The sequence below is a fragment of the Pseudophryne corroboree genome, chromosome 6 (genome assembly GCF_028390025.1).
Source record: "Pseudophryne corroboree isolate aPseCor3 chromosome 6, aPseCor3.hap2, whole genome shotgun sequence".
NCBI lineage: Eukaryota > Metazoa > Chordata > Amphibia > Anura > Myobatrachidae > Pseudophryne > Pseudophryne corroboree.
Window position 1 is genome coordinate 132823884 of NC_086449.1, and position 288358 is coordinate 133112241.

Sequence of the window (288358 nt, forward strand, 5' to 3'; positions counted from 1 at the left end):
ATACAGTATCTAAGAGACATTACACAAACCAGAATGCAGCCACCCCTATTGTGCATTCAATAACAGGGTTGCATGCCAAATAGGTAAAGAGAAACACACCCACATCTTAGGAACTATCACTGAATAAAACAGTCTGTGAGACCCTTGTGGATTGCTGGCCCGGATTTACATTTGGGCATGGAGTTCACGTCTCTCTCATATATATATATAGCCGACTTCCGCATTAAGTGTACACTTCACTGATTCTTCTCCCAATATATGGGATGCAGTCATCATGTCAACAGTCAGGTCGGCATCTGCAGTTGTTGACATATACAGGGAATGCTGACAGTAGGTTAGGCTGTAGTAGGGAAGTGTTTGGGGATTAAGGGTTATCATTACTCACCAACACCTGACCGCCAGACCCCCCGCAGAGCCACAAGCAGGTGAGTGCTGTACTGGGACACGCTGTTTTCTTAACATTCTAATCATGACGACATTTCATCATTGTTGACATGATAACTGCCGACATGGCCTATGTCACCATGTTGCATGTCAAAAAAATATACAGAAGCCCAATATACTGCTTGCTTCAACATCATGAACATCTTATACTAGAGCTTTCCAAACGCCCCAGTTACAGTCCAGGTAGTAACGATATACATGCTTGAGAACAGGTGATCCAATTAGTATCTCAGTCAGGGTGATGCAGCTCTCCATTTAAACTCATGCAGGACGAACGGTGCTGCAGATATCTGATATACAGTAGAATTGACATTGCAATATATAGTGACACATTAGGAGTATATACAGGAACCTCTCTTTGTTTATACCCTTACACATGTATATGTTATACCTATTAGATGGTTCTAGAACAGTGTTAGGACATTGAAATAATTGACCCTCTATCTTTAATTTTGCGATATTCTGTAACAGCTGATAGGACATAGAGCTTTCTTCTCTTTGTTTTCAAATCACGATTATTTCCTCTTTTTCCCTACTATATTTGTGTTTTTAGATTATTTGCCAAATATACATTTTAATATATCAAAAATGTATGTATCAATTCTAAGAGACAGTGTGCACCCATAATGACCCACTGTCTTCTTTCTTTCTACTAAATCAGCTTTCTAGTGTCAGTCTACTGGTAACAGTGACCGCAAACTCAAGCTGGGTACACACTGGAGCAATGTCGTTCCAAAATGCAGATTTGGAACAACATATCGCTTACATCAGTGTATACGCAGGATTGTGCATTCCCATGAACGCGCTAGGTTCTAGGCTTGATGTGCTGCACATAACACCTAGCAGTATCGCTAGCATCCTTGTTTATGCTAATGAAGGACAGAACAAGATTGTTCCGACCTTCATTAACATCACTGCAGTGTGTTCGGGCAATCTGGGTTGACGGCATTCATACCGATGTCGGAACTAATTCCCGTCACTCCAGTGTGTACCCAGCTTTACCAGGAGCAGCTCTCACTATACACTATTTGTGTCTGCAAACTGTATATCACATCCTTGGCCACTGGGTGGCGTTTCACAGATCACATTTCCAGATTTTTGAAAATCATCCTTTTCTTTTTTTCTTAGATATAACTGCACAAAACATTACATTTTTGAAGCACTACCCACACCGTCTCCACAATCAGGAATGCTTTACACAGAGGACTGCCCAAGTCCATTGTACTATTTCTCTAGATATATTGGATGAAGGGACAGCAGCCACTTTTGCGCATATAGTAATCTGGTAGAATTTTTTTTTTTTTTTAAAGGCATGCAGACACTCTGTTCCATAAAGAGTGAGGCTATGTAACAACTGACACAACATTTATTACAGGATAAATGTATGTTAGTGTACGTGAGGCTAAAAACCACTGTTCTAAGCCAGTCCATGCCCATTTGTTTTGCTTACTGCGTCGCGGCAGCAATTTGTAGGCCGTTACTTATTCCATTTAATCACATTAAGATTCACTGAATGAGCTCTTAAATGCATTGCGAACATGTATGTGTTTATTATGTGTTTTTACTAGCATTAAATAAAAAAAAAGTTAAATGCTACAGGATATAGCACAGGTACAGATAGTAGTACATCTACAGTTTCTCTACACTCCCTTTAGAACCCATCTGTAACTGGCAGGGGTATTCGTTCACGTACATAAGATTCCCTATGCTGCTATTAGCCAATCACAGACAGACGGGTTCCAGCGCCATATAGAAACGCATATAAACAAGGCAGCTCAGCACTATTGCCCAGGCCCCCTGACGTTCATCAGCAGCGTAACAAGAGGCAGCATGACATTACACTGATGAGTGGAAAGGAAAAGGGGGACTGGAAGAATACAGGCACTTCATTTTATTATTAAACAAGAGATACAAGTTCTTTTGGGAAAAAAAATAAATCACCATAATGATATTCAATTTCCACAGTACTTCTAACATTTTCCATGAAAAATTATAAAATTATATATATATATATATATATATAAAATCTCTATTGGTGTTGCATAACGTGCTTTCTGAAGATATTCTGGTACTTACGCTGGATTATTAAATTAGGAGGTCTATATATTACATCAGATATAGAGAAAGAGTTGGCAACATTTCCTCAGTTCCTACATATGTGCCTGGTGCCGCTGTGTGTGGCTATCCAGCAGAGTGAGTGCCCGGGAGACAAGTTGGGGCAGAGCTATGGCACACATGCATGTTTGAAGCAAAGATACTTTGTATGTAAGCAATGCATCAGAGTTCAGAATATCAAGGTACATTAGTACATACTGTAGAGTCCAATGTGATATCAACATGTTGATGCATTACTTTTCCCCACTATACTGTGCTGATGGGCCAACCGCAGCCACCACTACTTCTAGTCTAACCTAGGAGATTGACTAGGTCGCCAGGGATATAGGGGGCATCTAAGACACAGAGGGGCAATTGTATCAAACTTCAAGAGAGATAAAATGGAATAGTTGCCCCAAGCAATCAGCCTCTTATTGTCATTTCAAAGAGTGTGCTAGATAAATGACAGAAGCCGATTGATTGGACAATCACTCTCTGAGGCTGAATATAGCTCCCCATGAGAGCGAAAGAATGTTTTTATGGCGGAGCAGCAACCTATTTGTTATGGGTGCAGCTCTGTGCTAGTATATCAGAGACCAGCGCCACCCTGGACACCTGCTCCAATCCACACAAGGCATACAACCCAATTGTCCCACATATAGTGGGACAGTCTAGTTTTTCTAGGACTGTCCCGATGTCCCACCTGTGGCGTCCCATGGTGGTGGGTGACACACACACCACTGCTCTGCACTGCATCTAGTCACAGTACCCGAAGAGCCTGGGGGCAGTCCAGCATCTCGGAGGGAGCTGGGCACCCCCCTTTCCCCCCCACAGTGATGGGAACAGGGGGTGGTGTGAAGCTCTGCCCCTTTCCGCACCCTTTGAAGTCACACTTCACGAACCACTAATGTTGGGAGGTCTGCACAAGGTACAAATTTGAATAAATTGGGTCGACAGGAAGCCAACGGCATGTGCCTGCCCTGACCCCAACCCCTTTATCTTATAGGATAATGAACAACAAATTGTGAAACACACATAACAATAACATAGCTAGAATATAATAAAATAGAATATGCCAAGGGTTTATATTATTGCATTAATGCTTTCTCCTTTTGGTGTTTTTTTTTTAAATTGAAATTTCCAAGACCAGCTCTGATTTGTTAGTCTTATGCCAAATATGGCGGCATTCACTATTATGTATCAATGCAAATATATATTTACATTTAACTGTACAAATAAATTACAGCATATAGGTTTTACTCTCCATCCAATGGAAATACAGAGTGTAAATGATCGCTTTTTAGGAGTGATATGGGAGTTGATACAGTAGTAATAGGACTCAAGCAGAAGCTTCCATACTATAGGGTTGATATATCAAACTTTTTAGAGATACAGTAGAGAAGTTGCCCATAGCAACCAATGAGCTTCTAACGGTCCTGCTACAGGCATGGTTTGAAGAATGAAAGGAGCAGATTGGCTTGTACGTTTTCTCTATCCAAGGCTTGGTACATCTCCCCTGGAATTCGGAAAGTCTCCCTTCAGTGCTATTCTCCAGTATATCACTATGTATATCTTTTATGCATAAACAAACCCCGCCCCCTTCATATCTCAAAATATCTTTAAAATATCTTTAGCTCTGACAAAGCTCCTTTTTACTTTATATTTACATGTGTTATGAAAACCGCTTTCATATGTAGCAACCTGCACTTTAGGTAAAGTGGTCCCTTATTAAAGGCCATAAATACTGAAACAACTCAAAACACAACAGTACAAATTTAAATGAGACCATAGAACAACCAAGAAAAACATAGTAACATAAAGACAAGAATGTATGCTTATTTCTGGCTCGAAAACAGAAAACAGTGCGTACGTACGTACGTACGTACGTACGTACGTATATATATATATTTTTTTGCTTGTCTATATTTGCCCTCTTTATTGTTTTTGGGGAGTGTTTATTATAGTAAAAATATTTTATTTATCTTTAAATAATGTCATGACATGTAAATATAATTAACAGACTTGACACTCACTTAAGGCATTAGATGAGCACCAACTTATATCTATATACTGTAGTTCCTTTTCTTTACCTAAATCCAACAGAGTATGCACAAATTATGTACGTACTTTCAAACAGTATACACTGAGGTTGTGTGTTAAAAGCTATCATTAGCAAGAAATACTAAAAATATAAACTTTAAAAAAAAAAAAAAAAAGGTGTGCTGAAATAAGAATGGTTGGTTCCGCTCTGCTTCAATTGTATCCAGTTCCCATATGTACAAAATGTGGTTCAATTGATAACGTTTAGGGAAGTTTTCTTTATGAATCATCATAATGACACTTCTTCATTTTAGCTTAATTATTTGGTTTATGAGGAAGCCTCTCGAGTTTCCAAATCAGTATCTCGGATATGTTCATAATGATTACAGTCCAACGGTAAGACCTTCGTTTAGTGTAAACCATATGGTCAACATAAATGCTACTTTTCCACACGCTATGTCTGGATACGGAGTGTACGATGAGCAGTTGGAGTGCATTACTCAGCTCCATGTGGTGGACCCTTGTGATCGAATCTGATAGGAGAGTCTTGGACACCTGGAACCTTGGTTGAATCATCCTTCTTTGATGAGGAAGTTGTGCGAGCTCCGAAGCCTCAAGCGCCTATTATATGGTCCATGCCACTGTTACACTGAAGTGATCTATCAAATTCCAGGTTCCTGGATTACACTGGACTTCCTGACCTTTGGAGGTGGGGTGGGTGGCTTTGCTTCATCCCGTCTCTGCAGCAGGTTCGAAGTGATCTAGTGGAAAAATCCCCAAAAGTCTAATTATCTGAAGTTAATGTTATGCCACAATAGTATACATCATACTGGCATCACTTACCTCTGTGGAAAGCCGTTGGCTGCCCTCATTGGATCTGCTTTTCGGAGGTGGTGGGGGAGGTGACCCCATAATCTGTGCTGCCATGTCGCCGTGAGTAGAAAGTGAAGGGAAACCTGTAAGAGCAATGACCAATATATCATTTGTGAAGATATTCTGTGTGATTCCCGAAATATACCCCCCCCCCCCCTTCTCCCCCTAGCCATCAACCTTCTCCTTCTATCCAGTCTACACAAACTGAGGGACAGTAATAACTCAAATGTCTTTGAAAAATCCCCATTTTAGCTCTAATCAGGTGTGAAAGTCAAGATGCACCTGTGACAAGAGAGGTAAGTGTAGTGTATGGGTGCACGGTGCGCACCTATTAAAGATCTGACCATGACTGATAACTAAGTAGAACTATGGGCATTTTATTTTTACAGTATATTTCCAAAAATATAGCATCATCCCCCAATTAATAAAAGCATGTTTTATATTCTTATGTTACATTTTTAACTTGTCAGAGGTACAGGATACATCACTTTACCAACAAGGAGCAAAAAATAATTTGTCTAATGCTTGCACTAAAGCAATGTAAACAAAACTCCAGAACTGGGGCACACTAACATAAATGCAACTTAAAAGATATTATATAGAACCGTATTACTGAATATGATGATATGTCATTCTTTAACTTAGAACAAAAAAGGTAAAAGTTAAATGTGATTAACTGAAGAAACATTGGTTCACAGGAATAGAAAATCTAGGATGGTGTAAAGTTGTGCAACTGTCTGACAGCACTATACTAGGCCTGGCCAACCTGTGGCTCTCCAGCTGTTGTGAAACTACACATCCCAGCATGCCCTGCCACAGTTTTGCTATTAGGGAATGCAAAAACTGTGGCAAGGCATGCTGAGAAGTGTAGTTTTACAACAGCTGGAGAGCCATAAGTTGGCCAGGCCTGCACTATACTTACTATGGGTTCTCGGGGTCCTTGGAGTGATGGGAGAAGAAGAAAGCGGGGTGGCCCCTTGGTTCGGTGATCCTGTATGGAGGCTAAGGCGTCCGTCGGTAATCTGCAAGCTCTTTGGGCGCTGAGACTTGAAGGATGAGCTTTTGGAATTCACCTGCAGGAGGAAATGGTTTATCAGGTTGGTAATTACTTCTTACACCAACTATGCTATGTATCGTGTTATTCCTATTCTCCTCTCTGTGGATTCAATCACTTTCTTTCCTATTACCCACCAACAGTTCAAATACCCCCACCCAGGGCCGGCAAGAGAAATCTTGGGGCCCGGTACACCAATTTCTCCGGGGCCCCCCACCCTGCCTTGACTCCTCCCCCCCCTTATAAAGCACAAAGTCGCTGTAAAAAAATTATATATATATATATATATATATATATATACACACACACACACACATATACTGTATATATATATATATATATATAAAATATACAGTATATATATTATAATTTATACATATATATACACACACACATATATATATATATGGTCCTTGTATGGGCGGCATACAAGGACCATATACACAGATGCAGATCTGAGGGGAGGGCACCGGAGCAAGGTGAACGGAAGTCCGGAGTGCCAGGGACATTTTTTGTATATAAGTTGTAACACTGTAGGGGTGCAAGGCGCCTTTTCCTGGGGAATATGGTAGCACGCAGCAGCTGAGGAACAACACAAGTCCAGTTTCTGGTACAACTGACCCCGGCCAGTTTTATTGAAACAGAAAATAAAACAAACCCCAAAAATAAAAATACCTTGCCTGTCCGGCACTAACTAAACATAAGATATTCCTAACTGTCACTAAACAAAACACAGAGTTCTTCAGTACATACTGTATAGCTTACTTGCATCAGAAAGCGTGTCTCTCACACACAGATCCCTCAGCCTTCCCAGGCAGTCTCCCATACTAATCAGGTTAGCAGCACTATAACACACTTACACAGCTGAAACCCTGATTAGCCCTCTGTGAGGCCAAAGACCCGAACTGGGCCCAATGCCTAGAACTCGCCTTATCTCTCTCTCAGAGCCTTTACCCAGCTTTTACAGCAAACTGAAAAGGTTCAGACAAAACAAAAAGCATTTTTCCTAGAAGTTAACATTTTCTAAAACATGTAAGACAAGAACCTGGGACAAATATACCTGCCCTCAAACACTATCCCAGTGTTCTTGTCACATATCCCCCTCCCCTGTTTCGACCTAGGGGCCGGAACACTTGTAGCCCCCAAACAGAAGATGCGAGACAATGCATCTGCGTTGGCCAATTGTGTTCCCGGTCTATGTTCGACAGTAAACTTAAAGTCCTGCAACGCTAGAAACCATCTAGTTACACGAGCATTCTTGCCTCTATTTACATACATCCATTTTAAAGGGGCATGGTCTGTCACTAGTCTGAATTGTCTACCCAAGAGGTAATATCTCAAGGTATCTAGTGCCCACTTAATGGCCAAAGCCTCCTTTTCCACAATGGCATACCTTTTTTCATGCTAATTGAGTTTCCTACTCAAATAAATGATAGGGTGTTCGTCCCCATCTCTGGTTTGGGACAGCACAGCACCTATCCCTACCTCTGAGGCATCTGTCTGTACCACAAATTCTTTTGAAAAATCTGGTGTTATCAACACCGGTTGTGAACACAAAGCCACTTTTAACGCTTGGAACGCCTTTTCTGCATCAGGGTTCCATTTCACCACATTTGACTGCTTCCCTTTGGTAAGGTCTGACAACGGCACCGCTGTGGTCGCAAAATTAGGAATAAACCGTCTATAGTACCCAGTAATTCCCAAAAAAGCCCTTACCTGTTTTTTATTCACTGGACGAGGCCAGTTTTGAATAGCATCAACTTTATTCAATTGGGGCCTAATCAGACCTCTGCCTATGGTGAAGCCCAAGTATTTGACCTCCTCCATTGCGAGGCAGCACTTCTTTGGGTTAGCAGTTAACCCTGCCTCTCTGATTGAGTCCAGTACTGCTTGTACTTTAACCAAATGGGACCCCCAGTCTGTACTGTGAATTACCACATCATCCAAATAGGCAGCTGCATATTTTCTATGGGGCCTCAAAATTTTATCCATCGCCCGTTGAAAGGTTGCTGGAGCCCCATGCAACCCATACTGGTACAGCCCCTCCGGAACTGAAAAGGCTGTTTTTTCTTTGGCGCTATCAGATAAAGGTATTTGCCAGTAACCTTTGGTCAGGTCCAATGTGGTGAGAAACCTGGCTGTTCCCAGCCTTTCTACAAGCTCATCCACACGGGGCATGGGGTATGCGTCAAACTTGGACACCTCATTTAACTTACGAAAGTCATTACAGAAGCGTATGCTACCGTCGGGCTTCGGGATGAGCACTATGGGACTGGACCACTCACTGTTAGACTCCTCTATGACTCCAAGTTCTAACATGGTTTTAACTTCCTTAGAAATAGCTTCTCGCTGAGCTTCAGGAATCCTATATGGCTTTAAATGAACCCTGACCCCTGGTTCTGTGACAATGTCATGTTTTATTATGGTCGTTCGGCCAGGCAGCTCTGAAAATACCTCCCTATTTTGGATGAGAAATTCTTTAACCTGATTGTTCTGATCAGCTGATAATGTCTCTGACACCTTCACTGCGGGAAGCAACCGGGGTGAAGACACCGAAGGGCAAGGCTCCGCTGACAGAGACAACCTATCTTTCCAGGGTTTGATTAAGTTAACATGGTAAATCTGTTCGGGTTTTCTCTTTCCCGGCTGGTATACTTTGTAATTAACCTCATTCACTTTTTCCCTAATCTCAAATGGACCCTGCCATTTAGCTAGGAATTTGCTTTCCACAGTGGGTATCAAAACAAGAACTCTATCTCCAGGAGCAAATTCCCGTATCTTGGCACTCCGGTTATAGACCCTCTGTTGAGCACTTTGGGCCTGTTCCATGTGCTCTCTGACAACAGGTACCACGGCTGCAATCCTATCCTGCATTTGTGTTACATGCTCAATAACGCTTCTATAAGGAGTGGGCTGTCCTTCCCACGTCTCTTTGGCAATATCCAACAACCCTCTGGGGTGTCTACCATACAACAAATCAAACGGAGAAAACCCCGTAGAGGACTGAGGAACTTCTCTGATGGCCATTAACAAGTAGGGCAACAAACAATCCCAGTTTTTCCCATCTCTCTCAACAACCTTTTTTAACATACTTTTTAATGTTTTATTAAACCTTTCCACCAACCCGTCAGTTTGGGGATGGTAGATGGACGTCCTGAGGTGAGTGACCTTAAATAACTTGCACAATTCTTTCATGATCCTTGACATAAATGGAGTACCTTGGTCAGTCAAAATTTCTTTTGGTATTCCCACTCTACTAAATACCTGCACCAGCTCCTTAGCTATCGCCTTGGTTGTGATAGTGCGTAAAGGGACAGCCTCAGGATATCGAGTGGCATAGTCCATAATTACCAGGATATACTGATGGCCCCGAGCAGACTTTAACAAGGGCCCCACGAGATCCATGGCTATTCTGTCAAACGGGACCTCTATAATAGGCATGGGAACTAGTGGGCTCCTGAAATGGGGTCTAGGGGCATGATACTGGCATTCAGGACAGGAAGAACAATATTCAGAAACTTCTTTATAAACCCCTGGCCAAAAGAACCTTTGTAAAACTCTTTCAGTGGTTTTTTCTGCCCCTAAATGTCCTGCGGTAACGTGACTATGAGCTAAATCTAGTACCGTTCTCCGATAAGGCTGGGGAACTACCAGCTGTTCTACCACATCCTTACCCCTTTTGACAATGTGGTACAAGAGCTCATTACAGATGGCCATGTGGGGATACGTAACCCTGTCACCTGGTACCACAGGTTCCCCATTAACAATCTTAACATTCTCTCTAGCCTTTATTAAGGTAGGATCCTTTAACTGTTCAGACGCAAACAGATCCTTCTTTACCTCCAGGTCAGGCACGCTTTCAGTTCTAACTACTATGTCTCTGTTCCCGGCAAGAGGGTCCTCACTGGACTCCCCATCTGTCACTTCCCCAGCCAAACTAGCAAAAGGCAAAGGGCCAGAAAGTTCCGAAGACCCACGTACATCCGTAAAATCACCGGTATTATCAACTGGCTTTTTACTTCTCACATCTGTTGATAACCGTGATTCCCACAGTTTCCAAAAATGAGGAAAATCCCTCCCTATTATGGCCTCATGCACCAAGGTAGGGACCAGTCCCACTTTAACCATTGCTGACCCACAACAAGTTTCTATATTCACCTCAGCAGTGGCATAATGTTGGGTATCCCCATGTATGCAAGTTACCCCAATAGGTATTTGCTGGACCTTTAAGGGGTTCACTAACCCAGCTTTCACGAGGGTAACTAAACTTCCTGAATCTAGCAAGGCCTCTACCCGGTTACCCTCTAAGAACACATCACACATTTGTTTTTCCAGCTCAGGTGAAGGTACCACAGTACAGGTTAACCTAGCAAAGAAAGACATTCTGCGACATTCAAAGGCAGCATCACATTGCATGGGTTCTTGCATGACTGGGCAATTGGCAACAACATGACCTGGCATACCACATCTAAAACATTTAACCACACGATTATCAACCCGTTTGGGCAACATAGACCGTTCTAGCCCCATTGGCCTGTCTCCAGGGCCAGTGTTTACAGTCTCTCCAGCCTTGCGTTCTCTTAACCGCCCAGCAACGTTTTCCCACGGAACAGTCTTACCAGTCTTTACTGAAGGGCGCTGTCGAGGATCTATGGGTTGCTGGGTGGTCATCAGTAGTTCCTCTGCTGCCAAATACCGCTCTACCATGTCTACTAATTGGTCAGCAGTACCCGGGTTTCCATGGCTCACCCACTTGCGCAGGACCATGGGCAAAGATCTCAAGTAGCGGTCCATGACGACTCTTTCAACCATCTGGGGACCAGTTAATGTCTCTGGCTGTAGCCATTTTTTTGTTAGCTGAATAAGGTCGTGCATCTGAGAGCGCGGAGGCTTCTCCATGGCGTACACCCAACGGTGCACCCGTTGTGCTCGTACTGACAGCGTGACTCCCAGGCGGGTCAGGATCTCAGTCTTTAGTTTATCATAGTCCCGAGCCTCAGCAGGGCTTAAATCAAAGTACGCTTTTTGGGGCTCACCTGACAGAAAAGGTGCCAGCAGACTGGCCCACTGTGCTTTTGGCCAGTTCTCACGCTCTGCAGTCCTTTCAAACGTGGTCAAGTAGGCCTCCACATCGTCAGCCTCTGTCATTTTCTGCAAGAAGTGACTGGCCCGTATAGAACTAGAGCTGGTCGGAGCACTGACGGCCACATCTCCAATCCGGGCTGCAAGGCTCTGCACCACTTCTGTTAAGGCCTCTCTATCCTGACGCTGTTGCCGGTAAAGTTCGTCAATAGCCACCTGCTGCTGTCTCCTATTTTCCTCCATTGCCACCTGCTGCTGTCGGTTGGCCTCCTGCTGAGCCGCTGTAGCTTGCAGCAAGGCTTTAAGCAGATCCTCCATGTCGACAGATTTTTCAGGCGGCTTTGTAGCTGCTTTCACCCAAGACATATATCAAACCCTCAGGGGTGAGTCTCAGTAACTTCACACTGGGCTGTATCTGCATAAACCACCGTTTTCTGCAGGCCTCACAAAGCTGCTGCTTTCACTTATGCGCAGAACGGGGTTGCTCGCATTCTCCACCAAGTTGTAACACTGTAGGGGTGCAAGGCGCCTTTTCCTGGGGAATATGGTAGCACGCAGCAGCTGAGGAACAACACAAGTCCAGTTTCTGGTACAACTGACCCCGGCCAGTTTTATTGAAACAGAAAATAAAACAAACCCCAAAAATAAAAATACCTTGCCTGTCCGGCACTAACTAAACATAAGATATTCCTAACTGTCACTAAACAAAACACAGAGTTCTTCAGTACATACTGTATAGCTTACTTGCATCAGAAAGCGTGTCTCTCACACACAGATCCCTCAGCCTTCCCAGGCAGTCTCCCATACTAATCAGGTTAGCAGCACTATAACACACTTACACAGCTGAAACCCTGATTAGCCCTCTGTGAGGCCAAAGACCCGAACTGGGCCCAATGTCTAGAACTCACCTTATCTCTCTCTCAGAGCCTTTACCCAGCTTTTACAGCAAACTGAAAAGGTTCAGACAAAACAAAAAGCATTTTTCCTAGAAGTTAACATTTTCTAAAACATGTAAGACAAGAACCTGGGACAAATATACCTGCCCTCAAACACTATCCCAGTGTTCTTGTCACAATATATATATATATATATATATATATATATATATATATACACACACACATAGAACTCACCATACACACATTTATATAGAATAATATGGCAGTACCTTGACATAGTATACAGTATGACGGGCTGTGAGGGTGCCATCCAGGCACGTAGGGAGCAGGGTTGGACAGAGGTAGTGCTGCGGGCAGCTGCTATAAGGAGCCCTGACTCACACAGTCAGTGTAGCCTCTGTTTGCTGCTCTGCTGCCCGGCTCTTCAGCGGCAGCGGCAGCAGATCGTCAGACAGGGACGGGGCGGCAGAGAGGCATGCCGCAAGCATAATGAAGGCAACAAAGCGAAGACCAACCAGACCAAGCAAGTGATGGGGCCAGGGCCGGTGCTAGGGTGTTCGGCGCCCCCCTGCAAACTATAAATTTGCGCCCTCCCATATTCCTTTGGCGCGCACCGGGAAAAGGGGTGTTGTCTCACAAGTAAGGGGCATAGCCACACAATAGTACCCCCATTCAAAATTACGCCACAATGTAGCACAATCTTATTCATCTTATACGTAATGCCCCACAAGTATTAGTAGCGTTCTTATATGTAATGCACCCCAGTAGTAGTAGCATCCCTATGCATAATGCCCCCCCAGTAGTAGTAGCATCCTTATACATAGTGCACCCCCAGTAGTAGGAGCGTCCTTATACGTAAGGCCCCCAAGTAGTAGTAGTATTGTTATATGTAATGCCCAGGGCCGGCAAGAGAAATCTTGGGGCCCGGTACACCAATTTCTCCGGGGCCCCCCACCCTGCCTTGACTCTTCCCCCCCCTTATAAAGCACAAAGTCGCTGTAAAAAAAAAAAATATATATATATATATATATATATATATATATATACACACACACACACACATATACTGTGTATATATATATATATATATATATATATATAAAAAATATACAGTATATATATTATAATTTATACATATATATACACACACACATATATATATATATATATGGTCCTTGTATGGGCGGCATGCAAGGACCATATACACAGATGCAGATCTGAGGGGAGGGCACCGGAGCAAGGTGAACGGAAGTCCGGAGTGCCAGGGACATTTTTTGTATATATATATATATATATATATATATATATATATATACATGTGCTTTAACCCCGGCACTCGCTTGATCCACAGCGGGATATAGCTTGCTCCTGTGCCTTCCCCATCCGCAGGTTCCCCTCCGGTGTAGATAAACCAGATAAATAAGAGGCGGCACTCGGAGACTTGTAGCAAGAAGTGTATTCACAGTGACATCTACGTTTCGGGGACCAAACTCCCCTTCGTCAGGATAAAGTGACAGTGCTTCAAACAAACTTAAATAACATAACTCATTACTCACCCCATGTGCACATGGAATCAATCATCAATTCGTTACCAGCTGCACACCCGTCGGAGCCTCCGCTCAGTGCTTCCGCCCTGATCAGCATAGACCGGAAGTGACGTCGCGGGACCCCTCCGTTGTGTCCATGGTAACGCTGCGTGTTATGAAAATGTAAACATCAGTGCAAACAACAATGGCACTACAATCATATCAACGAGCAAAAAAACAATACAACAACACTTAAAAAGGATATGATTGTATATAAACAGTGATAATTAGCTAAAATTTATTTTATATATTCTTAAGTTAAAACATGTTGATTACATGATCGTGGGATTCCTAAATACACGGCAGCAAATTGCACCTAGCCCTACCATACTGGCTAGTAATTTGGAATATCCATCAGGCATCCTTTATTTCGGGTTTCAATTAACCCTTAAGCTGTCATACTATTCTTGAAAAACAGACAGCTTATCCAAACTGACAGCCCTTACTTGCTGCCCTGTTAATGGATCTATTGCTGGACCATAGCAAGAGGCATATTTATTAGAAGAGCATTAATTATTGCTAACGACCCGACCAAAAAAGTGATTATTAAATAAAATTAATTAGGCCCAAATTGTCATTGAGCCCATTGGGTTTTAACGTGTTTAACCTGTGGATCCACATGGATTCGAGTTGTAGGAGCCTCTTGCCCCTGTTGCCCCCCCGTAAAGCTTCCGGAACGTGATCTATAATGCGGTGTTTGAGGGTAGCCATATTATGGCGAAATTCCGCAAAATGTTTTGCAACAGGTTGGTCACCCCCTCCTGTGGCTAATGCATTTCTAATGGCCAGCCTGTGCTGTGCCATCCTAACTTTGAATTGGCACTCTGTTTTGCCTATATAATAACGCCCGCATGGGCATATGATGGCGTATATAACGAATTTTGTGCTACAGGTTAGGGGCCATTTAATTTTAAACTTCTTTCCTGTATAAGGGTGGGCAATGGAATCCCCAGGTGACATATATGTGCAAGTAGTGCACCCAATGCACTTAAAACATCCATTTTTTCTTGTCATAAAATGGGTGGGTCTAGTTTTAAATTTAGACATATCGGTTTTCACCAAATGGTCTCTAATGCTCCTACCCCTTGTGTAACTGGACATCACTCGAGTACCCCTAAAAACTTCCAGATCTGGATCGCTTGAGACTATCGGCCAAAGGGTACGTAATTTGTGTTGTACTTGTCTACTATTTATTTTGTATTCACATGCCCAGGGGATGGTTTTGGACATGTCTTTAGTTTTATTTGATGTAAATAAGTCATTTCTCTTGACTGCAGTCGCCTTGGTGCGAGCTGCTGAGAGTAGTTGCTGAGGGTACCCTCTATCTCGGAACCTCTGTTCCATCTCATCGAGTTGGACCTCTCTAGTGTGAATTTGGCTGTTGGTTCTGCATACTCTGAGAAATTGTGAATAAGGCAGGCCTTTGACGGTAGCTGGTGGATGGAAACTGTCATGTCGCAGTATAGTATTGCGGTCTGTAGGTTTCCTATATAAACAAGTTTCTAGCCTGCCATTTTTCAATTTAATCAAAATGTCAAGGAAACAAATTTCATGAGGGCTGCTAACCAGCGTGAGTTTAGCTGGGCAATCAGATTGATTGTGAGTCTCAATCATCACAATCAAATCCGAAATCTCTCCTCGCCATAAAATGAGTACATCATCGATATACCGCCGGTATAAAAATAACCGTGCTGCTGTTACTGGATTGGAAAAGAAGAGATCACACTCAACCCCCCACATATAAGAATTCGCGAACGAGGGTGCTACGGAAGATCCCATAGCACACCCCGTTCGTTGGAGGAAAAACTTGTCGTTAAAAATAAAATAATTATGTGATAAAGTAAATTGTAACAACTGTATCAGAAAGTCGATGTCTGGGCCTGAATAGGCGATGTTGCCTGTAATCAACCTTCTGACTGCCTGTATACCTGCCTGGTGTGGAATGCAGGTATACAGGCTGGCAACATCTATGGTAACCAGAGACACATCATCAGGTACCCGTTCTATACTAGCCAACAACTTCAACAGGGAACCTGAATCTTTCAGGTGTGTACTGGTACCCTGCACACAAGGTTGCAAAAAAACATCAAGGTAGATGGCCACTGGTTCACACAGAGACCCTCGGGCAGAAATGATGGGTCTGCCCGGTGGTCTCTGTGCGTCCTTGTGGACTTTGGGTATAGTGTAGAACACAGGGGATACTGGGTGTTCACAGAATAATTTGGCATAAATTTCAGTGGTGATGATGCCTTCAACACGAGCCTGCTCCAACAGTTCTTTAAGTTCTTCTTTAAATTCTTGTGATGGATCTTTACTTAGAGTACTATAGGTGTTATAGTCCTGGAGCAATCTCAAGCATTCGTCCATATAGTCCCCAATGTCCTGAATGACGATGGATCCGCCTTTATCAGCCCCGCGAATGACTATGTCTTTTCTGTTACTTAATGATTTAAGGGCTGCTCTCTCATCTGGCCGGAGGTTATGATGTACTGGAGACCTCTTTTCATCCGTTGTGTCGGCGGCTTCCAGCATCCTATGAAAAGTTTTGATCGAGGCATTGTGTGACACCGGATCAAATCTCGACCTTGGGCCCAGTTTCTGTAGTCTCTGCGGTAGCGGACTTTTTACCGGTACAGTTGGTTGTTTACTAAAGTGCTCTTTTAATTTTAAAGTGCGGTGCAGTTTATAGGTGTTCACCTTCCATCTAAAGTCGTCTCCAAACTGGGTGGGCACGAACGTGAGCCCTTTGTTCATTACCCTCTCCTCCGCCTGTGTCAATGGAGTCGACGAGAGGTTGAAGATTAATGATTCTTGCCCTTCGGGGGTTTTTTCTTGATTTTGTCTTTTGTTTTGACCACCTCTTCTGGTGTTACGACGCTTTCTCCCCGTGCTGCAAACCCCGCACGGGTTCTTGCCCCTAAAGGGGTCCCCCGTTGCGATCCAGATTTTGAGGAACCTCGGGCGTCATCAGAATCACTGGCTGAGGTCATGTTGTCTGTCGTACCTCTCCGTGGTCTAAATCTGAAGGGTGGACGTGGCCTATGGTTCTGGATCGCAACGGGGGACCCCTTTAGGGGCAAGAACCCGTGCGGGGTTTGCAGCACGGGGAGAAAGCGTCGTAACACCAGAAGAGGTGGTCAAAACAAAAGACAAAATCAAGAAAAAACCCCCGAAGGGCAAGAATCATTAATCTTCAACCTCTCGTCGACTCCATTGACACAGGCGGAGGAGAGGGTAATGAACAAAGGGCTCACGTTCGTGCCCACCCAGTTTGGAGACGACTTTAGATGGAAGGTGAACACCTATAAACTGCACCGCACTTTAAAATTAAAAGAGCACTTTAGTAAACAACCAACTGTACCGGTAAAAAGTCCGCTACCGCAGAGACTACAGAAACTGGGCCCAAGGTCGAGATTTGATCCGGTGTCACACAATGCCTCGATCAAAACTTTTCATAGGATGCTGGAAGCCGCCGACACAACGGATGAAAAGAGGTCTCCAGTACATCATAACCTCCGGCCAGATGAGAGAGCAGCCCTTAAATCATTAAGTAACAGAAAAGACATAGTCATTCGCGGGGCTGATAAAGGCGGATCCATCGTCATTCAGGACATTGGGGACTATATGGACGAATGCTTGAGATTGCTCCAGGACTATAACACCTATAGTACTCTAAGTAAAGATCCATCACAAGAATTTAAAGAAGAACTTAAAGAACTGTTGGAGCAGGCTCGTGTTGAAGGCATCATCACCACTGAAATTTATGCCAAATTATTCTGTGAACACCCAGTATCCCCTGTGTTCTACACTATACCCAAAGTCCACAAGGACGCACAGAGACCACCGGGCAGACCCATCATTTCTGCCCGAGGGTCTCTGTGTGAACCAGTGGCCATCTACCTTGATGTTTTTTTGCAACCTTGTGTGCAGGGTACCAGTACACACCTGAAAGATTCAGGTTCCCTGTTGAAGTTGTTGGCTAGTATAGAACGGGTACCTGATGATGTGTCTCTGGTTACCATAGATGTTGCCAGCCTGTATACCTGCATTCCACACCAGGCAGGTATACAGGCAGTCAGAAGGTTGATTACAGGCAACATCGCCTATTCAGGCCCAGACATCGACTTTCTGATACAGTTGTTACAATTTACTTTATCACATAATTATTTTATTTTTAACGACAAGTTTTTCCTCCAACGAACGGGGTGTGCTATGGGATCTTCCGTAGCACCCTCGTTCGCGAATTCTTATATGTGGGGGGTTGAGTGTGATCTCTTCTTTTCCAATCCAGTAACAGCAGCACGGTTATTTTTATACCGGCGGTATATCGATGATGTACTCATTTTATGGCGAGGAGAGATTTCGGATTTGATTGTGATGATTGAGACTCACAATCAATCTGATTGCCCAGCTAAACTCACGCTGGTTAGCAGCCCTCATGAAATTTGTTTCCTTGACATTTTGATTAAATTGAAAAATGGCAGGCTAGAAACTTGTTTATATAGGAAACCTACAGACCGCAATACTATACTGCGACATGACAGTTTCCATCCACCAGCTACCGTCAAAGGCCTGCCTTATTCACAATTTCTCAGAGTATGCAGAACCAACAGCCAAATTCACACTAGAGAGGTCCAACTCGATGAGATGGAACAGAGGTTCCGAGATAGAGGGTACCCTCAGCAACTACTCTCAGCAGCTCGCACCAAGGCGACTGCAGTCAAGAGAAATGACTTATTTACATCAAATAAAACTAAAGACATGTCCAAAACCATCCCCTGGGCATGTGAATACAAAATAAATAGTAGACAAGTACAACACAAATTACGTACCCTTTGGCCGATAGTCTCAAGCGATCCAGATCTGGAAGTTTTTAGGGGTACTCGAGTGATGTCCAGTTACACAAGGGGTAGGAGCATTAGAGACCATTTGGTGAAAACCGATATGTCTAAATTTAAAACTAGACCCACCCATTTTATGACAAGAAAAAATGGATGTTTTAAGTGCATTGGGTGCACTACTTGCACATATATGTCACCTGGGGATTCCATTGCCCACCCTTATACAGGAAAGAAGTTTAAAATTAAATGGCCCCTAACCTGTAGCACAAAATTCGTTATATACGCCATCATATGCCCATGCGGGCGTTATTATATAGGCAAAACAGAGTGCCAATTCAAAGTTAGGATGGCACAGCACAGGCTGGCCATTAGAAATGCATTAGCCACAGGAGGGGGTGACCAACCTGTTGCAAAACATTTTGCGGAATTTCGCCATAATATGGCTACCCTCAAACACCGCATTATAGATCACGTTCCGGAAGCTTTACGGGGGGGCAACAGGGGCAAGAGGCTCCTACAACTCGAATCCATGTGGATCCACAGGTTAAACACGTTAAAACCCAATGGGCTCAATGACAATTTGGGCCTAATTAATTTTATTTAATAATCACTTTTTTGGTCGGGTCGTTAGCAATAATTAATGCTCTTTTAATAAATATGCCTCTTGCTATGGTCCAGCAATAGATCCATTAACAGGGCAGCAAGTAAGGGCTGTCAGTTTGGATAAGCTGTCTGTTTTTCAAGAATAGTATGACAGCTTAAGGGTTAATTGAAACCCGAAATAAAGGATGCCTGATGGATATTCCAAATTACTAGCCAGTATGGTAGGGCTAGGTGCAATTTGCTGCCGTGTATTTAGGAATCCCACGATCATGTAATCAACATGTTTTAACTTAAGAATATATAAAATAAATTTTAGCTAATTATCACTGTTTATATACAATCATATCCTTTTTAAGTGTTGTTGTATTGTTTTTTTGCTCGTTGATATGATTGTAGTGCCATTGTTGTTTGCACTGATGTTTACATTTTCATAACACGCAGCGTTACCATGGACACAACGGAGGGGTCCCGCGACGTCACTTCCGGTCTATGCTGATCAGGGCGGAAGCACTGAGCGGAGGCTCCGACGGGTGTGCAGCTGGTAACGAATTGATGATTGATTCCATGTGCACATGGGGTGAGTAATGAGTTATGTTATTTAAGTTTGTTTGAAGCACTGTCACTTTATCCTGACGAAGGGGAGTTTGGTCCCCGAAACGTAGATGTCACTGTGAATACACTTCTTGCTACAAGTCTCCGAGTGCCGCCTCTTATTTATCTGGTTTATATATATATACACATAGAACTCACCATACACACATTTATATAGAATAATATGGCAGTACCTTGACATAGTATACAGTATGACGGGCTGTGAGGGTGCCATCCAGGCACGTAGGGAGCAGGGTTGGACAGAGGTAGTGCTGCGGGCAGCTGCTATAAGGAGCCCTGACTCACACAGTCAGTGTAGCCTGTGTTTGCTGCTCTGCTGCCCGGCTCTTCAGCGGCAGCGGCAGCAGATCGTCAGACAGGGACGGGGCGGCAGAGAGGCATGCCGCAAGCATAATGAAGGCAACAAAGCGAAGACCAACCAGACCAAGCAAGTGATGGGGCCAGGGCCGGTGCTAGGGTGTTCGGCGCCCCCCTGCAAACTATAAATTTGCGCCCTCCCATATTCCTTTGGCGCGCACCGGGAAAAGGGGTGTGGTCTCACAAGTAAGGGGCATAGCCACACAATAGTACCCCCATTCAAAATTACGCCACAATGTAGCACAATCTTATTCATCTTATACGTAATGCCCCACAAGTATTAGTAGCGTTCTTATATGTAATGCACCCCAGTAATAGTAGCATCCCTATGCATAATGCCCCCCCAGTAGTAGTAGCATCCTTATACATAGTGCACCCCCAGTAGTAGGAGCGTCCTTATACGTAAGGCCCCCCAAGTAGTAGTAGTATTGTTATATGTAATGCCCCCCAAGTAATAGTAGCATCCTATACATAATGCCCCCCCCAAGTAGTAGTATCGTCCTCATACGTAATGACCCCCCTAGTAGTAGCGTTGTTACACGTAATGGGCCCCCCCATTAGTAGCGTTGTTACACGTAATGGCCCCCCCATTAGTAGCGTTGTTACACGTAATGGCCCCCCCATTAGTAGCGACGTTACACGTAATGCCCCCCCTGTAGTAGTAGCGTCCTTAAAGCACACATAAACGCACACAGACATACCACACACACACACACAGACACAATACACACACACTTCCCTCTCACCCTTCACTTACCTAAGCCAGTCTCCCTCTGAGTCTGTACACTATAGCAGCCTGGTCTGTGTAGCTCCGCCCCCTTCGGTCCCGTTTAGCCCCGCCCCTTCTGTCCCATGTAGCCCCGCCCCCTTTTGTCCCATACACAGCGCTGTCCTGTCACACAGGTGAGGGGAGGGGAGCGGAGGGAGGAGGATTTTAATGCTACAAGCGCCGCTGCCAGTGCCTGTCATACAGGCACAGCAGCAGCAGTGGGGACAGGACGGCGCAGCAGGGAAGGAATGCAGAGCAGGGGGAGCGCCTCTCCGTCCCAGCGCCTCCCTGCACTGCATCCCTTCGCTGAGCAGGTAGCGCTGGGCCTGGATGGGGCCCCCCTGAAGCTCGGGGCCCGGGAGGGTTGTCCCCTTTGACCCCCCCTGTCGCCAGGCCTGCCCCCACCCACATATCTCACCTCCTTCTCCCTGGGACGCTCGGTAATTGTTTGAGAATGCCGAACATTATGCTTCAGTTTCTTGACTCGGCTGTCACCCTCTTCTCGGTCACTCTGCTCTTCAAGACGAGTAATGAGGGATCCGCGGCGAGAAGGAACAGGCTCAGCAATTGACCTGCAGGTAAAAAGAAAATCATGAAGTACTGTAGACATCAAGATTTAAAGAGCAACAAGGATTTATATAGATACCAGTATGGGAGGTATGACGAGGTATAAAGGTCCCACCTACCCTTCTGAGCCTGGTCTGGAGCTGCCGCTTCCTGAAGAAGACGAGGAAGACACGGTAGACAGCCGTCTAAGCGTGGCAGATGTGATATATGGGACTACGACAGAGCCAGCACGACTCAGCTTCCTATCTGTCAAACTGGAGGGCTGTAGGAAGGCAATGAAAGGCTTGGTTATTCTCATGTGTTCTGTGGTTTCCCTGCTCCCCAAATCTACTGCTATTTTGTCCTAGTAAAATGTCCGCACCAGGGTGATCGTCCCATACAGCTTTTCTACTTTCCCCCTCATATCCTGGAAACAGGACACCAGTCTGTTATGAAGAGGCCGGAGATTCTCAGTCAGCTTCTCCCCATGAATTCTGATCCCATGGGCCAGGAGAGGCATCTGGATGTAGACAGTGGAGGCAAGAGGGAAATGTGTAGGAGATGAAGACAGACATTTACGGAGTTTGATAAAAATATGGCAGCACTGGGGATTTTGGAAAGCAGATAAACAAGACAATACAAACAACATGTCATACCATCAACTAGTAGTAGGTTTAGTAATTTGCTGTAGATGAATTAACAGCCAACAAAAAAACATGGAAAAATGAAAATACAGCTCTGAAATTGTGTTTAATATGTATTCTAGACAAAAATAATATGGTGAACTATGGTAATTTATTCCTTTTAGACTATTTGGACCCATGCAAATACATACCGACACCAGCCCTTACCTGTAGGGCAATCAGCTGTTTCAGCAACTCAATCTTGTCCTGGTCTGCAGGATTTTCCTGGAGATAACGCTCGGTAAAGAAAGCCTATAAGAACCAGAGGGAAGAGACAATGGAGAGGGTATGTCAAGCAACCGGTGACACGCTGGCAGACACATGAAGAAGAACAAAGGGTAAATAAATAGGTGATCTTCAGAGAAACAACCCAGCTGTGCAGAGTGAATAGAAACCACACAAAGCAATTCTGCGGTGTACAGATTAAGTTTTAAAACATAAAAAGGTTTCCTTAAAATGGAACGTGGAGAACCTGCCACACATACACACTGGAGCAAATCTTGTAGGATACATAAGACTGCAGTCATTCACTTCATTAGCGACTAGAGACACTACACACAGGTATTGCCTCAGTGATCATAACGAACCTTTTCATAGTTAGCGAATCCTCCCATGACCGCTGGGTCTACAATCCCATTGAGCAGCATAGAGAGTGGGTGCAGTGGAAGACTATGGTCAGCCCTGTGCTGCTGGACCTGGTGACTGATCTTCTCATTAGTCAGCTCCATGGTCTCAATGGCATTTTGCAGTGGACTAATCTCTTCCTATGGAGCAAGAGGACAATACATGAATATAAGGGAATTTTCTGCTAACAGCAACCATACCCTATATCATTGCTGTAGTACCACTAAAGACACAAGGAGGAGACATAACTGACCGTAGCATACAAAGCCTACCCTACCGTGACCATATAAAAATGATAGCGCAATCCCGGGATGACCCATAACTCCTCCTGACCTTTGGAGCTCTCCCGTTCCCCTGCTTCTCTCTTCAGTTTTCCACTGGACCAACAAGCAAATTAGACCCAGCATAGGAGAAGAGGAGAACACAGCCCAAACATTCCTGCATGTGTTGGTAAATGTCCCCTTACAAGATCAGAGAATAAAAAGTAAAATTAAATAAAAACAAAAAAAAATTGAAATTTCCTTCCCTTATTCCTGCAATAGGAATAAAAAAACAGAACACAAGATTGTTAAAACTTGTGTACCCGATGCAATAAATGTGGAGGCAGTACATCACTCTGATGAGAGAAATGTCGCCCCTTAGAGTTTAAGGATGCAGGAACAAGACACCCCCAAAGTTCTGTATATGTGAAAGTCTGGGACTATCTTAGCATGCAATTACAGGAAATGGGGAGAAAGGGCTTCCAGGTGGGACACACACAAGCTGATGCAATTGCCAGGACAGGAGAAACATGTATCATTACAAGAGAGAAGGAAGAAAGGACCTATGGAAAAAGGAGAAGTTTGCACGGTTAGACTAGAAAATGAGGGCAGCAGAATGGGGCCTGCTATGTATTTGTGGAGAGACTTGAATTTTTCAGGCCTCCATGAAAATAAAACGACACAAAAAGCATCATGAGTAAAACCACGTTCCATGCACCAGGTGAAGTACGCTTTCAGAAGACAGCTGCTTTAGAAAGAAGGATTCCACAAGTCAGCAAGCCCCTTTAGCTTAAGAGTCATGAGGAATTAGCGGAGTTTGAGACAGCAGGTCGGACAAATGAAGTCATGACTGGCAGTGATCAGTGATATATTCCCCTGGATTTCAATGCTGTAAAGCAGCAACCTGTCATTTAGTTGCAATGATAGCAAGTCTATTATTGTGGACCTAGATAGTTCTATAGGTTCTCAATAGAATGAGCAATGCACAGTCAACTCACCAGATTGGTGATTCATGAGTCCACCTCCCAACTGTATATCAGTCATAAAAAACTACTCTGCCCACCCACAGAATCGGATACCGCTTTCAGATCGCAAACCCGGGTCTGACCTGGGTCCGAGCAGGCTCAGACCCTTTCACATTGCAGTTTCGACCAGGGTTATTCCTGTGTTGTTGCCTTTCACACTGAACTCGGGTCACACATGTTAAACACTGTGATGTTATTTAAAATGTACTTTTCTGGCTCACATTGATGAGGTTTCAAATGAAATAAAAGGAGGGACTGGGGACTGCTCTGAGCAGACACAAACATCCAATCAGCACCTTTTTCTGAGACCCGGGTTGAATATCCCGGGTCAGAGGCTTTCACACTGCACAAATAGCCAGGTCCGACACGTGTTTAACCCGGGTTAAAATGCCAGGTAGCTCGACTCGGCATATTCACTTTGGTGCTTTTACACTGCACATCGATCTGGGTTGATCTGGCAACAACCCGGTTATAACCTGGGTTATTGATGCGATGTGAAAGCGGTATGAGACGCCTGCCTTATGGCCTAAGGGCAAAGGCCACTTGCTCAGAGATAGATAAGTTCCAAGCCACAAACACCTGTTAGTGTCGAACAGTAGCCACAGGACACCATAGGACTTCAAAGATTAGCTGGAGATGTGGAATTGTCAGTTCTCTGAAAGAGGACCACCATGATTTCATATAAGTAGGGAGGACTCATGGAGCCAATGACAAGCCAGAGGGAAGTACAGTAACCGATAAATGAAGTGCACCCCCTAGAAGGTGATCCCCCATCTTGATGTCTTATTTTCACATGATCTAGATCACTGACTGAAATTATTCCATCTTGAACTGTCCCTCAGGATTAAACTTTTTGAGGACTTTTAGATACAAATTTAGAACAAAATAAACTGTAACAGGTGGACACTAAAGACAGGCTTGTGTGAATTTTCCAGAACAGGAAATATGTGCCTTAAAAGCTACCAGACAATGAAATGCACCATCACCATGCATTATAGGTTCTTGAGAACCCATAGTGGGAAAAACCTGTTCAGATGGAGTTCAGAGAAAGACTTTCAGTAACACCATCTGATGGCTTTATTCCTATCCCGTCCCCACCATCACAATGCAATTGGGCTCTGCAGGTAGTCAAGGGAAATAGGCCTGAAGACTGAGTCTTTCCTCTTGGAGCTGAGGAGGAGCTCTCTATTGTGTTGCAAGGTGCCACCACCATATGCTTGTCTAGCAGTAGGAGGACACATTCCCTGAGAAGGCCAACAGTAGACATGCTATTTTGTAACCCAAGTCAAAAGTTGCTTTGTCCACATGTAGGATTAAAATGGTCATTGCTATTGTTGCCATTTGTGTTCCTGCTTTGGTGTCCTGGACTGCATCATCAGTGACAACAGCTGCCATCTAGCATGTGAAATAACTGTCCTGTCTCATTTTCCAGAAGAAATCATGCAAAACACAAACACCGGCCCCCAGCTATTCCAAGCTAGCAGATCGCTAAAGAGAAACCATGAAGCACAAGGACAAATCCTTCTCTAGAACTGAAAGAGGAAGAAGATTCACATAAGATAAATGGTGAAGCATAGTTGTACAGTATATTTAAATAAATATAAAAGTAATAATTAGAACAGTAATAATAAAGATAGAAATGATGAGAGTAGTGTTTTTAAAAAGTTACTAAACTGGAGACTCCCCAACACAAATTTGTGTAATGCTCCCCTGTTATTGTGGGAGAAATACAGTTTCCTATGGTTGAGCTTGGAAGCTGCACCAGCCCCTTAGACTCCGCTATCAGCACAGAACTAGAATGTTCTGGGCTGATAGCTAGTTGACACTCGGGGTCATTCAGATGTGGCTGGATTTGCTATCACTGCTGTTTCCTTGAAAGCAGCAGTGATAGTGCTGTGTGTAAATGCAGCAGGAGGCGTCTATTAAATGCAGAAGCCTCCTGCTGCACTAGTGATCCGGGCTGTGTCCTAGTATGCAGCAACGGATCAAAGCACCCACCACCAATGGGCGGTTTACGGCACCCATGGTGCCTCGTAAACCGCCTGTTGCAGAAGCCAGGATATTTGACATCTTCCCACCTCCTAAACTTTTTCCCAAAAGGAGACGGTCGCCGCCCCCAAAACGGCATCAGACTGTCAGTGAATGACAGTCTGATGCCGGCCTGCGTCCTATACCACACACGCGCAGAACGGTTCCTGTGCAATCGCACCTGAATAACCCCGAATGTGTCAACATGTCTTAGGCTGCATCCTAGCCATTGATTCTTAATGTGTATAAGGAAAATACTAGCAATGGTTGTGTTCAGAGTTACTTATATGAGTATTGCATACTCCACCAGCATTGCGCAGTGTAAAAACCAATCTATCGATTTTGTTAGCGTGTGGTTATAGCACTGCCTGGAAAGTCTCACCCACTCCTCTTCTGGGTGAGATTGAAGGCAACAGAGCATTTCAAGAACAATCGAGAGGGGCCAGGTTATCAGTAGTCAACTACTCAAACATAACTATGCAGAATGGCAGGAGAATTAGACACTGACTCCTGAGAGTTATATCTCTCACACCCATCAGAAAATAAGAATTTACTTACCGATAATTCTATTTGTCATAGTCCGTAGTGGATGCTGGGGACTCCGTCAGGACCAGGGGGAATAGCGGGCTCCGCAGGAGACAGGGCACATCTAAAAAAAGCTTTTAGGTCACATGGTGCGTACTGGCTCCTCCCCCTATGACCCTCCTCCAAGCCTCAGTTAGGTACTGTGCCCGGACGAGCGTACACAATAAGGAAGGATCTTGAATCCCGGGTAAGACTCATACCAGCCACACCAATCACACCATACAACTTGTGATCTGAACCCAGTTAACAGTATGATAACAAAACGAAGTAGCCTCTAAAAAGATGGCTCACAACAATAATAACCCGATTTTTGTAACAATAACTATGTACAAGTATTGCAGACAATCCGCACTTGGGATGGGCGCCCAGCATCCACTACGGACTATGAGAAATAGAATTATCGGTAAGTAAATTCTTATTTTCTCTAACGTCCTAGTGGATGCTGGGGACTCCGTCAGGACCATGGGGATTATACCAAAGCTCCCAAACGGGCGGGAGAGTGCGGATGACTCTGCAGCACCGAATGAGAAAACTCCAGGTCCTCTGTAGCCAGAGTATCAAATTTGTAAAATTTTACAAACGTGTTCTCCCCTGACCACGTAGCTGCTCGGCAAAGTTGTAATGCCGAGACTCCTCGGGCAGCCGCCCAAGATGAGCCCACCTTCCTTGTGGAGTGGGCCTTTACAGATTTAGGCTGTGGCACGCCTGCCACAGAATGTGCAAGTTGGATTGTGCTACAGATCCAACGTGCAATCGTCTGTTTAGACGCAGGAGCACCCATCTTGTTGGGTGCATACAATGTAAACAACGAGTCAGTTTTTCTGACTCCAGCTGTCCTTGAAATATATATTTTTAATGCTCTGACAACGTCCAGTAACTTGGAGTCCTCCAAGTCGCTAGTAGCCGCAGGCACCACAATAGGCTGGTTTAAGTGAAATGCCGAAACCACCTTAGGGAGAAATTGAGGACGCGTCCTCAATTCTGCCCTGTCCGAATGGAATATCAGATATGGGCTCTTGTATGACAAAGCTGCCAACTCTGAAACTCTCCTGGCAGAAGCCAGGGCCAACAGCATGGTTACCTTCCATGTAAGGTATTTTAATTCTACCGATTTTAACGGCTCAAACCAATGAGATTTGAGAAAATTTAGAACCACGTTCAAATCCCACGGTGCCACTGGAGGCACTATTGGGGGTTGTATATGTAGTACACCTTTGACAAAAGTTTGTACTTCAGGCACTGACGCCAATTCCTTCTGGAAGAAAATTGATAAGGCCGAAATTTGAACTTTAATAGACCCCAATTTTAGGCCCATAGACAATCCTGCTTGCAGGAAATGTAAGAATCGACCCAATTGAAATTCTTCCGTTGGAGCCTTCTTGGCCTCACACCACGCAACATATTTTCGCCAAATGCGGTGATAATGTTGTACAGTCACTTCCTTCCTAGCCTTAATCAAGGTAGGAATAACTTCCTCTGGAATGCCCTTTTCTTTTAGAATCCGGCGTTCAACCGCCATGCCGTCAAACGCAGACGCGGTAAGTCTTGGAACATACAAGGTCCCTGCTGAAGCAGATCCCTTCTCAGAGGTAGAGGCCACGGATCCTCCGTGAGCATCTCTTGAAGTTCCGGATACCAAGTTCTCCTTGGCCAGTCCGGAGCCACCAGTATCGTTCTTACTCCTCTTTTCCGTATAATTCTCAGCACCTTTGGTATGAGAGGCAGAGGAGGGAACACATACACTGATTGGTACACCCACGGTGTTACCAGAGCGTCCACAGCTATTGCCTGAGGGTCTCTTGACCTGGCGCAATACCTGTCCAATTTTTTGTTGAGGCGAGACGCCATCATGTCTACCTTTGGTTTTTCCCAACGGTTCACAATCATGTGGAAAACTTCTGGATGAAGTCCCCACTCTCCCGGGTGAAGGTCGTGTCTGCTGAGGAAATCTGCTTCCCAGTTGTCCACTCCCGGGATGAACACTGCTGACAGTGCTATGACATGATTCTCCGCCCAGCGCAGAATCCTTGCCGCTTCTGCCATTGCACTCCTGCTTCTCGTGCCGCCTTGTCGGTTTACGTGGGCGACTGCCGTGATGTTGTCGGACTGGATCAACACCGGCTGACCCTGAAGCAGCGGTTTTGCCAGACTTAGAGCATTGTAGATCGCTCTTAGCTCCAGTATATTTATGTGAAGAGACGTCTCCAGGCTTGACCACACGCCCTGGAAATTTCTTCCCTTTGTGACTGCTCCCCAACCTCGTAGGCTGGCATCCGTAGTCACCAGGACCCAGTCCTGTATGCCGAATCTGCGGCCCACTAACAGATGGGCAGTCTGCAGCCACCACAGGAGAGACAACCTTGTTCTTGGTGACAGTGCTATCCGCTGATGCATGTGCAGATGCGATCCGGACCATTTGTCCAGCAGATCCCACTGAAATGTCCGTGCATGGAATCTGCCGAATGGAATCGCTTCGTACGAAGCCACCATCTTTCCCAGGACTCTTGTGCATTGATGTACTGACACCGTTCCTGGTTTTAGGAGGTTCCTGACAAGTTCGGATAACTCCCTTGCTTTTTCCTCCGGGAGAAACACCTTTTTCTGAACCGTGTCCAGAATCATTCCCAGGAACAGCAGACGAGTTGTCGGGGTCAATTGAGATTTTGGAAGATTCAGAATCCACCCGTGTTGCTGGAGCACTACCTGGGTTAGTGCTACACCGACTTCCAGCTGTTCTCTGGACTTTGCCCTTATCAGGAGATCGTCCAAGTAAGGGATAATTAATACGCCTTTTCTTCGTAGAAGAACCATCATTTCGGTCATTACCTTGGTAAAGACCCGAGGGGCCGTAGACAAACCAAACGGCATCGTTTGAAACTGATAATGACAGTCTTGTATCACGAACCTGAGATACCCTTGGTGTGAGGGGTAAATTGGGACATGCAGATAAGCATCCTTTATGTCCAGGGACACCATGAAGTCCCCGTCTTCCAGATTCGCTATCACTGCTCTGAGTGACTCCATTTTGAACTTGAATTTCTGTATGTACAGGTTCAAGGATTTCAGATTTAGAATAGGTCTTACCGAACCGTCCGGCTTCGGTACCACAAATAGTGTGGAATAATACCCCTTTCCCTGTTGTAGGAGGGGTACCTTGACTATCACCTGCTGAGAATACAGCTTGTGAATGGCTTCCAAAACCGACGTCCTTTCTGAGGGAGACGTTGGTAAAGCAGACTTTAGGAACCGGCGAGGGGGAAACCTTTCGAACTCCAGCATGTAACACTGAGATATTATCTGCAGGACCCACGGGTCCACTTGTGAGTGAGCCCATTGATTGCTGAAAATCTTGAGTCGACCCCCCACCGTTCCTGGGTCCGCTTGTAAAGCCCCAGCGTCATGCTGATGGCTTTGTAGAAGCCGGGGCGGGCTTCTGTTCCTGGGCAGGGGCTGCGTGCTGCCCTTTCTTACCCTTTCCTCTGCCTCTCGGCAGATAAGACTGTCCTTTTGGTCGCTTTTTATAGGAGCGAAAGGACTGCGGCTGAAAAGACGGTGTCTTTTTCTGTTGTGAAGGGGTCTGAGGTAAAAAGGTGGATTTGCCGGCAGTTGCCGTGGTCACCAGGTCCGAAAGACCGACCCCAAACAATTCCTCTCCTTTATATGGCAATACTTCCATATGCCTCTTGGAATCCGCATCACCTGACCACTGTCGCGTCCATAAACTTCTTCTAGCAGATATGGACATCGCGCTTACTCTTGATGCTAGAGTACAAACATCCCTCTGAGCATCTCGCATATAAAGAAAAGCATCCTTTAATTGCTCTAGAGTCAATAAAATACTGTCCCTATCCAGGGTCTCAATATTTTCAGTCAGAGAATCCAACCACACTACCCCAGCACTGCACATCCAGGCTGAGGCTATTGCCGGTCGCAGTATAACACCCGTATGTGTGTATATACTCTTCAGTGTAGTTTCCAGCCTCCTATCTGCTGGATCCTTGAGGGCGGCCGTATCAGGAGACGGCAACGCCACTTGCTTTGATAAACGTGTGAGCGCCTTATCCACCTTAGGGGGTGATTCCCAGCGCGCCCTAACCTCTAGTGGGAAAGGGTATAATGCCAACAACTTCTTTGAAATTAGCATTTTTCTATCGGGGGTAACCCACGCTTCATCACACACATCATTCAATTCCTCTGATTCTGGGAAAAATACAGGTAGTTTTTTCACCCCCCACATAATACCCCTTTTTGAGGTACCAGTAGTATCAGAGAGCTGCAAAGCCTCCTTCATTGCCGTGATCATATAACGTGTGGCCCTATTGGAAAATACGTTTACTTCCTCACCGTCGACACTAGATTCATCTGTGTCGGTACCCGTGTCGACTGACTGAGGTAAGGGACGTTTTACAGCCCCTGACGGTGTCTGAGATGCCTGAACCGGTACTAACTGGTTTGCCGGGCGTCTCATTTCGTCAACTGACTTTTGTAATGTGCTGACATTATCACGTAATTCCATAACCAAAGCCATCCATTCCGGTGTCGACTCCCTAGGGGGTGACATTACCATCATCGGCAATTGCTCTGCCTCCACACCAACTTCGTCCTCATACATGTCGACACACACGTACCGACACACACAGCAGCCACACAGTGAATGCTCTATTGAAGACAGGACCCTCCTAGCCCTTTGGGGAGACAGAGGGAGAGTTTGCCAGCACACACCAAAAGCGCTATACAGTATATAACAACCCTAGAAGGTGTTGTTTTTATATATATGCGCTCTCAATATATATTTATATCGCCAATTTATGCCCCCCCTCTCTTTGTTACCCTGTTTCTGTAGTGCAGTGCAGGGGAGAGTCGTGGGAGCCTTCCTCACCAGCGGAGCCGTGCAGGAAAATGGCGCCGAGTGCTGAGGAGAATAAGCTCCGCCCCTTTTCCGGCGGGCTTTTCTCCCGGTTTTTCTAATAAACTGGCCTGGGTTAAATACATACATATAGCCTTAATGGCTATATGTGATGTATTTATTTGCCTCTAAGGTACTCTATATTGCTGCCCAGGGCGCCCCCAGCAGCGCCCTGCACCCTCCGTGACCGAGATCCGTGAGCCGTGTAGCAACAATGGCGCACAGCTGCAGTGCTGTGCGCTACCTCTATGAAGACTGAAGTCTTCTGCCGCCTGTTTCCGGACCTCCGTTCTGCCGTTCTTCAGCGTCTGTAAGGGGGATCGGCGGCGCGGCTCCGGGACGAACCCCAGGCTGACCTGTGTTCCGACTCCCTCTGGAGCTCAGTGTCCAGTAGCCTAAGACTTCAATCCTCCTGCAGGCAGGTGAGTTGCAAGTCTCTCCCCTAAGTCCCTCGTTGCAGTGCTCCTGTCGCCAGCAGGAGACACTGATTAGAAACCTAAAAAAAAAACTTTTCTAACTAGCTCTTTAAGAGAGCCACCTAGATTGCACCCTCTCGGACGGGCACAAAAACCTAACTGAGGCTTGGAGGAGGGTCATAGGGGGAGGAGCCAGTACGCACCATGTGACCTAAAAGCTTTTTTAGATGTGCCCTGTCTCCTGCGGAGCCCGCTATTCCCCCTGGTCCTGACGGAGTCCCCAGCATCCACTAGGACGTTAGAGAAACGTAGGGGGTAAAAAAAAGGCTACTTCTGCTGTGCTTTACATAAAAAATACAATACAGGTTGAGTATCCCTTATCCAAAATCCCACATTTTTGGTTCCCCTACTGAGATAATGACACATATATTATATAGATATATCATATAATATGTATATATATATATATATATCTAAATATACACATCATATATTATATATATGTCAGTATCTCAGTAAGGGACCCAAAAATGCGGGATTTTGAATTTTGGACAAGGGACACTCAACCTGTACCTAGAACGTTCGCTCTGAATCCAACTATACAACCATAGCATAGCAGAATGTAATAAGAGAAGAACACTACCCTAACATGCTAAGCCAACATTTAGAGGCATGGTCATCAGGAAAAAATTGTGCAATGAGAATTTTTAGTGTTCAATTCTCATTGTATTCTTTCACTATTCATTATGCCCCATCATAAATTATCACTTCCGAAAACCAATTTTTTTGGAAAGTGATAATTTTTCCCTCTGTAGCACACTTGTCTGCTGTGTGTTCTTCATGCAGCACCCGAACAAGGGAGTGAATATTTGTTATATATATTGCTGATGACACTTTTATTTTAAATGCAATGTGCCCTGGGGAGTGCGGGAGAGTCTCGGACAGAGGGCAGCAGGCACAGGCGGCTTTCATGAATGAGAGCAACGGGGAAGCCGAAGGAGCTGCCGCCCACACAGAAAGGTTGGCGATAAGGGGACGGCACAGCGGGAGGGAGCAGATGTAGCAGCGGGAGCCAAAGGAGCAGTCACTGGTTGCTGGCGGCACAGAGGTGAAGCTAGGCCGCACATAACACTGCACACCGGTGACGGACCTGAATAGATCCCTGCTGCTACACATGCTGTTGCACAAGCTACAGGCAGCTTGTGAGGACATTCACGAAACTGAACACCATCTCAGAATGGCAAATAGGACATTCACGAAACTGAATGCCATCTCAGGATTGCGAACAGTTTCACTTTCAAACTCCGGAAAAAAAGCTTTTTCTGAGTTTGATTAATGTCCCAACTTCTATATCCCTATACTATAGTATAGGAGTGTGGAAATTGTGACAATTAAAGGATAATGAATGTGCCCATTAGGTTTATATATATATATATATATATATATATATATATATATCTATCATTAAGTATAGCTATAGGAACAATGGGCCTAATTCAGACCTGAATGTAGTTGTCCGAAAAAACGCACATCTACAATCAAAATCCTAGGCATGCGGGGCGACGCTCAGCACAGGGCAAGTTCGCCCCGCATGCCGTGTCCTGCCCCCCCCCCCCCCCCCCCACCCCCACCCCCGCGGTGCAGAGGCAGAGGTAGACTGCTACTCGCCATGTTTTTGGCCGCAGCGGCTGCGTCATCGCGACCCGCCCAGCATATGGTCCGGACCATGCCCTGAAAATACCGCCACAACGCTGTACGACCGTCTCTGCCCGTCAATCAGGTAGAGGCGATCGCACAAGTGAGATGCTGTCGCATCTCAATGTGTGCGCACACGGCACAGGGCTTCAGCCTGCGTACACTGCACCGACCAGGTCTGAATTAGGCCCACTGTACAGCCCTAAAGAATGGACATGTGTTGGCAGATAATTTGTATGAAAGCCTTGTGCTAAAAGTTTTTTTTTTTTTTTTATTACAAAACAAGGCATTCAGATTTTATAATACTTTCTGCAAAACCAGTTCTACATGGTCAGAATGAGCCTTAGGTGCACAGCAGATGCTACTTACAGTCTGAAACTGTTTCACTTCAAACCATTTCAGCATCCCAGGCAGTTTATATGCTGTTGTGAACGTGGTCCTCTCAATCCACATTGTCTGCGTTAAAGGAAAACAAACAGAACATCAAATGCCAATAAACAGAGCATCAGTATAAATGACCCATATTACACACAGTGTGAGGTTTGTGATACATAAAAGTGCAGCTCTGTTCTCTAGGGACACACACCCAATGGGATCCAGCCTTGCTAATGAGAGATTGATCTATTTCTTGAGTATAAATAATTACCGGTAAATAGAAATCTCTATTGTGTATATTTGTGTTTGTGTACTTTGTAAAACTCAATAAAAAACACTTGATTTAAAAAAAATAGGAATCTCTATACAACAGAGAGCCGCGACTAACCAGGGTTTTCAAAGGCCACAAAGTTAAGGCAGCTGGTACAATGAGTCATCACCTGGGATAGCTGCTGGTTTATGCGACACTGGTGTCTGAGAACGAGTGAGGAAAATGTTGGCACTAGGGAGGACAATCCCGGGCTTTTGTTTTCAATCCTGGGTATCAGGATTGAAAAAAGGTCAATCCTGGGATTCCCAGGATTGGGTTAAAGACCCACCCACCCTAGCCCAGCCCACACACATACAATCGTGGGTGGGAGCCAGGCTCGCGGGTGGCAAGGTGCGGTGTGGGAGGCTGGTGTCAGATTCACCAACGTGGGTAGGAGGGCTCGCAAGCTGCGAATTGCGAGGTGCAGGTGGTGAGGTGCTGCCCAGGCGGCTGGCATCAGACTGCGCAGCGTGACCTCTTACATCATATTGCGCTGCACAGTACACACCTCTGGGGGCAGGGGGAGCCGGGAGGAGGGAGCCGGGCAGCGTCTGAGCCTCCTGAGGACGCTCAACGCTGCCTGGCATTAAAAAAACAATGGGGCAGGTAAATCCCGCAGTCCCCGGGATTGGAGCTTCCAATCCCAGTATTGAATCACAGACATTTTTTGCCCTAAATTCTGGGATCCTGCCGATCCCGGGATTAGCCTCCCTAGTTGGCACAGCCTGCAAAGATGCAGGAGCTACAGATGGAGTAAGTTGTAGTTGGAACACTCCAAAATCAGGGAATATATGATCGCAATCTGTGAGTAGGTCTGGAGCTACTCAGAAACTGTGAAGAATTATTTAGTAGCAGTTCTGCTAAGCTAAGATACACTCCCAGAGGGCGGCGGCCTAGCGTGTGCAATGCTGTTAAAAGCAGCTAGCGAGCGAACAACTCGGAATGAGGGCCAATGTGCGTTAACAGGGTAATTTACCGGACAAGAAAAAGGGTCTGTAATTGAATAGCCCCAGACATTAAAGCTCAAGGATACCACCATTTTCCCCATGTGGTAAATTACCACTGCTAATTGAATTCCCCCCCAAGCATTTATAGGTCATATGCACGTGTGCACATACTCACTGCAAACTCGTTGTCGGGGTCCTTCTCACCTTTCCGGAAAGGTCGGGAGTAGGAAAAGCTTTGTACCTCATTGCACCGATAGTAACTGCAGGAAAGACACAAATTAAACCAGGCACTTACCACCCAGAGTGCACAGGTACTATAGCTGCCACGTTGGATCATGTGATGAAGAGAAACTATACCTGAGAATCTGCTCTGGTACCAGCTTGTCCTTGTATCGTGGTGGGAGGTTCATCAGTGGTTTTACACTGAAGCACTGTACATCTGGATGGTGTATGTAAGGACACAAGCAGCCAGCAGAGAAACAAGCATATAAACTTAAAGGGCAACCAAGTACAGAGAACTGTGTGGTGCTAGTACACGTAAAAAAAGAAAAAAAAAAACTATTTGTTTTAGGGTACTGGAAATGGGGGGGGGGGGGGGGGGGGGAGGTGAGGGTTTATGATTTTTCTTTCCCGGTCTCTGTACCCTCTTGTAAATGGAAAAACAGGTTTAGGCTGTGGTGGAGAAGGCTAGGTTTAGACTGCGGGGAGGAAGGGTTGAGGGGCCATGTGGGGAAGGTCAGTATATTTACCTTCCCATGTCGGGATTCTGATCGTCGAGATTCCCTACTGAACCCTTAAAGGGAGTTTGCTCTTTCAGAAGACTTTACATTGGTTTGGTTATACCTTGCTGTTGAAACTTCTGTTAGCTATATAGATTTATTTCTCATCTGCTTTAGTATTAAATCCCCCTTCCCCCCACCCCAAATCCTTCATATAATCTAGGAACTACAGTTTCATTACCCTTGGACATGACATAAACCTGCTCTGCTCTGTAAAAACAGTTTTATGTAATGGAACCCCCGCCCTTTCCCCCCCAAAGAACACTGCAAGCCTTAAAACCCCCATTATCGAGCACTGGATACATTGCTTGGGAGAGTTCCTGATCTCATCACCAGGCAGGGAGCTGCTGGGGAGCTTCTCACTGTTGGGGAACTGAGTCAGAAGCCAAAGGTTGAAGTCCTCCAGACGTTCGTATTCTTTTCCCCGGTATATGAAAATTTTGTTCTGCAGAAAAAGCCAAAGGTTCACTGCATACTGTTCTGTCTAAGGATCACTGCACAGGATAGTAACAGAGGACAAGGGACCTTCACAAGTAACGCAGAGGAAGCGGAGGTCTCAGGGAGAAGGGGCGTAGCGGATACAGAAGGTTAAGGAAAAGCAACAAAGATGAAAAAGGAGACAGAGGATGAATGGCACAACAGGCCTACATGTACATGGAACAATGCGTATCCATATCTTACCCGCAGGAAAGAAGGAAACCCCTGTCCATAGTAGCCCACAGCAAAGTACTCCGGCTGCAATCTCAGGGACTGCATGATGTTCTGGTAAAAGCCAGCTTGCTTGTTCTGAGGACACAAAGAGATTTGTTAGGGAGCAGGTACAAAGATTATCCACATGTTCTAAGTATGAGGGTAGGGCACAGGCAGGAGGCGGCTCTAGGCTCTCTGCTAACTGTTCAGTGAGCAGCTGTATTGGGGTAACAGCTGGGTAGCAGGCCATGCATGATACTGACTCCTTTTTGGTATAAAAATAAATAAATATAGGAATTCCAACACGGTCAGCTGAGGCGACCAAATATGGGGCATGTGTTGATCTGTATAATAATCCGGGATGGTCTGTCCAGTCTCCAGATGGTACAAGTTTGCGGCCATGAGTAAGTATGGGAGAGACAGGAATACTTCAAAATAAGTGTAAGTACTGGGGGCTGGGGGAATTGGCGCATGATGGTTGCAAATTACTAGTATATTATACTGGTGTAAATTGGAAAACAAATTCATTTAGTAAAGGGCCCTACACATTTAACGATCCGCCGCCGAGCTGCCCGACGGCGGATACAGCCGACGGGCGACCCGGCGGCAGTGACGGGAGGAGTGAAGTTCCTTCACTCCCCTCGTCACCCCGCTCCATAGAAGTGCAGGTAAATATGGACGAGATCGTCCATATTGGCCTGCATGCACAGCCGACGGGGCACAAGCGATGAACGAGCACAGGGCCGCGCATCGTTCATCGCTGGTGCCTCCACACTGAAAGATATGAATGGTATCTTGTTCATTAATGAACGAGATCGTTCATATCTTTCAGTCAGATCGACCAGTGTGTAGGGCTTATAAGTTTATCCTGTACTCCAGGCATTCCCAACCACGGTCCTCAAGGGACACTAACAGTGCAGGTTTCAGTGATATCCAGGCTTCAGCACAGGTGACTTAATTAGTAGCTCAGTTATTTTGATTTAACCATCTGTGCTGCATCCTGGATATCACTAAAACCTGCACTGTTGGTGTGCCTTGAGGACCGTGGTTGGGAATGCCTGCTGTACTCTAATAGAGGGCCCTACACACTTAAAGATTATCTGTCCAATCTTTCTGGTTGGAACAAAAATCTGGTAATGGATGGGAGTAAATGACAATTGACCATTTGCTCCCAAACACTGGAAAACAGACAAAAGTGGACTTTCAGACAAGTTGGTTGAGTTTGTTTTATCAAATCAATTTATCTGAAAAACTGTTTTTGTCCGTTTTCTTTATTTTGGGATTGTCATTTGCTCCCAGACATTGCCAGATTTTCTTACCAATCAGCCAGATTAGACAGATAATATTTAAGTGTGTAGGGCAAATATGACCTATTAGAAGCTACGTGACAGAGAATTTAACTTTAAAATTAATTTGTATAATCCTTTCTTAAAGTACCACAATATTTAAAAATATATATATATCTGAGGACACCGCTGAAATAAAGCATGACGAGTGTGCTATATTGGCTTATTCTGTTAATAACGTCTATCATGGGTCTTTTTTAGAGAAGCAATTTAGTGACCAATATACATTAAAAAAAAACAAACATCTGAGCACAAAACTGTGCTTTTACATGTGTATTTTGAATTGTGAATATATGAATAACAGTACTGTGTCTCCAACCTTCAGGAACATCCTCGCCTCCAGCTCTTCTACATCCTCTTAGACATATACCCACCGGAGTATGCTCCTCTTATTGAATATTTGTTCTTTGACTCTCACTTTGGATCAAGTCTTTTTCTTTCTTCTTTCTCTTTTCCTTTTCTTTCCCTACATCCTTATCCCGTCTCTCCCCCGTCCCCTTCACATTCCTTCTCCCTCCCGCTCTCATTTTTTCTTCTTCTTTCCCCTTCTCAACCTGACTTTATACTTTTGTTTTACTTTTTACTATATACTTGGGCTTCTATATTGTATAAATGCTTCTCTGATAGTAACCATAGAAGCCGTTTAGGTCCACACTTTCATTGAGACAACACTTTTCCATATGGTTCTTTAAATGATAGATGTTTTGATATTGCAACTATTTTACAATGTCTTTACTTATATGTCTACCTTGTATTGGATTGATGTTTAATAAACATATTTTGCACTAATAACAGTGCTGTAACTGGTTTGAGTGAGTTGTCAGCGGTGATGGGCCCAGCACTTAAAGTGCGAAGGAAAGAGATGTCTCCCAGCTCTCAGGCTGGGAGTTGTGTACTTTGTAGTGAAGGCAGACTTGTTTGGACAGGAGCTGCTGTGGCTCAATAAAGTGCCGAGTTCAAATGCAATCTGCCGTCCACAGCGCAGGGAATGCTGCGTTCAGCGATTGCTCTCCAATATTGTAAAAGCTCTTCTCTGCATGCTCATATACAGCAAGATCAAGTACAGGTTACCGGTACAGAGGGGGATCATAAGGTGGAACCGCCATCAGATGTCTACAAGATACCCAATGAGCTGTCAATCAATTAGGACCATAGTTGTATTTTTGTCACAGCTCACTCTGGGGAAGATGCATCAGGCCTTCAAAAGAGGAAAAAGTGGAGAAGTTGCCCATAGCAAACAATCCTCTGTAATTTTATAGAAGGTGCTAGATAGACAGCAAGAAGCTATGTGCAGCTTCTCCCCTCTGTAGAAAGTTTACTAGATCTTCCGCCATAAGACATAGGAGTCTGTATAGGTCATGTGACAAGTATGGAGCTTTGTGCAAGTACAGCGGCACAGTGGAATAAGAGAAGCTTGTCAATCATCACTCACCAGCAGGGCCCCAAGAGCCTCATAGTGGAACATCTGGTTCTCGTACATCTCTATCAGCTCCTTGCTGCGTATGATTGCCTGCTCCCACATCTATAGCAGACAGGAGAGGAGCACAGTCACAACGGCAGATAGACTACTGCATAGTTTGTGCTGTACAGAATCACCCAGGAGTACTCACTTTGCCCTTGTCGAAGAAGGATATGATGTCAAGGTAGAGTTTCTCCTTCAACTCCTGCTGCGTGTAAACTGTGTAACTGTCGCGCTGCAGCCAGTGAGGTGCACATGGCTTATCACACCACTAGAGGGAGCCAAAACACCATCAACAATAATATGTACAGAGAAGTTATGTGTGTGTGTGAAGTACATGTGTGTGAGAGGGTTCAGTGTCACATGTTAGGGATACATAGATGTGTATGGCTGTCTCACCTGCAGCAGCTCAGCGTGGAGTAATAGGGTGTATGCAGCTTCTGTATAATTCTCCTTGCTAAGGTGCAGGTCTCGCAGCTTGTACACGTACCTGAGGACAAGACACTCTGACAGGTTATAACCGAGAGGATACGGCGACATCTTCCTCACCAAATTACACAGGAGACCTGGAGCCCTCACACCACCTGTCCCGGACTATACTAACCTAATGTAAATGTCCTCCCTCTTCTTCTCTTTATAAAAATTCTGTTGAAGAGTAAAAGAACACAGTATTACCAAAGAACAGTGGAAACATGATGGAAATGGATCCATGTATATATATATATATATATATATATATATATATACACACACACACACACACACACACACACACATACATACATACATACATACACACACGTACGTACGTTTGTACGTGGTATGTGCTGCCTTTACGTAGTATTAGCACATTTGTGGCATATAGATTGTGTTGTACGATAGGTTTCTCAGGTGACTTTATACTTTTGGATTTGTAAATTATTGCTGAAAATTAAGGACACAGCTCCTACCAGCAGGTTGACCGTACAGCTCATCCGGTTCTCCTCACTCTCATCGTTGGCAATTGTGCGGTAATCGAGGAGGTTCTCCAGCAGGCTGCTCACCAGGAAAGTGAAAATCTCCCCAGAGCTGGAGAGATACTTGTGTTTCCGGCAGTGTTCCAGCAAGCTGGGGACAAGCATACGTCAGAAATGGTCAGGGAAGGTTGTGGAGATAGAAGAGATGGGAAGAGTAATGGATCTATACATACTGTATATAACTAAACTCACAGTTTCTCCAGGAGGTCCTTGTACTCTCTGTCCCCTCGTCCTCCTTCCACCTCCTGGTCGAGACGAGTGATCAGCTCATTCTCAAACTGCAAAACAAAGGAGGAGGCCGACAACGGTCAGAGTAAGCATTTGGAAAACAGCTGGAGAATGCCTGAGAAAACATGGCTAATTCTCATATGGCGCTCTAAGCCATCATTCTATAGATCTGAATCAACCACTGCTTTAATTTCTTTTCTAGCTCACCTGTGGTAGTGTTTCTATTCTCTACATACATATTATCTCATTAGCTTTCCCTACATAGCATGTCCATTCTAGTAAGGAACAGCTACCTCCTTTGCATACTTAGGGAGAGCTGTATCAAAACTTGGAGAGAGATAAAGTGGAGGGAGATAAAGTACCAACCAACCAGCTCCTGTCATTTTTCAAACAGCCCGTAACATGGCAGTTAGGAGCTGACTGGCTGGTACTTTTTCTCTCTCCACTTTAATCGCTCTCCAAGGCTTCATAAATCTCCCCTTTTATCTCTCTTTAGTGTTTGATGCATCTTCCCTTACTCTCACACATTTGTGCCATAATCCACACACCCACCCACTGTGTACAAACAATTACCATGTGGAAGTGACCACTCCCACTGAAGTTATGTTCATGCTGCATCATGTCGAAGAAAATGGGAATTGTCGCCTTGCGCAGATCTGGTTCTGGGGTGAGAGTCACCTCAAGCATTGGTCCCACCATTGACGGGATGAATTTAATCTTGTGAGGCCCTGATGGAGAGATGGATGTGTAATATACAGATATGTCCTCATACATCTAGCCTCAATACACCAAGCAGCGGGAGATGCCTGGTGGGAGTGAGCCGCCAGGTCCCATGCAACTCCACTAGCACTAGGTGTCTTTTGCCAAAAATGCATAGATGTGACAAGAATGCACCAGGAGACTCTGCTGATTAATTTCAGATACACCTGTATATCTGTGTGCGACTGAGTCTGCATACAGAGCACAACAGAACTTGGTATGGAAAAAAGCTGTAGCTGCTACTTTGTATGCAGACTGAGAGACTCAGTTGCACACACATACACACGTGTCATATCAAATTAATCAGCTTAGTCTCCTGGTGCTTCCTAGTTGCATTCCATCTAAGACGTATTTTCAGAAAAAAAGAAGCCCGACGCTAGCGATGTGTCACTGCAATGTCATCATGAATAAACACGTGTCCTCAGACATTTTGACTTCAGTTGTGTCAAAAATAGACGTTATGGTAAGAACTTACCGTTGATAACGTAATTTCTCTTATGTCCACAGGTATCCACATGATAACATTGGGATATGCCGGAGCGACAGCGGAAATGGCACCAATACGGTCACAAGCTTTCTGGCCTCCCAGGATGCATCGGGTATTCACCATATAATCCCGCCCACTGACTCAGTCAAATCAATTCTTTCCACAGAGATTAGGCAGGAGCATCAGGTAGAAACCTATTTAGGCGATAAGAACACACATGCACAGCCTTCCATACAAGAGGGAAGAGGTTTTAGTGATTGTCAAGATCCTCAAATCAGGTGCGTCAGGGTGGGACCCCTGTGGATACCTGTGGACATAAGAGAAATTACGTTATCAACGGTAAGTTCTTACCATAACGTCTATTTCTCTGGCTGGGTCCACAGGTTATCCGCAGGATAACATTGGGATTCCCAAAGCCAGTTTTAGTGGTGGGGACGCTCCTGATTACACAGGAGGACCTTTTGCCCGAAGTTTGCGTCATGAGAAGCAAAAGTATCCAAGGCATAATGTCTGATGAATGTGTTTATGGAAGACCATGTGGCTGCCTTGCAAATCTGCTCTGCTGAAGCACCCTGTTGTGCTGCCCATGAAGGACCTACCTTACGTGTAGAGTGAGCAGAGACATTAGCCGGAGTAGGGAGATCTGCATGAGAATAAGCCTCTGATATTACCATTCGGAGCCATCTTGCCAGCGTCTGTTTACTAGCAGGCCATCCTCTTCTATGAAATCCGTAGAGGATTAAGAGAGAATCTGTTTTTCTAAAGTGCACTAGTATGATCTACTGTATGTAGATTCTTAATGCTCGGACTACGTCCAGCGACGCTTCTCCCGCAGAAAGTCCCGATACCTGAAAAGCTGGCACTACAATCTCTTCATTAAGGTGAAACTTTGAAACCACCTTTGGAAGATAACCAGATCTAGTTCTGAGAACTGCTCTGTCTGGAAAAAACTTAGGGAAGGAGACTTACACGATAACTCTCCTAAATCTGGCACTCTTCTGGCTGACGCCATTGCCAGTAGAAAAAGTACTTTAGCCGTTAACCATTTAAGATCTGCTCTCTTAAGTGGTTCAAACGGAGGTCCCTGGAGGAATTTAATAACTAGATTCAAATTCCAGGGAGCTGCAGGAGGAACAAATGGAGGTTGAATATGTACAACTCCCTGAAAGAAAGTACGTACATCCTGTAAATCAGCAATCTTTCGCTGAAACCATACAGTTAACGCTGATACTTGAACTCTCAAGGAAGCTTCTTTCAAACCTTTTTCCAATCCTGCTTGAAGGAAATCCAAAATCCTGGATACTTTAAAAGATCTTGGATTCAAATTTTTTCCAGTACACCAATGAATATAGGCTTGCCATATTCTATGATACACACGAGCTGAAGAAGGCTTTCTTGCTCTAAGCATAGTTTGGATTACTTGTTTTGAAAATCCTCTAGCTTCTAAGATAGAGGTTTCAACAGCCACGCCGTCAAAAACAGACGATTCACATGGCTGTGACAACAAGGACCCTGCATTAGCAGATCTGGACGTTGAGGGAGCAGTATCGGTGCTTCCACGGACATTCTCAGTAGATCTGTGTACCAATGCCTTCTTGGCCAAGCTGGAGCTATTAGAATTATTACTCCCGGGGGCGTGGCCTAGCTGTGGATGTGGCAGGACGTGTGCTTGAAAAGCTCCTGCTCCCTGGCTTTATTTTAGCCATTTACTAAAGCTGTAGCTGTGCCATCATTCCATCATTGGCACTCCGGACTGTTCTCGGACCCCTAGGTGTAGGTTGCGGAGCCGGGAGGTCATTCCCTTGGCCTCTGCGGGTTGCGGCCTACACCCGTGTCTGAGACCCCAGGCTCGATTTCTGCGCTGCCCCCGCCGCGGACCCGCGATCACCGGAGTGAACGCCTTGCCTCCCGTGTGACTGTGCCGCTGCCTGCTGGGACCCCGATCCCCTGGAGACCGTTACCTGCGGTCTGGACGTGTTCCCCTCTGCGGCTCTGACAGAGGATCTGCGGGCCGGAGGAAGCGGCGGGAGCCTGGAGGCGGAAGCGCGTCTGACAGCGTCTCTGCTGAGCACGGCGCTGTAACCTTCTGCTCGGGGGTCGCGCCGTCTGCCGTCCCCCTGTGTCCGGATCCCTGCGGGTGGTGACTGCCTGGGCTGCGGGGTGAGTTGGGCCCCCTACAAGCTGGCGGTGCCGGACCTTCTATTAGTCCCTCCTTACTCTGCTCCTGTATTGACAAGTGGGGTAAGGTCTACCCTGCCTATATACTTGCCTCACCTTTGCACCCCAGGGCTGTTTACCTCCTGCAGCTGTGGACCCCGCTGAACCCCCCTTTTCTCACTCATAGCAGCTCCCCCTGCTGTGTGCATTGCCACCTGTCACATAAAGCACTGCACTGCTTACCACACCATAGCTAATTGCAGGACCAGAGGCTCCATCTAGTGTCCGCTTTGATATACTACACTTTCCCTTAGGGGATAGTCTCCTCACACATGATGGTTTTGATTTGATTACTATTTCTCCCTCCGCCGTCCCGGCCCAGGATATGCATTGATTGGTAACCTACTGTGTGGAACCTTCGCTCTCAACACTTGCAGTTTTGACCGTCTCCCCAGCGCGTCTTAAATTCTGTTATGCCTCCCAAGCGTCAGAAATCCTCCAAGTCAGTGTCGCAAATCTCATTCTTTAAATCTTCTCCTCAACCTCCTAAAAAGATGGGAGATAAACCTCAGTTGAAGAAGGCTGACCCCCCACCTCACCCTCCTGCCTCTGTCACGTCATCCCCGAGACAGCCCTCCCCCTCCATGGACGCTGTCAGCGACTCTGATGCGTTAACGGTGGGTACAATGAAACTGCTCTAGTCGCAATTCAAATCAGATATCGCGGCGGAATTCCGCTCCACTCTCCAGGCATGTCAGCAATCCATTGACGAGATTGGAGATCGTACCAACCATCTGGAAACGAAATGGAGGAAGTTGTGGGATCTCATAACCATTTGCTTGACTCTCATGACAATCTGGAGGCTGAAGTGCATAAGCTTAGAGATAAGCTCACAGATCTCGAGGACAGGTCTAGACGAAGGAATATTAAATTGCGTGGAGTCCCTGAAGAGGTTTCTAACAGTAGCCTCCATGACTTTGCTGTCAATTTATTTGGAAAACTCCTGCCGCGTGCCTCCTCGGCTGATCTTCTTATTGATAGAATCCAGACTCCCTAAAGCCAGAGCGGCTCCGGACCATGCTACTAGGGATGTTCTTATGAAGATGCATTATTTTCATATTAAAGAAGCAATTCTGAAAGCGTTGAGACCCTCATCGGATACTGCAACAGCCCTTGGGGACCTGCAGTTGTTCGGAGACCTGTCCCAAGCGACATTCATTTCAGCCTGTTACGTTGGCCTTGAGAAAAGCTAATATTTCTTACCGCTGGGGATGTCCTACTAAACTTCTCATTGCGTGCGAGGGTTCCACGATTGTAATTGACAACGTCGAAGAAGGAACAAAACTCCTAAGTTTTTGGAACATTGCGAGTCTGTCTTGTGGTGGTCGCTCCCCTCAATGTAGACTCCAGCAGGACTGGTCCACGGTGGAGTAGGAGACTGGTTTATGCTATAGCTAACTCTTTGGTTGCTGCCTCTTGCCCTACTCTAATGCCTAGCTGTGTTTATTGTATATATTGGTCTGTTATCTGCATTTTCTTTGTTTCTACGATTCCTCCATATGCTTATTTGTTCCTTCATATTTGCTCTCAGAGAGATTTAAATCCTAGATTAGGGTTAGGGCGGCTGGGAACTACCTTTACGGTGGACCTGCCACTTCAAAGTATTATCCTTCTTTCTAGTTCTGGTTACCTGATTTAGTTATATCGTAACATGTCTATTTGCTGCTGATGGGCTGTTGTTCTGGCCTCCCCCCTGGGGGCCCCCTCCCCCTCCTCAGTATCGTATGTAATTCCTTGATAGTATATAGACGTGGAGGTGGGGCGGGGGGGTCCTCGGGGGGTGGCTGGATCGGCGGTTCATCTCTTTATCTCTGGGCGGGGATGGTGGATGGGTAACATGCCACTACCCCCCAACTGTTCTACACAGATGCCTGGACATGGCGTCTGGTTTTGGTCTCAAGGGAGACCAGTTATGTTCTTTAGTGTCTTCTGTTTTTTTTTTCTTTTTTGTTCCCTGTTTTGTAAGCCATTCTGTGATTTCCTTATTGTCAAGTAGGCAGTCTCTAGGTCCACTGACTCGTTCGTACTACGCAGTTCCCTTTCTTGATCCATGGTGAATGTTATTTCAATTAATGCTAAGGGGCTGAACTCCCCCCCCATAAGAGGAAATTGGCCCTTACCTGCTTCTTTAAACAAAAGGCGCATATTGCAGCCGTACAGGAGACGCACTTCCCGAATACTAACCCCCCGCGTTTCTCTAATCCCAAATACCCCCAGTGTTTTACGGCTAATGGCCCTGTTAAGATAGCTGCAGTAGCCATTCTTATAGCTCGGAATTGCCCGTTTGTGCTCTCGGCCCAACACTCAGACCCCAAAGGTAGATATTTAATATTAGTTGGACATTTAGAAGAAGTGGAGGTAACCATTGCCTGCTGCTACGCGCCCAATACCAAGCAGATTCCTTTTTGCAGAAAGCTCTTTCATATCCTTCAGATAAAGTCCAGGGGAGCTGTTTTGCATTTGGGCGATTTTAATCTAGCTCCGGATCCTAGCATAGATAGATCCAACCCACCTATACTTCCTCGTCCGCTAAAACCTCGTGCATCTTCCGGGCCTTTCAGAACCCTATTAGCTGAATATAGCTGGTATGATGCTTGGCGAGTCAAGCACCCCTCGATACGAGATTAGACCTTTTACTCCCATGTACATAGATCATATTCCCGAATTGATTTAGCCATTGTAGATAGACCAACTTTAGGCTCTTTACGCAAGATTGCTATCCTACCAATGACTTGGTCGGATCACGCCCCCCTATTTCTGTGCTGGGATATCTTTTCCTATAATGCCCCTCCGGGCCCCTGGAGACTGGGCTCCCACCTTTTAAACAGACCTGAAGGTCTCCAGGCGGTACAGAGAGCTCTGGAGCTGTACTTATGCACTAATCAGCCATCGGATACCTCTACGTTCACCCACTGGTGCGCGCTGAAGGCCGTAGTTCGAGGCTCAGCGATACAAATTGCGGCCAAATTGAAACGTGAATCACGACAGCAACTTGCCTCTGTTGAGCAGGACGTTGCCTCTACGTTCACCCACTGGTGCGTGCTGAAGGCCGTGGTTCGAGGCTCAGCGATACAAATTGCGGCCAAATTGAAACGTGAATCACGACAGCAACTTGCCTCTGCTGAGCAGGACGTTGACTCTTTGGAGAAGGCCCATAAAGTAGACCCCTTAAATAAAGCCATTTTTTCTAGACTCTTAAAAGCCAGAGACAAAGTAAATTCTTTTGTGCTTGCCGAGGTTCACCGTAACATTCAGCAGCTTAATCAATCATATTACTCCTTAGGTAACAGAGCAGGTCGACTTTTAGCTCGTAAACTTTGTGGCCGCAGAGCTAGGGAACGAATACAGGCAGTACACAATTCTAAAGGCGCCAAGATTATGGACCCTTCAGATATAGCCAACACGTTCGCGAACTACTATTCCCAATTATATTATTTAAAGGACGACCCTAATACCCCCCAACCTAAGCCTCTGGAAATTTCTGAGTTTCTTCAGAATCTTCCTCTACCATCTTTATCGAAGCAAGACGCCGAACTTATTAACTCCCCATGGACTCTTGCGGAAGTTGAAACTGCCATTAACTCCCTCCGTCTGAATAAAGCCCCTGGCCCGACAGTTATCTGTCCAACTTCTATAAGCAATTTAATAAACTGCTGGCCCCTACCTTATTAAATGTGTTTCACGAAGCCTCTAACACTTCTTGTTTCCCTAAAGAAATGCTGGAATCCCAAATTATAACAATTCCGAAACCCGGTAAATCGCCCACTTCCGTCCAAAATTATCGTCCCATTGCTTTGCTTAACGTTTATGTCAAATTATTTGCGAAATTAATAGCAAATAGACTTGCTCCACTTTTACCCACTCTAATTGACCCAGATCAGGTTGGCTTTGTAGTGGGTAGACAGGCTTCTGATAACACTAGGAGAGTGATTAATATTATCAAACACTGCCAACAGTCCGATCAGCCTTTGTTGCTCCTGTCACTCGATGCTGAGAAAGCATTCGATAGGCTTCATTGGAAATATATGCAACATACGCTGCAAAGGTTTGGTATTGGAGGTCACTTTCTTAGTTCTATCTTAGCCTTGTATTCCTGTCCATCAGCTAGGGTGTTCGCTAATGGGTGCTACTCTGTGAGATTTGATGTTACCAATGGGACCCGCCAGGGTTGTCCCCTATCCCCGTTGATATTTGCCCTTGCAATTGAGCCACTAGCGGAATGTATTAGAAGAGATAACCTAATTGTGGGACCCCTTATAGGTGCGAAACAACACAAGATAAGTCTCTTCGCAGATGACATTTTGTTATGTTTTCTGCAACCGGGATCCTCCCTACCCCACTTACATACTGTACTTGACCGTTATGCTAAATTGTCATACTACAGGCTTAATACCACTAAAACCGAAGCCCTCCCATTGAACATAGGCCCTGATGAGGTCCACCCCTTGAAAACTTTATATAAATATTCCTGGCAATCACTGTCCCTTCGATACCTGGGAGTCCACCTCTCTAGAGAGGCGGCTCTCCTGACATGTAATTTTGGCCCGCTTCTCGCAGCGTTTAGAACACTTGCCAAAGACTGGATGCTGCAGGATGTTTCGTGGATTGGGCGCGTGGCAGCAGCAAAAATGGTGCTTTTACCGAAGCTGATGTACCTCTTTAGGACTATCCCTCGCCCCTTCCCGAAGAAAACTTGTAATGACTTTAAAAAGATCCTTTCCAACTATATCTGGGGGGAAAGAAACCGAAAATAGCTAGATCCACCCTTTCGGCTTCGAAAGTTAAGGGAGGAGTAGCTTACCCCGACTTCGAAAAATACCACAAGGCGTGCATTCTGAGCCACATCAGAGATTGGGTTGACTTGGATACGGTGAAGCCATGGGTACTTATGGAACAGACAACTATATTTCCTTATCGTCTCGCAGATCTGTTGTGGCTCCCAATGTCTGCTATTCCTGCGTCAGTTAATAAATGTAAAGCGATCCAATACACATTGACTGCCTGGCATACTCACCTCTCACCCGAAGCTAAACAAGCACTCCCCTTTCTCCAGCTTCCCCTAAAGACGATAACTCTGACGATCCCCAACCTGTCCTTACTCTCTTGGTCAGAATGGGGTCTTCAGACCCTTCAGGATATCCATTTACAGGGTACATTAGTCTCCTTCACTCACCTACAAACGCATTTCCACATCCCGAAACAGGACTTCTATAAGTACCTTCAAATACTGAACTGGCTTTCCAAACACCGCCCCAATCCCTCAGCATCTAACTGCCTTCCCAAGATGCTCCCTCTCCTTGTTCGCACTAAACAGAGTCGGGGTAATGTCTCTAGATGGTATAGATATTTGGTTTCAGAAATGATGACTCATACTTTTGTGTTCCAAGGTAGATGGGAGGTAGATTTGCCCAATGTTTTTACTGAGGCGATCTGGTCGAGAATTTATCACTCATGTCTTAAAATTTCAAGATGCGTGGGTCATTCAGAAATGTTTTTTAAATTGATCCATAGAGCATACCTCACTCCAGATTGTCTTCATAAAATATGGCTGGATGTCTCTCCCTACTGTTGGGGAGGATGTGGACATTTAGGGAACATTATGCATGTTTTTTGGTCCTGCCCAATATTACAACCCCTGTGGAGAGAGGTTTTTGTTTTGATCTCTGATGTGTTTGGATATGCTGTCCCCCTAGATCCCCTCCTAGCTCTATTTCACTACTCCCATCCGCATGTGGCTGTTTCAGATACGTATTTGTTGGGACATATTCTCATAGCCTCCAAAGCTTCCATAGCCCAACTCTGGAAGTCAGCGAAGATCCCTGACATTGTCACCATTAAAACGAAAATCCATAAACATCATATTTTTGAAACGACTGGAAGCCTATATTCCCCGTCCGGCTCCCTTACCTTTAATAAATGGCTGAAATGGGATGATTATGTAACGCGGAGCAACTCCTCATGGGCATGTACGCAATACCTTACTATTGATAATCTTAACTCACCTCCTTTATACACATACATTTTGGTCTTGTAGGAGTTCGACCACGCTGGCCTTTTTTCAATAGATTTCCTAATTTCACACACTTCAGTGAATGAGTTGTACTTGGCTATGATGTTTGATATACATGTAGACATGTTTGGCTTCCCACCCCTTTTCTTTTCTTCTTTTTAATTTTCTTCTAAGTCGCTCAATTTCCTCACAGAAGTTATGTCTAATTTTCCGTTGTTCTTTTTCTTGTTCTTTTATTGTGATTGTTATTCCTAAAATTCAATAAAAACTATTGAGGGAAAAAAAAAAAAAAGAATTATTGCTCCCTTTGCTTGCTTTATTTTTCTCACTACTCTGGGTAACAGAGATATTGGAGGGAACAGATACGCCAGATGAAATTTCCATTCTACTGACAGTGCGTCTACAAGGACCACTCCGGGATCCTTTGTTCTTGATCCGTACCTCGGAACCTTGTTGTTTAGACGAGACGCATGAGGTCTCTCTCTGGTAGACCCCATCTGTTCACTATTGTCTGAAACACTTCTGGGTGTAATGCCCATTCGGTTTCCTGAATAGTGTGTCGACTGAGAAAATCCGCTTCCCAGTTCAGTACACCTGCGACAATGCTGGGAGATGGAGTTCTGCCCATCTTAGAATGGGAGTTACTTCCTCCATCAATCTTTTGCTGTGAGTTCTCCTTGATGATTGAGGTACGCTACTGCTGTTGCATTGTCTGAGCGAATCTGGACCGGTCTTCCTTGCAGATTGTCCTTTGCCTAAACTAGAGCCATATAAATGGCCCTTATTTCCAACAGATTTATTGGCTGGCGACTTTCCCTTACGGTCCATCTTCCCTGGAACCAAAGGCTTCCGAGTACCGCACCCCAGCCTTGCAGACTGGCATCTGTTGTCAGGACTTGCCATTCTTTTATCCAAAAGGGTCTCCCCTTGTTTAAATGGTCTGTCTGTAGCCACCACGATAGAGACCTTTTTACGTTTACTGGAAACTTTATCATCTGCTTTTTTGTCGTCTGATGATTTCCGTTCCATTTGGTCAGAATAAGGTGCTGTAATGGTCTGGAGTGGAATTGCGCATATTCCACCATGTCGAAGGTTGATACCATCAGACCCAACAGTCGCATTGCTGCATGGACTGACATTGTCTGGGTGTGCAACGCTTCCTGAGTCATGACCTGCACCTTGACCATCTTTTTCTCTGGTAAGAACACATGTAGGTCTGAATCCAATATGGCCCCCAAATGAACCATCCGCTTCCCAATTTATGAGCCACCCGTGTCTCTGTAAACAAACTATTGTCTGTTGAAGATGGCTCAAAAGTAACTCCTGCGAATGTGCTAGGATTAACAGGTCGTCGAGGTATGGAAATATTCTTATCCCCTGCTTGCGGAGATAAGATGCCATAACCACCATAATCTCGGTAAACACCCTGGGTGCTGTTGCTAGCCCGAAGGGCAAGGCTTGGAACTGAAAATGTTCCTGAAGGATGGCAAACCTGAGGTTGCACTGATGAGATCGTGCTATAGGCACATGTAGGTAAGCATCCTGTACACCCAGAGATACCATGTAATCTCCCGGTTCCATAGCAAATATTATGGAGCGCAATGTCTCCATGTGGAACCTTGGGATCCAAATGTATTTGTTTAACATTTTCAGATTGAGAATTGGTCGAAATGACCCATTTGGCTTCTGGATCAGAAATAGATTGGAGTAAAACCCCTGTCCCCTTTGCGATGGAGGTACTGGGACAATCATACCCGACTGCAGTAATTTTTGGACTGCTTCTTGCAGGGCATTGGCCTTCGACTCTATACGAGACGGGCTGGTACAAAAAAATCTTTGAGGAGGCTGCCTCCTGAATGGGAACCCATACCCCTGAGATACCACCTTCTGCACCCAAGCATCTGTTGTCGACTGTTGCCATATGTGTGCAAAATGAAGGAGTCGGCCCCCAACCCTGGAATCCACCAGGCGGAGGCCTGTCTCTTCAGGCTGATGGTTTCTGTTCAGGCTTGGAAGCTGGCTTTCTACTAGCCCATTGCTTCCTACCCCTGGCCGATCTATTGGACTGGGGCTGCTTAGACTCCTCTTTAGCTTTCGCTTTGCCATCGAAATGGGTCAAACTTTGAACCCTTAGACTTAGGGTTATAACTAGCCGGAAATCTGACCTTCTTTGATTCAGCCTCTGATTCTAGGATATCAGACAATTGTTTTCCAAACAATATATTACCCATGAAAGGCAATGCTTCCAATTCTTTCTTGGATTCCGCATCTGCTTTCCAGGTACGTAGCCAGACTGCTCTACAAGCGGCTACTGTCAAGGCTGAAGCTTTAGAAGCAATTGTACCCATATCAATTGCTGCTTCTTCCAAGAATTGGGCAGATTGTCTTAAACGGCTTAAATGATACTCTTGCTCCCTATTAGGAGAAGAGAGGCCATTCTCTAGTTCCTCTATCCATTCTCCCATTGCCTTTGCTATCCAGGCCGAAGCCATAGCAGGTCTTACCACTGCTCCTACAAGAGAAAATAAATTTTTCAAGAAGCTATCTACCCTTCTGTCTGTGACATCATTTAGTGCGGTAGATGACAGTGCTAAAGCAGATTTATGCACAAGTCGCAATACATGTGCATCTACTTTTGGAGGAACTTCTCTTTTCGAACAATCCACAGCTGGAAATGGATAATAAGAATCCCATCTTTTCGGAATCTTATACTTTTTACTGGGCGTCGCCTAAGATTCTTCCATCATTTTTGTCAGCTCATCTGACGCTGGGAATTCAGTTTTAACTGACTTTGTTCGTTTAAACACAGGTGCTTTAGACTTTAACACTGCCTTGGCTGGCTCTTCCAAAGAGACAACAGCCTTCACAGCGTCAATAAGTTCAGCTACATCCTCTGAACTAAAACTCTGCGACTGATCATCATACGGAGTATTTGAATATACTGTATCATCATCTGTTGTATCATCTTGTGTAGTCTGCCACATAGATGCATCTGTATTAGTCTTACCTGTCCCTTGGTTACTTGTAGAGGCTACTGGTACCAAGCCGTAGGAAGGGAGCTGCATGTATGGGTTAATAGTGTAACCTAACCCCTGGGGTGGTGCTGCCGGAGTTAACCTGTCCGCTATTGAAGACAAAGTCTTTGCGAACATATTCCATGGTGGCTCTACTGGTTGTTGAACCAAATCCTGTTTTTTACTTTGCTGGAAAGCACAACAGTTCGCACAAAACCCCTCATAAGTGACCAGCTGGTTCATACCAATTAACCCTGTCATACAAGATAAGCATGTTAGGGATATAGGAGTGCCTGATAAATTTTCCTCGTCACTTTTGCCGCTCACAGACATGGTAATATTCTGTTTATGACTACACAATTTGTGATTGAAAATCACCTATATATAGAAGTGAGATCAATCTGACCACAACCGTGCACCTGATTTGAAGGTCAGAACAGGACTGATGACATAGAAAAGTCAGCACACATACTAGCAGTCAGTCACATGTTAAGGCATTAAACATTGTCATATGAGAATACAACCCCCATAACAACTTACAAGTAAGTAGGAAAATTGTACTTCTGTTTTTAACTGGTTCTTTTCAAACATAACATGCAGAAACAACAGTAATATACAGATCTCATATGCAATATGTACTAAAATTAACAATTCATACTAACAAGTAGAGAGAATTTTTAGTACTGTATACCCTTTCTCCATAGAGCGGGCAACAGGGAGACTCACCACACTTCCATATCCAAACAAATACGCTCGCAAGACGCTGAGTGGATTCAGACGCTACTGGTGTACACTGCCGTTCTGATAACTGATGCAAGACACGGACGCTCACTAACGGACACGGACGCTCAGTGAAATGCCACGTGTATGCAGACACTAAGGCCTGCGACTCGGTCCGGCAAACTCTAATGTACACAACCGCAGCGTCTAAGCTGCGACCGAGTACCCTCGTGGTAGCGTCTGAGACGGAAGTGAGGTCATTCAGTTCATAGACGGGAGACGCGCGGAAACTGGTCATGAACTTGGAGGAGGGATGGCCAGGAGAGCGTCTGATTCCCCCCGTTGACAAACTTTAAGGATCGTGGCCTCAACCTAGTCCTGGCGCCTATGATCCCTAGAGCGTAGCGCTGTCGCACCAGTGGTGTTCGGCGCATCAACACACTGTTTGTAGTCTCCACCAATACAGTGCAGCTGTGTCCGGACCCCCCTAGTAAGAGGAAATCCATAGACTTACCTTCCCCCCATGCTCCGGCCACAGCCTGGTTACGTCTGCTGGACCTGCTAGAACATCCGACACAGACGCCCGTCGAGACAGCACTGTACCGCGAATGTAAGCGTTGTTGCGACCCAGTGGGGAGTTGTTGGAGCGACTCTTTTTAGTATGCGTTTAAGACGCTGTTAAGAAAAGTCGCTCAAAAAAACATAGTAAGACTAAAAAAAATAACATAATAAAAGCTTCAGGCTGCTTTATTACAGCAGCCCTGTGACCATGGTCCGGCTCCTGCAGCACCAAACAAAAAACTGATTTGACTGAGTCAGTGGGCGGGATTATATGGTGAAGCCCCGATGCATCCTGGGATTCCAGAAAACTTGTGACCGTATTGGTGCCATTTCCGCTGTCGCTCCGGCATATCCCAATGTTATCCTGTGGATAACCTGTGGACCCAGCCAGAGAAAGACCCTCTTGCCGGGCCAGGTCGCAGGCGACTCAGTCGCACCGGGCATCTTTTCTACCAAAATGTGCTTGATGTGCTGACAATGAATTTTTTATTTACCAACTAATTATATAGTTATATGTTTGGATTCATTGGAAATGTAAATAATTGAGAGACTTGCTTTAATAAAAAGTTTTTACTAAAGTTTATAATCTTAATAGTAACAGATGTAAAACACCAACATATATAATAAAATAGATGTAAATATATTCACATTCAATAAAAAGTCTTGAGGAAGTCCCGAGTTTACGGGACGAAACGCGTTGACGTCATCCCGGTCATTCTTGCTGATTGAGCTGACAGCCCTGAGCCACGGATCATCACAGTGATACTCCTTTAACGATTACAGCCACAATTACTATCTGCACACGGAGACGAGCTGAGCCGGACAAGCAGCGGAGGTTGGCCGACCCGGATTCATTCTATCCCGCTCGTGTGTGCAGCAGCGTCACTTTGAACACACGGAGACGAGTCCGACAAGCAGCGGAGGTTGGCTGACCCGGCTTCACTTTATCCCGCTCGTGTGTGCAGCAGTGTGTCGGAAGTGGCTGCTTCATAGAGCTGATATATTACTACGAGTATCTCTAAATTTGAGAAAGGTGTGCCATCCATCCCGCGTATCATTAACTGCCACCGACACAACTAAAGGACACTGTGGAACCATATATATGGTGAGCATATACCGGATATTTTCACCTTTTGTTATTGGTATATCACAAATCCCGCAGGATCGGGTAGAATACCTATTGTATCATTCCCTGTACCGGGACGCCGGTAACAGGTGAACTATCACTGCTAGTAATTGATCATATAGCAGGACTTGGTCATTTTTACTGTGAATGTTCACAAGTTGTAGCAATTTATTGCTACTTTCTACTATACGTGACTGTTGCCATTTAAAGAAGTAACACAATTGCTATTAAGTATCTAATATGCTCAGTGTATCCCTGGCACTTGTTTAAAACAGACTTTTTATTGAATGTGAATATATTTACATTTATTTTATTATATATGTTGGTGTTTTACATCTGTTACTATTAAGATTATAAACTTTAGTAAAAAAATGTTATTAAAGCAAGTCTCTCAATTATTTACATTTCCAATGAATCCAAACATATAACTATATAATTAGTTGGTAAATAAAAAATTCATTGACAGCACATCAAGAGCATACATTCTGGTGGTTTGGTAATTTTCTTTTTGTGGAGCCTTGTACAGCTCTTAATTGTGTGCAGCTGATGAGTGCGGGACCTCGTTATTAAATTATTTATTTGCGCTGGGAGGAAAGGTGATTAATTCACCTAAACAGTTTTTTCTACCCAAAATGTGCCCCTTACTTGCAAAAATAAAAACAACTTTAAGCAACAAAATGACTTTGCTAGATTGCACTGATCAATTTGATGTGCAACATTCGTACATCTGTGTGTGAATGAGTCTAAATCTGTATACAAAGTGGTACGCTGCAGCAGCGCAGCTTTTTATCACGCAGAGTTCCATTGTGCTTCATCTGAGATTTTGTATGTGTTTAAAACGTATTCCTTTGCGGTTAACGTCTCAGCCTGTAGTGCACTTCAGTTGGTATTTTGCTGCGGAAAATTTAAATAACAACACGGTACTCCACTCATGGTGCGGCTCTGTTGTGCTAGATGCGCCGTATAGTGTATGAAGTCTAGGTGTATGAGGACACATCTGTACCAGCAACAGTAAAAAATGCATGTATCTAAAGGGTCTCTCCAGCTTGGGGCAACAACATTCTAAAAAATGTCTTCCACTGTAAAATGGATGATTACAGCCACCAGACAGATTGTCTATGTACTAAGATTTGGTGAAAGATAAAGTGGATGGATGGATGAATGAATGGAGTTGGATGAATGGAGTTGGATGAATGGAGATGGAATTGGATGGATGGAGCACCAGCCAACAAGCTCCTGTCATTTTTCAAGCACAACATGTAACAGTTAGGAGCTGATTGGTTGGTACCTTTTCTTTGACCACTACATCTCTCTCCAAAGCTTAGTACATAGACACTAGAGTCATTTCAAAGGAGAGGGACTACTAGACTGTGTTTAGCGATACAGAACTAGATTAGACAAAGGCTGCACTTATCCAATCAGGTGTTAAAACCACCTCTGCATCCATATACAAAAAAGACAGTAGACAATTCCAGCACTCTCTCTGGTATTAAAGTGAAAGACAGATATTGGATGGTTGGGATGTCCCAAGGTAGGCAACCACATCCATAAATACATAAATAAATAAAATTTTATATATATTAGTGTATAGAGGTATAGCATGCATCTCTCACCTAGATTATACCACATATCTCTGATCTTCAGGCCAATCTCCTTCCTCATGTCTCCATATCTGCAGGACAAGAGAAACTTTATCCACCAGGAATATACCATGCAATGGAATTCTAATACTACCGTATATACTCGAGTATAAGCCAACTTTTTCAGCACTTTTTTTGTGCTGAAAAAGCCCCTTCGGCTTATACTCGAGTCAGTATTTAGGAGGGACACGGAGGGCACAGCACGCGGCTCTCCTGTGTCCCTCCTGCGTCAGCGGCGTGTGTGTGTTAAAGGAAGTGCACGTTCGCGAGCTCTGATTGGTTCACGAACCGGCACTTCCTTTAACACACACACGCCGCTGCCGCCGGAGACGCAGGAGGGACACAGGAGAGCCGCGTGCTGTGCCCTCCGTGTCCCTCCTTCAGAAGACAGCGCGGGAGCGACAGAGGGTAAGTAACTGGCACTGTGGGGCATATCTGGCAGCATGAGGGCATATCTGGCAGCATGAGGGCATATCTGGCACATCTGTCACTGTGGGGCATATCTGGCACATCCGCTACTGTGGGGCATATCTGGCACATCTGCCACTGTGGGGCATATCTGGCACATCTGCCACTGTGGGGCATATCTGGCAGCATGAGGGCATATCTGGCAGCATGAGGGCATATCTGGCACTGTGGGGGCATATCTGGCACTAAGAAGGCTGTGTACGGCTAGAGCTGCATTTCCCACCCTAGGCTTATACTCGAGTCAATAAGTTTTCCCAGGTTTTTGTGGTAAAATTTGGTGCCTCGGCTTATATTCGGGTCGACTTATACTCGAGTATATACGGTAAGCATTAGAGATGCCGTGAAAATTCTGTTTCCATAGATCTGTCCAAGAAATATGCAAATCATGCCTGCACCCACTTATACCAGCGAATCAGTGACGCTTCCCAGTTTCCATTCCTGATCATCATTGTATATTAGTATAGACCAGGAGGCTATAAAAGTAACTGGCTTTTAATGGACAAGAGATTTAAAAAAAAGAGTGAAGAGACTGACTAGGTATTAGTACAAGTAGTGGCTGGGTTATAATAAATGTGCGTCAAGGTAGATAGAAGAACATTCGCCATATTACTATGTATTAGGTTATTTTCACTATATGCTATTTTACTATATGAACACAAAGATTACCTTCTAAATTAGTCAGCTTATATTGTACTTTTGTACTATGGAAGTTTTGTTTCTGTCATATGATAGCATCATACTATAAATAAGCTAAACTATTAATGGGGAAGTCAGACATCGCCAGCTGGAAGGAAACGGTTGGTAAGCGGAGGCCACTCCAGACCATGGTCTATTGGGGATACTGCGCTCAAACAAATATTAAATAGACCTGCAGGTCGGGAGCGTCTGTAGTATATAGGTGTCCAGCCTTTTGGAAATCAGAATAATCTACAATGGGGGAGGAGACCGTGCTGCAACTTTGCTGATGGAATGTTATGTTACACAGAAATAGGGATTATACACACAGGATAACACATCAGGCTATCAAATATGTCCAGTCCAGAGGACCAGAGGGAGCGCCTGTCCAGTCCAGAGGGAGCGCCTGTCCAGTCCAGACGACCGGAGGAAGCGCCGGTCCAGCCCAGACGACCGGAGGAAGCGCCGGTCCAGCCCAGACGACAGGAGGAAGCGCCGGTCCAGTCCAGACGACAGGAGGAAGCGCCGGTCCAGTCCAGACGACAGGAGGAAGCGCCGGTCCAGTCCAGACGACAGGAGGAAGCGCCGGTCCAGTCCAGACGACCGGAGGACGCGCCGGTCCAGTCCAGACGACCGGAGGAAGCGCCGGTCCAGTCCAGACGACAGGAGGAAGCGCCGGTCCAGTCCAGACGACAGGAGGAAGCGCCGGTCCAGTCCAGACGACCGGAGGAAGCGCCGGTCCAGTCCAGACGACCGGAGGAAGCGCCGGTCCTGTCCAGTCCAGAGGACAGGAGGGAGCGCCGGTCCAGTCCAGAACCAATACTTCTACACATTTTTTATGTTTAAATACTATTTCTGGGACTACTACTCCCACCTTCTTCATTATATTGATAGGGTTTTTTTCTTCCATTGTTGGGACTACTGCTCCTATTATATTCAAGAGACACATACATATCTTTGCTACTCTTAGGGTAAAGGGAGTATGTGTAGATTACAATTATTGTATTGGTAGTCAGCACTACATGCTACTATTTCATCTCTTTGTAACTTAAGAGCATGGGCTCAATACAACAGGAAAACTCCTCTGATCATCGTGTTCTTACAGTTCTTACTGATTTCCTTACATGTCTTTGTAGGACATTGATCAGTTTATGGCATGTGTCTATTGGTCTAAGTGTAAAAACTACACACATTAAATCTCCACCCCAAGTGTGAGTAAAGAGTAAGACATTCAACACAGTACCAATACCAGTCACATGGCAGTGTTCTCTCTGCTGTATCAGTGAAGAGAGGACATGGCTAGGTAGAGGCGCCCTGTTGGAGAAGAGGCAAAGATAACCTAAATCTAAAATTATTCCAACACCCCTCTAGGCGAGCAAAGCATTGGGCCAGAGGTTTCATCCACAATGGTTAAAAATCCTGTGAATAGCCGATAGGACCTTTTATAATGATAACATGGATATAAGCTCCAAGCCGATCATAAGGGATGCTTTCACAGCCTCCATTAAAAGTATTATGACTGTACAAATAGCTTTTAATTAAAGAATAATGAGGCAAAGCTTGATATCAGGAGGTTGCACAAAAGGGCTCTAATGGAAGCAAAACACATGCATAAATTCATGATTACAGAGCATGCTAGAAGATATTTATTCTATATGCGGCACAAGTGGTTTGAGATTAGGGAAGCAAGTGGTTTGGACGCTGCGTTCCACTGTAGATAGCAGTCGGTAATAACTGCAGTTGCAGAGCTAAATGATATGCAAGGACAGCTAGTGATCAAGCCCACCATGGTAATAAACCTCTTAATGCTAATGTGTGGACCTTCATTCTAAAAGTAAAACATTCCATACCCTTAATACCAAGAAATAATGACACGGAGACTTGAATTTGGCAGAAAAATTGTTAGCTATTTATTGTACCCTAACCACTAGAAAAAACCTGTAAAGTAAATATTAAGTTAACATATCGTATCAACCGAAATATGGTGCCAGAAAAAAGAACGGCTACAACCCATTGAAGATACCTCAGAAACATTAAAACTCAAACAATCCCAATCTACCACAAAAACCATACATAGGTAATAGGTGCCCGACTCAGACCTCCACGCTGACTACCCACCCTGATGGGTGATGACGCTGCCCCCTGTTGGGTGATCTAGCGGCCTTAAAAGTCAATGGAGGTGAGTGCACCTAAACCACACCAATGCTGTAAAAACTGTGACTAACAAGTCAAACTAGAACCTGCCTTTCTTTTCCGCCAACAGCGAAAGACTCTTCCCCAGAGTCTTCGCACCGCCACCATACCCTCAACCTAACTCCTGCAACACCTGAAACAGATCCTCCAGGAAAAATATCATCCCTTCCTCGGACAAATGCACACCATCAGGCCGAAAGAGGTGACTTTCACGGAACCGAATCCTAGGGTGGCGAACCACTTTCCCTCCGTGAGCCAATACCCACTTCGCCACCGCAACATTCACCTTCTGCCTGGCCTCATCAATATAATGACCGTCCGCCACTCCTCGCCAACGCAACCTTGGCACCATCATGGAGAACACCAAAACACAGCTGGGCCAAGCTGCGGCCACGCTGGCCAGATCTTCCATTATGGCCCATCTCAGCTCTAAAGATGTCCTCTTCCCCAGATCGTTGCAACCCAAGTGGACAACCAGCACCCTAGGGACTCCATGCTCCCTGACCTGACTGACCAATCTACTCTTCAGATCTTGCCACATCATTCCACGCCAACCAAGCCAACGAACACCCTGAGCCCCGGGAAAAAACTGCGCCCCATCCGAGGCCAAAAACCTGTCTGCCCAGTAAACATAAGAGTGGCCAACTACCCAAATTGACAATTCGTCTTCTACCCAACCTGAAGTGAAAGAAAGGAATAAAAATTGGTTAGTAAATATCCTAATATGATCTTATTGCATGCATTAACCCTGAAGGATCTGCCAAAAGAAAAAAGGTTTTCATTTCTTAATGAGTCACGGCCTAGCCGCTCTAAACAAGCTTCAAGCCAATCGAAGCAAAACATAAAAACACAACGGGAAAGATTAAATTAAAATAAGGCAAAATAAAAAGGGGTTGGGGGGGGGGGGGGGGGTTAAATGGGAAAAACATGTAAGAACTCAGCTGGAGGTGAAAGCATAAAAAACCTGCTGAGGGACTTTGTATTGGAACTGATCAGCCGAATTGTGTAAATTGAGATTCAGTCCGTCAGGTCAGGCAAAAAAAATCGCAAAAGAACTCCAGACCCCCGCTGCCAGCAGCGGCGGGTAGCTAATCCCTGAGTAGGATGAACAGGGGAGACAAACAGACACAAACAGCACAATGACGTACTTAACCCTTCCAACATTAACTTAACGTTTATTAAAACTGAAAAACTCATGAAACCGGGTGAATATAACGTTTGTAACTGGAAGACTTCTATCGTCCCACCACCTGAATCTCCACAAAGGAAAAACCCGCCGGTGCAGCAGACGTTGCCGCCCCGATTCGGAAAGAATGCGTACCGAAAGCAGTGGGTGAAAGGCCCAAACCGCCCAGAGAGCGACCAAGCATCCAACGAAATTGATATTTAGTCAATGGTAAACCGTCATAGCGAACTGCTGCATATTTCAATGCCAATCTCACCGGGCAAATGCTCTCCTCCAGAGACGGTACCAACGTGACCCATCGTCCTCTACCTACTTGGTCCGTCTTAGAACGACGCAGTCTGCACAGCAAAGACCTCTCACCCACCACCTCGTCATCTTGAAGCATGCGCGAATCTGCCCATTTAGATGGCGCTACCAACTCTGAAACCCGAAAGACTCCGTGATAAGCCATGGAGAACGCCAACTGGAACAACAGCGACTCAAAAAGTGATGATGCGACACTGACTACAGCACCGATGACAGCTGGAAGCAAGGCCGCATCAATGGGGCGCCCACCCTTTCATCGCCCTCACAAGAAGCCTGCTCTTTGTCACGTCAGGAAAACCCTTGATTTTACTAAAAAATGAAATCCCTGCTAAGTACCGGGACACCTCCGCTCTGGACCTACCCGTGACAAAAAGCTGCCAAATAAAAGAAAGCATCATCCGATGCCCGCTCTTACCTTCTTGACTCCGTCCTTGGACAAACTCTTCCCACTTGCTCCAAGCTTGACCGTAAGCCTTGAGCATGTTCGGAGCCACTGATCGCATCGCTAGGATCTCCAGTCTGGTCCGATCACCTGCCAGACATAACCGGGACATTGAAAACCCCGCTCATCAGCATCAGGTGCCAACAGGCGAAATCTTTCCCACTGCACGCGGGACAACGCGTCGGCAATTCCGTTCTCAATTCCTGGAACATGCTGTGCGTGGAACCATATATTCCTACGCAAGCATGTCAGCAACAATTGCGCAAGCACCCTCAAAACCACCAGCGACTTCGCCCTCTAATTATTGATCGCATGCACCACGCCCAGATTGTCGCATCTGAACAAAATGCTGCGATCAGCCAGACGTTCGCCCCAAACCTCCAAGGCTACCAAAATGGGAAAAAGCTCTAGCAGCAAAAGGTCCTTAGTGAAACCTTCGCTATACCATTCCTCCGGCCAAGGGGCCACACACCAAGATCCCTCTAGGTAGCAATCGAACCCAGAGGAACCCGCCGCGTCGGTAAACAGCTGTAATCCAGCATTATCAACCGTTGGGGCCAACCAGATACGCACCCCATTGAAGTCATCCAGGAACGAGGACCAGACGGCCAAATCCCTCTTAATCTCAGAGGACAAACAAATGAAATGATGCGGTCTGGCACACCCCGCCGTCGACCTCTCCAGCTTTCGGCAGAAAACCCTGCCCATTGGGATGACTCGGCAAGCAAAGTTCAAGAGGCCGAGCAAAGACTGCGCCTGCCGCAGCATAACTTTGTGTGACGCCACGAACTGCCCGATAACCTCGCAAAGTTTTGCCACCTTGGCCTGAGAAAGGCGACATGAGCCTGCCACCGTGTCGATTTCAATCCCCAAGAACGACAAAAAGGAGACCGGCCCCTCCGTTTTATCCTTGGCCACAGGAACGCCAAAGTGATAAAACAAGGCTCGGATGCTGAACTACAAGTCGCTGCAGCGCGGCGAATTAGCCGGTCCCACACACAGGAAATCATCAAGGTAATGCACAACCCCATGACCTCCCGTAGAAGACTCCACGCACCAATGTAAAAATGTGCTAAACTTTTCAAAGAATGAGCAGGAAACGGAACACCCCATCGGCAAACATTTGTCAATGAAATATTCCGTTCCGATCCGAAAACCCATAAAACGAAATGAGTCCGGATGCAACGGGAGCAACCTAAACGCGGATTCTACATCAATCTTAGCCATCAGAGCTCCCGAGCCGTAAGTACGAACAATCCCCAGTGCCTCGTCAAACGACTGGTACACCACCGAACATTGTTCTGGCGGTATTGCGTCGTTGACAGACGACCCTGACGGGTAAGAGAGATGCTGAATGAGCCTAAAAGCACCAGGAGTCTTCTTGGGGACTACCTCCACTGGGGAAATGACCAAGTCATCCAATGAGGGCAAGCTAAACGGGCCCTCCATCCTACCCAGTCGCACCTCTTTCCCAACTTTCTTGCGCAAAACTAACGGGAAGGTGCGAGCGGATTGAAGATTTTTGAGGGCCTTGACTTTTACCTCGCCCGCAACAGACAGGCAGAAACCAAACTTGAAACCCTGAAACAAAAAACTGGCGTCCCGCCTATTTGAATACCATCCCAGCCACTTGGACATGGCATCCAAATTAATTGGCGTTGGCGCCCTGCTGAGCGATCCCGCTCCCGGTGGGTTTTGCATAGCCTTGCTTACCCCTTTGGCCTTGCCGATTGCCCTTAAAACAGTTGGAGGCCGGGTGGAAGCCGCCACATTGCAAGCATGAATGTCGAAAACGACACTGCCTGCCGAAGGAACAGGTCACATTATTATATGCAAAGCATTTCCCCCTCGCGGTGGCCTGTCCGCCCCTGCGATTAGCTGATCTTCCTTTTTTGCCCGGCCCCCCCTCCGCACTAACCCCCTGGGCAGATGACCCAGCGCGCTGCCCATCCGCACCCGGATTCCGGGGCTCCTTCGCAGCTTTAGAAGCTTGGGTGACCTGGAGCCATACCTCCACGTCTTTGCATCCAAAATCAATTATCTGCAAGGAGTCCTGCTTTTCCCGAAACTTCTCGTCATACATTAGCCATTCTACTCCCGCTGATGTTCGTTGCATGTCGTGTATCAGGTGCAGGTACCGGATGACGTTCATGTGTTCATCCGGCCTATCCTCCAGATAACACGCCGCAAAGACGCAGATACCAGCCAGCCAGTTGTCAAACGAACGGAAAGCTTCAGCTCCCATGCCCTTCTTAGCCTTCGCTGCCTTATACTCCTTCTTCGCGTCCTTAGTCAGCACGAACATATCCACGTAATCAACTCTACTGATCTTCTTCCAGCAGCTATCCCGCAACCCCCTCAACACTGCCGTATAGTCGCAGTGGACTACTCCAGGCAGATTACGGCGCTTCTTGGCCCTGCGAGCGCTCTCGCTAAGCCGCTTGCGCCTCTTTCGCTTCTCCCGCTGCCCTGCCGCTTTTTTAGCGTACTTCGTCGCCCGCTTTTTTGCTCTAGTCGTGCTACTAACCTCGGACGCTTGCGACGATAGGGATGAAGAAGAGGAGGAACTAACCTAACTAGAGCGTGTGCTGGAACCCGATGCCGAATCCTCCACCTCACCTGACGTTGCCGACTGCTCAGACTCGGACTCCCCCGGAGTGGAAACCTCGAAATCCTCGTTGTCGCTCACGTCCACCGCAACCTCACCACGAACACCTGAAAAAGACGACAAAGCACGGGACCCGGAAACCACTCCTGGAGCATCCATGGTCGTCCGGGGTACCTCCGCCCCCGACTCGCGTCCGCGCTCCGTCCCTACCTGTTGGTTGCCTAACTGCGCCGCGGCCGCCCCCAGGTCATGGCAAGCGCACGCTATCCGCTCGACTGCCGACCCAGTCGGCGTGACGGACGGCCTTGCTTCTGCGCGCGCGCCTGAAAGCCTCGCTGTCTCCGGAGATGCGGCTGCAACCAATGGGCCCAATGCCGCCACCACCGTTGACAGCGCTGAGGCTAACTCCCCGGGGACCCCTTGTCTGCCCCAAAACTCATGGCCACTACGGGTGGCAGTCCCCGCGGACGCCATCGTCCGTAATCTGGCCTGTCGGCCAGTGGGCGCCGAGAAGGGACCCACAGGTAAATAATCAGCCTTCCCTCCTGGTGTCCCGTTGGCCCCCCTAGCCCTCACCTGCCTGGTCCTCCTCCTATCTTCTCCCCAATCTGCTCCGCGCCCGCCCGCCCTCGATAAATTGCCCCTGCTGCCGCTCCCGGCGCGCGTGCCCTCCTCCTACAGCCCGGAGCTCCCTCCGGCTGCAGGTAAGGCACACCTATGGGGCTCTCCAATGCCGCCTAAATATGCCCCTCTTTGCCCCCCCCCGCCGCTCCCCACCAGACTCCGGCTGTAAGGGAGGCAGCAGGGGAAACTCATACATCTGAGGCGCCGCTAGCTGTGCGCCGCTGCTCCCCGCAGGACTCCGGCTGTAAGTGAGTCAGCAGGGGAGAATAGCGCTCTCGCTGCGCACACACGTGCGCGGTCGGCGCCACTAGCTGAGCGAGCGGCCACGCGCATCACTAGTGCGCGCGCACCGCCGCTTGCATACACTCGCCGGCCAGCGGTGGGGAGCACCACCGGCCAAGCCCCCGCGACAGGCCTTCCTTGACCCGCCGCCGCTCTCCACCCCGTCGCCCTCGGCCGGCTTCCGTCCGCGGCCTTGAAAAGGGGGACGGGTGGGAAGACGGGACGGGAGCTTCTGGATGTCCTCCGCTCTGGCGCGCACGCAGGTCCACGTCTCCGGCATCTCCTGAGGTGGAGGTGAAGGCCGATGCCCGGCCACCTCACCTCCCCTCCCCCATGCCCCGCGTCTCTCACGCCGCCCGCGGCCGGAGATTAACTCCGGTCCAGACTCCTGGGGCAGGGGAGACCGGGTCCGCCCAGCTACCGCCGCACGGGTACGCTTGCCGGCGCCAGTGGACGGGGAAAGACCAGATGGACACACAGGCCCAGCCGAGGCTCCATCTCCCCCGCCCTCAGAACGGTAACGAGCCGGGCCCCGGCCGAACGGAGGGGGCGAGAGGCGGCCATTTAGCCAACAACCACCTACAGGAGTGTACCGGAAGGTAATGTGAAGCAGGAGGGGAAATGACTAAGCTACCTAACACTGTCCTCTACACTGCCTAACCCACTAATGAAAGCACCAAGTTTTGATAACACTCACCAGCTAGAAGACAAACTAAAAGAGACCCCTAGATGACCTATACATCCCTATATATGCTGATCCTTCCCCTATCTACCATTGGCTGTAACTTTTCATAACAATTTGTTCCACACCCATCACAGGAGGTTTAACTCTCTCCATTCCTATGCCTGTCATTTCGTTCTCCATAGATAATAAACGGAATTCTATGACTTCAATGAGAGAGGTTCTTGTCACTTGAGAGGTGCTGCAAAGAGGAAAGGGCGAAACTGCCCAAAGATAGGTGTGCCAAGCTTGTGGCATCATATTCAAAAAGACTTGAGGCTGTAATTGCTGCCAAAGGTGCATCAACAAAGTATTGAGCAAAGGCTGTGAATATTTATGTACATGTGATTTCTTAGTTTTTTTTCTTTTTAATAAATTTGCCAAAAGCTTCAAAAAAAACTTTTTTCATGTTGTCATTGTGGGGTATTGTGTAGAATTTTTAGGGAAAATAATTAATTTATTCCATTTTGGAATATGGCTGTAACCTAACAAAATGTGGAAAAAGTGAAGCGCTGTGAATGCTTTCCGGATGCACTGTATATGCTGTTGGGGTGTTCTGATGGAGGGACTTAGGCCCTGAAACGTAGACTTAAGAATATACCACGTTTTTTGCATTTAGAGTGTGTCCCTTGAATGCTGTTTATTTCTCTCAGATTTCTAGATGTTATCATTTGGGCACCAGAGTCAGTTGCTATTAAAGAAGAGGGCCGGCAGTTTTGGTGAAATTATATTTTTTATATATAAATCGATAGATAAAAAGTTAATTGTTAGCTGCTGTATGGAGGAGGGCTGTCAGCTGCTGCTGTATGGATGAGGGCTGTCAGCTGCTGCTGTATATGGAGGAGGCCCTGTCAGCTGCTGCTGTACATGGCGGAGGCCCTGTCAGCTGCTGCTGTACAAGGAGGAGGCCCTGTCAGCTGCTGCTGTATATGGAGGAGGCCCTGTCAGCTGCTGCTGTATATGGAGGAGGCCCTGTCAGCTGCTGCTGTAATGGAGGAGGCCCTGTCAGCTGCTGCTGTATATGGAGGAGGCCCTGTCAGCTGCTGCTGTATATGGAGGAGGCCCTGTCAGCTGCTGTTGTATGGAGGAGGGCTGTTAGTAGGGTTACCACCTCATCCCTTTAATTCTGGACACATTAATTACACAGGTTCTGTGGCTGGCTGACTTCAATACTCCATTTCACCTAGTTTTAATCAGCCACAGAGCCTGTGTAATTAATATGTGTCCAGAATTAAAGGGATGAGGTGGTAACCCTAGCTGTTAGCTGCTGCTGTATGGAGGAGAGCACCATTCTACATCAGGTTTGGGACTGACCATATATAAAGAACAGGAATGTAAAAAAAAAAAAAAAAATCAGTTTACTTTATTTTTTAAAGACATACCCAATGGCGAGCTTATTGGGCTTGACACTTGCATAACTTGCGCTGCAACGGATACACTCTACTGTTGTATTGGCATATGTGTGCTAGGTTAACCATTGTCCTAAACTGCCATTGCCACCATTGTCCTACACGGAAACCGCCAACAATACCCACATGTGCTTAGAAGTGTTATAATGTGAATGATATCACCTCAGATATTACTTCATGTATTCCATTAATCTAACACAGTCCAGTGACCAATTCATTTCAGGATATATGAACACAAATGGATAATGTTGTACTGTATATGACCAGTAGTATTAAACAGACACGAGACCTGTACTGTTCAATCTGTTTATAAAAGAACAACTTGCAAGCAATAACTGTAAAACAGCAGTTCTCTTCAGATTAGCTCCTTGTAATTCCTATATTCTGCAATTTGTAATTGATATTAACCTTGCCAGAAGCTTCTCATATAATATGCAACAAACTGAACCAAGCTTATACTATTACAGTTTATTGATATGTCACCACAAGGTTTCCACAGCGCCTAACACAGAACATAAATAAATGAGCCAAACAGGAAAACAATCACTTATAGTACAAGATAATGTAGGACATGTACATGGTATATAGCGGGTCATTCAGAAGCGGCTGCACCTGCAATATCATGTGCAAAGTACCGTTGTTCGGTACATTGCACATGCGCAGGACCCTTTCTGTGCTTGTGCGAATAGGTCATCGGAAGCAGGACAGCAGCAGACTGGTGCCACAGGTGCCGTAAACCGCCGATGGTGCGTGAGAGATCCGATGCCGCGTCCCAGGAAGCAGCTCGGATCACTACTGCAGCAGGAGGCATCTGCTTGTAATAGACGCATTCTGCTGCATCACCATACAGCGCTATCACTGCTGCTTCCAAGGAAGTGACAGCAACTCCAACCACATCTGAATGATAAACATTGCTGCATCAGGGGACAGGACACTGAAATAATCCTCATGGCGGCAGAAACTGAGGGTTAGGTGCCGTTGTAGGTAGTATGGAGCAGAAAATACTCTAAAAGGGAAAAGCACATGAAGGGAGAGGGCCCTGCTTGTGAGAGCTTACATTCTACAGGGGAGGAGCAGACAGACAGGAGTGACACATTTGGGGTAGAAGGGAGCATGGAACAGAGGGTTAGGATGAGAGATGGCCGGGTTTGATGAAGAAGTGGCTCTTGTGAGCCTGTTTGAAGTTTTGTAGAGGAGAGTCTGATAGGGTGAGGTAGAGAATTCCAGAGGTAGGGAGCACCATGGCCAAAATCTTGGAGGCAGGAATGGGGGGACATAATTAGTTGGCAGGACAGGCAGCATGAATTTGTAGAGAGAAGAGGGTGGGAGTGTAAAGGGATATAAGGTCAGATACGTAAAATGGGAGAGAAATGGGTGAGGGCTTTGTAAGTCAGTGTGAGAAGCTTGATTGCATTCAGAAGGGGAAGAAATGCCAGTGAAGGAGATGGACGTAGCATGCTTAGTGAGGAAAATGAGCTGGGCAGAAGCATGGAGGATAGATCGGAGTGGAGAGAGGCATTTTTCAGGGATGCCAGTTAGGAGAAGATTACAGTAGTCCAATCTGGAGATGACCAGTGAGTGGATGAGGGTCTTTAGTAGCATCTAGTGTGAGAAAAGGTCTGTTCTTGGGAAAAAAATTGAGATGGGAACTGCAGGACTGTGAGAGGCATTGAATGTGTGTTTGAAGGAGAGGGAGGAATCAAGTATAACTCCAAGACAGCGCACTTGGGGGCTAGAGGAGATAATTGTGCAATCAATAGATAATGAAATTGTGGGAATTGAGGTTATGTGGGAGGGTGGGAAGATGATCAGTTCAATATTAGACATGTTAAGTTTAAGATAGCACTGGAACATCCAAGAAGAGAGAGAGACACAGCTGGAGTTACGAGTGACGGGAGAGGCCAGGGGAGGAAAGGTAGATTTGACTATCAACAGCATAGAGAGGATATTGGAAGTTGAAAGAGCTCACCTAAAGAGGACATATAGGGGTACATTTACTAAAGCTTTTAAAAATGAGAAGTGGTAATGATGCAAATAGCAACCAATCAGATTCAATAATTTTTTTAATTGCATCCTAGAAAATGATAGACAGAATCTGATTAGCTGCTATGGGCAACATCACCACTTCTCCTTTTTAGAAGCTTTAGTAAATTTACCCCAAAGAGTGAGAAAGGAGAGGTCCAAGAACAGAACCTTGGGGTAGTCCTACTGTTAGAAGAAGTGAGGTGGAGGTAGAGTCATGAGAAGATATGGAAACCTTAGGAGGTAGAGATGGAGAAGAGTTAAAAGAGAGCAGGTGACGGTCAGAGAGGGGGAAAAGGGAGTTGGAAAAGTCAGAAATATCACAATGATGAGTGAAGACCACATCAAGTGGGTGTCCAGATACATGGGAGGGTGAGGAATTCCAGTGGGAGAGATCAAGCGGTGATAAGAGGTTAAGGAGTTTAAAGACAGAGGATTCTGTGGTGATATCAAGAGGAAGTGGTTGGTGACATTGCAAATGGTATTGAAGGGAAGGTATGCCTTTTTGCAGATGATACAAAGATATGCAACAGGGTAGACATACCAGGAATGATTGATGACCTAGCTAGGCTTGAAAAATGGTCAAGAACATGGCAACTACAGTTTAATGCTAAAAAATGCAAAATCATGCACTTGGGTCTCAAAAACCCAAAGGCTAAATATAGTATCAAGGGTACTATAATGGAAACTACTGAGGAGGAAAGGGATTTAGGAGTCACTATTTCAAGTGACTTAAAGGCAGGAAAGCAATGCAACAAAGCAATGAGAAAGGCAAGTAAGATGCTTGGTTGCATAGGGAGAGGAGTCAGTAGCAGGAAAAGAAAAGTAATAATGCCACTGTATAGGTCATTGGTGCGGCCTCATCTGGAATACTGTGTCCAGTTCTGGAGACCATATCTCCAGAAGGATATAAATACATTAGAGAGTGTACAAAGAAGGGCAACTAAAATGGTGCATGGCCTACATCACAAAACTTACCCGGAAAGGGTAAAAGATCTTAACATGTATAGTATGGAGGAGAGAACAGAAAGGGGAGACATGATATAAACTTTCAAATATACCAAAGGTTTTAACAAAGTTCAGGAGGGAAACATTCTTCAAAGGAAGAGAAGTATTAGAACTCGAGGACATACACTGAAACTGGAGGGAGGCAGGTTCAGGAGAAATTTAAGGAAAAATTATTTCACAGAAAGGGTAGTGGATAAGTGGAATAGCCTCCCATCAGAGGTGGTAGAGGCTAAGACTGTAGAGCAATTTAAACATGCTTGGGATAGGCATATGAATATCCTTACAAAGAATTAAGGTTCAAAAAGGGTTGCGATTACCTAAAGGATAAAAAAAAATGGGCAGACTAGATGGGCCAAGTGGTTCTTATCTGCCGTCAAATTCTATGTTTCTATGTAAGTGAGTGAGCCAGGAAGCAAAATAGAGGAATTTTACATTAGCATATAAATACCAATAAACAATCGCTGTGGACAAAACTATTCTTCCCTTCTCAGAAGCCATACAGAAGTGAAGAACCCTAGACATAATTACGAGGTTTGTATTTTTTTTTTTAATAAACTGGCCTAAAGAAGGCTCTTCAGAAATATGACCAAAAAAAAAAAAAAATCACTTGTGAATTGTCATTATAAATAACTATAGTTTTGCTAAAAAGAAGACTGAAGATGAAGGATATTTGTAAAATGGAAAACACATGTATATTATAGCCTTACTTGCACAGGATCTTGTGCCGTTTCTCCTGCGAGAACTTGTGAAGCTGCAGAGACTCATGGGTTAGAAGTGACACAGCCAAGTGGAAGAAGTTATTCCAGAGCTGAGGGGAAGATAAAGGAAGAATTTTAGATTAAGACCTATATACTGTATGGGGATGTAGTAAATATCCCGGCGGTCAGAATACTGGCGCTGGGATCCCGGCTGCTGAGAATGCTGACAGCTGCACCAGGGCTATTCCCACTCGTGGGTGTCCACGACACCCATAGAGTGGGAATAGAACCTGTGCTGAGCGCAGCTCGCCACCAAGCCCGCAGCATGGCGAGCGCAGCGATCCCGCAAGGGGCTTCATTGCGCTTGCCCACCCCTGCCATTCTAATCCCTGAGATCTCAGCGTCTGTATGGTGACCGGCGAGATCCCAAGCGCCGGTCACCCATACCCAACCCAAAGGAAGATGTACTATAAAAGCATAGAGGGCGGGATGTACTAAAGGGAAAATGTTTTACTGCATTTTCATATGTACTAAGATCCGGCCACCGGGTTTTCGCTGCCAAGGGTTGGCGATACCCCATAGAAGCCTATGGGCATCTTTCGCACCCGGCCACCGAGCGCCACACCTGCCGACGCTCCTCACCTCTCTCCTGGCAGGCTCCTGGTGCAGCAGCAGCACGATCCCCCGCCTCCTTCTCCCCTGCAGCACAGCCATTTGTCCTTCCGGCTGCAGGGGGAGAAGGAGGAGCCCGGAGAATCCCAGCAAACGTCACCTCCCGGGGCTGGGAGGTGACAGACCCAACAGCAACCCCCTCGCAATCCTTCTCACAGGTATCGCGGGGGGTCTCTGTCACCACATTGCGATGTTAATCGCATATGTTAGTAAATATGAGATTTGCATCGCTGCGGTGGGCGGCGATGTATGTTAATACATCCCACCCAGAAAGAGATAAAGTACCAACCAATCAGCTCCTTTCTAGCGCTCGCCCCACTGCTGGCATTCTGGAGGCCGGGAACCCAGTTTCGGTATTCTGACCTCCGGGATCCCATCCCCAACCCACTGTATGTTACCTTTACTTTTATCATGTATATATACACGGAACATTATGACATGTGAATAAACCATATCCATTAAGGTTTGCTTTCAGTTAATATTTACATAATTAGGTAAATGATAATAGAACTAAAATTATGTTATTATATACACACAACCTTATATCTCTGCACAGCATTTTGCTATATATTAAATAAAATAATAATAAGGACTTGATCAGATGGCACTAAATAATCATACAGTGAACACAGGAGTCTGAGATGTGCAATAATGTCACCGCAGCTGCTATTCCGTACACACCGACTGTGCAAAAATATGCAAATGCCGCAGCCGCCTGGATTTGTATCAAGACACCCACTGGCAGCTTTGCAAGTCCAAGCATCTGCGTACAATGACACAGCGTCGCTTGCTGATCAGCCGATTATTCTGAGTGAGCCCTATGGTGGGGCAGCATGGCCGCAGGAAGTGAGACGGCAGAGCCATTGCAGCTGTGTACGGGATCTCAGGCACAGTCGCGACACACCTGAAATTTTTCCAGCACTCACCATTTCCAGTCACAAATGCTCTGACAATCACTTTGTAAATAAATTCTCTGTGACCGCCGTCGCAAGATCATCATGACACATGCGCAGTGACGGTAATCGGTTAAATGCGAAAATCTCTGAATCAGGCTTCCAGGCGTATTTTAAATATAATCATCATAAATGACCTGGTCATCGCCACATAGTGAGAATAGGCAGTATACCACCCTGTATGGGCACCATGACTTTTCTTGGCCCCCAGCATGGCAGCATAGACCCATTACTACACAAGACAATAACATCATGACCTGTTGCCCCACAGCACCAGCATATAGGGGAACATTTACTAAGCAGTGATAGGAGCGGAGAAGTGAGCCAGTGGAGAAATTTCCCCATCAACCAATCAGCAGCTCTGATCATTTTATAGTATGCAAATTATAGATGTTACTTCAGTGCTGATTGGTTGCCATGGGCAACTTCTCCACTGGCTCACTTCTCCGCTCTTATCACTGCTTAGTAAATGTACCCCTTAGCCTCATAGCGGCACCATACAGCCAAGCTGGAAAGTCTGTGTCAGAATAGAAGTGCCCATTGTCAGGAGCAGAACACAATGACATATTCTATGACTCAGGCCATTATTAAATGCATCCTGGCACCCAGCTTCTCTTTCAATTGGGGCTGCAAGCATGTGTCTCCATTATACAATTGTCCCAATGACAAACATCTCATTGTCCTGTTCCCATCCTACACATGCAGTAACTGCTCGCTGCCTGCCAAGCAGCAGGGTATGCCTGTCATTTACTCATCTGTGCCCGGCAGCTGGGTTCTAGTATTTTTGCTGTCTAATGCCAGTATACACAAAGTTGTAACAGATGATTGGTGACAGGTGAGCGCTTGTCACACTGGGCACACATTGTGGCTTACAGGGACAAGAGACAGTTTTTAGCATACTGCCATCTAGGGGAGAAACACAGCTAACTGTCTGTGCCCCTCAACAGCCTTGGATCACAAGATTTAATGGTAAGAAATAAAATCCACTTTTATCCAGTATAGCTGCTATTAAATAACTCCCACTGTTCCGGCAAATCTTAAATTAGTTGTTTTTGTACAAGGACTACTTCTACAATCCAGATGGTGGAATGTCCCATAGACACCCACCAGGAGGAGGGCAATGCCTACTGAGAAGCCTCTTGGAGGTTCTTCCCACCCAAAGGCAGCCTCAGCAGAACAGGCAACTTCTCTGCATAACCTGGTCTGTTGATGCACCAACCAAGAAAAACTTCCCAATCTGCCTGAGTGTGCCATCTGCCCCCATAGAACAGACCAGAAACATTACATAGACGTAAAGGTCAAAAAAACCTGGTTTATTAATCAGCTGCATTAAAGTTATGACTAAAGCTCTCAAATCCAGGCTAATGTCCAAATGTCAAGAACTCTACTTTTACATGAGACACAATATACACTTTAAATAGTTACAATATCTTAATGTAAACCTGAATAACCCTCTCAATAACCTTCGTCCATAATAGATTCTCACCTGCAGTTCAAAATTGGTCTGGTCAAGGAAGAACTTGTTCAGAACAGCAGAAAATCTGTTCATAGCTCGAAGGAAGACCCTACAATGAAAATGTGTTATTCTAAAATTAGTTTCAAATTGCCACTACAGAAGTATCATACACATACTTATATATACTGACCAGTAAGGGAAGGAGAGAAGGAAGAAATTATGACGGCAAGGTGAGATGGAAGAGAGTAGAGTTAGAGGGAATGTAGGAGAAACTGGGAAGGACAGGCAGCAGGTACACACTTGTTCTGTGTCATGGTCATCAGCATCCAGTCTCTTGGGAACACTTGCTTTCCAATTAGGTCTTTGAACATTATAAAGGTTTCCATCAGGAAGTCCTATACGAACAATAAAGCGAGACAGAATGAAAAGTTAACTGTGGAGGAATGAGATACTTGGAGAAGGTGAAGATGCAGAATAATATCTGACTTTGATGGGAACCTACAATGATATCTTGACGAGTCTTGAAGGTGCTGATGTAGTGATCATAGTGGTAATCTTCCATTTTTCGTAGTACAGCTGTCATACAAGCTACAAAACGACCCTAAAGAAACAAATAGAACAATTTTACTCTTCATCAGAGTCTACCTGCTGAAAATGCATCCCACACACCCAAAGTCTGACATTTAGTTCCAACATACACCCCAAACAAACTGGCACAGAACCAAATGCTCTATCTTCTACCCAGCCACCCACAGACATGGTCTTACTATGTGTGGAGACTGACGACTCATCCCGATCACGGTCCGGTTTATCCTCCGAAGCAGACGTTCCATGAGGAGTTCAATGTGGTGTGCAGAATCGCCCTGAGCAGATACAAAATAAAAATACAATCAGACAGCTCTCCACAGAATTTATAATTAATCTGAGTTAGTAAAGAAGTTGCCGACGTCCTAATGCACTGCAAATAAATTATACAAATCACAGCCGTTCAGAGGATTCTTCGTACGCTACAAACTTACAGTGGAGTCCTTTCTTAGCCTTGCTGCGATGCATACGCACACATCGCGGCAGTGACTATCAGCTATCGGCTGTGAACAGTCGCATCCATGAGCGCATAATGCATTCTCTATGGATCGCGGGTGCGACTATTCGCATGTGAACACATGCTGCAGCAAACGAACTGTGGTTGGGAATAGTTGCACACGCAATGAGTAAGGACACATATGTACTTCCAACTCTCCTATCACCAACAATTATTTCTTGGATGACCACTTACTTCAACGACAGTACATCTCTCATTTTCTCTGTTGTCTTCATGTGTTTGCAATTTGCACCACAATTCTATACATTCCATAGGCACACACAAGATTAATTTATTTACTCTGCTCATCTCATTCCATTCTCCTCACTATGTCATTCTAACAGCACACTATCTCCACTCGCATTATCCAGCACCTCCCTTGTCTCACTTACCGCCTCCTTGTTCTGGAGAACTTCCAGTATATTGCTAAGTAGCTGTCCACTCGCTTCATGATCTGGTTTGTTAGAATAGTCATCCAGTTGTCCACTTAGTTGGTCAATGAGGAGAGGCAAAATGACATCTCTGCACTCTGTAAAGATGAACGATATTGCCATGTTATATAGTGTGAAGTCTCAGAAATAACAGAAGTTCAAAAAGCCAAACTTTATCAAGTTCGGGAAAGAATAAGGGTACAACTAGTACAACGTTACCCGGGTTGGCCTACAAATCAGATAAAACAACTACTAGACAATCCAGTTTCCATCATGTCCCCACGTATAACTAACAAGTTGGTAGGCATTTTAACTAGCTCATGCCCACCTGGTTGTAAGAAGAGATCACTCTCCACCACTTTACTCATGCAGGTCAATGTCTGATGAACGAGCTGGTCACGGGGAACACTTTCCATAAATTTGGTAAAGAGGACGCTATAAGGTAAATCAATATTTCATTACTTAAGCAAAATCTTCTGTGCACATGAGGTTTATGTTTGAGATCAGATTCTAATCACTTCTCTCTTCAGATAAATTACCTCAGCTCCACTGGATCAAAAACATTTTTTAAGCGATTTATAATTCCCGGAAGATACTTCAAGGCGGCTGCCTGCAACAGAAAATTTACAAAGTTTTATCAGGAGACTGAATTCTGCAATATGTTCCTCTGAAGATACCATGGCCTTTTCGGACTATCATAAAATGGAATACCTAGGCCGTTCACAGGTAACACACCTTAATCTTCACAGCCTCCTCTAGTGGCCGGTCCATCAGTTCATTGAAGGACAGGAAGAGCTGGCGTATGGAGTCATTGAATTGGTCATTCCCCTCATCTTGACCATAAAACCTGCAAACACAGAAGTTGAGGGATAGAGGGAGTCTTACATACTTTACTAGGCTGCAAAAAAAGTACAATCTTAATCTACTGATCTATGTGTCACGGATATCACTGTTATGTTGTGTAGCATCATCATGACTTCCTGTTCACATAAACAGACAGGAACCCTGGTGTGATAAACACATTTTGCCAGCTATCCCGTGCATTCACATGGTGATGTCTGCAGCAGTCCTAAAGCCATAACTGTTCTAGTTTGCATGAGGATGGCAGCTCCAAAGCATTGTTCTACAGATTTTAACTTTCAACACAAACATAACCTTGTGCATTTCAAACTAGTAAGTTGTAGACCTCAAACTAGTGGTTACAGTGAGACAGGCAGTATAGGTGCAATACAAGGGAACGCTAGAGAGGGAATGGATGGGCAAGATGGACTGGGCATGCACATATATATCTCCAGGCAATAATAGTAAGCCTGTGCCTGTACTGTAAGAATTTATGCGATACTGTTTCAGATGATGAAATATGGGTCAGAGGTCTACGTTTATTTCCTAACAACACTCATCAAGAGTCATGCTGAGAGGAATGGATTGCATCAAGAGAACTAACTTTACTTACCCTGTGTAACAGTGGAACACCCTACACCAATGGTGTCAGTGTTATATAATGAAACAAGTAAGGTGGCGGCAATAACGTACACAGCATCTTCAATGACTATACAAACACGGTTAAAACAGGTATTTTTGGGTGTCACTAAAATAGCAAAATGACAGTAAGGCTAAAAACAGGCCAGACCATTGACATCAACTTTTGACAAATTGTAATTGTACATTAGAATTAGAACTGTAATTGGTTCTTAGTGATGCTAAGAATGAAGCAATTACAAGCAGCACTATATCTAGGTACCAATCTGATACACAGGACAACTTTAGGATCACTGGCATCCACATGAATTCACACTGTACTTCACTAATGTTGTACTGCTAATGTTGTATTACAGAGTAACATATCTGTATACAGAGTTCTAGGTGTTCTGCCTTGAAGTGACTTTCCAAACTTAGTAGGTTTAACTTGTATGTTTTCCTGCAATGTTTATGGCATACAGTGCTTATTTCTTTCTAGCTTCCTTTGTGCATTTCAGCCATGTATTAATGTTATAAGGGAGATTTCTGCACCCTGAATGGGAGAAAAAGCCAAATCTGGGGATAATCTTAGTATCGTAACCAAGGGCTGGTAACCTAACCACCGCTGCCCAATTAGAAGGATGTAGGTAAAAAGCATAGAAAAAAATGATAAGGAATGTCATTTAGTAAAAGTTACAGTAAGGTGTGTACAGGCTAGCAAGGGAAAGTTATCTGCAGATGAAGTAGGGTGCCCATACATCTGAGATTACGGGCCTCATTCTTGTGGCTGCGATCGCTCTGAAGGCAGTGTTTGAGCCATCTGGGCATGCGCAGCGGGCGTAGTGCACATGCGCAGGCTAGAAGGATGCGATTGCATCATGATTGACAGGCAACGGGCAGGCGTGTCATGGCCGTTTTTGGGGTGGCCTGATGACTGCAATAGGAAACATGGCGCTGGACCACCTGCATATACAGCCATGCTGCGCAGGCAAGGGTCTACCTCAATTTGATGCGATTGCAACTGAATTGCGATCGCATTGTGGGGCAATGCCACACATACTGGGCGGCTCCCAGCATGTGAGTAGTAGTACGATTGTTGATTTTGCTAATTTAGTAAAAACTGCGATAAACTCGGAATAACCCTCTACATGCGGAAATTTTGCCGATGCCCGAGTTTGGTAACCAGCAAGATTCAACATGTTGGAAATGGATTTTTAACATGTAGGCGATGGGCAGAATGAGGAATCTTGACATAAAAGTATGGCCCAAATTACCCATGGAACTGCTTTCCCAACATGTTATTATATTTTAAATAAAATAAAGAATAAACAATTGTCTGTAAGTAGAGTGGCGCTCACCTGAGGTAGAGGTCTCGGGACTGAACAATAAACCTGAAGAGGGACTTTACAGCTTTAAGGGAAGAGAAGAGCATCTCCCTGTGACACGGGTCATCCGCGCTCCTAACGTACCAAGTCAGCACCTTTACCAACTTTCTGCAGGCAACGGGACAAAACAAAGGATCCAGGTCAGTCATTCTAGTCTGGACATTAGTTACTGAATTACTGCGGCATATGGGGAGGTGTATCAAGCCTTCCAAAGAGGACAAGCAAATAAGTTTCTATCATTTATCAGTATATTCTGTAAAATGATAGCTAGAAGCTTATTGGTCGCTATAGATAACTTCGCCATGTGTCCTCTACGGAACGTTTGGTATCCCTACATCAAGCTGTATGCTTGAAACTTTGAATGCTGCTAAATGTGATACATACAAAAGTTATTTTTAAATATACAGTATCAATGTTAAAATATGAAGAAAAAAAACCTGAAAATGAAAACTAGTTTTCGATTTTATTTTAAATCACAAGGATTATTCCTCATTTTTGTACATTTGTTTCAAACAAAAGCTACAGAGACGTATGCTGCAATATCAGCTTATATTTCACTGCAGCCCGTCCGCGGTCATTTTCTTGCTGCAAATAACTAGACTGCAATTCGGTGCTGGCTTCATTTCACCAACAGTGTTTTTCGGACTGAAGTGTAATTACAGTACATCTCCATATCAGGCTACATGCTTTCTTCCAGCAAGGCAAGTGTGAGGTTTTTATTTCATTTATTTAAGTGCTACAAGAGCTTCTCATACAGATCAAACTGAAATTATTTCATTATCAGTATATTTACTGTCCTGATAAGCAACAACAGATCTGCTGTGCTGATACAGCGGTCTCCTGAGATCAGGTCAGTATCCAAAAGCAACCAAAGTAATATGCAAATCTACCGTGACAGGATGTGGCATTCCCATGTGAGGACCTGGAGATTAGTACTCCTGAACAGGAAGTCCCTTATAAATCACAGGTCTCATCTTACACACACTTCAACTCGATACACCCCCATACTCACTCATAAGCCAGTGTCGTACTGAAGTGCTTTGTGATGTAGGTCTCCAGGACCGGATTAAAGTGCTGAAATTTTATATCTGCTATCAATGAAATAATGAAAACCTGGGGGGGGGGAGAGAGAAAAGAGACAAAATAAGTTTTTTTTTTTTTAATGGTGCTAACCTCAACAATTAAGGGTGTGCTAAGAAGAAAAGAAAAAAAGAAAATAGCGTGACCACGTTGACACTCAGAAATGTATGAAATAATCTGTGCTTACATCCAGAGGGGATTGGATTGACAGATAGACAGTGCAAAGATACATAGTCAATAGGTCAACACCAGATGATCGACGTGTAATAGGTCAACAGTGTCAAAAGGACGTCAATAAAATGGCCCTTTTGACCTACTGACTGTCTATCTACCATCCAGAGGTACACTCAGGAGGGATTCTGGGAACCGGGACTCCCCTTCCCCTGTGCTTGAATTGTCACCTCCTGTTGCTGGCTACAGCATGGCCAACACGCAGCATATTGTGAGCCATGTAGAGCAAGGCTACTCCATTTGAAAATCATAGACCCCGTCTTCCCACAGCACCACCCAGATGACAGACACTGTTGCACACTGTTTCCTGGTCTCCTTTGCAGTGTTCATTTTGTTGCAAAAATTTTGACTAAAAGTATCCATCAACTACAGCTTATTCACTGACTAAATATTAACTAAAACAAAGAAAAAAGCAACAAACTAAAACTAAATTTAAAATCCTTGTCAAAATGAACACTAGAAGTAGGGTTTTACATTTTTAAAGGACAATTATGTGTTCTAGGTATTTGCAGAAAAAAATATATGACCTGCTGAGAAGGAAATCGGATTGTATATTGCACTTGTTTGTTCTAACAAACTTCAGGCATTCATTTGTATATGATATATGGGAGTACTACGGTAAGTGAAACTCAGTATGTAAGCCATTCTCAGGCAACTGAGCCTAGACTACTAAACAGATAGTTAAAGGTATGCAAACTTCCCAAGGAAATTTTGGAGAAATATTCTTTAGTAAAATCCATTCCAGTATGATTGAACTATTTGTAAAAGTTTCATGACTAAAACATTGGCTAAAATTAGACTAAAATGAAAACAGAGATCCATTGACTACATTTTGGCTAAAACGTAGCAAAAGATTAAGATGTGACTTTAAACCAACTACAATTTAAGTAAGTGACTAAGACTAAAACTAAATATAAAATTGTTTTTCAAAATTAACACTGCTCCTTTGCTTTGTGCAGCATTGAAAGAAGTGCAGTGTGTGTGTGTGTGTGTGTGTGTGTGTAAAAAGCACCTGCATATACCTTTTATTACTCCATGTTCTTCTGTCCCCTCCCTACTATGTATGTATGTATGTATCTCCATCTCACCCCATCTGTGCTTTCCTCTCCCCTTCCTTGTAGTTCTGCAAACCCCCATCCCTTTCCTTCTTTCCCCAGACAGGGCAGGATTATGGTTTGTGGGGCCACAAAATAATAGGATTTTGGTACTTACCAGGTAAATCCTTTTCTTTGAATCCATAGGGGGCACTGGAGTACTCTTGGGATATGGACGGCTTCCGCAGGAACAAGGCACTGAATAGTTAAATTTAGAACTCTCCTCCCCTCCATATCCCAGAGTACCTCAGTGTTTTTTTTACTGAGCCGAACAGGAGCTATAGAGAGGTTGACAATGGAGAATTACATATAACATAATGGACAACAATAAAGTTGACACATAACGTGACTGACAACTAAACAGTTGGCACTATAACCGCTAGAACTTGAAACTTTGAACCAGTCGGTGAGAATGTGTTACCATAAGATCCTCTGAACTTACCACAAACCAGGTAAAACTGCTCTGGGTGGGCGTCCAGTGCCCCCTATGGATTCAAAGAAAAGGATTTACCTGGTAAGTACCAAAATCATATTTTCTTTTTCATCCACTAGGGGTCACTGGAGTACTCTTGGGACGTACCAAAGCTTCCCCCGTGGGCGGGAGAGCTGTTTGGCACCTGTAACGCTAGGCGGCCAAAGCTAGATGCTGATGCCGCAAACGTATCAAACTTATAAAAGTGCACAAACGTGTGCACTGATGACCACGTAGCCGGACGGCAAAGCTGCGTCGTAGAAGCCCCACGACCAGCTGCCCACGAAGTTCCCACAGAACGTGTGGAATGAGCTGTTACTGATGTAGGCGGCTGTAACCTAGCATGAAAGTAAGCCTGACGAATGGTCAGTTTAATCCATCTGGATAAAGTCTGCTTAGAAGCTGGCCAACCCATCTTGGCAGCATCATAGAGAACAAACAACGTATCCGTCTTCCGAACTGTAGACGTTCGGGATACATAAACGCGTAATGCGCGTACCACATCCATGGTTCCAGAATCTCCTGTCAACACAGGAACTACTATTGGTTGATTGATGTGAAATGATGACACTACCTTTGGTAAGAAAGCGGGATTCGTCCGAAGTTCCGCTCTGTCATCATGAAACACCAAATACGGTGGCTTGCATGACAAGGCACCCAAATCTGAAACACGCCTTGCCGAAGCTAAGGCTAGTAGAAAAATTGTTTTCCAAGTGAGAAACTTAATATCCACTTGTTGTAAGGGTTCAAAATATGAAGACTGTAAGAAATCTAAAACCAGATTCAAGTCCCATGGCGCTGTAGGTGGAATGAATGGAGGCTGTACTCTGAGGACACCTTGCAGAAAAGTGTGTACCGACGGCAATAGAGCCAATCGTCTTTGAAAGTAAATTGACAACGCAGATACTTGCACCTTTAGTGTAGATAAACGCAGTCCTCCATCTAACCCCGTCTGTAGAAATAACAAAAGACGGGATAACTTGAAAGATGATGTCGGAAACTTCCAATCTTCACACCAAGCTATATAGACACGCCAAATTCTGTAATAATGAGCTGCCGTAACCGGCTTCCTAGCTCATAACATGGTTGGTATAACCGATTCTGGAATGCCCTCTCTTCTTAAGAGGGCGGTTTCAACAGCCACCCCGTTAAACGCAGCCACGCTAAATCGGGGTAAAGGAACGGACCCTGTAGTAACAGGTCCGTACGTAGTGGGAACGGCCAAGGATCGTCTGCGAGTAATCCGCGGAGATCTGAGAACCAAGCTCTCCGAGGCCAATGAGGCGCCACTAGTATGAATGTGACGGACTCTCTTTTGATCCGTTTTAGCAACAGAGGGAGCAGCGGAAACAGATACACGAGGCTGTACGGCCACGTGATGGTGAGAGCATCCACCGCCACTGCCTTTGGATCTCGCATTCTGGACACATACTGGGGCGTTTGGCGATTGTGGCGAGATGCCATCAGGTCCACTTGAGGGTAACCCCACCTCTGGACCAACATGTGAAACACTTCTGGATTTAATGCCCATTCTCCTGGATGAAAATCCCGACGGCTGAGATAATCCGCCTCCCAGTTGTCCACTCCCGGAATGAACACTGCCGACAATATCACGTGGTGATGCTCGGCCCAATTGAGGATTCGAGCTACTTCCCGCATTGCCATGCGGCTTCTCGTTCCTCCTTGTTTGTTGATGTATGCGACCACCATCGCATTATCTGACTGCACCTGAACAGTCTGAGACCGAAGCATGTGCACTGCTTGTCGTAGCGCATTATAAATTGCCCGGAGTTCCAGGACATTTATAGACCGCAATCTTTCGTGATCCGCCCAGAGACCCTGGAGCTGACAATTTTGAACTACAGCTCCCCAACCTCTGAGACTCACGTCCGTCGTTAGAATTATCCAATTCCAGGCGCCGAACCGTTTCCCTGCGGTTAAATTGTGTACTCTGAGCCACCAGAGTAGAGACACACTGGCCCGTGGTGACAACCTCACCCTGTGGTGAATCTGCAGATGCGAGCCCGACCACTGTGCGAGCACATCCAGTTGAAAAGGACGTGACTGAAATCTCCCGAACTGAAGCGCTTCGAAAGCCGCCACCATTGTGCCTAAGAGGCGAATGCACAAATGTACCGAGACTGTGGGTGGCTTGAGCACTAATTGTACCAGATGACGAATGACCTGTACTTTCTGTTCTGGTAGGTAAATTTTTTTATTTACCGTATCGAGAATCATACCTAGGAATTGAAGTCGTTGAGACGGAATCAGATGTGATTTCTTGAAGTTGACAATCCAACCGTGGTGAACCAGTACATTGTACGTTAGCAACGCATGTTGGAGGAGCATCTGTTGAGACGGAGCTTTGATGAGCAAATCGTCCAAGTACGGAACTATTATCACTCCCAGGGATCTGAGATGAGCTATCATCACAGACATCACCTTGGTGAATACCCGAGGCGCTGACGAGAGGCCAAACGGTAGAGCCTGAAACTGGTAATGGTTCTGCCGTATTGCAAACCGCAAGAACCTCTGATGAGGTGGCCAAATCGGAATGTGTAAGTACGCATCCTTGAGATCCAGTGCAATCATGAATTCCTGTGGCTCTAAACCTGCAATAACTGACCGCAGAGATTCCATCTTGAATCTGTAGTAAGTGACGTACTGATTGAGACCCTTTAAGTTCAATATTGGCCTGACCGAGCCATCCGGCTTTGGTACCACAAACAGACTGGAATAATAACCCTGACCTTGTTGGTGTACAGGGACCGGAATCAAAACTGCTGCATCCAGCAGAGACTGAATGGCAATTTGCAGAACCGCCCTCTTGTCGTCCGACACAGGCAGTCCTGTCTTGAAAAACCGCAGTGGCGGGAGACAGTCGAACTCTATTTTGTAAACTTTTAACACTAAATTGCGGATCCACCCATCTGTGGCCAACTGGAGCCATGCCAACTGGAACGTCTGAAGGCGTGCTCCCACAATTGGAGATCCGAGATGGGCCGGGAGCCCGTCATGCCACTGGCTTGTCGGTGACCTTAGCGTCCTGACAACTGGTGTTGGTTTGTTGGAAACCACGTCCTCGACCTCGTCTACCAGGCGTGGCTGTTCCTCTGCCACGCCCGCGAAAGGACTGAGGTCTAAAGGCTTTGAACGCAGGTCCAGAGTATCTCCGTCTAGGTGCTGTTGGAGGCAATGGTAAGAAAACAGACTTTCCTCCCGTGGCCTCAGAAATCCATTTGTCCAATTCAGGACCAAACAACTTCTCGCCACCGTAAGGTAACGCCTCTATACCTCTTTTGACCTCCGCCTCCGCTTGCCAAGAACGCAGCCAGAGTGCTCGTCGTGCTGCAACTAGCGACGAAGAAAGGCGAGAAGTGAGCTGACAGACGTCAGTAGAAGCTGTACATAGATAATCTGCAGCTTCCCAGATTTGATCAGCGAGAAGTATAAGATAATCGTCACGTAGGGCAGACTTAAGTTCTGTTATCCATACCATTAGCGCCTTAGTTACCCAAATGCCAACCAACCCAGGTCTAAGCAACACTCCTGCTGCTATATACATGGACTTTAGCATAGCTTCTATTTTATGATCCGAAGGGTCTTTAAGCGTAGTAGCAGTTGGTACTGGTATGGTTAATTTCTTTGTAAGTTTAGACACAGATGAATCCACCAATGGCGGATTCTCCCATGTAGCTGTCACAGACTCTGGAAACGGGTAACTAGACTTAAATCTGCAAGGTATAGAAAACCGTTTATCCGGATTCTTTTGTGTTTCTAGTAACATCTTATTAAGAGATTCCGAAACAGGAAAACACATTGGAGTTCTCTGTCGTTTAGTAAAGACGACTTCATCATTTGTCAGAGGCTCCTCAGTTTCTGTAAACCTCAGAGACTGACGCACCGCTCTGATAAGATAATCAATGCCCAGGCTGTCAAAATCGTCACTATCTGACTGCTGGTCTACTTCGCACTCCTCACCGTCATCTTGCGCAAAGAGGTCTAGCATAGAATCGTCACAATGCAACATAGCAGAGACTGGTAAATCATAAGACAAATGAAATTTATCCCTTCTACCCAAAGTGGACTTGGACTTTTGGTAAGGCTGAGACCCCTCCGGTAGTTCTAGCGGTCTCACCCTAAACTCAGATCTTGCCGCTTCCCGCTCTTGTTGAGCGGCGGCCAATTCTGATTGCAATCCAGCCAGGACATCTGCTAGCATAGCCCATGGAGGGTCCGGGGATGAAACCGGCTTTGAAACCGGAGCCAAACTTGTATTCGTAGCTGAATCCACAAAACATACTGTACATGTGGTAGATCCATCCGGTAACACACTCTTACAGACATGGCAGTGAAACTGCTTTTTTGTTTTTGCTGGTGCCTTACTCATTATGCAGACAGACAATACAATATACAAAGACAGACAGCTTGCACGACTCAGTAAAAAAGTACTAAGGTGTCTCTCTCTCTCTCTCTATATATATATATATATATATATATATCTGGCCAAGTGCAGTGCACGCCAGTCTATATGAAATCTGATTCCAAATTCCCACTAACACCCCTGCGCCTTACGGTGGAGTAGAGATGTACAGGAACGTTCTGGAATCACAACAGGAAGAAAACAGGAAGCATGGTTAAAATGCCCCCCTGCCATGCTTACAGTATAAACAAAGCGCAGATTATAACTTTTCCCCTGTTAGAAAAAAAACAACTTAATAGCTTATCTAATAACCCATGCTGCGTAGCGTTCTGCTGCTGCTATGGGCACACTTCTCCCCCCTTGTGTCTGTGCTTCCCAATACACCCCCCCCCCCCCCGTGCTCCGTGTACCCTATCTATTACACGGAGCCGGGCCTTACATGCGGGGTTGAGGTTGAGGGAGCCGGGGAGCGGTAGCGGGAGCTGGGGAGTGCGCTGCATAGAGCCGTGGAGCGGCTGCTATGTATGGAGAATGCGGCGGGAGGCAGCACATAGCGGCAGTGCTCGGCGGGCGCTCACAGCGGCGGTGCACAACACATAAACAGTGTCCCCACACAGCGGGCATGCTGACCGCCCCATCCCCAACATACCTGGACGCCTGTGCTGAGAGACTATGACGTGGCTTCTTCTGTAAGCTCCGTCCAGCCTTTCCTGCAGGTTGTCTGCACGTGGTTGTGAGGTAGCTCTTTTAGAGAGGCCCGACACGCCACAGCTGCTTGTAGCAGCTTCCACTATCCCGGACCCACGCCTATTGGAAGGGGGGAAGGGATGTGAAAACGTGGTAAAAAGAAAAAATCTAAAATAAAAATATTCAAAAAGTAGTGTGGATAAGCTCCACACAAGCCTTGTTGCTACTATGAGCACAGAAAAAACACTGAGGTACTCTGGGATATGGAGGGGAGGAGAGTTCTAAATTTAACTATTCAGTGCCTTGTTCCTGCGGAAGCCATCCATATCCCAAAAGTACTCCAGTGACCCCTAGTGGATGAAAAAGAAAACTAACTTGTGGGAGGCCCCTACCAATTTTTAATCATCAATATATTTTGACGATGTTACTAAAAATAAGATTTTTGGTACTTATCCTTAATTCTCTTTCACAGAGTCCATCTGGGGGACACTCTTGACCACGGGGTGTAGAGAGGGTTGAGGAGCTAGCACTTAATATGTTAACTATTTAGAGAATATAAGCTCTTCCGCTCAACCCCTTCCTAACTTTCAATTTAATAAGCCCCAAGAATAGGTTAAAAAATAAAAAAAAGGATAGCCTCCTTCTCATATGCAGATCCCTATGAGGGCAGGATGATAGATGGACTTGGAGAAAGACATTTAATGGTAAGTACAAAAAATATTATTTTCTCCTTTCTCCATATGAGGGACATGCTTGACCATGTACAAATGCTGCCCCGAGGGGAGTTAATGTTTATTTAGAATTGACTGAATGCAAAACGTTACGTCCTGAAAACAATGTCATAAAAATGATAAAAAAAATCTGGTGACTGTATGAACCAAGGACCATGTAGCTGCTCTATATAACTGCTCCACGGAAGCTACACGCTATGCAGCCATCAGAGTTCCAACCGAGTGAGTAAAATGAGCTGAGATCCTAGCTGAGGATAGGTCGTTCAGCCCCCTCACATGCTTGCTGAACTGTGGCACCAATCCATCTGGCTGTAGTTTGCCTGGACACTGGCCAAACTCTTTTCTTAGCATCATAAAGAATAATCCGTTTCCTTATACCGGTTGTCCTCTCCATATAAATACTTAGCTCTCTTACAAAATACAACAGGGACACCTGACCCTGATCTATTGTTTGGCTGAGTTAGCAAAGTGGTAATACAATTTCCTGATTAAGATGAAATGCTGACACTACTTTGGTGTGAAAGAACCTAGCGTTGACCTACTCCTTCAGCACTTAATTTAAAACTGAGGAAACTGTTGGAGGGGAGGAGCTTATATCATGAAAGTGTTAACCTATTAATGGACCGCTGGTGTCTCTCCTGATTGGGTCTACGTGGCGATCTCCCTGCTGTTCTCCCGTTGTTATAGCATAACATCCCTGTCATTGTACACGCACCGCCGCTGTCATACATGGGGGAGAAGCGGTATCAGTGCACTTCTCCCCCATAACAACGCTTCATAAATACACCCCGGTGTTTGAAAAATTACAGTTAGGAGCTGGTTGGCTGATACATTTCCATCCGCTTCATTTCTGTCCAAGTCTTAGTACATAGACCCGGTCATCTCTGTCCACTTTATCTCTCTCCAAAGCTTAGTACATAGACTCCTATATTTCCTAACATATACATACTGTACACACGTGTGTGTGTGTGTGTGTGTGTGTGTGTGTGAGTGAAAATTGGCTTCTCACTCATGGACAGTAGTTATTTAGGACTGTGAGCGTTAACTGAAGCCCTTGGAGGAAACCCATACAAACCTGTAGAGAACATACAAACTTCACACAGAGCACAGGTCAAAATCTAACTCAGGACAGCAGCGCTAGAGATCAACTAACCATGGACTCAATAAAAATTTCCAAAAGAGAAAAAAAAAAATCAGAGCATTAATTGTGTGTAAATTGTTACTAAAATGTGTTAGCTGAATGCAGGTATCAGCTAGACGAAAACGTTGATCCAAGTTTGTTATCTTAACATATACCACTATAAACTGAAATATTACTTTGTTTTTAATGCAAAGCTCAATTTACAGCAGCTATGGAGCATTACTGGCAACATCCTAGTGTCCATTAATAGGAAAAAGTTGGAAGAGAAAATACCAAAGTGGAAGTAAATGGCTCAGTGCCAGTGGATGGGAAACTAAATAATAATAATTTTATTTATATAGCGCTCTTTCTCCAATAGGACTCAAGGCGCTTAACAGATACATAGCATAATATAGTATAGAAAATAATGAAGTAGTCTAATTGAGATGATACAAATGCATGTATGACTTTTGGCAGATCACCTGAGGGAGTTAAGTGCTTGATTCTGGCTATGTTCCTCAGGTGAAAGAATAAGGATTTGATTGTGGCTTATATCTGATGTTTAAGTGTCAAACCACTATCCAGGACAATGCCAAGATTCCGCACACGATCAGTGGTCTGTATTTCTGAATCCCCGAGTGTAAGTCCAGTTGGTTGGCTATGCTGCAGTCTTGTCCTTTGATGCTGTGGTCCTATCATAAGGACCTCTGTTTTATCCGGGTTCAGTCACAGCCAACTGGCGCTCATCCACTCCTGGAGATCAGCTAGACAGCCATTTAGGGTTGCTATTGGCTTATCAGTGCTCCGAGCAAAGGACAAGTACAGTTGTATATCATCTGCATAGCAGTGTTAGACCAGGCCATGGCGCCTGATTATTATTTCACCCAGCGGGAGCATGTATACTGCAAAAAGCATGGGGGATAGTATAGAACCTTGTGGGACACCACATGGCAATGGCACTGATGGTGATGAGTATACTCCAGACGATACTCTCTATGACCTGCCTGTGAGAAATTATTTGAACCAGCTTAGGACTGTGCCATCCAGTCCACAAAAATATATCAGTCGCTCAATCAGAAGCCCATGGACTACGGTATCAAATGCTGCAGAGAGATCCAGAAAGATTAATATTGAACAGCCACCTCTGTCTCTTGCCATCAGAAGATCATTTAACACATATACATTTCAGTGCTGTGTCTTCTCCTGAATCCTGATTGGAATGGATCATAAATATCATGGGTTGTCAGGCGGGTTTCCAGTTAATTAGCAACCACTTTCTCAATAACCTTTCCTAGAAAAGGAAGGTTTGATATCGGTCTGTAGTTAGTCCTGCAGTCGGGATCTAAATTAGGTTTTTTGTAAGCAGAGGTCTAACAGTTGCTTCCTTTAGGGGTGCAGGAAAAATGCCTGTCTGCAAAGAGCATTGAACAATTTTTGCAAAGACAGGACCAATTCTATCCATACAACTTATTTAGAAGCTTGGTTGAGGTAGGGTCCAGATCACAGGTGGTGGGACGCAAAATCCGAGCAATTTCAGCAATGTCCTTTACATCCACTGGGTTAAAGCTGGTCCATGAAGGCAGGTGGCTTATATTGGCAGGCTTTGTAGTTTGGCACTCCTTTGATGGCACAGTGGAGATTCCAGCCTGGATGGTGGATATTTTATCTGCAAAGAAGTTTTCAAACTCGTTGCATCTATCCTGGGAGGTGGTTTCATCAGTCTGCAGGCATGCTGGCTTGCAAAGCATCTTCACTGTGCGGAAAAGTTGAGCTGGCCTATTGTTTGCTGCCGTGATCTCATTTGACAAGAACTGTGATTTCTTATGGGTGATTGTCGATTGATATTCTTCGTTATGCTTTATTAGTTTTAGTCATCCACTAGGTTAGTCTTCCTTCATCGTCTTTCCAGTCTACGCCCCCTTTTCTTGAGCTTACTAACACTGTTGTCGAACCAGGGAGCTCAACATTGTGGTTTATGAGGTCTTATACGCACAGGGGCAATAATATCAATTGCAGCCATAACATCCCTATTATAATAACGGACTAGGGAACAGGGATCTTCACAGGCACCCAGTATAGCAGATAGATCCAGAATTGCTGCAAGAGCCTGGGGAGTCATACCCCTCCTTGGACGATACCTAGTCAATTCCACGGGCAGAGATCTTATTTGAGGGGTTGCAACTGAGAACCAAATGGAGTGGCGGTCTGACCAGATGACCTATTTTTAGGTAAGCGACTTCTAATCCAATCTGAAAGACAAGATCAAGAGTGTGGCCACTTATGTGTGGCAGAAGGAATGACCTGTGTGAAGCCTAGACCATTCATTGTGCACAGGAAGTTTTGGCCAAGGCGTGAGAGCTCATCATCCAACCATGCACTGAAATCCCCGAGGATGAGCCATCTTTGATGTTCCAGAACCAGGCCAGCAACAGTGTCTGCAATTTCTTGTAGAAATCTCTTTCCATCTCCAGGGGGCCGGTAAATGAGAAGTACTCTGAAACCTAATCCTGTCGAACTCCGGGCAGTAATGGACTCGAATGAGCGAGTAATTTCAATAGGGTGGACCCTAAGTTTAAGTTCTTTTTTAAAGCAGATAGTCACACCGCCACCCCTGCGGTCCCAGTCTTGGGTTGTGGATGACAGAGTATTTTGTTGTGACTGCAGCCTCCAATATAGGTGCTGCATTTTCATCTAGGCAGGTTTCTGTAATACAGGCTAGATCTGCAGATTCAATAAGGTCAGCAATTATTGCAGTTGTTTCCTATAGATCTGGCATTACAAAGGACTGACCTGATTGGGCATACCAGAGGGCCTTCAATTTTCTTTATGTTAAGTGCAGAAGCTCTGGGTATGGGGGTCACAAAGTGAGAATTGACAGTTCTGTTCTTCCGAGCACAGGGCTATCTTTTGGGTATCACTTCTATTTGATTATTCTTTGAAGTTGGGGGTGAGCAGGTGGGCAAAGGACTTAGATGGTTACCGGGTAAAATAAATTTCCAGGCTGCTCGCTTCCAACGAATTCACCTGTGTTTTCTTTTTAAAATGCCAAGGGATTGGAGAATAGAAGCCTGTGATGGTGTAATAGGAACTGCGGAACGTGGTGGGCGGAGTGAAATAATGAAGCTGGAGGAATATGTATACATTGGGTCATCAATGACAAATTACTATAAGTATGAGCTGCATATGATGATGAGAGAGGGAGAGAAAGCTGGATTTTTTTTTTCTTACCCTAATTCGGTATGTGATCCAGAAATTATAATGGGTTCATGAACAGAGTTATTGCTATAAATTCCACTAGCAGAAAGAACAGCAGAGGAAGTACAGTGTGAGGTGTGACGGGAACAGAGCATGGAAGACGTGCAGTATAAGGTATATATGTGTAGTATCTTATCCCACGACCACCGCTATCTCACCAGTGCGTCAAACACCAGCACATCACAGCTCTCCTGGTCTTGTGTATCCATCATTATGTTGAACAGGGCGTCCAATGTGTCCTGCAGAAACTGAGAGATCAGAGAGTGGGTGAGCCACAGACAGGATTTAAGACAAAAAGGAGTGTGTGTGGTACATCAGACACATCATATACATGATCAGTACTAAATTAACCAAAATGCCAGTATCCTATTAGCCGCTGTAATTTACCACAGCTAATGGATCCGTCTGGATCTATCCAATTAGCCCTGATACGCGGCATTTATCAGGGATTAGGCACCTATAAGCAGCCATTGTAGTTAACACATGGGATTGGGAGTTTATCCCAGATCCCATGTGTTATTACACAATCGCGGGTCCTTTTTGGCAGATAAGAATGGCCTATAATTGGATAGCACAATAATGACCATTAGTGAAAAATCTCACTATCAGGCCATTTTTATTGACCGAAAAATTATTGTACCAAATAGGATACCGGCCAATGGGGGTTATTTATGGTTGTTAGCAAACAAAAAAAGCACACTAATGAGCAAAACCATGTAGCTCAACAGGTGGGGCAGGTGTAAGAAGTGCAGAGAGAGTCAGATTTGGGTGGGGTGTGTTCAAACTGAAATCTAAATTGCAGTGTAAAAAATAAAGCAGCCAGTATTTACCCTGCACATAAACAAAATAACCCACCCAAAACTACATCTCTCTGCACATGTTACATCTGCCCTACTTGCACTGCACATGGTTTTGACCATTAGTGTGCTTTTTTGGTTTGCTATCAATTCTGAATAACCCTAATATGTGATCCAAAATCGAGAATCGTAATGAATGGAAAAATTGATCGGATATTCACTATATTGGAAGGGGGATGGGGGGGGGGGGGGGGGGGGACGGACGGACGTAAACTTCCAAATCAATTAGTGCTACTGAGTTGGTAAACTGATGTAGCGCTGCAAATGCAATGCACCACCACAGTACGCTTTATTTATTTATTGTTTTAATGCAGATGTAGTTTGTCTGTATTGTATAAGTGTGTCAACCACATTCCAGTTTTGAAGTTGCCCCTGGAAACTCCCTTTGTCCCATACTCCATGTCACCCACAATCCAGGTGATTTACATAAAATACTGCATGAGTTCCAGTTGTAAAGCGCAACAGAATTTGCTGTGCTATATAAGAAACTGTTAATAAAAAAATAAATAATTAATAAGATGGCACAACTGCTGGAAATACAATTAGGGGCTCATTTATCAACGAGTGATAAAACTAGTGTATGGTAAAACTCATTGCATATGATAATGGTGCTCCAGCCAATTGGCTCCGAACGGTCATGTGTTCTGCTCCTGTCATGTGTTTGAAAAATGACAGTTGGGAGCTGACTGGCTGGAGCTCCATTTTTCATATGCAACAAGTTTTATCATTTATAATGAGTTTTATCACTCGTTGATAAATGGGCCCCTTAGCATTTGCAGCTCCACAAATGAGCGTCCGTGATTGAGGACATGAATGGCTCTTTGTCACATATAAAATACAAAACGTAAACTTTAGTGTCCAGTATCTGCTTCTATTAAAGATACAAATTTGTGCCCAAATATAAAGTTTTTAGATATTAGAATTTTGCATAAACAGTAATCATTTATTAGTTGCTTCTGAGGAAGCCGCTGAGATATGAATCTTGGTTGAATGTGCATCATGCAGCACCAACAATGGTCCTGAATACTCAAGTAAGTCTACAACAAAATGGCTGAAGAAGAAAACATTTTAGAATCACTGAGTCAAGGTTCTGGTCTTCACCAAAACATTATGACCTGAAACAAGGAGTTTACGAAAAACAATCACCAAGCTCTGAAACTGTCAACATTATAACTCCATTACTTTTGTAACAGATGATTAAATTCACACTCAATATACGGTCATAAAAAAAATAATCTAACAGTGCGGAGTTTCAGCTTATCACTTACCTTCATGATCTCACCTCCATCCACCTCCATCAGGTTACGCAGTGCTTGAGAAACAGGCTTGGGGTTAGAGCGCCAATTTAACAGGCCAAGTAAATCCACTGTGGAGACATTAGATATGAAAGACATGTCACATGACCGCCCGACCCCAGTATTCTGCGCTACATACAACATGTGTCAAGCACATCCTGCAACATTCTGGAGACCTGATCTCACTCACCGTTCTGTGTGAGTTTGGTGGAACAGATCAACGTGCTGATCTGGAAACTGTCCTTAGTGGGGGTGAGACTGGTGTGTCCTCTTGGAGAGCGTATCTCTTCTTCCTCCTCTTTAGTACCGGGCAGCAATAAGTATAGCTTGGCGTCGTCAGACTTTTTACTATCACCCTAAGGTTAAACATGAGAATTATGTCTAAAATGTAATGCATGTAAATTTAGCACAGCTACGATCAACTCAAAATGACCCCCAATGTGCAGTGCAGGTGGTGCAGATATAACATGTGCAGGGAGAGTTAGATTTGGGTGGGTTATATTGTTTCTGTGCAGGGTAAATACTGGCTGCTTTATTTTTACATTGAAATTTAGATTTCAGTTTGAAGACACCCCACCCAAATTGAATCTCTCTGCACATGTTATATCTGCACCACCTGCACTGCACATGGTTTTGCCAATTAGAGAAAAATGTTGCTGCTGTGAACAGCTCTGAATTAGGCCCACTGAGGGACGCATGTGTAATCTGAAGAAACCAAAGTATCCATTAGATTGATGAGGACTGTAATCATTTGATGAGAGTCTTGACCTACAGGATTGACTGTTTTATGATTTTCGATCCGACTATTTTATTTATTTATATTTCATCTGGAGTTTTAGAAAACCCTTTGATTGGTTGAGTTTTACCCTAGTGAAGGCATGCTTCATATCATATGGTTCTGTAGGAGTATTTCAGCACCCATATCACTTATCAAAACAAACAAACAAAAAAAAAGTAATTAATTGAACTGTATACAACAAACTTTATTTAATCAATATTGCACAGGAACATCACATCTCTAGAAAAATTATTCGCTTTGATCATACCAAACACCATCACCTTATAGAGGATTAGGTCATGAGCTCCGTCCCTCAGTGTTGTCCCATCTTGGTTCATCAGCCTGACAAAAGCCACTCCAAATACCTTCTCGGACTTGTCACGAGCTGGGATAATAGAATAGGGGTAAGAAAACCAGCTCGCCAAAACATAAAAAATTCAGGTACAGCTGTAGCCATGCTCATCTTACTGCGAAGCGGCATGTTTTATCAGTCGCAGCCGGCGATCACTTCATTCATTTCTTTAGAAGCAATGGAGCATTTGCAGACTGTGAATAGTCGCAGTCCGACAAATCATGCAGCAAGCCATGTTGGAGAATCCTGCATCGTAGCATAAATGAGCATGGCTACATCTGTACCATCAGAACAGAGGAACTTAGAGATGCGGACGTGTCGTCATGCAACTAGCCTCAATACGCCTGGCAGGGCCGGCTCCAGGCCTGCTAGCACCCTGAGTGAGACAATCTGAAAGTGCCCCAAGTGGCCTCGCAACTTTATATAATCAGACTATAAATATATTTTCACAGCCCTCTACACTAGAGATGAGCGGGTTTGGTTTTACTCAGATTTACTCGGGTATTTCTGGTTTTGCTTATTGTCTATCCAAAACGCGTGACATCCGTGATCCAATAAGATGCCGTTTCGAGCCCCAAGTAAAACCGAACCGGCACATCTCTACTCTACACACACAATTAGCAGCCTTACACAACGCCCACAGTAGTGTACTTTAAACAGAATTTCTCCAGTATAGTGTGCAGTGCCAGATACACACACGGCCCCAGCAGTGCCAGGTACACATTATACGCCCCCAGCAGTGCCAGGTACACATTATACGCCCCCAGCAGTGCCAGGTACACATTATACGCCCCCAGCAGTGCCAGGTACACATTATACGCCCCCCAGCAGTGCCAGGTACACATTATACGCCCCCAGCAGTGCCAGGTACACATTATACGCCCCCAGCAGTGCCAGGTACACAATATACGCCCCCAGCAGTGCCAGGTACACATTATACGCCCCCAGCAGTGCCAGGTACACATTATACGCCCCCAGCAGTGCCAGATACACATTATACGCCCCCCCGGAGTGCCAGATACACAAAGCCCCCGGAGTGCCAGATGCACAAAGCCCCCGGAGTGCCAGATGCACAAAGCCCCCGGAGTGCCAGATGCACAAAGCCCCCGCATGTGTTCGGTCGCGAGACAGCTGCACTGAGTCTGCAGCAGCGTCCGTCCCATGGCCCGCTCCTATCAGTGGCTGTGTGTGCCGACGAGGGGGAGTGCTGTAGGCGGACTAAGGCAAAGCTACTCTGTGTGGCGTCGGACGTCAGCGCCGCACAGAGGAGTTGTCCCGCCCACATCACTCCCCCTCGTCGGCACACACAGAAACAGCAAGTGTAGCGCTGCAGGACCTGTCCTGCTCCTGGCAGGCTCCAATATGGCGGCACTAGCTTGCGGCGCCCTTCACGGCCGCTCCATTGGAACATGCCTGGAGCTGGCCATGATGCCTGGCGCAAATGAGCCTTTCTGAGCGGTGTAGCTTATTTTTGCTCAAGTGTGTATTGATTGCAATGCAATGCGACAAATCTTCTTCTGCTCAATTAGACATGTGACACTTGCACATCTGTGTAAGACTAAGTTTGCATAACAGAACTTGGCGTGAAGAAAAGCCAAGTGCGCCCCACTGTAGCACATCGTATACAGATTCATACTCCGTTGTACACAGATATACAGGTGTTGCATATCAAATGAATCAGTGCAGTGGTTTTGCCACATCGCATTGCAATTATGATGCACATTTGAGCAAAATAAGACAATAAAAGACACTTGCCGCAAGACTAGTCACACGGGACCTGGTGCACCGAGAAGGGATGTTTGGCGTGACTGCAACAGTAGTGTATAATAAGAACACATTTGTAATGAACATGGCAGAAGCATTTCCTATTATACACACACCATACTTCCTATCTGTGAGCCTACTGACTGAAGGGAGCTTTTCACGGGGTGTATAAAGGACAATTGTTTCCTTCCACTTACATAAGGTGAATAGAGCATTTAATCACAGTGGTAAGATATAATAAAATTCCGTGGCCATGTGACATGCAATAATGATAGGAGAAAGAGGAACTCACATTCCTGAGAAGAACGATGCCGGAAATTGAAGCGCAGATGGCAATGACTGACGTCCTCAATGGGAACAGAAACCTGCACAGTGTATAGATAGAATAAAAGCATATACTATATCCAGGACAAAGTATAGAAATACTGGAAGGATAAGAAGATAGTAGTGAAAGATGGGAGAAAATTTGATGCAATTCATTGAAATAACTACGATTAAAATAGTTTACTAAATCTGGTACACATGGGGAAGGTAGTGTTGCCTATAGCAACTGGATTGCATGTTTCCATTTCATAGTGCACTTAATTTTAGCATATTAAAGAAAGTTGGTTGGTTGGTATGCAGAACGGCGTATTTTCCCGTGTGCAACTGGTATATAGCGCACACATATTACACAGTGCATTACAGAGAATACTTGGTCATTCACATCAGTCCGTGTCCCAGTATGTTACATGGATGCACATATACACATGGAAAGAACAAAGTCTAAATAAAGTCTAGGGTCTTCATGGGAATCAAACCCAAAACCTCAGTGCAGTGAGGCAGTATATTGAACCATTACGTCAACTGTGGAAAACGTTGCTGGGATGTTCTGCTATAAAATGATGTCATCATTTACTAAAGCTTACTTAAAGAGAACGGTTTTTCCCCAGATAAACTGATTGTTACAGAGTGCTTTATGCATTGTATAAAAACAAAAACAAATATAAGATGTTAGATTTTCTATGCATTCTCCTCAGTATTTCTGCAGGAAAATGCTCCCCTGACTCAGCTTGAGAGTTAGCGCACAGAACAAAATCTTAAACTCGTTATCGCCACTCCAGTGCAGCTACCACCCTGTCGGGGAGATGTATCAAAACTCGGAGAGATAAAATAGGGAGAGACTAAGGGAGACATTTACTAAGCAGTGATCAGCATGGAGAAGTGAGCCAGTGGAGAAGCTGCCCCATGAACCAATCAGCAGCTCTGTATAATTTTATAGTATGCAAACTATAGATGTTACGTCAGTGCTGATTGGTTGCCATGGGCACTTCTCCACTGGCTCACTTCTCCGTTCTTATCACTGCTTAGTAAATGTCCCCCTAAGTACCAGCCAATCAGCTTCTACCATTTTACAGCCTGTGTTTGTTTGAAAAATGACAGTTAGCAGTTGATTGGTTGGTAGTTTATCGCTCTCCAAGATTTTGTGCATCTCCCGCTTTGTGTCGCTCAGATGTCTCGGAAGAGGCTGAGGAACAGTAAGAAGGAACCTCTGGAGTGTGAGCATAATAATGATGATGATGCAAAGGGAAGGCTACGCTTGCAGCACTGTGTCGTATAACATGTAAGAACACATCTAGGCCGATATATCACAGATCATTACTAACCTTGATTGTTTCATACCAACATGGCTGCTTGACCTGATAATACACAACAGATTTATATTCTGGAAGTCCCTCCTGTCCCGCCCCAGGGATTATAGCTTTCTGAGAACAATAAGAGAAGTATGTTAAATATCAGGTCCAGAAAGTAACTTCCTAATCTGTGAATTAGGGTCTGCTTTACATTAAATGTGTGATACAAAGAGACGTTTCACCTCTAGCAAAGCACCATCCTGGTTATGGACAGAGATTGTGACTTCCACATTTTTAGGGGTTTTCTTCTTGCCCTTGTCAAACTCTCCCTGGATAAGAGTGACATATATATCATTTCGCACATCTCCTGCAAAAGCATCAGAACGGGGACATCAGTGGCTAACAACCAATTCTCTACTGGAGCATTCTGCATAACGTGATCGATTAAATATGTACCTGGCAGGATGATCTCTGGGAAGCCCATTTTCCGTGCTACAGCAGTAGATCTGTCCACTAGGTGAGAGTACTCCTTCTGTACCTGACTCAAGTCTCCAGGGAGAAGCTTTAGAGAAATCCAGAGCCCTGAGAAGATGCAGGGAAAAAGGATACATCAAAGGAACAATTCACACATAAGAGATTACTAACTCTATGTTTGATTAGGTATAATTATGTCACCTACATAGACATTATGTTCCATTCTTATGTACCAAGATGCATGGGCAAAGCATGTGGAACTACTCTACAGCTGTTCCTTATTATCAACTATTGTGGTTTATGTGTCCATACCTTGTCCCTTGTGGTTTATATGTCTACACTCTGCCCCTGGTGGTTTGCCTATAAATACCCTAACCCTGGTGGTTAGCCTGCCCATACTCTGTCTTTGTTGGTTTGCCTGTCTATACTCTGTCCTTAGTGGTTTGCCTGTCCATACCATGCCCCTTGTGGTTTGCCTGTCCATTTCCTTGTTCTTGGTTGTTTGCTTGTCCATACCCTGTCCCTGGTGGTTGACCCGTCCATACCCTGTCTCTGGTGGTTGACCCGTCCATACCCTGTCTCTGGTGGTTTAAATGTCTACACTCTGCCCCTGGTGGTTTGCCTATAAAAACCCTAACCCTGGTGGTTAGCCTGCCCATACTCTGTCTTTGTTAGTTTGCCTGTCTATACTCTGTCCTTAGTGGTTTGCCTGTCCATACCATGCCCCTTGTGGTTTGCCTGTCCATTTCCTTGTTCTTGGTTGTTTGCCTGTCCATACCCTGTCCCTGGTGGTTGACCCGTCCATACCCTGTCTCTGGTGGTTGATCCGTCCATACCCTGTCTCTGGTGGTTGACCCGTCCATACCCTGTCTCTGGTGGTTGACCCGTCCATACCCTGCCCCTTGTGGTCTGAGCGGCCATACACTGCCCCTCGTGGTCTGAGTGCACATTCCCTGCCCTTCGTGATCTGAGGGGACATACCCTGCCCCTTGTGATCTGTGTGGCCATATCCTTCCCATTGGGGCTAACCCATCCATACCTTGCCCCTGGTGGTTAGCCTGTCCATGCTCTACCCTTTGTGATCTGTGCGACCATACCCTTCCCCTGGTAATATGCACGGCCATACCCTGCCCCTCGTGGTCTATGTAGTCATACCCTGCCCCTCGTGGTCTGTGTAGCCACACCCTGCCCCTCGTAGCCTGTATAGCCATACCCTGCCCCTCGTGATCTGAACGGCCATACACTGCTCCCCATGGTCTGTGTGGCCATACACTGCTCCCCGTGGTCTGTGTGGCCATACACTGCTCCCCGTGGTCTGTGTGGCCATACACTGCCCCCCGTGGTCTGTGTGGCCATACACTGCCCCCCGTGGTCTGTGTGGCCATACCCTGCCCCCGTGGTCTGTGTGGCAATACCCTTCCCCCCGTGGTCTGTGTGGCCATACCCTGCCCCCCGTGGTCTGTGTGGCCATACCCTGCCCCTCGTGGTCTGTGTGGCCAAACCCTGCCCCTCGAGGTCTGTGTGGCCAAACCCTGCCCCTCGTGGTCTGTGTGGCCAAACCCTGCCCCTCGTGGTCTGTGTGGCCAAACCCTGCCCCTCGTGGTCTGTGTGGCCAAACCCTGCCCCTCGTGGTCTGTGTGGCCAAACTCTGCCCCTCGTGGTCTGTGTGGCCAAACTCTGCCCCTCGTGGTCTGTGTGGCCAAACCCTGCCCCTCATGGTCTGTGTGGCCATACCCTGCCCCTTGTGGTTGACTTCCTTGGCCGCGATCACCTTGTTGTAGATGGTGGGGAGTGGTTCATTCTCTGCAAGTACCCGGGATGTACTCAGAGGAGACATGATGAGCTGCCGCTGGCTGATGTATGTCTCTTTAGCCATCCTGATGAGAAATTTATGAAGAGTCATGAATGATCTTTCTAATCACACAAACGTTAATCTTGTGGTATAGGGTGACTAGGACTTACGGATGAAAAGGTATAAAATGTTGCTTCTCCTCATCATCAACCTTTCCATGGATTACGTCTGATATGTCCATCACTGCAACAGATAAACAGTCAGACTACCCATGTGGAATTGACAAATAAGCATTACTTTACCGCTTCTCTGGATATTTCTATTTGTAATGGTACGGTTACCTGCTACACCAAATGGTCTTCTTAAGCCAAATGTGTGTTTCTTTCCATCCTTCATCTCCATGTGCCCTACGCGCACAATCTGACACACCAGGCTGATCCGGGGACGTATCAAATCCAGACTGCTAAGGTCCTGAAGAGAAGAGAGGTCAAAACTAGAATGAAAAACAAAATGGAGGTGGCTCAAGTCAGCAAGGAGAGGACTGAAGGTCAGAGAGAAGAAAGCTATATGCAGGTATAAGTGAGAGTTTACTTTGGTGGGTACTGAGGAGCACACATCAAAAAGATCATCAAATTTAAGAGCAGCAATACCTAGGACTATGGGTAAAAAAGACAAGACAGAGATAAAGATCTATATGTTGTGTTTGTATCCAGAATGTTATTTACAAAATACAGTACAGGTGGAGCCACGCTAATTGTGGCTCCGTCTGTGCCTGGGTATGCCTATCGCCACGTACGTGATGCGCACGAACCATATTCACTATAATGGGTGCGTCTCTGTGCACTCCTGTGGTGGGACTAGGCGCCGGATCGCTTAGTCCCGCTAGGAGTGCACGTATGCGATGGAGCCGCACTAGATGAGTGCGGCTCCTTCTGTAGCTGTATTATAAAGCAGGAAAAAAAAACATATTTGAAAGAAAATCAAGGGTAGGCAGAAGCATAGATGAAGTTGGGAAGCACATGAAGTAGAAGAGAATAGAACGGGATGCGGTCAACATCCCGCTGGACGGGATCCCGGCGGTCGAAATACCGACGCCGGAATCCCGACCGCCACAATCCCGACATATTCTCCCTCCGTGGGTGTCCACGACACCCATAGAGGGAGAATATAATAGTGTGCCCGCAGCGTGGTGAGCGAAGCGAGCCCGCAAGGGGCTGCGTTCCGCTTGCCACCCGTCGGGATTGTGTGGTCGGGATTCCGGCGTCGGTATTTCCACCGCCGGGATCCCGTCCAGCGGGATTACGTACTGATCCCAATAGAACGGAGGATGTATGGAAGGTCAGAATTGATGGAAGTAGTTTGGTGGTGATAACACGTGGAGGAAGGAACATAGTTTGGAGAAGAAATGTAGCTTAAGAAAGTTAAGTATTAAAAACTAAGGGCCTAATTCAGATCTGATCACAGCAGCAAATTTGTTAGCTAATGGGCAAAACCATGTGCACTGCAGGGAAGGGGGGGAGGGCAGATATAATGTGAAGAGAGAGTTAGATTTGGGTGGGTTATTTTGTTTCTGTGCAGGGTAAATACTGGCTGCTTTATTTTTACACTGCAATTTAGATTTCAGTTTGAACACTCCACATCCAAATCTAACTCTCTATGCACATGTTATATCTGCCCCCCCTCGCAGTGCACATGGTTTTGTCCATTAGCTAACAAATTTGCTGCTGCGATCACATCTGAATTAGGCACGGAGTCGGTGGAAGGCAGGAAGGATGAGAATCGGTGGAGGATGAGAAGCTGTTGAGGTGAGAATTGGTGCAGGATAGGAAGTTGGTGAGGCGAGAACTGGTGCAGGATAGGAAGCATGGGAGATGAGAATTTGTGCAGGATGGTAAGTTGGGGATGTGAGTGTTGGTGAAAGATGAGAAACATGAAAGGAGATTAGTGGTTCAGGATGAGGTTCTGGGGAGATGAGAATTTGTGCAGGATGGGAAGTTGGGTTTGTGAGTGTTGGTGAAGGAAAGGAAGCTTGGAAGGGGAGTAGTGGTTCAGGATGAGGTTCTGGGGAGATGAGAATTTGTGCAGGATGGGAAGCAAGGGAGCAGCAAAGTGTTGCAGGATGTGAAGCATGGTAAATGAGAATTGGTCCAGGATGGGAAGTTGGGGAGGTGAGAAGTGATGCAGAATGGGAAGTTAGGGGGTGAGTATTGGTGCAGGATTGGAAGCAAGGGAGGTGGGAATTGGTGCAGGATAGGAAGCTGGGGAGGTGAGAAGTGGTGGGGGAGGAGAAGCAGGACAGTTGAGAATTGGTGCAGGATGGGAATCATATAAGGAAATAATTAGTGCAGGATGGGAAGCATAGGAGGAAAGAATTGGTCCATGATGTGGTGCTGGGGAGGTGACACTTGGTGCAGGATGTGAAACATGGGAGGAGCAAAGTGGTGCAGGATGGGAAGCACAGGAGATGAGAATTGGGGCAGGATGGAAAGCAAGGGAGGTGAGAATTGGAGCATGATGGGAAGTTGGGGCAGTGAGATTTGGTGCAGGTTGAGAAGCTGGAGAGGTGAGAACTGGTGCAGGATGGGAAGCATAGGAAGAGAGAATTGGTGCAGGATGGGAAGCATAGGAAGAGAGAATTGGTGCAGGATGGGAAGCATAGGAAGAGAGAATTGGTGCAGGATGGGAAGCATAGGAAGAGAGAATTGGTGCAGGATGGGAAGCATAGGAAGAGAGAATTGGTGCAGGATGGGAAGCATAGGAAGAGAGAATTGGTGCAGGATGGGAAGCTTGGGAGGTGAGAAGTGGTGGAGGATGGGAAGCCGAAGAGGTGAAAAGTGATGGAGAAAGAGAAGCTGAGGAGGAGAGAAGTGATGAAGGGAGAGAAGCTGGGGAGTTGAGAATTGGTGCATGATAGAAAGCATAGGAGGATATAATTGGTGCAGGATGGGAAGCTGAGGAGGTGAGAAGGGGTTCACTATGGTATGCCGGTGGTCGGGCTCCCGGCGACCAGCATACCGGCGCCGGGAGCCCGACCGCCGGCTTACCGACAGTTTGGCGAGCGCAAATGAGCCCCTTGCGGGCTTGCCACGCTACGGGCACTGTGGCGCGCTACGGGCGCCACGCTATTTTATTCTCCCTCCAGGGGGGTTGTGGACCCCCACAAGGGAGAATAAGTGTCGGTATGCCGGCTGTCAGGATCCCGGCGCCGGTATACTGTGCGCCGGGATCCCGTCAGTCGGCATACTGAAGACCACCCGTGAGAAGTTGTGCAGTATGGAAAGCACAGAAGTTGAGAATTGGTGCAGTATGGGAAGCTTGGGAGGTGAGAAGTGGAGGATAATGGGAAGCATAGAAGTTGAGAATTGTTTTCAGGGAAGCAGACTGCAGACCAGCAGCTGCTTCCCAGTTTGTTTGGTTTGGAAAATGCAGAAATAGTAGTGGTGAAGCTGAGCATCAGGTGATGTTAATTTAATGGGTATCTGGTATATTTATCACATTGATTTTATTTTTCCTTGTTCTGCTTTTTTCTTCGATATGCTTGTAACAACACTGTCTCTGGGATTACTGTACCTCTATCACTATGTTACAAGAGTTATACTATACCTATTGCATGTGATGTCTGTAATTGATGCTTGTGCTTCAATAAAAAGAGTTTAAAAAAAAAAAAGAAGTTGAGAATTGGTGAAGAATGGGAAGCATGAGAATTGGTGCAGGACGTGAAGACTGGGTGGTGAGAATTGGTGCACGATGGGAAGCTGGAGATATGAGAAGTGGTTCAGGAGAAGCTGCACAGGTGAGAAGTAGTGGAGGATGGGGAGCAGGGGTAATGAGAAGGATGGAAAATAGTAGAGATCAGTACTGGTGGTCGTGGAGTATGGAAGATAAGGTTTATGTCTCTTTCTTTGCATATATATAACTATGCAATACATGGAGCTGTCAATCTATCTTACTGCACCTTGCAATGTGATGTGACATGATCTTAATATCATCATATGATGAAAAGATGCATTGCCCTATGGATGTGGTTTTTGGCTACGAGAGGTTTATGATAATCAAGTCTCTTGGACAGCAACTAGCACTTTTCAATTTGTTATAGAAGGAAGGAACTCTGATTAATAATGCAGCCTCTAGACCAGTGATGGCTAACCTTGACACTCCAGCTGTTGTTGAACTACACATCCCAGCATGCCCTGCATCAGTTTTGCTATTTGGCCATACTAAAACTGATGCAGGGCATGCTGGAATGTGTAGTTCAACAACAGCTGGAGTGTCAAGGTTAGCCATCACTGCTCTAGACAATGATACTGTGTCATCAGGAGACAGCAAAGTCACTACATTATAAATTGCTGATATTTCTATTTAAGGACTGCAACCTCTGCGTAATAAGGTTGAGGATCCCTTTGTGTCCACATAGGTTACACTGTTTTTAGTTCAGTATTGAGTGAAAATATTTATGTTTTGGGGCTGGGAGAAGTGGTTACTAGGGGTTGAGTGGTTGGTACAGTAACATGATTCTAACAAATACTTTACATATCTAACATGAGATCCAAATACTGGAATGAAAGTCATTAGAATAATAAAACTAAGGGAGACATGTACTGTACTAAGAAGTGATAAAAGTGGAGAAGTGAGACAGTGGAGAAGTTGCTTGTGGCAACCAATCAGCATTGACATAACATCCACTGGCTCACTTCTCTACTTTTATCACTGCTTAGTACATATCCCCCTGAAAGTGCTGTAACTCTTAAAGACAAGGACAAATACAGGTGTATATTTATTAAAGCTAATACATATAAACTTGTGCACGGCGTTCGGGATCCCGGCAGTCAGAATACCAACACTGTTTGGGAAGGTCTACCGGGACGGCTGAGAGGTAAGCCTCATGAGGGGGAAGGGTAGGTTTAGGCTGCGGGAGAGGGGGTTAGAGTTAGGTACCACTGGGGAGGGTTAGGGTGTGGGTATAAAGGGTTAGGGAGGTTAGGGATTAGGGGTAGCATACTTGCTTAGAAGTTGTTGGGATCCTGAGCGTCGGGATGCCACTGTCGGTATTCTGACTGCCGGCATCCCAAGTGCCGGGATCCTGATACCATCAACTTGGAAACTTATAACTAAGGATATGTGCATACTCCCATAAATCCCTCATTTAAGCTCTGTGATGATGCCTGGGGTGTGAGACCTCAACAACTCTGTCCGTCTGATCACCAGTTATATTCTTCCTCCACTCTGTGCACACAAACTAAGGATCTAGATGCCCCATGCTAACACATATGTAGAAAATCAGGATTCGATAACCTTAAATCACACTCTACACTTTGTTTTCACATACGCACTCATTATGTCTACCTTGTATGTGGCAATTTAATGTATGTTGTGTCTTCCAAACTATCTGGCACTGCAGACCATAGATCAATGATAATAAAATAGGATGTCCCAAAAGATTTGGATTCTGCTAAATTTTGGTTATGGCCTAATTATGAGGGTACAGCTTCTGTCTTTTAGTCATCAAGCCCATTTACAGATACAATAACGTCTCTTATGCAGGGATACATGATGGGGTGCCCCTGCCAACCCTGTTGTATGTCCGAGCTATTGTCTCCTTGGCTGCTACAATTCTCTAAGACCCTCTGATTTTTGGATTGGGAAAGACTGTCAACCTTTTCAATGTCGACATTATGGGGGAAATTCAAATGTTTCAAAAGTCGGTTGGGTGTCTGTTTTTTACTGTCTATTAGATAGGAAAAAACAGACACCCAACTGACTTTTCAAACATTTGAATTCCCCCTATGAATGTTGACATTCAGACCGTCTACCTAATATATAAGGCATATGAATATCCTTACAAAAAATTAAGGTTCAAAAAGGGTTGAGATTGCCTAAAGGATAAAAAAAAAAGGGTCAGACTTGATAGGCCAAGTGGTTCTTATCTGCCGTCAAATTCTATGTTTCTATGTATATTGTAGCACTCCCCTTAGGACAGTGTCTCCTATTAACATAGCATGATATCTTCCCATATTTGCACATGAAAAATTATTTCAGCCCAGCAAACTTATTGCCAAGAGCTGGACCTGAAATGAACTGCGCATCCTGCGGCAGTGGTTCCGTGATGCATACAATAATAATAATACTACTAATATAATAATATTCCTCAAAAACATGAAGTTATGCTAATGTAGCTATGTTTATTTACCCTGTACTTGTCCTATATTGTCTTCAGCTGTAAGTAACTGTTTTCCTTATTTATGTACTCTGTAATAGGGCACTGTGGATCCCTCGTGGCACCATATAAATAAAGGATAATAATTATAAGAACAAGGGAAGAGCTAGAGCCAGGATAGATCAGTACAAAGAGGGAATAGTTAAAATGCAGAAATCTGAGGCTGTAAAATCCCATTTAAAAGCAACTACTGTAGATATGTGGTCAGTGCGATATACATAGTAACATAGTATTTGAGGTTGAATAGAGACAAATTGCCCATCGTGTTCAACCTGTTTTAAGTTGTGATGATTCTACATACTTGCTAAATAATGTTTTATGACTAGTTAGCTACTATAACTCATGTTACCCCCGGTTTAACCACGTTGATATTTTAAGTATTATAACCTTGGATAGCTTTTTAATTCAGATATGTATCCATTCCTTTTTTAAATCCAATTACAGAGTCCGCCATTACCACCTTCCCTGGCAGGGAATTCCACATCCTGATTGCCCTAACAGTGAAGAACCCTTTCCTCCGCTGCGTTCGGAACTTTCTCTCCTCCAGTCGCAGCGAGTGCCCACGTGTCCTAAACTGTGTTCTTTTAATAAATAATTCCTCTGATAACTCTTTGTGATGTCCCTTTACATATTTGAAGATATTAATAATATCTCGTCTTAGGCGCCTCTTTTCTAGTGTATACATACTCCGCCTAGTAAGTCTTTCCTTATAGTCCAGTCCTTCTAGGCCTTTAATCAATTTAGTAGCTCGCCCTTGAACACTTTCGAGTTCACTGATGTCTTTTTTATACAATGGTGCCCAAAACTGAACACAATTTTCCAGGTGCGGACGTACCAATGCCTTATACAGCGGCATGATTACATCCGAGTCCCTTGTCTCAATTCCCCTTTTTATGAGGATGGAGGACAGGTGGAGGGACTGTGGTGACAATATATAGTGCAGACAGATCAAAGTGCAGAAGAATAAGAGACACATAAGAACTGAGGGGGAGTATTATAGGAGGATCAGATACATATAAGGAGAGGAATACTTACAGTGAACACTGCCTGCAAGTTATTTAATTTCTCTATGTCTTTAGGCATACCAGAGCTGCTCCAGCGCACCAGATAATTCTCACTGCAGGTAAAGATAGGATGCTCAGAATCAGCACAAACCCTTCAGCATGTGGCCAAATGTGTCACCATTCCCAGCAGCCCTCTCACCTGATGAAGTGGGAACTGTCTGGGTCATAGAGGCACATAAGCAGTTCTGCATCCTCCGCCATGTTACATACAAAGTTCTTGAGGTTAATGTAGAGGCTGTAGGTGTGAGCCACATGGAGCATGGCTGGGCTCCGGCATTCCAGGGGCTGTAGCTGGGACTGAAAGGAAAAGAGCAACAGATATAACAGGTGTAACATACACAGATATTCTCATAGTACTTCATGTGCAGGTCTCATTACCGACTCCTCCTGGATCTTCTCATCAATTCGCCATGTGGCGGTCTCGTGGGAGCGGAACAGGGCGATGATGCTGGTCTCGTCTGGATCCAGGATGATTCCATTATCATCTCTGACCACAAGATCCAACTCCAGGATTCTGTCAGGTACATATAACACAAAGTGTAAATTACTATGACTAATACCAATATATATGTAAAGTCCAGCAGTAACATCAATATCCAATGCTCTCCAATGATCTCACCGATTTCCATAGTCAATCTTGGCTGTCACTTTTTTCCTGAGTTCTGCTAAGTCGTCCTTAGGTAGCGTGCCAGACATGATCTGCGAGCGCCATTCCATGAGCTGAGACATCATGTTTTGTATCTGGCTGAAATGTGCCCGCTCGTTGTGCTGGAAGAAACACAAAGGCATTGTGGATGTCCCTCCTACACAGCGCTCCATTATACTGCAGATTACAGTGAGCATGAAACTCACCACATACAGCGAGTGCCAGAGGACCCCCCATTCCCGTAGTGTGACCGTGAGCTCCTGTACCAGAGGAAGCTCGCTGAGTATTGCTGGTTCATGGTGCCTGTAACAGAGAGGGACGAGGCATCACAGACTGTGCATAGTACAGTAGGTCTGTACATCTCATGACAAAGCTGTATCAGTAATAGGGTCTAAAGCAGAGGTACTTCACTTGCGCATCAGGACCAAAACCATCATCGGTCCCCACGCGGCTCAGAACCAATTTGCATGAACATCTGTTTGTGTGCTACTAACTAATACAATAATCAGGTTTTGGTTTTTTTGCATGACCCAAATACCCAGGTATTATCATTCAGATAAAAAAGCAATACATTAAAACAGCACAGAAATAAATTATACAGAACAACATGAATTACAAAATAAAGTGTAGGTCTCAGAGATGATTCACTGGCCTAATGTGGGTGGTAAATGAGAGAAAGTCCTGAAACAAGGCAAATTAGATGACAGATTCACACTATGGGGGGAATTAATTTTAACAGCGAAGTAATTTACAGCAATTGAGCTTATGGCGGCTATCGCAGGAAAAGTGCAGTGAAAGGCAGCGTTTTACAGGTTTGCACACTCCCGCAAAATGGGATTTGCGTGAAGATTCTTGGAGTCAACACCAGAGACAAGTGTAAATAAAAATGGGGAAATCTGCATTTACAGCACAAAAACTAATATAGGAAAACAGTACAGAAGTCTGTTAGTTGTCATGATAAAAAGATTTGTTGTACTAAAATTGTGCAAAATGGATGATACTGTATATGCGTTTCTCTAAAAAGTCCACAAATTATAGAAAACAATTTTTTTTTTAACTGCAAAATAAATGTTCTACTATTTGGGATACATAACACGTATATGTATATATTTGGCCATTTAAGCTACTTAAAAAAAAAAAAAAAAAAAAGATTAGTCCCACCTGCAAGCCTAAAAACATTTGTCCTATTTGTATATAGTACCCCAATATACCTGTCCCACAACTTGTACCCCAATTTCCATTGTTCTGCATTCTGTCAACAATAAAATGACATGTCCAATTAAAAATAATAAGTGTCTAATTAGTCATTGGGAGGAGGGGGGGGGGGGGGGGGGGTCCCCAGGGGTTCTTAACCAAATCCCAACATTTTACCTTGTGCTCGGAGGTCGTGAAATTAAATTTGCGGTAGACCTATGGAGAATTATTGGCAGAAATGTTTTCATGGACAATTGATCAGCGGCTCATTGCGAGTTGCGATAAAAGCCCCGTTTTTACTGTGGAAATGGATTATCGCGGCTTACTGAATTCCCCCCAATAGGGTTGATGCATAGTTAAATGTACACTTTGTTTGAGAGAATATTTTCAGCATTTTTGCACTGTGCATGCTCTGGTATGGTGGTACGGGTGAAGCAGAGGCATATGCATTTCCATCTCCTCTACATTTCTGAATGAATGGGCGTAACTGGGTGTACTCACATAGCAAAGTTCTGATAGCCCTGCAGACTTGGCTGGAGGCCTGGATGTGTCTGTTTGGTGGTGTATATTTTGCCCATAGTATATGACAGGAGCAAGTGTGTACTGCTGATGAGGACTAGTAGCCAAACCAGCATACGGATTATCTGCATCAGGCACTGTGTGCTTTTCGGTAATTACATGAACCTGCAAAATGCTTTTCCATTACCCAGGAGATTTATCACTGTGGCTTCTGTGATCTACCTCTACTGTCCATCTCCACTACCACACATCCGCCTAATGCAATGCAATGAATCAGATGCTGGGCACGTGCAGTAACCTTTGTGCACTCTATTTAGCTGCAGGAATCAAATAAAGACCATGTATATATAGCAGATACTAATAGTGAGTTTGGTTGTCCTTTTATATTCACTGTTGTAGTTTTGCAAGTGCCTTCCTCTATACCAGCTCATTAGGAATTATAAACAGCAGTATAAATGTATCTTATCTCCTCATCTTAAATAAATGCAACCATATGGATACAAAGTATTTATCATGAATAATTAACGTCCTTCTAAAATGCTAACACGGGCCTCCCTAAAAGTACTTCCTCAAGCCTTTCAAATGCTTAAGGCTTCATACACACAGGTGAACAAGGTTACATTACTATGCGCATGTAAAAGCGTAATTAGCGATCATTTATTTGGTCCACAAGCTTCTCAGTACTCCAGGCCAGGGGTGTAACTACCTATTGGCCAGGATGGCACTCGCCAGGGGCGCCAGACAAGGAGGGGGCGCCGCCTGGCTGTGCCACCCACGGCCATAGGATAGAAAAGCAGTACTGTCAGACTGTACCTGGTGAGAGTCTGTTACTGCTGGAGCGGCAATCGTGCCCGACAGCACCGCACTTGTAATCAGACTCAAAATAAACTACAGCTCCCAGCAGCCCTTGTTGCTGGGAGCTCCAGTCAGCAAGGGCTGCTGGGAACTGTAGTTTATTGTGAGTCTGATCACAATTGCGGTGCTGCCAGACACTAGTCTGATCACTAGTGCAGTGCGGTGCTGATGGACACGCCGGCAGTAACAGACTCTCACCAGGTACACAGCAATTGTTATATAGCACAGTGCTATAGATCTATTTGTTGTTGAAGATAATAATAAGTGTCAGTGTTTGGGAGAAGGGACTGTAGTACCTGGAAAACTACACGATTGTCATGCATGTTAGATGCAAGTAAGTAGTAAGTGAAAACGTTAACTTGTTGAGTGTAATAAAGAAAATACATATCTTACCTATTTCATGGCCAGGTTCAAGGAAATGTATATCAGTTAATTGTATAATTGATCATTTTATCTTAGAAGTGATGGCACCCTGATGTTTTTTCTAACAGGAAGCCCTTCTACCATCCAGCTAATGGTGTTTGGTTAATGGCTGGGTCCATTTGAGGCTCATCTCACAGCAGCTCATTAGCATTTCATTCAGGATGCAGTCAAGATGCCGGCGTTTGGCATCCCGGTGGTTGGAAAGCTGACGCCAGCATGCCGAAACTGCTCGGAATGCTGATGCTGGCATCCCAACATAGATAGCGATGCAGAATGCCAAAATCAGGTTCGAGTTGGTGCCAAAGTCTCCACTGGCAAGCCGTGTGGGAGGGTTAGGGTTAGGCTGCAGGGAGGGAGATTAGGAAGGGTGGGTTAGGGTTAGGCACCACTGAAGAGGCTTTTTTTTTTTTTTTTTGGGGGGGGGGGGGGGGGGGGCGGGTTAAGGTCAGGCTGTGGGAAAGGTGGGGTAGGGATGGTGTAACGTGAATACAAGACACTACTGTGCGGTGTAATGTGAATGAGGGACACTACTGTGTGGCATAATTTGAATTGGAAGTACTATTGTTTCCACGCCCGTCCCCCACAAGACCATGCCCCATTTCCAATACTCACACCTTATTCCAAATGTGTGTAGGAGGGGGGCACCAGCCCCTTACTTTGCCAGGGGCGCTCGGACCCCTAGATACAACCCTGCTCCAGGCAATCACTATGATTAGTGGGCAGGTGATTGGATCTAAGGTGGCTGCAGTTTGTTCCTCCCTTCTCTTCATGACCATTTCTTCTCTCTCCCTTTCCCCCACTTACTTTTTCTCTTTCCCCATTAATCCATCCCTCCACGCACAGATTGGAGTCAGATACAGAAGAATGCCATTGGACATCCGGAATGGGGAGAAGCTTAACTATGTCATTTCCCAGCCTGATGTGTTAGCAAGCCCCTGGTCAAACTGCAATGCTTACAAAGGGGAAGGTCTGTACACTAATACCCCTTTCACATCTCCAATGCCGGATCCCACCCAGGAATGGGAAACGGGTCCTTCCCGGGTGAGATCCGGCATTGGAGATTGCCGGGTCGGTTGCCATAGCGGCGGGTGGCGGAGGCGGGCTGGGAGATGAGCTCATCTCCGCGCCGCCTCTCCCTATACTGTGAATGGGTACTGGGTCGCATCGACCCGGCAACCCATTCACACTGCGCCTGACCCGGTATTCAACCCGGGAATAACCCTTATTACCCGGGTTGAATTACCGGATCAGACGACCTGGGAATTCGGACATGGCCCTTTCACATTGCACACTGACCCGTGTCGACCCGGCAATATGCCGACGCGATACCGGGTTATTTGTGCGATGTGAATGGGGTATTAACAGTGGTATGCAGAGCCTGTGGAGTAACTCTTGGAAGTATTTGCTTTAGTGCGCCAGCATCAGGCAGGGTTACCAGTGGGGCCTGCACCCTAGGACACCCACAATTTGTAGTCTGGGCCACATGCTGTATTAGAGGAGGAGAACTTGCTTCTGGGCACAGTCTGTGAAGTGCCATCATTGTGCCCAGCATCACTAGTTTGTCTGTAGCAGAGTGGTTGGGGGTCAGGCTGGTACTGTTAAAAGCATTTCCACTGATGCCATAACCTGTGTTATTGCTGGGTCTACCTGGGTCATGGCTCAGCGTAAAAGGGTCCTTGAAATATAACCCGGGTCTAATGACCCGGGAATTCGACCCTGGTAGCTACCAAGGTCAGACCCAGGTAAGGGTGCAGTGTGAACAGCGCGACCCGGGTTATCCAACCCAGGTTATGCTTAAAAGCTTCTGATTGGCAGTGTATGCAGAGGTCCGCCTCAAGGGAGTGTCTGAGTGACATGCAGGGCAGACACGGGTTCAATGTAAATGGGGCTGACCTGGGAATAACCTGGGTTCAAGGTGCAGTGTAAACGGGTCAGACCTGAGTTTTTGGTGGAAAAGTGGTGTTAGAGATCGACGCCCTTTTCTTGCTAACCATGCGCTCACTAGCTGTACCCAAATGTATGTCCCCGCTGTATGCCAATGTTACACCAGCTACAAATAAACTTGACCAACACCATTGGAAGCAGGTACAAATAATTTGCATTGCCCCAGGTGCTGTATGAACCCATTACAGATATTCCTTAAGCAATAACTAAAAGCCAATTTAAAATTTTACATCAAGTTATTTCTACCCTTAAAATTGATCCATCATGTAGTTTGGAAAAATGTAATATTTGCTGGCGTAACAGTCTAATTAAATGTAAAGGTACAAATTTGCATAGCATTATTAAGTCAAATCCCAGAATGATAAAACGGTGTCCTTCCCTGTGTCATAAATGCATTAAGCATTTATTAATTTATCTGCTGGTATAGAGAGAAGCTTCTGTGGCAGGGGGTCTATTTACTAAGCCTTGGATGGAGGTAAAGTGGGCGGAGATAAAGTACCAGCCAATCAGCTTCTAACTGTCATTTTTCAAACACAGCCTGTGACAGGACAGCTAGGAACTGATTGGCTGGTACTTTATCTCTGTCCACTATGGGGGTGATTCAGAGTTGATCGTAGCTGTGCTAAATTTAGCACAGCTACGATCAGACACACTGACATGCGGAGGGATGCCCAGCACAGGGCATGTCAGGCCCTACCCCGTCGCAGAAGTACAAAAGCATCGCACAGCTGCGATGCTTTCGTACTGTAGGAGTAACTCCATACCAGCGCAGCTCCTGCGCGCTGGCAGGGAGTTACTCGTCGCTGCTCGTGTTGCAGCGGCTGCGTGTGACATCATGCAGCTGGTGCGGCCTGCCCCCCCAACGGTCCGGGCATGCCTGCGTTGCTCGGACCGCGCCCCCTAAACAGTGGCCAAACCGCCGGTCCGCCCCCTCCTGCCCAGCGACCGCCTCGGTATGTCAATTAGGCAGAGGCGATCGCAGGGCTAAGACAGCCGTCGGCTGTCTTTTACGCGCCGGCGCTGCATGAGCAGTTCAGACCCGAACGCTGCTGTGCGAAATCGCACAGCAGCAATCGGGTCTGTATAACCCCCTGTATCTCCTATCCAAGGCTTAGTACATAGACCTTGTGTCCTTATGTGATCCTACAGAGCCAAGTACTGAACGCTGGCAACTTTATGATGTAATAAACCCATTAAGAACCTAGCAATCTGGTGGACCATTATGCAATAGGTAGCATCTATCCTTGTGTATCAATGCCTATTTCCCTATAGATTGTTAGCTTGCGAGCAGGGCCTTCCTACCTCTATGTCTGTCTGGTTTTACCCAGTTTTGTTCTATTACTGTTGTTGTAATTGTAAAGTGCAACGGAATATGCTGTGCTATATAAGAAACTGTTAATAAATAAATGAATAAATAATAGGATGTTTCTTAGAAGCAATAATATTATATCATGAATGGTCATCATAGCCATGGCTGGACATCTGTCAATTATGGCAAATTGAGTCATAAAGGGAGAGGAAAATGGGATGGTTCTCTGCACCAGTATAATATTGTGCCCTGATTTTAATATCACTATTTTGTTCACTATATGTATTGTGTGTATTGTCTTTTTTTCGTGATTTGACCATTTTTTTATGAATATATTAAAAGTTATATTTTAAAAATGTCTTTGTGCGACAATAAAGAAACATTCTTTCCTCTCTGGTCCTAGTATAACAATTATGGTAAATCCCAGAAGGGCCAAAGGCCAGATGCCCCATTCCTGCTATGTGAATGCCTGGCCCAGCAGCTCCGATTCATGACGCTTTGCTTGGCTGGCATACTAGACTGGGGCATGCCATGAGACCACACCCTCATGACTCACAGCACCCTCCCGTGATGCATGGTCACACCCCATAAGACATGGCGACACCCCCACCACAGGGGTGCCTGGCCCAAATTAAAGCCCAATCCATCTCTGGTCATGAAAACGGATGTATGAAGACATGTAAAATGCTGTATACAATATAAACAATATATACGGTTGTGACACATAGTAAATGTAAACATATGTTTCGTTATGTTCATATCTGTTTCGTGTGTAGCTATGTTTAGGTGACAGGTCCGCAGCAATAAACGTACACAATACATGAATACATGGATATTAACCACACTCACCCTTTGTCATCAGCCACTTGTTTTAGATGAATATATGTAGATGGAAATATACCCTAAAAAGACAAAAGGCAGAGAGTCACCAAAGAACTGCTGTGTACACTGTGTGTAGATGGACATATGATGGGTCATTTACACATGTGCAGAACTGAAACAGTAATACCACTGAGTGACGCTACGTGACTATTTTCCTGTGAACGTGCTGGGTTTTAGTTAAGCAACATTCACAAAGTTTGCATCAGTGGCGCTCCACAAAATGTAGCATGTTTAAGGAGAGGAGCTGTGCAAGTCTGTGACGCTGACAAGTAAACAGGAACCAAGTGCATATAATTCACTTTACATGAAGAAGACGACAATAAAAAAAAGAAGAGAAGATGACAAAAACCAAACCCATCCCTCTACTTACACTGGTGCTCATTCTGATCCTTACCAGACGCCTTACTATAGTAAAGCGCATTTATGGCAATGTAATAATAAACATTTAAATGTACAGTAATGACATGTAATAAGAATACTAATACCTAGTTTTGAAGTGGCAGACTTACAAAAGGTAGAAGACTTTGAAGTGCTGTTTCTAGTCTCTCCACCAGATAGAACCACAAAATTGCAGTCTGTTTATACAGGAGCTGCCTGCTCCAAGTCCCAGAATCTGGGTATGTGCTTTGTTTTGCCACCTTTGCACAATCTGCAATGTATCATTGCCTGCATATTTTCTGCTCTATGATGACTCTAGTATGATGATGCATGTATTCTACAGGTGGACACTAGAGGTCAGCAGAGATTCCAGGCAAGGAAGCTATTGATGAATACACTAGTCCTCTAACGATGGCAATTGCAGATAATTTGGCATTCCAAGACTCGTACTTGTAAGAATAAAGATATTTACTAAATGACGGAACAGCATATATTACTAGGGATGCCCAAAAATGTTGTTACCTAATGTAACATTACCATTTCTTCCACATGACTATGCACTATTATACCATATATTAGGCCACAACCCCACTATCTTCATTTACAGTACCTAGAGGGCCTCATAAGACCATACAGGCCATGAACTATGCATGGGATTCACATGTCTCAATTTCTGCTCAGAACCGCTATTCTTGCATATATCCACCTAGAACATGTTCTTGTGGTACAGTCCACTGAGCCTAAACAGTTATTCTTCGCAAAACAAGCTACCATCTACACCTGGGGAAGCACCACCATTTGGTCATGGAAGAGAAGTAGGAGGAAGTATAAGTAGCATTGCTTCCCTCCCTCTGTTCCGAGTCATCTCCCTGCATGCTGGATGTGACAGACATCATAAAAAACAATTTTATCTGATACAGCTTGATTCTTCATACATAATTGACTGATAACTGCTGACCAGAAACCACAAGACTCTGCAAGCCACCAAAGTCCCCGTGGAATAGCCAAGCCCATCTTCATATCCATTGATAAACTCCCTCTTGCTTTTTAACATCCCTGATTGGTCAAGACATTAGTTCCGCAACAAAGTTTGTATCCAAGAAAAGTTCTACCTATATTTGTACTGAGTTCTGTGGTGTACTTTGTTCTTGGCAACCCAAACTCCATAAGAATCATGTGACCTGATGTATTTATAGCTACAGGAGGCCACAGATGAACTTAATGGTCTGTCAAGCCCAATCACTGAACGTGGCATACATATAAGTAGTGCTGCCAGCTCACTGGTCTAGCAAACAGAATCTGACTCAGGCATTGAGTACATGTCAGAACATAAAATATTACAGCTCACCACATTTAGTGCTCCCAGCTACTGTTCTGGCAACACAACGGCTTCGTAGGCGAGGACTTCAAATTCATTACATATACATCTGAACTTGAGGCCATTTAAGAACACCTTGTCAATGCTTCATAACACATGCTATTACACTGGGTTTCCTCCAGTCAAGTCAGGTTCTCATAACCTTGGTTCATATTATGGATAACGATTGACAATTCTGAAGTTGTAGGAAGGATGAATTTAGGATATACAAGTATTTATTGCAGGTGGTAAAGTGTTTGAAACCTGCTAGCAGGCCAAAGTCCAATCTAAATCCTGTTCAAACTTCATGTAATTCATATTGGTACATCATTCACCAGTCCTGCACCATGATCTAGGTGAGATCTAATCCATTGCAGCTGCTCAACTATCGGGTTTAGCACAGATACTACCCCACGGTGCTAAAACTATTGCTGATAAAAAGTCTATTGGGCTAAACTCCTCCAATAGGAGGGAGACATAATTACAGGATATTTTACTTGTACCAACACCTTGCCAGGGCTTGTACCAGTGAAGGGATTCAGCCGGTTCGCACCGGTTCTGCAGAACAGATACCTAATGTTAGGTATGGTTCTGAGGACCGTTTGCTAATGAGCGCCACCAGGGCTATATTTGTGCCAGAACGCGGTTCCGAATGGCATTCCGGAACCAGTGGAGGAGCCCTCTGTCATAGCCTGAGCTGCCGCCTGCACACCCGCCCGCCAGCACAGACCGGCGACCGCAACAGGGGCGAGCGTCTGTTTGTGTACCACTGCAGAGTTACTCCGCGCCCGGCCTGCCGACGACTCCTCTCCCTAGTGTCCAGAGTCCTGTCATGCGCAGTAAGCATGTCAAGACGCTGAGAGAGGGTGGGCCGGGCGCGGAGGAACTCTGCAGTGCTACACAGAGACGCTCGGCCCTGTTGCGGTCTGTGCTGTCAGGTATTATTTAATATTTTTCATTAATATTTTAAAACTCTTTCTTATATCATAATCTAGTTTTATGTACCTCTTTTATTGTTCTTATTTGAGTATTAAATGCATGAATTATAAAAATCAATGAATACCTTCCAGTATATCTTTTGGTATACTTAAAATGGTCATTAGGACATAGAACCTGTTGTTAATTTCTTTGAATCCCACCACTGACTTGTACCAACACCTTCCCAGGGCAAACCATTTTCAGAGCGTGAAAAACTGAGAGTTAATAGTCTCATAACGAGGGACAGAAGGGGTTTGATATCTGTGTGGATGTTCGAAGACAGAAGTGGCTAGGCCATGCCTAAACAACATTTGGCACTACAAACACCAGCATGCTCTGACAGATGTCTAGCGGTTATGGATCCAGTTCTTCTGTCAAGGATCAGAGCTTAAGTTGAAGGGCTGAGTGGGCTGGACATTCATTTTTGTCTTACCCAATATCTGTAGGTCTTGGGAGATTGTACCCACCGAAAGCAGGAATGCACGCACTTGTACGGAACAGCAGCACTGTCACCAGTAAGAGAAGCCCGATTCCCCAGGGACTGGTTTAAAAAAACTGGTATTCATAATGATTTGATTCCGTTTAGTAAGCTTCCCTACTACAGGCCTACTGGGACTTGTGATTGGCTGACAGGTGCCCGAGTAAGGGCCTAATTCAGAGTAGTAAGTAGACACAATGGTTCACTTACATCTTTGATGTTAGGGGATCTGCATATGTGCTGGATTGGTTTCCGGGACAATGGTCACAATGACCCGTAAATCGCAACATGATTGACATGTTTCAGCTGTTTTGGGGTGGTCAAGTGTTTCAGAAAGCTGGGGGTGCGTTTGGACACAGCAGCAGATCAGAGAAGCCGACAGAAGGCGTCAACAAGCTGCATTAGCTTTTAATGCACAGCTGCTGCATACAAAGTTGTGGCGATTGTGCAATAGTGTCTATCTCTGAATCAGCTCTAAGAGCCAGATAGTTTCTGGTTACCATGACCGGTGCATAAATTGCTCCCATCTCGCGAAGCTGCAGAATTTACACTTTCAGAGGTACTGTATGTGCAAAAATACAGGCACATCTCAGTGTGAGGAGCAGAGTCCTACTCTCACTTTGCTCCTCCTGATTGCGAGTGCCCCAGGGATGCCTCTCAAATCGCAAGAGTTTGCACGTGTCAGATATGTTCATCTGAAAACACGGGTGCAACATGTGCTGACACGCAGTGGGCTAAGATCCGCATGGGACACATAATTAGGAAACACATATGTACTTGCGACCACCTAAGTCAACTTATAAAAGGTCATCTGCAAAAGTGCAAATGCTGTTTTGTCACATCACAGGCCTCGTACAAGAATGCAGGACTTTAAATGTGCAAGCGCATCCACTACACATTCAAAATGGCAATCTGACGGGAGGAGGAAAAACAATATTTCATTCTGCAGTATGGGGTTAATTAAACAATCTGGCTGGGGTGGAGAAAACTAATTTTGTTAGTTGTACAGGTGGGCGGACAGCATTTTCCTCCCAGAAAAAGGGCTTTCATTTCCTAACAGTCAGAGGTGCCAAAAACCCAGCCTAATCTCTACACGTATAATGGGAAGCATTCTGGAATGTAATAGAAATTTACCGTGTACCTGACCGCTTCTGGTTCATTTAACTCAATAATGAGTCTAAATGAAGCATTTCCATTTTTTGTTAGGAAGTTTAATGAAGAAGGAAGGGGATATTCCTGAGCTTGTACTTTATAGTGACATTTTTACTGTTTGCACAGTGATTTTACGGGGCTGTTTTCAAAGACCGGAAATTGGGAGTACAAGTGGAAATTAACTTGATGGACAGTTCCACTTTGCAGTACCTCTATTGTCTGTAACAGTTACCCTTCTGTATACTCTAGTGATTGCTGTGTGATTTATGTCTTTATTTATGGAGCTTTTATCATTAATTTCAATGGGGTTACTAGCATCTGCACATTGGTTTCAAGTTCAACTAGGTTTCTAGACCTATGAGAAACTCCATAGTGGAACATAATAGTTCTCCAATAAGATCTCCAGGAAACATATTGGAGAGATGCATAGGAGACTGCACCCTTCCACACTAAATGGAAGATGTATCAAACCTTTGAGACAAAGTTACCCATAGCTACATACTATTTTATCTACAGGGTTGGCTGGATTAAACCAAATGTTTTTTTTAAATAAATACATTTTTTTTAAAACACAACTTTTTTATGCTGTGACTACAGGTACGGCGCTGTGACTTCTTAAAAAAATATATTATAAAGGGAACCCCCCTGGTATCATTCCACATTCTTGTTGCTTATGTACTTCATTTGAATGAGCTGAGTCAATGCAGTAAATTCACCTGATACACACAACAGAGATATAGGGGTATATGCAATTGCGGTCGAATTCCCGAAATTGTCGAAAAACAGGACTTTTTCGCCCAAAAAAAAAAATTCCGACAATGCAATTCAGTACTTTCCGTCAAAAAAACTGACTTTCAAAATTCGTCTTTTTGAAATTCGACATTTGTCAAATTCGACATTTCTGCAATGGTACAAATGCGGCAATTCGCCAAAAGTATATTCAATTGAAGTTTGGAAATTCGACAACAGTGCTTTTAGACAGTAAATTCGTCATTTTCAATCCGCCACACTTTGGTGGCGGAATCTAATAAAAAAAATTTAAAACATGTTTTTTTTGGTGTTGTTTTTTATTGGTAATAGCATATCTATTTATATTAGAAGGGATTAGGTACTTGGTTTGTCTATTTTGGAGGCACAAGTATTATTTATATATTTTTAAAAATATATATATATTTTTTTTAAATGGAATGGTAAAAACCCGAAAAAAAAATGGCGTGGGGTCCCCCCTCCTAAGCATAAACAGCCTCGGGCTCTTCGAGCCGGTCCTGGTTCTAAAAATCCGGGGGGAAAACTGACGGGATCCCCCGTATTTTTAAAACCAGCACCGGGCTCTGCGCCTGGTGCAAAAAATACGGGGGACAAAAAGAGTAGGGGTCCCCCGTATTTTTTACACCAGCATCGGGCTCCACTAGCTGGACAGATAATGACACAGCCGGGGGTCACTTTTATACAGCGCCCTGCGGCCGTGGCATTAAATATCCAACTAGTCACCCCTGGCCTGGGTACCCTGGGGTCCCCACTCCCCCAGGGTACCCCGGCCAGGGGTGACTAGTTGGATATTTAATGCCACGGCCGCAGGGCGCTGTATAAAAGTGACCCCCGGCTGTGTCATTATCTGTCCAGCTAGTGGAGCCCGATGCTGGTGTAAAAAATACGGGGGACCCCTACTCTTTTTGTCCCCCGTATTTTTTGCACCAGCACCAGGCGCAGAGCCCGGTGCTGGTTTTAAAAATATGGGGGATCCCCTGTCAGTTTTTCCCCCGGATTTTTAGAACCAGGACCGGCTCGAAGAGCCCGAGGCTGGTTATGCTTTGGAGGGGGGACCCCACGCAATTTTTTTTCGGGTTTTTTACCGTTTTTTAAAAATTGGATCAAAATCCGTCAAATCGGCCATTTTTCGACAGCGGGACTGTCGAATCCGTTTTTTATTGAATATGTTGAATTTCGGCACCCACTTGCCGGAATTCGACGGTCGAATTGTGTCGAATTAAAAAACGGCCGAAAATTTGCCGCGATTCGTCGCTAATTGCATATACCCCATAGGGAGAGTGAACAAGATCAGAGAGGTACTAAATCTGACTAGCATCAGCTAAGACTCCACAAACTCCTCTCCTAACAATCCTATAGGGTAGGAGAAAACCACAACTAACATTCTCAGTCTTAAAGAGGAAATACACAGAGAAACACCTCATGGTTTAATCTTCTTCATGTTTATTTCAATTCAAAACCTTCAGTCCTATTCCTCTGAGAGTACTTTGTATGTATTAATATGTTTAATTGATCTACATATATTCAGCTGTAATAGGAATAATAAGCAGTAAAAAATTGGTTTTATTGAAAGATGTAAAATAAATCATTTCAAAGTTTAATAAATTTGGATTGTGAATGTTAGAAAACATGGTTGATCAAAGTTTCCTATACATAGCAATATTTCATAGTATTAATATAATAAGCCGGATTCAATTTAAAACATGAATGCAAAACAAAAAGTTTATGTTTTTTTAAGCTGTTTTATTTCCAACCCTGTTTATCTAGCACAGTCTATAAAGCTGATCAGAAAAAAAAAAAAAGTCACAGGACACTCCCTGGCCAGTCAGATCACAGCGCTGCCCAGAGGCAGATCCAAAGGGAAGTGACTGATCGCCACTGCTTTCACAGTTTGGAACACAATCACCTATCTTCCACCCACTGCCCCACATTGTGGCCACAGGCACTTATGCCACAGAAGTGCGTCTATGGTCACATTCTCATTACATGATTTTCCCCTCATGGCTCTGGGACAAGTGGCGGTATTCCAGGGACTTGGGTGAGGTTGACCTTCTCTGTGGAAGGTAAGATTGGGGTAAGCTCCAAAATAGATCGATACAAATATTACAGCTCAGGAAATTCATGACACCATCGCTGCATTGCATAAATCCCTGGGGTCAGGTGGCTTTTCAGCCGAATATATTATTCAGCCTGATATTATCCCTGTTCCGCCACTTCCCAGATAAATCAATCCGACTTCTTTCCTTATAAATCTACTTATACTACACTGTCTACACATAATAAAAATTTGTTTGGACCCCAATTCAATGGACCCTACTCATCAACTATACCCTCCTTGACTTAGATATACATTTTCAAGAAACAATAACGGCTACAATCTATTCTTTCATTATTCAAGGATCACCAACAGAAAATCCTCTTCTTATGTATACTAGAAAAAGCTAGCATATTCAGTACTACAGATATAAACATAACCAATATCAATCTATTTACTCAACTAGAAAACCCGGGTATCCGCGATGGTGATGCAATTTATCCATTCACTTTGTGACGTTAGTATCCATCATATTCCGCAATTCAGTGGATCTCAAACGGTGTGCAGGGGTGCCTTGGATTCGTGGTTCAGGACCAGGGCCGGTGCAAGGTTTCTCGGCACCCTAGGCAAATCTTCAGCGCACTCCCCCCCCCCCTTCAATAGCCAGCCCCTCAGGTGAAAATGTGCGGAGGCGGCATCTTACAAGTTCCACAGCAACTGCCTGATAAATGTGAGTTTGTGCCATGCAAAGGAATATTTTCTTCACATAGAAGTTGACGGCAGATAAGAGCCATATGGCCTATCCAGTCTGCTCTTATGGTTAGTGACCAGAGTATTCAGGATAGGTTAGGGCTAGTTACTGGATTGGGTTAGGATATTAAAGTGAGGGTATTAGGGTTATTTTAGCAGTCTTAGCTAGGTTATTAGGGTTAGTATAAGGGATGGGTTTAGGGTATTAGGAATAGGATATTATTGTTGGATTATCAGTATGGGTTAAGGTACTAGGGTTAGGGGCTATGATTAGGGATACATTAATGGATACTGCATACTCCTGTACTAATTGGCGGCACTCCACGCATTTAAAAAAAAAAAAAAGTATGCATATACGCCGAAATAGCTTACAATGTTTTCAGATGCTTTAATATTGCATCTATTCCCCCAAGATGCAATATTAAAGCATCTGAAATGTTGAAACGCTATCTCTGCGTATGTGTAGAATGTTTGGAATTGACAATTCCAGGGAGGGCACCCAGGTACATGCAAAAGTGGAGTGCCTGTCTTTTGTGCTTCTCATATATAAATATATATGGTTGATGCCATGCCGAGTCTGGGATGTACCCAGGGGTGGATCAGTGAGGATGTGGTGTTGGCATTAACTGTTGATTTTCCTATCTGTCCTTTGATTTACACCTTATCAAAAATACATAAATCCCTCGTTGACCCCCCTGGGCGTCCTATCATTTCAGCTAGAGGCTCACTCCGGCAACCACTGGCCAAGTTTATAGATTTTTACCTTCAACCGATTGTGAAATCTAAAAACTCATATCTACAGGATACTAGACAATTTTTGTCTGAGTTAAAACATCTAGGTTTGATTCCAGAAGAATGTGTGTTATGCACGATGGATGTGTGCTCCTTGTACACGGTGATCCCCCATGAAGGGGGGATCCTAGCCGTGAAGGAAGCACTACTTGAAGGCCCTTATAATGGCCCTCTAATTGAGTTTCTTTTGACTATGCTACCAGCAGTATTAGAAATTAACCATTTTTTGTACATGGGGGAATGGTTTGTACAACGGGCGGGGACTGCCATGGGTTCTAACATGGCGCCCGCCTACGTGAACCTGTACATGCATCAAAATGAGCATAGATACATTTTGCAAAAATTTTCAAAACAACTTTTTTCTATAAGAGGTTCATAGACGACGTATTTGTGATTTGGAAAGGGAATGCGGATTCTTTTTTTAAGCATGGTTAATACGCTAAATTAAATGAGAAGCAAATTAATTTTCTTGATGTGACTGTATTAAAAAATGGTTCTTTGATGGACTTTACATTATACAGAAAGGATACAGATAGAAACACGTTACTGTGGGAAACCAGCCATCACCCCGATGCCCTGAAATCGAACTTACCTGTTTCTCAATTTGTTCGTCTGCTCGGGCAGAAAAACAATTAAGAGAGTGTCAAGTAAGATTTCGTGAGCGTGGGTACAAAAATGAAGATCTAGAGAGATGCCTCACCAGAGCTAAGTCTATTGTTACAAGGACAGATACAGTGGTGAAAGAACGTCTGAAGGACCCTGTTATTTTGAAACTTCAATGTGACACTAGATTGAGATCAACGAAGAGGGCCATTAAACAACAGTGGCCCCTTATCTCTACAGACCCTGCTTTTAAAGGTTTGAAGCATCAGACTCCTTTAATTAGTATCAGCAGGGGTCGCAATTTGAAAGATGTCCTTCTGAGACCAGACTTGCGCCCTGAACCAATAGAGAGAAAGAATCGGTTATCTAGCACCAATGGCTGCTTTAAGTGTCTGGGTTGTACTATTTGTAGAGCGATGATCACAGGAAAATTCTTCTGTCATCCACACAGAGGACGTAAAATCTTTTTGAAACACAGATTGACGTGTCAACTCGATCATGTGATTTACTTCCTAAGTTGCCCTTGTGGTTTACTTTATGTGGGGAAGACGGTCTGCACGTTTAAAGAAAGGATGACTCAACATTGTTACACTATTCGTTCAGCCCTTTATACAGGGGTGTCCGATAAACCTGTAGCCTTTCACTTTATGCAGAAACATCACCAACTATCTCAAATGCAATATATGATCATCAACTGGATCCCCCCATTGACGAGAGGGGGAGATTGTGACCTTCTACTATTAATGAGAGAAGCTAGGTGGCTCCATACTCTGGACACTGTTGCCCCAAAGAGCTTGAACGAAATGAACCCTCTGAATGTTTCTATAAAAGTATTTTCAAAAATTCTATTTACCATTTTTTTTCAAGAATTTTTTCAATTCTTTTAATATTTTTCAAGGATTTTTTCTTGCGTACTCAATAGCCAAATAAGGGGTACAGAGTCTTTGAACCTCCCTAAAAACTGTTTTTTAGTCCTATGGCTCTATAAGATATTATATCATTATATGATTATATTTGTGTATCTGTGTATTGTTTACACAGATATGTTTATGTAAATTCTTGTACTATGTGTATATATATATATATATGTCACTTTATATTTAAGTTTCTTTATTTGTTATGTCTTGATGTTTTTTGTACGAGTGAAGTGACACACTAATAAGAATGCCCACATAACAATAGTATTTTGCTACTCAGATTGCTACAGCAGACTCTTTAGTGTTTGTGGTTGGCGGAAGCTACTAGCTAGTGAGTATGTTGGTTGGCGAAAGTACGCTGCTTTGATGTGGTTGGCGGAATGTATGGGGCGGCTATGCGCGCCCTACCGGCGGAAGTACTTCGTCATACTGCGTTGGTTGATGACCGCATATGTGGCTGGCGGAAGCGATAGGAGGTGGCAGTAACCAGTGCGGTCTTGGTTTGAGCTATTTCAATATGAGGGGAACTGAATTGTGGAGTCTGGTGTACACTGGGGGATGTCTGTTAAGACAGGACTATTTACATCCTGTCTTCTGAGCCCGGATTTGATTTAAATGATTTAAGAGATTTAAAAGACTATGAGAACCTGTGCAAATTCCCTATAATGTGGTTTGTACTATAATTGATAAAACTCTCTCTAGGTTATAAGTTAACCGATCTGATGCCTTTATTTAGATGCTAATTAACTTAATGCATAAAATGTGTTTTATGGCTTGTGGGTGTGTCATGTGGGCTGGTTGTGTGCTCACTTCATTGCTATAAATAAGCCCAGTTTGGCCAGTGATGTGATATGCTCTCCTTCATTTGGACATCTGTGTCTTGAAAAAGGGCCATGTGAGGCCCGAAACGTCGACATTGTTCTGTTCACCATGCTGTACGTTAATTAAACATTTGGAACTTTAAAGAAAGAAGACTGGCATTAATTCAGGAAGGTGGGGCCAATCAAGTATTATCAAGATGTCTATCTCAGATAACACCCATTTACCCTCCTAGCCCGGCTCAAACCCGTTTCCCTGCTCCAAATCCCTGCTGCCTTTACCCTCCCAACCCCCCGTGCTGCTGAACACCCGTGGCCGCGGAATCGGGGAGCGCCGTGGAGGCTCCCGCGGATTGCGGCCTATTGCTGATCCTCACGCCAAGGCCTCAATTTGACTGAAGACCCGCCGGACCTCCGGAAGTGCGGCGGCGACGGCACCCAGGCCCTGCTCACCTCTCATACCCGCGGTGGGATCCGGTGAAGAGGCCAGTCCTTCACTCCCTGCAACGGGACCCGGCGGCCATCTTCTTCCCCGCTCAGGATACGGCACACGTGAGAGCAGGACGCAGAGGACACGGAAAAGAGGAATCCACTGTTACACAGCACATCTCCCACCTCTGCTGTCTCTCCCTGCTGCCAATTGAGCTATACCCGGACCTGCCCGTAATCACTGCCGCGGTTTGGGCTCTCTGAGGGGAGACGGTGCTGGCTGCTGGTAGGCTCTGCTGAGAACCGGCTGCTCTGCCGGCGCCGACACACCGGAGCGGCTTGCTGGCCGTTAAAAGGCACGCTACACCCTATTAAGGAGCCACGGCCCTCTTGCCCTCCTCGCCGCTGCCTTTTTGGAGGAAGCCCTCCAGAGCGGAGACCGTGGACACCTCCATCCCTCCTGGAACAGCCATACCCTGGTGAGGAGCCAGGAGGACACCCTTGCACCAGCTGGGTCACATCTACTCTGCTATCTCTCCTGCAGCACTCCTCCCCACTTGTTCAGTAGGGGCCAACTCACCGCTTCCTTCCTACCTACCCTGTCCCTCTCTCCTGCACTGCGGCAGCAACTCGAGTCTTCCTGGTCCTTCAAAACCCTGATCGCCCCACGCTGGTACCGAACGGGCCTGCTCAACACACCCCGCAGCGCCCTGATATCAGACCCACAAGGAGACTTTGCTCTCATCGCCTGAGAGACCATACCTCTCTCTGCACCCCCCTATAGTCTACGACGACTGGAGGCCACATTGGCACCATCCCAGCTACAGGGGGCCTAGTAACCAAGACAGAGGGAGACGGGAGCTGCACTGACCTGACAGCTACTACACAGTGCAGTGAGGAACTCTCCCCTGCCTTCCGCCAAACGGATCATTGCTCAACCCCACGCGCAGGCCTCCACGGCTATCCGCGATACGGTGGCGGATGAAGACCTACCATTGTCCCTGGCGCCCTGACCTCACCACTGCTGAACACCTGCAGGCCCACTGGAACCTGGGCGAAGGGCTCTGTGCTGACCTCGACCTTCTTAGCTGCCGCCCTCTCCCTGCATCTCTGGTGGGGCCTGGCCCCCTTCCTCACTCGCTCTTGCCGGCTCCTGGACGTCCTCTCAGCCGCACGAATCGCACACCCGCCCCTTCCCCCCCCCCCCCCACTTCACTTCACCTCTTGTACATCGTGCTCAAGATGAGATACTACTGAAGATCAATACTTAATATGTGAGACCTGTTACACCCTTTACTATTCGGACTCTCTGCACCTGGCTACCTCACCTATACTCTAACCTCCTTTCATGGTAAAGTTCCTGATTCCTCTGCCCGTGATGTCCGCAGGCACCACTCAGCATTCTCGAGAAGACACCCCATGTGGCGATTCATCCGACTCTGACCACACGCTCGCTTTCCCAACGTTCCCGTAAATCACGACTGCTTCTTAAACAGCCAAAGATGAAACATAAAGACCTGCTGGCGGTACTGGGGCCACTCCTAGATGAGAAGCTGGCGGGCATTAAAGAAGCCATCGAGTCTTCCTCGACCTTGCCGAGTCAACACTCTACTCGCCTTGATGAGGCGGAACAGAGGATATCGACCCTAGAGGATAATTTGTAAGACGCCCAACGTTCTCTACGCGCCAAACAGCTGGAAGTCACAGACCTTTCAGAGAAGCTTGATGACCTCGAAAATCGCGGCAGACGTAACAATCTACGGGTCATAGGCATCCCAGAGTCGATGAGGGGTCGCGAGCTCTCGGACCTCCTCTCGGTGGATATTCCGGAGCAATTATCCATGGATCTTAAAGGAGCCCCTCTTGTCATTGAGAGAGCCCATAGAGTAGGGCCTGAGCGAAATAATTCTTCGGGACGTTTTCGCCCGCTCATCATGCGTATCCTGAATTATGCGGACAAAGCGAGACTCCTCGACAACTACCACAAAGCTGCCAGCCTCTCTATCAATGGTGACCGCCTCCTCATCTTTCAGGACTTTTCTGCATCGGTAGCCACGAAGCGCAGAGAGTTTGCTCCCATATGCAAACACCTCTTTGAGGTGAATATCAGGTTCTCCTTGCTCTATCCCACCCGTCTCAGGGTTTTTGAAGATGGATGACCGCGTTTCTTTGAGAATCCTGAGGAGGCCAAGTTACATTTCGTTATACCTGACACTTGACTGCTATTTGTATATGTCTATCAGTAGCCCTCCGCTGCCCGAGTCTGCATTCGGGTCTCACATAATGTTTCAATGTTTCAGTGAAGTGTGAATAGTTCACACCTCTGATCTCATAATTGATTTTTCTTTTTGTTGTTTACTGATTTTTTTTTATTGAATGATTGTTTTGTTAGTTTTACCTGCCTAGGCTGGGACCCCTTCCCCATTGGGAGACCCCCCCCCCCCCCTGCTCGCTGGGACAGGGTGGGACCTTGTTTCTTCTTCCATGCTCCTTTCCCGATCTTTTTCCCAGTAGGGGTGGGATGACATGTCTACTGACACCCACCCACACTCTCATGTAGACGGAGATCCAAATGCTACGTCGCGCCGTATTGTATCATGGAATGTGGAGGGGCTTAATCACCCGGTTAAGAGGAAGAAAGTGATCTCTCATCTAAAACGCATGTCCCCCCACATTGTACTCTTACAAGAGACCCACTGGCTAGACGATCCTAGAAACACCCTGCGAGCACCATGGATAGGAGAATGCATATCGTCTTCGTACCACTCTAGGTCTCGGGGGGTAGCGATTCTGTTTCATTCCAATCTCCAATATACAATAATCAGAAAGCTCTGTGACCCTGAGGGTAGATTTTTATTGTTAGATGTGCGTATTAATATACGGTCTATACCCTTCTCAACATCTATGCACCTAATATCTCACCCGATTCTTTCTTTGCAGATATTTTAACGAACCTCCTTACCTGGGGCAGCCAGAACTTAATTGTTGGCGGGGACTTCAACCTAGTGGTCGACCCATCCATGGACAGATCAAGGGTAAGTGCCACCACTACTACGATTCTTGCACAACTCTAATCTTCTTTCTGCTTCCAATTAGATCTCGTAGATCCTTGGCGGATATTTCACCCCACTCAAAGACTACTCTTTTTATTCACCCCCCCATTCTTCTCACTCTCGAATTGACTATATCTTTACTGCCGCTCACCTTCTACCCAAAGTCACTCACACCTCCATCGACAACATTATCATATCCGATCATGCCCGTTTCTCTGACGTCCTAGTGGATGCTGGGAACTCCGTAAGGACCATGGGGATTAGCGGCTCCGCAGGAGACTGGGCACATCTAAAGAAAGCTTTAGGACTATCTGGTGTGCACTGGCTCCTCCCCCTATGACCCTCCTCCAAGCCTCAGTTAGATTTTTGTGCCCGACCGAGCAGGGTGCTATCTAGGAGCTCTCCTGAGCTTCTTAGAAAAAGTTAGTTTTAGGTTTTTTATTTTCAGTGAGACCTGCTGGCAACAGGCTCACTGCATCGAGGGACTAAGGGGAGAAGAAGCGAACCTGCCTGCTTGCAGCCAGCTTGGGCTTCTTAGGCTACTGGACACCATTAGCTCCAGAGGGACCGAACACAGGCCCAGCCTCGGAGTCCGGTCCCAGAGCCGCACCGCCGGCCCCCTTACAGAGCCAGAAGCAAGAAGAGGTCCGGAAAATCGGCGGCAGAAGACATCAGTCTTCACCAAGGTAGCGCACAGCACTGCAGCTGTGCGCCATTGCTCCTCATGCACACCACACACTCCGGTCACTGAGGGTGCAGGGCGCTGGGGGGGGCGCCCTGAGCAGCAATATAAACACCTTGGCTGGCAAAAACACATCACATATAACCCCCAGGGCTATATGGATGTATATTAACCCCTGCCAGATTCCATAAAAATGCGGGAGAAAAGTCCGCGAAAAAGGGGCGGAGCCTATCTCCTCAGCACACTGGCGCCATTTTTCCCTCACAGCTCCGTTGGAGGGAAGCTCCCTGGCTCTCCCCTGCAGTTAATACACTACAGAAAGGGTTAAAAAGAGAGGGGGGGCACAATTTAGGCGCAGTATACAACATATATGCAGCTATAAGGGAAAACACTTTTTTATAGGTGCTATCCCTGTGATATATAGCGCCCTGGTGTGTGCTGGCATACTCTCCCTCTGTCTCCCCAAAGGGCTTTGTGGGGTCCTGTCCTCTATCAGAGCATTCCCTGTGTGTGTGCTGTGTGTCGGTACGGCTGTGTCGACAGGTATGTGGAGGATAATGAGATGGAGGCGGAGCGAATGCCTGTAAATATGTTGTCACCCCCTGCGGGGTCGACACCGGTGTGGTTGAACTTATGGAAGGATTACGTGAAAGTGTCAACTCCTTACATAAAAGGCAGACGACACGGAACAGCCGGCTACTCAGCTTGTGCCTGTTCCAGCGTCTCAAATGTCATGGGGGGCTCTAAAATCGCCCGCTACCTCAGATAACAGACACAGATGTCGACACGGATACTGACTCCAGTGTCGACATCGATGAGACTGGTGTACCCTCCAAATAGGTCCACCCGTTACAGGATTGAGACAATGAAAAATGTATTACACATTTATGATTATACCCCAGGTACCACATAAAAGGGTATTGTGTATGGTGAGAGAAAACTATTAGTAGTTTTTCCTGCATCTGAGAAATTAAATGAGGTGTGTGAGGAAGAGTGGTCTTCCCCCGGTAAGAAATTGATAATTTCTACAACGGTTATTGGCAGCGTACCCTTTCCCGCAGAGGATAGGTCACGCGGGGAAACACCCCATAGGGTAGATACAGCGCTTACACGCTTATCAGAAAAGGTGGCACTACCGTCTTCGGGTACGGCCGCCCTGAAGGAACCTGCTGATAGAAAGCAGGAGGTTACCCTATAAGATATGGTCACACACTAGGGCATTATATTGCGACCAGCCGTTGCTTCGGCATGGATGGGCAGTGCTCCCGCTGCGTGGTCAGATTCCCTGTCGGAAAATAATATGGATAGGGACAATATTTTGCTGAAAATAGAGCATATAAAAGACGTGGTCTTATACATGCGTGATGCACAGAGGGATATTTGCCGGCTGGCATCAAAAATAAGCGCTAGGTCCATTGCCGCCAGACGGGGGTTATGGACTTGGCAATGGTCAGGCGATGCAGACTCGAATCGGCACATGGAAGTTGCCCTATAAGGGGGTAAAACTGTTTGGGGATAGTTTTTCAGACCTCGTTTCCACAGCTACTGCTGGGAAATTAATTTTTTTGCCACAGGCTACCCCACAAAAAAAAAAAAAAAAAAAAGCACCGTATCAAGTACAGTCCTTTCGGCCCCAGAAAAACAAGTGGGCTAGAGGCTCATCCTTTCTGCCGAGAGGCAAAGGTAGAGGAAAAAAGCTGCAACACACAGCTAGTTCCCAAGAGCAGAAGTCCTCCCTGCGTCCGGTAGGTCCACAGCATGGTGCTGGGGCTGCTCAGGCGGACCCGGGTACGGTGGGGGCCCGTCTCAGATATTTCAGCGGACAGTGGGCTCTCTCACATGGATCCCTGGGTCCTTCAAGTAGTATCTCAGGGGTACAGGCTGGAGTTCGAGACGTTCTTCCCCCCGCCGTTTCCTAAAATCTGCCTTACCGGCACCTCCCTCTGCCAGGGAGACGGTGTTGGTGGATATTCAACACTATAATCACAACAAGTGATTGTCAAGGTGCCCCTCCTTCAGCAAGGAAGGGGTTACTATTCCACAGTGGTTGTGGTACCGCAACGGTTCGGTGAGACCCATCTTGAAATTAAAACACTTGAACTTTTATATCAGAAGATTCAAGTTCAAGATGGAATCGCTCAGGGCGCTTATTACGAGCCTGGACGAGGGGGATTACAGGGTCTCCCTGGACATCAAGGATGCGTACCTGCATGTCCCCATTCCCCCCCCCTCACCAGGAGTACCTCAGATATGTGGTACAGGACTGTCACTATCAGTTCCAGACGCGGCCGTTGGAGTTGTCCACGGCACAGTAGGTCTTTACCTAGGTAATGGCCGAAGTGATGATACTCCTTCGCAAGAAGGAAGTTTTTATTATCCCGTACTTGGACGATCTCCTGATAAAGGCGAGGTCCAAAGAACAGTTGGTAGTGGGGGTAGCACTCTCTCGGGAAGTGCTACAACAGCACGACTGGGTTCTCAATATTGCAAAGTCACAGCTGGTCCCGACGACACGTCTTCTGTTCCTGGGAATGTTTCTGAACGCAGACCAGAAAAGAGTGTTTCTTCCAGTGGAAAAAGCCGAGGAGTTGTCATCTCTAGTCAGAGACATCCTAAAACCAGGACAGGTGTCGGTACATCAATGCACACGAGTCCTGGGAAAAATGGTAGCTTCGTACGAAGCATAATTCCATTCGGAAGACTCCACGCAAGGACGTTCCAGTGGGACCTGTGGGACTAATGGTCCGGGTCCCATGTACAGATACAACAGCGGATAACCCTGTCAGCAAGAAACAGGGTGTCGCTGCTGTGGTGGCTGCAGAGGGCTCATCTACTAGTGGGCCGCAGATTCGGAATACAGGACTGGGTCCTGGTGACCACGGATGCCAGCCTTCGGGGCTGGGGTGCAGTCACACAGGGAAGAAATTTCCAAGGAGATTTCGCTTCACATAAATATTCTGCAGCTAAGGGCCATTTACAATGCCCTAAGACAAGCAAGGCCCCTGCTTCAGAACCAGCCAGTACTGATCCAATCAGACGACATCACGGCGGTCGCCCATGTACACAGACAGGGCGGCACAAGAAGCAGGATGGCGATGGCAGAAGCCACAAGGATTCTCCGATGGGCGACCTACACCAAGGAGAATGGGGACTTCATCCAGAAGTTTTCCAAATGCGGGTAAACAGTTGGGAATGACCACGGGTGGACATGATGGCGTCCCGCCTCAACAAGAAGTTGAAAAGATATTACGCCAGGTCAAGGGACCCTCAGGCGATCGCTGGGGACGCTCTAGTGACACCGTGGGTGTACCAGTCGGTTTATGTGTCTCCTCCTCTACCTCTCATACCCAAGGTACTGAGAATAATAAGAAGGCGAGGAGTGAAAACCATACTCGGGGTTCCGGATTGGCCATGAAGAGCTTGGTACCCGGAACTTCAAGAGATGCTGGCAGAGGACCCTTGGCCTCTGCCGCTCAGACAAGACCTGCTGCAGCAGGGACCCTGTCTGTTCCAAGACTTACCGCGGCTGCGTTTGACGGCATGGCGGTAGAACACCGGATCCTAAAGGAAAAGGGTATTCCGAAGGAAGTCATCCCTACCCTGATCATAGCCAGGAAGGATGTCACCGCAAGACATTATCGCCATGTTTGGCGAAAATTTGTTGCTTGGTGGGAGGCCATGAAGGCCCCGACGGAGGAATTTCAACTATGGCGATTCCTGCACTTCCTGCAAGCAGGGGTGACGTTTGGGCCTCAAAGTGGGGTCCATCAAGGTCCAGATTTCGGCTCTGTCGATTTTCTTCCAGAAAGAACTGGCTTCACTGCCTGAAGTTCAGACTTTGGTTAAAGGAGTACTACATATTCAGCCTCCTTTTGTGCCTCCTGTGGCACTTTTTGGATCTCAACGTGGTGTTGGATTTCCTAATGTCGCATTGGTTGAGCCACTTAAAACCATGGAGCTAAAGTATCTCGCGTGGAAAGTGGTCATGCTGTTGGCCTTGGCCTTGGCCAGGCGTGTGTCAGAATTGGCGGCTTTGTCATGTAAAAGGCCTTATCTGATTTTCTGTATGGATAGGGCAGAGTTGAGGACTCGTCCTCAGTTTCTCCCGAAGGTGGTCTCAGGTTTTCACTTGAACCAACCTATTGTGGTGCCTGCGGCTGCTGGGGACTTGGAGGATTCCAAGTTACTGGACGTAGTCAGAGCCCTGTAAATGTTATTTTTCCAGGACGGCTGGAGTCAGGAAAACTGACTCGCTGTTTATCCTGATGGCACCCAACAAGCTGGGTGCTCCTGCTTCTAAGCAGTCTATTGCGCGCTGGATTTGTAGCACTATTCAGCTGGCGCATTCTGCGGTAGGATTACCGCAGCCTAAATCAATAAAAGCCCATTCCACAAGGACGGTGGGTTCATCTTGGGCGGCTGCCCGAGGGGTCTCGGCTTTACAACTTTGCCGAGCAGCTACTTGGTCAGGGGCAAACACGTTTGCAAAATTCTACGAATTTGATACCCTGGCTGAGGAGGACCTGGAGTTCTCTCATTCGGTGCTGCAGAGTCATCCGCACTCTCCCGCCCGTTTGGGAGCTTTGGTATAATCCCCATGGTCCTTACGGAGTTCCCAGCATCCACTAGGACGTCAGAGAAAATAAGAATTTACTTACCGATAATTCTATTTCTCGTAGTCCGTAGTGGATGCTGGGCGCCCATCCCAAGTGCGGATTGTCTGCAATACTTGTACATAGTTATTGTTAACTAATCGGGTTCTTGTTGTGAGCCATCTATTCAGAGGCTCCTCTGTTATCATGCTGTTAACTGGGTTTCATATCACAAGTTGTACGGTGTGATTGGTGTGGCTGGTATGAGTCTTACCCGGGATTCAAAATCCTTCCTTATTGTGTACGCTCGTCCGGGCACAGTATCCTAACTGAGGCTTGGAGGAGGGTCATAGGGGGAGGAGCCAGTGCACACCAGATAGTCCTAAAGCTTTCTTTAGATGTGCCCAGTCTCCTGCGGAGCCGCTAATCCCCATGGTCCTTACGGAGTTCCCAGCATCCACTACGGACTACGAGAAATAGAATTATCGGTAAGTAAATTCTTATTTTCCCTCCATATCCAACTAATTATACCCCCCCGTAGCTTACCCCGATGGCGATTTCCCACCTACTTATGTCACTCCGCTGATTTCCTTCTCCATATGAAGCAGTCTTGGCACAATTATAATTTGGATAACGGCGATCAAAGTTCGGACTCACTAATCTTCTGGGGCGCAGCTAAAGCCGTTCTTCGAGGTCATATCATGTCATATACCCATTCTAGACGGAAGAAGTTTGCATCTCAATTGCAGTCCTTGAGCACTACACTCACCTCAGCATACAGGAGATATACCCAGCACGATACCCCTGCCCACAAAGAGGCTTATCTTTCGGCCGAACTCATTTACGATACATTCCTCATGGAAAGAGCCCAACTATCTTATGATTATCAACGTAATAGATTCCATAGATGGAGCAATAAATCGGGCAAATTATTGGCCAACCTGATCAAAGGCCCTAAATCCCGCACATGGGTGAACGCAATTAATAGCTCGGGTTTGTTGAGCACTGACCCTGCCGTTATCTGCACCGAATTTAGGGACTTTTATCGATCTCTGTACTCTAAGGGCCCTGATGACCCGGCTGCTAACCTCTCTTTTCTAGAAGAGGCTGATCTCCCTGTTTTGACTCAGGGAGAGAGGGACTCTCTAGAAAGCCCGATTACGGTTGAGGAGGTTGTTGATGTCATTAAGACCTTGCCGAATAATAAAAGCCCGCGTCCTGATGGCTTTGGCGCAGAGTTCTATAAATGCTCAGAGAAGAGCTGGCTCCCACCCTCACATCTCTCTATAATCACATCATTACCTCCAAACAAACACCGATTAGATTTAATGAGGCCACGATCATAGTCATAGCGAAACCTGGAAAAAATCCCTCCCTACCCGGTTCTTACAGGCCGATCTCCCTCCTTAATCAGGATATTAAAATTCTTACGAAATTAATGGGCAATAGATTGCAGCTTTGTCTTTCTCGCCTCATATCGCCTGCGCAGCTGGGATTCATCAAACATAGACAATCCGTGCTGGGAATCAGGACCGCCCTAGCGGCTATCACTTACTCGCGTACCCACAATCTCACCAATAACATCCTCATCAACCTTGATGCGGAAAAGACCTTTGATAAGATTGCCTGGCCCCATCTTGGTAGTTTTATTTTATCAACAGTTCGGTGACAAGTTTCGTGGTTTGGTTGACTCTATTTATGCTGACCCTACAGCGCAGGTGATAGTCAACAACACCTCCTCAACTTCCTTTATCCTCGAAAGAGGGACCAGACAGGGTTGTCCTCTCTCCCCTCTCCTTTTTAACTTGGCCCTAGAACCCTTCATACGCTATATCCTCAACCTTCCTGATTTTCAAGGTAAAAGGATTGGCAATAGAGAGGTTAAATTTATAGCGTTTGCAGAGGACATTCTTCATTTTACCTCTAATCCGAAACAGTCCATTATGGCACTGCAGCACGCTATTTCTCGCTTTTCCTCTTTTGCAGGGTTCTCTATCAACTTTGACAAATCGGAGGCTCTGGCTATTTTTACCCATATTGCTACAGGGTGGGTCACCCCTTTTCCGTTTCGATGGGATACTACCCACATCACATATCTTGGGGTTCTTCTTCCCTCCGACCCCGCTTGTCTCTACCTTGATAATGTTCACCCTATTCTCACTAAACTCCAGACAGAATTAGCGTTATGGCAAAATTTACCTCTCAATCTTATGGGTCGCTGTAATCTAGTGAAGATGGCTAGCTTTCCCACATTGCTCTATGTCCTCCAGATGGTGCCTATCATGCTATCTAAATCTGACATTGCCCTCCTTAATTCATCTATATTTAAATTCATCTGGTCCAATAAGAGACCTAGAATTAGCTTCTTTAAATTGTCTCAGACGGTACAGAATAGGGGACTAAATCTGCCGGACATAAAGCAATACAATAGGGCCTGCCTCCTTCGCTTCGCCATGAATTGGCTCAATGACACATCGATCTTCACTGATTCATTGATTGACTCCCAACTCTGTACCCGCCTCTCTCTCAGTTCTGTTCTACACGCATCCAAATCTGATCTGTCATCTCTCTCTATGGACAATATACTTCTCACCTCTACAGCGTTGGCGTGGAGACTATCTAGGAAATCTCTAAAGTTACAGTATACTTACTCCTTATTTCTTCCCCTAGTAGGGAACCTGTGTTTTCAACGGGGGCAGGCCTCTTATCCCTTTACTACATGGCATGCTGTAGGAATTACACGAGTCGGTGATCTCCTCAACCCTAGCAAAAAGCCACTCATTTTTGCGGAAGCACTGACTAAATATGACATAGATCCTAGCCATGGGTTCTACTTTTTCCAGGCCTCCCATTATATACACTGGGTGCTTTCTCATCTCCGTATGTCTGACTTTGTTAATAGCCTGGATACGCTCTTGCGCTCCGGGACATGCTCCATCTCATCTCTCTATGCCCGCATTCGTACAGAGCACATTCCCGCAACTGACTTGACCCAAGTGCTAACATGGTCCTTTCAAATTCCCTCCATTTCCCCAGACACTGTGATGGACAGCTTTACAACTTCCCTTAAACTCATCCCGGCTAGTTTATATCAAGAAATGTCCTATAAGATTCTACACAGAGCCTATATCTCTCCAAAGAGGAGCCATTTGATGGGTTTATCTGACTCGGCGAAATGCTTGAAATGCTCTGCGCCAGTAGCTGACCTTATGCATTGTTTTTGGCATTGTCCCCTTATTCAAGGGTTTTGGGCAGAGCCACAAACATATGGCGCCTCTGAGTTGGGTCTACACTTTCAATGCACTGCCTCTTGGGCTCTTTTTGGCCATACTCGAGATCAGCCCGAACTCCCCTCTCAGGATACGAATTTGATAGGGATTCTTTCAGCGGTAGGCAAAAAGGCCATATTTCAACAGTGGATTTCTGACACACCCCCTACGCTGTCACTAGCTACCTCTAGATTACTCTTCCTATTCACAATGGATTGGCTGGAAACGACCCTAAATAAGGAAATACTGACTTCTGCATTATTTCATTGTTGGGGTCGATTCATCAACCGACTGCCCACTCTGACGAAATTGGCTATCAAGCAGAGTTTTCAATATACCACGTGGTACGGCCATCAACTCTTGGCTGATGACCCTCCCATCTCTCTCCCGTGACTACGCAACTCTCCCCATCTCTCTGCCTTTCCTACTTACCTTTCCTGACTGATACACTACTTGCTGCAGGTCCCCTTTGTTTTCTTCGCCTCTCCCCTTCCACCTTCTTTGCATCTCTGCTGTCTACATGCTTTTTCTCGCTCTGATGATATCTCCATGGATGGGTCGGCGATCCCTATGCCCCGGCAGGTACTATTTTTTCAATTTTTTCATTTTTTTTTTATATGTTTGGCTTTTTATTTTTATTTTATTTATTAGATATTAGTTTTTGGTTCTCCACTGGGGAGATCGTATTAGTATGTTGCACTGTTTCTACTGTTTATATTTTAACTTTTGTATTTGATTGACGAACAGTATTTTTTGTGGAATGACTTTTTCATAATCCTGGTAACTGTGTCGTCCACAGTTTTGTTTTTGTATACTAGAAAAGGAAAAAAATGAGGTTTAACCTTAGGCCCCAAAACCTGCATGTCTTAAGAGTATCTGTCGTAATATATATCTCTGTATTAGGTAGGCGACCATGTTTATTCCTGACATTGAATGTTGTGTTTTCTGAACCTCGATAAAATATATATTGTAAAAAAAAAAGAAAGAAGACTGGTGAGTGCTCTCTCTAGAATATATATATATATATATATATATATATATATATATATATTTATTTTACACACACACTTGTGTAGTGTCCGGTACTTTATATGACCTGTGGGTAAGACCTACCTCATTGCCCTCCACTATATGTTGCTCAGCAGTAACAATAGACCATCTCCATGTGGCGGCATTTACACCATATTGCCATTTCAATGCAAAGGCATTTTCAGCAGGTCCTGATGGAAATGCCTCTGCATTGAAACGTCAATATGGTGTAAATGCCGCCACATGGAGATTGTCTATTGTTACTGCTGAGCAGCATATAGTGGAGGGCAATGAGGTAGGTCTTACCCACAGCTAGTATAGAGTACCGGACACTGCGCAAATGTGTGTAATATATACACATATATATATATATATATATATATATATATATATATATATATAGAATTACATGTCAGTCCCTCTTGGTGAGGTTGAGACAGAACCAGCACTCTGCATAATATTCAGATCAACTTTTTACTTCATGTTGAACTTCATGTCTTTGAACAATTGAATCGACATCAGCATATACTCATCGTAATGTAGCAATAATTCAGCACTGTCAAACTCCCAAACAGCCGTTTTCCGTAAGTAACCTTCCTCAGGGGAATAACCAGACACAGTGTCAAAGTGCCATGTCAGAAAGTGCCTGCGTGCCGTGCAACATATATACATATATATATATATATATATATATATATATATATATATTAACATAACAGTTTTTGAGGTTGAATAGAGGCAAATTGCCCATCGTGTTCAACCTGTTTTAAGTTGTGATGATTCTACATACTTGCTGAATGTTTTATGACTAGTTAGCTACTATAACTCATGTTACCCCCGGATTAACCATGTTGATATTTTAAGTATTATAACCTTGAATAGCTTTTTCATTCAGAAATGTATCCATTCTTTTTTAAATCCAATTACAGAGTCTGCCATTACCACCTTCCCTGGCAGGGAATTCCACATCCTGATTGCCCTAACAGTGAAGAACCCTTTCCTCCGTTGCGTTCGGAACTTTCTCTCCTTCAGTCGCAGCGAGTGCCCACGTGTCCTAAACTGTGTTCTTTTAATAAATAATTTGTCTGATAACTTTGTGATGTCCCTTTACATATTTTAATATATATAATCCAAGGAAGGCAGCGGCACTGCAGGATTTGTGCTGAAATTTTTTTTATTAAAAGTTACACAAGCATGGTTATGTAACGTTTAATACAATTTTTTCATCACAACATATCCCGCAGTGCCGCTGCCTTCCTTGGATTATATATATATATATATATATTATATATATATACACACACAACTTTGTGGAGGGCACCTGGTAACATAATTTATTTGGGAGTGCCAAACATTACATTCTTGAGAGATTATATATATATATATATATATATATATATATATAGATAGATAGATAGATAGATAGATAGATAGATAGATAGATAGATAGATATATACAGTGTCCATGTGATCCGGCTCTCCTTTAGAATAAATTGCTGCACCGGGTGCCCCCGTGATAGATCAAGCATATAGACAATGGACGCGGCACTCCTGGTGTCTGGATCAATAATGACTCTTAGCAGGCAAGTGGTAGCAGACAACGTTTCAATGACGTTTAATATGTCATTTTCCTCAGGTCTAAAACAATGGTACATGTCTTACCTTATAAAGAGTGCATCACCCTGTGAAAACGGCTCGTGGTCAGCGGGACGCCGCCCGCCCCCTCCAGCGTGCCGGAAGTGACGCTACGCCACGTCACTTCCCGCGATCGTGCTCCCCATCACCATGGTGACAAACAGAAAAAGGGCAGCTGCAGATAACAGAGTGAACGGATCAGACAGCGGAGTACCATACTAATCTTAGGACATGTCATAATATACAATTCAATATATATAACACTTATAGAGTACATACTTATTAAAAATGACATAGATACAAAAAGATTAATGAGGCAAATGCTACAACTAGTATGTTTGGATGAATAATACACGTACCGGTGAAAATGTTAGACATCACATGCAAGATGTTATTGGCAAGTATACAATACACTTTTTGTAAACCTATAGGAAACTATTGTATCCATGAGACTCGTTTAGTCCTCGCGGAGACACCGTATCTAAACGATAGATCCACCGTGCTTCAAGCCTCAAAAGTTTAGCCCCACGATCACCCCCACGGATAGATGCTGGCACATGATCGATCATGCGGTATTTAAGTGTAGTTAGTGGATGGCGATGGGAGGCAAAATGCCTAGCAACGGGCTGTTCACTAGTACCCTTGGTGATGGCCAATTTAATTGCCGACCTGTGGGCTGCCATACGTTCCTTGAACATACATTGTGTCTTACCTATGTATGACAGCCCACAGGGGCATATCAACTGGTAAACAACAAAACGAGAGGTGCATGTTAATGTATGCAGTATATACAATGTTTTCCCAGACTGAGGATGCTGGAAGGTGTCACCCGCAATCAAAAACCTGCATGTTGTGCAGGTGCAGCGAATACAACCCCTATGCCTACCCCTATTAGAAGTAGTAGCAGTAGGATACTTGGTGACATCTGTTTTCACCAGAATGTCCCGGGTGTTTTTACTGCGTTTGTAACAAGACAACAATTTAGTGTTACCTAACCGTAGCTCGGGATCACTCTGTACAATGGGCCATAATTGTTTAGATATTTGGTTTATGCCTGTACTGGCTGAATGATATTGCATCACCCATGGCATAATAGGACCCGAGTTGCTGGCAGTCTGAGATGGACCTATCAAAGTGGCTCTATCAATATTTAATGCTTTTAATTTAGCCTCCTGTAGCAACTGCATGGGGTACCTACGCTCTCTGAATTGGGCAATCATCACATCCATTTGTGAACTGGCTGTTGCTGGATCAGATATAATGCGTCTGATGCGCAACAGCTGGGAAAACGGTAAGCCTCGTTTAGGGGGTTGAGGGTGAAAACTACTGTAATGTAAAACATTGTTTTTATCAGTAGGTTTACAATAAAGGGAAGTTACTAGGCGACCTTGCTGGATAGAAATTTGGACATCTAGATAGTTGATGACCTGATTACTAATTGTGTACGTCAATTTAATGGGGTGTTCTTTGGCATTGTGCCTATGAATGATCGCTTCAAGTTGAGACTGGGGACCCTGCCAAATGAGTAGAAGATCATCGATGTAGCGGCAGTAAAACAAAATACAGGCCGCTACATCCCGATCTTCAAAAAATATTTGCTGTTCAATATCGAACATAAAAATGTTGGAATATGAAGGGGCCACAGAGGACCCCATGGCACACCCCTTCCGTTGTAAATATATGTGCCCGTCATATAGAAAGACGTTTTTTTGTAACGTCATTTGTAACAGTTGCATGCATAACTGAAGGTCAGGGCCCTGGTAATCACCATGGTTCGCTAAATAATGCTCAACAGAAGCCAACCCCATATCATGTGGAATGACTGTATATAAATTTTGCACGTCAATACTACATAACAGCACTGGTGTCTCAAACATAGGTAACTGCTGCAATTTGTGTAATAATGTAGTAGTATCAAGCAGGAAGCGGGGATGGGCTTGTATGCACGGTTGCATGATGGAATCAAGAAATAAGGCTACTGGTTGAAATAATGATGCTCTGGCAGATATAATGGGGCGCCCGGGGGGATTATGGAGGGACTTGTGGATTTTGGGTGTCGTGTATAATAAAGGCAAAACTGGGTGCGCTGGTATAAGCGCATCACGTAACTCCCTGGAAATTTTGCCTTCACTGACTGCACAATCCAAAATCAGAATAAGCTGGTCTTTATATTCAGCAGTCGGATCCCTGCTGAGACGACAGTATGTGTCCACATCTTGTAGTTGGCGCTCTATTTCAGATTTATAATCTTGTAGATTTTGGATCACGAGCGCTCCCCCTTTATCCGCCGGGCGGAAGATAAGGTTTTCTTGTGCTGCTAGGTGGCGCAGGTACACGACACCCAAAATCCACAAGTCCCCCCATAATCCCCCCGGGCGCCCCATTATATCTGCCAGAGCATCATTATTTCAACCAGTAGCCTTATTTCTTGATTCCATCATGCAACCGTGCATACAAGCCCATCCCCGCTTCCTGCTTGATACTACTACATTATTACACAAATTGCAGCAGTTACCTATGTTTGAGACACCAGTTCTGTTATGTAGTATTGACGTGCAAAATTTATATACAGTCATTCCACATGATATGGGGTTGGCTTCTGTTGAGCATTATTTAGCGAACCATGGTGATTACCAGGGCCCTGACCTTCAGTTATGCATGCAACTGTTACAAATGACGTTACAAAAAAACGTCTTTCTATATGACGGGCACATATATTTACAACGGAAGGGGTGTGCCATGGGGTCCTCTGTGGCCCCTTCATATTCCAACATTTTTATGTTCGATATTGAACAGCAAATATTTTTTGAAGATCGGGATGTAGCGGCCTGTATTTTGTTTTACTGCCGCTACATCGATGATCTTCTACTCATTTGGCAGGGTCCCCAGTCTCAACTTGAAGCGATCATTCATAGGCACAATGCCAAAGAACACCCCATTAAATTGACGTACACAATTAGTAATCAGGTCATCAACTATCTAGATGTCCAAATTTCTATCCAGCAAGGTCGCCTAGTAACTTCCCTTTATTGTAAACCTACTGATAAAAACAATGTTTTACATTACAGTAGTTTTCACCCTCAACCCCCTAAACGAGGCTTACCGTTTTCCCAGCTGTTGCGCATCAGACGCATTACATCTGATCCAGCAACAGCCAGTTCACAAATGGATGTGATGATTGCCCAATTCAGAGAGCGTAGGTACCCCATGCAGTTGCTACAGGAGGCTAAATTAAAAGCATTAAATATTGATAGAGCCACTTTGATAGGTCCATCTCAGAGAGCCAGCAACTCGGGTCCTATTATGCCATGGGTGATGCAATATCATTCAGCCAGTACAGGCATAAACCAAATATCTAAACAATTATGGCCCATTGTACAGAGTGATCCCGAGCTACGGTTAGGTAACACTAAATTGTTGTCTTGTTACAAACGCAGTAAAAACATCCGGGACATTCTGGTGAAAACAGATGTCACCAAGTATCCTACTGCTACTACTTCTAATAGGGGTAGGCATAGGGGTTGTATTCGCTGCACCTGCACAACATGCAGGTTTTTGATTGCGGGTGACACCTTCCAGCATCCTCAGTCTGGGAAAACATTGTATATACTGCATACATTAACATGCACCTCTCGTTTTGTTGTTTACCAGTTGATATGCCCCTGTGGGCTGTCATACATAGGTAAGACACAATGTATGTTCAAGGAACGTATGGCAGCCCACAGGTCGGCAATTAAATTGGCCATCACCAAGGGTACTAGTGAACAGCCCGTTGCTAGGCATTTTGACTCCCATCGCCATCCACTAACTACACTTAAATACCGCATGATCGATCATGTGCCAGCATCTATCCGTGGGGGTGATCGTAGGGCTAAACTTTTGAGGCTTGAAGCACGGTGGATCTACCGTTTAGATACGGTGTCTCCGCGAGGACTAAACGAGTCCCATGGATACAATAGTTTCCTATAGGTTTACAAAAAGTGTATTGTATACTTGCCAATAACATCTTGCATGTGATGTCTAACATTTTCACCGGTACGTGTATTATTCATCCAAACATACTAGTTGTAGCATTTGCCTCATTAATCTTTTTGTATCTATGTCATTTTTAATAAGTATGTACTCTATAAGTGTATATATATTGAATTGTATATTATGACATGTCCTAAGATTAGTATGGTACTCCGCTGTCTGATCCGTTCGCTCTGTTATCTGCAGCTGCCCTTTTTCTGTTTGTCACCATGGTGATGGGGAGCACGATCGCGGGAAGTGACGTGGCGTAGCGTCACTTCCGGCACGCTGGAGGGGGCGGGCGGCGTCCCGCTGACCGCGAGCCGTTTTCACAGGGTGATGCACTCTTTATAAGGTAAGACATGTACCATTGTTGTTTTAGACCTGAGGAAAATGACATATTAAACGTCATTGAAACGTTGTCTGCTACCACTTGCCTGCTAAGAGTCATTATTGATCCAGACACCAGGAGTGCCGCGTCCATTGTCTATATATATAGATATATATATATATATAGTATATATACGTATTTTTCGGACCATAAGACGCACCTGACCATAAGACGCACCTAGTTTTTAGAGGAGGAAAACAGAAAAAAAAAATTCTGAACCAAATAATATACCAGTACTGTATGGTAGTATATGGGTACCTTATTATGGCAGATATTACGCTGCCCAAAGCACTCTGAGGAAGAAGGAGGTGAGGGGGGGGGGGGGGGGGGGAGTCACTTTATTGTGGCAAATATTGTACTGTGTACACAAGGTTCCCCGCATCCAGCCTGTCAGTTTACGCCCGAAGCACACTACTCTGAGGAAGGACTCGGAGGAGGCAAGGGGAGGGAGCGGGGGAGTCACGTGATGCCGCCTCTCAGATGACGGCAAAGCAGCAGCAGTACTTTGGAGGAGGCGAGGGGAGGGAGCGGGGGAGTCACGTGATGCCGCCTCTCAGATGACGACAAAGCAGCAGCAGCAGACAGGACCCGCCGCTACCCGCACTCGTAACTGCTGCTTCTCCCACCCAGTGCGCTCCCACCCAGCGCATTGAGAGCGCTCCATAAGGTTATTACTCTGCTATTATTCGGACCATAAGACGCATATTCGGACCATAAGACGCATGTACTTTCCCCCCCACATTTTTGGGGAGAAAAAGTGCGTCTTATGGTCCGAAAAATACGGTATATATATATATATATATATAGATAGATATATATATATATATATATATATATATATACACACACACACACAGTATATCCTTCCAAAATAGTGGCACTCCAACCATATAATAAGGCTTTCTGGTAATCAGCTTATAGTTAATGTTTCAAGAACATAATGAAAATGCCAATACATTAGGGAATTGAATCGTTGACTACAAGCTGACCATCAGAAAGCCTTATTACAGTGTATGCTTGGAGTGCTACTATTAGGCAAGTTACTGTATTATGAGGGGAGGAGGGGGGGGCAGGGAGAACATACAGATTGCACACACTACACAACACACACATACTATGCATACACACACACACACACACACACACACACACACACATATACAGCAGGGACGTGCGGTGAGCTAAATGGCTCAGGAGCCACTGGCCAGCACCAGAGCCAGATTTACATGCAATATATGAGCCACAGGGTACATCTGGGCATTATACAACACAGGTACAGCAGTATAAACTCCTGGAAATTTGGTTAGTTTTAATAAGAGATGAGTGTAAACGTTAGGCAGGTGAGGCACTGCCTCCCCTGCCATAGACTTTTTACTTCAGAGTTTTGGCTATAATTATTATTAGAATAATGCAAATAACATATTTCAAACATATTCTCTGTATTTCTCATATACTTTATGAAGCCAAAACTCTGGCACAAACGTTACTATGACAGGAAAGGCTCTGCCTCACCCCACCGCACATCACTGATATACAGTATATAGTGTACACATACCTGGGGATACAGAGGGGAGACACTGCCAGCTAATTGTGACTTGTGAGGACATAAGAGAGCTGCTGCTGTTGCTGTGTATGCGCAGCAGATACCACTCTCTGCCGGCTGGCTTGACTGCCAAGAGTTTCCTGCAGCGGTAGCTGCGGTCGCGACTTTCCCTCAGTCATCGGGTCGGGAAAGGACGGGGTGGAGCGAGCGCCAAGGCAGGAGGGGGAGGCGGTACAGGACTCCACTACAGTCCCCACCCGGCAGATCCGACCCAGGGTGAGCATGGAGCGGGTGTCGCACATTCCTCCTGGCCAGTGCAACACACATCCTCCTGGCTGTCATTCACTATTTCATTCCGCTCAGCATTACCGCTCCTCAAGTGATGCCGCCCATCGGCAGCTGCCTAAAGCTCCCTAGTGGTGGCGCCGACCCTCTCCAGGACCAATTTAAATTATTTATGGTCAATGCAACAGGCCAAACCAGTGCTAATGGCTGATATTCGTTTGCTCCCACACACTGTCAGATTATTTTTCCAACGAGCCAACTAGTTGGCTGGTTGGAACGATATCGTCCTGATGTATGGCCAGCATAAGGATGACATATAAACACAATTTACTTAATTGAATATTTCCTTCTAAATCTCATAGGGTTGCAGAGAAAAAAATATTCTGATGCTCTCTAGGGTGCAGTTATTCCAAATAGTTTGGGAACCGATGAGGTAAGTGGTACAATGCAATTTAGCATTTTTACAAGTCCAAGTAATGTAGCATGATTATTTTCACAATGTGACTAGATTAAGCCCCTGGACTCCCTACTCCTCAATCGCCCCTTCACCTCATTGCGACCAATTCCACGACTACACTTTATTTCTGCAAGACATTGGAATGACAAACTAGAAACATGTACTCCAGAACAGGCATGTCAAACTCGTGGGCCTCCAACTGTTGTGAAACTGCAAGTCCCAGCATGCTTTGCCAGCATACCTTCCACTGATCAGCTGGTAAAGCATGTTGGGACTTGTAGTTTCACAACAGCTGGATGACCATGAGTTTGACATGCTTGCTCCAGAACACATCACCTACTCTTGCATCACTTCAGGAAACACACTTTGCATGATTGTGTGGAGGCTTCCTTACAGAATGACAGGCACACCCCCAAGCCTTGTTGATTTTTGGGAAATAACTTGTACTTTTTGGATTGGCTAATTGGTCCCATGTTATATTACTTTTCTTCCCTGTATGGTTCAATTGTATTGAGACATAGAAATGTAAAAAAAGATAATATTCCATAAATACATACATAAAACTTTTTTTTATTTAATTTGTTTTAAAGTAATATTGAGACTATTGATTTCAGGTAAATCTATTGCAAGCGCTATCCATGAGAAGTATTCAATTATCGCATAGCAGATTTGGGTAAATTTATCACATTCAATCCACATCTGAGATAAGGATTGTGACAAAGATGCCCCTTAGTGACCAAAAGCAAAGTAACCAGGCCTCTTAAAAAGAGACAAATGGCTGATTTTAGCATTTTTAAGAACACTGAAATAATGATAGTAAGCAAGCGTTTATTCAGCAAATAAAAAACTTTAGATTAATTTGGGTCACAAAAACCAATGCTTCTAAATTATTTTTTGTGTTATTTTAAACCACTATTAAAGATTTGTTAAAAACGCCAGTAACTCCCATCTGCAAGCCTAAAAAGACCTGTCCCATCAAAACGACCCCTCCATATGCCTTCCTCACATCAATTAATCCATTATTGTGCACAAAATATCACCCCAAATACATCATTAGCTAAATTAAGCTTGTCAAAAACTTCAAAGTGCCTATGTAACCCTTGGGGGGGTGGGGGGTGTTCCAGGGATTCAAGTACCAACATTTTTACCTTAAAATAGGTATTTTCCCAAACTTCTTAACTGCACAGGTACTGCGAGAAAAAAGCAGTGTTAAATCCTATAGAAATTTTTTGCAGCTGAATCTGCATGGCTAATAGGAAAACCCTTGCAGGTAAACGGGTTAATGAGGCAAATTGAATACGCTCCATACTTTACGTCACATGGTGCGCATCACAGAAACCCTTAGTTGCTCCATCCAGCAAAATTCAAGGAGATAGCACACTTTCCACTCCTAAAGGAAGCCCTTCACAACCTGGAGTGTGTCTATTTGTGATGTGCTGGGGAAAAATAGCCAGAGCATGCTGCATATCAAAAAAGGCAAAAAAACAAACAAACAAACAAAAAAAACCGCTGACGCTTGGCACTACAGAGTCCCGCCACGGCATGGCGCGACTTCAAAGGCCTGTTTAGTGTGACTGCAGCAAGGATGTAAGAGGACACATCTGTAGTGCAAACTTCTGCTGTGCCGCAAATCCTGCCATCATGCTGCACAAACCCATGCCACCTTATTTTAGGTTTCAAAATGCAACACAACTATAGTATGACTCCAAACTGAAGTCTGTTTATGTTGCCTATGGTCTGAGAGTTTTATTATATTCACTCTTTATCATGCATCTGTAATGCACACAGTTCATTAGCCAATCTGATCATCAGAATGTTCTCAGCAATACACAACGGGGCAGATGTATTAAGCCTGGAGAGGTGATAAAGCAGTGAAACAGATGGAGCCGCACTCATCCAGTGCTGCACCATCTCATACGTGCACTCCTGGCGTGACTAGGCGATCCGCCCGCCTAGCCCCGCCGGGAGTGCACAGAGATGCTCTCCCATTCTAGTTAATGGGGTGTGTCTCAGTCATGGACGCGCGCCCCGGATGGAGACACTCTTTCCTTCTAGTGAATGGGGCGCGTCTCCATCATGGACGTGTGCGCGCCCCGGATGGAGACGCTCTCAGTGTTAGGCGCGCCCAGGCACAGACGGAGCCACGATTAGCGTGGCTCCATCTGTAAGTGCAAGGTGATAACGCATCAGCCAATAAGCTCCTACCTGCCAATTTACATATTGGAGCTGATTGGCTGGTGCGTCATCACCTTGCACTTATCACTGCTTTATCACCGCGTTATCACTTCTTCAGGCTTAAAACATCAGCTTAGTATTTCAAGAGGTAAGTGTGCCACCAGTGGACAGGTCCACTTCTGTGGCTGTACTACATAGGATATCATGCATGACACAGGGGCAGTGACATGATGTGAAGAAGTAGTCATTTATAATGTCTGCATCACAATGTTGACAGGATGTCGACATTGTTAAAATGTCGACATTGAACATAGCAACATGTTCACAATGTTGACATGTAAAATGTCGACATTCACCGACTAGAGGGCTAGGGTCAGGCTACAGAAGGGGAGGTTAGGGTTAGACACAAAGAGAAGGGTCAGGGTGAGAATACAGGAGGGGAGGGCTAGGCACTAAGGGAAGGGTTAGGCGTGAAGGGAAGGGTTAATGTGAAACTACTGGAGGGGAGGTTAGGGTTAGGCACAGGAGGTGAGGGAAGGTTACGGTCAGGCTATGGTAGGGGAGGTTAGGGTCAGGCTACGGAAGGAGAGGTTAGGGTTAGACACTAAGGGAAGGGTCAGGGTGAGGATACAGGAGTGGAGGGTTAGGGTTAGGCACTAAGGGAAGGGTTAGAGTGAGGCTATATGAGAGGAGGTTTAGGATTAGGCACTAAGGGAAGGATTAGGGTGAAATTATTGGAGGGGAGGTTAGGGTCAGGCTACGGAAGGGAAGGGTTAGGGTCAGGCTGCAGAAGGAGAGGTTAGGGTTAGGCAATAAGGGAAACGTGAGACTACATGAAGGGAAGGTTAGGGTTAGGCACTAAAGGTAGAGTTAGGGTGAGGCTACACAAGGGGAGGTTAGCGTTAGGCACAGGAGGGAGAGGGGAGGTTAGCGTTAGGCACTAGGGGGATGGTTATGGGTTAGGATTAGCTATACTTACCACCGCAGCAGGATGTCATCATGACATCGCCCCCAGACCTTGAAGACCTCGCTGAAGCTCCTGGACCAGGTAGGTCACCACTATACAAACCAGGGACATTTTGTCGACATTCTACTCATATCAACATTTTCATAATTTTCGACATGATGAATGTCAAAGTGGTTAATGTGAAATTGCCGACAATATAGACATTCTCATATCAACAAAATATATCACACCCATGCAAGTTAAAAAAAAAAAAAAAAATCACAAATAAATAAATAGTTACATATAGTTAATAGTTTCTGAGGTTGAAAAAAAAGACAATTTGTCCATCCAGTTCAACCTATTTGTGGTCTCCTACGCTGTATTATTTTTAGGACTAATTTTGTCTGTTTCTAATGTCTACCGTTGTGTTTATTACTCTTTTTTTTTTTAATAACTATAGTGCGTGACTCGCACCATAACCCTGTATATACTTTTCCATTAGGTACTTATCTAGCCCATTCTTAAAGGTGTTGACAGAGTCCACCATTACTACTCCCTCAGGCAGGGAATTCCAAACACGTATTGTCCTTACTGTGAAAAAACCTTTATGTCTCTGTGTGCGAAATCTCCTCTCCTCCAACCTAAGCTGGTGTCCACGTGTCCTCTGTGTTGATCTTACCAAAAACAGATCCCCTGCAAGCTCAGTATTCAAGATGTGGCCTCACTAGGGATTTATATAACGGGAGTATAACACTCTCATCCCTTGCGTCAATTCCACGTTTTATACATGCTAATACCTTGTTAGCCTTCTGTGCCACAATCCTACTTTGGGTACTGCTGCTTAGTTTGCCATCTATGTGAACACCTAAGTCTTTTTCCAGTACAGAATCCCCTAATTTTACCCCATTTAATATGTAGGTGTTATTTTTGTTCTTGCTACCAAAGTGCATTACCTTTCACTTGTCTGTATTGAAGCTCATTCCCCATTTTGCTTCCCATGCTTCCAGTTTTACCAAGTCGTTCTAAAGAGGCTCAACATCTCCCTCTGTATTTATAACCTTACACAATTTGGTATCGTCTGCAAAAATTTACACCATGCTCTCTAGATCTACTGCTAGATCGTTAATGAAGATGTTGAACAGTAGTGGTCCAAGTACAGACCCTTGTGGTACACCACTTAGTACTTCAGTCCAATTTGGAAAAAGTTCCATTTACCACAATGCGCTGCTCCCTATTATCTAACCAATTTCTGACCCGAGTCAGACTGTGCTCCCTAGCCCTAGTTCTTGTAACTTAGTTCTTGAGTCAGACTGTGCTCCCTAGCCCTAGTTCCTTTTCCACTAGCTCTTAGAAACACGGGTAAATGCGCGGGGGCGCATTTACCCGTGTTTTTCCCTAGTGGAAAAGGGTCCCCCGGCAAATTCCCGGATCAAGTGATCCGGGAATCCTACCCTGGTAGCTAGCCGGGTTGAACACGTGTTCAACCCGGCAAGCTGTCACAGTGTATGGGAGGGCGGCGCTGAGAGATCATGTGATCTCCCAGCGCCGCCCCTGTCGCATCACTAGCCGCGTCACCAACCTGGCAATTGCCGGGTTGGTGAGCGCTGTCTTTAGGGGGCTGTAGCACGGGTCGCCGCCGTGTCAGGCGACACGGCTGCGACCCGTGCTACAGTAGTGGAAAAGGGGTATTATAGATAAGTCTCATGTGTGGTACTGTGTCGAAAGCTTTAGCAAAGTCTAAAAAGATTACATCCAACTCCTTATCCCTGAACAAGGTTCGCACTAACCGTTTCATAAAAACCTAGTAAGTTTGTTTGACATGATCTTTCCTTCACAAATCCATGTTGGTCCTTATTAATTCCTTCCAGTACTTTCCCCACTATAGATGAGAGACTAACTGGTCTATAATTACCCGGTATGGCTTTACTTCCCTTTTTGAATATCGGCACTACTTCCGCTATACGCCAGTCTTTGGGAACCATCCCAGATGTAAGCGAGTCATTGAAGATCAAAAAGTCATCATAGTCTAACTGTGCAGAGAAGTGATGGGATCATACTAGTGTCACAAACATCTAAATATGGTAACAATAAAGAAAAGAAAAAGATTTTAAATAAAAAAAAATCTCATCCAACTTTTTAGTCTGGTGAACAATGTGTCCTAGTAAAGCCACGGGCCGGGATGTAATGAAGTCAGAATTTGGCGGCAGATCTTGGATGTTTTTTTAAAGGGGCAATCATTTACAAGGCATGGTTTAGCCTTAACTTGGACTTCATTACATCCCCGGCCAAAGGGTCAGATTTAACAACAGGTGATGTTCTTGATATCACTTGTTACATGTCAAACTGAAGTGCCCAGCGTTGCCTGAGTTTATATATTCCAGTGATTAAATTATTAATGAGTTGGATGTAACTGTCAACATATTAAAAATAATTAGTAGGACTACCAATACACCCATGAGGTGGCTGCCCAGTGTCGTTTTTCGGTTGTTGCCAGTAGCCATGATCCCAATCTTTTATCTTTCTGTACAGTTTTATAATCACTTTTTCATTGCAAGACGGGTTTAAAGTGTTCCTTCTGTTATCAATGTTGCTACTCCAAGGCTGCCCAGCATACACCAACGGGAGGTCCAACCAGGACCCCAACCCCCTAGTATGTCTTCTGGGATCGAATGTTACCACTCTGTGAAATTTTCTTCCAGATCTATACAGTGGAAGGCCAGACCAGGCTCCCTGGATCAAAGTTCTGCCCGGAGAATTCTGCCTTGAGGTCCGACCGACCCCAACCCCCTAGTATGTCTTCTGGGATCCAAAAGTTTTCTTTCAAACCCATCCAGTGGAAGGGCCCAGAACAGGCTCCCTGGGTCAAAGTTCTGCACGGCACTTTCTGCCGTGACATCCGACCGGGACCCTAACCCCCCCTAAAACCTGGACAGGATCCAACTGGAGCACCTCATTGGTTTCATCCCAATCAGTGCAGGGGTGTTCGAATGCATAATCGGACAGATCTCTCTCCAATATAAATAAATATATATATATATATATATATATATATATATATATATATATATATATATATACACACACACACATACACACACACATCTACACATACACATATTATATCTATATATATCTATATACACAAGCACACATTTTATATATATATCTATATACACAAGCACACATTTTATATATATATATATATATATATATATATATATATATATATATATATATATACATATATATATATATATATATATATATACACACACACATACATATAAGTGTGGATATATATATATATATACACACACACACACATACATACTGTTACACGAAAGCCCTCACTCACTCACTGACTTATCACTGTTTCTCTTACTTCCCGATATGTTAGCAAGCTGAAATTTAAAGGCAATAAGGTATTAGCATGCATAAAATGGGTAATAGTGACAAGGGATGAAAGTGTAATCCTGCCACTGTATATATCATTGGTACGGCCGCATCTAGAATACAGTGTACAGTTCTGGGCTCCACACTATAAAAAAATACATCACAGAACTTGAAAAGGTTCAGAGAAGAGATACAAAATTGATTGAAGGCATAGAGTCAGTGGATTATGAGGAAAGGCTATTTAGGGTAGATATGGTCACACTAGAAAAAAAGGTGTCTAACGGGTGACATGATTAATATTTACAAATACATTAAGGGTCAGTACATGGAACTGCCAGACCATTTTGCTTATGGAGAGATCTTTACACAGCACATGCAGTCACCCACTGAGGCTAGAGGAGAGGATGTTTCATACAAAGCGAAGGAAGGGATTCATGATTTCATCGCAGTAAGGGCAGTAGGGATATGGAATTCGCTGCCAGAGAAAGCTGTAATGGCTGACTCAATAGAGATGTGCACTTGAAATTTTTCGGGTTTTGTGTTTTGGTTTTGGGTTCGGGTCCACGGCCGTGTTTTGGGTTCGACCGCGTTTTGGCAAAACCTCACCGAATTTTTTTTGTCGGATTCGGGTGTGTTTTGGATTCGGGTGTTTTTTTTCAAAAAACCCTAAAAAACAGCTTAAATCATAGAATTTGGGGGTCATTTTGATCCCAAAGTATTATTAACCTCAATAACCATTATTTCCACTCATTTTCAGTCTATTCTGAATACCTCACACCTCACAATATTATTTTTAGTCCTAAAATTTGCACCGAGGTCGCTGGATGACTAAGCTAAGCGACCCTAGTGGCCGACACAAACACCGGGCCCATCTAGGAGTGGCACTGCAGTGTCACGCAGGATGGCCCTTCCAAAAAACACTCCCCAAACAGCACATGACGCAAAGAAAAAAAGAGGCGCAATGAGGTAGCTGTGTGAGTAAGATAAGCGACCCTAGTGGCCGACACAAACACCGGGCCCATCTAGGAGTGGCACTGCAGTGTCACGCAGGATGGCCCTTCCAAAAAACACTCCCCAAACAGCACATGACGCAAAGAAAAAAAGAGGCGCAATGAGGTAGCTGTGAGAGTAAGATAAGCGACCCTAGTGGCCGACACAAACACCGGGCCCATCTAGGAGTGGCACTGCAGTGTCACGCAGGATGGCCCTTCCAAAAAACACTCCCCAAACAGCACATGACGCAAAGAAAAAAAGAGGCGCAATGAGGTAGCTGTGTGAGTAAGATAAGCGACCCTAGTGGCCGACACAAACACTGGGCCCATCTAGGAGTGGCACTGCAGTGTCACGCAGGATGGCCCTTCCAAAAAACACTCCCCAAACAGCACATGACGCAAAGAAAAAAAGAGGCGCAATGAGGTAGCTGTGTGAGTAAGATAAGCGACCCTAGTGGCCAACACAAACACCGGGCCCATCTAGGAGTGGCACTGCAGTGTCACGCAGGATGGCCCTTCCAAAAAACCCTCCCCAAACAGCACATGATGCAAAGAAAAAAAGAGGCGCAATGAGGTAGCTGTGTGAGTAAGATAAGCGACCCTAGTGGCCGACACAAACACCGGGCCCATCTAGGAGTGGCACTGCAGTGTCACGCAGGATGGCCCTTCCATAAAACACTCCCCAAACAGCACATGACGCAAAGAAAAATGAAAGAAAAAAGAGGTGCAAGATGGAATTGTCCTTGGGCCCTCCCACCCACCCTTATGTTGTATAAACAGGACATGCACACTTTAACCAACCCATCATTTCAGTGACAGGGTCTGCCACACGACTGTGACTGAAATGACGGGTTGGTTTGGACCCCCACCAAAAAAGAAGCAATTAATCTCTCCTTGCACAAACTGGCTCTACAGAGGCAAGATGTCCACCTCATCATCATCCTCCGATTCATCACCGTGTACATCCCCCTCCTCACAGATTATCAATTCGTCCCCACTGGAATCCACCATCTCAGCTCCCTGTGTACTTTGTGGAGGCAATTGCTGCTGGTCAATGTCTCCACGGAGGAATTGATTATAATTCATTTTAATGAACATCATCTTCTCCACATTTTCTGGAAGTAACCTCGTACGCCGATTGCTGACAAGGTGAGCGGCGGCACTAAACACTCTTTCGGAGTACACACTTGTGGGAGGGCAACTTAGGTAGAATAAAGCCAGTTTGTGCAAGGGCCTCCAAATTGCCTCTTTTTCCTGCCAGTATAAGTACGGACTGTGTGACGTGCCTACTTGGATGCGGTCACTCATATAATCCTCCACCATTCTTTCAATGGGGAGAGAATCATATGCAGTGACAGTAGACGACATGTCCGTAATCGTTGACAGGTCCTTCAGTCCGGACCAGATGTCAGCATCAGCAGTCGCTCCAGACTGCCCTGCATCACCGCCAGCGGGTGGGCTCGGAATTCTGAGCCTTTTCCTCGCACCCCCAGTTGCGGGAGAATGTGAAGGAGGAGATGTTGACAGGTCGCGTTCCGCTTGACTTGACAATTTTCTCACCAGCAGGTCTTTGAACCCCAGATGACTTGTGTCTGCCGGAAAGAGAGATCCAAGGTAGGTTTTAAATCTAGGATCGAGCACGGTGGCCAAAATGTAGTGCTCTGATTTCAACAGATTGACCACCCGTGAATCCTTGTTAAGCGAATTAAGGGCTCCATCCACAAGTCCCACATGCCTAGCGGAATCGCTCCATGTTAGCTCCTCCTTCAATGTCTCCAGCTTCTTCTGCAAAAGCCTGATGAGGGGAATGACCTGACTCAGGCTGGCAGTGTCTGAACTGACTTCACGTGTGGCAAGTTCAAAGGGCAGCAGAACCTTGCACAACGTTGAAATCATTCTCCACTGCGCTTGAGACAGGTGCATTCCACCTCCTATATCGTGCTGAATTGTATAGGCTTGAATGGCCTTTTGCTGCTCCTCCAACCTCTGAAGCATATATAGGGTTGAATTCCACCTCGTTACCACTTCTTGCTTCAGATGATGGCAGGGCAGGTTCAGGCGTTTTTGGTGTTGCTCCAGTCTTCTGTACGTGGTGCCTGTACGCCGAAAGTGTCCCGCAATTCTTCTGGCCACCGACAGCATCTCTTGCACGCCCCTGTCGTTTTTTAAAAAATTCTGCACCACCAAATTCAAGGTATGTGCAAAACATGGGACGTGCTGGAATTTGCCCAGATTTAATGCGCACACAATATTGCTGGCGTTGTCCGATGCCACAAATCCACAGGAGAGTCCAATTGGGGTAAGCCATTCCGCGATGATCTTCCTCAGTTGCCGTAAGAGGTTTTCAGCTGTGTGCGTATTCTGGAAACCGGTGATACAAAGCGTAGCCTGCCTAGGAAAGAGTTGGCGTTTGCGAGATGCTGCTACTGGTGCCGCCGCTGCTGTTCTTGCGGCGGGAGTCCATACATCTACCCAGTGGGCTGTCACAGTCATATAGTCCTGACCCTGCCCTGCTCCACTTGTCCACATGTCCGTGGTTAAGTGGACATTGGGTACAGCTGCATTTTTTAGGACACTGGTGACTCTTTTTCTGAGGTCTGTGTACATTTTCGGTATCGCCTGCCTAGAGAAATGGAACCTAGATGGTATTTGGTACCGGGGACACAGTACCTCCAACAAGTCTCTAGTTGGCTCTGCAGTAATGATGGATACCGGAACCACGTTTCTCACCACCCAGGATGCCAAGGCCTCAGTTATCCGCTTTGCAGCAGGATGACTGCTGTGATATTTCATCTTCCTCGCAAAGGACTGTTGGACAGTCAATTGCTTGGTGGAAGTAGTAAAAGTGGTCTTACGAGTACGACTTCCCCTCTGGGATGACCATCGACTCCCAGCAGCAACAACAGCAGCGCCAGCAGCAGTAGGCGTTACACGCAAGGATGCATCGGAGGAATCCCAGGCAGGAGAGGACTCGTCAGAATTGCCAGTGACATGGCCTGCAGGACTATTGGCATTCCTGGGGAAGGAGGAAATTGACACTGAGGGAGTTGGTGGGGTGGTTTGCGTGAGCTTGGTTACAAGAGGAAGGGATTTACTGGTCAGTGGACTGCTTCCGCTGTCGCCCAAAGTTTTTGAACTTGTCACTGACTTATTATGAATGCGCTGCAGGTGACGTATAAGGGAGGATGTTCCGAGGTGGTTAACGTCCTTACCCCTACTTATTACAGCTTGACAAAGGCAACACACGGCTTGACAAATGTTGTCCGCATTTCTGTTGAAATACTTCCACACCGAAGAGCTGATTTTTTTGGTATTTTCACCAGGCATGTCAACGGCCATATTCCTCCCACAGACAACAGGTGTCTCCCCGGGTGCCTGACTTAAACAAACCACCTCACCATCAGAATCCTCCTTGTCAATTTCCTCCCCAGCGCCAGCAACACCCATATCCTCCTCATCCTGGTGTACTTCAACACTGACATCTTCAATCTGACTATCAGGAACTGGACTGCGGGTGCTCCTTCCAGCACTTGCAGGGGGCGTGCAAATGGTGGAAGGCGCATGCTCTTCACGTCCAGTTTTGGGAAGGTCAGGCATCGCAACCGACACAATTGGACTCTCCTTGTGGATTTGGGATTTCGAAGAACGCACAGTTCTTTGCGGTGCTTTTGCCAGCTTGAGTCTTTTCATTTTTCTAGCAAGAGGCTGAGTGCTTCCATCCTCATGTGAAGCTGAACCACTAGCCATGAACATAGGCCAGGGCCTCAGCCGTTCCTTGCCACTCCGTGTGGTAAATGGCATATTGGCAAGTTTACGCTTCTCCTCCGACAATTTTATTTTAGATTTTGGAGTCCTTTTTTTACTGATATTTGGTGTTTTGGATTTTACATGCTCTGTACTATGACATTGGGCATCGGCCTTGGCAGACGACGTTGCTGGCATTTCATCGTCTCGGCCATGACTAGTGGCAGCAGCTTCAGCACGAGGTGGAAGTGGATCTTGATCTTTCCCTAATTTTGGAACCTCAACATTTTTGTTCTCCATATTTTAATAGGCACAACTAAAAAGGCACCTCAGGTAAACAATGGAGATGGATGGATACTAGTATACTTATGGATGGACGAGCGACTGCCGACAGAGGTAGCTACAGCCGTGGACTACCGTACTGTGTCTGCTGCTAATATAGACTGGATGATAAGGAGATGAAATCAATATATATATAATATCACTAGTACTGCAGCCGGACAGGTATATAATATATATTTATTATGTAATGACTGATGACGGACCTGCTGGACACTGTCAGCTCAGCAGCACCGCAGACTGCTACAGTAAGCTACTATAGTAGTATGTATAAAGAAGAAAAAAAAAAAAAAAAAACCACGGGTAGGTGGTATACAATTATGGATGGACCAGCGACTGCCGACACAGAGGTAGCTACAGCCGTGGACTACCGTACTGTGTCTGCTGCTAATATAGACTGGATGATAATGAGATGAAATCAATATATATATATATATATATATATATATAATATATATATAATATCACTAGTACTGCAGCCGGACAGGTATATAATATATATTTATTATGTAATGACTGATGACGGACCTGCTGGACACTGTCAGCTCAGCAGCACCGCAGACTGCTACAGTAAGCTACTATAGTAGTATGTATAAAGAAGAAGAAAGAAAAAAAAAAAAAACGGGTAGGTGGTATACAATATTATATATATATTATATACAATTATATATATATATATTATATATATTAAACTGGTGGTGATTATTAAACTGGTGGTCAGGTCACTGGTCACACTATCAGCAACTTGCAAGTAGTACTCCTAAGCAGACAATCACAATATATATTATACTGGTGGTCAGTGTGGTCACAATGGCAGTGTGGCACTCTGGCAGCAAGTCCTGCTCTCAGACTCTAACTGCTCCCCACTGTCAGTGTCTCCCCCACAAGTCAGATATACATTATACAGTCACACTATCTATCTATCACTTCAGCAAGTAGTAGTACTCCTCCTAAAGTACTCCTCCTAATGCTCCCCAAAATTACTACTGTGTCTCTCTCTACTCTAGTCTCACTCTCTTCTCTATAAACGGAGAGGACGCCAGCCACGTCCTCTCCCTATGAATCTCAATGCACGTGTGAAAATGGCGGCGACGCGCGGCTCCTTATATAGAATCCGAGTCTCGCGATAGAATCCGAGCCTCGCGAGAATCCGACAGCGGGATGATGACGTTCGGGCGCGCTCCGGTTAACCGAGCAAGGCGGGAAGATCCGAGTCGCTCGGCCCCGTGTAAAAAAAACTGAAGTTCGGGCGGGTTCGGATTCCGAGGAACCGAACCCGCTCATCTCTATGACTCAATTGATGTGGTTATACAAATTTTAGCCTAGAAAGGCATCCAAGGATATAACCTGTAATAATAATGTATGGCAGTATCTGGGTCAGTGAAAGTAAATCCATTGCATAGCAGTAGATCAAAATATAGGTTGAACTCGATGGACAAATTGTCTTTTTTCAACCTCGACAACTATGCAACTATGTAAAGTCAAGAACCATGGATTAATATTTACTTACATTAACATGTCTCAAATTTACATCTCTATAGATTTACCAAATTATTAACACTCATTTATGTGTATAACCATGAAAATCAGAAACTCCCATGCATAGAATGGGTAGAACAGCAAGTTTTATATGAAAGATTGTGTACCAACCAATCAGCTCCTGTCATTTTTCCAATACAACAGTTAGGAGCTGATTGGTTGAAGCAACATTTAACATATGTAACGCGTAATAACAAGAATAATACTCATTGTTAAATCTGCTGCAAAGTCTGCTGCTATACAAGACTCAGAGACCGCACATTACATCCTCCGCTCCGTGCAGTGAGCGTCGCAGGTCCGGTGCGGCCCCCATAATTTTTTTTTATTGTTATTGCTGCCGCTGCGCTGCTAGTCACACAGCAGCAGCGGCAGCAGCATGACTGCAGCCAGAGGAGCTCTGCCTCCTTGAGCTCTGCTCTGTGAGGTGCGAGCTATCCGGCCATCAGCATGAGGGAGGAGGATCTCTCCCCGCGCGATGGATGCAGGCGGCGGATCTACAGAGCCCGGAGCCAGAAAGGTGAGCGGGACTGTGCGGCTGGCTGTGTACTGTGCGGCTGGAGGCATCATCCTCTGTGACAGCGGGGGAGGGGGAGGAAGCTGCCTGTGACACTGGAATCATCCCCTGTGATGGGGGGATAAAGGGGAGAGGAGGCTGTCTATGCTGCTGGGAGGCATCCCCTGCCCCTGTCATCGAGCAGTGGGGGTGGGGGGTGGGGGGGTTGGGAGGTTGACTGTGCCCTATCATCCACTATACCCCTGTCACCCTCACCATGTAACCCACGATCCACCTGTCACCCACTATCCCCCCGTCACCCTCACCATGTCACCCACTATCCCCCCGTCACCCACACTATACCCCCGTCACCCTCACCATGTCACCTACTATCCCCCCGTCACCCTCACCATGTCACCTACTATCCCCCCGTCACCCTCACCATGTCACCCACTATCCCCCCGTCACCCTCACCATGTCACCCACTATCCCCCCGTCACCCGCTATCCCCCCGTCACCCTCACCATGTCACCCGCTATCCCCCCATCACCCTCACCATGTCGCCCGCTATCCCCCCGTCACCCTCACCATGTCGCCCGCTATCCACCCGTCACCCTTACCATGTCACCCGCTATCCCCCTGTCACCCTCACCATGTCACCCGCTATCCCCCTGTCACCCTCACCATGTCACCCGATATCCCCCTGTCACCGTCACCATGTCACCCGCTATTCCCCTGTCACCCTCACCATGTCACCAGCTATCCCCCTGTCACCCGCTATCCCCGTCACCCTCACCATGTCACACACTATCCATCCGTCACCCTCACCATGTCACCCGCTATCCACCCGTCACCCTCACCATGTCACCCGTCACCCTCACCATGTCACCCGCTATCCACCCATCACCCTCACCATGTCACTCGCTATCCCCCAGTCACCCTCACCATGTCACCCGCTATCCACCCGTCACCCTCACCATGTCACCCGCTATCCCCCTGTCACCCTCACCATGTCACCCGCTATCCACCTGTCACCCTCACCATGTCACCCTCTATCTCCCTGTCACTCTCTCCCTGTCACCCACTATCTCCATCACCTAGTATCTCCGACTCCCTCACCATGTCACCAACTATTTTTATGTCACCCAAAGTCTGTCACCCACTATTTCCCTGACACTTTCTGTCTCCCTGTCACACCTCCCTGCTGAGAAGTGCTGCTGTTGCTGCCAGCGCTTGTCACTGAGACAGGCAGCAGCTGCTACGGCAGCATGAAAAGTAGCTCCCCTCCCTGCCTCCTTACTGAGGGAGCCGCACTGTCCTGCCTGTTGCTGCCAGAGCCTGTCTCACTTACCACAGGCAGCTCAGCAGCGGCATGAAGAGATGTGCCGCCCACCCGCCCAGGTCTCAGAGTCCCGAGCTCCGCCTCCCCAGTGGGCTGCTCCAAATCAAAGGGATCTCCACAGCACACAGACAGAATCCCACGTGTGACAGGCTGCTGCCTCTTCCTAAAGAAGTGAGGAGGCACTTACACTCCAAATATATGGAAATCGACAGTTGGGGGGGGGGGCTCTCCGCTAATAAAGCTATTTTTATAGGTCCCTTCCCTCGCTCTCCTTGTACGTCCACCCTCGGCGCCCTGCCCTCACCCTACCTGTAACTCCTCCTCAGCATCCCTGCCCTCACCCTCCCTGTAACTCCCCCCTCAGCATCCCTGCCCTCAGCCTCCCTGTAACACCCCCTCAGCATCCCTGCCCTCACCCTCCCTGTAACTCCCCCTCAGCATCCCTGCCCTCACCCTACCTGTAACTCCCCCTCAGCATCCCTGCCCTCCCTGTAACTCCCTTTCAGCATCCCTGCCCTCACCCCCCCTGTAGCTCCCCCTCAGCATCCCTGCCCTCACCCTCCCTGTAACTCCCTTTCAGCATCCCTGCCCTCACCCTCCCTGTAACTCCCTCTCAACATCCCTGCCCTCACCCTCCCTGTAACTCCCTCTCAGCATCCCTGCCCTCACCCTCCCTGTAACTCCCCCCTCAGCATCCCTGCCCTCACCCTCCCTGTAACTCCCTCTCAGCATCCCTGCCCTCACCCTCCCTGTAACTCCCCCCTCAGCATCCCAGCCCTCACCCTACCTGTAACTCCCCCTCAGCATCCCAGCCCTCACCCTCCCTGTAACTCCCTCTCAGCATCCCTGCCCTCACCCTACCTGTAACTCCCTCTCAGCATCCCTGCCCTCACCCTCCCTGTAACTCCCTCTCAGCATACCTGCCCTTACCCACCCTGTAACTCCCCCTCAGCATCCCTGCCCTCACCCTCCCTGTAACTCCCTCTCAGCATCCCTGCCCTCACCCTCTCTGTAACTACCCCTCAGCATCCCTGCCCTCACCCTCCCTGTAACTCCCCCTCAGCATCCCTGCCCTCACCCTCCCTGTAACTCCCCCTCAGCATCCCTGCCCTCACCCTCCCTGTAACTCCCTCTCAGCATCCCTGCCCGCACCACCTCCTGTAACTCCCTCTCAGCATCCCTGCCCTCACCCTCCCTGTAACTCCCCCTCAGCATCCCTGCCCTCACCCTACCTGTAACTCCCCCTCAGCATCCCTGCCCTCACCCTACCTGTAACTCCCCCTCAGCATCCCTGCCCTCACCCTACCTGTAACTCCCCCTCAGCATCCCTGCCCTCACCCTCCCTGTAACTCCCTCTCAGCATCCCTGCCCTTACCCTCCCTGTAACTCTCCCTCAGCATCCCTGCCCTCACCCTCCCTGTAACTCCCCCTCAGCATCCCTGCCCGCACCACCTCCTGTAACTCCCCCTCAGCATCCCTGCCCTCGCCACCTCCTGTAACTCCCCCTCAGCATCCCTGCCCTCACCCTCCCTGTAACTCCCTCTCAGCATCCCTGCCCTCACCCTCCCTGTAACTCTCCCTCAGCATCCCTGCCCTCACCCTCCCTGTAACTCCCCCTCAGCATCCCTGCCCGCACCACCTCCTGTAACTCCCCCTCAGCATACCTGCCCTCACCCTACCTGTAACTCCCTCTCAGCATACCTGCCCTCACCCTCCCTGCCCTCACCCTCCCTGTAACTCCCCCCTCAGCATCCCAGCCCTCACCCTCCCTGTAAGTCCCTCTCGGCATCCCTGCCCTCACCCTCCCTGTAACTCCCTCTCAGCATCCCTGCCCTCACCCTCCCTGTAACTCCCCCTCAGCATCCCTGCCCTCACCCTCCCTGTAACTCCCCCTCAGCATCCCTGCCCTCACCCTCCCTGTAACTCCCCCTCAGCATCCCTGCCCTCACCCTCCCTGTAACTCCCCCTCAGCATCCCTGCCCTCACCCTCCCTGTAACTCCCCCTCAGCATCCCTGCCCTCACCCTACCTGTAACTCCCTCTCAGCATCCCTGCCCTCACCCTCCCTGTAACTCCCCCTCAGCATCCCTGCCCTCACCCTCCCTGTAACTCCCCCTCAGCATCCCTGCCCTCACCCTCCCTGTAACTCCCCCTCAGCATCCCTGCCCTCACCCTCCCTGTAACTCCCTCTCAGCATCCCTGCCCTCACCCTCCCTGTAACTCCCTCTCAGCATCCCTGCCCTCACCCTCCCTGTAACTCCCCCTCAGCATCCCTGCCCTCACCCTCCCTGTAACTCCCCCTCAGCATCCCTGCCCACACCACCTCCTGTAACTCCCCCTCAGCATCCCTGCCCTCACCCTCCCTGTAACTCCCTCTCAGCATCCCTGCCCTCACCCTCCCTGTAACTCCCCCTCAGCATCCCTGCCCGCACCACCTCCTGTAACTCCCCCTCAGCATACCTGCCCTCACCCTACCTGTAACTCCCTCTCAGCATACCTGCCCTCACCCTCCCTGTAACTACCCCCTCAGCATCCCAGCCCTCACCCTACCTGTAACTCCCCCTCAGCATCCCTGCCCTCACCCTCCCTGTAACTCCCCCTCAGCATCCCTGCCCTCACCCTACCTGTAACTGCCTCTCAGCATCCCTGCCCTCACCCTCCCTGTAACTCCCCCTCAGCATCCCTGCCCTCACCCTCCCTGTAACTCCCCCTCAGCATCCCTGCCCTCACCCTCCCTGTAACTCCCCCTCAGCATCCCTGCCCTCACCCTCCCTGTAACTCCCTCTCAGCATCCCTGCCCTCACCCTCCCTGTAACTCCCTCTCAGCATCCCTGCCCTCACCCTCCCTGTAACTCCCCCTCAGCATCCCTGCCCTCACCCTCCCTGTAACTCCCCCTCAGCATCCCTGCCCGCACCACCTCCTGTAACTCCCCCTCAGCATCCCTGCCCTCACCCTCCCTGTAACTCCCCCTCAGCATCCCTGCCCGCACCACCTCCTGTAACTCCCCCTCAGCATACCTGCCCTCACCCTCCCTGTAACTCCCCCTCAGCATACCTGCCCTCACCCTCCCTGTAACTCCCCCTCAGCATCCCTGCCCTCACCCTCCCTGTAACTCCCTCTCAGCATCCCTGCCCTCACCCTCCCTGTAACTCCCTCTCAGCATCCCTGCCCTCACCCTCCCTGTAACTCCCCCTCAGCATCCCTGCCCTCACCCTCCCTGTAACTCCCCCTCAGCATCCCTGCCCGCACCACCTCCTGTAACTCCCTCTCAGCATCCCTGCCCTCACCCTCCCTGTAACTCCCCCTCAGCATCCCTGCCCGCACCACCTCCTGTAACTCCCCCTCAGCATACCTGCCCTCACCCTCCCTGTAACTCCCCCTCAGCATCCCTGCCCGCACCACCTCCTGTAACTCCCCCTCAGCATACCTGCCCTCACCCTACCTGTAACTCCCTCTCAGCATACCTGCCCTCACCCTCCCTGTAACTACCCCCTCAGCATCCCAGCCCTCACCCTACCTGTAACTCCCCCTCAGCATCCCTGCCCTCACCCTCCCTGTAACTCCCCCTCAGCATCCCTGCCCTCACCCTCCCTGTAACTCCCCCTCAGCATCCCTGCCCTCACCCTCCCTGTAACTCCCTCTCAGCATCCCTGCCCTCACCCTCCCTGTAACTCCCTCTCAGCATCCCTGCCCTCACCCTCCCTGTAACTCCCCCTCAGCATCCCTGCCCTCACCCTCCCTGTAACTCCCATGGCCACTACTAAAAGTCACCTTGACCCCAGCACTGCTAGTGCTTGACCTACTTTCCCCGCTACATGGGTCACATGGTGGGAAACTAGAGTGACATGGGAGAGCTGAGCTGCTAATTTTGCTGTTCTGTGTACAATTAGTCGCCACCTCCCAGGGGAGTGTATATTTGCTGCTAAAATCCACTGTATGCAGTCTGTGCGCAGCCCAGGACTTACTCCTACAGTGCGATCACATCAGGCTGATCGGGGCCGGAGCTGACGTCAGACACCCTCCCTAAAAACGCTTGGGGACACCTGCGATTTTCCGGACACCCAGTAAACGATCAGTTACCACCCACAAATGGCCTCTTTCTGTCAATCACCTTGCGAACACCTGTGCCAGTGGATTTTTTGCATCATCCCCTCCCTGACCAGAGATGCCCTTTGTTGCTGTCCAATGCGCAGTTAATACCTGATTGCCCGCTGTGCGAAAACATACAGCAGCGATCAGATCTGAATGACCCCCTTAGTGTGAATCTGGCCTTCTCAATGTATTTCAGGTGGATCTGGCCTACAGCGATTCAGTAATTTAGGGGCGCCAAAATGAGATTATATCTTGCCCCCCAACCTAAAAACGTTCTGACACCCCTGACAAGACTGGACTTTGGTCCAGAACAGGGTTGTATATTTGGTATCTTATCTGTTGTATAGGTTGTCCCTAGCCTCACCCACTCAGAAGTTATATCCAATACTACTGTTCTTCTGTTTTTTTTCACCCATCTACCTGTATACTGGATGCCATATCAGGCCGGCTTCTTCCTGTTTTCACTTCCAGATAAGGCTGCAGCATGCATTTTGCATATCTTTGGTAAAATAGTGTAAACTGCTATAACATTACTCAAGAGCGTTGTTGCAGCGACATGTTTTGTGTTCTATGTTCCACGGCATGGTCTCAGCAATCAGATAAAATCAGTATATACATGCTAGCAACAGGCAGCGTCAGGGCCCCCCGAGTGTGGTGCAATTATTTACATTGCTCTCTATGTTTATAAAGTTCACCTTGTGTCTCCACTTCGTGTATACACATTGGTAAGTTTACTTAAATACCTAAACAAACATACTTTATGAACACAGAGTTCCAACAGACACTCCTAACTCCTATGCCCTATTGTAAAGAGGATTTAAAGTGTAGGCTGAGTGTCATTCACAATTAGGTGTAATAGTGACCTACCTAGGTGCGTGCACAAACTGTCATTCATAAGAGCATCCTAACACGGTTTCTGCAAGCATGTTATATGTGGTAAGATGCATATAGAAGCGCGTTCAACTATGGTTTTTAAATGAGCTTCTATGACAGGGCAGGAAATTCCTTTTTTCAAGCCAAGTACCTGTGGAAGGTTATATGAACACTGTACAGGTTACTATTATTGTGTGTATTTGTGTAATAGAGAATTTGGGGGTCTATTCATGAAGCAGTGAAAACAGTGGAGAAGTGAGCCAGCTGCTCCGTACAATTATATAGTATGAAAATTATAAAATGTTACGTCAATGCTGATTGGTTGCCATGGGCAACTTCTCCACACTTTCCACTGCTTCATGAATAGACCCCCTTGGACTTCAAACTCAACTAGATCAAAGATATCTGTGAACGATAAAACATTCTCTGTAAAGTGCTGCATAATGGCCCTCATTCCGAGTTGTTCGCTCGGTAAAAATCTTCGCATCGCAGCGATTTTCCGCTTAATGCGCATGCGCAATGTCTGCACTGCGACAAGAAAATTTGCTATGCACTTAGTAATTTTACTTACGGCTTTTTCATCGTTCTGGCGATTGTAATGTGATTGACAGGAAATGGGTGTTACTGGGCGGAAACAGGCCGTTTTATGGGCGTGTGGGAAAAAACGCTACCGTTTCCGGAAAAAACGCAGGAGTGGCCGGAGAAACGGAGGAGTGTCTGGGCGAACGCTGGGTGTGTTTGTGACGTCAAACCAGGAACGACAAGCACTGAACTGATCGCAGATGCCGAGTAAGTCTGAAGCTACTCAGAAACTGCTACGAGGTGTGTAATCGCAATATTGCGATTACTTCGTTCGCAATTTTAAGATGCTAAGATTCACTCCCAGTAGGCGGCGGCTTAGCGTGAGCAACTCTGCTAAAATCGCCTTGCGAGCGAACAACTCGGAAAGACCTCCAATATGTGGACGTTATATAATAGGTTAATAAAAATAATTTACAATGTAATACCATTGAGATGAATTCAAATGTTGTACCATGTGAATGGAAGAAGTGTTCATGCAAAGAGCCAAATATGTATTGTGAAGGACAGTGCAGGATTAGGGGCCAAATGGGCATGTGGCTGAAAATTATCAATGGCCTATTTTGTGAAGTTGATGAGCAGTGCCTAGTGCTGTGTGGCCAATGTCATGTGGGCGTGTGTACCCCCCCCCCCCCCCCCCCCCCCACACACACACACACTATCAGCTCAATGACTTCCAAAGTACATAAAAGTAGAGAAACTGCATTATTTTGTGAAGGAAATAGAAATACGGTTTTGATACTTATGATTTATGGCCAATTGTGTGGCCAGCTGGGCAGCTGTAGTGGTAATAGGCCTATTGTTACGTGAAGGCCTGGGGATGCAGTTGCATCCAGTGGCGGCCCCAGAAGTGGGGCCAAAATTCAACCTATCTGCCCCGCTGTTTATCTGGCCCTGTTGAAGAGGAAGACGGCTTCTCCACCCTCTCCATATTACTCCTCCACCAACTTCCCCTAGCTGGAGAGCTGTGGTGACGCAGTCTCACCTGGACAGCGCACAGTGCACTAACTCAGAAAACCACAGGAGTACTGTACTGCATAAACTCTCTCTCCCCCCTCTGGGATCCTCAATAGCAGCAAGTATCTTTACCTGTACCCACTTCCTGATCCAGTCCTCCCCTAAGGTAGGAGGTTGCATTAAGGGCACAAGGCTTTGCATATCTGGAGAAACTAAAGATGCATATTGTGATTTGGAAACTAATATGGAATGTTTGATTATATATGGGAAAAGCAGTAGAATAATATATTGCAATACATGTGTGTAGCCAGAGCTTCACTACACCTTGGTTATCCCTAGCCAATCTGCCCCGGTGTGACACTACTAGCTAAGAAGTGCGGAGTTAAAAGACTCCCTGCAGATGCACGACAGATTGCTGCCGGGAACTCACAGGTGGTAGTACTTTATGCTAGGGGTGAGATCAGCATGGGAAGCAGACCGTATAGGAGTACTGAATGACAGGAGATGCTGAATTCACTAGATTCATTATAAGCTGAGCGAGGCTCGAGGTATGAGGCAGAAGAAAAAGCACACGAAATATACAATCCACGGCATCACGTCACCTCCTTTCTGCGCTCTACAACTGTGAGACGCATAACACGGAGGCAGGCGCACGTGTCCCCAAACAGCGCCACTCAGCATGTCAGGTCCCGTGTGACTCTGCTAGCATCAGGTGTCTGTCATCGGAAAATGCATCTTCCATGCACCAGGCGGCTTCACTAATTAATCGGATATGCGACACTTAAATATCTGTGTGCGACAGAGTCTGAATAGAAAGTGCTGCAATGAAGCAGCTGCAGCTTTTTTTCGCAATGAGAAGTTTCGTTGTGCCCCATTTTCAGACTCCGCCTCACACCAATATAAAAGTGTCACATAACAAATTGTTCACATTGCGACTAAGATGCATTTTCGGGCAGAAGAGACACCCAACTCTAGCAGAGTTGTATTGCGCCTGGATGCGCACTAGTGCCGCATGGCATATTTAGGCTAGGTGTAGGAAGACACCTCTGCATATATGGAGGAGTTTAGTGGTCAGCTCAGACCTGGAATCTTCTATAAGAAGCATTTGGCTTGGTCAAGATTCCGTTAAATCAGAAGTTTTTATTGTGTGGCAACAGCCCAAGGCTTTCGGTAACTGAAAATGGTTTAATTGCATTTCTTCTATGCAGTCCTCAGTTATTGCTCCCAGGACCCAACATTTTAAAAATGATATTTAATATTTAAATTAACACTTTAAAGCAGCTAACTTTGTGGCCAAAGACTTTGTATGCAGTTAAATCCTAAAATATGGCTTTAGTGTATCCCAAATTTATGTTGTGTCAAGATTTGGCTTAAAGTATAGTTTTATAATACTATTAAAGTTCTAGTGTGTGTCCTAGATCTTTAGATCATAGAAGGGCTTTTGTTAATAACATTTATGTTTCTCAATAGCCATTAAGTTTATACAAACATTATAGATCATTTAACACAATTTTGCTAGTGTGAAGACGAAACTCATCGTCCGCAGATATTTCTCTAATAATTTAGCGGACACAGATAAGTCGCCTATGTATGTCTCATGTAGGAAATGATCAGGATTGCTCATAGGTGGTCATTCCGAGCTGATCACTCACTAGCAGTTTTTAGCAGCCTTGCAAACGCTATGCCGCCGCCCACTGGGAGTGTATTTTAGCTTAGCAGAAGTGCGAACGAAGGGATCGCAGAGCGGCTACAAAATTTTTTTGTGCAGTTTCAGAGTAGCTTTAAACCTACTCAGCGCTTGCGATCACTTCAGACCATTCAGTTCCTGTTTTGACGTCACAAACATGCCCTGCGTTCGCCCAGCCACACCTGCATTTTTTTCTGGCACGCCTGCGTTTTTCCGAACACTCCTTGTAAACGGTCAGTTGACACCCAGAAACGCCCTCTTCCTGTCAATCACTCTGCGGCTGCCTGTGCGACTGAAAAGCATCGCTAGACCCTGTATAAAACAACATAATTCGTTGTAATAGTACGCCAGTTTTTTGCCTCATCGCTGCACAACGAACGAAAGCAGCTAGCGAACAACTCGGAATGACCACCATAGATCTAAAAAGTTAAGTAATTACTAAGTCTGCACACACACATAAAAGGGAGAAATGTTTCAGAGTCAAGTTATCCATGTCACTGAGTGATCACTATCATATAAACCACCCGTCAACTATTAAATGCTTGAATAGTGATGTGACGTAATAGAGAGAATGGTCTTGGATGAAGAGGATTAACATAGTACAGATGATTTCCTGTCTGGGACTACTGGAATTCTTCATAGTACCAAACAGCCGTACCTCAATTAGAGTAAGGCTGACATACAGTAGTTTAAAAAGCCATTGTATGAAAAGAAAATCACTCTTCGTAATTAAATGCGGCCACATTAGCTTAATTAAATTTTTCTAGTTCTAAGCCAAGCTTTGGCAGACCTGGCTAAATAAGTCGGAAAGTACTGCAACATCTGAGCTAAGAAATGGCCCTGAGCCATTGTAAGTGTAAATGACAAATTATAGCAGCAGATTGGAGTGACTTTGTGATTAAATATGAAGACGTGTTACCTGAAAATGAAGTTGTTCAGCGCTAAAGCTAATGAGAACCCCACCTTGAGTGTTCTCCATTGAGAATATGCTATTCAGTGCAACTCTACACATATGGATTTTTAGTAACCCATTCAATATCGGAATATGATCTGGCTTTTGCAAAAGCTAAATAACCTGTCTACTGTAAAGTTGTGCTATGTATTGACATTGGAGGGCTACCTGTCTTTGGCATTTGAGTGCATAGCAGATGTGAGCAAGGAGATTAGTCCACCACACGTTGATTCCAATGCCAGAGTAGATTTTATTGAAGATAACAGGATACAGTTTATAGAAGATAAACATAAGTCAATATAATAAGGTATCAATCTCTATTAGCCAAAGTACTGTACAGCACTTTGATGCTTCAATTACACAGTGACAGGCTTGGACACATGCAGGCCCTTTTATAGAGTCATGTAAACAACATGCACCTGCAATCTAAATCAGCCTTACCTTTAACTCTGGTGATTCAGACATGTGGTGTTATTGTGGCTGATGAGTCATGTCCAGTAACACTCAGTTAAGAGACAGCTTGTAGTGGTTAAAAATGTAACTACATGTCAACATCTGCATTTTTTGCTACATAATAAAAGGTAGTTGTGAATTGGGTTGAGGCAATATAAGATACCACAATGGAAGAAGATCATTTATAAAAGGTTAGTAATTTAGAGTTCAGTGAACATCTGGACCATCAATGTATATTTTGCATTCAGAGAATGTGTGTTTTTGCCACCTGCAGGAAATACACACTAATACAAAAGTTGTACAAGATATAGGGGGTTATTCAGAGATGAACGCTGATGGCTGCATACTGCTTTCATCTCTGCACATGCTGGGGGCTGCCCAGCACAGGACAAGGCCGCCCAGCATGAGCGAGGCCGCCCCCCGATGCGTCCGCAATTAGATTGCGGACACATCGGATCTAAGGTTGACCACTGGCTGCGCTGTCAGGCATTCAGCTGGCATTTTTTGGGGGAGCGGCTGCATGTGACATCACACAGCTGCCCCGAAAATGGTCCGGTCCAGCCCTGCCCCCGTTCGCCTCTCCCAACGCTGCATAGCTGCCCTATGAACGCCCATAGCAATGGATTCATTTTTTTCTAAGATATGTATGGACACTTTAGAAGGAGCAATGCTATTTTATTTGCACAACTGACAGTCACTGCCCCAGGAAACAACCCAAGCCCACACCTCACCAGGTAGAGTAATCTACACCCCATAGAGGAAGAAATAGAAATGATAAACTACCAGAAACTGACCCTCTCTGAAAGCGGAGGGTATACAGAGTTGGACGCAGTGGCTGGCAGCACTCTGATTGGTGGAGAGCTCCAGCCATCCACCAATCAGCATGCTATCAGCATGCTAACAGCCATTCACTGGTTTGCTGCATGCAGGCTGGGAGATAAATCTGCCAGGCTGATCTGATGGTGTGTAATGCGCAGTCAGAGCGGCTGGGAAGCATTCTCTATCTGCCTTCCATGAAGCTAGAGAGGCCCCAGCCCATGAGGTAGATGCCGCCCCTCCCCAGCCCAGACTGTCCCTGCTTGAAGGCCCTAGATTCATGTGGCCCTGGGCAACTGCTCAGTGTGCCTATACTTAAGATGACCCTGAGAAGGGCTGTAGAGTGCAGCATTTTTTGCAGTGAAAACACAGCATTCAAAAATGCTCATCTGACATTACCCTCTGTTGCAAGCAATATTCCTTACAAGCATGGAGGACTTCTGAGGTCGGTACAAACCCTGTTGATTGAATTGAAGGCCCGAGTAAAAATCACACAAGCATGTGAAATGTATATGTACAGTAGCTGCACTTAAGGTCCAGAATGAGGAAGTGACCATTAACGTAAACAGAAGTGAGAACATTTATTAATAGAATGTATGTACTAGACAAGGAGATATTGTGCTGATTAGGGGCAGGTTAAAACTTAAATGAAATGACCTACACAACAGTACAGAAGATGAAATTGTATAATATATATATATATATGTGTTGGAAATAGAGATGAGCGGGTTCGGTTCTCAGAGAACCGAACCCTACCGGACTTTGCCTTCCAAGTTCAGCTCCGAGCCAGGCTCGGGTTTTCCTGCCTGACTCAGAAACCCGAACGCGGCAAAACGTCATCATCCCGCTGTCGGATTCTCGCGGCATTTGGATTCCATATAAGGAGCTGCGCGTCGCAGCCATTTTCACTCCAGTCTCGGAGAGTGTATTGAGAGGACGTGTCCTCAGTGTTCAGTGTCTGTGTGGGGGCGGGAAAGTGGGGTGGCGAGTCTTGTGATGTCCAGTGTAGTCAGTGTATTGTGCTGCATCAGTCCAGCCAGTCACAGTGTTGGTGTCCTCTGCTGCCATATATCCAGCGTAGCTATATAAAGTGGTGTTGTGTTATGCTGTCCAGTCCAGTCAGTGTATTGTGCTGCATCAGTCCAGCCAGTCACAGTGTTGGTGTCCTCTGCTGCCATATATCCAGTGTAGCTATATAAAGTGGTGTTGTGTTATGCTGCATCAGACCAGTGGTAGTGTCCTGTCCATCAGCCATTCCAGTGACTATATACGATGCTGCTAAATGTCCACTGCTATAGTATTATAACAACCACCACAAGTCCCTTACAGTGTTGTTGTGTTGTGCTGCATCAGACCAGTGGTAGTGTCCTGTCCATCAGTCATTCCAGTGACGATATACGATGCTGCTAAATGTCCACTGCTATAGTATTATAACAACCACCACAAGTCCCTTACAGTGTTGTTGTGTTGTGCTGCATCAGACCAGTGGTAGTGTCCTGTCCATCAGTCATTCCAGTGACCAGGCAGTCACAGTGGTATACGCTGCTGCTATTTGTCCACTGCTACAGTATTATTATTATTATTACAACAAGTCCCTTAAAGTGTTGTTCTGCATCAGACCATTGGTAGTGTACTGGCCATCAGCCATTCCTGTGCCGCATATTTTGTTATATAACTCCAGAAACATAATGGAGAACAAAAATGTGGAGGATAAAATAGGGAAAGATCAAGAACCACTTCCTCCTAGTGCTGAAGCTGCTGCCACTAGTCATGACATAGATGATGAAATGCCATCAACGTCGTCTGCCAAGGCCGATGCCCAATGTGATAGTAGAGGGCATGTAAAATCCAAAAAGCCAAAGTTCAGTAAAAAGAACCAAAAAAAATAAATTTAAATGGTCTGATGAGAAGCGCAAACTTGCCAATATGCCATTTCCGACACGGAGTGGCAAGGAACGGCTGAGGCCCTGGCCTATGTTCATGGCTAGTGGTTCAGCTTCACATGACGATGGAAGCACTCATCCTCCCGCTAGAAAAGTTAAAAGAGTTAAGCTGGACAAAGCACAGAAAAGAACTGTGCATTCTGAGATAGTATCACAAATCCCCAAGGAGAGTCCAAGTGTGTCGGCGGTTGCGATGCCTGACCTTCCCAACACTGGACGGGAAGAGGTGGCTCCTTCCACCATTTGCACGCCCCCTGCAAGTGCTGGAAGGAGCACCCACAGTCCAGTTCCAGATATTGAAATTGAAGAGGTCACTGTTGAAGTACCCCAGGATGAGGATATGGGTGTTGCTGGCGCTGAGGAGGAAGTTGACGATGAGGATTCTGATAGTGATGTGGTTTGTTTAAGTCAGGCACCGGGGAAGACTGTGATGCCTGGGCAAACTACCAAAAACACCACCTCTTTGGTGTGGAATTATTTCTCCACAAATATGGACAACAGGTGTCCAACCATCTGTTGCCTCTGTCAATCTGTAATAAGTAAAGGTAAGGATGTTAACCACCTAGGACCATCCTCCCTTATACGTCACCTGCAGCGCATTCATCATAAGTCAGTGTCAAGTTGTGAAACTTTGGGTAAGAGCGTAAGCAGTCCACTGACACCTAAATCCCTTCTTCCTCCTGTACCCAAGCTCCTGCAAGCCACACCACCAACTCCCTCAACGTCAACTTCCTCCTCAGTCAGGAACATCAGTAGCCCTGCAGCCCATGTCACTGTCAAGACTGAGGAGTCCTCTCCTAACCTAGAATCCTCCGGAGGATCCTTGAGTGGTACGCCTGCTGCTGCTGGGAGTCGATTGTCATCCCAGAGGGGAAGTCGGAAGACCACTTGTACTACTTCTCGTAAGCAATTGACTGTCCAACAGTCATTTGTGAGGAAGATGAAATATGACAGCAGTCATCCTTCTGCAAAGCGGATAACGGAGGCCTTGACAGCTATGTTGGTGTTAGACGTGCATCCGGTATCCGCCATTGGTTCAGTGGGACTTAGAGAATTGTTTGAGGTACTGTGTCCCTGGTATCAAATCCCATCTAGGTTCCACTTCGCTAGGCAGGCGATACCGAGAATGTACACAGACATCAGAAAGAGAGTCACCAGTGTCCTACAAAATGCGGTTGTATCCAGTGTCCACTTTACCACGGACATGTGGACAAGTGGAACAGGGCAGACTAAGGATTATATGACTGTGACATCAGCACTGGGTAGATGTATTGCCTCCCGCAGCAACAACAACAACAACAGCAGCAGCGGCACCAGTAGCAGCATCTCGCAAATGCCAACTCGTTCCTAGGCAGGCTACGCTATGTATCATCGCTTTCCGTAAGAGGCACACAGCTGACAACCTCTTACGGAAACTGAGGAACATCATTGCAGAATGGCTTACCCCAATTGGACTCTCCTGGGGATTTGTGATATCGGACAACGCCACCAATATTGTGCGTGCATTACATCTGGGCAAATTCCAGCATGTCCCATGTTTTGCACATACAATTAATTTGGTGGTGCAGAATTTTTTTAAAAATTACAGGGGTGTGCAGGAGATGCTGTCGGTTGCCCGAAAAATTGCGGCCACTTTCGGCATTCTGCCACTGCATGCCGAAGACTGGAGCACCAGCAAACACTACTGAACCTGCCCTGCCATCAACTGAAGCGAGAGTTGGTAACGAGGTGGAATTCAACACTCTATATGCTTCAGAGGATGGAGAAGCAGCAAAAGGCCATTCAAGCCTATACATCCACCTACGATATAGGCAAAAGAGGAGTAATGCACCTGACTCAAGCGCAGTGGAGAATGATTTCCGTCTTGTGCAAGGTTCTCCAACCCTTTGAACTTGCCACACGTGAAGTCAGTTCAGACACTGACAGCTTGAGTCAGGTCATTCCCCTCATCAGGCTTTTGCAGAAGCAGCTGGAGAAATTGAAGGAGGAGCTAAGACGGAGCGATTCCGCAAAGTATGTGGGACTTGTGAATGGAGCCCTTCATTTGCTTTGCCAGGATTCAAGGGTGGTCAATCTGTTGAAATCAGAGCACTACATTTTGGCCACCGTGCTCGATCCTAGGTTTAAAGACACAAGTGTGCAGAGGTGCAAAGACATGCTGGATAGTAAATTGTCAACTCAAGCGGAACGTGACCCGTCAACAGCTCGTACTTCAATTTCTCCCACCACTTGGGCTGCAAGGAAAGGATAAGATTTCCTAGCCCACCCACTGGCGGTGATGCAGGGCAGTCAGGAGCGAAAGCTGACATCTGGTCCGGACTGATGGACCTGTCAACGATTACTGACATGTCTACTGTCACTGCATATGATTCTGTCACCATTGAAAGAATGGTGGAGGATTATATGAGTGACAGCATCCAAGTTGTCAAAGTCAGAAAAATATCTCTATGCACACTACCATATTTGCACCTCACACAGGTCCGTGCTGCGCGTGCGTACGCTCTCCCGTACGTGCGCATACTCACAGTCGCGGGCACCCGCAGGCGCATGGTATGCGTATTTACGGTAGAGTTTATGCGATCGTAGCGTGCGACTCAATCATTACATATTTTCACTATATAATGTATTTTGTAGATCATGGTCCCTTTGATAGATTCTGCAAGTTTGGTTAATATAGAATGTTTATGAACAGAGAAATCCCTCTTTGTTTGATACGAAGGGTCAGACAGGAGTAATACAGTGGTGTTTAGTATCCATCGGAAGAATATTTAATTAGAAATATTCCGGTGTTGGTTTGAAACAGATCAATCGCTCGTGCGAATAGTTATGGACATAAGAAGTTTATGAACATTTACTTTATTTGCACTTTATTACCCATGCGGCGGGAAACCCAGTTTCCCTCCCACCTGAGCTGTTGGAAATAGTCACAGCCCACCTGTATGAATCAACCTATGACCTTTTGTTATAATGCGAAGCCGAATTCCTGTGTCCAATGAACAATAAGATTGTAGGGACCATTGAATTGCATTGTGTGTGGGGCATAAATAGGCAGGCCGACCATATCCAGTTCACTCTCTTCAACGGTTCTCATTGCTGATAATCGGGAGCTGGATATCGAGGCGCATGCGATCGTTTCCCCTTGTGCGTAAGTGTTTCTCCGCAACTATATTGATCGTCTTGTTATTGTGGGCCAATCTCTCTCAATTTCTCTCTCTCTCTCTCTCCTTCTCTTTCTCACTCATTTTCCCTTAAATTGTATTGTATTGTATTTCCTGTGTAGTTATCTGGTTAGGTAGTCTATGTTATATTGTAGTGTATGACTTGTATTGTGTTTAACTCTTTTGCAAGTATAGCCTTCATAATATATATTTTAGGCGTTGGACCCTGAGCACGGTATCTGTGTGTTTCTTATAGTATTAAGTATTCTCAGAGCGTCGGTGACGCTCAAACAGCTTTTAAGGTAATAAGGTTATACTGTGTTGCATTTACTCTCTAACATTACACTAAGGTTTTACTGCACAATACACTGTTTATGGTTTAGATACAAAGGTTTAATATAGTGAGCGTCAGCGCCGCTGGTGATCTCCTCGTGGTCCCGAGCGTTAGCTACGCTATAGAGAATCATTACTTTAGTTAACAGCCAATAACGTGCCTGCCTGTGATCTCTTGGCCGTGAGTGAACGTGACGCTTGAGCGTCTCGATCACGGCAAAGCGATTGTTACGCAACAAGCGTACCCTTACGGTACTTCATACATAAATAGCGTACAGTGTTCTTAGACCTCATAAAGGGTATTATATACGATAAATATTTAGCTTTATCAATTGGCGGCTCGCCCTGTCCTTCACATATCTGCACTAGGTAATTTCAGCAGACATTATCCAGCAGCAAAGGGCGGGAGATCATATTCCTCGTAGTGCTGTTTGGATAAGCGTCTGCTTCTCTTAGTAAAGGGTGCTGAAGGAATCCGGGAACCGGAGGTAAGAACAAAACAATAGTGGCTTTTTAAAACTGTTTATTTTTCTGTCTTGCGTACACACGCACGCACACATATATATCTGCATTTCCTTTTCATTGGTGTATTTTCGTATGTCACTCTCCTGTTTGCCAGTTCTATAGTTGATAAACGTATAAATTGTGTTACGGTGGATCTTTGCTTTGCGTACACGTGTCTCTAACAAAAGACTGAGACTTGCGTACGCAATCCAAGGGCCGACGCACGCAGCGTATATTACGCAACGGAGCGTACGGGTACGCCCACGTAACTCAAATCACAAGTTTTTTTTCTCAACGCGATAAGTAGCGCCACGCGGTAAATAACGCCAGGCGATAAATCGCGCAAATTTTTTTTTTTAATTCCAAATTTAAATTAATAGATCCTTCTCCTAATTTGTAACACATCTGGTCTAAAGAGAAATTTCTGCGCAGAAATAGAAATAGAAACAAAAGTGTACATGTGGTGAGTGAGTGTGTTGTATACAATTTTACAGGTTGAACCACAAGAAAAGTCGAGTACTCGTGAGGTACATGCGTGTAAGTGACGTACATGGTGGCTAGGGAGGCATCCCTGGTTAAATATACAATTTGAGCATTAGAGTGTAGCAGACCAGGAGGTCATACTGTAACAGACCAGGAGGTCATAGCAGACCAACAGGTTCAGGTACAGCAGACAAGGAAGTCCGCTATACAGTCCACAGGCACAACACCAAGAAAGGGTTGGTGCAACACCCATATAGGCCATATAAGCTCTGGCTGAAGGAATTCGCAGCCGTAATTTTCGATTCCACTGGTCGCTCAGTACATAAGATTAGTTGCTTGTGTACTAAACGATTGTACCGCACGTAATTGTGTGCATTAGTAAACCTGACCGGTACTATTTGTGTACGAAGGTCATAAACGCTATTTGTACATTCTAACGTGATTTGTGTAACTTTTTTTTTATTTTAAGGGAAGTTCGCTGCTCACTCAGGAACTATCCAGCAACCAATAGTTACTGGAAAGAGTAAGTGTTCTTCGGAGCACCCTCACAGGTTCCAGTAAATAGAGGTTCAGGTCGCAGGGGCCCTAGGTCGAGTACGCCAGCACCATATCGGTGTGATCAGGTCGTATTGGTCGGCGTGGGCGAGTGAGTGGGGTACTCGGTAAACCGCCACCGCCAGCCTATTTTTGGACATTTGGTTTGCGTAAGGGTTGGTTAAATAAAGCAACACCTTCGAACTATGGGGGCCACTTGTTCAGGTAGGGGGCGATCAACCTCGGTTCGGGTTGATTCAGTGAACCGACCAATTGGGTCGGCAAGGTATGTAATGTGTGAGAAATACGGAAGTCACACAGAAGCTTTATGTGATGAATGGGAGAGAATGACAGTACATGACGGGGAGAAATTCCCAAGAGTAGGTAGCTTCAGCACAGAAGTGTTAACGAATTTAAGGAGAAGGATATGTCTCATTAAATCAACAAAGAGACGAATCAAACATTACGATTATTTGCAGTTGTGGTAGCAGGAAGGTGACATACAGAGAGGATTGGCTCAGGCGGCGGGATCTGGCTCAATCAGAAAACTGATAGCCACGGCCCCACCGCCACCATACATATCAGGAGAGAAATTGGTTGCGGAGAATGACGCACTAAGGTGTAACACACAAACACTTAGCAACTGTATAAATGTTAAAGATAATGTTAACCAATTAACCAATGCAAGTATTAACCCGTGCAAGTTGTACCCTGTTTTGAACTTTCCTCAGGAGTGTGATCAAGAAGACGAATCGGCAACAATTTCAGCGCTCTCTCTAGCAGCCACCATAGCAGAGACCACAGTAGGCACAGCTCCACCCACGAGATTAGTAACAAAGGCCCCTAGCGGAGGGATAGGTGAGGTCGTGTCTACAGGTAAGTACGGCACCATACACTATGCTGAAGCCATTTCACCACAGGCTGTAGAACCCACACAGAGTGATGTTGTTAGAGTTAATCCTGTTAGGGTAATAGCTGTTCCAAATGGGAAAACTGACACAACAGGGGTCACCCCAGTGAGGAACATTGCCATGTATAGCCCATTTTCCAGAATGGAATTAAGGACCATAGTGTCAGAATTCCCTGACCCTAGAAAAGATTTAGTTGCCAGTCAAAAATACATCAGAGACTTAGGTAACACTGTAGAGCCCAACAATAAAGACTGGCAGATATTGCTGAGAGCATGTTTACCCTCCAATGTTGACGCAACTCAATTTTTAGCTGATTGCGGATTAGATCAGGATGTACCTCTTACAGATGTGTACAACAAAGACAATGTAAAAAGAATAAACTTACAGTTAAAAGAATATTTCCCAGCGGTAGTCAGATGGAACAAGATATTCTCCATTAAACAGAAGGAGTCAGAGACAGCTGCAGAGTATTTTCACAGGGCATTATTAGAAATGGCAAAATACACAGGCATAGAGGACATTAAAACAAACATAAACCATCGAGAAGTAGCAGTATCGGTACTGATGGATGGTTTAAAAGAATCATTAAAGACTAGGGTACAGACCACACAACCATGTTGGCGAGGTCTGTCTGTGGCTACTTTGAGAGAGGCTGCTATTGATCACGATAGGAACATCACCAGACACAGGGAACAACAAAGTGATAAGTTAATGGCCGTAAGTATACAGGCCCTGACCACAAGGCAGCCTTTGTTTGTATCACCAAACCCTGTGGGTAAGTCAAGTGTGGTTACTTGTTATTCTTGTCATAAACAGGGACACATGGCACGAGATTGTAGAGTAAAGAATGTACGAAACTCATACCAACCCCCTAGACAACGACACGACACACGACATTGGGAGCAAGGTCCGCAGAAACGGAGTTATGAGCCACATGCAGGGGAAACAAAAAGATACCCCCCAAACAGAGATTGGCAAACCTCTGGTAGTTCCCAGCTAACTCCCTCACAAGTAGTTGCTGCCAGCGGGATTCAGGGAGGTCACCATACCCAATAGGGGTGTGGCCATACCTGTAATCTGCAGCCAGTAAAATTGATTGCAAGTCTTGGAAGTGAACCAGAAATTGCAATCAATGTAGCTGGTAAATCATTAAACTTTCTTGTAGACACAGGGGCGGCCAAATCAGTGATAAATTCGACAGTGGGCATGAGGACCACTGGTAGGACAATTCCAGCCGTGGGAGTAACAGGAGTAGTCCAGCATTACCCTGTTAGCAAACCAGCAGAGATTACAATAGGGCCTTTACATACCAAGCATTCCTTTTTGCTGGCTGCATCGGCACCGACCAATCTCCTGGGAAGAGACTTACTGTGTAAAATGGGGTGCGTCATTTATTGTACTCCTGAAGGTGTATTCTTGGACATACCTGAGAATCACGCTCAGGAAGTACGAGACATGTTAGACTCCCCGTCAAAATTAATGTCACATACCACTATGACAAATAGGACTCCCTCCCAAGTAGAAGAAATTACATCTCAGATACCAGAGTCACTTTGGACTAAAGATGGACAGGACACTGGATTAATGGCAAACGTAGCTCCGGTAGTTGTACAAGTAAAAGATGGTAGGATAGCTCCAAAAATCCCACAGTACCCTCTGAAGCCAGAGGTGGAGTTAGGAGTTTACCCAGTAATAGAGCGCTTGCTACAACAGGGCATTCTGGTAAGAACGTCCAGCACTGCTAATAGTCCCATCTTCCCTGTGAAAAAGAGTGGGGGGAGGGGTTACCGGCTAGTGCAGGATCTAAGGAGGATTAACAAAATAGTTGAGAGTCAGTTCCCCGTAGTGCCAAATCCAGCTGTCATCCTAATGCAAATCCCTCCCACTGCGAAATTTTTCACTGTTATTGACCTCTGCTCCGCTTTCTTTTCGGTACCTCTGCACCCTGACAGTCAATATTTGTTCGCATTTACATACAGAGGAGTCCAATACACATGGACTCGATTACCACAAGGATTCATAGATAGCCCAAGTATATTTTCTCAGGCTTTGCATGATTGTTTACAGTCTTTCCAACCAGTGAGTGGATCAGTATTAATACAGTACGTGGATGATCTACTACTGTGTTCTGATTCATTGGAGGCATCCCTGAAGGATACGAAACAGCTCCTGTTTCATCTTTCAGACACAGGACACAAGGTTTCCAAAGACAAGTTGCAATTATGCCAAACTAAGGTAAAATATTTGGGACACTGTTTAACACAAGGACTGAGACACCTGACCGCTGATAGAATTCAAGCAATTAGAGACATGACTCTGCCACAAACCCAGCAACAGATCAGAACATTTTTAGGAATGTGTGGGTATTGCCGTAACTGGATCCCAGGGTTTTCCATCCTAGCGTTACCCTTGCAGGAAATGGTCTCCTCAAACAAACCTGATCGGATTTCGCATACAGACGAGTCTGAGGCAGCATTTGAGAGACTTAAACAGTGCCTATCGCAGGCACCAGCATTAGGTATGCCGGACTATGGGAAACCCTTTGAACTATACGGAACAGAAAGTGCTGGTTGCGCGGCAGGCGTACTAACCCAAAAGCACGGTGATGCCAGCAGGCCAGTTGCATACTACAGCGCTCAGCTAGACACGGTAGCGCGATCCCTCCCCACATGCTTGCGAAGCGTTGCTGCGATAGCATTGCTAGTGACAAAAAGCGAAGATGTCGTGCTAGGCCACAACCTCACAATCCATACGCCACATGCAGTGTCAGCCTTATTGAATTCTGCCCAAACCAGACACGTATCATCAGCGAGGTTTACAAGATGGGAATTGGCCCTAATGGCCCCCGTAAACATCACCATAAGGAGATGCAGTGCATTAAATCCTGCAACATATCTCCCAGGTGTGCCTGGTCAGGCACAAAGGGTGGAAGGTGAGAGTGATGGGGAAGGAGGATTTAATACAAAGGAAGATACACATGATTGTATGGAATATTTGACCCAAAATTTTACCGCAAGGCCTGACATCAGTGACAACCCACTGGAAGATGCAGAACTCACGTTCTACACGGACGGTAGTTGTCATAGACAGTCAGACTCGGGAGACTTGTGTACTGGATACGCAGTCGTAGATGACCAAGACACCATAGAAGCGGAACCGCTAGGCCCACCTCACTCAGCCCAGGTTGCTGAACTGGTCGCCCTAACCAGAGCATGTGAATTGGCTAAGGGTAAGTCAGCCAATATCTACACCGATTCTAGATACGCCTTCGGGGTAGTCCATGATTTCGGAGCCCTATGGCGCCTCCGAAATTTCATGACGGCAGCTGGTACACCGGTAGCGCATGCAGCTCACATAAAAAGGCTTCTAACAGCGATACAGGAACCCGACAGAGTGGCTGTTATCAAATGTAAAGCACATACATATAGCCAAGACCCAGTATCGCTTGGTAACAGCCGAGCAGACGAAGCAGCTAAGTTAGCAGCTGCTACCCCCAGACAGACAGACACCACACAACTGATGGTATTTAATACCATCAACACACAGAAGTTGTGTGAGATGCAAAATTTGTGTTCCACACAGGAAAAGGCAGTCTGGAAGGCAAAGGGATATGGCCAGGAGTCCTCAGGACTCTGGACGGATGGACAAGGTAAACCAGTGGCCCCCAGAACATACCTTCCATGTTTGGCTGAAGCAGCTCACGGGCTGACTCATCTAGGCAAGGAAGGGATGTGCAAGTTGGTAAGAGCATATTGGTGCGCCCCAGGATTCTCCTCTCATGCGAGTAAAAGAGCAATGTCATGCCTTACCTGTTTGAGAAAGAATATTGGAAAGGCAATACCTACAGAACCATCCCATATCCCACCTGCCGGCGGCCCTTTCCAGGTAATGCAGATTGACTTCATTCAATTACCCCCTTGTCGGAATTTGAAATATGTACTTGTCTGTATAGATGTTTTCTCAAATTGGGTCGAAGCATTTCCTGCGGCTACAAATACCGCTATGTTTACTGCTAAGAAAATTGTGCAGGAATTTGTATGTAGATATGGTATCCCTAGAATAATCGAAAGTGATAGGGGTACCCATTTTACAGGTGATGTCTTTCAAGGAATGTGTAAGTTGATGGGAATTGATAGCAAGCTGCACACTCCGTACCGTCCACAGGCGAGTGCGAAGGTCGAAAGAGTGAACAGCACTATTAAAAATAAATTGAGTAAAGTGATGGCAGAGACAGGATTGACATGGCCAGAAGCTTTACCCATTGTACTGTACAGCATCAGAACCACTCCCAGGTCCCCTCTTAATCTGTCTCCCTTTGAAATCTTGTTTGGTCGACAACCGCATGTTATGATTAACCCTCAGGATGATTTGAAGTGTAACAATGAAGTAACTGTAAAATACTTGATTAACATGAGTAAACAGTTGAGGAATCAAAATGATAATCTGAAGTTAGTGATTCCTGATTTACCAGATAGTAATTGTCATGACATTGAACCTGGGGATTATGTAATGATACGGAATTTTCTACGCTCAGGTTGCCTTATTGACAGATGGGAAGGACCATACCAGGTCTTATTGACTAGCACTACAGCATTGAAGGTTGCTGAGAGAGAGACTTGGGTTCATTCGTCCCACTGTAAGAAGGTCGTTGATCCAGAGAAGTCCTGTGATAAGGAACAGACGGTAGAGGTTGTATCACTAGAGTGTCTGTTCCAGGAGGACTAAGGCGGCACCTGAGCATCGAGAACCACAAGATCAAAAGCAGTTGTCGATCCCCTGTTCCCTTTTATTGTTTTTCTCCACTTCCCATCCCCTCTCCCTCAAATTATTTTTCCCCCCTTTTCATTCTTCTTCGTCTCCTCCTAAGATGGACTTGCCCCAAGAGACTGTGATCCGGATTTTCCTGTTGACCATGATGTTGACCAGAGCAGTCTGTTCCGGCGAGAGTACCATGGAGGTCGAGAGAGGTTCTGGAATGGGTTCTGATGATAAAGATGGAGGCGTAGTTTTCCGAGAACAACATAATCAACAAGCAAAGGCGAGTATCAGAAAACGATCCGATAGCATTGACCATAGAAGGAATTGTGAAGGATTGTTAGCTGAAGAAAACTGTATCTGTAGGCTCTGTAACAATGTCATTGAGGATGGGTGCATTAAGAAATGCCAATCCAGTTTTAATATCCATATGGACCGGCATCCATTGAGTGACTATCACTCCTTAGTGGGTAATGTGTTAAACAAAACAGATTGTTGGGTATGCTCTCAAGTACCTCAGGGTCATAGCAAATCAGGGCTAGTACCATTTCCTTTAACGATAGAGGAGGTACTTGAGTTAAATGGTGGGAGACCGGTGGACCGGAGGTTTAATATCTCCAGCCCTCCTAGTTTGAAGCTCCACCAATACCATGTGGATAGGTCCCTATTATGTTTCAACATCTCCAATCCCCGAAAACCGGGAAATTGGGAAGTGTCATGGAGTAACCACACCATGACCTTTTCGCATAGAGCAGATAGAATGCCTACAGATACAGAGCTTGTACGCCACATAGCCAGTAGAGGAAAATCTTTCCGGTATAGGTATACCTTAGGAAATAGGATTACTAAAGTTGGAGAGGTATCACCAGGATACTGTGCACATATCGTACAACCTGATACGTGTACTAAGCAGATGGAAGAATTAGGGTTAGGAGATTTCACATGGAAGGTGTGTAATATGGTTATGTCCTACTCCGTCCCATATGTTCTCCCCGATGATGCATATTTCATATGCGGGAGAAAGGCGTACAAGTGGCTTGCCCCAAACTCTGAAGGATTGTGTTATATTGGAAAAGTACTGCCTGAAGTAATGACTGTATCACATGACAAAATGAAAGACATACACCGTGGTGCCCAAGCTCCTTATACTCACACCCATTATGAGCACATTGTTAAAAGGCACCTGATAGAGAAGACAGAGCATCCGGCCTCTGATCTGATAAGTGAATCCACCGGGATTCAATTCTTAATCGCGTTAGATTTCACCCGCACCGCTAGAGGAGTGCTGAATTATAAATACATTTCTGCGCTCGCCAATTTGTTAGATAATATCACTGAAATGTATGATGACACGTTTAGATATACTGGAAGGGAACTTCAGGCTTACAAAACAGAACTGGTACAGCATAGAATGGTTCTTAATTACCTCACAGCAGTGACAGGCGGATATTGTGTCACACTGGCAACACAATACGGCGTGAAATGTTGCACATATATTACGAATAGCACCGAGGACCCGGTCGAGGTCATAGACCAAAAGATGGACGATATTCTCCAATTGAAGTGGGAATTTCGCAGGAGACACAATCTCACTCTTGCTGCTGTAGGTAATGAGCTGACTGGTTGGGTGTCATGGTTGAACCCGCGAAATTGGTTTTCTGGTTTAGGAGACTGGGCTCAAGGAGTCATAATGGATGTTGGGAAGTTTCTCCTATGTATCTTAGGTGTTGTCATATCGATCGGATTGATATTTAGATGCGGTCAGGCTTTAATGAAGTGCAAACACCGTACAAGGGTAATGAGTTTAAGGAGTGAGGAAACTGTAATTAACCTGGACTTGATTTATGACCCTAATGTAGAAACAATGATGTGATGAAAATGCGATTTCTACGGTCCGTTTCTTTCACCTGTTTTTCTGTTTTTCTCCAAGATAAAAAGACCCCCTTGGACGAGGAAGTTGACAAGACACTATACAGACAACGGATTGACCAAAAAAGAAGTTTTGACCACTTTAGATACGGACATTTGATGAACTTTGCCATGGATCCCCAGTTTCCCTAGAATTCTTAAACTCACGCTAGCCCAACATTTTTGTAAATCTATTGGCATTGACAAAGCTTTTTGCTCGCACCTAATGGGCAAAACAGCGCAAAGAAGACGACTTTCAACTGATACCGAACAAAACCTCAATCGACGACTGTACATTTACCTGACATAGAATACCACCGCATTTACCGTAATTATGTCTTTTCTTCATTTCTACAACCCACAGGTAATGACACACATAGTCGATAGGGAATACAGGCACAGATATCAGCAATCACATATCTCCCCCATTCATGTATCATCAACTAAAATGTGCTTCCCCATTTTGTTACAACCAAAACCGAAAAGAGCTCGGTAAAGTTTGACACCCATCCACAGACCCGTACCACGGGATAAGAAGGAATTCAAATGTATACTTCGCAATACCTCGAAGCTTGATTTACAACACGTACGGCACGATGATACATGACCCCCCAAACATGGACTCATACACACATGCTTCTGCTATCTCACTAGGTCATACCCTCTTCCCACCTACTCCTCTCTCCTCCCTTACCCAACCATGGAAATGAATTAACCCCTGACATATATTTTTCTCCTTTTGAAATGTTTTAGGAAGTGGCAGTTATTGTTGACTGCCAAAGGGTGGACTGTCAAAGTCAGAAAAATATCTCTATGGACACTACCATATTTGCACCTCACACAGGTCCGTGCTGCGCGTGCGTACGCTCTCCCGTACGTGCGCATACTCACAGTCGCGGGCACCCGCAGGCGCATGGTATGCGTATTTACGGTAGAGTTTATGCGATCGTAGCGTGCGACTCAATCATTACATATTTTCACTATATAATGTATTTTGTAGATCATGGTCCCTTTGATAGATTCTGCAAGTTTGGTTAATATAGAATGTTTATGAACAGAGAAATCCCTCTTTGTTTGATACGAAGGGTCAGACAGGAGTAATACAGTGGTGTTTAGTATCCATCGGAAGAATATTTAATTAGAAATATTCCGGTGTTCGTTTGAAGCAGATCAATCGCTCGTGCGAATAGTTATGGACATAAGAAGTTTATGAACATTTACTTTATTTGCACTTTATTACCCATGCGGCGGGAAACCCAGTTTCCCTCCCACCTGAGCTGTTGGAAATAGTCACAGCCCACCTGTATGAATCAACCTATGACCTTTTGTTATAATGCGAAGCCGAATTCCTGTGTCCAATGAACAATAAGATTGTAGGGACCATTGAATTGCATTGTGTGTGGGGCATAAATAGGCAGGCCGACCATATCCAGTTCACTCTCTTCAACGGTTCTCATTGCTGATAATCGGGAGCTGGATATCGAGGCGCATGCGATCGTTTCCCCTTGTGCGTAAGTGTTTCTCCGCAACTATATTGATCTTCTTGTTATTGTGGGCCAATCTCTCTCAATTTCTCTCTCTCTCCTTCTCTTTCCCACTCATTTTCCCTTAAATTGTATTGTATTGTATTTCCTGTGTAGTTATCTGGTTAGGTAGTCTATGTTATATTGTAGTGTATGACTTGTATTGTGTTTAACTCTTTTGCAAGTATAGCCTTCATAATATATATTTTAGGCGTTGGACCCTGAGCACGGTATCTGTGTGTTTCTTATAGTATTAAGTATTCTCAGAGCGTCGGTGACGCTCAAACAGCTTTTAAGGTAATAAGGTTATACTGTGTTGCATTTACTCTCTAACATTACACTAAGGTTTTACTGCACAATACACTGTTTATGGTTTAGATACAAAGGTTTAATATAGTGAGCGTCAGCTCCGCTGGTGATCTCCTCGTGGTCCCGAGCGTTAGCTACGCTATAGAGAATCATTACTTTAGTTAACAGCCAATAACGTGCCTGCCTGTGATCTCTTGGCCGTGAGTGAACGTGACGCTTGAGCGTCTCGATCACGGCAAAGCGATTGTTACGCAACTAGCGTACCCTTACGGTACTTCATACATAAATAGCGTACAGTGTTCTTAGACCTCATAAAGGGTATTATATACGATAAATATTTAGCTTTATCAAAGTAGACATGTCAGACAGTCTGTATGTATACTGGCAGGAAAAAGAGGCAATTTGGATGCCCTTGCACAAACTGGCTTTTTTTTTACCCGAGTTGCCCCCCCCCTCCCCTCTCCAGTGTGTACTCCGAAAGAGTGTTTAGTGCAGCCGGTCACCTTGTCAGCGATCGGCGTGGGAGGTTACTTCCACTAAATGTAGAGAAGATGATTTTCATCAAAATGAATTATAAATTCCTCTGGGAAGACCTTTACCAGCAATTGCCTCCAGAAAGTACACAGGGACCTGTGATGGTGGATTCCAGTGGCAACGAATTAATACTCTGTTAGGAGGGGGATGTACACAGTGAAAGGGGTGAGGAATCGGAGGATGAGGATGAGGTCGACATCTTGCCTCTGTAGAGCCAGTTTGTGCAAGGAGAAATTGATTGCTTCTTTTTGGTGGGGACCCAAACAAACAAGTCATTTCAGCCACAGTCGTGTGGCAGACCATGTCACTGAAATGATTTGTTTGTTAAAGTGTGCATGTCCTGTTTATACAACATAAGGGTGGGTGGAGGGCCCAAGGACAATTCCATCTTGCACCTCTTTTTCTTCTTTGCATCATGTGCTGTTTGGGGACTAGTTTTTTTAAGTGCCATCCTGTCTGTAACTGCAGTGCCACTGCTAGATGGGCCAGGTGTTTGTGCGGCACACTTGTGTCGCTTAGCTTGGCCATCCAGCTACCTCATTGCACCTCTTTTTCTTCTTTGCATCATGTGCTGTTTGGGGACTAGTTTTTGAATAGTGTCATCTTGTCTGCAACTGCAGTGCCACTCCTAGATGGGCCAGGTGTTTGTGCCGCACACTTGTGTCGCTTAGCTTAGTCATACAGCCACCTCGGTGCACCTTTTAGGCCTAAAACCAATATTGTAAGGTGTTCAGAATAGACTGGAAATGAATGTTATTGAGGTTAATAATACTGTAGGAGCCAAATTACCCCCAAATTCTGTGATTTTAGCGGTTTTTATGTTTTTTTCAAAAATCATCCAGATCCAAAACACGAAAGGGTGGTTTTGGCAAAACCAAGCCAAAACACTAAAGTGGAATTAGAACCAAAACACGAAAAGTACCAGCTGCACATCTCTAGTTGGAATGCAGCAATGCTAGATATCTGTATGATTGCTTACAGCGTTTAATCACATAAAAAAAACATGTTCCCTCTGTGCACCAAAATATGTATTCTAAGCAAATTTGCTTCCTAGTCTGTTTTGCCCAGTACTGTGGGACACAAGGTTGCTAAGAATCCTCAGGCTGAGAGATCTACTTGGTACATGTGTCTTTGTTTTACTTCCACCAATCACATACATAGCTTCCCCACTTCAATGGAGACACGAATAGAGCTTCTCCTGCACTGTGACGGTCCTGAATTTAAATAAGCTCAAATACTTCCCATTAGAGATATAGGTAAGTGAGACAGCCATTCAACAAGCAGAGTCTAAGGTTGGGATGTACTAAGAAGGCGGAATACATATATCGCATTGATAGTAATCACATATGTACTAACATATGCGATTAGTATCGCAAAGCGTTAAGAGCTGCCCCATGCGAAGCCTGAGCCACCAGGTGAGAGGGTGTGCGGAGGTGACATCTGCAGGAAGTCCCGGGACTTCTCCTCTTCCCTGCAGCCAGTAGGACAGCTGGCTGTGTTGCGGGAGAGGAAGAGGACGTTGGGGGACCCGGGAGCGCTTCGGGAGCTGGCAGCACACATGTGAGGGGGCGCTAGAGTGAGCAGTGCTGGGCAGCGGGATGAAGTAAGAAGCCCATAGGCTTCTATAGGGTAACGCCAGAGAAAGCTGGTGTTACCCTGCACATCGGTAAGCGGGTGGCCAGGGGTTAGTACATTTGAAAATGCTGTAAAAACACCAAAAACTGTGTTTTTAACCACATTTTTCCATTAGTACATCCCAGCCTTATACTATAGGATAATTAAAACATTAGAGAAATAGGTAAGTGGGATAGCCATCCAACAAGCAGAGGAGTTCAATACTGTAGGAGAATAAAAGCACATGCAGATATCTTAAATGGACAGCACAGTGGTGCCATGGTTAGTTTGCTGCATCACAGCACTTTGATCAAATCCCATCAGTGTATGGAGTTTGTATGTTCTCCCTATGTTTGTGTGGTTTCCTCTTAGTACTCCATTCTCCTTCCACTAACCAAAAACATTCAGTTCTCGTTAATTGGCTTCTGACAGAAATTAACCCAAATGTGTTTGTATGTTGTGTGTTTACTTGGTAATTGGGAATATAAAGGAAGACGTATCAAAACATAGCAAGAGATCAACTACCAACCAATCAGCTCCTGTTTTCAAATACATCCTATAACATGACAGGTGTTGATTGGCTGGTACTTGATCTCTCATCAAGCTTTGATACATCTCCCCCATAGATTGTAAGCTCCACTGGGGCAGGGACTGGTGTGAATGACTGAAATATGCTCTGTGAAGCACTATGGAATCTGAAAAAGTTAGGGATTTAATAGGGTCTGCTATTTTTAGTAATAAAATGGGCAAAGTGATGCAGGTCACGTGATTGTTACCCGTCATTAACTTCTATTGCTCTACACAAGTCTGATTATCGGGTACTGCCATTGCTTGAGAGACATTAAGGGGAAGGTGTATCAAACCATGGAGAAAGATAATGTGGACGGAGATAAAGTACCAGACAATTAACTTCTACCAGTCATGTATTTGAACACTGACAGGGGACGATTGGTTGGTAGTTTTTCTCTCTCTCCAATGTTTGACACATCTCCCCCAAAATCTCGGACTATTGAATGGCCCCTGCACAGCAAGATGGCAACCAGGGATTGGGCTCTGCCCATTCAGTTGGCAATGGGCTCTAAAATGTAGATTGGCAATTTGAAAATGGGTTCTGTTTTGTATGTGTAACAAGGTCCTAATAGCTAGACCTTCATGAGTTAAAGGGAATTCTCTCACAGTAATGAGAGCATTGGTACATCAGTTGGCAAGAAATCATTGTATGTTTATAGGACAGACATATATTCATGATGATCACTTTCAACTACTATGGATAATTTCAATGTTTCAAATGATAAAAGTACATCATTTGGAACTAGGAGGCAGAATGTGTCCTGTAGCATGCATGGGAAATATGTGTTACTTAGGATACACTCCGGGTAAGAATGTGACACTCTTCTCGATTTCTTCCACAGTTACCTGGTGTTCGAACTAGTGTGATATAGACCCGGAGGATGAGGAATAAGTAAAGTTGGACGGTTCCTGGGTGTAGCTTCTGCACCACAATAAAAGGTGAGGGACCCCTCCTACATCTGACCCTTGTTCTCACCCCTTTCCTTTCATATGAAAGCTCTCTTCCTTATTATCATCCCCTAACACTGAGGTTCTCAAACGCAGTCTTCAAGGAACCCCAATGGTCCAGGTGTTAGGTATATCCATGGCTCCGCACAGATGGATAAATCAATTAGACTGAGGTGCTAATTATGTCACCTGTAGCCAAGCATGGATAAACTTAAAAGCTGGACCGTTGGGGTGCGTTGAGGACGGCTTTTGAGAACCTCTGCCCTATCACACTTTATGTCACCAATGCTCTCTCCCTTCTCTCCTTCCCTTCAGCATCTCAGACTGTTTGCTAGACCATGTTTTAGGTACAGAATCACTGAGAAGACTCCCAGCCGACACTTGGTAATGTATGCAAGTGCTAGCTTTAGTTGCCGACTTCCTCATACCTGTTTGTCCTGCACAGTCTGTGCTGTTATTTTTATGCTAGGTAATGAGAATTGTTTTCTGTTTACCCTTTGCGGCACTGCATACAATTCATGGTGTCTTATAACTAAAATATGATAATAATGATAATGATACTAATATTATTCTAAAAGCTACATTTATAATATGACTGTATATAATAGTTTACAATTTTGCAAAAAAAAATAAAAATTAGCACATATTATGAAAACGATTAATTTAAAAAACAAAACATACTTATGATTACAAAGAGTCTTGTTTTTATATAATTACTGTAATTAATTTTCTCGCTACGTATAGGATTAGTAATATGGCAGAAGTCTCTGGAACAGCCAGGTATTATTGTATGTAATTCCCTATGTATGCAATTGGTAAAACGACAAAGAAAAGGGCATTCGGTAAAACGACAAAGAAAATGATATTATCCAGAGTGCTAAAAAAGGTTTGTAATGAAACTGCGAGTGCATTAAAACTCATCTCTATGGAAATATCTGTCATTCTATCTGTCTCCCTGCAGAACACATTGACATTAGACTCTGCGGTACAGGTGGAGTGTTTGCACTAACTGCGAAACAATTCATTGGCTAAGTTCCTAATAACTAACAAAACGGATTTAATCACACTGAGCACTTAAAACAAGTGGAATCACTGCATCACAATGAATCAGAGTTTGCTTGGTTAGGAACTCTAAGAACACAAATGTATTATCGCATCTTCGTGTGGGTTTTGTTTTCACATTTGCTTATCATGTTTATGAAATCATGACTTAGTCATTCCTGTCTGTAGTACATTAACATAATATTCTGTAACATGCAAATAAAGCAAGCAGAACTAAGGACGACTATTTAAAGAACTGGGTATGCAAAGTAACATATTTGTGGCTGGTATCATGAGTAATAATGATAAAAAATGAGCAGGAAAGGGCTCCAATTATGGGAAGGTGGAAGTAGAACTTATAGCCACTGATTTCAAGCAGGAGTGCTCAACATACGAACCTCTAGCTGTTGTGGAACTACACATCCCAGCATGCCCTGCCGCCGTCTTAGCATTCCCTAATAGCAAACTGTGGCAGGGAATGCTGGAATGTGTAGTTCAACTACAGCTGGAGGGGCCTCATGTGGAGCACCCCTGGTTTAAGGAATTCTGTACATGGGATGAAAACATTAGTACTAGTGTCTGTAAGAAAATAGGATTTTAATACCTACCGGTAAATCCTTTTCTCCTAGTCCGTAGAGGATGTTGGGGACTCCAAAAGGACCATGGGGTATAGACGGAATCCGCAGGAGCTTGGGCACACTAAAAAGACTTTGACTGGGTGTGAACTGGCTCCTCCCTCTATGCCCCTCCCCCAGACCTCAGTTATAGGAACTGTGCCCAGGAGAGACGGACACTTTGAGGAAAGGATTTTTGTTTAACTAAGGGCGAGATACATACCAGCCCACACTACAAACATACCGTACAACTGGAGTAGCATGAAACCAGATAACAGTATGAATCAACAACAGCAACAAGCTGAACATAACTGATACACAAACCACGTGTAACCGAAAATAACCAGTATCAACCTAACTGCAAGGAACAGTCCGCACTGGAGTCCCCAGCATCCTCTACGGACTAGGAGAAAAGGATTTACCGGTAGGTATTAAATATTTTCTCTTACGTCCTAGAGGATGCTGGGGACTCCAAAAGGACCATGGGGTCTATACCAAAGCTCAAGACCGGGCGGGAGAGTGCGGACGACTCTGCAGCACCAATTGAGCAAACATGAGGTCCTCATCAGCCAGGGTACCAAACTTGTAGAACTTAGCAAAAGTGTTTGAACCCGACCACGTAGCTGCTCGGCAAAGTTGAAGTGCCGAGACCCATCAGGCAGCCGCCCAAGATGAGCCCACTTTCCTGGTAGAATGGGCCTTTACTGACTTCGTCAACTGTAGCCCAGCCGAAGAATGAGCTTGCTGAATCGTTGTACAAATCCAGTGTGCAATAGTTTGCTTAGAAGCAGGATTTCCAATCTTGTTGGAAGCATACAGGACAAACAGAGCCTCTGTCTTCCTAGTAAGGGCCGTCCTGGCGACGTAAATTTTTAAAGCTCTTACAACATCAAGAGATTTTGGGACCGCCACAGCATCCGTAGCCACAGGCACAACAATAGGTTGGTTAATGTGAAACGAAGAAACCACCTTCGGCAGAAATTGTTGACGAGTCCTCAATTCCGCTCTATCCGAATGGAAAATCAAATATGGGCTCGTGAGACAAGGCCGCCAACTCAGACACTCGTCAGGCAGACGCCAGAGCCAAAAGCATGACCACTTTCCAAGTGAGAAACTTTAACTCAACCTTACGCAAAGGCTCAAACCAGGGAGACAGAAGAAACTGCAACACCACTTCCAGATCCCATGGCGCCACGGGTGGCACAAATGGAGGATGAATATGCAGGTCTCCCTTCACGAAAGTCTGAACCTCAGGAAGAACGGCCAATTCCTTTTGAAAGAAAATAGATAAGGCCGATATCTGCACTTTGATGGAACCCAATTTCAGGCCTGCATCCACGCCCGCCTGCAAAAAATGGAGGAAACGACCCAAGTGAAACTCCTCCGCAGGAGCCGCTTTGGATTCACACCACGACACATATTTTCTCCAAATACGGTGATAATGTTTCGCCGTGACCTCCTTCCTAGCCTTAAGGAGAGTGGGGATGACTTCCCCGGGAATACCCTTCCGAGCTAAAATCTGGCGTTCAACTTCCACAGCCGCAGTAAGTCCGGAAACAGGCAGGGCCCCTGCAGTAACAGGTCCTCTCTTAGAAGAAGCGGCCAGGGATCTTCCACTAGTAATTCCTGAAGATCCGGACACCAGGCCCTCCGTGGCCAATCTGGAGCGACGAGTATTACCTGAACCCTTGTTCATCTTACGATCCTCAGCACCTTCGGAATGAGAGGAAGCGGAGTGAAAACATACACCGACTGAAACACCCACGGAGTTACCAGGGCGTCCACCGCACAGGCTTGGGGGTCCCTTGACCTGGAACAATACTTCGGAAGTTTCTTGTTGAGGCGAGACGCCATCATGTCTATCAGAGGAGTTCCCCAACGCCTTGTCACTTCTACAAATACTTCTTGATGAAGAGCCCACTCCCCTAGATGGAGATCGTGTCTGCTGAGAAAGTCTGCTTCCCAGTTGTCCACGCCCGGGAGGAAGACTGCTGACAGAGCGCTCACGTGCTGTTCCGCCCAGCGGAGAATTCTTGTGGCTTCCGCCATTGCCGCCCTGCTCCTTGTTCCGCCTTGGCGGTTTACGTACGCCACCGCTGTGATGTTGTCTGACTGGATCAGGACAGGGAGACCCTGAAGAAAACTCTTTGCTTGTAGAAGGCCGTTGTAAATGGCTCTTAACTCGAGAACATTTATGTGGAGAGAAGATTCCTGGCTTGACCATTTTCCCTGGAAACTTCTTCCCTGCGCTACTGCGCCCCAGCCTCGGAGACTTGCATCTGTGGTCAGCAGAACCCAGTCCTGGATTCCGAAACGGCGTCCCTCTAGGAGGTGAGAGCCTTGCAGCCACCACAGGAGAGAGATCCTGGCCCTGGAAGATAGACTTATTTTCCCATGCATGTGTAGGTGAGACCCGGACCATTTGTCCAGCAGGTCCCACTGAAACACCCTGGCATGAAACCTGCCAAACGGAATGGCCTCGTAAGCCGCCACCATCTTCCCTAGCACTCGAGTGCATTGATGAATCGACTCTCTTGTCGGTCTCAAAAGCTCCTTGACCATGGTCTGTATTTCTAGAGCTTTGTCCTCCGGAAGAAACACTCTCTGAAGCTTCGGTGTCTAGGATCATGCCCAGGAAGGGCAGCCGAGTCGTCGGAATTAACTGAGACTTTGGCAAATTCAAAATCCAACCGTGATGTTGCAGAACTGTCAGGGAGAGTTCCACATTCTTTAACAATTGTTCCTTTGACCTCGCCTTTAGCAGGAGATCGTCCAAGTACGGGATAATTGTGACCGCTCGCTTGCGAAGGAGTACCATCATTTCTGCCATAACCTTGGTGAAAACCCTCGGGGCCGTCCGTGGAAAGCCCAAACGGCAACGTCTGAAATTGGTAATGACAATCCTGCACCGCAAATCTCAGGAAGGCCTGATGCGGAGGATAAATCAGGACGTGTAAGTAGGCATCCTTTATGTCGACTGATGCCATAAAATCCCCCCCTTCAAGGCTGGAGATCACAGCTCGAAGAGATTCCATCTTGAACTTGAATGTTTTCAAGTATGGATTGAGGGATTTTAGGTTCAGAATCGGTCTGACCGAACCGTCCGGCTTCGGTACGACAAAGAGGCTTGAATAGAACCCTTCCCCCCGTTGGGATGGGGGAACGGGAACAATGACCCTCTGTTGACACAACTTTTGTATCGCAGCATTTACTACTTCTCTTTCTGGAAGAGAAACTGGCATGGTCGATATGAAAAAGCGGCGGCGGGGCATCTCCTGAAACTCCAGCTTGTACCCTTGGGACACTATGTCTAAGACCCAAGGATCCAGGGCTGATTGAAACCAGACCTGACTGAAGATCCGGAGACGGCCCCCCACCGGCACGGACTCCCGCAGGGGAGCCCCAGCGTCATACGGTAGATTTGGTAGAGGCAGGGGAGGACTTTTGGTCCTGGGAGCCTGACACGGCGGGCGACTTCTTTCCCCTTCCTCTGCCGTTTGAAGCGAGGAAGGACGAGCCCTTTCCTTTTTTGTATTTATTAGGCCGAAAGGACTGCATCTGATGATGGGGTGCCTTTTTCTGTTGTGTGGGAACGGTATCCGGACTCCAGGTCAACAACAAAAAGGTCGACACCTTAGGTCGACGTGGACAAAAGGTCGACATGGAGAAAAGGTAGACAGGAACAAGGTCGACAGGAACAAGGTCGACAGGAACAAGGTCGACATGTAAAAAGGTCGACATGAGTTTTTCACGATTTTTTCCTTTTTTGGAACCTTTTCATACTTAACGATCCACGTGGACTACGATTGGAACGGTAATCTGTGCCGAGCGAAGCGAAGGCACCATGCCCGAAGCATGGCGAGCGAAGCGAGCCATGCGAGGGGACGCTATGCACTAATTGGGGTTCCCAGTCACTCTACGAAGAAAACGACACCAAAAAAACATAAAAAACTCATGTCGACCTTGTTCCTGTCGACCTTTTCTCCATGTCGACCTTAGGTGTGTCGACCAATTGGCATCGACCTAAGGTGTGTCGACCTTTTTGTTGTCGACCCTGAGTCCCAGACCAGTGGGAACATAAGGAAGAAAAGATGACTTACCCGCAGTAGCGGTAGACACCAGGTCAGCCAGGCCGTCACCAAACAAGACACTACCTTTGAAGGGGAGAGCTTCCATATTTTTCTTGGAGTCGGCATCAGCATTCCATTGATGGATCCACAGCGCCCTCCTGGCCGAGACCGCCATGGCATTGGCTCTTGATCGCAAGAGGCCAACATCCCTCGCCGCATCCTTTAGGTAATCTGCAGCGTCCTTGATATAACCAAGAGTCAAAAGAATATTATCTTTATCAAGGGTATCCATATCAGAAGCTAAATTATCAGCCCATTTAGCAATAGCACTACTCACCCATACCGACGCCACAGCAGGTCTGAGCAATGCACCAGTATTAACGAAAATGGCCTTCAAAGACGTCTCCAGCTTGCGATCTGACGGATCCTTGAGGGCAGCCGTGTCAGGGGACGGAAGCGCCACCTTCTTGGACAAACGGTATAGAGTCTTGTCGACATTCGGAGACAACTCCCATTTTTCCCTGTCATCAGAGGGGAACGGATATGCCATAATAAATTCTCTTGGGAATCTGCCACCTCTTGTCCGGCGACTCCCAAGCTTTTTAGAAAGAGCATTAATTTCATGAGAGGGGGGAAACTTCACCTCAGGTTTTTTCCCTTTAAATAGGCAAATCCTTGTTTCCTGAACAGCAGGTCCGTCAGAGATACGTAAAACATCTTTAATAGCCACAATCATGTACTGAATACTCGTAACTACCCTTGGGTGTAAAGTAGCCTCATTAAAATCGGCATCGGAATCAGAGTCCGTGTCGGCATCTGTATCTACCATCTGGGTTTACCAGCACTCCATTTTTGTTATTTATTTACTGTTATGCTAAGTTTTGTCTCCCTGTACTGTCCTTTGTACGGCGCTGCGAAACACTTGTGGTGCCCTATAAATAAAATGTAATAATAATAATAATAATAATAATAAATGAAGGTTTTTGTGACCCTGAGGGGGTCTGCACCTGAGCCAAAGCATCCTCCATGGATTTTCTCCATGTTTGTGTCTGAGAATCAGATTTATCAAGCATCTTAGACAACAAAGCCACATTAGCATTAAGTGTACTAAACATAGCAACCCAATCAGCAGTCGGCTGTGCCGACAGAGCCATTTCCAGCTCCTTTTCTGCACCCCCAGTAACTTCTTCCGGGGAGGAACACTCAGCCTCAGACATGCCGACACAAAGTACCGACACCCAACACACACACACTGGCCAAATAAAGGGGACAGCCTACAGGGAAGCCTGGAGAGAGAAACACAGAGGGAGCATGCCAGCTCACACCCCAGCGCCCATATACTACCCAACAATAATATGTCAGCAGCGCTGTAATAATAACAATAAAAGCACCAAATTATTTGTGCCCCGCCCCCCCGTTTTGCTCCCTTTTACTTGCGAGGAGCTTGGAGGTCCGGGCCAGCATTCTCTGCAGCGGCTGTGGAGAGAAGAAAATGGCGCTAGTGAGCTGTGCGGCTAAGCCCCGCCCCTTCCTGGCGCGCTTCAGTCCCGCTCAAAGTTTAATTATTTATACTAGCGGGGGTCTTATATAGAATATGGCTTCTACCAGTTCCAAAAACCTCAGTAACTGCTGCCCAGGGCGCCGCCGCCGCCCCCCTTCCCCCCCCCCAGCGCCCTGCACCCTGTGAGTGCCGTTGGTGGTGTGTGTGGGAGCATGGAGTGCAGCGCTACCGCTGCGCTGTACCTCCGTTACTGAAGTCTTCTGCCATCTGAAGTCTTCGGTTCTTCTCATACTCACCCGGCTTCTGGCTTCTGTGAGGGGGGTGACAGCGCGGCTCCGGGAACAAGCAGCTAGGCGAACCAAGTGATCGAACCCTTTGGAGCTAATGGTGTCCAGTAGCCTAAGAAGCAGAGCCCTTAACTAAGCAGAAGTAGGTCTGACTTCTCTCCCCTCAGTCCCTCGATGCAGGGAGCCTGTAGCCAGCAGGTCTCCCTGAAAATAAAAAACCTAACAAAAAGTCTTTCTAGAGAAACTCAGTAGAGCTCCCTAGTGTGTGTCCAGTCACTCCTGGGCACAAAGTCTAACTGAGGTCTGGGGGAGGGGCATAGAGGGAGGAGCCAGTTCACACCCAGTCAAAGTCTTTTTAGTGTGCCCAAGCTCCTGCGGATCCCGTCTATACCCCATGGTCCTTTTGGAGTCCCCAGCATCCTCTAGGACGTAAGAGAAATTATATTCTTATCAGATGGATTGTGCTTAATGAGCTAGAAGGACCCTTCCATGCTGTATAGAGGACACTTTATTGATTAAAGTCAGTGACTTGGAATGAAGTAGTGAGTTTGATAGTAGTATACTGTATATTATGAGCAACTTCTAAATGACTTTCAGAGTAATTAGAGCTGTTCTAACATTCAACGAAAGATTAAATGTACAGATTACCCATAACTACAACATAAACCTTTAAAAGAAAAAAAAGAAAATTTTACATTGCCTTTATAACTTTAATCCCAAACCCTGTAGCTGGCCGTACGTGATCTGACTGTACAGAGCGACTTAGACAGAACCATTGCATGTTACTGTGATATTATTTGGTCTGTTTGTTTTCTGAATATCTAGCTGCAATCTCCCACAAACCTGATGTTAAACACACTCTGCTGATGGAATGCTTGGAAAATAAACACAGTTCTGTAGATTATACGTTGAGAGCTCATACTGAGGAGGAACATACAATTACAGAAATGATTCATCACAAAAACACAGACAGGCAGAAAATCCACATTGTGTGGTGTAGCAGCGACAAGTAAAAATATATTTATGCCGGCTCCATTTTCATTGGTTTTCTGTATTCGTTCAGTAAAACACACAGGCAAAATCTTATCATCTTAGATGTTTTTCGTATGTTAATATTAACAAAAAAAGGGAATGTAAAAAGCAGATTGGCTTATTTAAAGAGAGCTATTAATACCATTTCTCAATCACGCTCCTTCGTGCAGCCATTAGCCATGTATCCCCCCCTATTCCCATTACCTCACCGTCACACACACTTTATAGAAGACAGGAGGAAAAGAGCTGAAACCTCAGGATTCTACACTGACGACAGATGTTTTATATTGCTACTTGCACAGTGGAACTTTTGACATCTACATTCCTAAACCCCTCACATTTCAAACAATGTTGTAAGTATATAGGAGTGGTTTTCAGTTATTTTCCACGTGTGTACCCCCTGACAGACCATTTGTATTACTTGTACCCACAACATCTGTAATGAATATACAGTAATTGTTATTAAAAAAAAAAAGGATCGTTATATATAAAAGCAATGAAGGCGATACAAACAAGATTGAAAATACATAATATTGACACAGTAATAGAATTAATTTTCCGCGTATATCTCACACATTACAATTTAAGATAAAATGTAAATACAATAATGACAATAAAACGGGATGTAGTTATGTGACCGGTGCCTGCATTCCGCGCACCCCTAATCGCAGCTCGCCACCGAGCCCGCAAGGTGACTTGTTGCGCTCACCCCTGACGGCATTCCGCGGCCAGGATCCCGGCGTCGAGATGATGATCGCCGGGATCTTGGCCGCCGGTAACCCATACCCAACCCAATAAAACTATAACCCACATATGCATTCTCAGTACTTTGTAAAGCTACGTCATGTCCCGACAATTACAGGGATAAACGTTTCATTTTTTTGTTTACAACATTAAAATGGTTAGTATATAGTAAAGCACATATTATATTATATGCAATACCACAACCTGATGTCATAGTCAAACATTCTGACATTAAGGGATGCAGTATCAGAAATGATCTAAGTCTAGATTCAAATCTAGATAATCTCTTCTTTGAAGGAAACCCTAATGATCACATCACCGTGTGTTTCTGACTGTCATCAGGGCCCAACTGTGATGCATGAGGCTAGAGATCCCTGGGACACTTCTCTTCCCTATTATTATTATCCTTAATTTATGGCGACACAAGAGGTCCATAGCCCCATACTAAGTACAAAAACACAAACCGTATGAACAAAATAAAAAAAGACTTATGCTGCCCATACACTTGTGCAATGCCCCACGACGCGACATCGCGGGGCATCGCACCGGCAGTTCAGGTGCGATTAAATCGCACCTGAACTGCCAAAGTGATTACCATGCGATAGATCGCATGGTAATCACGTGATGGGCACGTCACCGCCGAGTGGGAGCGGCCTCCATCCGCTCCCGGCGGGTGCCCATCGCAGTGCGATATATAGCATGTGATTTTAAAACCACATGCGATCGCACTGCGATTCGATAAATATTAAGTGCAGCACATACTATCTTGAGACACGAGATTCGACCAGCATGCCCGCGAATCGTGTCGAAAGGTACCTAAAATGTGCATACAATCCTTTGATTTCTCTCACAGATGCGGTCGAAATCGAAGGTTAGCACCGATTATCTCACAACTGTATGGGCACCATTACAATACAGAGTATTGCAGGACATGGACATTGTTTATAAATACTGCTGTATCAGTAGACATGATACTCAAATAAAGCAAAAGGGCTGCAGAACCCGAGGGTTAGGTGCCGGGTTAGGCAGTGGGGTGGTAGTGATGGTATACGTGGGAAAGAGGGCCCTGCTCGTGACAGCTTACCATCTAAAGGGGAGGACGGGCAGACAGGGAGCATGGAGCAGTGGGTTAGGATGAGAGATGGAAGGTTTTCATAAAGAAGTGGTCTTAAGGGGTGTAGTATGGTATGCCGGCGGTCGGGCTCCTGGCGACCAGCATACCGACGCCGGGAGCCCGACCGCCGGCATACCGACAGTGTGGCGAGCGCAAATGATCCCCTTGCGGGCTCGCTGCGCTCGCCACGCTGCGGGCACGGTGGCGCGCTAGGCGCACAACGCTATTTTATTCTCCCTCCAGGGGGTCGTGGACCCCCACGAGGGAGAATAAGTGTCAGGATCCCGGCGCTGGTATACTGTGCGCCGGGATCCCGACAGCCGGCATACTGAAGACCACCCGTCTTAAGCACCAGTTATTATATGCAATGAGTTTTAAAACTTGTTGGGTATGATAAAACGCATTGATAAAATCAGACCCATTATGTTTTCTCTTACAACGCCCTGTCTCTATGCTTTTCCCCTTTTAATATAAAATGTACACAGTATATTGTATTAAGTGAACCAATAACCAACTCTCAGCAAAGGCAGCCATTAATAAATATCCAGTGACATCACTGAGGCATAAGGCATTTGTGCTTTTTTTTTTTTTTTATCTCAGAGAAGTCACCAGCACACAATATGGCTGCCTCCAGTGTGAGGGACATGTACATTTAAATACAAACATTCTCTAGCTTTCAGTAACTGATCTTATATTTTAAGAAGAGCTTTTCACTACCAACCAGATCACTCACCTTCTTTGATTTGTTCCTCCACGTGACGCCTCTATACCAACCTGTAAATAAGTGTAAAAAACAAACAAACATTGGAACATGGTAACAAATGGAGCCTTGGACAGACCTCTATGTCTTTATCTACCTTATAATACAATAGGGATCATTTCCTATAAATGGTGCTTTAGTCTGTAGGCTGTTTTCCATAGAGAAACACAGCTGTATGTGACTGCAGGCTTCCATGGCGCATAAGGGGTTAAGCCTTGCAAGACAACAGCCACTTTACACAATGACCACATTCTGTCCAGTGAAGGGAGTGGGTGGAGATGTGAGATTTCTGCACTGAGGCTGAAGGTCACTAGAATCAATGGAGTTAGAGAGTGATAAAGAACAATCTCCACAGGCTCATATCTGCCAGGGTTATTCTCCCTCTACCCAAGCATTATATGGATATTACAAATCATTAAGAAGATCTGCGGCCATATAGAGACAGAGACATAAGAAATGCAGGGTGTTTTAATACTAGTAAATAAAAAAAAGGAGCATGATAGCAATAATAATAATAATAAATAAATAATTGCACCAAACGCCATTTTTATAATTTTGATTTTATTAACATTGAATACCCCTTTACCCTGACTAGGTATTTCTTTTTCAAATACGCTGTTCTTAAAAAAGACTCTACGGTAAAGTCAAGGGAATGAGTCAGCAAAAGTAGGGACAGGAATAGCAATTACAGGTATTTATCAAATATAACAAAAATATTTTAGTATTACCATGGGAGTTTAACTGCTTACACACACACACACACACACACACACACACACACACACACACACACACACACACACACACAGAGGTGAGAGGTGGTGATCCGGCACAGCCACATATTGCAGTCGTAACCTGGGTGCCCTCACGGAAAATGAACAATTAGCAAGCTGGTGGTGCGGCACTCCAAGGATTTTGACACTGACAGTAGGTAGATAACAACGTTTCAATGCCGTTTATTCAAAGTAGCATTTTCATCAGGTAACAACATACAATACAAAGATCTTACCTTAAATACCCATTCCACCACGTGTAGAGCCGCGCGCCGCAGCGGGACTGCACACCCGGCAGCCGCGCATGATCAATGACGTCATGGCGCGCCGAAAGACGCGTCATTAGACGTGTGTCAGATGAACCCGTAACCAAGGAGACGGACAAAAAAAATAAGATTTTACTCACCGGTAAATCTATTTCTCGTAGTCCGTAGTGGATGCTGGGTACTCCGTAAGGACCATGGGGAATAGACGGGCTCCGCAGGAGACTGGGCACTTCTTTAAAGAAAATATTAGGTACTACATCTGGTGTGCACTGGCTCCTCCCTCTATGCCCCTCCTCCAGACCCCAGTTAGGGAAACTGTGCCCGGAAGAGCTGACATTACAAGGAAAGGATTTGGAATCCAGGGTAAGACTCATACCAGCCACACCAATCACACCGTACAACTCGTGATAACTATACCCAGTTAACAGTATGAACAACAACTGAGCCTCATTAAACTGATGGCTCAGAACAAAAAACCCTATAGTTAAGCAATAACTATATACAAGTATTGCAGAATTCCGCACTTGGGACGGGCTCCCAGCATCCACTACGGACTACGAGAAATAGATTTACCGGTGAGTAAAATCTTATTTTCTCTGACGTCCTAGTGGATGCTGGGTACTCCGTAAGGACCATGGGGATTATACCAAAGCTCCCAAACGGGCGGGAGAGTGCGGATGACTCTGCAGCACCGAATGAGCAAACTCAAGGTCCTCCTCAGCCAGGGTATCAAACTTGTAGAATTTTGCAAACGTGTTTGATCCCGACCAGGTAGCAGCTCGGCAAAGTTGTAAAGCCGAGACCCCTCGGGCAGCCGCCCAAGAAGAGCCCACCTTCCTCGTGGAATGGGCTTTGACTGATTTAGGATGCGGCAGTCCAGCCGCTGAATGTGCAAGGTGAATCGTGCTACAGATCCAGCGAGCAATAGTCTGCTTAGAAGCAGGAGCACCCAGCTTGTTGGGTGCATGCAGGATAAACAGCGAGTCAGTTTTTCTGACTCTAGCCGTCCTGGAAACATAGATTTTCAGGGTCCGGACTACATCCAGCAACTTGAAAGCCTCCAAGTCCCGAGTAGCCGCAGGCACCACAATAGGTTGGTTCAAATAAAACGCTGATACCACCTTAGGGAGAAATTGGGGACGAGTCCTCAATTCTGCCCTGTCCATATGGAAGGCTTTTACATGACAAAGCCGCCAATTCTGACACACGCCTAGCCGAAGCCAAGGCCAAAAGCATGACCACTTTCCACGTGAGATACTTCAACTCCACGGTCTGAAGTGGCTCAAACCAATGTGATTTTAGGAAATCCAACACAACGTTGAGATCCCAAGGTGCCACTGGAGGCACAAAAGGAGGCTGAATATGCAGCACTCCCTTAACAAACGTGTGAACTTCAGGCAGTGAAGCCAGTTCTTTTTGAAAGAAAATAGACAGGGCCGAAATCTGGACTTTAATGGATCCCAATTTTAGGCCCATAGTCACTCCTGACTGTAGGAAATGCAGAAATCGACCCAGCTGAAATTCTTCTGTTGGGGCCTTCATAGCCTCACACCAAGCAACATATTTTCGCCATATGCGGTGATAATGTTTTGCTGTCACATCCTTCCTAGCTTTTATCAGCATAGGAATGACTTCAACCGGAATGCCCTTTTCCATCAGGATCCGGCGTTCAACCGCCATGCCGTCAAACGCAGCCGCGGTAAGTCTCGGAACAGACAGGGCCCCTGCTGTAGCAGGTCCTGTCTGAGAGGCAGAGGCCAAGGGTCCTCAGATCATTTCGTGTAGTTCCGGGTACCAAGTCCTTCTTGGCCAATCCGGAACGATGAGTATAGTTCTTACTCCTCTCTTTCTTATTATCCTCAGTACCTTTGGTATGAGAGGAAGAGGAGGGAACATATAAACCGACTGGTACACCCACGGTGTCACTAGAGCGTCCACAGCTATCGCCTGAGGGTCCCTTGACCTGGCGCAATATCTTTTTAGCTTTTTGTTGAGGCGGGACGCCATCATGTCCACCTGTGGCCTTTCCCAACGATTTACAATCAGCTGGAAGACTTCTGGATGAAGTCCCCACTCTCCCGGGTGGAGGTCGTGGCTGCTGCGAAGTCTGCTTCCCAGTTGTCTACTCCCGGAATGAACACTGCTGACAGTGCTATCACGTGATTTTCCGCCCATCGGAGAATCCTTGTGGCTTCTGCCATCGCCATCCTGCTTCTTGTGCCGCCCTGTCGGTTTACATGGGCGACCGCCGTGATGTTGTCTGACTGAATCAGCACCGGCTGGTTTTGAAGCAGGGGTTTTGCCTGACTTAGGGCGTTGTAAATGGCCCTTAGTTCCAGAATATTTATGTGTAGGGAAGCCTCCTGACTCGACCATTGTCCTTGGAAGTTTCTTCCTGAGTGACTGCCCCCCAACCTCGGAGGCTTGCATCCGTAGTCACCAGGACCCAGTCCTGTATGCCGAATCTGCGGCCCTCGAGAAGATGAGCACTCTGCAGCCACCACAGCAGAGACACCCTGGCCCTCGGGGACAGGGTGATCAGCCGATGCATCTGAAGATGCGATCCGGACCACTTGTCTAACAGATCCCACTGAAAGATCCTTGCATGGAACCTGCCGAATGGAATTGCCTCGCAAGAAGCTACCATCTTTCCCAGGACTCGCGTGCAGTGATGCACCGACACCTGTTTTGGTTTTAGGAGGTCTCTGACCAGAGATGACAACTCCTTGGCCTTCTCCTCCGGGAGAAACACCTTCTTCTGTTCTGTGTCCAGAATCATACCCAGGAACAGCAGACGCGTCGTAGGAACCAGCTGCGACTTTGGGATATTCAGAATCCAGCCGTGCTGTTGTAGCACTTCCTGAGATAGTGCTACTCCGACCAACAACTGCTCCCTGGACCTCGCCTTTATAAGGAGATCGTCCAAGTACGGGATAATTATAACTCCCTTCTTCCGAAGGAGTATCATCATTTCGGCCATTACTTTGGTAAATACCCTCGGTGCCGTGGACAGACCAAACGGCAACATCTGGAATTGGTAATGGCAGTCCTGTACCACAAAACGGAGGTACACCTGGTGAGGTGGGTAAATGGGGACATGTAGGTAAGCATCCTTGATGTCCAGTGATACCATGTAATCCCCCTCTTCCAGGCTTGCAATAACCGCCCTGAGCGATTCCATTTTGAACTTGAACTTCCTTATATAAGTGTTCAAGGATTTCAAATTTAGAATGGGTCTCACCGAACCGTCTGGTTTCGGTACCACAAACATTGTGGAATAGTAACCCCGTCCCTGTTGAAGGAGGGGAACTTTGATCATCACCTGCTGGAGGTACAGCTTGTGAATTGCCGCCAGTACTACCTCCCTGTCCTGGGGAGTAGCTGGCAAGGCTGATTTGAGGTAACGGCGAGGGGAAGACGTCTCGAACTCCAGCTTGTATCCCTGAGATACCACTTGTAGAACCCAGAGATCCACCTGTGAGCGAACCCACTGGTCGCTGAAGTTCCGGAGACGGGCCCCCACCGCACCTGGCTCCACATGTGGAGCCCCAGCGTCATGCGGTGGACTTAGTGGAAGCAGGGGAGGATTTTTGTTCTTGGGAACTGGCTGTATGGTGCAGCTTTTTCCCTCTACCCCTGCCTCTGGGCAGAAAGGACGCGCCTCTAACCCGCTTGCCTTTCTGAGGCCGAAAGGACTGTACTTGATAATACGGTGCTTTCGTAGGCTGTGAGGGAACCGGAGGTAAAAAAGTCGACTTCCCAGCTGTTGCTGTGGATACGAGGTCCGAAAGACCGTCCCCAAACAATTCCTCACCCTTATAAGGCAAAATTTCCATGTGCCTTTTAGAATCAGCATCACCTGTCCACTGCCGAGTCCATAATACTCTCCTGGCAGAAATGGACATTGCATTAATTCTAGATGCCAGCCGGCAAATGTCCCTCTGTGCATCTCTCATATATAAGACTACGTCTTTAATATGCTCTATGGTTAGCAATATAGTGTCCCTGTCAAGGGAATCAATGTTATCAGACAGGGAATCAGACCACGCTGCTGCAGCACTACACATCCATGCTGAAGCAATAGCAGGTCTCAGTATAGTACCTGAGTGTGTATATACAGACTTCAGGATAGCCTCCTGCTTTCTATCTGCAGGCTCCTTTAAGGCGGCCGTATCCTGAGACGGCAGTGCCACCTTTTTTGATAAGCGTGTGAGCGCCTTGTCCACCTTAGGGGATGTCTCCCAGCGTAACCTATCCGTTGGCGGGAAAGGGTACGCCATTAGTAACCGCTTAGAAATTACTAGTTTCTTATCTGGGGAACCCCACGCTTCTTCACACAATTCATTTAACTCATCAGATGGGGGAAAAGTCACTGGCTGCTTTTTCTCCCCAAACATAATACCCTTTTTTGTGGTAACCGGGTTAATGTCAGAAATGTGCAACACATTTTTCATTGCCGTAATCATGCAGTGGATGGCCCTAGTGGATTGTATATTTGTCTCATCCTCGTCGACACTGGAGTCAGACTCCGTGTCGACATCTGTGTCTGCCATCTGAGGTAGCGGGCGTTTTTGAGCCCCTGACGGCCTCTGAGATGCCTGGGCAGGCGCGGGCTGAGATGCCGGCTGTCCCAAAGCTGCGTCAACGAACCTTTTATGCAAGGAGTTGACACTGTCGGTTAATACCTTCCACATATCCATCCACTCAGGTGTCGGCCCCGCAGGGGGCGACATCACACTTATCGGCACCTGCTCCGCCTCCACGTAAGCGTCCTCATCAAACATGTCGACACAGCCGTACCGACACACCGCACACACACACACAGGGAATGCTCTGACTGAGGACAGGACCCCACAAAGTCCTTTGGGGAGACAGAGAGAGAGTATGCCAGCACACACCAGAGCGCTATATAACAGAGGGATAGACACTATACACAAAGTGAATTTTCCCCCTATAGCTGCTTATATCACAATTTGCGCCTAAATTTATGTGCCCCCCCTCTCTTTTTTACCCTTTCTGTAGTGTATACTGCAGGGGAGAGCCTGGGGAGCGTCCTTCCAGCGGAGCTGTGAAGAGAAAATGGTGCTGGCTGTGCTGAGGGAGACAGCCCCGCCCCTTCAACGGCGGGCTTCTCCCGCTTTTTATAACGTTAATGGTGGGGGTTTCTGCACATATACAGTGTTAAACACTGTATTATGTGCTTTTTATTGCCAAAAGGTATATTAATTGCAGCCCAGGGCGCCCCCCCCAGCGTCCTGCACCCACCAGTGACCGGAGCGTGTGGTGTGCTGTGGGAGCAATGGCGCACAGCTGCAGTGCTGTGCGCTACCTTATTGAAGACCGAAGTCTACAGCCGCCGATTTCCTCCGGTTTCGTCCGTCTTCTGGCTCTGCAAGGGGGACGGCGGCGCGGCTCCGGGAACGGACGATCGAGGTTGGGCCCTGTGTTCGATCCCTCTGGAGCCAATGGTGTCCAGTAGCCTAGAAGCACAAGCTAGCTGCAAGCAGGTAGGTTTGCCAGCAGATCTCACTGAAAATAAAAAACCTAACAAATACTTTTCTTTTTAGTGAACTCAGGAGAGCCCACTAAGTGCATCCAGCTCAGGCCGGGCACAGATTCTAACTGGGGTCTGGAGGAGGGGCATAGAGGGAGGAGCCAGTGCACACCAGATGTAGTACCTAATCTTTTCTTTAAAGAAGTGCCCAGTCTCCTGCGGAGCCCGTCTATTCCCCATGGTCCTTACGGAGTACCCAGCATCCACTAGGATGTCAGAGAAATAATGTAATAACCAGACACAGAATTGCCGATGCACCTAAAGTTCAGGCTGATTCCTAAGATCATGATAGAAACATGACATTATACCAATCAGGTGCTGTAATACGTGACCCGGCAACAAAAAATGCCATAGCAACGTTGCAACTCATCAGCAAACAACTGAATACTGAACACTGTACAGATGTTAAAGCAGACATAACGGAGCCCACCCCCGGCATCTACCATGGGAAAACAGGTTGCATCAGATGTACATGTGTAACCTGTAAGTACCTGATCCCAGGTGATACATTTTATCACCCGCATAGCGGCAAATCATTACTTATTAAACATAGACTCACATGTAATTCAACTTTTACTATTTATCAAATCATCTGTCCGTGTGGCCTATCTTATATAGGCAAGACGGAACGTCCATTCAAGGAACGGATGGTAGCACATCGCTCTGCCATCAAAGCTGCATTATTTACGGGTAAGAGTGATCAGCCTGTCGCGAGACATTTCGCTAAGGCTGCACATAACCTTACCGCGTTGAAGTACAGAATGATTGACCACGTCCCACACTCTATACGTGGGGGCAACCGTGGTCTCTAATTATTACAATGCGAGGCTCGCTGGATTTTCCGCCTAGGGACCTTGGCCCCTAAGGGCCTAAACGAGCATTCGGGCATTAGTACATTGGCCTTACACGGTTGATTTACAATTATGTTTTCAATATTCTTTTCTGCTATTCTGTCATCTATTTTCAGGTTTTGCTTTACTTTTTATTAGGTAACATAGCGCTTTCACGTATCTTCATTTATCGTTATGCCCTGCACGCCTGGTCTAGATATTTATGTATTCATACATTCATATTTGTGCATATATAGGGCGGGCTCGCATATTTGTGATTTCATCTGTCCAGTGTTCAGTATTCTGTTGTTTGCTGATGAGTTGCACCGTTGCTATGGCATTTTTTGTTGCCGGGTCACGTATTACAGCACCTGATTGGTATAATGTCATGTTTCTATCATGATCTTAGGAATCAGCCTGAACTTTAGGTGCATCGGCAATTCTGTGTCTGGTTATTACATTGTTTTTTTGTCCGTCTCCTTGGTTACGGGTTCATCTGACACACGTCTAATGACACGTCTTTCGGCGCGCCATGACGTCATTGATCATGCGCGGCTGCCGGGTGTGCAGTCCCGCTGCGGCGCGCGGCTCTACACGTGGTGGTATGGGTATTTAAGGTAAGATCTTTGTATTGTATGTTGTTACCTGATGAAAATGCCACTTTGAATAAACGGCATTGAAACGTTGTTATCTACCTACTGTCAAAATCCTTGGAGTGCCGCACCACCAGCTTGCTATATATTATATATATATATATATATATATATATATATATATGTCAGGCTGCGACTATATGCAGGTGGCACAAACGCTCCATTAATTTCTAATGGAATTAATAGAGCAATCGCCAGCTACGAATAGTCTCAGCCCGTGCCATGCAGCAGTACTGTGGGAACGTTTTAGACAGGTGTGGATAAAATTCTGCAATGTAAGAATGCTTTCAAAAATAGTGTTAATAGTTTATTTTTTTATCAATGAACAAAATACAAAGTGAATGAACAGAAGAGAAACCTAAATCAGATCAATGTTTGGTGTGACCCTTTACCTTCAAAACAGCATCAGTTCTTCTAGGTACACTTGCACACAGTTTTTGAAGGAACTCGGGCAGGGAGGTTGTTCCAAACTTCTTAGAGAACTAACCACAGATCTTCTGTGGATGTAGGCTTGCTCAAATCCTTCTGTATCTTCATGTGATCCCAGACAGACTTGATGTTGAGATCAGCACATTTGAGGCACATCTTGTTTTTGTTTCACTTCTTCTGTTATTTTTAAGCCCCTGCACCGTCCATTTTTTTGTCTAAGATATATATATATATTTTTTTTTTTACTAAATTGCTTTGTCTTTTTCACCTGTTACTTATTCCCTTTACTGTAATGCTAAATACCTTCACTGTCAGTCTGCAGAACACTCACTTATCCCTTGCAGAAGTAGGCTGCCTCCAACATGTGCTGTCCTGTTTACATTTTACACGCCTGATCACTAGGCTGACAGCGGCAGCTGGAATGGGCTCCTGTAAACCATGCAGGTATATTTCCCATGCGCAGGCCTCTGATTGTTTAGGATCAGGACACCAGAAACACAACCCGGTCAGTGTTTGCAGGGTATAATAGCTGACTATGGGGGTCATTCCGAGTTGATCGCTCGCTGACGATTTTAGCAGCACAGCGATCAGTTAAAAAAAAAATGTCAAAACTGCACATGCATATGCACCGCAATGCGCACGCGCGTCGTACGGGTACAAACAGCATTGTTGCTGTGCAATGCTTCTAGCGACGATTCCATTCGCACAACCGATCACCAGGAGATTGACAGGAAGAAGGTGTTTATGGGTGTCATCTGACCGTTTTCTGGGACTGGTAGGGAAAACGCAGGCGTGTCCAAGCATTTGCAGGGCTGGTGTCGGACGTCAATTCCGGGCAAAAACAGGCTGAAGTGATCGCAAGGGCTGACTAAGTTCAGACCTACTCAGAAACTGCAAAAAACGTTTTCATACCGCTTGGCTGCACATGCGATCGCACACTTGCAAAGCAAAAATACACTCCCTCGTGGGCGGCGACTATGCGTTTGCACGGCTGCAAAAAGTAGCTAGTCAGCGATCAACTCGGAATGAGGGCCTATATATGTTTCCATAATACCGTAAAGCAGGAGTCTGAATTCTGGACAAGTTATACATTCAGAGTTATGGTAGTCAGAGAGGGACTTATTCTAAGTCGCATGCAATCTAGATATTTGTGCAAATGGCTGATGTTTTTCAAATATGCATGCATATAAGCATAGCCAGATTAAGAAGAGGGCGCAGGGAATACTGTACCCTGGGCACCCCTGCCGGAGAACACGGACATCAATAGCGTTCCCTCTTATGCAGCAGCAAAACCATGCAGTCAGAATGTGAGCAGGACAGTATGCAGTGCAGGTAGAGACACAGGAGCATCAGGTTTCATGACCTACCTACAGAACTTTCCAACCAGAGGAGAGATAGGAGGGTGGATAGAGCTGTAAGTGAAACAGGGATCCTAGCTTCTCTATGTAACCTGTTATCTAATAATGGTCTCCTGAGTCCTGTCCCAGTGTGTAAGTAGTACAGAGGCTGCTGCTTTTCTTGCATGTGACAAGATAAATTATAGATTTTATTTTTCTATGTGTATTTTAAGGTTAAGTTGTCTTTTCTCCACTACAAGACAATTTAATAAAATAGTTTTCTTTCAGATAGGTGGCGCTATAAACAGTACCCAGGCCTTATTAAACTATTAGTTTAAATCTAGTATACACCATTGGTTTACATTTAATATACACAACCCATACCTCACAAAATGACCCATTCCAGAGGGACAAAATGCTCTCTACCTGGACTTCCTTCTTAAGTTATGATTGCAATAACCTGTGTTGAAACACCTTTTGTATTAATTAAATAGTTCAACACAGATGACACCAATCATCTATTAAAAGGGAAGTCCAGGTAGAGAGCATTTTGTCCCTCCTGGAATGGGTCATGTTGGGATGTATACACAATCTAATATACCCCCTCATTCCTTCCTTCGGGGCCACCCTGACTTAAGTGCCCCGGGCACCCTCAAGGCTTAATCCAGCCCTGCATATAAATCTGTAAAAATCAGCATGGAGTATGCGTCCCACAGAGTGTACACATAGAGGCGCAGTTGCGATTGAGACACACAGTATTCAAGATGTATTGGAAATTTGCTGGGACTTCCTGGGTGGTGATTGGCATTTGAAAATTCAGACATCCAACTTATGGGTGTGTCAGGCGTATGGTGCATAACTGTTGCACACTCAGACGCTTAATCGCTCTCACTGGAGGACATAATCAATGGGACAATGTGGAGGACATAATCAATGGGACAATGTGCACCCAGCATGGGTCTAGTGCAAGGTATAGTGGTGCGTATAAAGATGCACCAAGTGGCATTTCAGCCACTACATATGCTCAAAGTGGGTGTCTTAGGGGCCCATTTATCAAAGTATATTTGAGGCTATTTCGGGGGTTAGCTGCAAATTTCAGGTATCTCCTGAATGTATGTAGGAGGGACTGCAGCAGGAATCTCCGATACATGCTGCGATCCCTTCATTGCCGCCCACCAGCAGCATACCCATAGGTCTCTATGGAGGATACGATGCTGCCAAATTGACTAATATCTGGAATGTCAAGCAATTCCCGATATTGGTCCCCCGGGGCTACCGCTATTTGGTGGTAGCCCACTGTAGCCTATGAGCTACAGATCGCACTTGTGGCCGAGCAGAGGGCTCCCCTAGAACCTTCTCAGGAAGTGGCCTCTGTGCAGCATGCGCAGATGCCCCAGCAGCCACCACAGCACATCGCAGGGATGAGCTACTTTCAAAACCCCTGTCTCTGCATGTGCTGGATTATACATCCAGATGATAGGATCGCATCTTGCAATGCAATCCTAGGCGGTAAGATGCTGCCCAGATCACTCTCAATATGCGATCCATGATAAATGGGCCCCTTAGTCCTTGCACATGGACACCAGGAGGATGGTTTTGGGGCGGTATTAGCACATGCTATATTGGAAAAGCACACACACAGGATTGGCAGAATCAGCCCCACAGTGACAAAGCTGATCACTGAATGACCAGGTGTGGATGGCCAAATAACATAAATCCAACTGTCCTAGGGTTGGACCAAACAGTAGCAGCAAAAGGGACCTAGACACGTCTATGAAATCATGGGGTAATTGGATGTTCCAGCCTAAATGATAAAAACTGTGATCAGATTTATTTTATAGTTGAGAATAATATTTTCTGGTCGGCGAGACTCAAGCATGTTGCGATCACGAGTCAGGGGGTCTTAATCATCTGCGGCTAGCTTAATAGATAGACAGAGACAAACACGGAGACTGCCGTAGGAAAATATTGGGCATAATGCACTCACCCTCATATGTCTCAAATATCTGCACCGTGTCTCCCACCTGTAGGCTCAGATCCTCGGCATGTGTAGCTTGGAAGTTGTAAATGGCTGAAAAGAAGGGAAATAAAGCATTTAATTTACCGGATCCAAACACAACATCAACAAGGAAAAAACTAACATCAACAATGTGAAAAATAGGCATTTGTATGTATGTATATATATATATATATATATATATATATATATATATATATATATATATATATATATATATATATATATATATATATATATACATATACACACAAAAAAAGGGAAAAATAGCGCCACTTGTGGTAAGTTAACCTTCACAATTATGTACAATATATGTCCAAAAATACACTCCCTTGGTACAAAGGGTGTCAGCAGGCCCCTAAATAAAAACAGCAGTGGTAAGCTGCTGTAAAAAGTGTTATAGAAACCAAGAATATGGGCACAAGCGACCAATGGTGTCTATAGTAAAGGAACGTAAAATGATTTTTTATATAAAAAGAAAAGGCATATTTATTTTTACACAATTAAAAAACAATGATATACTTTAGTTTAAGAAAAAATAGGAATTCATATAAAATGGACAAAATTATGATTAAAAGAGAAAAAAAAAAAAATCTAAAAGTACAAGGTACACATCACATCGATTTGTAGTAAATGTGTAAAAAGTGCTTATCTTAGGTACAGGAGGTTGGTCTGGGAAAGATCATGGAATGGCCAACGCGTTTCGTCCTTCAGGACTTCATCAAGGGTAGTGTGGTGCTGGGACAGGGCTCGTATTTATACCTCTGTCAATTAGAAGACTATGTGTGACATCACTTCCTCCCACAGTGATGCTTAGGGAGAACAAAAATCTTAGTGTGTTTCATATTTGAATAAGTTGTATATGAGTAATACAAATGTCTCTAAACAAAGCTGATCCTTATCACATAGTTAAAAAACGAGTGGTTTAGTGAGTGCAAGTGGATCGATTGTTTACAATGTACTGGCAGCAGGTACTTCCGCCCCACTTCCGGTGGTACGACGGGCTCTATTGCGCTTGCGTCCGCTTTCGTGTTCATAGTCAGGTGTCGGAAGTCTCAAACGGGCCCCTCTGCGCATGCGCCCGCTTCCGCAAATAGTATCACGTCCATGAAATCACGTTGATTTCAACAGACGCCACGTCCGCGTCATCACATCACGTGTGGGAACCCGGAAGCTCTGTGTGCCGTGGAGAGCGTGCTGAGATCGGATCACGTGTGGGAACACGAAAGCGGACGCAAGCGCAATAGAGCCCGTCGTACCACCGGAAGTGGGGCGGAAGTACCTGCTGCCAGTACATTGTAAACAATCGATCCACTTGCACTCACTAAACCACTCGTTTTTAACTATGTGATAAGGATCAGCTTTGTTTAGAGACATTTGTATTACTCATATACTGTACAACTTATTCAAATATGAAACACACTAAGATTTTTGTTCTCCCTAAGCATCACTGTGGGAGGAAGTGATGTCACACATAGTCTTCTAATTGACAGAGGTATAAATACGAGCCCTGTCCCAGCACCACACTACCCTTGATGAAGTCCTGAAGGACGAAACGCGTTGGGCATTCCATGATCTTTCCCAGACCAACCTCCTGTACCTAAGATAAGCACTTTTTACACATTTACTACAAACCGATGTGTACCTTGTACTTTTATTTTTTTATTTTTTTTTCTCTTTTAATCATAATTTTGTCCATTTTATATGAATTCCTATTTATTCTTAAACTAAAGTATATCATTGTTTTTTAATTGTGTAAAAATAAATATGCCTTTTCTTTTTATATAAAAAATCATTTTACGTTCCTTTACTATAGACACCATTGGTCGCTTGTGCCCATATTCTTGGTTTATATATATATATATATATATATATATATATATATATATATATCTATCTTTCCAGCAAGCACTGGAGAAATCTGTTTCCTGTGTTACACAAAATTGTAAATAACCTCAGCAGAAACTGCACTGAATAGAACTAGATTTTCTGTCCAGTTCAAGCTGCTTTTTACAAGTACAGGTTGAGTATCCCATATCCGAATATTCCGAAATATGGAATATTCCGAAATACGGACTGTTTTGAGTGAGAGTGAGATAGTGAAACCTTTGTTTTTTGATGGCTCAATGTACACAAACTTTGTTTAATACACAAAGTTATTAATAATATTGTATTAAATGACCTTCAGGCTGTGTGTATAAGGTGTATATGAAACATAAATGAATTGTGTGAATGTAGACACACTTTGTTTAATGCACAAAGTTATACATTTTTTTTTGGCTAAAATGACCTACAGGCTGTGTGTGTAAGGTGTATATGAAACATAAATGCATTCTGTGCTTAGACTTAGGTCCCATCACCATGATATCTCATTATGGTATGAATTTATTCCAAAGTACGGAAAAATCCGATATCCAAAATACCTCTGGTCCCAAGCATTTTAGATAAGGGATACTCAACCTGTATTACTTTAGCAAAGCGCAAACTCCGGACTGACATACTAGGGCCAGACTCTGAAACTGTTAAAATATATTCAATGCTACAAAGCTGACAATATTACTATAGCTGGTCATATGGGGTTGGGTATGAAATAACAGCAGTCAGAATCCTGACGGATCCCAGTGATTATTCGAACCCTAACCTTAGCCCTAACCGTCCTCTCCCGCAGCCTAACCATCCTCATAGTGCTTAACTATAAACCTAACCATAGCCCTAAAGCTTAAAGGCACTGAGACCGTCAGGATTCTGCTGTCAGGATCCCGACTACATTCCGTCATATGTGTACCCCTCACATGTCACACTTATGAGGAGAGGAACAACCGTTCTGATCAGGAAAAAACAGAAGGTGAACAGGACATTTCTGTTATCAATGTGAACAATTGCATAGTACTACTTCCTATCATACCTCCCAACATGACCCTCTCCAGGAGGGACACAATGCTCCGCTCCTGGACTTCCCTCTTAATTTATGATTGCCATCACCTGTGATGAAACGGTTTCCGGACTCTTGGTCGACGCCTATTGGTTGACAGTGACTAGGTCGACACCAGAAATGGGTTGACACGGCCATTAGGTCGACATTAACAAGGATGATATGGAAAAAGGTTGACATGAATTTTTCAAAAAAAAATTTTGGACTACAATAGGGAACAGTAATCTGCCCGATGGGAAGCGAGCCATGCAAGGGGACACGGTGCACTAATTGGGGTTCCCGGTCACTTTACGCAGAAAACACCACCAAAAAACCCTCAAGTCGACCCTTTTCCATGACGACCTTATTCATGTCAACGTAATGGCCGTGTTGACCTACTCACTGTCGATCAATAGGCGTCGACCCCGAGTGCCATACCTGCTGAAACACCTTTCTTATCCATTAACCTGTTCAACACAGGTCCCGGCTATTATAAAGTAAGAGAAAAGTCCAGGAGCAGAGCATTGTGTCCCTCCTGGAGAGGAGCATGTTGGGAGGAATGTCCTATGTTCCCATGTGCACTGAATCTATGTGGTGCTGCACTGTACCATGTAGATTATGTATGCTGGTATTAGGTATCATTCTGTAACATTTTGTACAGGAGATTATGTAGAAAGACCACTAAGCCCCAAAACTGATATTCTCATCTCAGATATGAACCATGAAAGTAACCTTACTCAGTGTTAAACTGACTTTTCTCTGCAGCTGTGTTAAAACATTAAGTATGACATTCCCCGTCCTTACAGGCATGTGAGACTCCTCCCACATCTCCATAACACTATCATGAAGGATCTGAAACATGTCAAAGACGTAAGAACCCAATCATATGAGCTACTAACACATCACTGGGCTACAGGTTCAGTGCAAGACACGAGAGACCACTAGGTGGTATTAGGCCTCCCTTTACTCGAACTGGCACCCCACCCATGCAGCCTCATACGTCATACAATGGCAGATGGGAGATGGGAACGGCATCCTTGGATTTGGAGTACGGTGCTTGGCAGTGACATCATTGGCATGCACCAATCTCTAAACCAAGGGTTCTCAAACTAAGGGGTCTATTTACTAAGCCTTGGATGGAGGTAAAGTAGAAAGAGATAAAGTACCAGCCAATATGCTCCAAAATGCCATGTCATAGACTGGGTTTGAAAAATGACAGCTAGGAGCTGGGTGGATGGTACTTTATCTCTATCCACTTTACCTCCATCCAAGGCTTAGTAAATAGACCCCTCAATCCTCAGGACCCCAAACAGTTCACATTTTCCAGACCACAGGCGTATCACCAACTATCCCATTTTAAATATCCACAGGTGACCTGGAAAACATTAACTGAGTATCCAGCTTGAGAAACTCTGCTCTAAGGCTACGGCCACACATAGCGGCCAAGCGGCTGGCCGGAAGGAGAGTGCATATGGGTGCCCACACGTGCGGCAGTACTGCCGCTGCCGGGTCCGACTGCAGCATGCTGCAGTTTGGCCAGATGGCAGGACAACGGGATTTCAATGTGAACACATCCATTTCAATGTATGTGTTCACACAGTGCGGCTTTTACATAGAAGTCCTGCGTGTCACTGGCCAGATCCTGTTCTGCGGTATCCCCGCAGAACAGGATCCGTGTGAACACAGGACCCCCCTCCCGGCCAAGCTGGTCCCATTCAGCGGGACCTGCTTGGCCGCTATGTGTGGCCTTAGCCTAAAACGAGCATGGAGGAGTGGTTGTGATCAGGACCAGGAAGTGACAGCACGAGAGGGCAGTAGATAACTTCCGCCCTTACAGCACCTAAATGTTTTATCCATTTTCCATTTGAGGTTATTTTGTTTTATCTCTGCACCATTGTCTGCTCGCCATGCTTTGGGCTCGGTGTCTCGCTCCGCTTGCCACAGGTTACTATTCCAAATAGTTTGTGACATGGACCCAGGGGTCTTATGGGAAAGGTCTTCTCCATGAAGGGTAACTAGTCGCTACCATGGAGGAGCAGCAGCCAGGCGCTTCACATGTACGAGGCTACTGACTGCTCCTCTGTCATGGCAGCAGCCAAAACTCTGTGTGAGGGCATCAACATCTGAGGATGGAAGTCATTAGGACACTCGTGCCACCTAATCATTGGCGCCCTAGGCAACATTTATGTTCGCCTAACGTTAGCAGCAGCCCTGCTGGCTCCTTTCCCTGTGAATTAACATAGAGCGTGGCTACATAGCAAATTGCCGAGCTGCCAGTCACTCAGCGTCTGCCAAGAAACCCATCCCTCCTAACATGGCAAACTGCAACAGAGGGCATGGTGGGTATATATAGTTAAAGTTGTTTCACATATACTATTATTCAGCTCAGTAATAGACTGCCTTTCCTGCTAATTCATGTAGGGGTATATTTACTAACTGATGGTTCTGACCTCTGGCTTAACATGGCAATGATACTAAACGTAATTTAATAGTGTTCTGCCTTTAATATTACTGCCCTTTTAAATCCCACGGCCAGAACTACTGACAAGAGGCAGTGTTGGCAGGTCACAGGGAGAGACTAATATGACATTTAATACAATCTGTACCACAATAACAATGTCATAACATTCAGCTTCCACCCAGTGAACACTTCTAAGCACGCACCCTCCTTGTTTCCAGTTCTCTATCTTTATAATGTTATTTCACTTTCCAAAAACTTCCTGTGTTGGCAGTCATTAAGCTGTGATATGGCTGTTATGATCCAAATCGATGGGAGCAGACTGAAACAACTTAGCAGTGAATAGACGTGACTCAGGTTTCCTCTCTCTGTGTGCAAATGAAACACCTCTGAACTTTACTCTCCATGTGAGCAAGATAGGGAGGCAATAGAGACACAACGCGGGATCCACCGACTAACATACCTGGTGATATGTATATGCACCGTCCTACATTGTCACAATTACTGCACGGGCAGAAGGAAGTAAATATTCTTATTTCCACATGAATTTGGAGCATTCAAGCTCTTCAGACCCTGCTAGCAAGTGTTTGCACCTTGCTTGCAATTTCGGTGGCCAGTTTGGTTGCTGTAGACATCCACTGTATCACAGAGATACTGTAGGTGGTCCGGATTAACGTCCCATCAGAATCTTTGAAATGTCTATTAGGACCCTCACTGCTTATTAGTAATATAAATCTCTACAAATCAGCCAATGAAAGGTCAGATGCTTTAAATGTATATACTCTCTCTATAAAGCTCCGCTCCTATATACTGTCTCATGCCTCAGTGATGTCACTAGTTCCTATCAAGCGATTAGGCTGCATTCTCACTAATGTTTATTCAGCCCACAAGATAGCTGCCTTCTGTTCTAGCCAATGGGTACACTTCACTTATTGTTAATTCCATTATTCATCATATACATTTATATAGGCATCTATGCAAGCCACTTTCTGCAGGAATGTTTATGCCGCTAACACTGCACACAAATGGAGAAATATCCAGAAGTCATTCTAGCAGTTTGTCCACCGACAGACATATTCTACAAGAGTGTGTGTTTCCAGAAAGCAATGTGAGCTACCCGGAAATATAAACATAATCCGACAAAAGTGCTGGCGCCATGCTTTTTTCTACTTTTAGTGCGGTGGAAACAGCATCCCACCGGGAAATTAAATTGGAGACTGTCCTGTTTAGTCCGCGAGAACCGGCCTTCTCCGACATAACAGCTCCCTGAACTGAACAACACCGTGAACTAATTCCCGGCACTATTCAATCCACGCTGAATTGAACTGACCCCTAAAAGGCCCTACACTTAAAGATTCTGTCCAATCTGGCTGATCGGAAAGAAAATCTGGCAATGTCTGGGAGCAAATTACAATCAACCATTTGCTCCCAAATTCGAGAAAATGGACAAAAACGGTTCCGATAAATTGGTTTAAAAACAAACTTAACCAATTTGTCTGAAAGTCCATTTATGTCTGTTTTCCAGTGTTCCATACATTACAAGATTTTTGTTTCAACCAGAAAGATTGGACAGATAATCTTTACTGGGCCCTACAAACTGGCAGATAATGCTGAAAGATATGAACGATCTCGTTCATTAATGAGCGAGATACCGTTCATATCTTTCAGTGTGGAGGCACCAGCGATGAACGATGTGCGGCCCCACGCTCGTTCATCGCTGGTGCCCCGTCGCTTGTGCATGCAGGCCAATATGGACGAGATCATCCATATTTGCCTGCACTGCTATGGAGCAGGGTGACGGGGGAAGTAAAGAAACTTCACTCCCTCCCGTCACTGCCCCCCCCCCCCCCGCAGCCAGGTCGCCCGTCGGCTGTATCCGTCGTCGGGAAGCTCGGCGGCGGATCGCGCTATGTGTAGGGCCCATTAGTGTGTAGGGCATTTTAGAATTTGATAGCAGATAAGAAAAGAACCACTTGGCCCATCTAGTCTGCCCATGTACATACTCACACTTACAACTAGGGTGAAGGTGGGTACACACTGGCCGATATATAGGCCGTTCTCTTGAACGGCCGATATATATCGCGGGTCCGTCGGCCAGTGTGTACGGGCGATATGTCTGTGAACTCCGTCGTTCACAAACATATCGCGTCAGCCCCGCAGCACAGCCGACGGCCAATATATCTTCCGATATATTGGTGCGTCGCTGTGTGTGTACGGGCGGTCGGCCGACCGCCCATACACATGCTGCGGCAGCCGGCGGTGATTGACAGCTGAACTGGTACACTGAACTGTACATGCCCGCCCAGTTCATGACGTCAGTCCCCGTCGGATCGAGCAGTGTGTATGCTCAACACACTGCCTGATCCGTCCATAGATATATCTGCTGATCAATTGATCGGCAGATATATCCATCAGCGTGTACCCACCTTTAGTTTTAATCAGAAGCCAATTAACCTACCAGTAGATTTTTGGATTGTGGGAGGAAACAAACAAGTACGGGAAGAATATACAAACTCCACAGTTAGGGCCATGATAGGAATCAAAGCCACAACCTCAGTGTTGTGGGGCAGTAGTGCTAACAATTACACCATCCATATAAATATAAACAAAGTTGTGAAACATGAAGGGGAAATTTCACACAAATCTAATTTTGCAGCGGAGCAGGTGATACAGCCTTCTCCATCATTCCATAGAAAGGCCATATATTCGTATTAACTTTTACTTATATAGTGCCAGCATATTCCAGTTGAGAAATGTCATACTTTTGTATTCATGGAATCAATGAATAGAGCACAAACAGTTCTGTTAATTTATCCTGCTGTGGTTTGGCGATAATAACGAAAACACAAAAGGTTAAATTCCGCTGCTGAAACGTGAAAAGCAGCAGATAATGAAACAGGGCAAATATTCCAGGAAACACTTTGGAACATTTCATTCTCTCTAAATGTCAACAGCTGGAAAGACACAAGTTATATCTAAACGTGAAAGATACTAAGGATCACCAGAATATTATCTCATATTGCGCCCTGCAGCGTACACCTGTTTGTAAATGATCATAGGAACATAATGGACAGACAGTCAAGGTAAACTATGCCCTGGGGTGGCCGCACATAGACTATGAGACAGGAGGCCTCTCCAAATCTCACAGAGAATACACCATGCCGCTAGTCCCTGAGCAGTGGGTGTGGTTTGTCAGGTGCAGGATTAGGTGAAGTCGCTGCCAGCCTTTTGTACTGTACTATAGCGCTGGCCCCCTGGGTCTATACTGAATGAATAGGTGTGCTATTTTCAATATTAACCCCTTTATATACCCTGAGTTAGTGTTTTAAGCAGCAGCCAGCTGTATGACATTTAATAAATAATGCAGGTTTTATTAGATAATTCCATATTCAAGTTTATAGTTTCCTGAAATCACATCACATAGACACAAATATCTCCTGCATATTTTATGCCATGTGTGTTCAATAAAGCTACTGGAATAAAACCTACCATGATAAAGCAATGACAGGTGGAGAGAGAGTGGGGGTGGGCAATAAGAAGTCAGGGTACAATGTAGCTGATGTAAAACACTGTATTTTACTGTTCAGATACAAGGGGGGGGGGTATTGAGAATGTTATTTTCTGATACTAAATCAGGGTATGCCTTATACACAGGTACTTTTATCAAACTGCAGTGCTACATCATGCTAGTGACACAGAGCACACAGCAGCAGGGTCTCAGCAGTAATAAGAGTTTCTCAGGATGCAGCGAGGTTCTGCACGAGTTAAGTCAGAGCCTCCAGACTTGTCAGTGGCCAAACACTTACAGTAGGTATAACTTAAGCAGCAGAAATACATTACAGGTGTCAGAGCTGTTCTGCAGAGCTTGCAATCTATTTGAGGATAAGCGGTGCACTGGAGTGCTTATATAAAAAGTGCTCCATTACTAGTGACAGTAACGTGCTGCAGACATGCTGAGAGACTCACCCACTCCAAACTTCTCTCTCTTGGTGGGAATCCAACGGGCCATATTACATTGGGGTCCTGGGTGGTAAAAGTTGGCAACACCGGAGTTACCGTGCAGCTGGGCTCCAGCCCTCCCCCCGCCGCTTACTGCACTCCACCATGTTCCGTGACTCAGAGGGAGGGGTGCTGGGGGTAGGAGTGGTTAGTGGTGCAGCAGAGGGGGGTAGGAGTGGTCAGAGGCACAGCAGGGATGGGGTAGGAGTGGTTGCAGTATGGGGCAGCATGAGCAGGAGTGCTATGGGGAGTGAGGGAAAGCTGGGGCCATCTAGTCCCCTCGGAAGGACGTGGATGTGGGAGAGTTAGGGAGGACAGGACGGTCAGGAGCAGGACTGGCTATGTGAGGGCAGTAATCAGGAGTCCCTACTACCGGGCGCCTGGCAGAGGGGTGCTGGGCTGGCAGAAGAGTCCTGGTTAGGGGCTAGGCTCCTAGTGCAGCAATGTTGTGGGTAGGGTCGGTAATATGTGATCCCGGGCACATTGCTGGGGACTGCCTCTGACCCTGGGATCTTCTCCTGGAATGTAACAGAGGGAGGAGGAGACAATAGTGCTGAGAGTGTAGGCTATTCCGCTGCTGGCCACCAGAGGGAGCCAAGCTCTATGAGGATCGTTACTGTTATGGGCTGAAATTCTGAATGATACTTGTAACTATTTGTTTCAGAAATACTGTATTAGCTACCTTTTTCCTGTGTCATTTCCTCCCCAATGCCCATCACTCTATGCAGAAGATAAACACATTCTGCAGGTATAGTTTGAAGATTCGAGAGTATGTGGAAGTACAAAGTTGTCCTTTCTAATTATACAGTGCTTATTTGATTATTTCATTTTAAACAGTATAGATTTATGTGGGTTGAGGGGCACATTTAACAATATTTAACAAAATATTTGCTGGATGTCCCCTAAAACACGATCCTTGGAGCATATGTGCAGGGAACTGCTCTGATATTTGCTGCAACTCTCATTTTCGATTGCAAAAGGAACCCCATAGCTTGTGTATACTCAGGGCCGTTTGTAGCCAATTTGGCTCCCAGTGCGAGATTTAAAAATGCGCCCCCCCCATTCACATTTAAAAAAATGCGCCCCCCCCACAGAGATAAAGAGGAAAAGCATGCGCGCGCCGAAGCCGCGCGCTCCCGACAAGGGTGTGTTGCCTCGTTAAAATAGGCGTGGCTTTGTTACGATGGGCGTGGCCTTCTCTGATCTCATCATCACAGCCACCACAGGATAAAAAAAAAGTCCTCATTTTACACATTACAGCAGGCACGTGTCCCCATTTTACACAGTACGCAGGCAAGTGTCCCCATTTTACACATTACACAGGCAAGACTCCCCATTTTACACAATACGGCAGTCACGTTCCCCCATTTCACACATTACGGCAGGCAAGTGTCCCCATTTTACACATTACGCAGGCAAGTGTCCCCATTTTACACAGTACGGCAGGCACGTTCCCCCATTTTACACATTGCGGCAGGCCCGTGTCCCCATTTTACACATTGCGGCAGGCACGTGTCCCCATTTTACACATTGCGGCAGTCCCGTGTCCCCATTTTACACATTGCGGCAGGCCCGTGTCCCCATTTTACACAGTGCGGCAGGCAGGTGTCCCCATTTCACACATTGCGGCAGGCACGTGTCCCCATTTTACACATTGCGGCAGGCACGTGTCCCCATTTTACACAGTACGCAGGCACGTGCCCCCATTTTACACATTGCGGCAGGCCCGTGTCCCCATTTTACACAGTGCGGCAGGCAGGTGTCCCCATTTCACACATTGCGGCAGGCACGTGTCCCCATTTCACACATTGCGGCAGGCACGTGTCCCCATTTTACACAGTACGGCAGGCACGTGCCCCCATTTTACACATTGCGGCAGGAAAGTGTCCCCATTCTATGCAGTACGGCAGGCAGGTGTCAAGTGGGGGGGGGGGGAGAGGGAGGGGGGAGAGAGATGATCAACTTACATGTCAAGAAGATCTTCCTGCTGCTGGCGCCGGCCGCCGGCGCCTCCTCTTAACAGCTTGGCTGAGTTGGCTTCCCCTCCTCCCTTTTCCCGAGTACTCCTGCTCAGGGGGTGGAGTTTTGCAGATTGGCGCGGTTGCGTCGTGACGTCATGACGCAACCGCGTCATACAGCAAAACTCCGCCCCACGAGCAGGAGTACTCGGGAAAAGGGAGGAGGGGGGAATCTGGGACCCGGAAAGTGCCGCGGCGGGTGCCCCGTGCGGTTGCACGGCTCGCCCGCCGCAAGAAACGGCACTGTGTATACTGTATGTCTTCATTCCTCCAAATTTCCAAGAGAGGGATCTGTGGAGAGGGATCCCCCATTCCTCCAAATTTCCAAGAGAGAGATCCCCAACATGCTCTGCTCACAGATATGCAGTCAACGGACCACACATGCTCAGAAGCATGGCCGGGTCCCAAACCCAGAAGTAAAGTGTTTGCATTAGCCGGCCTTAGGCATAGGCAAACTAGGTGAATTCCTAGGGGCACAAGCAGCTTCTGCTGATTAAAATGATATGCAGTACGGATGATATTGGGCGGGGGCCATTACTACCTCACAGCACTGAGGTCATGGGTTCGATTCCCACCATGGCCCTAATTGTGTGGAGTTTGTATATTCTCCCTGTACTTGCGTGGGTTTCATCCTGGTGCTCTCGTTTCCTCCCACAATGCAAATATATACTGGTAAGTTAATTGGCTCTCAACAAAAATTAACCCTAGTGTGAATGTGTCTGTGTGTACATGTGATAGGGAATATAGATTGTAAGCTCCACTGGGGCAGGGGCTGATGTGAATGGGCAAATATTCTCTGCAAAGCGCTGCAGAATATGTGTGCGCTATATACATAACTGGTAATAAATAAATATGCAGCATGCCTATATTCTGTGTGTGTGACTGTGGATCTACAGTATCTGCATAAGAAATGCATTACTAATTTGCGGCATTATGTGTATAAGGTGTACTACAGTACTTTGTGGCATAACGTATAGAAAGGGCACTACTGTGTGGTCTAATGTGAATAAAGAGCAATATGGTGTAGTGTAATGTGAATAAGGGGCACTACTCTGAGGAGTAACGTGGTACTACTGTGTGATGTAATGTGAATAAGAGACACTATTGCATGACATAATGTGAATAAAGTAAACTTGGGGTATTATTCTGTGGCCATGCCCCTTCCCCTGTTTTGGGCTGCGCACCGAATGTGCACACTATTCCTATTTAAAATATAGGGGGTAGGAACACCAAAATCAGGACTGCTATGGGTGAGGGGTGATGGTGCTGGGAAAGGGGTACAGGGTCAGAGGCGGAGCTAGCGTCTGTGCAAGGGGCACCAGCCAAAATCTTGCCTAGGGCATCATATTGGTTAGGGCCGGCTCTGCTTCTTACACATCACAGTGATGGGCTCCTATCTGAGCCCCTGCATATGTTGTGTCATGCATTTGGGCTATCCTTAATTTATATTACTGTGATAAGAATTTATAATTATTATGACCAAGTACCGATAATAAATATGCCCTTATAGTTCAGCTGTCAACTTGCCCGGCATTGATCCATCAGATGCCATCACACCAAACTGGGCTTTTTCTGACATGGTCACATCTGATGCGACCAGTTAGAAATGCCCACTGGGTAGCTGCAGGAAGATAATCTCCTGGCACCCCTGCTTCCTTGTTCCCTCCAACAGTGCCTACCATGCAACCAGTCACTGCTGAAAGGAAGCAGTCCTCAGCCTTCCAGTCAGGGCCTGAATAAGGGTTCCAGCCGCTCTAGGCTAATACAGAAATAAAAAAAACTAAACCTAATTAATCCATTGTGCCGGCACTGCACCCCCCCCCCACCTCCCCTCCCCCAGGGCCCAGCACTCCAGGCTGCAGCCTGATCAGCCTATTGGGTGATCAGGCTCTGCTTCCAGTATATACCCAGTGGCTGCAGAGAGGAGCAGCCACCAGCAAATGCAAATCCATTATGTTGCGATGTTCCTATCATCGATTGTCCAATATATCTAGAATCAATGTTTTTGTATTTTCTTATTGATTTTTTCAACACAATATGTGTTTAAACAAATTCAGATTTTTTTTAAAGTTAAATTGTATTGGATACAGTAAGTTTTAAATAGATGTTCTTTTAAATAAATATTCCTAATTCAATTATTAAAAATAAACTCTAACAATTTCTGAGCAGTTTTTGGAAAAGATATTAGCCAGTTAAGTGCATAATGTCATTTTATGGGATGAACAAAGATTTATGCGATTAGTTGGCTAAGTGGTTCATAATCCAGTGATGTCACTGGTTCCTAGAGAAGTGATTGGCTGCAATCTAATGCATGCTGGTTCAGAACACAAAGGACCTCATGCTGCTGCACACAAGTCCGTTTTGTGGCTGGATCTTGTGTGCTTTCACATTACATAGGTTCTGTAGCCGAGCGCACACCTTTAGTTGATTGCTTTTATACCTGGGCTAAATTCTGTGAAGATGTGTTGACAAAATGGCGAACCATGCAGAGTATTCACATGTAGATATTCTACTGTTTGTAGATGAATCTCTTGAATCAAGAACGTGGCTGGTGTGTGATGTAGTTATGTAACAATACTGGCACCTACATTCCGCCCCCCTCACAATCCCAACAGTCGGCATGCCCACTAACAGGGACTATTACCAGTCGTGAGTGTCCAGAGAGTGGGAATACAACCTGTGGCAAGCAAAGCTCACCACAGAGCCCGCAGCGTGGCGAGCACAGCAGCCCCCCCCCCCCCTTCCCCCGCTGGGCATCTGATTGCCAGGATCACAGAGTCGTTATGGCGACCGGTGGTCTCGCGATACCAACCCGGCTGGTGCTATTATGCCCTGATAATAAAGATGGTTGTGAAACTAGGGGTAGGGGTGGTGCTGTCGCAATATGGGGAAATATCTGCATTTTTCTCCATGCGCACAACGTGGATATAAATTCTGCTGATTTGCTTCAAATAGCTGTCTCCAATGTGTATAGTTTTGTGGGACAGTCAGAGTGGTGGTGAGGCCTCTCCACAAAAGAGGCACTGTCAGGAGAATAGGAATGTCAGAGGGCATGATCTGGTCTCACATCAGGAATTTTGGGTCACCATTACGGATTCTGAATGGCCCTGAATTGTGGGAAGGCCAGGTAGGCCTGACTGGGCACAGGGTGGCACATTGGTAGGGGTGCCACATTTTCTTCTGTCAGCAACTAACAAAAAATCATCATATAGTTTGCTGACAGAATAAAAATATTTCTTTTATAGGCACAATGGGGCTGATGCAGAGATGGTCTCAAAATGAGTGTCAATGACTAACAATCTGTGCACGAATGACAAAAGAAAGCAAGAATCCGCATTGGCGCAGCGTCCGTAAATATCCAATCACAAGCAGTTGTGTTGCTATTGTTGGTGACTGCTATCCTCATCATCCGTGATATGTACTTGCCTCTGACCACCCACAAATTCTACAGCTTTCTATGTTTTCTTGGGGTGGTTTCCATAGTGTCAATTCAGTCAGCAGTGATGTGACATTGCAAATACCCTGTACATACAATAAAGTACATTGTTCATTTCCCTGCACTCGCCTATGGTGCTGCCACGTAAAATGCACAATATATGGGCAGTAGAGAATTTACCACAAGGCAACTAAAGCAGCTACTTAGGGCCCTGTGGCTCCCAGGGGGCCCACTGACAATGCTGTATAAAGGGCATTTCCACGGACCACGAGAACTGCCAAAATTGTCCTAGTGCTGGGCTGGCTGAATACTCCCAGAAGACTGTCAGTGATTAGACAGCTGTTAGGTGCCAGGTCCAATCCACGTCTGTGTCTCCAGTCCTGCAGTATTGTTCATGTGACCTATCATGAAACATGTGTGTATGAGGTCAGACGTGCAGAGAGAGGAGCCAGGGTGCACAGTGAAAAACATGGTCTTCCAGTGTACTTTATTACAGTATAACATCCACCTACTTCACATTCCAATCAAGCGGGGGGGGGGGGGGGGGGGAGGGGGGGGGAGGAATGTTATTTTAAGTTCTGTATAACATCCGCCTGCTACAATCATGGCTTGGGGGTAGGCACACACTAACTGGTGAACAATGGGGGTCATTCCGAGTTGATCGCTCGTTGACGATTTTCGCAACGGAACGATTAAGGCAAAAATGCGCATGTACACAGTGCGCATGTGGTAAGTATTTTAGCACAAAACTTAGTAGATTTACTCACGTCCGAACGAAGAATTTTCATCGTTGAAGTGATCGGAGTGTGATTGAGAGGAAGTGGGTGTTTCTGGGCGGAAACTGGACGTTTTCTGGGAGTGTGCGGAAAAACACAGGCGTGCCAGGAAAAAACGCGGAAGTGTCTGGAGAAACGGGGGAGTTGCTGGCCGAACGCAGGGCGTGTTTGTGACGTCAAACCAGGAACGAAACGGCCTGAGCTGATCGCAGTGTAGGAGTAAGTCTGGAGCTACTCAGAAACTGCTAAGAATTTTATATTTGCAATTCTGCTAATCTTTTGTTTGCTATTCTGCTAAGCTAAGATACACTCGCAGAGGGCGGCGGCCTAGCGTGTGCAATGCTGCTAAAATCTGCTAGCGAGCGAACAACTCAGAATGACCCCCTATATGCTATTATATGTATTAACATGTATAGGAGATGCCTGCTACAATCAGTGGGTCACTAATATATAATCAGTACAGTCACATTGACCGAGGGGTGTAATAATGGGTATTATAAAGGATGGGGGACTTATTAGGCTGCTAAAATCAGTAAGGGTGGGAGGCACTTACTGTATATATAATGCAGACAACACTAATGTCATTGGTTGTAATAATAAGATTTAGCACAGCGGCGATCAGGTCTGAATCGGACCCTATGGGTAAAATGCGGTTAGTGAGTGAGGGGGAATAATAATGAGTGTTTTAGGTGATGGGGTTTGCTACAAACAGTTTCTTATATAGCACAGCAAATTCTGTTGCACTTTACAATTGTACCCAATGATAATACAAAACTGGGTAATAACAATCAGTCATAGAGGTAGGAAGTCCCTGCTCGCAAGCTTACAATATTTAGGGAAATTGGCAATGATACACAAGGATAGGTGCAATCTATTGCATAATTGTCCACCAGATTGCAAAGGTTCTAGGTGGGCTGCATGATATCACATCACAGCAGTGATGAACTGGGGTCAGAAGTAAGGGAAAGTGAAGAGAAAATATGTGGACGATATGTGTGGACTGTATAGTAGGGATACAATTGGATAGGAGAGCTACGAAGGTTGAGTGAGCGGTTGTGGAATGTGATAAGCTAGCCTGAAAAGGTGAGTTTTCAGGGAACGTTTGAAGGTTTCAAGACTAGGGGAGAATCTTATTGTGCGCGGTAGGGCATTCCACAGAGTGGGCGTGCATCCTGAAGAAAGCCCTGCAATCGTGCATGGTAGCAAGTAATGAGTGTGGATGAGAGACATAGATCTTGTGAAGAGCAGAGAGGTCGAGTTGGGAGATATTTTGAGATAAGCGCAGAGACATATGTTGGTGTAGTTTGGTTAATGGCCTTGTGTGTGAGTAAAGGTATTTTATATTGAATACGGTAGAATACAGGTAACCAATGGAGGGACTGACAGACGATGAACGTCTAGCGTGGAAGATTAGCCTCGCAGCTGCATTCAGAATGGATTGTAGTGTGAGAGTCTCTTTTTGGTAAGACCAGCAAGAAGACTATTGCAATAATCAATGCAGGAGATAATGAGAACATGGATTAGAGTTTTTGCAGTGTCTTGTGTAAGGTATGGTTGTATTTTGGATATGTTTTTTAGATGCGTGTAACATGATTTTGAGACAGATAGAATGTGGGGAGAAAAGGACAGTTTTGAGTCAAGTATGACACCTAGGCAGTGAACTTGTGACATCCAAGATGAAATGGCAGAAATGCATTCAGTGACACAGACCAATACAGATGGTGACAAATCTGGGGAGGATAGGTAGATTTGAGTATCATCTGCATACAGATGATACTGAAATCCAAAAGAGCTGATTAGTTTACCAAGAGATGATGTAAAGATTGAGAAAAAGAGAGGACCTAAGACCGAGCCTTGTGGTACTCCAACTGAAAGAGGTAATGAAGAGCTGGTGGATTCAGAGAAGCGGTAGGATAGGAACCAAGAGAGGACTGTGTCTTGAAGACCTAGGGATTGAAGTGTTTGTATGAGAAGAGAGTGGTCAACAATGTCAAGAGCAGCAGAGAGATCTAGAAGAATAAGAAGTGAGTAATGACCTTTGGACTTCGCAGTGACTAGATCATTCACTACTTTAGTCAGTGCTGTCTCTGTGGAGTGTTGGGAATGAAAGCCTGACTGAAGTGGGTCTAATAAGTTGTGTGAATTAAGAAAGTGTGTGATGCGAGTGTAGGTAAGTCTCTCAAGTAACTTGGAGAGGCATGGGAGCTGAGAGATAGGACGGTAGTTTCAGAAAGAGTTAGGGTCAGAGGTTAGGGTCACATACAATGCAGTCAGTGAGTGAGGGTGTAATAATATGGTATGGGGACCTGCTACATTCAGTGAGGGAAGTGGTGTAATAATGGAAATTAGAGGTGAGGGAACATGGGCCCTCATTCCGAGTTGTTCGCTCGCAAGGCGATTTTAGCAGAGTTACACACGCTAAGCCGCCGCCTACTGGGAGTGTATCTTAGCTTCTTAAAATTGCGACCGATGTATTCGCAATATTGCGATTACAAACTACTTAGCAGTTTCAGAGTAGCTTCAGACTTACTCGGCATCTGCGATCAGTTCAGTGCTTGTCGTTCCTGGTTTGACGTCATAAACACACCCAGCGTTCGCACAGACACTCCTCCGTTTCTCCAGCCACTCCCGCGTTTTTTCCGGAAACGGTAGCGTTTTTATCCACACGCCCATAAAACGCCGTGTTTCCGCCCAGTAACACCCATTTCCTGTCAATCACACTACGATCGCCGGAGCGAAGAAAAAGCCGTGAGTAAAAAAACTATCTTCATAGTAAAATTACTTGGCGCAGTCGCAGTGCGAACATTGCGCATGCGCACTAAGCTGAAAAACGCTGCGATGCGAAGAAAATTACCGAGCGAACGACTCGGAATGACCCCCTTGGTGCAATCAGTGAAGGGGGAAAGTAGTATACTGCAATAGACTATAAGGGGAAAAACAACAAATAATATGAGGGGCAAAAACAGGGCCGGATTAAGTCTGGTGGAGGCCCAGGACAATGAAAGTGTGGGTGGGGAACCACTACTGATGTTGCTGCAGAAGCAACGCCCCATGCACACACACACACACTACACAGTACACAGTACCTGGTTGTCACGGAACAGCGCCGGAGCAGCAGACGACTCATAGTCGCTGTCTCACTATCCTGCAAGACTGGCACGGCTGATAAACAGCTTGAGGGAGACTGCTCTTATAAAAAATGCACTCTTTGGAAGCCCCTAATGTGTGGGGTCCCCAGGACGGCCACCCCTGTCACCCCTGCTTTAATCCAGCCCTGGGCATAAATTAGGAATGAAAATATAGTGCTATGGACTGTTTTAGGGAGGGGGACCCTAAATCAGTATCTTGCTTAGGGCCTGGTGAGGTCTAAATCCACATCTGTTTAGGGGCAATGTGGGTGCCATTGTCCGTGTTCAAACACAATGTAAGATACAGTTCGCCAACTGATGTAGCCTTCATTCTGCATTACTAATGATTCGGAATAAGGGGAGGGCAGCACCTAACATATGAAATTCAGACCTGGATACACAGTGTGTTTCTAGGCTCATAAAAGACTATTTGCTGATTCCTCACTCAGGTGCTGACGGGAAGGACCTATGACATATACCCCTTTTCCACCTACGTACCGTGTCCGATCCGGTATGTTTAACACGGCTACAACCCGTGTTGGCTCCCCCGTTTCCACTACACTTCGACACGGGTTATTCCCGTGTCTGATCTGTTTCCACCTAACCCGGGTAAAGCTCTGTAAAAGCCTATTGCTGTCATTACAAATGGACTTTTTACTGTCTCATCAAGATGATGTCATCAAAAGGACCAAAACGGAGGGGTGGGGCCTGCTCACAGCATTGCAGCAATGGACGCCGGTGCAGTAGCTGTGTCTAGCATGGAGTCACAGACTGTTTGCAGTTTACTGCTGCTTTCTGCTACAGACAGCTTGATGCAGCTTTTCACCTTGTGCTACCTACTGCAGAGCTGGAGAAGGAGAGCTCAATTCTTTGCAGAGAGGGCTACCTATCGACGCAAATATTTGAAAAGGAGGAGAGCGCGTATATCATCCACTGTTGTTATTTCTCTCATAACAATCAACTCTACACCAAGCCGAAGAATGTGGATGAGAGATCGCAGACATGGGGAAGCATTCATGCAGACTATTCTAGCATATCAGGAGGAGCAGTGGATGGCAAACTTCAGGATGTCTCGCGCTACATTCGAGTATGTTTTGGAACTACTGTCCTCCGCAATAACCATGCAGACCACCAGGTTCCGGAAGCCCATTGAGCCAGCCAGGAGATTAGCGATTGCTCTCTGGTGGTATGCTACCCCTGGAGAGTATCGCACAGTTTCCAGTTTATTTGGAGTAGGGATTGGCACGGTCTGCAAGATTGTCTACCAGGTCACGCGGGCATTGCTGGATACCATGTACCATCGCTTTATTTCCTTGCCACAAGGACAGCGGCTAGATGCGACTATAAAAGGGTTTAAGAAGCGTGGCTACCCACAGTGTGCTGGTGCCATAGATGGGACCCACATCCCCATCATCGCCCCCCGTGACAACCCAGCAGACTATTACAATCGTAAGGGTTGGCATTCCATTGTTCTGCTAGCTGTAGTGGACCACAAATACTGGTAAGCACTGTTTCACTAATGTGTTTGAAATAGGCTTGGGCTGTTTTATGATAATGCATAAACCTTTATTTTTAGTTTCACAGATGTCTTCATAGGGTGGCCCGGACGGTCACATGATGCAAGGGTTCTCGCCAACTCCGATCTTTACAGTATTGCTGAGGACAAGCTTGGTGGATGGCTTTTCCCTCGAGAGGTAAGATTATTTACTACTTAAACTAATGTTCGCCCATAAACCAATAGTCAAGTTTTACCCCTGTAATAATATTAATGTTTTATTAACAGAAATCGGTGATCGTACATGGTGTGGACATCCCGGTCCACCTCATTGGTGATGCAGCATACCCATTACAGCGCTGGCTAATGAAGGGCTACACCCAGCATGTTCACTTATCCCCCGAACAGACATCATATACCCATGCCCTAAGTTCGGCCCGTATGGCAGTGGAGAATGCGTTTGGGCGTTTAAAAGGACGCTGGCGCTGCCTCATGAAGAGGAATGATGTTGGCTTGAAAATAATGCCAGATATAGTAGCAGCCTGCTGCATTCTCCATAACATATGTGAGATTCAAAAGGAAAACTTTCTCCCCGAGTGGAATATACATGATCATGGGGCGGGGGTCACTGTACATGATGCACCAGGCTTGGTGGGGGGGCATGACGCTGCCAGCGAGTGCATAAGGGCCACCATTGCAGCTAATCTTCAAACAATGTTGCAGTAGAGAAGACAGACAAGTTTTTGTGTGCAAACAATTTTTGTTTATTTCATTTTTCAGTTATAAAAATTTGTTTCAAAAGTTATGTTATTATATTTTTTCTTTTAAACAGTTGGCACACATTTTCTGAGGTAACAATATAAAATATTTAAGTGCAAACATGACACTGTAAAATTCCACATAACGCAAGGGGTCTTCAACATGTGTCCCTCCAGCTGTTGTGGAACAACATGTACCAGCATGTGTTGCTTTGTGTTTCCACAACAGCTAGAGGGCCACATGGTGAAGACACCTGCCCTGAGGTTAAAGAGTAAAGTGCAAACAGGGCACTCTGTAAAAAAAAAACCCCTAATGTTTGGTTTGGCAGGTATCGGGTTACCCCCAATATTTGGATCACACTGCCGCACATTTTCTGAGGTAACAATATAAAATATTTAAGTGCAAACATGACACTGTAAAATTCCACATAACGCAAGGGGTCTTCAACATGTGTCCCTCCAGCTGTTGTGGAACAACATGTACCAGCATGTGTTGCTATGTGTTTCCACAACAGCTAGAGGGCCACATGGTGAAGACACCTGCCCTGAGGTAAAACAGTAAAGTGCAAACAGGGCACTCTGTAAAAAAAAAACCCTAATGTTTGGTTTGGCAGGTATCGGGTTACCCCCAATATTTGGATCACACTGCCGCACATTTTCTGAGGTAACAATATAAAAGGTAGCCCCAATATCTGGATCCCACTGCCCATTTTCTGAGGTAACAATATAAAAGTGTAAAGTGCCAACAGGGCACTCTGTAAAATCAAAATAATGTTTGCATTTGTAGGTATCAGGGTTGAGGATACAGTGCAAACAAAACCTTAAAACACAAACATTGTTTTATAACCCGCTGCTCTAAGGCAGTTGTCTATATAACCGAAATTCTGAGGATTGCGGGATTTGTGTTGGGGGATTTGAGGGAGGCTCATAGTTGTATGGACCATCTGGGTGCTGTGGGTAGGCTGTGTCTTGCTGTTGTGTTTGTGTGGTATTCCCTATGGTACGTGCAAACGTGCGTTCAAAAAATGTCATCTGCCTATCATGCATGGTCATTAACTGCCTCATAAAAGTTTGATGCATTTCTTTTTCTGACGCAAGAAATCTCTCAAGCCGTGCATCTTCCTGGGCATTGAGCTCACTATCCGCCTCACGCAGGTGATCCACGATAATGGACTTCATTGCTCTGACCGTTTGTTCAGTTTTGTTCAGTTTCTTTTTCCGCTGTGGAACGTTGTAGACTGTGAAGGAGATGAAAGAGAATGTAAGCAACAATATAAAAATAGCAGTGGTAGCATATACGTGTTTGTGGCCTTCTCCCACCTGCACACTAGCTATACTCTGCAACATTACCATGATTCTATTAAAAAATAGCAGTGGTAGCATATACGTGTTTGTGGCCTTCTCCCACCTGCACACTAGCTATACTCTGCAACATTACCATGCCTTTACATAGATTCTGTATAGGGACTGCTGCAACTGTATTTGTAATGGTAATACTTACTATTTGAGCGCAAAGTCGTGGTCTTGGGGGGTTGCGACGTCTCCGCCTGAGACTGTGGTGCATTCTCAATAGTGGCACTGATGGAATCATCATTGACGGTCGAGTCTTCGAAACTGCTGTCCGATATAAGCAGCGGGGATGATGGGCTGCATTGTGAGCTGGGAAGGCTGTGCTGTGTTTCGTCACAGTCCTCGTCGACTGACATCTGGCGACTGGCAGAGCTGGATGACGATAGTGCTATGGGATTTGTTATCGCAGTTTTGCTGAAGACACTATAGCATAGGTCATAATATGCCCATTCCATACGCCCAGCACCACTTTTCTTGCGGTTATGGTCGTGTACTTTGGTGAATTGTCTGCGTAGTGCCTTCAATTTGTTAACGACTTGTTGCTGGGTTTTTTGGATGCCCCTTTCTGCCAGCATAAGGGATATGTTCTTGTAGACGATAGCATCCTTAACTGTTCCAGTCACCTGCCTTCTAATTTCTTCCTCTCCCCGAATATTAAGCAGCTCTTTGATCTCTGTGTCTGACCAGGTATGGCTAGCCATGTTGCTGTGCTGGAGCTTCTGCTGCTGTATATTGTCTGTTTGTTTGAAAGCTGCTGCAATAAAAATATCTGTATGTACCCAGCGTGACTTCAGAGTGTTTTGTTTGCAAGCTGCCTCAATGCCTGCATGTGCCCAGCGTAGTGTTGTTTGCTGCTGCGGTGCCTGCATGTGCCCAGCGTGTCTCCCAGAGATGACATCATCTTCCAGTGCCCCAGAAGCACCAATCAGCGTCTCAGAGCGTTACTCGGGTCTGAAAACACGTGTAATGACCGTTTCCACTGCACCGCTATCCGTTTCATTACCGTGTTCTACCCAGGTAAATAGCCGGGTTGGATTCCCGGGTCACTCAACCCGTGTTGACCCGTTTCCACCTACTAAAAACCCGTGTCGATGTGCGCCCCCGTGCAAAAACACGGGTAAAAACAGCTAGTGGAAAAGGGGTACTATTGATGACCTGTGAGCAGCATATATTCCAGCTGGGGCTACTTTAAAGAATTACTTTCTGACAATGCATCACAATAAACAATAGAGCCCATTGCAGAGTACAGTAAGGGCCGTCTTCTACAAGGAGGGATTTATTCACTCACAGCTGGCTGAGAAATAACACATCCACCAGCAGCTAGGAACCGTAGTCAGAAACATTCTATATTCCCTACCAGACAGCTGTGTTATTTTCTTTCTCCTCACTGTTTTTATCGAAAATAACAAAATTGCAAGTAAAAATAAATGAATAAAAATAAATAAATACACAAGAAACAAAACCCAAAATGGCAAAATATGTCATCAGGACAGCAACAAAAACAAGTATAGAGCCTAATTTCTGCTGCCTTGTTACTAAAAACAAAATAATGCTCTGTGCTGGGAACGGGATGGGGTCTCCAGTAAGAGCAGCCGGAGGACATCTATAAAATAAAAAGGCAGAAGAACTCTGAAATACAATAAATAATGGTAGTGAGTATGTCAAGTTATCAAACCCATTAATACAAATACAGCACCTTCCAAGGGATCCAGAAAAATTCCTACAAATACTGTAAGTCCAATCATGTCCAATCTGCTCTCAAAATATACTCTGTTGTGTAACGCTTGGCACACTTTGTTACCTACTGCCCCAAGACGGTTGGTAACCAAGGTCTTCATTGGGGCTGCCACTTACTGTTGACATCTCCTGTACCTGTATCCAGCCTGTCATGGATAGTCTTCCATAAGAAATTGGACTATGTTCACAAAACTGGTTTCATGGTCCCTATATAGGACTGCCCCTGGACCTTATACCAGGGTGCAACCAGGACCGCCTTTCTGTATTTGCTCAATGGGCTCTTGCCCAAGGGCCCTAGAAGTATAAGGGCCCTAGACTGATAGCTGAGGGTCCCCTCTTTCTAGGTGTACCAGCTTTTTGAAAATCGGCCCTGGGGAACCAGTAATATTCGACTTCAAAGCAGTGGTCCCCATCCGAGCCTGTTAATTGCTCTTCTCATCCAGATATCTTTGTTTCTGTCTGACTTGTAGTTTTTCTGAGGGTACACTCCAAAAGCTGAGACTCTCCCCTTTCGGGGGACACTGGCAGCTTGTCTCTACTATGGCCAGAACCAGAGATATCAGCCATCCAGCAACTGGTCCCTGCTCCAGCTCCACATGCCTGGTATGCAGTTTTATATTGTTGTCGGTGGATTGCTCTGGCTCCTGAACTCTGATTCCCAAGACCCCAGTATCTCCTGAAAGGTGGGACTCTAGTTTTTTTTTATCACATTGAAAGCTAAGAAATCTTTTTCCAGGAACTGGAGATATCTGTAGTCAAGCAAGCTGCCCTCCCACCGGAAAATTATGAATATTAAGCCCACTCCACTATCCACCCCTCCCCTGCGTATTAAACACCCCCTACTACTCCGGAAGTCATGTGCCGGGTCCCCTTCATTCAGCACAATGCCCTCTTCTACAGTTTAGTGTTCTCCCGCCCCATCTGTGCAGTAAAGGAGTAATTAGCAGAAATTACTGCTCCAGGTCCTACATGCTGAGCGGAAGATAGAACACCCCCTACCGCCCGCAGGACATCAAAGCTGTTGCTGATAGCACCCCCAACCCCTATCGATGGAAGATGGGCAGGTGCCCCAGTGCATTGCTTTGCCCAGGAGCCTACACTGCTCTTTAGACGGCCCTGGGGACAATACTAGCCATTAAGCCTTTTTTGGATCTTCATAGACCAGTACCAATAGAAACATAGAATTTGACGGCAGATAAGAACCACTTGGCCCATCTAGTCTGCCCCTTTTTTTTTAATCCTTTAGGCAATCTCAACCCTTTTTGAACCTTAATTCGTTGTAAGGATATTCATATGCCTATCCCAAGCATGTTTAAATTGCTCTACAGTCTTAGCCTCCACCACCTCTGATGGGAGGCTATTCCACTTATCCACTACCCTTTCTGTGAAGTAATTTTTCCTTAAATTTCCCCTGAACCTCCCCCCTTCAGTCTCAGTGTATGTCCTCGAGTTCTAATACTTCTCTTCCTTTGAAGAATGTTTTCCTCCTGAACTTTAAGACCCTTGATATATATGAGTTTCTATCATGTCCCCTCTTTCCCTTCTCTCCTCCAAACTATACATGTTAAGATCTGATTTTGCATTTTTTAGCATTAAACTGTAGTTGCCACGTTCTTGACCATTTCTCAAGCCTACCTAGGTCATCAATCATTTGTTTTACACCTCCCGGTGTGTCTACCCTGTTGCATATCTTTGTATCATCTGCAAAAAGGCATACCTTCCCTTCAATACCATCTGCAATGTCACCAAAAAAGATATTAAAGAGAACTGGACCAAGTACAGATCCCTGGGGTACTCCACTGGTAACATTTCCCTCCATAGATTGAACTCCATTCACTACAACTGTCTGTTTCCTATCCTGCAACCATGTTCTTATCCATTTAACCGTTTTATAATCCACCCCCACGCTTTCAAGTTTATTTAGCAGTCTGCGATGTGGGACAGTGTCAAATGCCTTACTAAAGTCTAGATATGCTACATCTACAGCTCCCCCTTGGTCTATTATTTTCGTCACAGAGTCAAAAAAGTCAGTAAGATTTGTTTGGCATGATCTCCCACCAGTAAATCCATGCTGTTTTGGATCCTGTAAGTTGTTTGATTTAAGATATTCCACAACTCTTTCTTTTAATAGTTTTTCCATTACTTTCCCTACTACTGATGTAAGGCTTACTGGTCTGTAGTTACTTGCTTCTTCCTTGCTTCCACTTTTGTGCAGTGGAACTACATTTGCTCTTTTCCAGTCCTCAGGAATAGCACCTGTATTTAGTGACTGGTTAAATAATTCTGTTAAAGGTGTAACCAGCACATCTTTTAGCTCTTTGAGTATCCTTGAGTGTATCCCATCTGGTCCCATTGATTTATCCACTTTTAGTTTTGAAAGTTCTGTTAGGACCTTCTCCTCTGTAAATGTACTTTCATCTGCCTTATTTTTATGAATGTCCTTGCAACTTAACTGTGGCCCCATCCCTTCCTCTGTAGTAAATACTGAGCAAAAATAATTATTTAGGTGATCTGCTATTGCCTTGTCTCCCTCCACAAAATGCTCACTCTCTGTCTTAAGTCTTATTATTCCTTCATTTGATTTTCTCCTTTCGCTTATATACTTGAAAAAAGTTTTGCCCCTTTTATCTACTGACTGAGCCATTTTCTCCTCAGCTTCTGCCTTTGCACGTCTGATCACTTTCTTAGCATCCTTTCGTCTGTCAAGATACACCTCTTTGTCGTTATTATTTTGAGTCTGTTTGTATTTCCTAAAAGCCATCTTTTTTGCTTTCATACTAGTTGCTACTTCTTTTGTGAACCACACTGGCTTTCTTTTCCTGGTGTTTTTCCTAACCCTTTTGATACAAAGGTCTGTTGCACTTAGTATTGCACTTTTCAGTTTTTCCCACCTCTCCTGCACTCCTTCCAAGTTCCTCCAGTCCACCAATGAATCATTTAAACATCTCCCCATTTTTGCAAAGTCAGTATTTCTAAAATCCAACACCTTTATTTTTGTGTGACAGGATTTGGATCCTGTCTTTATACTAAACCATACTGCTTGATGATCACTGGATCCCAGGTGCTCACCCACATATATGTCGGATATCCTATCACCATTTGTAAGAATTAAATCTAATATTGAGTCTATGCGAGTGGTCTCCCTCACCAATTGCTTGAGAGATGCTCCCTGTAAGGAATGTAGAAACTTGCCACTTGTAGCTGAACTTGCAAAAGACCCCTCCCAATTTACATCAGGTAAATTAAAGTCTCCCATGATTATGACTTCTCCCTTTATAGCCATTTTAGTGATGTCCAATAATAGGTTCCTGTCCAAATCCTGCCCCTGGCCTGGTGGTCTATAGATCACCCCAATGCGAATGTCCTTCTACCCGGTTTCTATGGTGACCCAAAGGGCCTCAGTTTTGTCTTCAATAGTTTGTATTAAAGTAGCATTTATGCTTTTTTTCACATACATTGCTACCCCTCCTCCTATTCTTCCTATTCTATCCTTCCTAAATAAATTGTATCCTGGTATAGCTATTTCCCAGTCATGATTCTCATTGCACCATGACTCTGTAATTGCGACAAAATCCAAGTTATCCCTTGTTATTATCGCAATTAGTTCTGGAATTTTGTCCCCCAAGCTCCTAGCATTTGCACTCATAGCTTTAAGAATTTTGTCTTTGAATTTGTTATTAGTAGCCATGTCCAGACTGTACAAAATAAATGACAAGTTTAAAGTTGAAATTACCTGTTTGGGGATGTTGCTCAGTGTTTAGTAAAAAAAAAAAAAAAACAATTAGGAATCACACTGTGTTCTTTACACCATGACTACACCTCACTTAATGTAAAGATATAGTACACCTGACCACAATGGTCAAATGATCAAAGGTGGTAAACACCAGAGAACATGAAATAAATAAACTAGGTTTTACTGTGCAACTTCCCCACACATGCAATGCCAATTACAAGGCAATCATTACATCAAAAAACATACATGAGTCTGCATAAGAGAGAGCTGTAGTGAGCAGTTTGGGGATGTCTTTTCATAGTGTAAAAAGACAGATAACATTGGTACAGTTGAGACTTCAGATGTTTTTGCTAAGCTATAGACATACATTTGAGTAGTTGCGGATGAAGTGTAAAGGTCTAGTTGCGTTCCTATCACAGATTTAAGTTATAAGTATGGGTTACTCAGGCTGGAGTTGTTTGATGTGTAGAGGAATTGGACTCACATATGGTTGAAAGCTGTCCTTTCGTGGTTCAGATTGTGGATAATTTGTTGTCCTTCTGTTTCCCTTCGGTTTAAATTCGGTGTAACGTCGAAATTATGTTTAAACTTGTAGTTATCCTATGTCACTATCAGGCCACTACTGCAAACCTGCTTCACATTTATGGTTCCATCTCAGTCCAAGAGACGAAGGGGGAGAAGTAAAGGCTTCTTAAAGAGTGTAGAGGTGGACAAGTATAGCCTTATACTCCAGTAGGATTAAGCATAAGGCAACTGTTATAAGTGAAGCAGTTAGTTCTGGTTTTAGAGCCTTATTACGGTGGTACCAGTGTGATTCATAACAGTTATTAAATAGCCAATCCTGGAAGAGTGTCCAAGTCCTCAAGGGCTGACTGAAGATCCTCTCAGGGTCATAAAACATTTTAAAATGCTCAGACAGTCACAGCTGAAGAGTCCATATTACACCAGCATTCCAAACTCGGCATTCAGAATCTTTTTGCCGGCACGAAGCAGGTACTGTAGTGTAAATGCAAAATAACTGGAAGTCTGCCATCAGCATTCCTCGAGCTTACTCCTTCCCGTGTACATATAAATGAGTTAGCTATCCTTAAAAATATTTACATATTCTGTAGTAACCTATTGAGAAATAATGATAATACATGACTCTCTGTTTACAGCAAAAGAGATGTTTATAACACAAGTTGATATTATCGTCTGGTGTTTACACCTCCCAGGAATCTTTTGTTTACTGGCTTTCTGTGTATCTTTATGCAGTATATCTCGTCAGTTTCATTATTTTGCTTTATTCTTGTCAACTATATGACGTTCTGTGATATTTACTGGATTTTGATAAAGAATAGGTCTAAATCTGATTTTGTCTCTCTCACTCTCTCAGCCCACCTTATTCTCAATCTCATCAGACTATTTTTGCCTATTGACGCCTTCCTTTGAAGTACATTTACTAAAAAAACAAGACACTGTATCACTGTCCTGAGAGGCATGTGTGGAATCAGTAGCTGAAGGGAATGCTGATCCTTGCAGTGCCATGTTGGAGGATCTTGGGGTGCATCCAGGCATACCTCCCAACTTTTTTCAGTCAAGATACAGGAATCTTCTGTGCAGCATAGTCGCGCCCGCTCAAAAGGGGGGGGTGGCCTAAGTGGAAGGGGGTGTGACATCACAGTGATGTCGCAACCACCTGCCACACCTCTAGTTTTCTTCAGCAGGTCAACGATGACGGGAGCCTCCCGCCTGCCCCCCCTACCACTACAGGACACTGCGGCCCGCAGGTGGGATAGCGGGACAGTCCCCCAAAAATTGGGACAGTTGAGAGGTATGCTCTAAGTGAGTTGGCTCTCAATTTATAAATACATATATATATGACCCAAAGTGGTGCTATTATTATGTAGTTTAGGGACCACCAGAGCAGAGACACTGTGCCATGGCTGGTGTCTTACCATACAGTACTGTATATTTGCAAATATACAGTATGTAACTGCACTGATCTCTGCATTACTATTATCATGTAGGATGTACAGTATGTCTCTTTTGCTGGCCCATTGCAGAGTGCTGGGGCAATTTGTGCTTGTTTTTTCTTGTCTAGATTAACACTCACCTGTGTTGGGCCAATAAATTAATTTTGAGCAACTTCCATTTTGTGTAACACAACTGGTTTTGTATTACCTTTTTAAATACAGTGCCGAAACCATGAAAGACACATCTGCTTTTAAGTAGAGATGAGCGGATTCGGATTTACTCGGTTCTTAACGCCAGAATTATCGCAAGTTCTTTTTTTCTGGATTTTTCTTATTGGTTAACCAAAACACATAACGTCCGTGAGCCAATAAGGAGATTCGGGTAAATCCGAGTAAAACCGAACCCGCTCATTTCTACTTTTAAGGTCACTGCATAGTTAAATTACCACTTGATGTGATAATAGTTTTTGTTTACCTTTTTTTTTTATTACTAATCTTTCAGCTCACTGGGGGGGGGGGGGGGGGTCATTCCGAGTTGATCGCTAGCTGCCGTTGTTCGCTGCTTAGCGATCAGTGAAAAAACCCCAGCTAATCTGCACATGCGAATGCACTGCAATGTGCATGCGTGACGTACGGGTACAAAGAGCATTGTGGTTTTGCACAGGTTCTAGCGACACTTTCAGTCTCACAGCCGATAGCAAGGAGATTGACAGGAAGAGGGCATTTCTGGGTGTCAACTGACCGTTTTCTGGGAGTGTTTGGAAAAACGCAGGCGTGGCCGGACGTTTGCTGGGCGGGTATCTGACGTCATTACCGTGTCACTCGCCGCAACAGTCATTGCACAGGATAAGTAACTACAGGGCTGGTCTTGTTTTGCACAAAATGTGTTTGCAGGCGCTCTGCTATGCTACACAGGCGTTCGCACTCCGGCAAAGTGAAAATACACTCCCCTGTGGGCGGCGATATGCGTTTGCACGGCTGCTAAAAACTGCTGGATGCTGCCACGTTGGGCATATGTTCCATGCAAGACACTGACTATCCTGCCCTTGAGTATATAACTGAACATCTTGTATGCAATATTTCTTTGTAATCTGTTTATAATTCATAACTTTTGTAATGATAATACAAAGCAAACAGATCAAACCATTATAATAGAATTGTATTTAAACATACATTATACAGAATAGTGCTGTGCATACTGCACTTCCCCATCAGCGAATACTGCTACTATATCCAAATGTTTCATTCCACGTAAAGAACAATGGCCCTCATTCCGAGTAGATAGCTCGCTAGCTGCTTTTAGCAGCAGTGCAAACGCTAAGCCGCCGCCCTCTGGGAGTGTATCTTAGCTTAGCAGAAGTGCGAACGAAAGATTAGCAGAATTGCTCGAAAATCTTTTCCTGCAGTTTCTGAGTAGCTCCAGACCTACTTCTAGATTGCGATCACTGCAGACTGTTTAGTTCCTGCTTTGACGTCACAAACACGCCCTGCGTTCGGCCAGCCACTCCTGCGTTTTAGCCTGACACGCCTACATTTTTTAGCACACTCCCGGAAAACACTCGGGGGGTCATTCCGAGTTGTTCGCTCGCAAGCTGCTTTTAGCAGCATTGCACACGCTAAGCCGCCGCCTACTGGGAGTGAATCTTAGCTTCTTAAAATTGCGAACGAAAGATTCTCAAAATTGCGACTACACACCTCTTAGCAGTTTCTGAGTAGCTCCAGACTTACTCGGCATCTGCGATCAGTTCAGTGCTTGTCGTTCCTGGTTTGACGTCATAAACACACCCAGCGTTCGCCCAGACACTCCTCCGTTTCTCCAGCCACTCCCGCATTTTTTCCAGAAACGGTAGCGTTTTTTTCGCACACACCCATAAAACGGCCAGTTTCCGCCCAGAAACACCCACTTCCTGTCAATCACATTACGATCGCCAGAACGATGAAAAAACCGTGAGTAAAATACCTAACTGCATAGCAAATTTACTTGGCGCAGTCGCAGTGCGAACATTGCGCATGCGCACTAAGCGAAAAAACGCTGCGATGCGAAGAAATTTACCGAGCGAACAACTCGGAATGACCCCCTCAGTTACCACCCAGAAACACCCACTTCCTGTCAATCACTCACCGGTCAGCAGAGTGACTGAAAAGCGTCGCTCGGCCCTGTGTAAAATAGCATAGTTTTCTGTGAAAGTACTTAGTGCGTGCGCCCTACGGCCCATACGCATGCGCAGAACTGCCGGTTATTTGCCTGATCGCAATTCTGCTAGAAACAGCAGCGAGCGATCAACTCGGAATGACCCCCAATGACAGATGTGCTTTTGTGAGGGGTCTATACGATTACCTAGTCAGGCCATTTACATTTTACATTCAGCACACCCATATAACTCATTTAGAATTTGTTGCCGTTTTATGCAGCCCTTTAAAGGGCTGCATATGAAATACCGGCAGCCAGAAGATCAGCAGGATTTCGGTAGCAAGATCCCAGTAAGTATTTTTTCCCTACCCCCAATCCTACCAATAGCCTCCCCCTCCCGCACACTAACCTTAACCCTCCCCTCCTGCACCCTAACCGCCCCCCACAGCCTATTCCTAACCTCACCCAACTCCGCAGCCCAACCCTAACCCTCTCCTCCCGCACCCTAACCCCCCCCCACAGCCTATTCCTAACCTCATCCAACTCCGCAGCCCAACCCTAACCCTCTCCTCCTGCACCCTAACCACCCCCTCCTCCCACAGCCTATTCCTAACCTCATCCAACTCCGCAGCCCAACCCTAACCCTCTCCTCCCGCACCCTAACCTCCCCCCACAGCCTATTCCTAACCTTCCCCACCTCCCCAGCCCAACCCTAACCCTCTCCTCCCGCACCCTAACCACCCCCACAGCCTATTCCTAACCTCGCCCAACCCGCATTCCAACCCTAACCCTCTCCCAGAGGGTATCCGGACTCCAGGTCGACAACAAAAAGGTCGACACACCTTAGGTCGACGCCAATTGGTCGACACACCTTAGGTCGACATGGACAAAAGGTCGACATGGACAAAAGGTCGACAGGAACAAGGTCGACATGGAAAAAGGTCGACGTGAGTTTTTTATGTTTTTTTTTTTTCTAACCTTTTCATATTTAACGATCCACGTGGACTACGATTGGAATGGTAATCTGCCCGAAGCATGGCGAGCGAAGCGAGCCATGCGAGGGGACGCGGTGCACTAATTGGGGTTCTCGGTCACTCTACGAAGAAAACGACACAAAACCCCCCATAAAAAATTCATGTCAACCTTTTTCCATGTCGACCTTGTTCCTGTCGACCTTTTGTCCATGTCGACCTAAGGCGTGTCGACCAATTGGCTTCGACATAAGGTGTGTCAACCTTTTTGTTGTCGACCCTGAGTCCCAGACCCCTCCCAGAGGCGTATCTAGGGTAGGGCGAGTGGGGCACGTGCCCTGGGCGCCTTGGCAGGCCCAGGAGAGGGGGGCGCCGCCGGCGTCCAGGGCATCATGCCCCACTCGCCCCCGTCAACCCTAAATGTGAGGGGAGGAAAGTGCAGCGTCTCTCCCTCCCCTCACCGCCGCTGCCAGCACTAGCAGCACTGCCAGCTCCTGATTGGCTGCCGGTCCGCGAGCTCTGATTGGCTATCGAACCGGCGCCAGACAGCCGCCGGGGACCTGGAGTGGTGAGGGGAAGGAGAGGCGCTGCACTCTCCTCCCCTCACATAGCAACAAGCGGCCGGTAAGTGACGGGGGGGGGGGGTTCGGCGGCCCTTCTGGAGCGTGGCCACACCCCACACAAAAAGAAGCACATGCTTCTTTTTGTGTGTTGTTTTTTTTTTGGGGGGGGCGCCATTTTCCATCTTGCCCTGGGCTCCGAAAACCCTAGTTACGCCTCTGCCCTCTCCTCACGCACCCTGACCCCCCCCCCAAAAAACAGCCTATTCCTAACCTTCCCCAACTCCGCAGCCTAACCCTAACCCTCTCCTCCCGCACCCTACCCCCGCCCCCCACAGCCTATTCCTAACCTTCCCGACCTCCGCAGCCTAACCCTGACCCTCCCTCTACTGCCTAACCCCATGGCCATAACTAGGGGGAAGCTAGGAGGTCACGTGCCGCGGGAATGAGGAGGGGCGCTATTAGGGAGGCAGGATACATTGTTGCATATGTGAGGGCACTGCGCGCTGTTCCCACAGACTCCAGACTGTCTGGAAAAATGCAGGTGTGTCCAAGCGTTTTCAGGGCGGGTGTCTGATGTCAATTCCGGTCACGGACAGGCTGACGTTATCACAGCGTAAGTCCTGGGCTTCGCAGAGACTGCACAAAATAAGTTTGTGCAGCTCTGCTACACATGCGTTCGTACATTTGCACAGCTCAAATACACTTCCCCAGTGGGCGGCGACTATCTGATCGCAGGACAGCAAAAATCATTGCCCAGCGATCAGGTCTGAATTAGGCCCTTAGTTGGAGACAGTAGGGAAAAAGAATGTGAGCTGAAGAGGACGACAGAGAAGAAATTGTGGACGTGAGAAGAATGTACCAGTTATGCAGCCTCAGAGCTGTTTGGATGGCGGGTGGTCTTCAGTATGCCGACTGACGGGATCCCGGCGCACAGTATACCGGCGCCAGGATCCCGACAGCCGGCATACCGACACTTATTCTCCCTCGTGGGGGTCCACGACCCCCCTGGAGGGAGAATAAAATAGCGCGGCGCGCGTAGCGCGCCACCATGCCCGTAGCGTGGCGAGCGCAGCGAGCCCGCAAGAGGCTCATTTGCGCTCGCCACACTGTCGGTAAGCCGGCGGTCGGGCTCCCGGCGCCGGTATGCTGGTCGCCGGGAGCCCGACCGCCGGCATACCGTAGTGAACCCTGGATGGCAGTAAGTCTAGGAGCCCTCTGGGTGCTGACCTGTGACATGGGGGTCGAGCGGGCACTAACAGTATCAGTGACATTCCCTCTCCGTGACCCAGACTAATTGGTGCTGTAGTGACTGGTCGCGTGCGTGAGGTATCATGTCTTGTGACCCTGACTGACGAGCTAAAACACAGTGCGAGCAGGGCGGTAAAACCATGTGCCTGCATGTGGGGACAGCAGAATCCAGGGGGGAGCACTGGAGCAGGTGTCTTGCAAGCAGTGGCTGTGACCTGGGCAGCTGAAGAAATATTATTCAATATACTACCAGGGCCAGTAGCGGATCTTGCCATGGGCGCCGCACCACGGCAAGATCCGCTGCTGCTGTGTCCCCCAGCTGCCGCTGCCCGCTGTCCCCGCTGCCCGCTGTCCCTGCTGCCCGCTGTCCTGCTGTGAAGGGAAACTAGACGCGTAGCGTCTAGTTTCCCTTCGTGGGCTGCCCGCTGTGAAGGGAAACTAGACGCGTAGCGTCTAGTTTCCCATCGTGGAGAGGACCTTTTCTGTAATGATGTGCGGTGCGCGTTGATGTCATCGCGCACCGCACAGCAAAGGTCCTCTCCACGAAGGGAACGAGACGCATAGCGTCTAGTTTTCCTTCGTGGAGAGGACCTTTGCTGTGCGGTGCGCAATGACGTCATCGCGCACCGCACATCGTTTCAGCGGCGCTACTACTGTACAGGGGGCGTAACTGACCACGCCCCCTGTATGAAGCCACGCCCCATATGGCCGCCCGGGACGCTAAAAGACCCTGAGCCGGCCCTGAACAGGGCTGTCTGTGTCAGCAATCTGGCAGGAGCTCATTGTAGCTATATTGTATGTTACATTTCAGTCCTGCGGCGGGATGTAATACAGTCTGAGATCGCCAGAGGTACGGGTTGCTGGCCGATCTCCAACGTTTTTTTAAAGGGCCAATCACTTACAAGGCATGGCTTTGCCGGGTTGGGTATGTTATGCCGGCTGCTGCGGTCAGCATACTGACACCGGGATCTCGGCAGCAGATTTCCGGCGTTAGGGGCGAGCGCAACAAAGCCCCTTGCAGGCTCTCTGCACTTGTCCTGGGCACCTACGAGTGGGAATAGACCCTGTGGGTCGGCATTCTGACTGGCGGCATTTTTAGCGCTCGGGATCTCAGCGCCGGCATGCTGACCGCCGTGTTCCCAAGCACCAGTAACATAACCGCATCCCATTTTGCCTTGTAAGTGATTGTCCCTTTCATGTACTAGATCGGCCGGCGACCCGCACCTCCAGCGATCTCGGACTGTATTACATCCGGCCGCAGGTGTGTTTTTTTAGGGCATATGTACCAAAGCTTGGAAAGAGATAAGGTGGAGAGAGATAAAGTACCAGACACTCAGCGCCTGTCATTTTTCAAACACAGGGGGAAATGTACTAAGCAGTGATAAGCATGGAGAAGTGAGCCAGTGGAGAAGTTGCTCATGACAACCAATAAGCTGCTTTGTATAATTTGAAAGTAAGCAAATTATAAGTGTTACTTCAATGCTGAATGGTTACCATGGGCAACTTCTCCACAGGCTCACTTCTACACACTTTTAACTACTTAATCATACTTGCCGACTTTCTGGCTGCTCTCTCCGGGAGAGAGCAGCCAGGTCGGCTCAGCAGGGGGGCGGGCAGTGATGGGGCGTGCAAAGGGGGGCGGGCCAGAGGCGTGACGGAGGCGGAATGGGGCGTGGCTGCGGAATCGCGTCACGTAAGCCACGCCCCCACGGTGTAATGACGCTATTACCGGCATTATACAGCAGGGGGCGTGGCTATGATGACGCGATTCAACAAGAATCGCGTCATCGCCTGCCCGGACCGCCCACTTTACTCGCTAAGTGGGCGGCCGGACAGTGGGGAACCCCTGCATTCGGGAGACTTGCCTGTTCTTCCAGGGGGCCGGGAGGGTCACCCGATTTTCGGGAGCCTCCCGGCCATTCCGTGAGAGTAGGCAAGTCTGTACTTAATACATATCCCCCACAGCCTCCACTTTATCTCTCTCCAAGACTTGGTTCATCTACCCTTTTATGAGGTTATATTCCATATTTCTGTTGACATATATAGTGATATATACGCCAACTGTCTGTCTTTCTGTCTGTCTGTCTGTCTGTCTGTCTGTCTGTCTGTCTGTCTGTCTGTCTATCTATCTATCTATCTATCTATCTATCTATCTATCTATCTATCTATCCAGGGCCGGTTCTACACCTTGTGGCGCCCAGTGCGAAAGTTTCCACTGGCGCCCCCCCCCCCCCCCAGCAAAACAGTTTGTGCGTGCCAAAAAATAGGGGCGTGGCCACAGTTATGCTCCCAGTAGCTGTGCCCCCAGATTTGTCCCAAGTAGTTGTGCCCCCAGTTGATTTGCCCCCAGTAGTTGTACCCCATGTCGCTGTGCCTCCTGTTGCTTTGCCCCCAGTAGTTGTGCCCCCTGTTGCTTTGCACCCAGTAGTTGTGCCCCGTTTCTTTGCCCCCAGTAGTTGTGCCCCCTCTTTCTTTGCCCCCAGTAGTTGTGCCCCTTTTTATTTGCCCCCAGCAGTTGTGCCCCCTTTTTCTTTGCTCCCAGTAGTTGTTCCCCGTTTCTTTGCCCCCAGCAGTTGTGCCCCCTCTTTCTTTGCCCCCAGTAGTTGTGCCCCGTTTCTTTGCCCCCAGTAGTTGTGCACACACACACACACACACACACACACACACACACAAATAAAAAAAAACAATACTTACCACTGCCCCGCTCCGGCTTCCCGATCGCTGCTGCTGCTCCGTCTGGCCGCTGGCTCCTCTCTATGGGAGAAACGTCATGACGTCTCTCCCATAGCAGCGCCGCACAGACACTAGAGGTCAATATTGACCTCTAGTGTCTGTCCCCGGAGCCGGCTGCAGCGGATGCCCACACAGCCCACGGCGTCTGCTGCAGCCAGGGAGCGGGGTGCGGGCAGGCGGCGGTGCCTGCGGAGTGACTGCGGCCGCGCCCCCAGGCCGCAGCGCCCCGGGCGAAGGCACTGCTTACCCGCACCAAGATCCACTCCTGTATCTATCTATCTATCTATCTATTAGTGATGAGCGGGTTCGGTTTCTCGGAAACCGAACCCCCCCGAACTTCACCCGTTTTACATGGGTCCGAGCCATACTCGGATTCTCCCGTATGGCTCGGTTAACCCGAGCGTGCCCGAACGTCATCATCCCGCTGTCGGATTCTCGCGAGATTCGGATTCTATATAAGCAGCCGCGCGTCGCCGCCATTTTCACTCGTGCATTGGAAATGTTAGGGAGAGGACGTGACTGGCGTCCTCTCCGTTATTGTTGAACTTGATTGTGCTGTGCACTATTGCTTAATTGTGGGGAGGGCTGGGGAGCAGCTGTATAATATAGGAGGAGTACAGTGCAGAGTTTTGCTGATCAGTGACCACCAGTTATCCGTTCTCCGCCTGAAAAAAACGCTCCATATCTGTGCTGTGTGCTGCATATATCTGTGCTCACACTGCTTAATTGTGGGGACTGGGGAGCAGCTGTATTATATAGCAGGAGTACAGTGCAGAGTTTTGCTGACAGTGACCACCAGTATACGTTGTCTGCCTGAAAAACATTCCATATTTGTGCTCAGTGTGCTGCTTTATTGTGGGGACTGGGGACCACCAGTATAATATTATATAGGAGGAGTACAGTGCAGAGTTTTGCTGACCAGTGACCACCAGTATATAATATATAGCATTACGGTACAGTAGGCCACTGCTGTACCTACCTCTGTGTCGTCATTAAGTATACTATCCATCTACATTCTATACCTGTGGTGCATTTTAGTTTTGCAGTTTGCTGACACAGTGACCACCAGTATACTATATATAATAGCAGTACGGTACGGAAGGCCACTGCTGTACCTACCTCTGTGTCGTCATTAAGTATACTATCCATCTACATTCTATACCTGTGGTGCATTTTAGTTTTGCAGTTTGCTGACACAGTGACCACCAGTATACTATATATAGCAGTACGGAAGGCCACTGCTGTACCTACCTCTGTGTCGTCATTAAGTATACTATCCATCTACATTCTATACCTGTGGTGCATTTTAGTTTTGCAGTTTGCTGACACAGTGACCACCAGTATATATAGCAGTACGGTACGGAAGGCCACTGCTCTACCTACCTCTGTGTCGTCAAGTATACTATCCATCCATACCTGTAGTGCATTTCAGTTGTGCGCAGTATATATAGTAGTAGGCCATTGCTATTGATACTGGCATATAATTCCACACATTAAAAAATGGAGAACAAAAATGTGGAGGTTAAAATAGGGAAAGATCAAGATCCACTTCCACCTCGTGCTGAAGCTGCTGCCACTAGTCATGGCCGAGACGATGAAATGCCATCAACGTCGTCTGCCAAGGCCGATGCCCAATGTCATAGTAGAGAGCATGTAAAATCCAAAAAACAAAAGTTCAATAAAATGACCCAAAAATCAAAATTAAAAGCGTCTGAGGAGAAGCGTAAACTTGCCAATATGCCATTTACGACACGGAGTGGCAAGGAACGGCTGAGGCCCTGGCCTATGTTGATGGCTAGTGGTTCAGATTCACATGAGGATGGAAGCACTCATCCTCTCGCTAGAAAACTGCAGTGCCACTCCTAGATGGGCCAGGTGTTTGTGTCGGCCACTTGTGTCACTTAGCTTAGTCACACAGCGACCTTGGTGCGCCTCTTTTTTTCTTTCCATCATGTGCTGTTTGGGGACAATTTTTTTGAAGTGCCATCCTGCCTGACACTGCAGTGCCACTCCTAGATGGGCCAGGTGTTTGTGTCGGCCACTAGGGTCGCTGAGCTTAGTCACACAGCGACCTTGGTGCGCCTCTTTTTTTCTTTGCATCATGTGCTGTTTGGGGACTATTTTTTGAAGTGCCATGCTGTCTGACACTGCAGTGCCACTCCTAGATGGGCCAGGTGTTTGTGTCGGCCACTTGTGTCGCTTAGCTTAGTCACACAGCGACCTTGGTGCGCCTCTTTTTTTCTTTGCATCATGTGCTGTTTGGGGACTATTATTTTGAAGTGCCATCCTGCCTGACACTGCAGTGCCACTCCTAGATGGGCCAGGTGTTTGTGTCGGCCACTAGGGTCGCTGAGCTTAGTCACACAGCGACCTTGGTGCGCCTCTTTTTTTCTTTGCATCATGTGCTGTTTGGGGACTATTTTTTGAAGTGCCATGCTGTCTGACACTGCAGTGCCACTCCTAGATGGGCCAGGTGTTTGTGTCGGCCACTTGTGTCGCTTAGCTTAGTCACACAGCGACCTTGGTGCGCCTCTTTTTTTCTTTGCATCATGTGCTGTTTGGGGACTATTTTTTGAAGTGCCATGCTGTCTGACACTGCAGTGCCACTCCTAGATGGGCCAGGTGTTTGTGTCGGCCACTTGTGTCGCTTAGCTTAGTCACACAGCGACCTTGGTGCGCCTCTTTTTTTCTTTGCATCATGTGCTGTTTGGGGAGTATTTTTTTGAAGTGCCATCCTGCCTGACACTGCAGTGCCACTCCTAGATGGGCCCGGTGTTTGTGTCGGCCACTTGTGTCGCTTAGCTTAGCCATCCAGCGACCTCGGTGCAAATTTTAGGACTAAAAATAATATTGTGAGGTGTGAGGTGTTCAGAATAGACTGGAAATGAGTGGAAATTATGGTTATTGAGGTTAATAAACTATGGGATCAAAATGACCCCCAAATTCTATGATTTAAGCTGTTTTTTAGGGTTTTTTGTAAAAAACACCCGAATCCAAAACACACCCGAATCCGACAAAAATTTTTCGGTGAGGTTTTGCCAAAACGCGTCCGAATCCAAACACACGCATGCTGGGGGCTGTCCATTGCAGGGCAAGGCCCCCCACCATGCTACCCACCGCCCACCAACTGTGTTCACAGTCTAACTGCGATCACGACACGATTGGAGCGCGGTTGCAGAAACAATGGAAGCCTCCTGCTGGCGCATCCTGGCTGCGACGGCAGGTGTCCCGCCACCATGTTTTCGATCGGAGTGGCTGCGACACCGCGCAAACGCCTCTGCCTGTCAATCACAGTTGATGCGGGCTGACCGCAATAACTGCACAGGATGGGATCTGCATGTGCGCACGGGGGTCCCGCCGCTTAAACTACAGTTGCATCGCGTCTGCAATGCGACCTGAATTAGACCCTTTGTCCCTTTCTCCTAAGCGCAAGTAGTTGTGCATGACCGTAGTCTGCAGCAGACAGGTATGGGTAAAGACATATTTACTAGGGAAAGCGTCAAACTACATGAGCCTAGAAACACATATTTGCCGTGCAACTGATTGTGAGCTATTGCCAATGAATGGTGATATGTTTTATTATGGGAGACACCTTTGTTATAGTTTGCAACCAAGTTGCTACAGATTATACTGTATTATAGGCTCCTTGTAGTATATTTTTTAATAAATTGCTTCTATTGGCCCTGGAGTCTCTGGCTCTATGGGCCTAATGCAGACCTGATCGCTCGCTAGTGTTTTTTTGCACTGCTGCAAACAGATAGTCGCGCCCATATGGGAGTGTATTTTCGCTTTGCAAGTGTGCAAACGCATGTGTAGTAGAGCTGTACAATTTACTCAGACATGCGGGGGGACGCCCAGCACAGGGCTAGTCTGCTCTACTTGTCAGGCCCTACCACCACCCCCCACAGGTATAAAAGCATCGCGCAGCGGTGATGCTTTTGTACCTGACAAGTAGCTCCCTGCCAGTGCAGCTCCTGTGCTCTGGCAGGGAGCTACTGGCCATGTCCCAGGTCCCAGCGACTGCGTGTGGCGTCGTCACACAGCCGCCGCGGCCCGCCCCCCTAATGGTCCTGTCACGCCTCTGTTGTCCAGAACGCACCCCCTCAATGGCGTTCTAATGCCCCCTCCCGTCCCGCGACTGCCTCTACCTGTCAATCAGGCAGAGGCGGACACAAAAAAAACAAAATTTAGGAGTGATTAACACCCCAGCTCCTGGCGCAAATATAATTGAGTATGTAGTTAATTTACTCAGTACACCAGCTGAATCAGAAATAGAAAAATAGAAAAATACCTTGGCGCACCAGGGGTTAAAGAAAAGAGTACCAGAAGGGAATGGTCAGACTAATTTGAATTAGAATTTATTTATGCATTAAGACACATTTGACATATTTATAAAATCATATAAAAGTTAACACAAGTTATCTTTGCATAACCTATTAAGTACAACAATAAAATGATTATGGCAACTTGATGTCTTTCGCCAATAATTGTATCAATGTGCCAATACTTATAGTTATAATTTCATATTCGTCCCAAAAAGCATAGGGCACAGGAAAAATAAAAGGTCCCGAAATCTGTTTATCCCACACGGGTGACACTAAATGTCTTTTATAAAAGCAGTCTTTAAATGATAGGGACTTCCCTATAAAGACATACAGCCGTGTGTGACCTTGTCCCAGCAGCTCAATTGAATAGCTGATGGACTTTTTGGGATGGTCACTGAACTTAAATGTCTAGGTGGCTCCCAGCCCTCCTCTTTCCTACACACCTCAAGTGTGTGAGCTGGTGCTCGTAAGATGACAGTACCTGTGGATGAGCAATGTCCAGAGTCCTCCGTGCCTTCCTCTCCCGGGTCCGAATCTCGTGGACCTCCGGTGAAGCCGGGCAGCCGATTCCCAGAGCTACGATACGGCTTGTACCGTCTGGCCCGCAAGCGTGGAACGCAGGCCAGTCGCTTCCGGTTTCGCGGCTTCCGACTTCCGGGATAGCGAGTCGTCAACGGGTCAGTTGAAGTTAGAATTGAACTCCTATTCCTTCGTTCAGCATGCAGTGATCCAACGCGTTTCTCCCATACAGGGCTTCGTCAGGGATAAGTGGCATGCTGCAAAGGGAGCCTTATATACCTGGTGTATTCCAATAATTGGTCTCACCTGTAGTGGTCCCATTGTGTGTGCATTAACTCCTTCCTTACAGGAGTAATTTTGTCATTTCATTAAATGATTTACAATTTCATTAAAAAGGTGGACAAATTAAAATTTCAATTATATAAGAATCATATGAATTCATGATCGAATCAAAAATCCATTAGCCATTATTTTAAAAAATCAGTCTGACCAGAGGAAAAACAATGAAAGGAAAAGAATAAAGAAAAGAAAGAAGAGAAGGGGAGAAGAAAATGAATGAGAGACAGAGGGTGAATTACCCCTTATTTCTTTTCCATAGGGGAGATCCGTAATTGTTTGTGTGGAAGATAGCTTGAAAGAATCGTTTAAACAGTATGTCATTCCAGGAAGCTTGCTAAGTCGAAATCGATATTTAAACCTTTAGGAGTGATGGTATCCATTTGGTAGATCCATTTTGCTTCCTCCTTTGAAATTTGGGCCATTTTGTCCCCACCTCTCCAGTTACTTTTGATCTTCTTTATACCGATGAACTTTAAACATGTGGGATCACTGTTATGATACTGTGCAAAATGTATTGGAATGCTGTGGGTTTCTACTTTGTTTCTGATATTTCTAATATGCTCTGAAATACGATTCTTTAGGGGCCTGATGGTCCTCCCTATATACTGTAGTCCACATGGACACTCATAAGAGGTACACTACTCCTTTTGTGTCGCACGTTATTTCTTCTTCTATTTTGAATTCTTTCCTATTGGATTTGGAAAAAAAGTTTTGAGTATTTTTGGTACTGGTGTGGTTAGTATTTTTGCAATTCTGACATCTTAAACAGTGGAAAAACCCCTTTGTTCTCCTTCCCTTATCTAACCAGGTGGGGTTTTCAATTTCCTTTATCCCTGATTCCATTTTGGAGGGCGCTTTTTACTAGTGATGACTTGATGCTCCTTGCTTTCTTATATATCACCTTAGGTTTTTTTGGAAGGATTTCGCATAATTTTTCATCCTTCAGTAAAATGGGCCAGTATTTGTTTAGAACTCAGTACACCAGCTGCACACACTAAAGGATTGGCAATATCCTCAGGGAAACACAAGAAAGAAGAAAAAACTAGTGTATTGCGCTTGATGCACTAATTATCTAAATAAATTAATAAATGAATAAATAGCACTCTATAGTTGTGTGTCTGTTTTACTTCAAATTAACACACATGGAACTTGCTTTCATAAAAACCAACTAGAATATTTTAATAACATTTCACATACATGAATCATATATACCAATATTGGATATATTAAAATTAAATAAACTAAAACACACTGAAAAAATGCGCTTGAACTGTCTAAGACACAGATTAAATAATAGTGTCCATAAATAGTAACAAGTGGACGGCAACAATGTATCGTATGAGTGCTACACAGGCATGCCTCATCAATTTACAGCAGCTGCTGATGCCTACTGAATTGTGTATAATGTCTCTAATCCTCTTGCTACTGGCGTCCCAGTGCAGAGGATTAATACTTGCAATATATTTACCCGAACCAGCGGGATTCTCCACATACAGCGTATATTACCAAGAAGATATCCTTAAGGCATGCAGCCACAGCGTCCGCCGCTAGCACTATTCTTGGTGCAGTGAGGATCTCTGTCCTGGCAGGCGGACACAGCCAGTGAGAAGCTGATAGCTTCTCACTGGGCTCCCGGGCTGTGCACACGCAGTGCAGCCGCAGCGCGTGCACACTCCACAAAGTAATTCAGACTGTGGGGGTAATTGAATCCTGATCGTAGATGTGCTAAATTTAGCACATCTATGATAAGTTTCTCTGACATGTGGGGGGACACCCAGCACAGGGCTAGTCCGCCCTGCATGTCAGGCCCTGCCCCCCCTCCCCCTACACAGGTACAAATGCATTGCATGATCTGCACTGGCAGGGAGCTACTGTCCGCGTCCCGGGACGCAGTGGCCCGCCCCCCCCCCCCCCAACGGTTCGTACAACAAAAACCCTCTATGTAGCAACAAAAGCCCTCTATACATGTTATATAGGTGTAAAAATCTAGGGGGAATTAAATACTGTATTCTATTAGTTTGAATTATGGAGCGGAGTTGCCCATTGTGATCTAAGCAGTGAGTCACCATAGTGGAACAATTTACATATTGGCCAATAACTACCCTGACAAGGGGCATTAGAACGCCATTGAGGGGGTGCGTTCTGGACAACAGAGGCGTGACAGGACCATTAGGGGGGCGCCCCCCCCCCCAACGGTTCGTACACGCCTCCGTTGTCAGGGCCGCGCTCCGTCAACGGTGATGTAACGCCGTTGGCACGCACCCTCCCACCTCTGCCTGTCAATCAGGCAGAGGCAATCGCACCATTGAGATGCTGATAGCATCTCACTGGCTGCACTGCGCATAGTAATTCAGACTGCGATTACTGCCGCAGCAGCGATGCAGGCTGAATTACCCCCAGAGTGAATATGAATTTTATTTGGTGCAAACACTTCCAGTACATATCCCTCTTAGCATTTTTTAAGGATACCGTACTGGATTTTATCTGGAATGGGAGTAGACCCAATTGTGAGCATTGATATGTTATATAGGTGCTCATTAATGAGCTATCCTGGAAAAGGAGTTGGATTGTTCTATTTGGAATGAGCTTAGTATTTAATTTTTTATTGTTTATGTGATCCATGTGTGTGTTTCACTTGAAATCCCTAGCCATCACTATGGTGTAAGGTGTACATGTTTAAACAGCGAAGCGCAGATTGACACACACATTTTTTTACTATCCTGTTCAAGTTTTGGAGTGTTGGGTGAACGCTCATTTGTGTGTTTCCCTGCTGCATATCTCTGTTTTTGACAGCGCACTATCGTAGCAACAAAAACCCTTTATATATGTTATATAGGTGTAAAAATCTAGGGGGAATTAAATACTGTATTCTATTAGTTTGAATTATGGAGCGGAGTTGCCCATTGTGATCTAAGCAGTGAGTCACCATAGTGGAACAATTTACATATTGGCCAATAACTACCCTGACAAGGACTTCTTCATTGCAATGTATTTCTTCTGTGGTATCAGTTGAGGCATTCCTGTAACCATGCACCCTGGCGCTATTTATTTCCAAGGTAAACAATGGCCATATTCATATCAGAGGGGATAGCATTCATTTACCTTTTGAATTGATGAGTCTTGGCTACACAACGCTCTGTTGGAAGTCTGTGACTTTTACAGTCTCTGACCACTGTTGATAGGTACTTACCATGGCTGACATTGACAATTCTACAGGCCTTGCCGTTATAAAATTGCACTGACCTAGTCAACTGGTCAGAATGAATTTGCTGTTATCAAAGTCAGTCAGGTCTTTACACCTGCCCACATCTTCAGCATTCAACACATCAACTATATCACTGATATAGACATGCGCTATTGTTATGTTGAGGGCTTTGTAGGCGGGGCTACTGAAACATCTTGATGTCCGCAATGCTAGAGACAAAGGTATGGATAAGTATTGGGGTGTGGCCCTGATCAGAATACTCGTGCACTAAGGGTGTTCAGTTAGCTGCAAATTTTTCACACGACAGTTGGACGTAAATTGCAGTGAAAACACATTATGGCTGGCATGCATTTTTACCTTAAAATAGGGATTTTTCCCACCTTTTCACCTGCTCAGAGTAGGTGAAGTGAAATTTGCGAAAAATGATCACCGATAAATTTATCTGGCTAATTGAATAGGCTGTAATTGCACGAAAAGTCTGTTTTTTCGTGGGAAAAGTCCGTTATCGCAGCTAATTAAATACCCCCTAAGTTGAATATATTGCTTACCTGCTTTTACTGCGAGCACTTGAGTATGCTTGACATATTTTTTAATTTTTCATATGGGCAGACACACCCCACCCCTCCCAATATTAAAAATAGGGACAGTGCACACCGAAGGCTCAAGCTAAAAATATAGGGGCGTGGATACATGGGGAAGGGGCACAGTCAAAGAACAGTACTAATTCACATTACACCGCACAGTAGTGTCTGTTATTCACATAACACCACAAAGTGGTAGCTCTTATACATGGCAAGCCACACATACTTATACATACAAGCCCCTTATACTTGTTACACCACACAGTAGAGCGTCGGTGTCATTAGCCTCTATAACACCCTGTGCAACAGTACGAGCTAGTAAACGCGACGAAGACAAAAAGTGGGCATGGCATTACTGGGAGGGGGCATGGCCTCATGACCCGACCACCGTTTTTGTTACGCCCCCGGTGACAGTGTAGGCTGCAGTACTGGCTCATACACTGTGGCAGTAGCCCGATGCTGCATATATATATATATATATATATATATATATACAGTTGCACTAGCATTTCCAATTATTACATCCACTGGGTTGCATGATCCAGAGACTTTATAAATCCAAATATTGTCCCAAATGACATATGTTGCTTTCAAGGAACGCACTCACCAGACTTGTGTGTCCTTTTATTACAACCTCACATGATTACAGGGTCCAGGTCCCTATAATCATGTGAGGTAGTAATAAAAGGACACTTTTCTTCACTTTGGAGAAGTCTGGTGAGTGTGTTCCTTGAAAGCAACACACACACACACACACACACACACACACACACACACACACACACACACACACACACACACACACACACACACACACACACACACACACACACACTCTACCAAACAATTGTTACTGTTTGTCATTCCTATATATATTAAGCTAATATCTGGAATGTCAAGGATAGTATTTTCTTTCATTACATCCCTGCGGACTGATTGATACAGGGCCCTAGAGCCAGCCACACTCATCTCAGTGTTTTTGTTCTTTCTAATCTAGATCTAGGGCCTAATTCAGGCCTGATCGCAGCAGCAAAATTGTTCTCTAATGGGCAAAACCATGTGCACTGCAGGGGGGGGGGGGGGGGGGCAGATGTAACATGTGTCGAGAGAGTTAGATTTGGGTGGGGTGTGTTCAAACTGAAATCTAAATTGAAGTGTAAAAATAAAGCAGCCAGTATTAAAATAACCCACCCAAATCTAACTCTATTTGCACATGTTATATCTGCCCCACCTGCAATGCACATGTGTTTGCCCATTAGAGCCCAATTTTGCTGCGATCAAGTCTGAATTAGGTCCTAGATCTGGGAATACTTTCAATAATTTGGGATCATTATAAATAGTTCAGAACAATTTCCCCTTTAAGGACACAGGGCTTTTTTTTCTTGGGGGCACACATCTGTGCAATTCTCACCGTCTTCTCTGCACTCACAGTCAGTAGAGCACAGGGTGGCTAGGCTGGATGCTGCACACACACAGGCAGTAGGATTATGATAAAACACCCCCCTCCTACTCCTGACCTAACAGGGCCTCTCTCCTGCTGTACCCTGTGCCCACCTGGTCTATGGCACTTTCCTCTCCAGCACCTCTCCCTGGTGACCCGGCCAATTCCCAGCATGTGTGTCAGTGACGTGCGGTGGGGTGACGCAGGCCTTTCCTGTCAAACAAACGTATAAGCCAGAAGTTTGATTATATAAAGTATATGAAAAATCCAAAGAATATATTATAAATATCTTCTTTACATTATTCAAATCATTTTTATAGTCTAAACTCTGGAGTAATCCCTGATCAAAACTCACCAAATTTCCAGGAGTTTATGCTGCTGCACCTGTGTATAATGCCCACATGTTCCCTTTGGCTCATATATTGTGTGTGAATCTGGCTCTGGTGCTAGCCAGTCACCTCACCGCAAGTCCCAGTCTCCAGCCGGTGTCTACACATTCAGTGTGACTTCCCGGTTGATCACGTGACTTGCTACCCAGCAGCAGCGGCTCCTTATTACCAAAGCCGGATCGGGCTTGCAGTTTCTAACTTTAATGGCGGGCAAGGGAGGGTGGGCGCCGTCAGATTAGATGGCACTGGCAGGGTGTCTGCGGCTGCACCCTAAGGCTGCAGTGCCCCGGTCAAATGCCCTGCTTGCCCGCTCCTAGAACCGCCACTGTATAGGGGCCCCAGTGCATTGCTTTGCCCTGGACCTACAATGCTGTTAACACATTCGTGCATAATGGGTGTCTGTCATGTGAGAGGGAGAAGGTGTCTGGAACATACAGAGGTGCCGAGACGGGATTTGGGAGAGTTGATGCAGACAACTGTTCCCCTGTGCAGCCGCTGGTGCTCCCCTGTGCAGTGTTTTTTTTTCTTTTAAATATGTAGGGAGTGTGACCAGATCTACTCGAATTTGGCCATGCTCCCCAGTGTGTGGGCCAATGCCTGCTCTCGGCGTCCCTTGGAATAGCTCCCGTCAGATCTAGGAAACCTATAGAGTGATGCAGGGACAGACAAACAAACAAACAAATGGACCTGATCTACTTTATCACCCTTTATTCCTGTAAGGAGCCTGCATTTGTTACCTCTTACCTATCTACCTACTGGGATATCAGGTATCACATGTAATGATTACAGTTATACTAAACAAAACCCACCCACAGCAAGAAGATGTACAGTATATAGGGCCTAATTCAGACCTGATCGCTAGGCTGCATTTTTGTACAGCCTACAATCAGGTCTGAACTGCGCATGCGGATGCACCACAATGCGCAGGTGCTGCGTCGGTCTGCAGCGACAGGGACTGGCGGGCAGCAATGGGATGTGCGAAAAAAGTGATCGCACAGGCGATTGCAAGGTGACTGACAGGAAGAGGCCGTGTGTGGGTGGCAACTGACCGTTTTTAAGAAATGTCCAGAGAAACGCAGGAGGGACCAGGCATTTGGAGGGATTCTTACGTCAGCTGCGGCCCCGATCATCGCACTGGAAGAGTAAAGGGCCCTACAGACTCGGCGACCCGCCGTCGAGCTGCCCTACCGCCGATACGGCAGACAGGTGACTCGGCGGCGGGGAGGTGACGTTTCTTCACTCCCCCCGTCACCCGGCTCCAAAGCAATGCATGCTAATATGGACAATATTGTCCATATTGGCCTGCATGTCTAAACGAGCCGGCACCAGTGATGAACGAGTGCGGGGCCACGCATCGTTCATCGCTGGTGCCTACACACTGAAAGATATGAACGGTATCTCGTTCATTAATGAACGAGATCGTTCATATCTTTCACTGGTATCGACCAGTGTGTAGGACTCTTAAGTCCTGGGCTGTGCAGAGCATACTTGCCTACTCTCCCGGAAGCAGCAGGAGGCTCCCGTTTCGTGGGGAAGCCCCCCGGAAGAGTAAGCAGGTCTCCTGAATCCTGCTTGCACCCTAGAAATGCGGGCAGTATGAAGAGATACCTCTCAGTGGACTCGTGAATCGTGGCATTTTCCCAATGTGGGGCGGGGCTTAATAATGTCACAGCCCGCCCCCGCCCCCCGAAGTCTCCTGCAACGTCTCCTCTCCGAGAGAAATTTAAAGTAAGCAAGTATGGTGCAGAGACTGCACAAACTTCTGTTTGTGCAGCTCTCTTGCACATTCGATCGCACCCCTGCACAGCGATTTCTCCCTCCCCTGTAGGCGGTGACTACCTGATTGCAGGGATGCAAAAAAAGCACCCTAGCGATCAGGTCTGAATTAGGCCCATAGTTACAGTACTGTAAATCGTTTACAAGTGACAGGTCACATGCTACAACTCCTGTAACTATACTGCCACCTACTGCTGTCTATGCAATTTACCTCCTATTTTTATCTTGTAAATGGGTTTTTATTTTTATCAATAATGTAGTTGCATTTCTTCATGTCTCCACTTCTGAGAGAACAATGAAGTGGTCCACATCACTTAATCTTGTCTGTTTCACTCCCTCTGACAAAACTTATGCTTATGTATTACATCATTTCCATTCCAGAAACAGTGTAGGGCTGCACCCCAGAGACAGTGGATCTCATGTACCAGACATAATACAGCCGTACTTACCGACCTTCTGTTTGCCCCATGTGGGAGGGGGCAGCCAGGTTGGGCAAACATGGGGTGTGGCCTCATCATGGGTGGGTGGTACGGGTGAGTGGATGCCCAAGCCTTTCTTCATGCCCCCCTATTCAATGCCAATTAACAGCACTAAATAGCCAGGGGCAGGACTATAATGACACAAATCACGTCATCTGCCATCCCGGACAGCATACATTGCAGGTCGCTGAGGGGGGTGCAGGTGGCTGAGGGGAGGATGAGGCGCCTTGGTGCTATTGTACCCACTCTGTCAGTCCCTCCATTGGTTACCTGTATTCTACCGTATTCAATATAAAATACTTTTACTCACACACAAGGCCATTAACCAAACTACACCAACGTACATCACTTCGCTTATCACAAAATATCTCCCAACCCAGCCTCTTCGCTCTTCACAAGATCTGCGTCTCTCATCCACACTCATTACTCGCTCCCACTCACGACTGCAGGACTTTCTTCGGGCTACACCCACTCTGTGGAATGCCCTACCACGCACAATAAGAGTATCCTCTAGTCTCCAAACCTTCAAGCGTTCCCTGAAAACTCACCTCTTCAGGCAAGCATACCAAATAACAGAACCACCCACATAACTTTCATAAACCTTCCTATCAAATTGCATCCACTCTGCACGGTCCACACATATCCTCACATATCCTCACATGTCTTCTCATTCTTAATTTTCCCTTCCTCTCGACCCCGGTTCATCATTGCTGTGTGACCATATCATGCAGCCCACTAAGAACCTTTGCAATCTGGTGGACAACTATGCAATAGATAGCACCTATCCTTGTGTATCCATTTCTATTTCATTATAGATTGTATACTTGCGAGCAGGGCCTCCCTAAATCTATGACTGTTTGTTATTACCCCGTTTTGTTATATCATTGTTATTTCCAATTGTAAAGCGCAATGGAATTTGCTGCGCTATATAAGAAACTGTTAATAAAATAAATAAATAAATAAATATTGTATTTTACTATTAAAGACTACTAAACATCAGCTTCTAGATGGCAGTATCACCTACTTCTTAGCACACCAGGACTGATTGACAGTTTTTGCATATGAGCATTTCAACTCAATAAAACATAATTTTATAATTAATCATACTGTCTTCTATCATAGAGACTAGTATTATAGCATACTTACCCTGTAGTGCGGATCTATCCCTCCTTATATAGCTGCAGAAGTGTGTCTTTACTCACTGCAGTCATGCTGAACAATGGCTGTAGAGGCACTTCCGGTATGGCACTTCCGGTATAACAAACACTTCCTGATGGCAATGTTGCAACTTCCACCATCCACATACTGTATGGCATACATACTGTATACAGACCCCTTTTTCAACATAAAGAGGAACAAACAGTTGTGTGGGTATAAGACAGTGTGACAGGTGCTGTATGCAGAGATAGTATGCAACAAAGAGTAAATATAAACTGAAAAAATGGGAGGTTAATTAACATAGGACCTAATTCAAGGTTGATAGCAAAACAACATTGTCACAACTGAGGGCTGGTGCTGACCAGGGGGAAGCCTCAGTTGTAGGGGCTGAGGTATATGTGTACCTGGGAGGCAGTACAGGGTTCTTAGACATGCAGGGAACCTTTAGAACAAATGCCCGAAGGCGTGACCAAGACAACGAAGGAAAGTTCAAAGGTTTATTAAACACAGTTCAGAGGAATACTGATGACTTGGTACAGGTAACAGGAATCATAGTTCAGAGAAATACTTGGGATCGATGACGGAACACCGATGGTGACTTGGAATCTATGACGGAACACCGATGGTTACTTTGGGATCGATGGCGGAACACCGATGGTTACTGGAGATCGATGGCGGAACACCGATGGAGACTTGGGATCGATGGCGGAACACCGATGGAGACTTGGGATCGATGGCGGAACACCGATGGTGACTTGGGATCGATGGCGGAACACCGATGGAGACTTGGGATCGATGGCAGAACACCGATGAGGACTTGGGATCGATGGCGGAACACCGATGGTGACTTGGGATCGATGGCGGAACACCGATGGTAACTTGGGATCGATGGCAGAACACCGATGGTGACTTGGGATCGATGGCGGAACACCGATGGTGACTTGGGATCGATGGCAGAACACCGATGGTGACTGGAGATCGATGGTGGAACACCGATGGTTACTGGCAGGGCAGAGCACTGCTGGAAGCTGGTGTCGGTAACTGCCAACCACAGGATGCAATGATGAGACACTGCAGAGTCAGGCTGTACTGCAGAGAAAGTCCATGGGAGGACTGCACACTGGAATCACTGAAGACAATTGAAGCACTGACCTCTTTCCACCCCCGGAACAAGATATTTATACCAGCTGGGAAACAGGGATTGGCTGGCTGATTAACCAGAGACCAGAGTGCAGCTGCTGGGTAATCAGGCTGAGAGCAGCGTGCAGCTGATAGGCTGAAAGGTATCACGTGATTAGGAAAACATGGCTGCGCCCATGTTAGCTTTTGGAGGGAAAGATTGTTTGTAACTTGCATGTGAACTTTAACCATGAAGCTGCCAGAATCACAGTGAAGAGATTTGAGACAATGAGATGCAGCGTCCTGCACACAGACAGTGCAGATGGAATCCAGGCTTGGAACACTGGGACAGTCTCAGGAGACATTTGGAAGGTAAATACAGATAAGGAATTACCTGGATCGTGACAGCACCCCCTCCTTTAGGAGTGGCCCCAGGACACTTCTTATAAATTCTTTACCTGAACAAACGGAAGGATCTAGATTGAATCCTGATGAACTTGAACTGGCTGGAACCAGATGAGACTGTACTGGACCTATGGACGAGACCAGATTGAGTCCAGACAAACTTGAACCGGCTGAGACCGGCGGAGACTTTGGGCCGACTGATAGGACAGGATTGAGTTTGGAGACCGTTGAATCAGCTGGAACTGAAGGAGTCTTTGGACCTACGGATGGAACCGGATTGGGTCCAGAAAAGCTTGAACCGGCTGGGACCGGAGGAGTCTCTGGATTGACATTCGAATCAGCTGGAACTGAAGGAATCTGAATCCGGTTAGAACCGGAATGAGTGGTATCTGAGTGTTCAGTTAGACCATCCTGGACATGGTCCATGCTGGATGCCAACAGGGTGGTGCTCTCTGAAGACGGCAAACAGGAGTTCATAACTGCATCTGTAGCACAAAAATTTCCATCTGGGAACTTGGCTCTGGATACTTCCCTTGGGCCTGAAACTTTGGTGACCCCTCCTGGGGTTGACGAATCAGACACCTCTCTCAGGGTTGTTTTCTCCAGCACCCCTCCTGGGGTTGACAGATCAGAAACTCCTTTTTGAGAAGACTCGTATGCCCCTACTAGAGCTTGAACATTGGATACCCCTCCTGGGGTTGTAGACACAGATGCCCTTTCTTGGGCTGTAGACACAGACGCCCCTTCTTGGGCTGTAGACACAGACGCCCCTTCTTGGGCTGTAGACACAGACGCCCCATCTTGGGCTGTAGACACAGACGCCCCTTCTTGGGCTGTAGACACAGACGCCCCTTCTTGGGCTGTAGACACAGACGCCCCTTCTTGGGCTGTAGACACAGATGCCCCTTCTTGGGCTGTAGACACAGACGCCCCATCTTGGGCTGAGTAAAGAGCGGACACTAGGATCTGGTACTGTACGAGATATTGACTGACTGTTCGTGTCCCCTGACGTAGCCTGAGGATATCAGAGGAGGCAGAGGTCACACGACCTGGTTCATCAAAGATGCACCTGAAGGTTGCCACGAAGTCTGCATATGAAGAGAGCAGGGCATCAGACTTCTCCCATAGAGGTGATACCCAATCGAGGGCGGAGCCACTGAGGAGGGAGATGATGTAAGCAACCTTGGTGCGGTCAGTTGGGAAACTGCCAGGCTGTAACTCAAAATATATCTCACACTGATTTAGGAAACCCCGACAGGCTTTTGGGGAACCATCAAACTTGGCAGGTGTCGGTAAATGGAGACAAGGAGCAGAAACGGGAATGGTGGGTGGGGATACCACCAAAGGTACTGCAGTCGGCACACTAGACACCCCTGAACCACGGAGGGTTACTTGTATTCCATCCAGTCGAGAGGAGAGGTCCTGGAGACAGCGAATCACATGGCCCCGTGCAGTCTCCTGACGTTCAGGGCAGGCTGCAAGCTCTTGCATCGGCCTGGTCGATTGGACCTGGTCTCCGGCCGGATCCATTAGGTCAGTGCTTACTGTCACAACTGAGGGCTGGTGCTGACCAGGGGGAAGCCTCAGTTGTAGGGGCTGAGGTATATGTGTACCTGGGAGGCAGTACAGGGTTCTTAGACATGCAGGGAACCTTTAGAACAAATGCCCGAAGGCGTGACCAAGACAACGAAGGAAAGTTCAAAGGTTTATTAAACACAGTTCAGAGGAATACTGATGACTTGGTACAGGTAACAGGAATCATAGTTCAGAGAAATACTTGGGATCGATGACGGAACACCGATGGTGACTTGGAATCTATGACGGAACACCGATGGTTACTTTGGGATCGATGGCGGAACACCGATGGTTACTGGAGATCGATGGCGGAACACCGATGGAGACTTGGGATCGATGGCGGAACACCGATGGAGACTTGGGATCGATGGCGGAACACCGATGGTGACTTGGGATCGATGGCGGAACACCGATGGAAACTTGGGATCGATGGCAGAACACCGATGAGGACTTGGGATCGATGGCGGAACACAGATGGTGACTTGGGATCGATGGCGGAACACCGATGGTGACTGGAGATCGATGGTGGAACACCGATGGTTACTGGCAGGGCAGAGCACTGCTGGAAGCTGGTGTCGGTAACTGCCAGTCACAGGATGCAATGATGAGACACTGCAGAGTCAGGCTGTACTGCAGAGAAAGTCCATGGGAGGACTGCACACTGGAATCACTGAAGACAATTGAAGCACTGACCTCTTTCCACCCCCGGAACAAGATATTTATACCAGCTGGGAAACAGGGATTGGCTGGCTGATTAACCAGAGACCAGAGTGCAGCTGCTGGGTAATCAGGCTGAGAGCAGCGTGCAGCTGATAGGCTAAAAGGTATCACGTGATTAGGAAAAATAAGAATTTACTTACCGATAATTCTATTTCTCATAGTCCGTAGTGGATGCTGGGGACTCCGAAAGGACCATGGGGAATAGCGGCTCCGCAGGAGACTGGGCACAAAGTAAAAGCTTTAGGACTAGCTGGTGTGCACTGGCTCCTCCCCCTATGACCCTCCTCCAAGCCTCAGTTAGGATACTGTGCCCGGACGAGCGTACACAATAAGGAAGGATTTTGAATCCCGGGTAAGACTCATACCAGCCACACCAATCACACCGTACAACTTGTGATCTGAACCCAGTTAACAGCATGATAACAGAAGGAGCCTCTGAAAAGATGGCTCACAACAACAATAACCCGATTTTTGTAACAATAACTATGTACAAGTAATGCAGACAATCCGCACTTGGGATGGGCGCCCAGCATCCACTACGGACTATGAGAAATAGAATTATCGGTAAGTAAATTCTTATTTTCTCTAACGTCCTAGTGGATGCTGGGGACTCCGAAAGGACCATGGGGATTATACCAAAGCTCCCAAACGGGCGGGAGAGTGCGGATGACTCTGCAGCACCGAATGAGAGAACTCCAGGTCCTCCTCAGCCAGGGTATCAAATTTGTAGAATTTAGCAAACGTGTTTGCCCCTGACCAAGTAGCTGCTCTGCAAAGTTGTAAAGCCGAGACCCCTCGGGCAGCCGCCCAAGATGAGCCCACTTTCCGTGTGGAATGGGCTTTTACAGATTTTGGCTGTGGCAGGCCTGCCACAGAATGTGCAAGCTGAATTGTACTACAAATCCAACGAGCAATAGTCTGCTTAGAAGCAGGAGCACCCAGCTTGCTGGGTGCATACAGGATAAACAGCGAATCAGATTTTCTGACTCCAGCTGTCCTGGAAACATATATTTTCAGGGCCCTGACTACGTCCAGCAACTTGGAATCCTCCAAGTCCCTAGTAGCCGCAGGCACCACAATAGGCTGGTTTAAGTGAAATGCTGAAACCACCTTAGGAAGAAATTGAGGACGAGTCCTCAATTCTGCCCTGTCCGTATGAAAAATTAGGTAAGGGCTTTTATAGGATAAAGCCGCCAATTCTGAGACACGCCTGGCTGAAGCCAGGGCTAACAGCATTACCACTTTCCATGTGAGATATTTTAAGTCCACAGTGGTGAGTGGTTCAAACCAATGTGATTTTAGGAATCCCAAAACTACATTGAGATCCCAAGGTGCCACTGGAGGCACAAAAGGAGGCTGTATATGCAGTACTCCCTTGACAAACGTCTGAACTTCAGGAACAGAAGCCAGTTCTTTTTGGAAGAATATTGACAGGGCCGAAATTTGAACCTTAATGGGCCCTAATTTGAGGCCCATAGACAGTCCTGTTTGCAGGAAATGCAGGAAACGACCCAGTTGAAATTCCTCTGTAGGGGCCTTCCTGGCCTCGCACCACGCAACATATTTACGCCAAATACGGTGATAATGTTGTATGGTTACATCCTTCCTGGCTTTGATCAGGGTAGGGATGACTTCATCCGGAATGCCTTTTTCCTTCAGGATCCGGCGTTCAACCGCCATGCCGTCAAACGCAGCCGCGGTAAGTCTTGGAACAGACATGGTCCCTGCTGGAGCAGGTCCTTTCTTAGAGGTAAAGGCCACGGGTCTTCCGTGAGCATCTCTTGAATTTCCGGGTACCAAGTCCTTCTTGGCCAATCCGGAGCCACGAGTATAGTCTTTACTCCTCTCCTTCTTATGATTCTCAGTACTTTTGGTATGAGAGGAAGAGGAGGGAACACATACACTGACTGGTACACCCACGGTGTTACCAGAGCGTCCACAGCTATTGCCTGAGGGTCCCTTGACCTGGCGCAATATCTGTCCAGTTTTTTGTTGAGGCGGGACGCCATCATGTCCACCTTTGGTTTTTCCCAACGGTTCACAATCATGTGGAAGACTTCTGGGTGAAGTCCCCACTCCCCCGGGTGAAGATCGTGTCTGCTGAGGAAGTCTGCTTCCCAGTTGTCCACTCCCGGAATGAACACTGCTGACAGTGCTATCACATGATTCTCCGCCCAGCGAAGAATCCTTGCCACTTCCATCATTGCCCTCCTGCTTCTTGTGCCGCCCTGTCTGTTTACGTGGGCGACTGCCGTGATGTTGTCCGACTGGATCAACACCGGCTGACCCTGAAGCAGAGGTCTTGCCTGACTTAGGGCATTGTAAATGGCCCTTAGTTCCAGGATATTTATGTGAAGTGACGTTTCCATGCTTGACCACAAGCCCTGGAAATTTCTTCCCTGTGTGACTGCTCCCCAGCCTCTCAGGCTGGCATCCGTGGTCACCAGGACCCAATCCTGAATGCCGAATCTGCGGCCCTCTAGGAGATGAGCACTCTGTAACCACCACAGGAGAGACACCCTTGTCCTTGGAGACAGGGTTATCCGCTGATGCATTTGAAGATGCGATCCGGACCATTTGTCCAGCAGATCCCACTGAAAAGTTCTTGCGTGGAGTCTGCCGAATGGAATCGCTTCGTAAGAAGCCACCATCTTTCCCAGGACCCTTGTGCATTGATGTACTGACACTTGGCCTGGTCTTAGGAGGTTCCTGACTAGGTCGGATAACTCCTTGGCTTTCTCCTCCGGGAGAAACACCTTTTTCTGTACTGTGTCCAGAATCATCCCTAGGAACAGCAGACGTGTCGTCGGAATCAGCTGCGATTTTGGAATATTTAGAATCCATCCGTGCTGTCGTAGTACTACTTGAGATAGTGCTACTCCGACCTCTAACTGTTCTCTGGACCTTGCCCTTATCAGGAGATCGTCCAAGTAAGGGATAATTAAGACGCCTTTTCTTCGAAGAAGAATCATCATTTCGGCCATTACCTTGGTAAAGACCCGGGGTGCCGTGGACAATCCAAACGGCAGCGTCTAAAACTGATAGTGACAGTTCTGTACCACAAACCTGAGGTACCCTTGGTGAGAAGGGCAAATTGGGACATGGAGGTAAGCATCCTTGATGTCCAGAGACACCATATAGTCCCCTTCTTCCAGGTTCGCTATCACTGCTCTGAGTGACTCCATCTTGAACTTGAACCTTTTTATGTAAGTGTTCAAGGATTTCAGATTTAAAATGGGTCTCACCGAGCCGTCCGGCTTCGGTACCACAAACAGCGTGGAATAATACCCCTTTCCCTGTTGTAGGAGGGGTACCTTGATTATCACCTGCTGGGAATACAGCTTGTGAATGGCTTCCAATACCGCCTCCCTGTCGGGGGGAGACGTTGGTAAAACAGACTTCAGGAACCGGCGAGGGGGAGATGTCTCGAATTCCAATTTGTACCCCTGAGATACTACCTGCAGGATCCAGGGGTCCACTTGCGAGTGTGCCCACTGCGCGCTGAAATTCTTGAGACGGGCCCCCACCGTGCCTGAGTCCGCTTGTAAGGCCCCAGCGTCATGCTGAGGACTTGGCAGAAGCGGGGGAGGGCTTCTGTTCGTGGGAAGAGGCTGTTTGCTGCAGTCTTTTTCCCCTTCCTCTGCCCCGGGGCAGATATGAGTGGCCTTTTGCCCGCTTGCCCTTATGGGGACGAAAGGACTGAGCCTGAAAAGACGGTATCTTTTTCTGCTGCGAGGTGACTTGGGGTAAAAAGGTGGATTTTCCAGCCGTTGCCGTGGCCACCAGGTCCGATAGACCGACCCCAAATAACTCCTCCCCTTTATACGGCAATACTTCCATATGCCGTTTGGAATCCGCATCCCCTGACCACTGTCGCGTCCATAATCCTCTTCTGGCAGAAATGGACATCGCACTTACTCTTGATGCCAGAGTGCAAATATCCCTCTGTGCATCTCGCATATATAGAAATGCATCCTTTAAATGCTCTATAGTCAATAATATATTGTCCCTGTCCAGGGTATCAATATTTTCAGTCAGGGAATCCGACCAAGCCACCCCAGCACTGCACATCCAGGCTGAGGCGATTGCTGGTCGCAGTATACCAGTATGTGTGTATATACTTTTAAGGATATTTTCCAGCTTCCTATCAGCTGGTTCCTTGAGGGCGGCCGTATCAGGGGACGGTAACGCCACTTGTTTTGATAAGCGTGTGAGCGCCTTATCTACGCTAGGGGGTGTTTCCCAACGCGCCCTAACCTCTGGCGGGAAAGGGTATAATGCCAATAATTTTTTAGAAATTAGCAGTTTTTTTATCGGGGGAAACCCACGCTTCATTTAATTCATCTGATTCAGGATAAACTACGGGTAGTTTTTTCACACCCCACATAATACCCTTTTTTGTGGTACTTGTAGTATCAGAAATGTTCAAAACCTCCTTCATTGCCGTGATCATGTAACGTGTGGCCCTACTGGAAAATACGTTTGTTTCCTCACCGTCGACACTGGAGTCAGTGTCCGTGTCAGTGTCTGTATCGACCTGAGGTAACGGGCGTTTTATAGCCCCTGACGGTGTTTGAGACGCCTGTACAGGTATTAACTGATTTGCCGGCTGTCTCATGTCGTCAACAGTCTTTTGTAAAGTGCCGACACTATCACGTAATTCTTTCCATAAGACCATCCAGTCAGGTGTCGACTCCCTAGGGGGTGACATCACTAACACAGGCAATTGCTCCGCCTCCACACCATTTTCCTCCTCATACATGTCGACAAAGCGTACCGACACACAGCACACACACAGGGAATGCTCTGACAGAGGACAGGACCCCACTAGCCCTTTGGGGAGACAGAGGGAGAGTTTGCCAGCACACACCAGAGCGCTATATATATACAGGGATAACCTTATATAAGTGTTTTTCCCTAATATAGCTGCTGTATATATTAATATGCCAATTTAGTGCCCCCCCTCTCTTGTTTTACCCTGTTTCTGTTGTGCAGGACTGCAGGGGAGAGTCAGGGAGCCTTCCTCCAATGGAGCTGTGAGGAAAAAATGGCGCTTGTGTGCTGAGGAGATAGGCTCCGCCCCTTTTTCGGCGGCCTTTCTCCCGCTTTTTTGTGGAAAACTGGCAGGGGTTAAATACATCCATATAGCCCAGGAGCTATATGTGATGTATTTTTAGCCATTTAAGGTATTTTCATTGCGTCCCAGGGCGCCCCCCCCCAGCGCCCTGCACCCTCAGTGACCGGAGTGTGAAGTGTGCTGAGAGCAATGGCGCACAGCTGCGGTGCTGTGCGCTACCTTATTGAAGACAGGACGTCTTCTGCCGCCGATTTTCCGGACCTCTTCACTCTTCTGGCTCTGTAAGGGGGCCGGCGGCGCGGCTCCGGGACCCATCCATGGCTGGGCCTGTGATCGTCCCTCTGGAGCTAATGTCCAGTAGCCTAAGAAGCCCAATCCACTCTGCACGCAGGTGAGTTCGCTTCTTCTCCCCTTAGTCCCTCGATGCAGTGAGCCTGTTGCCAGCAGGTCTCACTGAAAATAAAAAAACCTATTTTCTCTATCGTCCTAGTGGATGCTGGGGTTCCTGAAAGGACCATGGGGAATAGCGGCTCCGCAGGAGACAGGGCACAAAAGTAAAGCTTTCCGATCAGGTGGTGTGCACTGGCTCCTCCCCCTATGACCCTCCTCCAAGCCAGTTAGATTTTTGTGCCCGGCCGAGAAGGGTGCAATCTAGGTGGCTCTCCTAAAGAGCTGCTTAGAAAAGTTTAGCTTAGGTTTTTTATTTTACAGTGAGCCCTGCTGGCAACAGGATCACTGCAACGAGGGACTTAGGGGAGAAGAAGTGAACTCACCTGCGTGCAGGATGGATTGGCTTCTTGGCTACTGGACATCAGCTCCAGAGGGACGATCACAGGTACAGCCTGGATGGTCACCGGAGCCTTGCCGCCGGCCCCCTTGCAGATGCTGAAGTAAGAAGAGGTCCAGAATCGGCGGCAGAAGACTCCTCAGTCTTCTAAAGGTAGCGCACAGCACTGCAGCTGTGCGCCATTTTCCTCTCAGCACACTTCACACGGCAGTCACTGAGGGTGCAGGGCGCTGGGAGGGGGGCGCCCTGGGAGGCAAATGAATACCTATTTTGGCTAAAAATACCTCACATATAGCCTCCGGAGGCTATATGGAGATATTTAACCCCTGCCAGAATCCGTTAAGAGCGGGAGACGAGGCCGCCGAAAAAGGGGCGGGGCCTATCTCCTCAGCACACAGCGCCATTTTCCCTCACAGAAAGGCTGGAGGGAAGGCTCCCAGGCTCTCCCCTGCACTGCACTACAGAAACAGGGTTAAAACAGAGAGGGGGGGCACTAATTTGGCGTTAGAAATATATAAAAAAGATGCTATAAGGGAAAACACTTATATAAGGTTGTCCCTATATAATTATAGCGTTTTTGGTGTGTGCTGGTAAACTCTCCCTCTGTCTCTCCAAAGGGCTAGTGGGTCCTGTCCTCTATCAGAGCATTCCCTGTGTGTGTGCTGTGTGTCGGTACGTGTGTGTCGACATGTATGAGGACGATGTTGGTGAGGAGGCGGAGCAATTGCCTGTAATGGTGATGTCACTCTCTAGGGAGTCGACACCGGAATGGATGGCTTATTTAGGGAATTACGTGATAATGTCAACACGCTGCAAGGTCGGTTGACGACATGAGACGGCCGACAAACAATTAGTACCGGTCCAGACGTCTCAAAAACACCGTCAGGGGTTTTAAAACGCCCGTTTACTTTAGTCGGTCGACACAGACACAGACAGGGACACTGAATCCAGTGTCGACGGTGAATAAACAAACGTATTCCTTATTAGGGCCACACGTTAAAGGCAATGAAGGAGGTGTTACATATTTCTGATACTACAAGTACCACAAAAGAGGGTATTATGTGGGATGTGAAAAAACTACCGTAGTTTTTCCTGAATCAGATAAATTAAATAAAGTGTGTGATGATGCGTGGGTTCCCCCCGATAGAAAATTATGGGCGGTATACCCTTTCCCGCCAGAAGTTAGGGCGCGTTGGGAAACACCCCTTAGGGTGGATAAGGCGCTCACACGCTTATCAAAACAAGTGGCGGTACCGTCTATAGATAGGGCCGTCCTCAAGGACCAGCTGACAGGAGGCTGGAAAATATCATAAAAAGTATATACACACATACTGGTGTTATACTGCGACCAGCGATCGCCTCAGCCTGGATGTGCAGAGCTGGGGTGGCTTGGTCGGATTCCCTGACTAAAAATATTGATACCCTTGACAGGGACAGTATTTTATTGACTATAGAGCATTTAAAGGATGCATTTCTATATATGCGAGATGCACAGAGGGATATTTGCACTCTGGCATCAAGAGTAAATGCGATGTCCATATCTGCCAGAAGATGTTATGGACACGACAGTGGTCAGGTGATGCAGATTCCAAACGGCACAAAGGTGTATTGCCGTATAAAGGAAGAGGAGTTATTTGGGGTCGGTCCATCGGACCTGGTGGCCACGGCAACTGCTGGAAAATCCGCCGTTTTTACCCTAAGTCACATCTCTGCAGAAAAAGACACCGTCTTTTCAGCCTCAGTCCTTTCGTCCCTATAAGATCATATCTGCCCAGGGATAGAGGAAAGGGAAGAAGACTGCAGCAGGCAGCCCATTCCCAGGAACAGAAGCGTTCCACCGCTTCTGACAAGTTCTCAGCATGGCGCTGAGACCGTACAGGACCCCTGGATCCTACAAGTAGTATCCCAGGGGTACAGATTGGAATGTCGAGACGTTTCCCCTTCGCAGGCTCCTGAAGTCTGTTTTACCAAGGTCTCCCTCCGACAAGGAGGCAGTATGGGAAAAAATTCACAAGCTGTATTCCCAGCAGGTGATAATTAAATTACCCCTCCTACTACAAGAAAAGGGGTATTATTCCACACTATATTGTGGTACTGAAGCCAGAAGGCTAGGTGAGACTTATTCTAAAAATTTTTTTGAACACTTACAAAGGTTCAAATCAAGATGGAGTCACTCAGAGCAGTGATAACGAACCAGGAAGAAGGGGACTATATAGTGTCCCGGGACATCAGGGATGCTTACCTCTATGTCCCAAATTTGCCCTTCTCACTAAGGGTACCTCAGGTTCGTGGTGCAGAACTGTCACTATCAGTTTCAGACGCTGCCGTTTGGATTGTCCACGGCACCCCGGGTCTTTACCAAGGTAATGGCCGAAATGATGATTCTTCTTCAAAGAAAAGGCGTCTTAATTATCCCTTACTTGGACGATCTCCTGATAAGGGCATAGTCCAGGGAACAGTTGGAGGTCGGAGTAGCACTATCTCGGATACTGCTACAACAGCACGGGTGGATTCTAAATATTCCAAAATCGCAGCTGATCCCGACGACACGTCTGCTGTGCCTAGGGATGATTCTGGACACAGTCCAGAAAAAGGTGTTTCTCCCGGAAGAGAAAGCCAGGGAGTTATCCGAGCTAGTCAGGAACCTCCTAAAAACAGTGCATCATTGCACAAGGGTCCTGGTAAAAATGGTGGCTTCCTACGAAGCAATTCCATTCGGCAGATTTCACGCAAGAACTTTTCAGTGGGATCTGCTGGACAAATGGTCCGGATCGCATCTTCAGATGCATCAGCGGATAACCCTATATCCAAGGACAAGGGTGTCTCTCCTGTGGTGGTTATAGAGTGCTCATCTTCTAGAGGGCCGCAGATTCGGCATTCAGGATTGGATGCTGGTGACCACGGAGCCCAGCCCGAGAGGCTGGGGAGCAGTCACACAAGGAAAAAATTTCCAGGGAGTGTGATCAAGTCTGGAGACTTTTCTCCACATAAATATACTGGAGCTAAGGGTAAATTTATAATGCTCTAAGCTTAGCAAGACCTCTGCTTCAAGGTCAGCCGGTATTGATCCAGTGGGAAAAACATCACGGCAGTCGCCCACGTAAACAGACAGGGCGACACAAGAAGCAGGAGGGCAATGGCAAAAACTGCAAGGACTTTTCGCTGGGCGGAAAATCATGTGATAGCACTGTCATCAGTGTTTCATCCCGGGAATGGAAACTGGGAAGCAGACTTCCTCAGCAGGCACGACCTCCACCCGGGAGAGTGGAAACTTCATCGGGAAGTTTTTTCCACATGATTGTAAACCGTTGGGAAATACCAAAGGTGGACATGATGGCGTCCCGTCTGAACAAAAAACGGGACAGGTATTGCGCCAGGTCAAGAGACCCTCAGGCAATAGCTGTGGACGTTCTGGTAACACCGTGGGTGTACCAGTCGGTGTATGTGTTCCCTCCTCTGCTTCTCATACCTAAGGTGCTGAGAATTATAAGACGTAGAGGAGTAAGAACTATACTCATGGCTCCGGATTGGCCAAGAAGGACTTGGTACCCGGAACTTCAAGAGATGCTTACAGAGGTCTTATGGCCTCTGCCGCTAAGAAGGGACTTGCTTCAGCAAGTACCATGTCTGTTCCAAGACTTACCGCAGCTGCGTTTGTCGGCATGGCGGTGGAAAGCCGGATCCTAAGGGAAAAAGGCATTCCGGAAGAGGTCATTCCTACCCTGGTCAAAGCCAGAAAGGAGGTGACCGCACAACATTATCACCACATGTGGCGAAAATATGTTGCGTGGTGTGAGGCCAGGAAGGCCCCACAAAGAAATTTCAACTCGGTCGTTTCCTGCATTTCCTGCAAACAGGAGTGTCTATGGGCCTCAAATTGGGGTCCATTAAGGTTCAAATTTCGGCCCTGTCGATTTTCTTCAAGAAAGAATTGGCTTCAGTTCCTGAAGTCCAGAAGTTTGTCAAGGGAGTATTGCATATACAACCCCCTTTTGTGCCTCCAGTGGCACTGTGGGATCTCAACGTAGTTCTGGGATTCCTCAAATCACATTGGTTTAAAACCAGTCAAATCTGTGGATTTGAAGCATCTCACATAAAAAGTGACCATGCTCTTGGCCCTGGACTGGACCAGGCGAGTGTCAAATTGGTGGTTTTTTCTCAAAAAAGCCCATATCTGTTTGTCCATTCGGACAGGGCAGAGCTGCGGACTCGTCCCCAGTTCTCTCCCTAAGGTGGTGTCAGTGTTTCACCTGAACCAGCTTATTGTGGTGCCTTGCACCTACTAGGGACTTGGAGGACTCCAAGTTGCTAGATGTTGTCAGGGCCCTGAAAATATGTTCCAGGACGGCTGGAGTCAGGAAAACTGACTTGCTGTTATCCTGTATGCACCCAACAAACTGGGTGCTCTTGCTTCTAAGCAGACTATTGCTAGTTGGATGTGTAATACAATTCAGCTTGCACATTCTGTGGCAGGCCTGCCACAGCCAAAATATGTAAATGCCCATTCCACAAGGAAGGTGGGCTCATCTTGGGCGGCTGCCCGAGGGGTCTCGGCTTTACAACCTTGCCGAGCAGCTACTTGGTCAGGGGCAAACACGTTTGCTAAATTCTACAAATTTGATACCCTGGCTAAGGAGGACCTGGAGTTCTCTCATTCGGTGCTGCAGAGTCATCCGCACTCTCCCGCCCGTTTGGGAGCTTTGGTATAATCCCCATGGTCCTTTCAGGAACCCCAGCATCCACTAGGACGATAGAGAAAATAAGAATTTACTTACCGATAATTCTATTTCTCGGAGTCCGTAGTGGATGCTGGGCGCCCATCCCAAGTGCGGATTATCTGCAATACTTGTACATAGTTACAAAAATCGGGTTATTATTGTTGTGAGCCATCTTTTCAGAGGCTCCGCTGTTATCATACTGTTAACTGGGTTTAGATCACAAGTTGTACGGTGTGATTGGTGTGGCTGGTATGAGTCTTACCCGGGATTCAAAATTCCTCCCTTATTGTGTACGCTCGTCCGGGCACAGTACCTAACTGGCTTGGAGGAGGGTCATAGGGGGAGGAGCCAGTGCACACCACCTGATCGGAAAGCTTTACTTTTGTGCCCTGTCTCCTGCGGAGCCGCTATTCCCCATGGTCCTTTCAGGAACCCCAGCATCCACTACGGACTCCGAGAAATAGAATTATCGGTAAGTAAATTCTTATTTAAACTTTTACTCTAAGCAGCTCAGGAGAGCCACCTAGATTGCACCCTTCTCGTTCGGGCACAAAATCTTAACTGAGGCTTGGAGGAGGGTCATAGGGGGAGGAGCCAGTGCACACCAGCTAGTCCTAAAGCTTTTACTTTGTGCCCAGTCTCCTGCGGAGCCGCTATTCCCCATGGTCCTTTCGGAGTCCCCAGCATCCACTAGGACGTTAGAGAAACATGGCTGCGCCCATGTTAGCTTTTGGAGGGAAAGATTGTTTGTAACTTGCATGTGAACTTTAACCATGAAGCTGCCAGAATCACAGTGAAGAGATTTGAGACAATGAGATGCAGCGTCCTGCACACAGACAGTGCAGATGGAATCCAGGCTTGTAACACTGGGACAGTCTCAGGAGACATTTGGAAGGTAAATACAGATAAGGAATTACCTGGATCGTGACAAACATTTTCCTCTAATGGGCAAAACTGTGTGCAGTGCAGGTGGGGCAGATATAACATGTGCAGAGTAGGGATGAGCGGGTTCGGTTCCCTGAGAACAGAATTCCCCCCGAACTTCACACTCCGAGCCCGGATCCGAGTCCAGCTCGGAACTTCCCGCCAGACTCAGAAACCAGAACGAGGCGAAACGTCAACATCCCGCTGTCGGATTCTCGCGGTATTTGGATTCCATATAAACAGCCGTGCATCGCTGCCATTTTCACTCCGGACTTGGATAGTGAGGGAGACAGACCTCTGTCTCTCTCTGTGGGTGGTGGCGTCGGGTGGGGTTAGTGTGTGCTCTGTAGGGCTGCTGCTGCAGTCACTGTGGTGTACCTGTGCTGTGTTAGGGGTGCTGTCCTGGCTGTCACTGGTGTCTCATGTGCTGTTACGGCCGGGTGCTACAGCTGTACATGGGTGTTGCTGCCCTGGCTGTCACTGTGTTGTACAGGGTGCTGCTGGACCTGTACGCTATAAACATTCAGTGGTGCAGTTGTTAAAAATGAAAAGCACACTGCCCCTGTATGCTGTAAAATGTAGGGGTGCTGCTGGCCCTGTATGATGTAAAAATTCAGGGGTGCAGTCAGGGGTGTCGGAATAGGGGGGGCAAGGGGGCAGCTCGCTCCCCCAAAACTTGAGAGAGGCGCCATCCACCCGGATGCCTGTGCAGCCGCTAGCTCAGCGCTGCCCGTGCTGCTGTATTAGCAGCAGTGTGTCCCGCAGCAGCACGTTACCCAGCAGCAGAGCTGGTGCTAGCCACTCAGCGTGGCCCGCGATGCAGGGAGGCGCCTGCCTGGAAAGCCGCTCTCCCCGTTCCGCTGCTTGCTGCGCCTGTCACACTACTGACAGGATGTGGCAAGTTACAGCAGTGGAGGAGGGAAGCACGGTAGATGCTAGAATCAAGTGGGCTAAGGGACCTTTTCCGTAAGGGGGAGGAGTTACGACGCAAGGGGGAGGAGCTAGGCCAGCGGGATAGTTCCTCTACTATCCACGCCACCAACTATTACCTTTAGTAATTAGGTGGTGAGCGAAGCGAGCCACCGTGCCCCGAAGCGTGGCGAGCGTACTTTTCGGGTACCCTGTTCGCCCGTAGCTCCTCCCCCTGGTGACGTAGCTCCTCCCCTCAATAGGTCACAAGGTCCCTTCAGCCCCTCCGATATAGAACCAACCGAGGGAGCACTTCACCGCGATCCCCCGGCTGGGTCTCCCCTCGCAGACAGCTCTGTACAGCTGAGAGTGGGACTAAAGACTAAGCAATAGAGAGGGGGGTTTACAAGAAGCACAGGGTCTACAGGGGCCCCTGATGTTCCCGGCTGCAGACATGCGTCTGGGTAAGAAGGAGCAGGTTGGAGCTGGGATTATTAATGCCAGCGGCCCCCCTCTGCCAGCACTATATCGTTATATGCAGACTGTAGTTACCGGCATGGGGGTTGTATGCCCCCCTCACTCTGGAGTAGCAGCCTCGCAGGAGAATGTTTAGATCTCCCGACAAGCTCAACTTCCTCTACTCACTCATCTGCATGTAGCCCCGCCCCCAGGTCTCCTGCTGCTCCTCCGTTCTCCTCCTCCCCATGCATCCCCTGGCTGGACTGGATAGAGGCTTTCACAAGATTCCCAGGTGTGATTCTTTCCCCTATGTCCACATGTCTACCTCTTTCCCCTATGTACCTCTTTCCCTATATCTCCATCTGTGCCTCTTTCCCCTATATCCCCATCTGTGCCTCTTTCCTCTATGTCCCCATGTGTGCCTCTTTCCCCTATATCTACATGTCTGCCTCTTCCCCTTATGTCCCCATCTGTGCCTCTTTCCCGAGTCCCCATGTGCGCCTCTTTCCCCTGTGTCCCCAAGTGCGCCGCTTTCCCCAACCCTCCAACTGTGCCTTTACACCTCCCCTTTCTATGCCTCAGTCCTCTTTCCCATTAGTGCCTCTGCTCTCTTTCCTATATACTGTACAGTCTGTATATCTATGGCATGTTCTCCATCCATGCCTCTGTCCCCTCTGTCTGTGTCTGATACTCCCCCCTTTTCCCCCCTCTTTACCTCTGCTCCCTATGCCTACTGTACCTCTGTCCTTCTCCTCCATGTAATGTGTATAATGGGCTATATCCGACGTAATATGTATAATGGGCTCTACCAGGCATAATAGGGGTCATTCCGACCTGATCGCTCGCTGCAGTTTGTCGCAGCGCAGCGATCGGGTCAGAACTGCGCATGCGCCGGCGCCGCAGTGTGCCGGCGCATGGCAGCTTTCGTTACCTAGCGATCGCCTCTGAGACAGAGGCGGTCGCTAGGCGGGAGGGGGCTGAACGGCGGCGTTAAGCCGCCATTTAGGGGGAGTAGTCCGGCCAACGCAGGTGTGGCCGGACCGTTCTATATATATATATAGAAATACAAATCAGCCGGCACTCAAGTCCAATATGCAACATGCCCCGGTGCCATAATCCAAACAGCAGCATATATATGTCCAATGGTGGACAATGAGGCACTCCAGAGGCTTGATACAAAAGCAAACTGTATTGACAAGAGCAACGTTTCGGGGCAGAGCCCCTTCCTCAAGGCATACCAATACACAGTAAGACACATGCACTTACCCACTAAAATACCCCCAGGGCCGAAAGCGCTGTCCTCCGCGTCTCCCGCCGCGTCTCCGTCTCTGCTCACCGCCGCCTAGTACTTCCGGGTCCCGACTTGACCTGGTTACCGTGGTAACCCAGGCAGCGTGCGTTCCACCACGGGAGGCACTGCGTGCGGTCCACATCCCGAAGCGCTGGCCAGGGGGGGCGGAGAGGACATGCACATCCAATTGGCCCTACAGAAAAAATATATAAACAACAATATAAAATGTGCAAAACAGTAGCCATAACAGAGCATAATCAAAACAGAATCAAGATACATATAATGTAATAACCTGAAGCATCAGAGAGCATTCAACAGCAGCAGGAGTGTAACTCCATCTTTACTAAACTACATTAGACTGTTCCAGTTGATCTTATCGTTCAGTCCCAAAGGGGACATAGTATTAAGGCGAAAAATCCATCGGGATTCTGCCAAAAGAAGAGCTTTATGACGATCTCCACCCCTTAATGATACTGGGATGTGATCAATCATAAAGTATCTGAGCATGGACAGAGTATGACCCTTTTCTCTAAAATGACGAGCCACCGGTTGTTCCAAATTTCTACCAGATAAATGAATAGCAGACCGGTGTAAAGCCATGTGGTCCCTGAATGGTCTAGATGTTTGTCCTACGTAATATAGCCCACAAGGGCAACATATTACGTATACCACAAACTCTGACCTGCATGTCAAAATGTGTCTAATATCGTACAATTTGTCAGAGTGTGGGTGTTTGAAGTTACGACAGGGTTGCATGTATTTACATGTAGTGCAATTGTAGCAGCTGTAGCACCAGGAGGTTTGTAATACACATTGGGGATAACACTTTTCCCCATGCCGGAGATATCAGATTTCACAAGCCTATCGCGAAGATTACGACCTCGCTTAAAGGCCGCCATAGGTCTAGTATCTCAAAAGCATGGTAGTTCACTATCTGATTTAATAATGGGCCACAAGGCCTGTGACGCCTGCTTAATAATCGGGCTGGCTGTCGTGAACTGGCTCACCCACGGGATACAGTTACCTTCTGCTCTACTCCCGGTACATAGATGATATATTCATTCTGTGGACCGGGGGTAGAGACAGT

The 288358-nt window shown here is 46.1% G+C and overlaps 1 protein-coding gene across 1 annotated transcript; it reads right to left on the bottom strand.

Annotated features, from left to right (window-relative positions):
- Positions 1-2030: 2030 nt before the first annotated feature.
- On the bottom strand, positions 2031-227572 carry DOCK5 (dedicator of cytokinesis 5). Its single transcript, XM_063931864.1, has 52 exons — positions 227011-227572; positions 217646-217729; positions 205790-205830; positions 116820-116872; positions 109933-110029; positions 109700-109848; positions 109459-109594; positions 109220-109377; positions 109052-109133; positions 102144-102273; positions 101973-102045; positions 101745-101887; positions 99993-100118; positions 99779-99903; positions 99570-99668; positions 98216-98288; positions 96089-96192; positions 95220-95385; positions 95003-95100; positions 93036-93125; positions 80797-80897; positions 79758-79892; positions 77677-77788; positions 77481-77551; positions 77270-77376; positions 76903-77039; positions 76197-76292; positions 75932-76030; positions 75730-75824; positions 75460-75538; positions 72358-72458; positions 57680-57738; positions 41746-41900; positions 41137-41222; positions 40879-41035; positions 40533-40573; positions 40328-40418; positions 40080-40199; positions 39902-39991; positions 37115-37219; positions 36737-36878; positions 36012-36093; positions 35830-35914; positions 34392-34478; positions 23071-23247; positions 22652-22735; positions 22183-22320; positions 21941-22083; positions 21673-21826; positions 6374-6524; positions 5422-5534; positions 2031-5339 (listed from the first exon to the last, which is right to left on the bottom strand). Exons 1-52 carry the CDS (start codon positions 227051-227053, stop codon positions 5241-5243), a joined length of 5562 nt encoding a protein of 1853 aa, XP_063787934.1. The 5' UTR covers positions 227054-227572; the 3' UTR covers positions 2031-5240.
- Positions 227573-288358: the final 60786 nt, after the last annotated feature.

Bases quoted from the DNA above. Each gene is read 5' to 3' on its own strand.
- DOCK5 (XM_063931864.1), bottom strand. From the start codon at position 227,053: ATGGCCCGTTGGATTCCCACCAAGAGAGAGAAGTTTGGAGTGG. The intron at 99,669-99,778 runs GTGAAACGTCTC...TATTGTTCTCAG, and splicing joins AGGATGGTGCTTTGCTAGAG to AAAGCTATAATCCCTGGGGC. The intron at 95,386-96,088 runs GTGATGGTGTTT...GTTTAACCTTAG, and splicing joins ATGACCTAATCCTCTATAAG to GGTGATAGTAAAAAGTCTGA.